Consider the following 238,654-nt stretch of genomic DNA (forward strand, 5'->3'; position numbering starts at 1 on the left):
TGGCCACAAACATGAGTGGATGAGAATGATGCAGCTGTGTAGGAGGTTGTAAGCTGACTTACTGATGCAACAGCTTTTAAACATAAATCTTGGCTAACACAGCCTCCACTTCTTCAACGTCAACGGGGGAAGGGACAGCCATGGGATAAATATGCTACTACCTACCCCTCCACACAAACAGAGAGAACAACATAAAGCTAACATGAACATCATGTCAGGCTGAGTAAAGTGAAACAAATTGGCAATTTAGTCTAATTATCAGGCTGCCCTCAAGATACACTTTACATTTTATCAGCAGCTGGTAAAGCTCTAGTTTTAATGTTCCTCTTATGTGATGTCAGTGCCTCTATTAGCCTCTCTTTTGATATATTTTCAAAACTGAATTGAAACTTTGACCTGGTTATATTATTTGCTTCCACAGAAAAACATGTGGTTTCACTGTCCTAGTTTTAAATTGTCCCAAAGCTCCAGCCCACTGCCCTTTATGAGGAAGACACCTTCACAACTCAGTCCTAAAATGCAATCTACAGTCACTGCATAACTGATCTAAAAGTCACTGCATCATTCAGTTAGGCTGTAGGAATCTTCATCAGAAATTGTTACATATTTCACCATTCCTGGAGGGCTTTAATCAAAGTGGAGTTGAATGATAAACCAGCAGGGCTCATGCTGCTGTTACAGTCCACTCTGCTGGATGATGAAAAGCAGCAGTGAGCACACTCTCAAACAAAGGTTAAGACAAGTGACTGAGATCATGAAATAAAAAACAAATGCATTATTAACAGGATTAAGTACTTTCTGTATAATTGGCTTCTACTGGGATTAACATGTAATCTTTGATCGATGTATGCCTCTTGACATTTTGGTACAAATCAGAAGACAGATACTGATGAACCCGTTTCACACATGCACCTTGTTATGCAGATGATGGCAGTTTTACATGCTGGTCTCATGTTTGAGTAAATCCCTCATGTGACTTTTCCATTAACAGCAGTGACAGCACAACAGTGTCTCTTACTAAATTATGTGCATATACAACTAAATTGCAACAGCATATACATAATGAAGGGAACGCAATTGCAGGCTGGATTATGTTCAGAGGCAACATTTTTTTGTAAATAAATGAAGTGTCACATTTATTAATAGCAGCACAGTCACCAGGAAGTGGCTGTCACACCAGAGACCAGGGGATGCATTTTCAGTCCTGTCTGTTGTGAGGTTTAGGCAACAAAAACACACTGGTTAAGGTCAAAGAAAATGATGGGTTTAGTTGAACATAAAGAAACAGAATGTGTCTGAAGTCACTGTGAAAAGAACCAGAGAACCAGAGAACAGTTTCATAATGCTGTGGATACTGGGCTGCAACAATATGAAAACAGATAACATTAGTGAATATTTTACTGATCAGTATTCAGTATCAGTGTATTTGCATATCTCTAAATACATAAATTTAGATGTATAAAAATGTTATTTTAAGGAGACAGGGTTGGATTATATGACATTGCCAGCACAGACATTCATGTAATCAGGGCAGAGGGATTGGAGAAACCTAATTTCCCCAGGTCCATTTTTCCTGGAAAAAATAGCAGAATAAGAAATCACCATTTTTCAGTGCTGCTGCCATCAGCAGCCAGCACATGGGTGGTCACAGTGAAGATGGAGAGCGTGAGAGGGATGGGTCAGCAGTACTGCCATCTCTATTACCAGTAGTCCACATATCTCAGTATGACAGGAGGCCGTTAGATGCACCAGGTGGCATCTAAGCCAAAAGCCATCTGATGCATCTGAATCATTCAATGTGGAGAGAGACTTCACAAGCTTACACTTAACATGTTAAGGTTTGATTCTGCTGTACAACAGAACATGCTCAAACTGCCTTGTTTTGGTTTCACCCTGGTCTGGTTTATTCCTGTCTATCTGAGAAGGACAGGTTAAATGCACCTAACAGGTTTAAGCAAGAATGCATAAAACAGCTATTGGCTTTTCATATGACTGTGAGATCTGATCTCCTGCTGCACACACACAGTGCAATTAGTTTTCCATAAAACTATAAAACAGCCTCACTGTGCCTAACCATCCTCTCTGTCATCATCAAAACTGGGGAGCATTTCCCACCAAACTATACACACCACCAATGTCAGTGACAAATAGATTGTACTTGCTGTGTCGCTTCATAATAATAACCACCAAATGTTTTGACATTGGAAGCGAATGGAAATATTTGGTTTACATTAACAGTTAAAACTGCGCCACAGGCACAGTGACCACTTTAAATAGTTAGACTTATTGTGAACAAATGTGACCAGAGTTTTTAACAACAACAACAACAACAACAACAACAACAACAATAATAATAATAATAATAATAATAATGAACTTTCAAAACAAAATTACAAGGTGCTTTAAAATGTAAGCAATAAAAACAGAATACAGAAGATTAAAAATGAATAACATAACAAGTAAAAATTCCACTGAATAAAACACCTATACAAAGAAATAACCCACCAAAAACTGTTCTAAAAGGTGGGTTTCTGAAAAGATGAAGCAACAAAGTGAAACAGAGTTCATACCCTTGAACTCCTCTGGGAAGTCGCTCTAAAGTTTTGGAGCTCCAAATGCAAAGACTCTGTCACCTTTGTGTCTAGTCCTTGGAACAACAAGGAGATTGACATCTGAGGATCTCAGGAGACGGAAGTGGCAACAAAAGGTCAGAAATATATAACGCAGGGCACTCTGTGGGCTTTAATAGAGTATTGTCGGAAAAGTGCAAACTGGTCATGTAAAAAGGCCTAAGGGAAGCATGTAGATGGATAAAAAGGACTGGATCTGACAACTGAGCCTTGAGGTACCCCACAGTGCATATGCACAAAGATACACTCATCTTGTAAGTAGGAGTTGAGCCATTGTGGAGCAGTGCCATTAATATTCATACAGGTTTCAAGATTGTCCAAAAGGATCTCAATAAATCAAGAAACTTGGAAATTTGCCTAATATTGTTAAAATCAGAGGGTTCAAGTGAAGGCTAGTGCAATGTGTTGTAGTTGAAGTCTTGTGCATAAAGAAGGCAAGAAACTCGTTATACTTTTCTGGAGTGGCATCCATAACAGGGCCAGTGACAGACAGCAGCCTGGAGATTTTTAACCTCTTTTCCAAGTGAAATTTGGTCTTTGAGAATTTCCATAGACATTCCACTCAACAACATTTTCACTTTAATACCTGGAAATTTTTCTTTATCTGGGGCACTGAGCAGTGACTGGGTTCATTAGTTTTCATTTAGGATGGGGGAACACATATTAAAATATCTTTTCAAAAGGACCCAGTGTGGGAAACCAGATTTGAGGAGAAATTCAAAGATCTGGACTGAATTTTGGGTCTTGGATTACAAGACAGGGAAGGCAACGCTATGTTAAAAATAAGACACTTGTGGTCAGAGTTAAAAAAAAAAAAAAAGTTGTTGAGTTGAAGATGAAGATGAAGAGTGTGACCTCTTGAGTGAGTGAGGCCAGCCAGGGTATGTGATAGGTTGAAAAGAAGAAAATTAAAAACAAGGGGCCATTAGAACAGCAAAAATGGAAATTAAATGGCTTCACCCCTGCCTGTTTCTCTAGGTTGGTTTTAGAAACAATAGTCAGGTGGGCTAGCTTCAGAAATTAGGACTTCCAGCTTCACTTCTTGTTCATCTGGGGTCCCTAGGTCCACGGTGCACTGGGTAATCCACAGAGTAGCTGGTGAGAACAAGGCAAAGCTGAGCACAATTCCACTGCCAGCTTGGGATGAACTGCCAAACATAGCACAAAGTCCACATTCAGCAGTGAGACACCCAATGGATGTTACATCACCACCATCGCTCACTACAAGTTCCCACTCTGAAGACTGGTCCAGATTCCATTGCAAGACGACCTATAGTTTCTGAAATATGAATGCTAAGTATGGGAAGTGTTACACATTAAAATAACAAGATTTATCCGGCCATGGTGATCCTCACAGAGAGATTTAGCAGTGATGGTACCAGCAGACCTAGTTAATGTGCAGACTCGTATGTACATTCAAAATTGTGAGCAAGACATATCAAACGCTAATGAGCAGATTGTCAAAAAATTTACAGACCACTTTTTCATTCTGTAAGTTCATTCCACTTTTGAACAGCAAAGTTGTCAGGCTTGTCATCCTTCCTTATTGTGAGGTGTAATGAACACTGCAGCAAGGCCTTCACTCTTGTTTGCTCTTTGACATCTCATTTTCAAAAAGCTGTCATCTGTAGAGTCAATATCTTATGACCTGCATTTGGATCGGTTAAGATGAGCAACCATATCAAATCCTATCAAAATCCTCCATGGATGCTTCTCTACATATTGTGGACAGCATACCCCCCACCCCACCACCACACACCACACACACACACACATTTATTTTTAGAGGGCTAGACCAGACATTGTATTGATATTCTGAGTCTTAAGCTTCACAGCAGTGACATGTTTTAAATTGCCTGGAGAGCAGTGACGAAATTACTCAGAATAAGACACAAGACAGAAAACAGACAGAAGGAAAATGATGTGTTTGACTCAGTGAACTGGTACTTTAAATTGACACAGTGACTACAGTCTACCTCCAGGGTGTGTGGTGAGAAGAAGACAATGAGTGAATGCAGAGATTTCTATGAGCCCAGACTGAGAAACAGTATCTTATTAAAGGATCATCAAGGTTTATTGTAAATTCTGCATTAATTCCACAGTTTTGGTCATTTCGTTCCAGTAATAATATCATTGTGCACACCAAGTTAACTGAAGGTGGCAACATTTCAAGAAGTCCAATGGGACAAACAACATGAGCAGTCAGATGCAGAAGTCCTCATGGGCCCCAAATTTGAACCAGATCTGTGGGAAAACTCCTCCAACCCAGCCTACATAAATTAATCTATCTGAATCATCATAAAGGGACCTGTCATCACACTGGCAGCAGCATGCTCCAGCTAAGGATGTCAGTGATTTATGTGTAATCAGTTAACTCCTGGTAATTATTTTGAAATAGTAATTGATGAAATTAAAAAATAACGAGAAGAAAACCAAGTGTGGTGTGACTGTCAAAATGTTCTACACTGCAGCTTAAAGTTGTGAAAATTCCACAAAGTCATTGTTTGGCAGCTGTTAAGTTTAGCTAGCTATCTGAGGTTTTATTATGGAAAACTGTATTTCATAAATTGTCAATGATTACCATACTGTAGATTATTAATGTTGCCAACTATTCATTAATTAAGTTTCTAAGATTTACATTCATAGCAACAGAAAAGAAAATAAATAAATAAATAAATAACTATACTAAACTGACTAAACTAAATAAAACATTTTATTTCTTCATGACTGCACCAATATATATATATATATATATAATTTTCAACTATAGATATATTATAATACACTATATATATATATATATATAAGCATATATTATTTCTATTTGCGTACAATAACAGAAGTATCGCCGAAAAAAATCAATATTATTACCCCCCTTAAGAACTGACCTTTTATTGAGCCATAGCACAAACCACAGTTGTGCAATGATGTGCTTTAACTTTGTAATGCTCAAGTTAAATCTGAGGGTTATCTCCCAATTTACACACAGTATAAAAATCAGTTTAGAAAAAGAATTGTTGATGCTCACAAACCAGGAGAAGGATATACAAAGTTATCACAGCATTTCCAAGCATCAAGAACTGGAGTGAGAAGTATCATCAAGAAATTCAAAGAGAGCCACACAGTACAGAACAAACCTGGCAGAGGTAAGAAGCGAAAGAATGTAAAGACCCTGGAAAGAAAACTAATGAGAGACGTGTCTAAAGACCCCAGAACAACTGCCAAGACGCTAGTGAATGACTTCTTGAGCCATATTGGGAATTGTAGTCTCAAAGTTGACGATTTCTAGAGCTCTGCACAGGAATGGACTGTGAGGTTGCAGACCAAGAAAAACTCCACTTCAGCAGAAGAGACACCTTCAAGCCAGACTGAAGTATGCTAAGGACAACCTGGAGAAAGATTATGCAAACTGGAAGCATGTCCTTTGGTCAGATGAAAAAGCTGTGTTAACAATTCTTTGCTCTGTTTAACAGCACTTGGGAAATACTTTTAAAACAATGACATTTTCATTTTCATTCCTTATCTGTACATTTCACATTAAAGCTGAATTAATTTACTTTTGGCCACTGAGGGAAACAAAACCAGCTCTTAACACAGCCCTGACATCGTCTTGATAATGTGTTTGCAAACAGTGCAAATGTGCCTACTTATACACCAGCACACAAAGCAACATTTGCATTCATTTGAGTTGTGTTTCTTTCCACCAGCTGAATGTAAAATGAGTTTGCCACTGAAAACTGTTTTCTGCTGCTGCTAGAAATAACACTGATGAGATCTGTGTGGGTGAACCAACAATAAGAACCAATCTGTAAGATGTTACCATGCTTCTGTTTTGAGCTTTGAAGGGTGCATGTTGCTGCTGACATGTCAGCTGGTAGAATGAAGTCTACTCTTCATATCTGTGATTCCAAGGTACTCCTGCTTCCTTTTCAGTTTATCATAGTGACTTATCATACTGTCTGTTGTCCAGTGTTTATCAGGACGTCTTGTGCAGAGTTGTGAAGAGTATCTCTCCCGCTAGTTTTGAGGACATAAGCTACTCCATTCACCAATATCTCAGCTTATAGTCCCAACCAGTAATTCTTATTCTTATATGGTGTTTGGACTTTATTGGAATTGTAAGGACTAAAATTGGTACAAGAATTGCAGAAGCTAGACTCCTCTTGGGAAAGAAAAAAAAAGATTTTTTTTTTTTTTAATTAAAATTTATTTATTTATTTTTTAATTTAAAAAAAATTAATTAGGCTCCCACAGATTTATTTAAGCGGTCACTGACACCCTCTACCATAATCAGCGCTATATATATAGGTTTTCATGTCATTATAAAGCCATCCAAAAATCAGTCTCAGTTACCACACTAATCATACGTACTAATCATAAGCATATAGATGCTTTTCCAATCTTTGTTTAGCTGTATAATGTGCCTGCATTTGAGTCTACCTACAGTATAAGCTCGTTTTCTGCAATGTATAAGTACTGTATATTGAGAGCTGCTGAGAAACTGAGTCAAATATGTTTTATGTGTCAATATATTTGGCCAATAAAGTTGATGCAGATAACTATTCAAAAGATCATTAACTAATGCTGACCCCTGAGTGCTGACTCTTTCTTGTTATTCTGAAGGTGTTATGTTGAAAGAGTGTTGTGTGCAGAGTGAGTTAAAGTGGAGAAAAGAGTAAATCCTGGGATGGCTCTGTGACTGCTGACCTTGGAGCTCATTATTCACTGGTATCAGCAGAGAGAGATCTGCAAAGACAGTCCGCAGCTGATAGAGACTTTCCGGCCGACTTTCTACATTTAATTAGATTAAGATTCACTGTGCTTCCCCTTTTCACCTCTCTTAAACAGTTGTCTGCAGAAGACAGTGGATAAATGGCCAGTGGCTGAAAAGTGACTGGAACAGTTGAGCTCCGAAAGGGAAGCATAATGCGCTCCGTCTGTCTGCTTGATCTATGGAGCTTTCTGCCTCAGCTCTGCCCATAGCGAATGGAGATCTCTGCTGAATACCAGCCATTCTGAGGATCAATACATCCTTGGACATTGAACAGAGAAAGTTCATTAAGCATGCAAAGACATGTCACAATGAAGACATCTGAGAACAAATGCCTGTATTGATTACCGAGGGGGAGAGACGGCAGTTTGAGGGCTGCCTTTGGGGAATTTGCTTGTACACAACATTTGGGTTTTGGCTATCTTTAGCAGGCAAAAACTGATACTGCAAGTGAGTGTCCTTTAATAAACTCCAAACTAAAGGCAGTAGCAGCCACCACAACACAAATTAAAGCAGATGAATGGTTGGATTTGCTGCTTTATAAACAAATTACATATTGGCCTGAATACAAGACGACATCTCTGAATATTAAACCAGCATGGTAATATCCACAACAAAAGTTGCAGTCCAGAGCCCTTTCTCCTTGCTTTCCCACAATTAAACCATATAATGGTCAGGAAACAGAGACTAGAGGGGTCCTCTCTAACCCCACACCAGCTTGTAGCAGATCAAGGAGATGTATGATTAGCTGCAAAGGTAAAATGGCCATCTCCAGAAGATCATCTCTATGGATTTAATGCAAAATCTCAATTTTATAACAGTAAGACTTCATGTCTGCACTTGTTATTTAGTTAGAAAAGTGACATCAGTGGAACTGGACAGGCTCCAGAGATTAGACTCTCACTCTCTCTCTACTGTCTCACACACACACATGGAGTGACATCAAGCCTGGCATCTGTGATCAGGCTATTAAAGAGTTCGTGATGGGGGAAAGGTAAATAGATGTGCACCAGAGACCACATTAGGCTAAGAGTTAGGGTAAAACTAAACCCCCATCTGGTCCTTCTTCCCCATCATCTAGTGATAAGAAACAGATATAAAAGAACCTTTCTTTCTAACTCCAGATCAGCAGTTAACACGTCAAACAAGATGTATGAGAAAGACCAAATGTCCGGTTCAGAAGATCAACTTTAATGGACATAAGGTCATACTGACTGTAGGAATAAACACCCAGAATCTCTTAGTTCACTCATTACCACAGAGGCCACATTACCATGCCTTCAAATGTGACATTACAAAAACCATTGCCAATTGACACTGAAAAATACATCATAATACAATAATAATAATAATAAAAACATGAATAAGAATATAAAATTGTAAAACTGGATTTTTGTTGTTGTTGTTGTCCGTGTTTTATTTTTCAGTGAAACACAGCAGTACAAATATTTCAATGCCAATGTTTCCTTTTTCAGTTCAGGGTTTGTTTTCAATGTCGAATTTTATTTTCAGCGTCAAAATTTCAAAGCAAAATTTCTAGCTTCGTACCTGCCCAGCCCCATAGTGTGGACGCGTTTGAGGAATAAATTAGCTGTTCTCAGATTGACATTTACCTGTCTCCTCAACGGCCCCAAAACTCACCCATCAGTCTACTACAAGGCAGTTCTGCCCATTTTTAATTAGCTCCGGTTGCTGTCCTGAGTGTTTGGTGTCAGACATTCAGCTTCAGAAACACTGGAGGTTGTGCTGGGCTGGACTGGAGCATATGTGACTGTGTTTATGTTGAAGAGGGCTAAGGCTGTATGCCTGTGCTCTGAACTGTCTGTGTCTGTTATCTGTTTTAGAGCTTGGAAAAGCAATTAATGATGGACTCCCAGGATGAGGGACATAGCAAACTGATAATGTGCATAATGCAATGTAATGTAGCTTAAATGATGACTGTCTGGAGACTGAGGACGTTGTCATCTAGAGGGTGACAGAGCCACAGCAGGAGCTAGCACTAGAGTTGGTAATTAACACACATTTTGTTGGTGTTTACAAAACTATTTGATTGGCACTATTAACTGACTCACGCATGAGTTCATGTCCATATCTGTGTACCTGGTCTACCAGGATTTCCAGATTGGATTTCTAACCCGACATAAAAGCAACCTACAGCTTCCACGACAAGGAGAACCAGTACTTGCCACACAACATATCACGCCCCAATGACACAGACCAGTTTGTTAATGTTACTGAGGCTGTCTCCCCCAATTGCACAGTGAGCTGAGCTAAATAAAAGTTGGAGCTTTCCTTGTTTATGTAATGAAGACTTGGTAATGGAGAAAGCAGCAGAGAGACTCTCACTGTGTGAAGGCTGTCACATCATCTCTCTCCTCCATATTTGGAACTAGTAAAGTCCAAAGTCTAAAGTCCAGCTGCAGTAGCAGCCTCCCACAAGCCTGACAGCCTCTATTAGAATAAAATAATTAGAGCAGTACAGCTAAACCTTGCACAAATTCACTCTTGTGTTTTTCTCTAATCTTCATTCAATGGTTACCGTGGAAAAAGAAGAAGTAGCTGTTTACTTAGCCGCTCATCCAAGGTCACATTATTTAAAAACCATCCAGTGTGTGCAGTGAAGTATGTGGGTTCTTATGAATACAGCTTAATGATACTAATCACTTTGTTTATATTGAATGGAGTGCCAGCAGCACACTCACTAAGAGCAATCATGTTCTGTGATTGGGACAATCTCTTTCAATCTGTATCATACTGTGTAGAGAAAGAGACCTTTCTTTTTTCCAGATCTTTCTTCATCTCCTCTCCGCTCTTGGGGAAGGAGGACTCTAAGGAAATATCAGTTTGTTGAAGAGGCCTTTTTTTTCAGTCCCGTATGATACACAATGTGTCATCTGTCATCGCCTTCAGCTGTCAGATGCTTGGCTGGCAGTTTGGACAGACATGGACTGAGTTTGACAGGACATATTAAAAATAAAACTGGGCCAACTTTTCAATCATCCTATTCAACACCAAACCAAACTAGCAGGGAATCCTCATAGAGCATCAAGGAAGAATTTACTAGAATTTAAAAGTCAGGCAACATGAATGTCTCAACCAAATTTCACTGCAATCCATCCAGTAGTCGTCTGCACATTTCAGTTTGAATCAAAATATTGTAAACTCATGGATCACTACCGTCAGTAGGATCATGCTCTGTGGACAATGTATGCCTCTGCAAATTTTCATATTAAATCCATTCAACAGTTGTTGAGATATTTCAATCTGAACCACAGAGTGGACTAACTGCCAGACACTGCAATTAGCAAGGCCTTGCACTTGCATGACTAACAAAATCTGGTAACTGAGAACAGCGTCATATTACAGCCACAGTGTATATTTAGCAGTGGCAAAAAAAAAAAGATTTTGTTGAAGGGTTGAAAATGAAAACATTTGGCCACATTTAACATTGAAGTGCATGTGTGACTGTGTTTTTGACAGTGTTGACACAAACTATGAAATGGTATGAAAAGATAAAATCAATTAACAAAACATTGGCTAGTTCCAGCTAACTTGATTAAAGTCTCTCCAACAATCTGTTCAACATTTGTACTTGTAAACATGACGTAGTAAAGTTTTATAATTTATAATTTACGCACATATCCAGTCTGCCACCTCTTTAGCACTACCATCAGACTGGTCGTATGTTACAAAACCATGTGAGCTTTTCTCTGACATTAGCATCAGGCTAGTCTTATTCTCAAGAGTCCTATGTGTAGTGCCAAACCAACAATGAATGTATCTCACTAACAAGTAATATGTGTGCATCCAAACCCTGTTTGTACCACAGAGCTCTTCTGTTGTCTTAAAACTATTAAAACAATGAACACTGACTCACTGGGTGACATATTCCTTTATTACCATGAGCACACACTCTATAGTTTTTTTTTTGTTTGTTTGTTTGTTTGTTTGCACCAAATATGTAGCAATCTATTAATCTGAGAGACAGGCAGGATTTGTTGACAGTAGAAAAATGAAGATTATACTTTGACTTAAAATATTGTATATACTGAAGAAAGTTCCTGTTGACAGTCATGTCCATGTACACAGTATAATAAAGTGAGGAGTGATGTATTAACAGTGAGATAAAGGATAAATGAGTGTGTAGAGGACCTGGGAGATTTATTCTCATGGTTTTTCACAGTGCTCTTGGGATAGATGGGTCATTAAAAGTACATACATATTGCATCCATAATCAGCCATTGAATGATGACTGTGTCTTATGGGTGGATTTTTATTCACCAGCTAACTCAGACTTTGAACAGCCACAATAACATATCTCTGTAGACAAATTATGAACAGGACTGAGTGTTTATTTAAGGCAGCATATTCTATATACTATCTGAAGTGGTCAGGCTCTTTTTTTCCCCTCCAGTTGAGAATCTCATGAAGAATGAAAAGACTGCGATGACATTTTGCCTAGACATTTAAGATCCTTAGGAAAAAAAAGCCCAATAACTCTGGTGATCCCCTGATTTTACCTAAAGTGCCATAGTGATGTTTGGCATAAAGTTTTGAGAGGCATGTCTCAACAGCTATTGAATGGATTCCCAGGATTTTACACATACATACCTGCAAAAATACTGACACTCCCAGCAGCCTTATATATACGTATATACATACAGCAGTTTATTGGGTACATTCAACTAAAACTAATGCAGTCCTGCAATAATTCCATTCCTGAACTGAATAATATTACCTCCTGGTTGTAATGTTAACTGAAACTGTTGTTGAGTGGTGTTGCTTTAGCTCTCTTCAGGTTGAGAGCTAGTTGCTGCCTCAAGTGATGGAGACTGACACATGTGACCGACAAGTGGATTGGAGGAAGGAAGACAAAGCTTTTGATTCACCAGTTGATGTATTTTCCAAACCTCACCTATGATCTTGAGCTTTGGGTAGTGAATGAAAGAATGAGATTGAGAATACAAGCACCTGAAATGAATTTCCTCCAATGAAAGGTGGCTGGGCAGAGCTTTGTAGACAGGGAAAGGAGCTCAGACAGAGAGAGGCAGAGCTGCTGCTCCTTTGCATCAAAAACAACCAGTAGAGGTGCTTCCAATGGAGACACATCCAACTGCTTCCATCAAGTATGTATTAGAAATACATGTGCTTACAATGCTTACATAAATACAAAACTAATATTTCTGCCACATATTAGCACATAGTTTTTGCTATATCCGTCAGAGCACAGTAAACAGACAGGACTCAAATGCATGATTCACACAAGAATAAAACTTCACTGAAAGTAATAATAATAATGGGCTACAGCACAACATACAGTCTGGTAGGGAATGAGTCAAATTGGGCCAGTGTAAATACTGAGTGAGTTAATGAAGAAATGAGGAACAGGTGAAGAGGTGGGTGTGGGGAATCAGGTGACAGAAAGCAGATATCAATCAAATTATATGTTTATACACTGGTCCATACATTCTCATATAACATACTGTATGTGTTCCTGTGTAGGCACATATGTCATATGAAGCATCTTAACAAGCACTACTCATTCAGTAGTGCTGCTGTTGCAGCAGATGTCTACATCATCTCATAATGATCAGTGTCAGTGTACACTGACTACAGACAGCTGGAATCAGAGCCAGCATCAGATGAGAGAGACTGAGCTGCGGACTGTCTCATAATAGTGCTTAAGTGTCTATTATTGTTTAAAGGTGTTGAGGAACATCTTTAAATTGACAAAACAATTTTGGGAGATCAGTATTGATCCAAAATGAGAGGAATAGGTCAGGAATACATCGACCAAATACATGTGGGAACGTCTCTTAGTCTCTGCTGGCCCCTTGTCTCTAATTTGCATTAGGGAATTGACCGTTTTTGAATCTCTGTACTATGTAAATGTACAGAATACATCATGGTAAACAATTTATGTATAAGGACAGTGTTGTCTGGACAGATACTATCAAGAAATAATGCTCCTCTGAAACTGTAATGGATTTTATTCATAATGTTAGCTTTTTGCCTTATGATAACTGAAGCGAGGCCATGCATTAACCTATCATTTTTATCACAACATTACTGCCCTAAGGCACATGACTTGATATAAAATGCTTTGGCAGTGCAAGGAATGGATGCAGAAACTTTAAATTTTATATTATTGCCTGTAAGGCAGCCAAGATTCAAACACATAACCTATGATGCATCATCACCAGCGTTATTCCTTAAATACCATCTCAGTCCTACTTTTATATTGAATGTTTTAACAGCCTTTCTGAGATTTAAAAAAAAAAATAGACTGAAGGGGTCATAATAATTGGTCAATCATCAGATACAGCACATGGCCAAAAGTATGTGGACATCCAAACTTGAGATCCATATGTGATGGCTCAGTATGTCATTCTAAAACCATGGGTATTAGTGTGGTGCTAATACCCATGGTTCCAAAGGATCAAAAGCGTACTGAAATTGGTCAGCAGGTGAAGGTACAAGTCATCTTGTATACTGCAGAGAAAAAATGATAGGATGGAGGTGATGCAAACATGCGCGTGCATGCGCAGTGGGAATATTTAATTCCTTCACTTCAAGAGATCTCCATTCATTCATTCACTCCAGTGGCTTAATTCATATCTTCACAGAGATGGAAGAAACACAATTAAACATTTGTCACCCTGCTCAGATGCTGGAGTATCAGTTGAGGTGAGGTGTAAATGCATGTGATGTAGGGAAGTCAGATGTTGCATAACTGTACCAATGAGGACTACATATCCTCATTAGAATGTCTTGTTAGTCTCTATTTCTTTACAGATAAAATTAAAGGTTAGAATAACACAATGTTGTCGTGAGTACTTCTTGCCCTACCAGAACAAATGTATGTAACTTATGTTATGGTTCAGGCAAAGGTGCTTATAAGTCTGTGGCTCTCCCCCCTTTTGGCTCTTCTAATCACAGCACTATCCTCCTTATCCCAACCTACAAGCCACTCCTTAAAAGAGGTAAAGTAGCCTCTAGAGAAGAGGAGATGTGGACTGGTAATGCTGTTGAGGAACTAAAGGGAGCCCTTGAATGCACAGACTGGGGTGTTTTTAATCACTCCTCTGATCTTGATGAGAGGACCGAGGTGATATTATCTTATATTCTTTATTTGAAAGATTCAGTCATCACAGCTAATCAAGAAAAAGTGTTTCCAAATAACAAACCCAGGTTAAATAAAGCACTGAAGGACATACTGCACAGGAAACACAATGCTAATCCAGAATAGAATTCAAAACCCGTGGTCAGTCCCCTACGATCACTAGGACATGCGCTCCTAGACTGCTGGTTTACTGGTGGTCCCCCGTCCCCACCCTGGGGTCTGGTTCTGCTCAAGGTTTCTGCCTCTTAAGAGGATGTTTTTCCTTGCCACTAGTGCTGCTCATGGTGGGATTTGTTGGGTCTCTCTCTGTAAATACCTATTTTAAAGAGTACGGTCTAGACCTGCTCTATATGAAAAGTGCCTTGAGGTGACTTTTGTTGTGATTCGGGGCTATATAAATAAAATTGAATTGAAAAATTTAATTGCTTTTCTTCATGGTGAAGACAGGAGCTAAAAAAGAAGATATGAAATTAAGAGGGCAAAACTACATTATGAAAGTTTTATATGTGTATACTATTTTTATGTTTACCTTGCTGCACTGTGGGTCTAAGAGCAATAAAATTTCAATCCTCTGAATGTGCATACATATTGCAAAATTGACAATAAAGCAGACTTTGACTTTGACTTTGATTATTGTACCTGTGGCAAAAAACAAATTTCCAAAAGAGCTCAATGACCTGAGGCCTGTGGCTCTAACTTCATTATGAAGACTTCTGAGTGGCTGGTGAAACAAATTCTGATTGATAAGGTTCAGAGTCAGCTTGACCCAATGCGTGTGCATACCGGGCGACCAGAGGGGTAGATGATGCTGCTATTACCCTATTTAATTATTTGTACAAGCATCTTGAGGGTACAAAGACACATGCTACACTTTTATTTGTAGATTTCTCCTTTTAACACAGTTCAGCCACACATTTTAGTTAAAAAACTACTGTCCACTTTGAATCTTGATGCTGGCATGCTGAAATGGGTGTTGGATTTTTTAACCTGTAGGCCTCAGGTAGTCAGGGCTAATAGTGCTTTATCACAGAAACGGCTGTCACCCACAGGCTCACCACAGTCTTGTCTCCCCTATTGTATATTCTTTATACAAATGACTGTAAAAGCAATTACAATGATAGGCGTCTTCTGAAGTTCACAGACAATACAGTCTTAATCAGTCTGCTCCAGGATGGGGAGGTCAGTCATGAGCTTGTCCTGAATGACTTTGTAGAGTCGTGTGATAACCACTTTCTGAAGTTAAATGTCCAAAGAACTAAAGATATGGCCATCGACTTTAGAAAAACCTCCCACTCAACCTCCCCAACTATAATTAAGGGCTCACTTGTTGAGACAGTGGAGTGCTTCAAATACCAGGGAACAGTGATTGACAAAAATTTGAATCATGACCTCAACACGTCTTCAATCTGTAAAAAAGACTTTACTTTCTGCGCAGACTGAATACTTTTAATGTGGACAACACACTGATGATTTTATTTTATAAATCTTTTACTGAGTTCATTTTAACTTGGTGTATCATTTCTTGGTATGGAAACATCATGGTGCAGAACAAAAATCGCCTGTCTAACATTGTTAAAGTAATTGGCATACAGCTGCTTTCTTTGGTAGCTATCTATGTACAGTCGATCTTGCCAGCCTTGATCACCCACCCTTGGAAGAATTTGCTCTTCTGCTCTGGCGGGATACAGGTCTCCAGGTTAAAGCACAGGTTTAAATTTTCCTTTGTTCCTATGCAATAAGTCTCGACTTGACTACACTTAACTAGCAGATTTCACCTGCTTCCAGTTTTTATGAGACTCAGACATGAGACTGGTCTTCTCATCTCACTCTAAAAAAAAGACTGAGAATAAAGATATTTCTCAAAATGTTCAAATGTTTCCTTTAACTTGTTGTGTGCTGCAATTGACCTTGACCCATCCATGAAGTTTATCGTAATGATGCACAACTAACAAGTGAAATTCACAGATCAGTAGTGCGGTATATGTATTCACACATATGGGAGACTAAACATGTTCCAATTGATCCTGAGCTCTCCTGCTTTGACTTCCTAATTACTTTTCTTTGTCCTTTCTTTCATCAAACTATCAAATTAAGTATAACCAAACAGAACACTGTGTGACAGTTAAGGAAAAGTATTGCCAGTAAGTTGCATCAGGATTTGCTCTGTAACAAAGAATTTATATCCAAGGCATTAACACTGCTGTGGGAATATGTGAATTAACAGAATTTTCCTCAGCACTGTGGGAGATCCTCTGGGCACGTGAGTTGTGGAAAATCTAAGCAGATTTTTAAGTGAAGTCAGCAGTTTGAACTATAATAACTTGTGGAACATGTGGAATATGTATTCTGTCTCTCTACCAGAGTAAAACTCCTGCCTGTAGTTTGCCACTAAAGACCTGTTCCACCAGTGTTTCCAGTAGTGGAAGAAATAATTACATATTTCACTTGAATAAAAGTAACAATACAACAAAAAAATAAATAAATAAATGGATGTATTATTCCTTCCTTCCATTCCACCTTTGTCATGAAGGGATGTATGTGGTCTGGTGGTGTTTAGGTGGGTGGTAAGTGTTAAAGTAACATCCACATGAATGCCAGGACCCAAGCTTTCTCAGCAGAACATTGCTCCGTTCTCTCGCCTTCTTCGCATAGTCTATATGATGTACACACTCCCGACCATCCACATGATCTAAATGACAAAGTGATTCATCAGACCAGGCCACCTTCTTCCAGATGCTCACATGTCCCATTGTAGTTGCTTTCAGTGATGGACCGGAGTCAGCATGAGACCTCTGACTAGTCTGTGGCTATGCAGGTCCGTACTTGACTGTGATGCACTGAGTGTCTTGACAGCTTCTATAATGGCCAGCAGGTTTTCAGCTATTTGTGCTACAGTAGCTCTTCTGTGTGGATCAGATCCACACAGGCCAGCCTTCACTCCCCAAACGAGTCAGTGAGCCTTGGGTACCCATGACCCTGTCATTGGTTCATCAGGTGTCCTTCTTTGGACCACTTTTGGTATTTACAAACCACACCATGCCAGGACCACCCCACAAGACCTTTTTGCTACACCTACTTGGACTGAGCACCTAGACAAGAAAGATGTCTTGTACCCTAATTGTTTGAACCATTATTTTTCCAAAGGAAGCCAAGTGAGCTCTTTTTCTTCATTAATCCTTCCTCATGTTCATTCAGTTCTACACAGTTACACTGAGAACTGTCCACTTCTTTCACAGCCTTGTACTGCTGGATTGTGAGCTGCTCCACTGGAGCAGCTGGGGTGACACTCTGTTGTACAAAGGCACCTCCACTGTAGATGAGAGAGGGTAGAGAGAGATTCGTGCACCTTCCCCCTTCCATATTTTCCTGACAGATGTTTCATACTGCTGCACTGTGCAGGAGAATTAGGATCTTATAGCTATTACATACTGTCATATAAATAAAGGTATCCATATTGTAACCACAGTGGTGATAAATGGGAAATATGATATGAGAGACAGGCAGTCTCTGGGATTTTATGAAGGGTTGTAAATAAGTTTAATGGTGTGCATTATCATATTTCAGAGGTGTAGACAGTCTGAATGCTGCTGGAAAATTGAGATAAAGTCAGGGCATGGTGTGATGCTCTGCACCTCCATATAGACAAACATGTTACACCTCCATCTGTCTACATACATATAGTTCCTTTCAAAAGTATCATGTAATTTTAATTTATGGATGAATCTACACACAGTAACCCTCAATAACAAAGTGAAGACATTTTTTTTTTTTTTTTTTGGCTAATTTATTTCAAATTTAAAACTAAAATCTCATTTTCAACAGAAGTATTCAGACCCTTTCCTGTGGCTACAAACTGTGGTCAGGTGTGTCCTGTTTGCTTTAATTATCCTTCATATGTGTCCAGAACTTGAATTGGATTGCAGTCAACCTGTGGCAAACTGAACTGATTGGACAGACTCATCCATGAAGACTGAAGCTGTAACTGTTGCCAAAGAGACCTCTACAAAGTCCTGAATTAAACATCTGAATACTTTAATAAATAATTGTTGTGAATGGAAATATGGTCATTTTATCCATTTGAAATGAAATCTACAACGCAATAAAGACTACAAAAGGTTAACAGAATGAACAAATCTGTTAATTGATGTATCTGGCAAGAGGCAGGTCGATACTGATCATGGACAAAATATCTGATCTTGCAGCACAACATCTGCTTGTAGTGACTCCAGCATTAGAAAACAATTCTCTGGTTCTGGTTAGACTCTGGCAGCTCCTGGTTCAGGTTAGAGAAAGATCCTGGTCTGGTTTAATACAGAAAAAGTTCATAGTGACATCAGACACAACCTGTTTATTTATATTCAGCTAAATCCAGCCACAGACGAGACCCAGTAAACCCAGTCTCTGGTGTGACAGTTGTGCACTATGTACACCATGTTCATCCATCCTAACTACATCCTGGTGACTCTGCTTCTTTTAATACATGTAATACTTCATTCATTTATTAAAAAACACTGCCTCTGAATGTAATTTAGCCATTGATTTATTAGCTATACCCACTTGGACTAAATACATTTAGTAGGTAAATGTATTTGCTGCTGTAGTTTAGTCATTTCAAAGTCATTTCTAGAAGTCAGGGTGTGTAGTGGTATGTGTGCATGTCTGTGTGTGTGTGTGTGTGTTGCGTGTGGAAAGTGATCCCAGCACAGCCACTGATTAACTCTTACTTACTTACTCTTAATTACTTACTCTCTTTCCTGAGTAATAACTTCTGTTCAACAAGTATTTAATACAGATGAATGAATTTGACATGATTGACATGAAATTTATTGACATGACATGAAATTTATTCCTCCTGAAATGCATTTTCAGTCACAAGCCAACATTCCAATTCATCGGATAAGTATTATGTGAGTGTATCCTTGTGTGTCTGTGAGGGAGAGAGAGAGAGAGAGAGAGAGAGAGAGAGAGAGAGAGAGAGAGAGAGAGAGAGAGAGAGTTGTATTGCAGCTCCTTGGTGACTCCTGCAGCATTGGTGAAGAACTGCTTTCAGATGATATGTTTTCTGGCTCTGGAACAGCATTTACACACATTATCCTGTTAGTGAATGTGGATTGATCCAGGGGATAATGGCGGTGAATGAATGAATCATTTTTCAGTCAATCAACTGACTGGCAGCAGAGATGTCACATTCACATGAGGCAGCCCGTCTGATCGTCTAACTGCCCCGCTGGACCCCGTTTCTGAGATCTCAGCAGCTACTTTGGTACTTACAGTGTTATCACAGACAGAACAGATGGGCAGAGCTACAAAATAAAACCCACATTAAAGCAGAGCTGTTCTGCTGTCCAACAGACACAGGTTGCTTTACTACTTTCTTTTCAGGACCAAAACTGACCATGACTGAGACAACCTGACCACAGGCTTTAGGCTCTGGATTATGTTAGCAGGCCTCAGGGAAATAAAAAATTAAAATGTAACAGCATTTTTACATCATGTTACAACAATGTTAACAGTGTTGTTGAGATGATGTCATTACGCTCAGTTGATATTGTGCCTCAGTGTTAAAATGTCTTAAGCTTTTCCTGGGATGGCAAGTTAAGATGTCTGCTATTAAAAAGGTAAATAAATCTGATTTGTTTGGGAACCATAAAAATGCTTGCTGGAGCTGCAAGGCTATTATGATCTAACATTTATCCAAAGAGAGATTTTATACTGAGAAAAAAATTGTGATTCTCAATCAAATCCAAACTATATGCTCTTCAGCTTTTACAGTCAGAAAACCCCTGCTGTTAATGACACCAGTGGCCAATAAGTGAACTGCAGTCAGCATCCTGTTGCTTGCGTTTGCTCACCCTCTGTAGGAGGGTTATATTCACAGGCTTGACAAAATAAACAAAAGTTTTTTTTTAGTTTGTTGTGCTCCCACAGAGGACTGGCAGTCTGTCCAGGTGTACTCCGCCCTCCCACCCTGACAGCTGGGACGGGCTCCAGACCCATGAGACCCTAAAAAGGATAAGATAATGGATTGATGGATGGAGCTTATGTTGGAATCTGTTTTTTGCTGGGAGCCAGTTGTTTGTTGGCATTAGTGACTCGAGGCTAACATTAGCTAGTGTTGCACACTGATGGCAGTGTAGAGGAGCAGAAGAGAGCAGACAGGCCATTTTGATAGTCCCGTTATCACCACAGCATGGACAATAAAAAGGTATAACACACGTAAATGTAAAAATGTAAAAAATCTTACTTTTAGTAACTTTAAGATTGAAGGAGAGACTGAGAAGTGAGGGCCGAGGTGAACCTGCAATCTTCATTTCATTCCATGTTCTTGATCATGTCGTTTTATGGATTTCTACACGGAAACACATTTCCTTACTGTGCATATGACAATAAACTTTGAATTTGAATATGAATCTTCAAATTATTAATTCCTAATTATTTCCTTGAGAGTCTCCTGAAGAGAAAATCTATTTCTATTTAAATTAGATTTTATTTTTTTATAACACATTTACATTAATTACTTCATTTTTATTTGGTTATTTTTATTATTTCCATCATGTATTTATTAACGGAATTTTACTACATATATATATTTAACATTTGCAGCCATGTGCATTGTCTCATTATGGTTGAGCCTGTTTTCCATCACTAATTACTGCACGGGCTGCATATCCACTTCTGAGAGCCTGTGTAGACTGAAATGTGCTGCTCTTGTTAGTGTTAATAAAAGACACTTGATCATAATGTTACAGGGTCAGGTCAGTGTGTGCTGTGTGACAGTGTGTTGTCAGCCCTAAATTCTACCTTGACGTACAGATCACGCACGTGTGGAACCCCAAGTTGGACAGAAGCATCATTAAACTGTGTGTGCTGCATATCTAACAGCACCAGTTGTTTATGAGCAAATTACTGCAGTAGATGCTGCCACCATGTGGACGTAAAAGGAACATGACTCTGATACATTACCATACAAATGACGCATAAACCAAGCTACAGTTTTCATGCACTTCTTTAATATATCAGTTTTTCATATTCACAACAAATACATTAAGCTTTTTCTTCTTATGATACAGCCTTAAATATTTTTACACTCAACCGTTTTTCTCAGAAGTCTGCCTATCAAAATTTCATTTAATCTTTGTCTCTTTATTTTGAACATTTTATAATTTGTTACATTTGTAGTCTCCATGCCTCCTAGCAAACTGACAGTATTTCCTTTGTACAACTATTTACAGGTGAAACTAAATAAAACTAAACAAAACAAATCTCCATAAAGTTTTTCATGATAGTTCTCAGTTGAAAGGAATTGTTGGGTTTAAGGTGCAGGCAAGGAGGACAGAGGGGGAATGTATCAGAAGACAAAGGGAAATGAAAATAGAGAAAGTCTGAACGGAAAGTTAAGAGGAGGAGCAGAGGGTGTATGGTGAGATCAGAGGAGGGAAGTGGAGAGGAGAGCCTCAGTGACACAGCTCCTTGAAGGTTTAACAGATACACATCTGTGATCATACTCTCACAGAAAACAAAGATCTCTGGAAAACAGACAGCACTCTTAAAGACACTGCTGTTTGCTTCCTCGGGTTCTATCATGTTAACAAAGAGCAATCTGAAAATGTGAAACAGCAGATCCCAGTGCAGAAGACAACTGCCACCATCTGCAAATACAGATCTGAAGGATGATACTGATGCCTGTGGAAGAGGACTGAGGCCATGGGCTTCTTCTAATGAGGCTGGCACTTCTATCTCAACCTAGGAAACAGTGCTTCACTACAATCTAAACTGAAGGTTCATTGATTCACTTCTTGTGGACTGTGCCACATGGTCTTCATCAGCAGATGTCTTGATGTTTAAACTTCCAGTGATCCCAGCGAGCACCTCTAAGATTCTGAATCTGCAGGGGCTTCAAAGTTGACCTCCAACCAATCCAAAGCTCTAGAACAAGCAAATAAGTAAACCTTGAGCTGAGATTGTTTTCTTAGCTGCTCTTACTCAACATTTAAGCCAACATGAACAAGAACTGGGAATGTTCAGAATCATCAAAAGTTCAAACATCTGTATCTGTATCAACGTCCTGAAGAAGACCATGAGATACAGTCAAAAAGTTCACTATGGGCACAAACAAACACCAGCAGTCTCAGCTCAGTCAGTGACCATTAAATGGCTAAATTCAGTTTATCATCCAGCCTTAATCTGTATAAACCACAGAACACAACAAGAGGATTTTCATGGGGAACATTTACTGGGTAATTTAATGGTTTCAGTTATAACTGTGGACTATGGAATGTGTAGATCATCCAGAGGAACATGTGACACGTTCAGTGTTGTGAGCACTACAAACTAAATTCTTTCTACCTCCATCTGAAAAACAACACACTCTGACTTCAGAGATTCCACTGAAGAGAAATGAGAAAACTGAGTTAGTAATTTGGGTGAACTGGCCCTTAAATCTCAGAATTCAGAAAAACGATATTCTTGTGAGAATAAAGTCAGACTGTGATTAGTAGCCAGCTGCATCCTCCCTCTGTGAAGTATCCATGTTCTCTGCAGATTCCTGCCAAACTCCACAGACTCTGAGCTGCCCTCTGCGTGACTGGGTGTCAGGGCAGCTATCCTTCAAGCTGAAGCCCACTGTTTGTGATGTTCATGTTGGGACACAAGAACAAGACATCAACTGATGAAATTAGAATTTAAAGTCAAGTCTGAAGTCTTTACAATTTAGATTATAATTCTTACTCTAAAGATTCTGCCAGTGAACATAATTCTGAGCTCCCCGGTGGTCCACTGGTTTCAGATGTGTTGCACTGAACTGTGGTAGAATCAGTCCCCTGAATTCTAATGATCTAGTCAGTCATTTTTAGTTTGTGGAATTTAATGATGACCTTACCCTCCTCTTCCACTGGAACCAGTATTATTGTGCTAATATTTTTATACTGATGTCAGAGCATCTTTGTTATCTTTACAGTCTCCTTCACAGCCCAGACAAGTTCAAAGCACTGAGCTGATTATCATCACTCACAACAGTGATGTCACATGATTGGAGGATATGTAATATTTAATAAAAGGCTTTCGTCGTCTCCATTTATGAGCCTTACCCTCAACTGCATACTATGTGTGAGTCAAGTATAGGTAATGGACAGACAGAACTGTGGAACCCTTTCTCACTTAAAGTCTACTGATGAAACTACAAACTGAGCTGGCTGTCTGCTATTGGCTGGTCTTTAGTGCCAGGAGATACCGGCTGTTTCTTTGGAGGTGCACTCAAAAACCCAACTAACACCAATTTGTGCGCAATAAGCGTAACAGCATTTATCACACAAGGATGCACATGCTGCTTCGACCAACCTGACTCAATGGCTGCACAATTAAACAGAGAATCGTGTGAACCAGTAACATGGCTGACACTGGCAAACATCACCAAATTATATTAATGTTGCTCTGTAAAAGGTGATGATATGTCAATGCTGTGTTCACAGCTAGTAGAGTTCGTCTTCTCTCAAGTGTCCAAAAATAAAATCAGTTAGTACAGCTTTAAAGTGGCATTAACTTCATTGACCACTTGGGGGCAGAGGAACTCTACAAGCTGAAAACATTTGACAAAGTTTTACTGGCTAATGCATCAAATGCACAGCAACATCAGTGTTCATTTAAAGCTGTGTCTCTGGTCACCAAATGGACGTTAAGATAAATATTAACTCTCCTTTTGTTCTGGTTTGGTCTCCACCAAGTCCTGAGAAAAACATCTAACTCTTTAGCAGCTAAATGCGTCATTATGTTCCCTAGCTAGTCTGCGACTTTGTCCGGACCGTCAGTTGTTCTGTAGATTATTTCATTTTACCATTTACCTTTCTTCTTCTAAATAAGTCTAAGTAACCCAGAGGTTGATCTTTAACCTGTCTCATCATCTAACTGTGAGTATTCCTGCTCCATCACACTCTTTCTACTTCCACCAGTGGCCTGATGGACAGGACATTTTATTAATGCCACCTGCTGGAGTACAAGACACAGCCTATTGCGCTTATCCACTGTGAATTTTACATTGGAGCAGATCATTTCGGTTTGAATATCTATTTTCTACGATGGAACAGTATTTCAAACTTTCAAAATAAAAACTGAAAGCCTGGCCCATTGTCAGGAATGTTGATCAGACCTACCAAAATAAGATCCCAGTTGTAATAAACCTGGGATTATCCATCAAAAGCTTTTCCCCATCTACTGCTATGTAAATCAAGTGCACCAACAGAGTGCCATCACCTGGGATTACAGACCACCCAACATCTGCCTACACCAGTAAACAGGAGGCTTCACATACATTTGGATTTGGTTACTCTTCAAATTTTGATCACACTTTGGCAAACACATTTGTCTGTTGTCTGAGCCTGGGAAATGTGTTGCACCTACCTCGTGTAGGTTTTCCCACCTTTTAAGTGGCTACAAAGATTTCCTATCAGTTCACCTTTTCAATATGCTTCCTGTAACACATTTCATGCTGCTCAGTGTCTAAAAGGTTCAAATTACAGGTTGTGATCCAGGACCAAGACAAGCACTAAGACTGTCCTGGTCAGGGCTAGCAGCCTACCCCCATTTCCAGTCTTTGTGCTAAGCTAGGTTACAGCCTGGTCTTTTATCATAGACTTGCAAGAGGGGGACTGATGGTTAATATGACAGTATATTTCCTAACATACTGGACTCTTCCATAAAAAGGTATGCAGAACAATGTGTAATAACATTGCTGTGGGAGGGGGATGCCTGGGAGGTTAGTTCATGATGTGTCTGATGTAAAGACATACATGATCCATGATGAATGTGAAGAAGCAGTTTGTTGGTGTTTGGGTGGATGCTTCAACTGTGTGCTCTATCTCCAAAAACATCCATTTATCAAGCCAGCAGTCTCATTTTCTCAGCTCGCATCACACTAGGTATGGTGACATACTCAGCTCCTGGAGGCTTTATCAGACAGTCCTTGGATGACAACTGAGCCTTTCCAGCAAAATATTCACACTTCAGCCCCTGCAGATGACTCATGCATTAGATGGATTTTGGGTCATCAGCTCTGCATGTCACAATTTATTCTTCATTTTAAAAAAAGTCAAGGCAAGTCGCTCATTTGCTTCAATCCATCTCTACAAAGTGCAAGTACACGAGTCACAAAGACTAAAACAAGCGTCAAAAGAAGAACGGATAGCGTCAAATAAAGCGGTTCTGAAAATTAATCCATAAAACAAAAAGATTCACATAAATAAGTAAATATCTGCAGGCCTGCCTGTACAGAAAAAGGCAAACAATGACAATAACAAAATAAAAAGAACCTGTTACACCTACAACCCTTAACACACGCTGGAATGAAAAAAGTACAGGTGCATGTGTGTAAAAAAGGTAAAGGTGAAAGAACATTTTCAGACTTCTTCAAGACTAACAGAACTCCCCAGAACATCACTGGTCCTTTCAGCAGATTACGCTGCAGCCTATCAGTCAGCAGCTGCAACAAGTAAGGTCCCCATTTGAAGCTGAGTGCAATATTAAAGCCACATGATCAAAACGAACGAAAAATAAAAACAAACAAAACAAACAAAAAATGACACAACATGCACTTGGCATCACAAAAAAAAAAAAGAAGAAATTCTGAGGTTGGGTTTTGTGGAAAAGCGTCAGAAGCAAATTAAAAGCTTTGTTGCAAAGACGCTGTGTAACAACTTCAAAGCTTAGAGAAGCCACAAGTACTGTACACACTCAGCATTAATCCTGGGCAGCAGCTTGGCTTAAACCAGGCTCTTTAAACAGATTCCATCACCACTGAACAGCTCCCGTGGTTAGCCAAACACATCAGGCTCTCTTTTCTACCAGAAACCTACAGAAAGCACCACATCTCCTGCTTTCACATGAAATCCTCTGAAAAGATAGAGCGTCTCGGTAGAAAAATATCCAACACCTCTAAAGCTCTCATCAACACATATCTTATTAGTTGGCTTAGACCAGGTTCTTTAAAGGGAATAAGGAATCCCTCTCATGTAGCTTCCATCACCAACCGAATTAACATTTTCCTCCCAAACAACAGCTACCGTTAAAACAGTGCAGGCTCTGGACTTTTCTACTGAAAATCGGAGAAGTATTGCTTCTCCTGCTTTCACATGCAAAATCTTTCCATAGATGATGAGCTGCTGCTGTTTCATCACTGGTGTCAAATTCGTTGGAGGCAAACAAGAAGGCAAAATACAGTAATTTGCAGCATTAAGCTCATAAAAACAAAAAAGAGCAAAAGCTGTGCTGCATGATCAGAAGGAAAGCTGTCTTCTAAAATAGCTACCGTCTCTTCAAAAGAAAGGACAAAAAAGCTCGTCATTCCTAGCAACTGCTAGCTAAAATCTGAAACATGAGAAACAAATGAAAAAGTAAAAATAGATCTATCTTTCAAGTCATCTTCCTTCAGGGTTAACTCTTGCTGAGTGACCTCCAGCTCTTCTTGGGGGACAGGCTAACACCTGGCCTTCCATCTCAACCGTCAGACGGGGAGGCTGCTTCTCCTTCCACAGGCCGCAATCTGCCGTCGCTCAAAGTGCAGTTCAATGGCCCATCTGATAAACCAGCCTCCCTCCTCACCCGCACAGGACACGACGAGATGAGTGGCACCCAAAGCTTCGACCTCTCCTGACGTTTCACCTCCATCTCCCCTTCTGTTTGCCTTCATCTTCTTTTCCTCCAGCAGGCAAGAAAACTGTTTTGGTATAGATATTTTTTTTTGTTTCTGTGTCATTCAAGTTTCTTTTTTTTTTTTTTCCCTAATTCAGTTTTGTCTGTTGCTGTGGCTGTTTTGCCTGCTAGACAGCTTTTGTTGCCTCTGGTGAGGCTGCCTTCTTCAGGTTGATGGAGGAAGAAAACAGCCCATTCTTTGAGACTAATTTTTCTTTTTTTTTTTTTCAGTAATGAATGAATCCACCGCAGGGACATGAGACTTTTGAGAAGTGACGAGGGATGGACTGGTGGGATCTGCAGCACTTACTTAAATGCCGAAAACTCCCCTGAAAGATAATAAAGATGTGGAGAAAAATGAGTGTGAAAGCACTGTTACAGCAGCCATAACAATGTCAGCTATCACGTTTAGCTGTTAATGTCTTTTCATTATGATCGGTGGAAATTTCTTTTGAACTGATTGTCACTTCTCAGGCAGCCCTGCATGTTGGGTTGTGTATCTTTACCATACAGCTGTCTCCATCTCTGCCTTCATGGAAACTGATAAAAGTCTGGGTTTCCTTATACATAATATAATAATCTACTATTTCAACTTGGAATATTTTCTCATAAATGTGGCTACTGTGGTCCTATGAGTTGTGCCTCTATGTGTATCACAGGGCAACCAAAGAATCCTACAGCTTTCCAGTTAAACATGATTTTTATGAAAATCATTTCAAATGTTTGTCTCGAGTCTGAAGGTAAACACTTTAAATTAGCTGCTTGGAACAGTCATTATGGTGACTACATTCACCACAGCCACATTGATGAAAATAAACTGGAATTATCCTTTAAAACACAACACAGATATTATGAAGTTGAGATGGCGAAACAGTTGCCTGGATCCATATCGAAGCAGACAGGGCAACATTAGCCTTTATTTGGAATTGTGTTGAGTCCAACATTACATTACAACATTACTTTACAACTATTTTTTATAATGTCTCTATTAGTAGAACATATAACCCTGTTTGGCCAGCTTTCTCTTAAGACTTACTGTGGTTGTTGTGGGCTTACGTACAGCTGTCTGAAAGCTTCACTGAGGTCATGCTGACCATAAAAAAGTGTCAGGAAGTTGACCTCATTTTAACAAGGTCTCAGTTCAAAAACGTTCTGTTTCGATTTCCTCATCTTTATCACTAAAATCCCACAACACTTCACATTCATACTCCCTCTGTGAATGTAATGCAGTCCAGTGTCAAAGAGGAACTCATTCACCCATCCACTCTAATCCTTTCAACTTTGACGTTCATTTTGTTCAGTGTTCATTTACTGTCAGTCAAAGACTTCCTGTACAGAAGTTTCACAATAAAAGCCTTCCAGTAGCTTAAAGGGTACAATCCCTCCCTTCACTGTGGGCTTTCATTGACAGTACCGTAATTTCCGGACTATAAGCCGCTACTTTTTTCACACGCTTTGAAACTTGCGGCTTAAACAATGATGTGGCTAATTTATAGATTTTTACGGGCTAACGAGCTTCATGCCGCCAAAACATTTAGCCTCGTCACATCAGACCAATGAAATTACCGAAAAGGTCACAGTGCACCAATGAAACTGTTCGAATTAGATCAAACGCACTCACGCTAAATTCTTCAGATCAGTCATTTTGCGCTCAATGCACACACCCTCATCATGGAAAACACGAAGAAATGCATATGATGCAGCTTTTAAGTTAAAGGCAATCGATCTGGCTGTCGAAGAAGGAAATAGAGCTGCTGCACGCAAGCTTGGCGTCAGTGAATTGATGGTGAGACGTTGGAGACGGCAGCGTGAATGTGTAAATATCTCATGTTACAATGTAGACACCTGCGGCTTATTGACAAGTGTGGCCTATATATATGTACTTTTTTTTCTTTTCTTTTTAAATTTAGTGGGTGCGGGTTATATTCAGGTGCGCTCAATAGTCCTGGAAATTACGGTAGGTTAACCCCAATTTAATGAATCAAAACAGATTTTATACTAACAATCAGCTTTACAATCATGATTTACTGGAACAAAGAGTTAGAGAGACAGATGTTAGTGTGTGTGTTTGTGTTTGTGTATGAGCTCACCGTAGCCACCGGCCTGGATGGGGGTTTTGGGTGAGGCGCAGGCGTACAAGCTGAAGTCCTCCGTCTGAAAGCCGGCTCGGTTTAACGAAGGCTCAGAGGCGCTGCGGTGGATTTTGGGTAATGAGCGAGCCAACAGCTCGATGGACGCCAAGATCTGACAGAACACACAGTACAGACACAGACACATCGGTCACAGTCAGTTCACGACTAACAACAACCAAACAAAACCAAGGAAAATCTCGTGCCCTTTATTCGAATCAAAGCCTATTAACGTCCTCACTGATTAGAGTAAGATGGTGAACTTCATGTGGAATGACGGCTCAGTAAATCTGTGGGTGTGAGATGAGCTGTTCATCTTCACCAGTTTCTGTGTTTCTATCCTGACAGTCTCCAGCAGAGGGAGGGAGTAAGCCCTTTGAATTTAGTGCATGGCGTTTAATATGAAACATCTGTGCAGGTGTTGACTTCATCAGGAGAAAAGGTAAACACGGAGGAAATGTGTTTGCATTAAAAGCAACATGTGTTTCTATCTAGCATTTGATCCAAGCCTGTTTAGAAATATCTATCTCTTTCCTTTCTGCAGCTGAGAAAAATGCACAATATTCATTTAGCTGTGATGCCCTGCTGTCCTTAAGCGAGCGAATCACATGCATCCGTTGTCTCCCCAATGACACAGAAAATCATTAATGTTTATTTCTCACCTGAGGGAAGAGAGGTCGCTCCTCTCTCTTCTTCTTCAGGCAGTCGGCCATCAGTCTCTTCATGGCCTTCGGACAGTTGCTGCGCACCTTACTGAGGTCAGGAGACAAGTAACCTCGACCGACCATGAATATGATCTATAGAAAGAGAAGATATGACTCATTCTAAGATTTGTTAGCAGAGATAACCAGACTGTGTCACTACAGTGCTTATGCCTCTACACTGTTTTCTGTGTTACTTATTATAAAGTCAGCATTTCCCATACATAGGTTCTACTTGGCCCACCCAGGTAGATTAACACCTGTACAGGTAGATAAAATACATTTTTACACTGTACAGCACACAGATTTACAACATAGGTACATCTGACATTAGAAAGCTGTATTTCACTCCTTTACTTAATTTTTGGTCACACACCTGTCTGAGTGGCTTCTCTCAGCCTGCTCGTGAGGCATTTAGGGAACATTGGTAAGTTGTAGCTACAGAAAACAGACTGGGTTACACTGTCCCCCTCTAAACTGCGTGAGTCTCTGTATGCACATAGGTCATACACTGCAACTCTCAACCTGTGGGAAACACTGAAAACTGAAAACACATTACATTTCTAATTAAGTGCTGTTAAATGATGCATGGCTAAATGTAATCATTTTGTTTCCTTACAGCCAACTAACAATTATGTTTTAAAATGGAATTGGAAAAAAAAAAGTTATTCCATTACTCAAAAAATAATCTAAGATAGCAACTGATTATTAGGGTTGTTAATGAACAGGTACTAATTAACAACTATTTCACAAAATGACCTTATTCATATTTTAAGAAAATCCTTTAACTCTCATGGTATGCATGAAGTGTTTATGCTTTAGCCACAGGCTCTGTTTATGTACAGATAAATCAAACTACTTCAGATACATGGACAGAACAAGCTGTTTCCTCCTGCTTCCAGCCTTCATGCTAAGCTAGGCTAACCACATCCTGACTCCAGCTCTGTACTGAACACACAGACTGATACCCATCTAAACATCTCACCCTCTCTGCTGACCTTTCTATTTAATCATAAGAGCTTCAGCTTATAACATACTTTCTCAACACGACAAATCTGTCACTGTGTTTGAGGTCGTGTGATTTCCTGCTTCCTCTCACCTGGTCTCTGTTGTTGATGTTGGAGTAGGGCAGTGCTCCTGACATGAGCTCGTACAGCACGATGCCAAAGGCGTAGACGTCTGACTGGAAGCTGTAGGGATTCTTGTCCTGCAGCCGGATCACCTCTGGAGCCTGAGAGAGCATAAATGTCACATGACCCAAAGAAAACGACACACGTCCAGTCATAACGCATCTATTTTATATAGGTCATATATCCCTGTATCGGTATCGCTCAACTGTCAAAAAAAGTAGGGTTGTTTCCAAATGTAAGCTAAGATTATTACAATTATTTTTACAATTTTTGTGATTTAATTATAAATTCATCATTATTAATCACATTACATATTAATGACATGGTAATTACTGCTGTTTTAATTGAGGCAACAACTGTCAGGTCAGAAATGACCACATTCGAAGGAAAAGTCTCAGAATTTAGAGGGTTACATTAAACTTATCTCAGATGAAAAGAATTTTTAGAGATCCTGGTCACTGCCAAAAAAAACAGAAGCAATGGGTAAAATGAAAACTTATGGAAGTGTCACTGACCATCCACAGTATAGAGCCAGACAGCTGCTCAAACTGGTGGGAGCCACTCCAGCGGGACTTGACTGTAGCCAGGCCAAAGTCACCGATCTTCACTGTCAGATCCTCATGGAGGAAAATATCTGGGAGGAGAGGTGGTCAAGGAAACACTCTCTTCTTCCACCTCTACATACTTTGCCATGTAGGAGTATGGTTATATTTTCATTCCTGTTTGACTGTTAGCAAAATATAATCAGCAGCATCAGTAACAGATCTGAATCTATTGTTGAGAACAGAGAGATTTTGGCCTGAAGATCAACTGACTTAGTGAAATGTTTCAGAAGGATACTGTTGCTCTTCAGATCTCTGTGGATGATTGATTTGGCATGCAGGTAACTGAGGAGGAAAAAACAAGTTATTAGAGCGATTACCCACACTGTGAAATGTGACTGCTGTTGCACATGAGGGGGAACTCACTCCATGCCCTGAGCAGTCTGACGGGCAATGTCGATCAGCTTGATCATCTCAAACTTGGTTTCGATGATGTGTAGGTGGTGATACAGACTGGAGCCTTCGCACCACTGGGTCACTATGGCCAGCTGAGGCTTGGTGGTGTAGCCCATGAACAGCAGGATGTTTACATGACGCGTTTTCCTTTGTGGAAACACACACACACACAGGTTGATCAAACTACAGAACTTTTTTTTTTTTGACACTTCAGTAATATGATGTGTACATGGATTCTCCTGATTAAAGAGTAGGAGGCAGAGGTTACCTGAGGACTCCCACTTCATTCTTGAAGGCCTGAAGCTGTTGTGGCGTGGGAGCAGTGACGTTCAGCATCTTCACTGCCACATCGCCTGAGAGGAGAGGATCCATGAGATACGTCATGTTTCATCACTGTAAAGTTGCACGCACTGCATACTGGGGCAGGTGTATTAAAGTTGTCTGAAGTCTACTCCAAATTAATTAATTAATTAATCATTTTTGATTAATGAATTAATTGATTGATTTCATCAATAAATCCCATAGGACAGCAAAAACAACAATGTTAGTCCATGTCTCACTCTCAGCTCCAAGCCAGCCTCTTTCTACTCACAAATATACAGTTTCATTTTTTTTAAAGGCTCAGTAATTTCCTAAAACAGCTGGTCACTGTGGTTTTTACTAAATGTGACTCTAATAGGAGGAACATAGTGCATCTGTTAGGATCTATTTTCGGCAGTGGATTAATCCACATTTGGTGCTATAATGACTATTTCTGGCAACAGGACAGCGTGTATGGGATTGAGTCAAAATAAAGTGTGTGTGTGTGTGTGTTCATGGGGATGAAGGAACATGTCCCCTGTTCAATGTGTGTGACTCACTGATGTGTTTTTTTTAATACAAAAGAAAACTCACATCACTAAATTCACTGGTTTATTTATAGAACGGTGATTTGATATCCAGAGGATGTCGACAGCTTCCTTACCAGCTGCTGGTGGTCTGAAGGTAGGGTGTGCTGTTGTTCTTACCATGCCACTTTCCCTTGAAGACAGTTCCAAAGGACCCAGAGCCTATCCTCTGACCCAGAGTGATCTGACCCTCTGGGATTTCCCAGTCATCGCTGGAGTCCCTTCTCCCCAGGGTTTTCTGTTTCACAGAGCATACAGTCAACACACACATGCACAGTAAACGGCAGAAAAAACGCTGAAACACTCCGTGACAATCTCTCACCATCTTATTGCGATCCTCAGATGAGGAAGACGACTTGCGCTCCCTGGTTTGGCATGGTGACTTCTGTGGGACCTTGACGTTGGTCAGAGAGCCGGGTAAAGAGGCAGGTGGTGTGGCTGACAGCCCCGTGGTGGAGCCTGGAGGAGGGGGATCACGGGTGAAAAGAAGAGAAAGAGAACAGAAGAGTGATTGACAAACACAGGTCAGAGGAAGAGCAGATAAAGCAGAAGAGTAAAAAGAGAGAGGAGGTTTGGGCAAGGACAGGGACTGAGGTGTCTGTATCAGTTGTGTGTGTGTGTGTGTGTGTGTGTGTGATCACATGCACAGAGGAGAACTGAGGGGGGGGGTGCTTGGTTGGATGGCAGTTAATGGTTTATTAATCTAGACTTCACATATGTATCACTGTTATTGACTTCTGTCAGAATTACAAAGGGCATCATGATGTCTGAGGGGATGTCAATCATTTATCATTTCAAATTAAATGGTCAAATTCAGTTCATGCAACATTTAACCAGAAACAGGGAAATACTATATAAAATGAACTGAAGTAAATAATACAAATGTATCTGAATTAGGACTGAACTTTACAGGCTATCAAAAATCTAATTACAGATTATAAGAGTTGCAATTCCAGAGGTGAAAGCTTTAAGCAGACAACTGTTAACACCAACAACACCTGATTCTGTAATTGGCTAAGACAATACAAACTCTTAGCTACACATCTGATGTTTGAACAGACAGACAGTGGGCTGTGACTGTTGCTCAAAAACACCACAACAGAGTGGTGAGTAGACAAATCTAGATGATGGCTTTGAGTCCATTTCAGACTAATAAGACAGCAGGTGTCTTGGTAGTTGTCAAGTGTAAGTAACAGACAGCTATTGAAAAGAGTTGTTGGAATCTCCCAGTAAACTTTTAACACATCGCACTGTTGTTTTTAAACCCAGAATCTGGCCAAATGTTAACGTTAGCTTACGCAGCTGCAGTGCAAAGCTATCAAATGTATCATTACAGGTTGTCAGTCTGAGAGCAAATCCTGTGGACAGAACACTGGACTTACCCTTTACATACTTCATTATATGCTGATTGTGACATCTGTTCATGTAAATTTAAGCAGCCATCCAAACAGCTGCAGTTCTGCATGTGCTTTCACACTGCGATACGCATTTCATTTTAATGCATTTGACTAAATCCCGGAATCATGTGAAGTGCTGCCTCTTGGATTATTTGAATTTTCACTACTGTGCCATCATGAAACAGATCTTAACAACTTTCGACTGATTCTTCAAATAATTAATAAATAACTGCAGAGGATTAAACCACCATCCATAGCAGGGCTCGACATTAAGGTATTTTTTGTAAGGGGAATAGAAGAGAAATTTACTTGTCTTACTGGACAAATTAATAATCAGAAACAAACAAACTAACTGGTGTGTGTCTTCAGGTTACCACTCATTATGGGTGCATTATGATGAAAGGTGCTCTGCAGCGCCTGCTGGGGGGGAACCCAACTTGGCTGACAAGCAAGTGACATTAGCTAATTAGCATTAGTAACTGTGTAATTCACTGTAACACTATAGACTATAACAATACAGTTAGCTTAAAATGTGAGCTGGAGATGCCATGGAGGTTTCACTCTGAGGGAGTCTGCAGCAGAAGGTTTCTGTTGGCTAACCTGTTTAAAGCCTCTGTATGTAGGCTGATTCTGGATCACATATTGTTTGGATGCTTTCAGCTGTTTGTTTGTCTGAATTCTGCTTTCACAAACAAAAGGAAAAAAGTCAATTGTTGTCAGTTTTGGCCAGACAAATCACTTTTGAGTCTGGATAAGTGAAAGGTAAATTTACTTCCTGCCTCGGAGAGTTAATGTCGAGCTCTGCGTACAATCACAAGTGTCTCATCAGAGTAGTGTTGAGATCTTTGTGTAACCTGTGCACCTGTCAGGTGTGGTAGAGAGAGCATGTGAGGACATAAAGGGGGAAAGAGAAAGAGAGGGGTACACACAGTGGATGTCATGGATGTAACACAGGGCTGGGGTTGGTGTGTGGGGAGGGGCTGGTGGGTGGAGGTGGTGGGGGTGTGTGTGTGGGGGGGAGGAGGGGGAGCAAGTTGAAGGACACAGAAACACACAGAGGCCTAACTACCTCGGAAAACAGGCTCGGGCTCAAAATCAAACACTATGTCATTGGGGTAGGAGTATAGGAGGGGGCTTGAGGTCCGTGTTCGGTGCTTCCTCAAGCAGCGGGCGGGGTGGGTCGGGGGGGCTGCAGGGCAAAGAGAGACAGACAGACCATCACTGCTACTCACCCTGCCCCTCTCAGCTCTAACTACTGTCCATGGATAAAGCTGAGCTCCTAAACAGAGCCCTCCTAGCACACTACACTGTTAGCATGTTAGCTCAGCTCTGTTTGTCAAGTGTATCTACAGGTTTCACTGCCAAATTTATATTTACTCATAATAAATAATCATATCAGTCTGGTGCCTGTGTGTTACAGTTAGCAGTCGGTGGTAACAGTAGGTTAAGCTTAGAAAAGAAAACTGGAAGCAGAGGAAACAGCTGCCTCTTTACATTATGATTTACTACCAAAATTCTGGGTGATTTTATTTCCCCTAAACTATTGTGATGAAATGGAAAGATTCATTAGCTGTGTGTGTTCCTCCTGACCTGGCAGAGCAATTCTACATACGACTGGAGGAAGGAAAAGAGGTCTACTGCGGTGGAAGTTCTGTTCTTCTAAAGACCCTGACCCACAGATCTGAAAGAACATGTGTCCTCAACTACTGCTCTCAGTGACAGGTCGCAGAATTTAACATAACTGACTCAACTCCTCGGGTCTGAACTCCACACACACACACAAAAGACCAAGAGCACGCAGACGCAGGATGGTGGGAAAAAAGCCACAGAATGAGCCTGAAGTCTGCTACTTTGATCCTTACCTCCATCTGACCTTGGTAAACTCTGATCTCGGATCAGGTCCTGAAACGAAGGAAGAAAAAATAGGTAATAAGAACGCTCATAATTTGCACACACACACACACACACACATGTACTGTTCAATCTACTGTGGACCCATTCTTAAGAAGTCATGTTACAGAGAGTAAAGCAGCTGGAAGAGCAGAACCAAAACAAGTACTGAGGTCGTGTTGTGTTCACAATCAATGTGATGTCACGTTTAGAGGCAATACATTAAAAAATGTGAGTGGACGCAAGTAGATGCAAATCTGCTCTAGGTGGCACAAACTGATGTGTTCACAAGAAAAACACTTTTATGACTCCATAACATCCAGAGACAAAAGGAACAAAAGCTCTGTAGGAAAGTACCAGACAAATCTGAAGTTGAGCTCTGTCTAAGTTGAGTCTGAACTATCACTTTTTCAAACAGGTTCAAATGAACGACTAACACGTTCTCATTTATTTGAACACAGCCCAGTAATCTAATTCTAAACTATAGCTAATATATTGAATTAATGAACAGCTACTGTAGATGATAGCTGCTACACTAGCTGCCTTGAGGTGGGACAGTTATGATGTCAATAGTTAGACTACATGGGAACCTCCTGCAGTTTCTGGGTCTCCTGGCTCCAGGTGGCAGATGTTCTGGCTACCTCAGTCACATCTACACTGAAAAGACGCTCTGCACACTGATCTCAACTTTTAGATGGAGTCAGCTGACAAGTTATCATATCTGGTTACAAGAGGTGAAGCCATGACAACCAGCTCAACAAACTGCAGATTCTGTTTGGTCTGTCCCTGGCTAATGCCAGCTAGCCCTCTATCTGGAGATATTAGCCTAGGCTGGTGTCTTGTTGGAATACAAACAGATTACCACCATGAACTCCTCCCCCAAATATATGACACTCAGTTCTCTATCATACTCTATGAAAGCAAGCTGGAGGTTCAGGAATCATCAGTAAGAGTGGTAATCAGTGAAATCATCTGCTGTTTGGAGTTACGGTGGCCAATCATAGCTAATCAGTCATTCAGCAGAGGGAGAGCAGACTCACATCAATGTTGACAGGCTCAATGGTGTTAATATGGACGTTAGGGGCGGAGGACGAACGGTCCCGTTGGCCAAACTGGTTGCGGTGGTCCTCCTCGTTGGGCCGGAAACTGGGCGGGATGGGTATGGACTTGGACGGTGACACAGTGGTGTGGCATATAGACCTGGAAAGATGACATTTGTTAGTTAAAAGTAGTTTAAGAGTTGCAACAAGATATATCTGTGCATGTTTACTGTTAGCTTAATGACAGACTCCTGACACCCTCCATGCTGTGTAGCTAAAAAACGTTGGAGGTGGAGGACTCACCCAGTGGAGTCAGATGGGGGGAGTGACGGACAGGCCTCAGACACGGGGGTGGTTCCCTCTGAGGACACCTCCTCCTGGGTGAACGGGTGATGCTCAAAGAACTTGGACACTAACAACAAGCTGCAGAACAAACATCATCATGGTTACTTACTGATTATTCAGTTGTTCTCACCTTGGTTTTGCTCAGAATCTTATTTAGGATTCAATCAGCAAACGCTGGATAAAAATACTAAAGAAGTCAACCTATATACTACATTTTACAGTGGGTTCAATCCCAGACTGCTTGAAGCTTCACGGTCCCTGTGGTGTGCGTGTGACTTACTCTAGCTGGTCATAGTTGACACACATGAGAGGAACCTCAGTGCTGCAGCGCTGATGGAACTTGTATCCACAGGTCTGACAGCGGAAACCCTGGAACAGCAGCTTTCTGCAGAAGTCACAGAAGGCCAGTGTGAAGAAGGTCTTCCTCACCTGTCAATCAAACACACAAACGTACAATCAGAAACAGGTATGGCTAGGCAATACGATCAACCTGCGTTAGTTAGTCGTATACAGTATGAGATTTACTTACAAAGTTGTGTGTGGTCAGTGGAACATTCTCCAACACTTCTACGTGTAACTCCTCTCCTGTCAGCCAGGAGATGTCTGTGTCCCAGCCAATAGGCTTCTTCTCTCTGAAACAAGAAGTTAACGTTCCGCTAATTTATAGAGCAGGATTAGCATTATGATTAAGAGACATACTTGATATAGTCGTGATATAGCCACAGCATGCACACAAGCATAATCATTAAAACATAGAAGAAGTCAGAAACAGACAAGCAGAAGTGTCTGAACTGGTAGGTTTATGCAAATTAAGTTCACCACAAAACTGTAAATTCTATATTATCACATAAATAAACATATTTATCATGCAAGTGCAAGTATGTTATAAAACAAAGACTGTGTTATTTGTGTTGACAATGTACAGCTAAGGGATGCGTAATGTATCAGTGTCTGTATTATTAGTTAGTCTCCTCTGCAGTACGTTAGTGACAGACTTACCCATCCTGTATCCTGTACACTGCACAGCACTCTGGAATGAGACCTCGCATCATCAGAGCTTTCTTCAGCGAGTCTCTCACAATCATCCCGCAGCGAGCTGGGACCTGAACACAGCACAACACTCACTGAACTGAAATGGTCCAGAAGAGGGGGCTAACAACAGAGATGAAGTCAGCTGAGACGACCACAGCAAGTCTAGATAGTTCAATGATTCTGATTGGAAGGAAATGTTGACTGGTATTTTTCAGCCTGGTTTTCACTGGTCATCTGTGCTGTAGACATTCAGGAAAGCAAAGACTCATGCAAAACTATGTATGTCAGGGCAAACTGTGCATGTTACACTTCCCAGTGTATTGAGTCATATGTTATGCCATAATCTGATTGGTTGGTTTGTGAACATGGGTTGGTAGCAGCAGTCACATGGTGAGGCTCTTTATATGCAGGCTGCCAGTGAGATCTAGGAGCAGTGTTTTTGATTGATGACCAGAGATTTCACCACATTTTCTCTCGTGATTGTTAAGTCAGCGTAAAGAGCCGTGTCAGACATGTCTGCTTTCTTTCATAATCTGCCTCCTGTGCTCTCTGCTTTCACAGACGTAAGGAACCAAAAATAAAATCGATGTCATATGACGAACAAGATAAACTGTAACCTGGATGTAGTAAAATGTCAACACAGAAATGTCAAAGAGATGTTTGAGGTCATTCAGAAACAGATTCTAAATGCTGCTTAGTTCAAATGCTGGTCAAATCACAACAGATGTTATTAATGGAGGGACTGAGGAAACCCAGCATCAGTCAGGCTGTAGTCCTCATGCACATATAGTCATCTACTGACTTCAAAATTATCTTCAAATCAGGCATTTTGGAAATGATTAGTAACAAATGTTCAGTTTGTCAATGTACTTATTTATATATAGAGAGTATGAGACACACTGGTCTCACCCAGCTGATGCCATCACACCCTGAGGTAAACATTTCTGTAGCCTGTCCAATTTCAAATGAAACTTCACAGCGTTTATCTAGCTTAAAGAGCAACAGTTTAATTATATCTATTGCAAATTAAAATAAATGTGGTTATGGTTTCTTATCATCTTTGACGATCAAAACCTCAAACCTTACAATCATCTTCACTTCATGAGAGGATGTCAGACATACCACTGTTCTCTGTTTGTTGGGCAGGAAGACCCTAACGATGGGTTTCTGTGGGGAGCGAGGGTTGGCTCGGCTGGCGTCGGTGGGGGTCTGCAGGACAGCCAAGGTGTTCGGGGCTGAGGGAAAGGCCTGAGCCCCGCCTCCAACTCCGCAACCTCCCATCTTGACCTCCAGTAGGGCTGGCGTGGGAGAAGGGGAGCAGGAGAAGTCTGTACCGTTCCCCATGGCCTCCAGCAGCTGCTGCTCCCTCTGCTGCAGGGCATCTAGTTTACTGGTGTACTCCTCATAGGCCTGACAGGGACAACACACCAGAGAGCCCTCAGACTCAAAACTGACATTCACGTATGTGTTTGCTCCAAAGTTATATCTTCTAAAGCTAAAGCACACTTACCTCTAGATATATGGAGGGAGGATTGTGTTCTCCTCCAAACTTGTCCAGAAGAGCCTCTAAGTGTTCTTGTGTCAACTTGATCATCTGTTTGATATTCCAGATCTGCAGAGAAACACCAAACAACATCAGTATATGAAAAAACAACCAGAGTCTGAGGTCTATAGAATGAATGTCCCCATGACTTGGCCTCCCCTCAGTGTAACAGGGCACTCTTGATTTGATCACACTGTATTTTGGCCTTTTGAAATGGTCACGTAATAACGTCAGGCAAACAAATTCTTGCCATAACTTAGCAAAGGGACATGACAGACTACATGCTGGATGATGTCTTTCACAACTTGTGAACATACATCATGTCATCATGAAGAATATTGCAACTTCCGGGTTCTCTCTCTCTCTCACACACACACACACACACACACACGCGCGCAACATGACCAAAAAAACCCTATACACAGTCACTGGAAATATGAATTCATTTTTCTGAGCATCACAAACCTCAAGACTCTTAATTATTATCAGAATTTATTGAATGAAATTTGTGATATAATTTTATCTGATTCATGTGTGCAGAGAGCCAACAGGAAGTCACTCGGCCCTGCCAGAGAAGGACTCTACTGAGCATGCTCTACGGGTGTGAGGAAGTCGGTACGGCTTTTCTGCTATATGTGCCCAGTGATCAGCTTTTATAGAAATGAAGAGGGCGTCACCTTTGAACACAGAATCCAGTTCAATGTTTGCACTATGTATTCAGCAGTGATGCACCCTGCTGCCAAAATATGAGCACAGCTGATATTTGACAAGGTTAATTAATATTCATGACAAAAATGTAACAAAATGTAACAAGAACAAGTTGTTACGTAACAAGTGTAACAACTTGTGCTTTCTACACAGCTCATTGGAGACAGAAAGAATCACAGATGACCCTACCGCACACCCACAAACACTTGGACGCACAGCGATGCCATCGTTAAACAGCCCACTATTGCCCCAGCTAGGGGTATATGGCAACAACAAAGACCTATCTCTACAAATGGAAAGTTTTTTACTGAGCTAACGTCTTCAGCAAGGCAACATTTCCACATGTTCATAGCCAAGTAATTATACAAGCCAAGCTAAATGGTTACTAAGTAGTCCTGTTAGTGTATGTATTTAATAATACCTGCACATTTAGCATTAATTACTCAGGGTGGGGCGTCTCATTAAACAACAATGGTGTACAAAATCACTGATGTCTAAGGAGAATGCTACCGAACCTTGTGCAAACAGTGCACCTCCCTGAGGCTGCGACAGCATGTGATCAGGATAGGGATTTAACTATCTAATTTCTGTGAACTTAAACCTGTTCTAGACTGACGTCAAACTCAGAGGGAGGAAGAAGGAAGGCAGACACAATGAACTATAACAACACCACGTAGAATACTCGCGGCAAGTGCAGGTGCAGCAACAGGTGAGCCATGACTGGTGGGGAAAAAAAAATCTTGCCTAGACTTGTGTGGAGATATTTGCCTTCGAGTCTTGTTTGAGTTGAGTTTTGCGATCTACATACAAGCTGCACATCATTTGCATACCACTGCCTGGGACACACTGCCTGAGTTGCAGTGTGTGGCGGTCATGAAACCACAGCCATACACTGCATATTTATACACTCTGTGGGAAACGACTTGGTCTTGTTACCAGGTTAGAGCAGCCACACAGCTGAGTGACACGCATGTCGTGCTCAGCTCAAACCTTATGGCTGCAGTTCCAGGTCTCGCCTATTTTTCACTCGTGATGTACGCAGGAAAAGACGTCGATAGTCTTACTGACATCATAAAAGAAACATTCAACTTTTGAAGGTGGTTCTCAGGTGCACCATGTCTCTCTTTCTGCGTGTGTGTGTGTGTGTGTGTCTCTCTCTATATGTAGATCACATACTCCTTGCCCCTCCCCTCCACACCAAAACAGTGAAAAAGTGAGAAGTTGAAACGGAAAATCAGTCAACGAAAAAGTACTGACATTCAGTCAGTGAAAGCAGACATGAAGAAAAAACCTGCAGATCGTCATTGAAAAACACATCATAATCCAAAAAAACATTCAAATAAAGAAAGATAAGAATATTCTATGCTTTGATGTTTCAGTTTTCAGCAAACTTTCTTCCAATACAAATTTTCCAGTGCCAAATTTTTGTTTGTTTTGTTTTGTTGAATTGTTTACAGTGATTATATATTATGAAGTTCCTCAGCTGGTAGTGATTCATTTCTGGCTCAGCATTTTCTTTTTATTTTTTTTCAATAGGTTACATTAAAACAACAACAACAACAACAATAATAATAATAATAATAATAGGTACAGCATGTTAAAACTAAATTTAGGCAAAAGTTTTAAGGAGAAAATAGCCTACTATTCCACCTGACTGCACCAACAACATCCTTCCTCTCCTCTCATGTTCACAGATATGTGGTGAAAAGTACTCTGTACTCCTATTGGTCAAGGTCACAGAACACATTGTAGAAGTTGTCAAACTTGGCAGAACAAGGCTGAGGAGTGATACTGACCAGCTGGTCCCTCTATTGGGATGTTGTGAGATGTAATAGATTCTGCATTGGTTGTCTTCCACTATGACATAGTACACAGGTTAAAACAAGCACTGGTCACTCCCAGTGCACAACTGTCCATTACAGGTCTGATATCATATAGTTGGATTCTGACTTCAGCGCCACATCATTCTCCAGGTCAATGTAGATCAAAGAGTCTCTATAAGGGAGCGTCATAAGATTTCTGACTTTCCAAACTACAATCAGTGAGCATGTATTTCCCTTTGCCTGGTTCCAGACAGTGGAATCACAGCTGCATCAGCTACAGCATCTCACAGCTGAAAATCAGAGGCTGGATACATCACTAAAGTAACGTCCAAATAGATGTCAGGACCAAAGGTTCCTCAGCAGAACATTGTGTTATAACAAGATGATCGACGTTATTCACTTCATCCACCAGTGGTCATAATGTTATGGCTGATCAGTGTAACTGTTTGAGGGCTCACTGTAGAGAGTCTCGATTCCAATCAGCACTACTTTGTCCCAACAAAAGCATCAGCTAAGAGCACCCTTAGTCGGATCATTGCACTGTTTTTTTTAAGTTACCAGCACACGGAACAACGCGTGACCAACAGCGTGGAAGGCTATAAACTTAACAAACTGGGTCTTCTGTTGAAATGACAAAGAACAAAACTGTGATCAAAGTTTAGACAGGTGATGAAATGACACTGGACAGGACCAGGCAGGGCAGCCTGACTGTTTTCTGTTGGCCGCTCAGGTACTCTCAGCTGTGGTGCCCGGCTGACAGGACTGTCAGCAGCCCCACAGGAGAGACTGCAGGATTTCATAACCGAGCTGACCAAGATGCCAATGTTCACTTTTGGGGTGGAAATCTGATGTTCTCCCACATGATAAAAAACATTAAAATGTGAGTTGCTGGGTAAAAGCCATGTACAGGAGTACAGTATGAGGTACAACTCAACACCACATGGGGAGTGAATGATACATTTCTCTTATTAGTAGATAATATGTAATGAAGACCAACAACTACAAGCATGTTTTTTTTTTTTCTGGTCACATTTAGCTCATTTCTTTCTGTATAAATTTAAAAGTTTGGTTCAACCAAATCCTGTGGCCCCTCCCTAATGGTGACCCTATCTTGTACATTGACTCTGTTGTCTGTATTAGCAGCTGCTATGCTAAGTGTAAGAAGCACAACACTGACTAACTGTAGCCTCAGTTTGTCCTGCTGGTGACATTAGCACTAGCAAGTCAGATAAGAGTCGAAAAACAACGTTAATGAACAAGATGTATTCGTCTGCAGTGGCAGTAAAACAACACAAGGGCCCACCGATAACTGAGCTCTATTCAGAGCTTAACAAAATAAGGGTTATTGCTACGTACTGACACTCCCACACAGACATACACACCAGGGCCTCTCAGAGGAGAGGCTGCTAGCTCAGCTACAAACACAGTGACTCTCTCAAAGTAACTATCAAAGCTCCATCAGTTTCCCCTGTTTTCAAGACAGAGTCAGACAGCAGCTCCTCATGGCTGGTTAGCTGACGACTAGCTCTCCCTCCTCTCTTTCCTGTTACAGGCCATGTCTCCCCCTCCTTTTTAAATATGCTGGAAGACAGGCTTACAGCTGAAGGATGTAGTTACCCTTTAAAAGTGGCTCCAATTAAGTTAATACAACACTAGGCAACAACAATGGTGAGCCAATAGCTGATTTCAGTTACTACACGGCTTCTATTAAGTGCTGGGGTTTTTTGTTTTGTTTTTTTTAATTATGCTGTTCTCTATGGCTGAAAATTGGACTATTTGTTAATAACAATAAACAATAAATAATGATTAACAAACGTGCAGGAGAGTGTCACATGCTCTGGCCAGGACTACCTTCCCTGCTAGCAGAGCTGTTAGCATCCTCACCACTGTCACCAGACTGGGTGTGTTTAAAAAAAATGCTGATATTTTGGCCTGACCTTCAGAAGTTTGGGGTCAACGTCTTCCCATTTTTGATTTTAGAGGGATTTATACCATTTGTTGGAGCTTTTACTCAGGGCTGCTGCCTAAAAGTTGACGATCAGACGAAATTAGCTGGGAAAACCCTGATTCGACTCACAAAATGTCTGTCGACAACGAAGTTGCAATAACGCAACTCTGCAGAGGGCTTTTCAGTTGAAACAACAGTTACACGAAGTGGAGACAGTGAGGGCACCCAGCTGAGGCGAGAGGGAGAGAGAAAGAACAGATGAAGAAAGATAAGAGAGAAGGGTAGATGTAACTGGCTCACATTAAGTTAGATTTGTATTAACTATTGATCTTCACTCAACTGGGACCAATCCCAAATCCCAGAAGTTTTTATCAGCACTGTCTGTCTGTCTGTCTGTCTGTCTTCATGTGCCTGTCACTCACCAGTCATTCAGTTTTTCTTTTCCCGTTGGGCATTCCTGATATATTGCATTCACAACAACATCAAGTCACAGTGGCCTTGACCTTTGACCACCAAAATCTGATCAGCTCATCTTTGAGTCAAAGTGAACATATGTGCTGCAAACTGCAACAACTGATTAACTGATTAGTCCACTCACAGAAAGTTAATTTGAAACAGATTGATAAGCAATTGACTGTTTTTTCAAGCAAAAATGGCAAAATGCTTTTCTTTTTGGTTTTCAACTGATGATAATGAAACAAGCTAACTGAAACATCCCCGCTGACTCGGAGTAACTGCATATGGAATAGAAAAGAACGCCCTTTATTGTCATTACACTAAAAGTACAACGAGATTGGAGAGCTTCTCCTTTCCAGTGCAAACATACAAAATATGCAGAAACAAATATAAAGAAGATAAAAACCAGTGCAACTCTATATACAATGAGGTATAAGTGTGAATGTGAACGTATTGCACAGGTGTGTTGTATTGCACAGGACGGTTGTAGAGTTAAATAGTTAAATATTAAAGTGCACAGAGTGAGGCACATTGCACAGTCTATGTTATGTTGATGATGGGGGTCGTTGTGTGTGAGAGTTCAAGGTGGTGACGGCTTTTTTCCCCACTTTTTTATATTTTCTAGACTTAACGATTAAACAGCAGATTCATCCATAATGAAAATAATCATCATCAAATTAACGTAACTAGCTACTCACATTATCACAAAGGTTAGGATTTTTTAACTTTCTGTAAAATATTTCTAAAGCAAACCATATGTTTTTAAGTTAATTCCCTACCACTAGCAACCATTGTTTTAAAATCAGTCAACAGATAATCCACCATGGTGAACTGCTGTGAACAGTACCTGTAACTCTCCCTGTTGATGCAATAACAAAGAGGCTCCAACAACTGATGTTTACTGCTTTTCAGTGTCTTCAGGATTTCATTTATTGACCATATAACTCAAATAACTAAAAACTAAACTGTGACACTTTTGACAACTGACATTCAACTTATACCATTCACCATTCAACCTAGAACACAATCCTACAGGTATCATTAAAAATGCCACTTGCTCTCAGCTGTGGTGACTATTAGCCTGTTTCTACTGCAGGCACTTTTACAGAAATATTTTTAGGAAATCAGAAGCTTTGCCTGAATTTCAACTGTGTGAACCAAAGTCAAAATATAGGCCCTGCCCTATTCTAGGCAACATTTGTCATTTTAACCACTTTTACACTTAGCACCAGCTAAAATGAGAAACCACAGCTGAATGTTTTCTACACTGCTTTGCTAATGATGATTAGCGTCAGAGCTTAGCAGACCTGTTCTTCCAAACCTCTGTTTCAGTTTGAACTCAAAGTCACTCACCGCTGTGCCCAATTAATATTTCACTTTCAAATGCTAATTTCGACTAGCTTATGCAGTGGGATGCTGCACTGTAGAGCCCGGCTAATTTAAAGGAGACAAGCTGCGACATGATCAGGTTGAAGTGGACAAAACACAGCAGAGTACAGTAATGAAAGGATCAGATTTTCATCTATTTTAGCCAATACAGATCCACGGAAATATTCCTGGATCAACCCCGAAACCAATCCTTAGGACTGGATTGGGACATCTCTCTTTCTAAACATTTCTAAAAACATGTTATTTGGGTAGAATGATCAGAAAAAAAAGAGTTTTATCAATACAAAGGGTGCAAAAAGTGAAGGGTCTGAATACTTTCTGAAGCCACTGCATGTCAATAAATCCTGTTTTCCTATTGTGCAATACCACCTCCAGTTTAGAAACTGTTTCTCCTTCCACTCAGGCAACAGCTGATTAAAAAAAGCCCTATGGATAAAAGGCTGGAAACAGCTGGAGTTCTGGCTTAATGTTTAACCAAGGAAGATGAAAGAGAAGACATGGCACACGGGACCCCTCTGAAATCAAAACTCAAATATATAACAATGATTTTATGAGGTTGCTGGACACGTAGACAATGGAGTTCCAAGACTGACATGATCATATTTAGTTGACATATTAGTAGTTTACAACTAGATTTAAGGGAAAACCAGCTGCATAAACATGAGTTTACTAATCCTGACCAGCACACCTCAGCCTGTGAAAACACTGAGCTTTGTCAGGACTAACAAATCACATTTGGAGATTTTCAGTTTATTAGAGAAGCTGATGTCACAAACTGGGAATAGCAAAAATGTGGTATTTGTTGCATTATGGGAAAAGTAGGATCCAGTGTTTTTTTGGAGCTTAGTCCATACTAGAAGCTAAAAGTCAGGATAACTCAGCCTCTGCAGAATAGATCTGAACCATTTCTTAATCTGTCTGTTGTGGGTCCCCTAACTTTATGGAAGTGCATTACTAAACTCACTGGAGTGCCTTTTATATGTGCTCAAAGTACATCAGCACTTCTATAACCAGCCCACTGGAGCTCTCTCATGCTCCTGAAGATAGACTATAAAATTATGCCATAGGTTGTGGCAATTGGTGATCTGGCCAATTGAAGACACAAACACTTACAGTTCTTTTTCCCCTGCAGATATTAAGGATCAATAACCATAAATCAGCACAAGTTGTTCTTTAATTTAAAGCAACCCCTTTGCACTCCCTTCTCCATCTTCCAATTCTGACACATGCACTGAACAACCTGACAAACTCTGTACTTCCATCGCGTGCGTCCAGCAGCAATTTACTTGAATATATGTACAGTAAATATCTGTTAATACTGACAGTTGACTTCAAATTATTTTTAATAATGCATTTCATCTATTAATGACTTTATTTCAACACACGCAGCAGAACTAGTTTTTCATACGTGTAAAAAGATACACACACACACACACGCACACAAATGGAGAGGAGGGAGATCTCCACTCAGGAGAAGCAAGCTGTTGCTGAAGACACATTTGTTGTTTTTTTATTATCACTACATTGTCTGATGAAATGAACCAAAATACAGCTTAATGACAGTAGCAGCGGTGAGATTGGCTCTATTGATGTTCTGAATGAGTGATAACAGTGAAAGCCCAGAGGCAATCAGAAGGTAGAGGTGATCGCTGGTAATGATGATAGACGATCATCCAAACCTCTGGTGCCACAGTCCAAACTGACATGTTGATAAGTAAATTCTTAACTACAGAGGTAATGAGAATTTCTGGATTTAAAAATGGGACCAGAGGCTGTTTAAGTCTGAGAGGGACAGTTCACAGAATGACACACTTGTCATTTTAGGTATGGAACAGAAAACACATCTGTCTGTTTTAATGTTGAGGTAAAACATCTGATTTTAGTGCTAACAGTCATTTTTCTAAACTTTTAAAAATGCTGTTGATTCTGACTCTAAGTATCCTGAGTGTGAGGTTTATCCTGCTGTCATGGTCCAGCAGTGAGGCCTCTGATCTGCAGACTGAAGACACATTTCCAGGCTAAGCTACATGGTCACTGTGCATTAAATGATGAGGACACAGCCTGGTTGATGGTTCCGCCTGTATGCGTGCGTGCGTGGTGTGTGCGCGCGCGCGCGCGTGTGTGTGTGTGTGTGTGTGTGGAGGTGGGGGCGGTGATTGTAAAGCCTGTAATATAAATAAAAGTAGCCTGTGTATCTCAGTTTGCACCTCAAAAAATACAAGCACGACTTGATTTAGCCTCCACCTCCATCATCATCGTCAGCCCTTTGAGGTGAAGAACCTCAGTGGACTGCTGAAAATGAAACTTTGGCCACATTAGGATGCACAAGAATGCATTAGAGCGGCGTAATTGCGCGTCTTTGTTGTGTCAACAGCGGTGTGTGTGTGTGTGCTCTGTTGGCGCACCAGGCTGCAGCTGCAGCGAGCCTGGAAAATGAAGCCAGGAGCGAATGGAATAAAGCAGGCCCGAAATAAACACAGGCTCCGCCGAATAAAACCTTCCCCTCCCGCTCACACCAGTCTGTCGCATTTTTCTGTTCAGTGGAAGCCGGGGGATGTGGGAGCCTAGCGCTCAAATGGATCGTTCGCATTTAGTCCATCGTCTTGCCCCCTGCACTGCAGCCCCCACGATCCATGTTACAGCCGGTGTTTCCTGAAGATTTACATCCAATTACCTCCGCTCGGAGCCCGTGTCCCCTGCCTAGCCTACACCCGCTACCCCGCCGCCGTGGCGCTTACCTCCTCATCCTGCGGACCCCCGGGGATCCCCGACGAGCAGGAGGAGTCCAGCCCGGCGCCCAGCTCCTCCAGGCCCCTCTCTCTGCCCGGCTCCCGCTCCGCGGTGTCTCCGTTAAAGACGGGCGGTGGAGACTCGGCGCTGCTCAACGCCGCCATTTTAAACTGCGAGAAACTGAGTGAAAAATAATAGAGGGAAACGCAGGCTGGTGCTGAGGACAGGAGGGGGAGACAGAGACGCAGGACGACAGGACTAATCTGGACTGGATGGATGGCACACAACTACTACTGTTAACCTGGCACAGGAATATGCCATCATCACCATTATTATTACTATTGTTATTATTATGATAATTGTAGGTTTAGAAGAGCTCCCCTTCTTCTCCAGTGGATGAGGGAAACGCTCATCCGGGTTAAAATACTTACTTTGTTTTTAAATGGACCACGTGATGCTGTAACATTGGGTTGAACATTTTAACTGTACCTCTTAAAACGGAGCTTGAATATGACAACGATTTTATCTTGAATTCTGGTCCCTCATATGTTCATTCAAACGTGTTTCCAATGCAAAACACAGCTGATGCAGATTATGAAAATGAACCCAGTAAACTCAATGGTCTGTCCCCCTCCAGACATCAACTTCCCATCCTTGGCTGGAGTGTTCCCCCCTGACCTACCTCAGCAAGCATCTGTCCACATACACCAGTAAAATAAAGAACTACGGACAATCTTTAGTTAATAATATTATTTAACTGGAATGAAATAAATATCTCTGTCACACTGAACATCACTAATGTAAGGTTGGGAAAATCTGTTAGTGGTATTTATAACCACACAGCTTTCTAGAGACTAGAGAAGCACTGCAACCTTCCTGTAGGTGGCGCGAGATCCACTTGGTCATTCACTATAATGTCATCCTGCCTCATCTAGCAGATATTACCAAAATAATTATTTTTGGACCATCCCTGCAAAAGACAAGGCCTCCAGAAGAAGTGATAATGCAGGATCTGTCAAAGTTCGCATGGGTCTGGGGTTCCAGGGCAGTTGGTCATCCTGGCTTGAAGCCACACCTGTAGATGTCAGTTTGGACCATCAAAAGCCTAGCTTTAGTCTATGTGTATTTATTTTTCTGTCCTGTATCTGTAAGGTTAGGCTGACTCGGTGTAGGTCAGAATATTCCTGGGAGCTCCCTGGTTCCACAGCTGAGACACTGTACACTCAACTGCTGTCAAAGTGCTTCACTCATTTTATAGCTTAATAAACACTAGGATATCTGGTCAAGCGTTGGATACACCCACAGATTTACTGAAACTGGTGATACCGTGTGAAATATGTATCTCATTTCCAACATCTGTGTACTGTGTTGTGGTTTTATTGCAGAATTTCTGAACAACAGGCTGAGAGAGCGTTGTAACACTATACACCGATCAGCCGTAACATTAAAACCACTGACAGGTGAAGTAAATAACATTCATCTTGTTATAATACAATGTTCTACTGAGGTAACATCTCAATCTGACCCAGCATCTGTGGGATGATCCAGAACAAGTCAGACCCAAGGAGGCCCCATCTCGCAACCCACATGACCCAAAGGATTTGCTGCCAATGTCCCAGTGCCAGACACTACAGGATACCCTCAGAGACACCATGTCCAAGGCCCAACAGCTCAGAGCTGTTTTGACAGTATTAAGGGGACCTAGACAGTATTAGACAGGTCCCACAGGTACTGAATCAGATTGGGAGCTGGGGAATTTGGAGACCAGGTCAACAGCTTTGGCTCTTTGACGTGTTCCTGGAGACATTTTTGAGCAGGTTTTGTGGTGTGGTGTGAACATTATCCTGCTGGGGGAGGCCCCTGACATTGGGGAGTGTTGCTGCCATTGGAGGGGTGTGTGCTTGGTTTGTGACAATAATTAGGTGGATGGTACGTGACAAAGTAACGTCCAAATGAATGTCAGGACCAAAGGTTCCTCAGCAGAACATTATGTTATAACGAGATGATCGATGTTATTCACTTCATCCACCAGTGGTCATAATGTTATGGCTGATCAGTGTACATTACTACATGATTTTATTTTGAAAACATAAAAAATAATTTTCTAGCTATTCCATTGACAGTAAAGAAACTCCCGAGTTGTCATGAGGTACAGTACAGCTGCAGTACACCCAAACTTTTTATTCATCTTAGAAAGACATGACCAAATACTTAATAGGCCTCTCGCGATGATCATAGTGATCATCTCATTTTCAAAGTTTCAACTTAAAGACATATTAGCATTTGATTAGCTATATCATTTTCCATACTGTTTTCACCCCCTGCAAATGCAAGAGTTCATACATGTTCAACAGTAAAGGATGGGATTCACTCCAGTATCACAGATATAGATGAAGATGTTCCATGTGTAATGCTGACCTCAGGTATTATTCATGCCAACACAGTGAAGGTTCAGACAACTGGACAGTCATGACCAGACCAATGGAATTTGTTCAGGATTAGCAGGTCCCCCACAGTGATGGTGCACACAGTCCACTGCTGTCTGCCTCCATAAAAATATATCAAGTCCTGTGAAAACATGAGGCAGCAGAAATGATACAGCTCATTTTTTCTTGAGCGCTCTCTTCCCCTCTCCTTTCCGTGGTGTCCCTTTTCCTCTTAGTTTCCTTAGGCGATACATTTCCTCTTTGAAGTCTTCATGCTCATCCCTGAGAAGGAAGAGAAAACATTTTATTAAAACTTTCACCACGCTTATTGAGGGTTACCATCCACACTGATATTCTGATTTTATCTTTTAAAACAACATTTTCACTCACTGATTAAATCAACTTTGCCCCAATGAAATTCAACACTTCCTGTGTACATGTTTCATGTTAAAATCCTTCCAGCAGCTCCAACAGCATAATCCTTCCCTGTCCTGCAGCGCATTTAAATCAAAATATTTGCAGAAAGTATTGAGTGTCACTTGCAGATGCTTAAACAATGATCAAGAAAAACCTTGGCAAAGTATGCAGATGTATAATTTATTGAATTTACCAGGTTTGTTTTGATGTTAAATATATATTTTCAATTTGACTTATATCATTTTGACTGAATGATTTCATTTTAAACTTTGTCAGCTATGAACTTCCCTAAGTGTTATCCTTAAAGGTAGCAATATAAGTGATTTTGGTGCTCTGCAGCTTCACTGAGTGAAAAACACATAAAGTACCATTTAATTAAATTTGAAGAGGGGATATACCCTCATTGATCAAGCCTATACTTGTGCTTCAAGTCACAATCTGTATCACACTTCAACAGTACCTGAACAGTCCCATAAACCTGAGCTTCTGGGTCATGGCATAATAAATCTTGTGCTGTGGGTACCAGTCGTACACCTCCTTTCTCTTAGCCAGGGGGGGCTCCTGGAACAGCCGGACCACCTTCATAGATTTGGAGTCTGTCGGACGCACAACCTCCCCGAAGATCTGTGCGCTCAGTCTGGCCATGCGCATGGCGTAGTGTGACAGACCAGCCATGACAGCTGACCTGAGCAGAGAAGTAAAAGAGAAGTAGAACATCAATTCCATAACACACATATGGGACATTGGGTGAGTATAGAACACAGTGAATATTACCGCTAATATATAATCATCACAATCACTGTTTCTCTGATACATATGAATGATACATGTGAAGGGAACAGACAGTGTAATAATGCAGTTGTCTGTGCTCTCTGATGTAATGGAGGCGCTGTTTCTGAATGACCTCAAGCTGTCAACACAGTATGTCCATACAATATATTTATCAAAAGATAAAATAAGCTGATAATATTGGCCCTGCTGTAATACATATGCTTGCCACTGAACCTAAAACAATTAGTCAATTAATAAATCTATTTTTCTCATATATTTATCATTTCAGTCATTTTTCAAGGAGAAACATTCTCTGTTTCACAATCTCAAATGTGAGAATATGCTGCTTGTCTTTGTCATACATAACAGTAAACTGAATATGGTGTGCTTCGTTTGTCTTAGTTTTGCATCTTTTAATAATCAGCAGTTTCCCAAAACCAACATTTTGCAGTTGAAACAGAACTGTTAAGTGATGCTACTAGTTCTGACCTACACCTGAATGTCTGTGGCAGGCCCTCCTAATGGTAGATAGGTTTCACTTGAATATTTGTAATTACATTTTGGATCTCTATGACCTCACAAACACCACTGCACCGTTTTATTATTTATTAGACCACCAAGATTCTAATTACAGATAACCATAATGCATTTGTGTCAAATCTGGAATTTACAATATCTCTAATTATTTCTGTCCAATAAAGATTAGGTATTGAGTTCTATGGTGATTTCCTTCAAGGCATATTTAAAAACTAAAACCCAAATAAAATACATCTTTAATGGAATTTTAACTAGTCAAAATTTGAATTTGAATCTTGAATTTGACTGATCAAAAATGTACTGTGGACATCTTTAAAGAAAATCCTGTCAACCTCTTATATGTGACTGGCCTTTGCCATAGAACGTCAGTGTTGTTTTCACAGACATATTCCTGCCCAAACTTTACTGCCACAGCACATCCATACTGACTCTCTGCACACATATTATACTAAATATACAAAATATTATAGCTCCCTGTACTGTAAAATATCCCAGAAACCATCAAATGAAACCTGAGATGTAGGTTCTATTTTCCTAAAGCAGAGCTATTCAGCTGCTTAACTTCTTGAACTAATATTTGAATGAAATGTTACTGTAGCCTCAGCATGTTGTACAGCTGCAATATGAAGTTAAAAAATGGATTTTGTTGGCAGGCACTTATTAAAAGATAACTCATAACTGAGCTCTGTGACTTTCTAACAAGAAAAGTTTCTTCTAGTCACTTTAAATAAACCCTCTGTTTTGGGCCCCTGAGAGCCCATTCAGTAACACATCCATGGTTATTCTCTTTAGGAAATGCTTTAGGAAAAGTGTATTTTCATGACAGTGGTTACTAGCCCCAGTTTGTAAAAAACATTTCCCAGGGCGATCTGGACAGATCGTGTATTATGTACGATGAGCACATGACAGCAGTTTTGTTTTTATACATACTTGCAGTCTTACATTTCTGAGAAAATATACATGGGAAGATTATCTTAAATTAAAAAAGAGCAGTGTCTGCAGTCGTGCTACAGCAGGCGCAACAGAACACAAGCCACCATGTTGTCAGTCTGAAGAATGTCTGTCTGTCCACACATCTGTCAGTTACCACACTGTCTGAACACTGTGAGCTCATGTTACTGGATATGCTCTTAGTGTTTCAGTTGTCTTATTAAAGCTTGGTGTTGGTTTTAACTTCCCTTAAAACCACGATGAAGACCCCTCTGAAACAACATGATGGATGACAGCATTACCCTGTTCAATAACACGACATGTCTTACCTGAGTCTGTGGTCACTGAGGAGATAGTTCAACACTGTGCAACAACGACAGCAAACCGGATCTAATCCTAACCAAACGACAACAGTAGTTCAATATATTGTACTGATGTTTAAGCTAACGTTAACCTTCAGAGACCATACTGCCATTACAGGATCTATCGCGCATGGCACATTTGCGTAGAGCTGATTGGCTGATTGCTTTCACTTCCTGTACGCCGGTATTTTGTTTTCTAATATGCACGTTTTATTTATTTTTTTCATAAATATCTCAATAAGCCCTCATTAAAATGTAAATTAACACAGAGAGGCCATCATTACTTATGTAGTCTAAAATATCTGTCATACAATCAAGCGCTGACAGGAAGTCCGTCGCACTTAGAGCGTCGTAAGTTCGACAGGCTTTGAGTGAAGTTCCGCCTCTCGGAAAATTAAAAGATTATAGAATAAGAAGGCACTGAAAACATATTCTATTTTGGTAAAAAAAAAAAAAAAAAAAATCTATATGCGGATATAAATTGAATATAAATTTCCAATAAAACATAAACATTTCCATTAAACAAACAAACACGACTTTTTCCAATATACTCTTAGCAACAGATAGAGGGCAGAACAGGTGCACTGCAGTTCTTGTGCATGTCTCTCAGAGTCAACTTTGTTAAAACAAACAAACGAACAAATACACACACTATATCCATATTGAATTTAATGATAAAGAAATATCAAAATTGTACAGAAATAATAAAATAAATAAAATATGGCTCATAAATAAAGAACTGAGAAACTCTATATGAAAATAAAATTAGGCCAGGGGTACAAGAGGGGGTACGGTAGTAAAACTGTAAACATGGTGTGAATGAGATGGTTGAGCTTTAATCAGTTCCCCATACATCTCAATGAGTAATTTTTGCAGTCAAAATGTAATGGCAGATATCTTTAACTGGAATTTTGGCAAGTCAAAATTAATTTACAAGTCAGAAATGCATTACATATATCTTTAATATCATTCCTGACAATCATTTATACTAATAAACAGCCTGCCATAGCTTGGTCAAATGGTCTGTCTCTTTATTCCAGACTGAAATATCTCGACAAACATGAGAAATCGTCTTGAGATTCAGTCCATGATTCCAAGAGGATGAATCCCTGGTGACTTTTCCTCTACATCCCAAGTATGGAATATTTTAAATGACTAAATGAGAACAAGTCAAAAAACAAAATACAAAGTGAAATACAATACACATTGTTTGTATTTGCTTTTTATGTATACATTGTGCATTTGCTTTTTGTGTATAAATTTATTGTGTTATCAGTAAGTAACATCTGTTTACTGGTCAATCTCCACATTGGCATTGGCCACTGTCTGTTCTGCCATGCAGACTCTCCCTTATACGTAGATGCTGATTCAGCCCTGTGACTACCTCCACAACAGTGTTACAACAGAGAATGAGAATGCTGCTGAGAATGAGCAATTTCTATCTTCAAAGGGAGTGGGTCCTCTTCCATAGTCTGAACAAACAGCATGTTGACGAGCCAAAAGTTAGATAATGATTTTAATGATGTTATCCCTCCATTATGGTTAATCAGTTATAATGTATAGAAAGCTTTGTTACAGCTAACAGTTAGCAAATGTTAATTAACAACACTGACAAACCCCATTTAGCATTTCACTCTCATTGTTAACACTCACTAAGTTAGATAACTTAACTTATAATTTACTCTAGCACTGTACCTGACTAATACTGTCTCCCTCTCTCATTCCTAAGTGTTACTAACTCTTGGCCACACATTTTTTTCCCCTTTGAATGTCACCTGATAGGCTCTGTAGGATACCTGTGTTGGACATGTCATGACCCACACCCTTGGTGACTCTGTTTTTTTTGTTGTTTTTTTTTAAATCATTTCTTTTGTTTCCAGTGACCTTTGCTCCTGTTATTATCCTTCTGGTATGTCTTTTGTACTTTCAGCCCTTTTCTTGTTTTGGTATTCTGTTCCCTAGTGTTTATTTTCTGCTCACTTCCTGCACCTGCGGCAGATCACTACCTAGTGATTGACTGCAATAAATAACTAAACAAAGCAAATCTGTGGCAAGACTTGATGTAAGGTCAAGTCACCTGTGGTAGGACTTTATCAGCCACACAGCTCTTTATATTGTAGTAAACTTACTGAAATAAGGTCGCATGAACTTTACATATAATGCCAAAGAAAAAAAAAAAAAACATCCATCCATTTATTTTCTTCATGGTGGCAGCAGGCTAAGCAAGGTATTCCAAACATCCCTCTCCAGCAGAGCTTTCCAGCTCCTCCTGAGGGATCTCCAGGCCTTCCAAGGCCAGATGGGATATGTAATCCCTCCAGCATATTCTGAGTCTACCCTGGGGTCTCCTCCCAGTTGGACATGCCCAGAAAATCTCCAGAGGAAGGTTCCCAGGAGACATCCTGATCACATGCTCGAACCACCTCACCTGACTCCTTTTGATGTGAGGGAGCAACAGCTGTACTCCAAGCTCCTGGATGTCCAAATACCAGAGTCATCGTAGAAACAGTGAAGAATGCTGTATTTACTGTACTTACTGTAACTCAGAAAAATCATGTACACAGTATCAGATGAAACAAGTATGTGGGCAAAAAGTACAGAAAACTCAGTGTAGACAAGTAAAATAAAAGACTGGCATATGCATTTTAGTGACATTATTTGCATTTACAGTGGTAAGCCTATTCCCTATTTTGACTGTATTGTTTTGTATGCCATATTATTGCTTTTATTTAGTTCAGTTTTTTCATGTTTTTTCATTTGATTCATTATTTTACTACATTTTCATGGACTGATCAAGGCTGGAGCTGTCAGTTTATCTCTATTTTGTCTTTACAATTTTTTAACACAAGAGGGCGCCAGATATGAAGAAACAGCAGCCACTGACATTTTCAAAGCTTCACCTCTACAGCAGAGAGACACTGCCTGATAGCAACCACTGGAAGTAACTGGGCCATGAGCAGAGACTCACAGCACAGATACTGGCAGGGACAGGTAAAAATGACTAAGTGTGCACGGTAAGAATTCCAGTTTATTTCTGCAGCAGACCAACTGCTGAGTGAACAAGCCTCTATGTCTTTTCATTTGTAAACAAAATGTTGCATTTCATTTTTGTGCAGCCACTTCACAGCTATACTCACAGGTATCATATATTATTGTTGCAACAGCAACAACAACGGTACCTTATGTGTACCTCTAATGCTAAAGTATAAGACAGGTGAGCAACATTGATTAATGAATTTTATATTCTTAAGAGCCTTTACCAGTAGTGGAGATTAAATTGTTATGTTTGTCCTGAGGACACTGCCACAAGTAAATCTCCATTAAAACTCCATTCACTGACCCTCTGGCCACACTGGGTCAGTGGGGCAGGCGATGAACTCAACAATAATATAATATGATGTCACCTTCTAAAGTTTATATGGCTTTAGAAAACCGTTGCTTATTTCCACATCCAGCAGACACAGAGCAACATTATCATTCATTTGAAGAGGTTTGTGTCCACCTGTAATATAAGTCCAAGATTCTCTCTCTTTTAACTCTGGTTTGGTCTCCACCAACTCCTCCTCCTCTATTGTATGGTGTGTTTGTTAGAGCTTTTTCACAGCTGCCTGCTGCTGCTGGACTGGAGTTGAGAGAATTCAGTTTGCAGGGTGGAAAAACAAAACAATGAGCTAAAGGAGGCTAAACTGAAAAAAAGAACTTGGGGGAAACTGCAGAGTTGGTGACAAGTTTCTGGGGTTTGTCAGTTTGAAAATCACAAAGTCAGTCTGCTGAATTATGGACTGTCCTGTGTGACGGTAACAGACAAACGGTTGTGAAGAATCCCGGGAGCCTAAATATGGTGAATAAATCTGACAGCCAAACCATGTTAAACAGCAGATAAAGTTCCACAATTCCTGTTGTTGTCTGACTGGACATCTCAAAAAGGAAAATGAATCTGAGATCAAAACTTCAGAGATGTTTCAGTTAAACTTCATCCATTTGACCTGGAATGACCTGATATCCTTCCCAAGCCCAGAGATAAAAAAAAAAAAAATGATGTCATAGAAAAGTGTGCTGCTAATCAGCTCTTCACTCTCTGCTCTGAAACAGGCAGACAGCAGTCAGTTCAGGAGGTAAGGGTGTGTTTATCAGATCAGAACAGGAGACAGACAAAAGATGATGCTGCAGATTATCACTGTCAGAGGGAAACACTCTTTTGTGAGCAACAAAAAGAAAAGTCACACAGCTAGGAGATGACAGGTGACTGTTACTGTGACACAGGACCTGCCCACCAAGATACATCTGATCAGTTTGCTTTTTAATGTATATTTGAACAGAATAGATACATACAACTTAAATGCTTATTTCTTTAAAGGGAGTGTTATGACTTGTGTAACACACACACACACCAAAAAAAAAACTTTGTGAGAGCATCTTATTTATTCATTTACAGCAGGCAGTCTGATTGAGATGAGAGACCTGTGTACAAAAAAATAAACATCCACAACAAATCAAATCCCACATCTAGTCCTGTTTACTGTGGGTCTGCTCATCAGCACTGAGCAGGTTTGAAGGACTGACGAGCAAGCAAAAGTAGGGCCTACTACAGAACAGTGGGCCATAGGTGATGAATAGTGGTAGTAAGAGCAGTTGCTGTGGTCTGTGACTGTTCGATCAAATATCATGTAGCCTGTAAGCTAACACGGTGCTCCTGCAGACAGGTTGCTGGTGATTGGTCCACGGACAGGCCTTGGGTCTGAAGCAGCTGCCGTCATCCGGTCAGACGAGGTGTGGATGCTGACTGTGCGGGCTGAACCCTGCCTCTCCTCCTCCTCCTCCTCCTCCTCCTGCTGCTGCTGCTGCTGGACTGCGGTCTGACTGGACTCCGTCCGGATTCTTCAGGTACATTTGCTCTGTCTACATGAAGCGACTCACGTCATTTGAGTCGCATAGTCTTGCTTGGGTAGGCTGCTGTTCAGGATGACGTTGGATTTGTAAATAGGCTTCAGCTAAATGCAGCCGCAGCTGTTTGTACAGTTTAACTGCCCTGTTTTTTCTCCGTTTATCTTAGAGGGTGGGTTATGCAGTGAGGGTGTTATTCAGTGTAAAATGTGCTGTGCTTGACTAACGACCTGAATCCTGTGCTGGTGTGTGTGCTGGTGTCGGTGTCGCCCCCTGCTCAGACAGATGGATGCTGAGGATCCGGGGCTGAGATGAGATAAGCCTCCTCTGTCTCCGCCGAGCTGCTGCAGCGCCGCGCACGCACTAAAAGACGTGGGCACATGGTGTCGGAAAGACAGGAATACAGGGATTTGGCGTTTTACTCGGTCAGTGTTAACTGTGTTACTGTGAGCCGTCAACGCTTCTGTTTGCACGTAATCGCCCTCCTCAAAAAATGGTCCCGACGCTGATGTCCAGAGGTGATGTGAGCTGAACCAGCGCGGAAGCCGCAGAGGAGCAGTCCCGTCTGTTGAGGTGCTGATGCGGCTGTGACAAGCGAGCATGGCTGCCGGGAAGTTACTGCTCTACGCCGGGCTCTCTCTTTCTCTTTGCGCCCTGGGCATGCTGGCCGTGGCGATGTGCTCCGACCACTGGTACGAGACCGACGCCAGGAGGTACAGGGAGCGGTGCCGAAGCTTTTCCAGCCGCCGCAAGGACCCGGGCTTCATCTACATCCCCAACAACAGCCTGCCTCTGCGGGCCAGCCGGAGCAGCCTGCCCCGCTGGGAGGAGAAGCTGCTGCTGGCCCGGAACCGGCGGCAGCTGTTTGCCATGAGCGCCGCGGATGAGTGCAGCAGGCAGTATAACTCGACCAACATGGGGCTGTGGAGGAAATGTCACCGGCTCGGCTTCGACCAAGAAATCGAGGATCTCATCCGGAAAGGTAAGAATGACAGAATGAAGGCAGAGAGGCTGAGGTAGCTGCAGAGACAGCAGAACATATGCATTATAGACACCAAACATGCTGTGACATTTATCATCAGAACATCAGCGAGGCTGCTCTGTGTTGATTGCTCATTTGACCAAAGGGCGAACAAGGGCATCGAGCTATTTACTCGCTATGCTAGGAAGCAAATGTTTGTCCAAAGGCGTGTGTGTGTGTGTGTGTGTGTGTGTGTGTGTGTGTGTGTGTGTGTGAGGGTCTGAACGGCCTGTGGCTGCACACTGCTTGTTGTCATGCTATTTTCCAGAGGAGGGGTGCGTGTTAATTATGAGGTTGAATAACAGTGCGTGCATGTTGTAGTTTAAGTGGGACCCACCTCACCCTGCTACTGCAAATAATCATGACATAATCATTTCAGGGAGTATGGGTATCAGAGGGGTGGGGGGTGGGGGGGCTATTAACCATCCATTCCAACCCACAGTATGGAGATATATACAATATATTGTATCTAGGAATGAAACATGGCCCACAGATTGATTCAGCTATAACCACTGTTTCAGCACAGTATCAGTTTTAAAACTAGATTCTGACAGAGGCCTGTTTTAGGACAGGATGTCAGGTCTGTTTAAGGGGGGCTCACTCTGTGTAGTCAAGTCATTTATGAGGTGGGTAGCAGGTTTGCTTGATGCTTTTTGGCCTCTGATATGAATGCACTCTGGGTACCTTTGGGTTTTTTGTATGTCCGACTGATACTGGCTACTGATATTTAGGAGTTCACAGAATCTGCTTACAATAAAGCAGCCATTCTTTTAAGAGATACTGGCCTGGCCGATTTATTTTGTAGCAATTAGATGGTAAAACTAAGTATTTTACAGTTTCTAGAATATAAGTTTAATCTATTGGTTCTTAACATTTTTGGCTCTTGACCCCTCAATGAGGAAATATCAGAAATGTTGACCTCAGTCTGGAAGTGAGTTAAAAGGAATATAGTTAAAGGGTGATTTTCCCCCCTCTGCTTCATTTCAGAGGTGAAAACATCCACGATTATACAAGACAAAAACAAAATGAGCGAAAAGTTTTCAAAAAAACAAACCAATGATTTTGTGCAGTTTCAGATTCTTTGAACTATTTTGTGACCCTCCTCAGATTTCTCCCCAGATTTCTGGTTGGAAACCACCGATTTAATCAGTTAATCAAACATGAAACAAGAAGTTTTATCAGTAGATATGTGGTCAATATGAAACATGATGAGATGTTATTAAGCTGAGTTTTGATATGAGCAATGTTAGTCACATTATGAAACACTGCAATTTAATGTGTGTGTTGAAGTGTTTCTAATGGCTAAAAGTCTCCACTTCTGCCCTTGTAGTAGATGGTAACACACAGGCAGGTTGTGTGTTAAAACGACAGGGAGGCTGAGTTATCTGATGGATGGATGTTACTGGTCTCAGTCCGGGCTGGGAGAGGAGAGGGTGTGTATACCCTCTGAATGTGTGTGTGTGTGTGTGTGTGTGTGTGTTGCAGCTGTGCCTTCCTTTGAGGATGCCTCAATGGCCTTGATGGCCTACCATCTGCAGTAATGGGCAGCCCACAGTCAGAGTGTTCAGTGACAAGATGAATGCCTCCATAGAGAGGCCTGATCTGTTCCAGCTCACAGCATGAAAAAGAAGAGTGCGGTTTGTCATCATGATACATCTCACAATAACTTCATGTTGATAAGGACCAAGTTGTACAGATGACCACTTTTTAATGCCCACATGTACAGTAGTGTGATCCACCACCAGCACATATAGCTCACATTCAGCTACTGGTTCATCCAGCAGCAAACAACAACACCTACAACTCCCTATAGTTACCATTACTGCTCCTGATACTGCCTCTACTACAGCTATTATTACTAATAGTATTAATGGAGTATTGTTATTGCAACTACTACATCTGCTGCTACTTAAAAAAAAAATCAGAACAGTTCCAGGTTTCTAGAGACATTCCTCTTGTTGTCTGGTTAAACCCTCAGAGGAGGTGAGCTTGACCTGAAGACCTCAGTAGTTCTAAAACACTAGCTACAGCCCTGCAAGTCGACATATTCACACTAAGCGTTAAATAAAGCACTCCTTTACATTCCCAGTAGATTTCATTAACAAATAACATTAAGCTCTGTGCCCTGTTTACTGTTAATATGCACTGTAGAAGGAGCGTCATTTTTATTTTCAGGGATTTTTGGAGGTAAAAGGTCAGAGAAAAGTACCACAAAGCCCCGTCTCTCCAACATGCTGTTTCACATTTATTCCATTTTAATCTAAAATCAAATCGCAGGCGCACATACAGGATGATTGTGGCCTGCTGTTTCATAAAGACTCCACATTCTCTACATTCTCAAGTGAAATGACAGGATCCTCTCATGCAGTTATTAGCCACATATCTAAACCCTGATGAGTCATTTCCTGTCCATTTGAATAAGATAATGCTGTTTTTTATTGTGCGGAATGAATCATAATCTAAAAGTGGTTATCATATCTCTGTGCACAGATCAGTCCTGACTCACCTGCAAGTCTAACTTCATATTTAACAACAATTCTCGAAAAACAAAATTCTAACGTGGTCATGCTCATCCATCTCTCTGACATGTGCACTAATGATGCTTCAGCTGTTAGTATTTGGCCAGATCAGCAACATCCATTCATCTACTCATCAGAGGGGTCTTGTGTAACTGCAAGCTGCATCATTATGTAGATTTATGGAAGAAAGAGAGTTAGGCAGAAAGGCAGTGTCAATAGGTCAACACAAAACACTATACTTTCCATTGGAGTGAGTTTAGCAGCTACAGTATGAGCATAACATGTGGGTTGGGTTATCAGAGGATGAACAGGAAGACTAAAACTAACAATGAATGTATCTTACTAACAGGTACTGTGTGTGTCCAAAGCCTGATATATCTTAGTCCTCTGAGCCATAGAGCCTAATTCTCCAAAAACTATTAAAAACACATCAGTGAGTCACTCTGTTGCGGTGGGTGACATGTTCCTTCATCACCATGAACACACTGTAGTTTATTTTGACTCACACTCACATACACTGTCCTGCTGGCCTAAATGCTAAATGCTCGATAGCAAAGAAGGAAAGGGGGGATGATTGAAAAGGTAAATTTACAGGGAAAAGGAAAAAAAAAAAAGAATATTCTATAGATTATAAGGTCATAAATTTGCTGGAATAAACTGTGAGAATAAAGTCACACATTTATGAAAAACAACTTGTAACAACCTCATCATACCATCAGGTGATGATACATCAGATTATGTAGGACACACGTGAAACTTGGCATAGTTCTGTGTCCCCAAAATGTTCATATCTCAATAATCCAACTTAATGAAGCAATTTAAAAGTGAGGCCTAAATGGACAAATGGGCCTGTATCTCACTCATTACCACTGTTAAACACGATTCAATTCATACAGAACTTCTGCTCCACTGAATCTCAGAAACAAATATTGTATATTTTACAGCATTTTATTTAGACTGTATTGCAGCTATAAGCACGGACTTTGCTGATTAAGATTTTAAATATAAATAACTTTATCACTTGCACTTTTACATTGTTGCATTGCTTCTTTTGCTTGAGCAAAGGACATTAATCATTCCTCCAACACTGATCATTACAAGAAGATGGATAATAATATAGTTAGCAGCTCTGACTGGATGATAGAGAAACTATAGAAGCAAAGGATAAAATAGAAAGAAGTATCTTAACAAGGAGAAAAGGCTATAAAGTCTATAAACCTATTTATACACATCATATGTAGTATGGCTTCTGTGTATATTGATCTGTTTGAACCATTTCATTGAATTTAGTAATAGTAACCCAATCTATAAATAAGTATATGTGCACTGTATAGGGATCTGCCATGTAGTAGTCCTGATTAACTGTAAGTAGATTCTTGTGAAAATCAATCCAAAGGAACATGGTAACACAGGGCAGGATCAGGACAGACTGTATATTGAGATGACTCTTAGGTGCTATGGATTTTTGTGCATCTTCTCTAAGTAGGTTCCTGTCATACCAGCATCTAATTATTAGTGTTCATTCACCACAACTCATGTCGATACGGTGGCATTTGTAAGTATGGGTTCTGGTGCAGTGACTGGGCTCTATGTGTGACCTCCTGCTCGAAGCAGCTCACTGTCTCGTTCTGTCTGTCACAAGGAAATACCTCCTCGAGAGAGAAAAGAAAAGATAAAGCAGCAGCTGACAGACACCGGGATAAAAAGTGGTTTGAGACAGAGGATGAGAAGAAAGTGAAAAAGCTAAGGGTGTGCTGCGGAGGATGTCGAGAGGAGAGGATTACAGAGAGGAGAGGGGGTTGGAGGGTGGGGTGGGGTGGGGTGGGGCTTGAAGCCTCCTCAGCTTGCGCCATCTGTTGTAGCCTTGCGGGTCCTGATCAAGACATTTACAGTCCTGTCCAAGCAGAAAGAACACGGAGAGGCCCCGGATTGGATTACCTTGCTCCCCAGGGGTCCTGTATCATGGGGAGGGCTAAATTAGACAGCACAGGAGGCTAAAGGGGCCTCATAGGTTCCCTGCCAATGTGCCTGCTGGCAAAGCAACTCATCTAATAGGCACATGAAAAGGTGGAGGGTGGGTGGGGCAGTTGCTTTCACCTCTAGTGACTTGCTGCTACTGCATGATTATAAGTGGTCGTTAGCTGGAAGGTTTAATTATAGTTACAGTGAAATTAAAAGTGACTTTTTTCAACCTGTTTGCTAATTGTCTATATTGTTATGTAAGTTCATATAGACAATTAGTTAGCAATTAGTTCATAGGCTACAGTGGTGGTATTGTATCCTACAGGGTTATGCTCATAAAACCTAACTTGGGATTCTGGGTGTGTGGAGTTAGATAGAAGTGATTTGAATCATTTAATCAATTCAGACTTGGTTTGAATCAGACTGAGGACGCTGAGCTGCAGTTACGTGAATACATCATGAGCCGTTACACAAATGTCGTTGTCAATACGTTGCCATATTGATCAAGATTGAAGAGAATCTGTTGCATCAGTTGTTCAAGAAACAGATGACAGAAAAACACGTTGTGTTGCTAACTTCCAGTGTTTCCGGGAACTCCTCTTTGCTGAGCATGTAGCATATAGGTTAGGACAACACCTACAGCAACACCTGAAGCCTCATATTAGCCCTTGCTGAGCTTTAGAATGTCGTTTCAATATCTCTTACAGTATAGTTGCTCAACAAAAGTATCACCTCACAGCCAGAGTGGAGAAGAGCGATGATTACAATGACCCATAACTCTGTTGGTGTACATAGAGCATGTTTGTGTTGTGATAGAATCTGTCCTGTAAAACAGTGGACTCTGCAGCCAGGTTGTTTTAAAGCAGAGATATAACAATGAGGTTATTTACATGTGACACAGGGGTTCTCTCGTCTTCCTGGAAACATTTAAATTATTCAGACACATATGGCAGCACTCCTTGCTCATTAGTGCCCCCGCAGTCTGCAGCCCAGCCGAGGAAACTGACTGAGAGCCTGTTAGCTGCTGCTGCTGCTGCTGCAGCCATTTACACCCCGAGACTAATGAAACACACGCAATTCAATCTGACTGTATTTTCACAAGGGTTCAATGATGCCATCCACCCAAATATGTCTGAAAATATATCACATTTTTCAAAATGTATGAGGATATCTGTAGGTTGTTGTGTAAGAGCACTTGACTAACAATGGAATGCAATTTGATTACATTTTTCTCGCAGTAATTTGACTATTATGTAACTATTGTATATCATCGTGGTCCATACTCAGGCATCAGGAGCAGTTTGGGTAACTTATGACATTCTTCTATGTCCTGATCAACTGATGTAGTAAAACTGGACAAAAGAAATTCACTGTAAGCTTCAGGCAGGACTTCAGGTCAGGATTACTCTGACCTCATTTTATATGTCTCTGAGTTATTCTCAAGTCTTTAATATATAATTAGTATTACAAGATCAGATGGAGATTTTGGTTCCCTTGTATTTTCAGTGTTATCATTATGTCTTACAAAGCGTTAGCATAATGTATTCCTGCAAGCTAATGGCCTGCACGTTTTCCACTCTATGCAGTGATTGGAGGACATGCTAACTCCTCATAGATGTGTAGTCAGTAATGAGCCAACAAGCTAACTCTGCTGAGCTCTATGTTGGGTTTTTCTCTGCTGAGAAGGTCATTTTTATTTTATTTTTATATCTGTCTGTGTGTTACATCAACTAATGCAACACTGAAGATATTTTGAGGAGAAAATAATTGCGACTGTATTATGTTGCATAATGAGGATATGTTGTTAATTTACATATTTAGCAATGTTAATACTGAACGCATCAGTAAAATGTTCACAGACATTGTGGAATTATTTTCTACCAAATTATCTGATCTTGCATTACACTAACTTACAGTGACTAAAGCTACAGTATGATGACATTATTCTGCCAGAATCCACAAATGCAAATGAGATCCACACACAGGGATGTAGGCTAGACACGTATGCAGCTCAGACAGCTGAGCACGCATGTTAATTTTTGAGAGAGGTTTCACAACAGAGTGCATAATATTTCTGCTCGTAGCCTGCGAGGAGAAAACCATGCACGCACAGAATCCAGAGGAGCGTGTGATGGTCATCCCCAAGCACACAACTACTATCACTGATCCTCTGCTCGCAAAAAAAACTTTCACCTGGATTTTCTCTCTGGCAGTAAGCCACCACAATTGTCAAGTTCCCAAGCATCTGAAACATTTTAGTTTTTATTAGTGTTGGCTGTTGGCCGAACATTAAAACTTTTTCTTACTGACTTTTTCCTTACTGTTTCAAGTCACTTTTTATAACCTTATAACCATCATCTTTAACTGGACAAAGGATTTTTGTCATCAGGCATCTGGATCTTAAGTAATCAGAATACAAGCTGCACAAATAGCCCCTCCTGACGTCCTGTGTCTGCCCAAGAGTGTCACAGAGAAACACTGATTTTTAACGTGAAATGCTTTGCCAGTTTTAATTATTGTGTCCATTTGTCTTGGAGAGGAGGAGACCTTGGCCAGTAAAAACCTCCTGAGCACAGAATGAATCCTAAAGGAATAAAATGCAAGTTTACACGGTTCAAATATTAGCCTTTACTCGTAATTTTGAATACATTTTTAAATTTCAAATAAAAGGGGACAGCCGTAGTGGGGAATGTCTGCTGTCAAAATTAGTCATCTGCAGTTCTGGGGTTAAAATCAATATGGTCTTCATTCAGTCTAAAACTTTGCATGGTGTCATCATTTGTTGCCTTTCAGTTGTGTTGTACATTTAGTATGTTATGGCCATTTGGTAAAATGAGAAAGTCAAATCTTGTGCCTTTCAAATGAAAATGAACGTAACATGCATGTGATGACAGCAGCTTGATATGCAGTAGGTAAATCTGATTCCTGTTTAGACTTTACTGTGTGTCTGTTTGAAAAGGCCAGAGCCAGAGAGCAGCTCCGCTTTGCCGGGAGACTTACTCATCATGAAGTCAGTCTGACTCCTGTAACCACAGGCAGAGTGGATGGAGAGAGTCACAGAGAAAGAGAGAGATGAGGAGGAAGACGCACGATGTGGTTTGTTTCCCCACAGCCACACAGCCAACATCAATGTTTGATGACCTCACACTCTCTCCCACAGACCAGCCATCGCAGCACAGACGCACACACAGCTCTGCACTGAGCATGTGCAGCCTCGGGGCAGACACCATTTATGGCTGATGCATGTGCACACTTAAGCACATACACAAAACACACAATACCTACTTAGATGGGTATAGTGTACACGCCACACACATTACACATATATAAAAAGCTTGATTTATCCAATATAAATAATAAATGATGCACTCAATGCACTTCCTCTAATATAGTCTCCTGACACACAATGTGCATGCATATGATACACACACATACAAGAGAGGGATGCTGCAGGAGGATGAAGCTTTGACTCAAACTCAAAAGAGCAGGTCTGTTCAAACTGAACAAAATGTATAAACTGAGCTTAAATTAGTATGATAACATTGTGTTGTTACTATAATCAAATAAAATAGAAAAAAGGAAAAAACCAACAAAAAACTGTTTATACCCATATCTTTACGATTACTGGCCAAATCACCATGAAATGTTCCATGGGAACTGATCTTCAGTTAACTAGGTCCACAAGAGCTTTATAGGCAGGACTAAAAGGTGTAACTTTTAAATGTGCTATTTATCCTCAGTCATTGTGACAAATGCACCCAGTAACCATTACCACAGCTCCTAAGTCAACTGAAAATGATATTGACAGGACAGATTTGTCCTCCAGCCCCCAGTCAGGATAAACGTTGCACAGAGTTTGGTTAAAGGTTAGGGAAAATTTTTAACTGCGCTGCTTCAATTCAATTCAATTCAATTCTTTATTGTCATTGTCAGTAACAACGAGATTCTGTTGAGCATCTTAAAAGTGATGTTAAAAGTGAAGTTAAAAAAGCACAAAAAGTGCATATGTGTAAATATATACAGTGTATATATTGGTATACAGTAAGACAACAGTTCGAAAAAGGCACAGTCACAGCGTCAGACAAATCAGATATGTAAATGGTTGTGTGGGAGCTGCAGCAATGCAAATTCAGTGCACAATTATTTCAGTGGTGGAATGTGATGATTTGGGGGGGGGGGCAGAGAGAGCAGAGACTGTTCATTTAGGACCCTCACTGCCTGTGGATAGAAGCTGTGGGCCAGTCTGGTGGTTCTGGCACGGATGGACCTGAATCTTCTTCCAGAGGGCAGCAGGAGGAATAGGTGGTGAGCAGGGTGGTGTTCATTGCGTAAGATGTTGTGCACATGGCGTAGACAGCGGGTGGTATAGATGGTGTTTAAGTCTGGTAGACTGGTCCCAGTGATTTTCCCGGCTGTCCTGCCTACCCTTTGGAGTGCCTGCTGCTCAACTTTAGTGCAGCTGGAGAACCACGCTAAAAAGCCATCGGTCAGGATGCTGCTAATAGCACAATGATAGAAATTGACCATAGGCTGCTGAGGGATTTTGGTACTTTTCAGTTTTCTCAGGTAGAAAAGGTGTTGTTGGACCTTCCCCACAGCTGAGGCGATGTTCCTGCCCGAGGACAGGTCCTCTTCAACAGACAACACCCAGAAACGTAAAGTTCTTAACTCTCTCCACCTCCTCTCTCCCAATGAAGAGTGAGGTAGGAGTGGATTCTGTGTTTCTGTGGAAGTCCACAATCATTTCTTTGGTCTTTTTGATGTTCAGGACCAGGTTGTGGTCTCCACGCCATGATTGCAGATGTTGCACTTCACTCCTGTAAGCTGACTCATCGCTGTTTTTGACGAGCCCAAGCACCATGGTGTCATCAGCAAATTTTACAATGAGATTGGATGGGAAGAGGGCACAGCAGTCATATGTGTAAAGTGTGTAAAGCAGTGGAAAAAGCACACACGATAGCATCGGCGTCCTCTGTTGACCTGTTCTCCTTGTATACAAACTGGTATGGGTCAAGTGTCCGTGGTAATGCATGCTTAATGTGCTTGATGGCCAGCCTCTCCAGACGTTTGGCTGGTATGGGGGTCAGTGCCACAGGCCTATAATCATTCAGACATGTGACATTTGACAGTTTGGGTACAGGGACTATTGTGGCTGCTTTGAAGCATGCTGGGACCCATGATGTAGACGTCCCGTCCCAGCACTCTGTCTGGTCCAGCTGCCTTTCTGGGGTTGCTTGTAAGGGAGTTCGCACAATAATTAACAGTAAATGAATAAAGTTATGGTTTATCATTAAAAAAGTGTATAATTACACCAAGGTGCCAATAAAACAAAGATACTGAACCAATAACTCCCACTTACATTAGCTTTGGGCCATAAAAACTGATATGAGTGTGACAGATCACGTAAATCTGTCACGCATCACTCGCTTAGCTCAGGACGCACTTGCTTAGCATATCTAGCTAGCGACGATGGATATATGGTCATATTTAAGTCTGTCCATCGAGTGATGCTAAGCCCAAACCAGCAAAACTGAGAAAACGACAACCAAAATGTGTCTGTGGCTACAGTGAGGGAGGCTGCCACCTCGTACCTCAGTTCATACTACTCCGATGTGAACACTGATGCCTGGGACTGGGTTTGCGATCCTCTTGCACCAGCTGCGACAGCAAATGTCCTGACAGGTAAGGCAGAAGAGCAGCTGTTGGAATTATCCTGTGATAGGACACTGAAGGCCTGATTCCAGCAGGTTAATCATGCAAACTCTTTCCTGTCCCTCTCGAATGAGAATCCTGAAGTCACTGCTGAGGCCATGCAAATATTGTTCCCCTTTTCTACCACTTCACGTCTGTGAATCATCATTTTCCAAATGCAGTTTGAATAAAAATGACCCTGCATTCAAAGCATTCAAATTTAATTTGTTCAAGTGGGTCTTTATAAGGGGGTCCTTGGCTCTAAAAAGTTTGAGAGCCCCTGGTTCCTGCATCATCAGAACTACATGGACCTATGTGGGGAATCACACTCTGGTGACAGCAGGTTATGCACAAACATGCTTTTCCTGACCTGCAGATGATCTTGTGTAATTATATGGATTGTGTTGGAGATCACTTCCTCGACAATCAATCCAGTCAGTTCTACCACCTATACTGACCTCAGTTAGTGAATTGGTGTATCGGCCAGATCCGCGGCAGATGCAGCTTCTTTGTCAAAGTCATTACAGAATTCACTCTTTGTGCTGTAAGTCTTATTCATTGAGTGAGGACGGACAAAAAGTAAATTTGAGATAAAATGGAGTGGATGTGAGTGCTCTCTGAATGTACTGAATGGTCCTGGCAGGTGCAATGTGGTTTATGTGTAGGATTCTGTTTTAATGACTCTGGTCCACAGAAATGTCACACAAACTGTGGGTGGTGACACACAGCATGTACTCACACGCACACATCTCCCCTTTAGCTTTAGTGACTCCACTTAGTACTTTTAACCCACACTGTCATAGAAGCATGACATCGCCATGGAGACAAAAGTGCCCTGGACTTGTGATTGGCGGTCAAGAGCTTTATGGAGATGAGTGAGTAGAGGCAGAGGGCACATGTCTGACACCATGAGGAGGTATGACCCCCCCCCCCCAGTCAGTATTTGGAGGATATATGCATACATCTACTGACTCTACACCTGTGATGATGACTTATGTTTCACTGAACATTTAGCATTAGCAACCTTTATTATTGTAGCCAAAAATGCAAAAGATGGAGGACATCAGGTCTGTAATTAAGCCAAAGAATGTTCCGGAATCACAGCCAAAACACAGTTACCGTCTTTGACATCAGCCACGTCTGTAGCTGTAATATTTTAGTAATCAAATAGTATTTCAGAATAGATCATAATGGCTTATTAGTATGGGTCATTACATAACTATTTTCATGGGGAAAAGTGGTTCTTCCAGTATCTGTTATCCACAGCTGCATTATACTGTGTGTGAAAATGAAATCACACACACATATGCTGATAAATCTGCAGCCTGTGATGTGAAGTGCCATGTCAGAGAACATGAACATTACACATGGCTGTCCACTGTTTTGTTATATTTGTGTTAAATCACATGCAAAGTAACCTCATACAACACCACACATCAGACTGGTCTGTGAGGGCTGATTCTGTTGTTTACGCAGGAGACATCGAATTACAGTGGTTTATCAATGCAGCCTTTTCAGCTTTCCTTATAGCAAAATTAGCATTTCATGTTTTGCAAATGCTGTTGTGTCACAGTTTATGCTGTGATGTTGCTATTTATGACAGGAGATAGAGAGAAATACTGAAATAGTGTATTATCGACAGTTTTTATCATTCATTTATTTCTATCATCATTGTACAAATGTAATAAAAGCCCACACCATCTGCCTGTGGCTGCAGGTTTGAGGCACTGCGCAGCAAAATGATTCCCTGGAGAAGCCTCTTTGTGTCATTTGTTGAGCTGTTTTTGTCTCGCTGTGAGACACACCCTCCAATTAATATACCACCTAGCCCGTTTGCACTTTGCGTTGCTGTACCTGCATGAACACAGATAGCAGGTGTGTTTGAAAATGCACACTCATTCCATCTTGCTTTGTACATGGCATCGCCCTTGCACTGTATACCATAGTGAAATGGCATGGCTGTAAATTTGTTAGCTGAAAAAATACAAATGGATGGGTTTGAGATAGTTTGGATGTGGATTTATAATGAATGCAACATTTTATTAGCTGCAAGAATCTCAGGCTGTATAGCACAAATCAACAGACTGAAAGGACACAGCTAGAGAAACAGGTGGAGCTGAAGGCTCACAGCTGAGGTCTACTAGTGGCTTGGTGATAAGGCTACAAATATAGTTTTAACAGTCTGATCTTGGAAAATAGAAAATATTGAAATTGTGGTAACTCCTGTTACCAAACCCTTTTTGCTTATGAAAGGGTTTCTTTATGACTACTGGTTACAACTCCTGGTTCTGTTTTATTCAAATCAAATTTACAGATAAAATGTCCAATAAATTGCAAGAAAAAGATAAACAGAGAAAAATTTCTCTTTTTCACTTATTTGTCTTGCAGACCCCTGTGGGAGCCCTGACCCACTGGTTGGGAACCACTGCTCTAAAGCACTTCTTGCTTTCTGTAAACACATCCTGAGAGATGAAGATAGTACAGTACAACAGACACGCAGGAAAGATGACAGTGCAGTTATGTCTGAAACACTGAGTTGTCCTGAAGCGTTTGGGATGAAAACAATTTTTGATTTCACATCAGTGGACGTTTCCATTCTCTAAAAGGCTGCTCTCTCTCCTGTGGCGTCTTTCCAGCCCAGTCTTCCTCTGGCCTGTTTAATCAATGGCCTATCAAGTCAAGAGAGCGCTGTGGGCCTGTAGGAAGAGACTGCATCAATCAGATCCTTATTTTGCCTGCCCAAAGACTGACTGCCTGTGAGGAGGGAGAGTAGATGAAGGGAGCTCTGTGGCCACAGCTGCCTCCCTCACAAGAAAGGCCTATTTAACCACTCAAGACCACTGGACAATACAAGAATTATGCCCTATAAAAGGATCATTGTGGTGCAAGTAGAGCATCCAGGCTGGGTGTTAAGTGAAAGGCTTTAGTTATCTTAGCTTTGTGCTGTCTTTGCCCCTAACATCGTCTCACTCTCACTTCGAAAAGATCTCTAATTTGCAAGCACTGATTAAGACTACAGGGACTCAGTGAGAGAATCATCATCTGCGTCCTAACAATAAAGAAACACCCAGCTCATTCCCCGTTTTACGTCGCCATGGTAATGTGCAGTGACTGTTTGACAGATGTTATTCAGGCAGATTGAGCTGGCAGCTGAGCCGACGCGAGGCAAGAGGGGATCAGGAACAGTGTTTCTCTGAATGTCAGGAGGTGAGACAACAAAGCTTCCTGCTCCGGATGATGAAAGGCTCGAAAAGAGGGACCGCGTTCCCACGGTGACATCCACACTGTTTCCAGCCAGCCGCACCTCCTCTGCTGACTGGGCGTGTTTACTGTGTGCTTTGTCAGAGAGGAAGGAGGAGGAAGAGAGGATTATTATTATTATTATTATTATTATTATTATTATTATTATTATTGTCAAATTGAAGATTGATCCTTATTTGAACTATTTTTAACCTGGGCCTGTGTTTTTGGGTGATTGATGGGGGAAAAAGTCTTGTATGTATGTAATGTAATCCAATGAACAATTCACATTAAAGTACACCCACTAAAGGTTTTGCCACCGACAGGCCCAGATTGTTTTTATAAGTGTCTAATGTTAATGTTAATGTGATTAATGTTAATGTTAAAATGCAGGAGTTACCCTTCAGATATGAGTTTAGCGAGTTGACTTGCTGTGTTCATCTCCTGCTATAGGGATTACAGTAACAGTACAGGCCTCTCTGTGTCTCTGAGCCATTAGCAGACCTACTTGTACCAAACATACCAGCTGAATTCATTTTTAATTCAGCAAGCTTTACATGCACAAAGTTGTTCAAAACGTTGTTCTTGGAACAGCCAAATAAAATATACATCTTCAGCAGTCTGTGCATAACATCATTTAGTGAAGCATGTGATGTTTACAAATTGCAACAAAATGAAACATAGATACTTAGATTATGTTCAGCGTCACTTTCACTGTTAATATAACTCAGCAAGAAAGAAGTGCTTCCAAATGACTGTCCATCATTATGCATATGAAGTACATGTGCTCAAAAATGTGAAAACTGAGAAGAAAGGTTGATTGATTCCATCACATCAGATAACCACCACCATCATTACTAGGCCTACATGATGGAAAACACAATACACTAACAGTTTCATAAATAACAGTTGAAAACAGCTAACTAATCAAAGTGACAAAAAATCATTGCAACCTAAGCTATTATTGCAAATGGATTAGCTGACCACAGTGCAATGCAAAGTACATTAGCTGTATGTAGCTTAGCGGAGGAGGGTGTTTGTGCTTCAGCTTCAACCCCTTTAAAAAACCTAGATATTTCTATGTGTATTTTCCTAGAAAGCTGTCTCTGATTGGTCATGCCTCTGTTCACTGAGGATACAGAATTACAGCAGTACTGTTGTGTTTTACCAGCGTTCAGTTATATGGTGACAAACCACTCAAAAAGGAGACTCATTCTTGGCTAAAGAAAAAAATCTCTGGCGCTACAGCTCTGAATGGCCAGGCCAGGCGACACGCCCCCAAAGGTGACTGCTGGAAGGTTTGCCCTGTTTCATCAGAGTATTGTGTTCAGGTGCTGTGACTGCGATAGAGAGCTCGGAGTTACAGTGAGCAGAGGGCCTGCAGTGGACGGTTGTTAGATGTGTTATTCTTCATCTTGATCCATGTTGTTTTCAGTCTCAACTTGAAATAAAATTGTTGCCATGGCCATCATCTTAGTTTTGGGTGTTGACATACTAACACTTGCTAATTAGCACTGAGCACAAAGTATAGCTGAGGCTAATGGATGTTAGTTAGCAGATAACTGATCATAAACCATTGTATTTTGACCTGACCAGCAGAGAAATCACCCTGAGGGAGATAGAAGTGTCTTCACCAGACTTTATGTCAGTTCCATCTAATCAAAGATATTTGACTCTGGACCAAAGTGGTAGACCACCTGGCCGACTACCTGTCAGCTTCCCAGAGGGTAAGCACAGGTCTGAGCTCAGAAATTTCAACTTTACATACAGAATATAAAAAAATACAATAACTACACTGACAGCACAGAGTCGTAACTCATGACAAAACCACAACTGTACTGCTGCTTTTGGCTGAAGACTGAATTTGAAATGTAGACCTACAGACACATTACTACAGGACACTGTGCAGAATATAGGAAACCACCTGGAAAAACATGTTTCTTAAAAATATAAAAAAAGATAGGCCCGTTATGAATAACAGGGTCCAAGAGAGTGGAGTATAACACAACAGGAAATGGACAATAATGACAGTAATAATAATACAAATCCACCTCAGCCATCTGGAGGTGTACCACTACTTCTCCCAGCTCTGGCTGAGTGATGTCTTAGGGTGGAATCTGGTAAGGACCAGCTGTCAGTGAAAACTTTCTTCATTACTCCCAACAGCGTTTCACACGTTGCAGTGGACATACTAACTATAAATCAGTCTGAGGTGGAGGTGTGAGTATTGTGTGTGGGGGGTCACATGATGTGCATTGCTTGGATTGTCATTAAAACCCTATGCCTTCCTTTGACGACGGGCCCGTGTCTGTTTCTCATCACCACAGAAAGAATTGCAGAAATACCATGGCCCTCCGTGGCCCTGTTTAAACCTGCATGAGGGCCTCGCCTCATTCTGCTTAACAGCTTGTCTCCTCGCATAATCATCAAGCCCTCAGTCTCTGTCATGCTTCTTTCATCTCCTTTTACCTCCTAATTTGCAGTTCATAATTGTAACATGCAGAATGATGGGAGAGGCTGAGATGTTATGAGTGGAGGTGGAGGATCTCATCTGACTGGTGTTACTACAGGAGCAGGATGATGACCTCGAGGGCCACGGGTTGGCACATGGCTGCTCTGTGTCAGACTGCTTTAAAAATATAACTGAATGTGATGGTAATGTGCTAAATAAAATAATAAAATCATGCACACCAGTAAACTATACATGTTTTCTTTATGAAATGATTTGACACAACTTTACTCTTTTTTTTTTCTTTTTACATCATCATCATCATCGTCATCATCATCATGAAAATCCTCCATATTTGTGACAGAACAGGTGATGAATCTTACTGTTAAAATAACTGTATGTTGCTAATGTCTCTGACATGACATTTGTTGTTGCATATAATGACATGCTGGAAGAACTTGGTGTGATTCTAATGGATCTTAAGTATTGATCTTATTTTTTTTTTCTACTAGTGTTATTTATTCCTTTTTTATACAAAACTTTTTTTTACACCATAACAACAGTGGTTGCCTTGTCCCTACCCTTGGACCCATGGTGCGTACCCTAAGCAGCTGTACTGTCGTCGTCGTCATGGTAACAATAATATGACCCAAGTACCACCACTTGGACTGACATGGTAACAATAAACATGAGGTTGTGGTTAGCTTTAGGAAAATATCGGTATAAGGTTAAACCTGTTGTGGCGCAGTCGTGGATAAAAGAAGCAAACCTGACTTTTGGTTTTACGCAGGAAATGTGTTCTCTGTGTGCAAGTCTGCCTGTTGTTGACCATCCATCCACCACAGCCTCCTCCTCCAGTTTTCTGTTTCCAATCTGTTCCAAAAACAGTGTCGTGTGGCCATTAAACTGAAGTGGAAAAAATCAAAAATAGTTGGATGAATTAAACATGAAAAACTATTCATTTCAATCATTTTTTTGGTCTGTTTTTCTGGTCTCAACATTGCCTGTGGAGGTGTGCCTTGGTGCCTGGTTTCAGCCTGGATTACACAGCACAGGACAGAATGTGGTGGTATATTCATTGACATTTGAGTCAAATCCCAATTCTCAACGAGAGGTAAAATTGGATGGCAAAAATATCTATAGCAGGAGAAGCCACATTAATATTCAGCGTATATGCCATATGTCATTATGGCCCTCTGCAGCCCACTGTGAAGCTGGCACAGGCAGAAAACACAAACACACTGTTACATGCTCACACAGGGCAGGCACATTAAAGCATCCAGCAGGTCTTGATTCATACAGCCTTTGAGATGCATTTAATTAACGGCCCTGGCATGTGGCTGAGGCTCAGCGGGCCACTGGAATGGCTTTGACATTTGAATGACATCCATTTCTCTCTGAATAATTGGCTGAGGCCTGACTGCTGACAGGCTGAGATAGGTGTTGAGCTCCAGAAAACCGCCTCTCCTCACCAGGATGTCCTCAGCATATACAAAACATACATGCAGACACAGGTCTACACACACACACACACACACGCACACAGTAAAACTCTACCACAGCAGATACTGAGCGCCTGCCTCCCCACCTCGACGTGCTGCTTTGTTTTCTTATCTCCTTATAAATGTGGTGAAGAGTAAGAGACTGTGGTGAATTTGAAACTTTTGTCTCAGTGACGGACAGATGTAATCCAGCTGCTGCACATTTTCCTCTGTAAAGCTTATTGTCTTCTTTACCATACTGTCTGCTAGCTAACAAAAAGCCAACACCTTTATCATTACCTGCATCTGTTTATATCACAATAGCTGTATTCACGACTGTCTCCGTATAGACATGGGGCGTTGCTAGAAATCTAGGTGGCTGCTTCCTGTCCTCTACTTCCACTTACTACTATCATACAGAGTTTATGTAACAAAATTAAAAGCTGTGGCTCTCAGAGTTCAAAGTTCAGATGAAACTGACATTGAGATTTAAAAAAAAAGAGCTATTGAAAAAGAAAATTGTAATTATAGCATGCTTCGCATAATGAACATAATAATAAAATGGAGGGTGTGCATTGGAAGTAGGTCCAGATCGAAAATGCAGTTGGATGTTTGGAAAAATGAGAAAGCTTTTGACAAAACTCTCTGGTCTCCAGATTCCGATTTAAAACGCCAGAATCCATTATCCTAATCCTCATTAGGTGAAAGTTACACATATATAACATCAGTCAAGTTTCATCCTCCACTGCATAACACAGCTGATGAATAAGAGGTGTGCACAGGCTGTGGGATATTTACATTTTCCAATATAAAAAAGATGAGTGTGGTAACACTAACACTCCAAGCAACATCATCTGGCCAGTAACTTTGGTTCATATGAAGTCCATGTCCAGGTGCCTGATGACATTAAGATGATTCCATTCTTAAGTTTAAGAAAGTGTCATTTTAAGGAGCAGTGAGCTTGAAATTCACATGATAATAATTAATAATTAATCATTTCAGTTCACAGGTGGATGGAAACACACCAGATGAACTGTTTAATAAAGATTACAAAGCAACAAGTGTTTCTTTTGGAAGTGATAGAACACATAAAAAAGAGTCTGTTTGATTGTGAATTTGAGAGATGTAAATGAAAACTAGCTACATAAAATCTATTCAGACTCTGCATGAGACTCATACATAACATAATGGAGAGTTGTGTCAAAGTAGTGTACAGTGTTTGGATGATATGGTACTTCAGTGATCTACTATTCACAGTTCTATACAGACTGTCCCTGGCAAGTTTGTAATGCAGGCTGTCTCTATAGATGTGTAGTCTCCATGTCCATATCTAGCTAAGACATGAGTCTGCCAAAAGGAAATCAAAAACTTTATTATTAATGACAGTTTATCAGCTGGGACTGGCTTCAGCAAAGTTCCCAAGTGGTTTCAGAATTCTTTGTGTACAGGCTATCGTTTGGCATGTACAGGAAATGTCAAGGGCAGCAAGTCTGTTTGAGAGCTGGTATCAGCAGCAGCCAAGGTGAGTCGGTGGGAGAAGACTAAAGCTTTTGTCAGTGTCAGACTAAAGGGTGTGAGCATACAGTTATTTCCTAGAAGCTGTACATAACAGTGTAAACTTGATTCATATTGAAGTCGCTGAAAATATGAGTAGAAAATACTCTGCTGTTCATTCTGGGCCAGCACCAGTGAGAGAAGTTGTGTACAGATCCAAATGAAATCAAAAGAGATACCTCTGAGATACCTACCTGAGAATGATTGCTGGTGGTGCATTAACAGATGACAACGAGAGGATTTAAACAAGCAAGCTCACTTTTTAATCATTATTACACGAGTGAACATTGCGATCTGCCTGACGTCTGTCCTCTGTACTGTCTCTCTGAACATGGATGACTGAAGATAAAAAGGAAGAGCTTTGTGGTTGTCACACACATGAACACACACACACTTCTTGATTTTGGTCAGTTTTGGGGACAAAGACATAGACTTGCATTCATTTCCTGGAGACTTAGCCTACCCTTAACCACTGAACCATAAGTCAACTTTCTGGGGACATGCCCAAATGTCCACAGATAACTTTATTTAATCTGAAATTAGTCCCCAAAAGTAGAGTATGACAGACAGACACGGCACACACACACACACACACACACACACACACACACACACAAGTTGGATCTCTGTGTTATTTTCCTGTGTGATGGCAGCAGAGTAATAGTTTTAGTCCTTTATTGAACTGTCTTGACTTCTGAAGCAGCAGTTTTAAAGACATCCATTTGCCTCTTTGACACTAAGTGCCATTTCAAGGCTCACTCCAGAGGTATGTGGTGCTTTCTCTGCTCTGCTTTTGTCTCTCTGCCACTGTTATTTGTCAGGACTATGTAATTGATATCACCATGTATACATATGTACAATTCTTGGGTAGAAGTGCAAGAACTTCTTGAGATGCACAACTGGCTGTGTGCAACTACAATTCAAATACATCTCACTGCCTGTGCCTTGTCGATTTACAAGTCAATAATTACTAATTAGTTTGAAGTAATCTCAGATACACATTTGTTTGGGACTATGCACCATGTAAGCTTGGGGCTTGAAATTGGGCATTGATCCAGGTACCTGACATTTTAGCATGAAAATAAATAAATTAATTAACGGTAAGAAACCTGGCACTGAAAAGTTAATTCAGGTATAAAACCCCAAGGTTGGGCAATAAGTCTTTATGAGAGCTGGTATTAGTAGCATTCACTTACGACTCAGCATACAGAACATGCGTAGCACTAAACGGTCTTAGCAGTGAGTGCAGCATTTTAAAGGATTGCTGAGAGCATGAGGAAGAACATTCTCTGGTCTGATGAGACACAAACATAGCCCTTTGGGCAGAGCTCTAAACACTGTATCTAACAAACACCAGCTTCTCATCACCTGGCTAATACCATCTCTACAGTGAAGCATGGTGGTGGCAGCATATTGGAATGCAGGGGCCTCTCAGCAATAGGGACAGGGAGACAGGTCAGAATTTAAGGAATGGTGAATGCAGCCGATTACAGAGAGGTCCTTGAAGGAAACCTGCTCCAGAGTGATCTGAGACTGGGGTGATGGGTCACTTTTCAGCACAACAATGACTTGAGGCCAAGACAATGTGATTTGGGATAAGTCTCTGACTGTCCCTGAATGAGCCAGCCAAAGACTTTAACCCCATAGAACATCTGTTTTTCTGGATAACTGATAGCAGTTCACAGACACTTCCCATCCACCTGATGGAGCATAAGAGTATGTACCAGGAAGACTGAGATGAGCTGCCTAAATCCAATGAGCAAAGCTTGTATAGAGTCACCCAAGAAGAGGTGAAGCTGTAACTGCTGCCAAAGGAGCTTCTACTTAAAGCAGAACAAAATGATATATAATCAAAACTATGTGGACACCTAAACTTGGCACCTGTATGTGTCAAGTTGAAGCTGTGGTTTCCAGACTATGGGCATTTATGTGCTGCCTAAACAGCCGAAACCAGTTTTAGTCTTTTCACTATATTTTTGAACCTGGCTTGCTTCCATTCAGACACAAGGGCATTGATGAGGTCCAACACTGATGTTCAGTGATAAGGCCTGGCTCAGACTTGGCATTCCAGTTTATCCCATGGGGTTGATGTCAGGACACTATTGTCTAAAATATTGTTTGGTGTTGCTCTACTGTGTGTCTTTGAGAGCCTTGGCTGTCAGGACAAGCTCTTTCAAGCCTTAGAAAATATTCAGTACGTTAAGAAAAAATGGAATGGGAATTGATCAATTTTGTTTAGCTTCAGTTCTCTGTTTTCCTCTCTGTTTGTCTGTCTGTTAACTCAACTCCTTATGCAGTCTTTTCATTGTCAGAATAGATTAGGAAGCTATATCATCAAGGTGGTGAGGAAATTCAGCCGTCTCGCTTCGACTGCTCTGCCTTTTATAATCTTTTTTATCTCTGCAGATGCCTGTGGCACAGAGTGATCCAGTCAGGTGTGTAGAGTGAGATAAAGGAAGTGGAGATTGCTACCCACATTAATTTAAGATAGAATATCAAACATCAAGGTGATCCAAGAGAGGAAAACGTGGGGAAAAACAGGGATCAAGGTAACTAAATATGGCAGTAATTTAAATTGGTGTGTAGTGGATTTGGGGTTAACCTGGAGTCCAGTCAGTGAAACAAAGTTAGAGACGGGTGTTAAAGGCTAGTTAAAGGCTTAAAGGAATCATTGGAGCTGGTTAACATGTCTGTTCATGAGTCTAATCATTGTGCATTGTTGCATAGAGCATGGTGTCCATGACAGGACAGGCGGAAGAAATAAATAAAAAATTACTGTGCACCTGAAGTTTGCCAATGAGCAGCTTGATACTCCACCTTGCTCCTGGGAAAGTGTTTTTATATATATGGTGGAAATAGGGCACTGCATACCAATGTGGAAACATCCCAGTGTTGACATATGGTAAAGGGAGCATCATCATTTGGGGATTTACTGCCTCTGGGCCTGGACAGCTTGTTATCATCTGGGGCAAAAGAAATCCCAAGTTTATTGAGGTTAAAGCAACAAAATGTAACTTTGCTGAGCAGCAGCGCCCTCTGCAGTCAGGAGTGGTAATTAATTCTGTTAGGCTTTGAGTCTGATTCACTCACTGAACTGAAACATGACCCAACGGTGTATATTATCCATGATCCCCAGCTTCTGGAGCAGGAAGTGCTGTTGTTGTAACAAACATGCCAAACTCCATAGAGTTTGCTTTGAGCTCAGAATAATTATATTTGCTCCTTTTTGGGCTCACAACCATAGATTGTATATAAAAATTAGCCTCTTAATTAGACACTCTGATTGGCAGTCAGGGCACCTGCTGGGGCCATAGGGGCATCCATTTTAGAGATGTAATTGTTGATGTCATCAACTAAGATGGCAGATGAGAACTGACTGATATACATACAGATGGAATGTATCAATGCGCCAGACCTTAACCCAACAGAGGGGCTGTGGAATGAGCCCAGACACCCTGGGAATATGAACTGAAGCTGTTCTGTAGAAACTCAGTATGAAGTGAGTCAGTTTAAACCAATTCTCAAAACTCAGACAAACTAAGAAGTTTTTAATATTGCGAAATTACACAATTTACTGGGAATCTAAGAAGCTTACAATTAATCCTGCCAAGCACTTTCACAAAATATTAGAATTTTACACAAAGAAAAGTCAAAAAATATCCCAATTTAACTGAAGTGAAAACAGAGAAAATCAAAGCAAGACAATCCTCATTACTTACATTTTCTAATATGTTAATTTAGGACTCTAGGAAGATAATATTCAACATAACAAGAGAAGTGATGCTTGAGATAGCCATCATCTCAGGTTTTGCTGATTGCTGTTTTAGTACCTAGCCCTCTCCTGGTCAGCTTTCCTCTTCCACTTGCTGTCTAACTTCTTTCTGTCTGTGTGTTGGACTTCATATCTATCTATCATATCTGTCTGCTGCTCTCTCTGTTAAATGAAAAGACATATACTGTACCTGTAGTGTTCAAAGAATAGTACTAGAGTCTCCTCAGAGGGGTAAGAAGCTCTCCATTACTCTCCAGACCTTGATGGAAAATCAACAAGAGGTCAAATGAGCTGCTGGAGGTCCTGACATGGTGAAGTGCTTTCAAAAGCTATTTGCCTGATGAGATTTCATTTTAAGAGCACATTCTTGGCTATACAATATTGTACAGATGAAGCCAGCCAATGTCAACATGTAACAAGTAAATATTGTATTTCCCATAAGCATCCTAACACTGCTGAAACTAATTTCACCTTTAACCAGAGAGGAGGAACTACTCCAGGAGATGGCTTGTGGTAATGAACACACACTCAGGAGTGACCAGACAGATATGTGTGTTGGTGCGTTGCAGTGGACTGCAGTGTAAATGTGGGAGTCGGTGGGAATTTGACTTGTGCCAAGTGGTGTCAGTGTCTCTGTGTCAGGTCGGCTCATGGCTCTTGTTACAAACACCTAGCTGCCCTGCAGCACTCAGGGCTGCTTCCTCAACACACTCCATCTCCCACTGCTATGACAACAACATGAGACAGATGGGAACACACAGTAACCTCCCTGCATCACCGTGTAGTAAAGCCAGTGATGAAACTAAATTATTAGACAGTTAACAATGTTTCTTTGTTGGGTTTACCCATATGACCAGAGGAATGAAACTGAAGGAGTTTCCACAGGAGTAGGAGTAAGTAGGAGTAAGATTCAGGTTAGCAAGATGTACTGATTTTAGACAGTGAAGAAAAGAAAAAAAAACACAGATTTATTGTAGTTGAAGAGTATGGCAGTTGCCTTTATAAAGTCGACAAACAGCTTTATCTTTATTGGTGACTTTGCCATCCACGGTGTAGAACCCAAAATACTTCCACACGCTGCCTTCCAGATGTTTTGGTGTTGTAATTATGCACTCAGGACAACTCTGCTCCCTTATGTCCTCCATTTTTGTAACAGAACACCACTGCATTATCATTACCATAGTTTACTGATATGTCAATAGGGCATCTAACTGGTTAAGCTGATGGAGCGCCCTCTGCTGGATCACAGGCAAACTACTTCAAATGGTCTGATACACTTAGAGAGACTGAAGCCTACATTTCCAACAGTTCAAACAAATAAAAAGTGACAGCCCTAATCAGCATCCACTGCAGCAAGGAAATTTGCAAGGAAAATCTACTAGTGTGGCAGAGTGGCTATTTACATTGTGCTCACTTGGTTTTATCGATATCCAATAAAGTTGTCCTGCATCCTCGTCTGAAGTTATTTTCCCATTTCGTATAGCTGTTCTCTCTGTTTTCTGAAAACTTCTACACCGTTCAGTTCTGCTGTTATTACAGACATGACTTACCCATGGACTTGCCTAATTTGTCAAACTGTGATGTTTAACCTGCAGTGGTCTGTGGGCTTATGTGATATGGCATTTGTTAAAGGGTGATAAAAAAAAAAAACAATTATATTAGGTTGAGATTTTAAAAACATGTCTGCTGTTATCTGAAGTTAGTAAAGGTTGAGTAAAGGTTGAATAAAGGTTATTTTCCATGGCTTTTAAAGAGGTTTTCTTATTTCAGAAAGAAAACCCAAATCTCATTCACTTTGGACCTTTAAATTCCCAATAATGTCAAGCTATTCCCTTAACTTGCATGTTTCATTTGCACATCAGAGACATTTGAAATATGTAGTTAATCCTCTATAATGTTATTTTAAATGAAGATCAACTTGGCTCCTTTTGTTCTAGTCTCTGCAGTATTTTAGAGGTTAATACTATGCTTGGCTTCTGAAAGGTGATCTGACAGAAGTCTGGAAACCACTGTCATGAGCAATAACTAAGAGCCAAGCATCAGACAGCTGCTCTGACAGTATTTAGGAGAGCTCAGCAGTGTTCAAAGACACAAATCATCCATGAATGCAGCAAATCTTGAAATTTGCAGAATTAGTGTTCAGTGTACAGAACCAAATCCCCAGTTACTTGTAAATACCAGAATATCAACTAAGTCACAAAGCAAAAGGACAGGGCCACTTTTACTGTTCTTCACAAAGCCAGAGAGGATGCTTCCCTGTATGTCTGCATTATCCCAGTCTGAACCAATGATGCTTTATGACTTATATATGCCACTTGTTGGGAGCATTATATGATATGACAGTACTATGACATCAGCAGTACCTGATAGGCTCCACCCACAGCCCAAAATAACCATTCATCCATCTATACCGCTTATCCGTCAAAGGTTGCGGCGAGAGGCGGGGCACACCTTGGACAGATCACCAGTCCACCACGGGGCCAACATATACAGACAAACAACCAGTCACGCTCATCTCTACATCTACATGCAATTTAGAGTCACCAGTTAACCTGGATGTCTTTGGATCAAGTTCCAAACCCAGAACCTTCTTGTTGTGAGGCGACAGCGCTAACCACTGCACCACTGTCCCGCCTCCTTACATGGACCTCAAAGAAGAAAACTCTTTTTGGCTGGGAAGTCTGTGAGGGATCATGTCCCCTAACATTGCACACACTGCACAAAATCATATGAATATTGTCATTGTTATGACCAATCCGTTCCCTCTTTTTCAGACAATTGTGTTAAAGTCATTTTGAGGTGTAATAATTAAAACTCTGTGTGATCCTGGTGAGACTTCTTAACAGAAAATGGAAGGAAAGAATTGTATTCATTCACAAAAAACATCTCAGCAGTTAAATGTCATATTGCACTAATATAAGCCACTAAATGGTTCCCCTTCACATGTTCCCTTCACTTTCACATTTGCAGACTTACTTGCTCTCTTCTTGGCTAAATGCCTCTGGCCTCGTTCTCTATTTTAATATTTCTGAATTGGTTGTCTGAAGGTCCAGGATTCCATTTCCAGAATGCCTGCTTCCCCTCATTAATTCGGCTCACTTGAACTGCTGGTCAAGGTGCCATTTGGTCAGGCCAGGTCCACCATGCTGCTGCACTAATTGAATTCCACTTCCTGGCAGTGAGCATGAGATTGTGTTAATATGGCATGAGGAACCCAAATGAGGTCCAGGCATTGAGGCAGCCAGCAAGAGGAATTCTCTACAAGCAGCACAAGTATAGACTGTATAGGCCGTACTGACTGGGAAACATCTGCAGGGAAAGAAAAGAGGCTTATACACTATTTTGTTATCTGTTCTCAGCAGTATGAGCTCAGGAGTCACTGTATATTTTCTGTTATCAGAAATAAAAATAAAAAAACTCCAGACAGAGCAAATGAATTCCTCAACTACAGGTCATGAAAACTGCTGTAGATATTTACACTTCAGTCATAATGATAATGGATTTATACAACCTTACCTGTAACACTATCAGTCCAAAATCATCATCTACAAAATGTCAAAGACAAAACACATCAGGGAAATATTCAGAATCCATATTCAACTATTTAAAATTCAGTTTAGATTCAGACCTAGGCAGCATCTGCACCGCCATAGGCTTTTATACGTCCTCAGAGTCTATTAGATTATCTTTGTTATTTATCACTCCATAATATGAAATGGCAAATAAAGGTGGAGAGGAGCCCAGCACCTCAGGGAGATTCATTAGATCCTTCTAATCAAAAAAAGTAGGGGAAAAAAAACTCAACTTTAAACTAAACAAGGCATGAATTTTTAATTAGGGTTTTTTTTTTCAATGTATTTTTTTTTAAGTTTATTAAAATTAAACCACAGTATATGCAATTTTAACATTTATACATATATTAAAAACATATCATACATGTCATTATTTTTAATAAAATTGCATTTTGGGGTCAATGTAAAATCTAGGTCCTATTTCAAGTGGCCAGTAATAAATCATTTCAGAAAAACTATTCAGACCCCTTCACTTTTTGCTCACTTTATAGCTCCTTAGATTTACTTGTAATTGGATAAACTTGCCATTTTTGCCCTTCAGTCTACACTGAGCAACCTCATAATGAGAAAGTGAAAAAAAGCTTACATTTTGTATGTTAATATAAATCAAAAACTGAAATCTAAAGTAAGTCAGGACTTTGTAGAAGTCTCCTTGGCAGCAGTTACAGCTTCAGTCTTCTTAGTTAATTCTCTACAAGCTTTACACACCTGGATTTGGGCAGTTTATCCCATTCTACCTGACAGATCCTCTCAGGCTCTGTCAGACTGGATGGGAAGTGCCTGTGAACTGCCAACTTCAGCTTTCTTCACAGATGCTCTGTGGGGTTTAAGTCTGGGCTTTGACAATTTCAGTTTTGTTGCATTTGTCTTTTTTTCGGTTGCTGAAATAATTTATTTCTGGCCATTTGAAATAGGATCTAGTTCTCTCTAGTTTGAATATTGACACTGAAAATGCAATTTTTAATAAAATAATGACATAATGTTTCATCTTGCGTTCTTCAATATAATGCATACTGTAAACCAATCAATGATTTAAAAAAGCATACATTAAAGGGTGAATGCCAGCCTCAACATGCAGATCAGAGGGCTGACTGACAAAGGCAATACAGGATTCTGTCAAGGGATGTTAATAGCTCATGCTAATCAAAAAGTGTAAATGTAAAAATGACAGTTTGTGGTTTTAAAAGCAAATTATAATAAATGAATAGTAAATAAATAACAATGCATCCCTCAGATCACTCAGGTTCCTCTTTAAGCCCCTAAATGCTGCTTCTAGTTCTAGTCTCTCTCAAGTGCCTCTACATGTTAACCAAGCCTTTTGTGAATCCTTGTGTAACACTGAAATTATATCAAACTGCAAGAATTGATTTAATCACAATCATTAGAGCTCCATGTGCTGGAAAATGAAGTTGCTGGGGGCCTGTTTGCAGCTCATTCCCTGGGGCAGAAAGAACATTTCCTCTCTAATTCAGTGAGCCAGCACTGCAGCAGCCTCTTTGGGATCTGAGGAAATATAGTGTGAATCTTTCCATCTTCCGGTTGTTAGGTTGCGACAGATTCTTTAGGACCTTTTGCAAACACAGAACTGATTACTAATTTGCTATTCCAAAGTTGGTAATTATAGTGTGGGCAATATGCAGCAGTGCTCTGCCTCACCTTGCCTCAGTATGCACATCTCTTTGTCAGCGACTCCCTGGAACAGGCATGGATGGGAATATCAAACAGGAGTAAAGAAACAGACACATAAGAGCAGCTGCAGTTCACTGACGTCACACTGAGCCCAGCCAGGTGCATGGGCCTCAGTTTCACAAATATGGATCAATGACAGTCTAGTCTGGTATCAGGCCTGCAGGAAAGTCTGTGCAGGGTTCTAATATTTATCTACATCCTGTATTAGATGTGGACACTGTCTGATATTTGCACCATCTAAAGAGATAAATATCATACTGCAAGTGTTTTGGTTAGCATCTAACTAAAGGTTGTGAAGGTTAATTCATGATGTTTTGTGCTGATATTCTGCACATCAACTCCAGAAGCAATACAAACAAGAATAAAAATATAAATATAAGGCAAAGGGCATTCCATAGATAACCTGTGTCGTATTTATCAATTCCTTGAGAAATTTCAAACAAAATGAAATCAACTATGGACCACATTGAGTGTATCTGTGTCGATCCAACTCTTTAATTTTAGCCAACCTTCAAAAATTCAAAGCCTCCTTAGGAGTACATTTACTGTAAAATGTTTGAATTCCATTGGTGGCTCAGCTACACCTGTTTCATTACGCAGCTATGTGATAAAATAACTTCAAATTTAATTTTATGTACTAGCCTTTTCTGTCATGTTTTCTGTTTTCTGTCAAATCACAATTATCATGAATCATTTGAGAATTTCCAATACACCTTCCAACCTTATCTCTCAGTCTTCATCATCAAATGGAACTCCTCAGATGTCATCACATGACCTAATTTACATTATGTGGCCATCTGCATACATCACAGGATGACTACAGATACTATTTATACACATGTACCATGCATAGTAAGGAGGACCCAGGTGCAGACAGACCATGCAGACTGAACAGTTCTTTGATTTTCTTAGAGACGTAGACAGGCCTGCAGGCTTCAGGGAACAGGAAACCAGAGGTTGATGACCCAGAAGCTGGAGAACGGCAGACCTGGAGGGCTCAAGTAGGTAGCCTCTGTGGCAGGATGAAGCAGTTGCAGGATGGGGGCTAGTAGGCTGATGCTAGCTGACTAATGATGCAAACAAACCTGAGTCGAACCTGCTCTGTGTGAGGTTTGGGCAGTTCGTCAGAGGACAATGAATGCTGTGGGTCACCTTGTTAAGACCGTTCAGGAAACGCTGTGTCTGCTGGATCCATATCTGGACAGATCATACTGTCACGGTTTGTACAAGTCAACAGGAAGGAGGTCCTTGATACAGACACAGACCAGACAGGCTGCTATTTCAGTCATTTTATTAAAGGAGATTGTGTTAATATGGCATGAGGAGCCCAAATGAGGTCCAGGCATTGAGGCAGCCATCAAGAGGAATTCTCTACAAGCAGTAGTATAGTATAGATATAACCCTTACGGACTAAAGGCTCCTCTACATTAGCATAATCATTGTTTCCTGGGGAACATCTGCAGGGAAAGAAAAGAGGCTTATGCACTGATTTTTATCTGTTCTCAGCAGTCACTGTATATTTTCTGTTATCAGAAATTAGAATTAAAAAAAACTCCAGACAGAGCAAATGAATTCCTCAACTACAGGTCATGAAAACTGCTGTAGGTATTTACACCAGTCATAATGATAATGGATTTGTACAACCTTACTTGTAACACTATCAGTCCAAAATCATCTCCGGGTACTCCAGCTTCCTCCCACAGTCCAAAGACATGCAGGTTAATTGGTGACTCTAAATCCTCTATATCTAAATCTAAACCCTATATATCCCATCATTCCTCCCACTGTCCAAAGACATACACATTAGGTTAATTGGTGACTCTAAATTGCCCGTAGGTGTTACAATGGACTGGTACATACAGGGTGTACCCAACTTCTCGCCCAATGTCAGCTGGGATTGGCTCCAGCCCCCCTGCAACCCTTAATGGATAAGCGCTATAGATAATGAATGATGAATGAATATAAAATGGCAGAGAAAGGTGGAGAGGAGCCCAGCACTTCAGGAAGATTTATTAGATCCTTCTAATCAAAACAAATGGGGAAAGAAAACTAAACTAAATAATACATGAATCTACATTAAATCACTTCATAAAAACAGAAGAAAAATGCAACAAAACTCATTTCTTATGTGGGGCTTCAGAAAGTATTCAGACCCCTTCACTTTTTGCTCAAATAAACAAAGTTGCCATTTTTGTTCATCAGTCTACACTCAGCAACCCATAATGAGAAGTGGAAACATGTTTTTAGACATTTTTAAAAAATGTATAAAAATCCCATTCCCATTCTTCCTGACAGATCCTCTCAAGCTCCATCAGACTGGATGGGAAGTGTCTGTGACATCTGCCATGCCACAAGCAAAACCTTGATATCCCTTAAAATGAATCAAAGATTAAAACATGTATACGTTTACATTACACAGTGTAAATGTAAAAATGACAGTGCCTCTCAAGGCAATGACTCAAGTGCCTCTACATGTTAACCAGGCCTTTTGTGAATCCTTGTGTAACACTGACATTATATCAAACTGCAAGAATTGATTTAATCACAATCATTAGAGCTCCATGTGCTGGAAAATGAAGTTGCTGGGGGCCTGTTTGCAGCTCATTCCCTGGGCATGGCTAAACCAGAAAGAACATTTCCTCTCTAATTCAGTGAGCCAGCACTGCAGCAGCCTCTTTGGGATCTGAGGAAATATAGTGTGAATCTTTCCATCTTCTGGCAGCAGGTAGCAGACAAGACAAGACAAGATTGCAAGAACGCAACAACATGCAGAACATAAATTACTGAGGAAAGAAGACTGGTATATATACTCTATTATACATACACTGCTAAGCTGATTAGGAAATGGGAACCGAATAAGAAACAAAACTGATTAATGTCACATCAGAATTAATTCGATTTAAATTGTGTATTTGTTTATTACTCCTTTAACATTCTTTTGAATTTCTCAGTTGTAAGTCATAGACAATATTGCTCCATAGATTCAACCATTCTACTGAAGAATATTTCTTTTCTGCATTGTCCTGACCAGCTCTCTCTCTCTTTGCAAATCCATTTGGAATATTTGATGTAGTGTGATTTTTCATCGTATTATTTGCTGTAATTAGTCAGGCTACTAACTATTAATGTAAACAATACATTAAACAAAATATTGTCAGGTTTTTTATAATCTGATCCGGCTCTCTTTTGTAGTATCAAAATTAATTTGTGGGAGTTCTATGTGTGTTTTTATTCCTCTTATCTGTGGGTGGTATAAGGAACAATAGTTGAGCAGAGAGAGGAGACACTGCATATTCATTTTAGATAGGCCTTACACTGGATGAGCGGCTGTGATTTGTACAATAGTGTACCTTTGGGAAGTGAAGCAAGTGTGACACTAAGCTAACAGGGAATCTGAAGACTGCAGAGAATTGTCTGTGGTGCCCTCTTTTCTGTTTGTTCGCACTATGAGCAAGAACACTGGATAACTTGAGTATTTCATTCTTTCATTTAGTCCTGGACATTACTTTGCAGAGCTTTCTCATCACAGGTGTTAAAATTGCAAACCAGTAGTCAGGACATTGAAGTTTGATTACTGTGTTACTGGATGGAGAGGTTCGGGCACATTTAGAGCGACACAGTCCATTGCAGGTTTGAACCTATCTGGTTCTGAGATCAGGTTGTGGTTTTGTAGAACAGTCCACACTGCCAGACAGCTCTCTGCGGTTTGCTGTGATCTGCCATTTTAGAAGCCCTCCCTGTACCGCTGCAGCTGGCATCACAGTGCCTGGCAGGAGATGTACAACTGCCGCTGTGGGCTCAGATCATCACTCTGATACCAGCAGCCTCATGTCCTTTTTCCTTTTTTAAAGCCCAGGGCTGATGGAAACAAAGGGACAAATTGAGGCCACAGTGAGTTGAATAATGAAAACTGTATGCTCCAGAAAAGCGTAAGAAAGTAACGCAGACATGTTCCCCCTCCATCGCTCCACACCCCAGAGGAGCTGCACAGATGGAAACGCTGTGAGAGGGCTGGTTGTAGTGTTAATTAAATGCATGGAGAGCCTGTTTTTAGCTGGAAAAGTTGGTCAGGATAAGTAGACAAGCATTGATGATGGATGTCTCTCTCTCTCTCTCTGTGTGTGTGTGTGTGTGTGTGTGTGTGTGTGGATGTAAGCACAGTCTAAGGAAGCAAAGTGCTGACATCATAGCTACCCAAAGCCTTCTGGTGCCCTGAGCAGAACTGAATTCCTCCAGCTCTCCTGTCATTCAAATACATAATCACACAAATATGGTTTTCACTGCAGAGGTTCTGCTCATTCAGTCCAGACCAACAAAATAAAAAATCTATTGACCTTATAGTGTTGATGCAGTTAATTTACACACTGACATATTATATAGGAACCAATAGGAGTAAACATGAAGTCACATGGACTAATAGGTAACTCATTTGTTGCACTGGGAAAATGTTGCAGCTGTCATCTTTTATCATCAGTGCTACATGGAGTGACATGCGGGCAATAAAATGGTATGGCCTGCTGTAGAGTTTGATTGTGCTGCGAGTTGACTGTATTTTGTGCTGGTTGGCTGCTGTGCCATATTATATTGTGTTTTATTATTTTAGGGTCAGAGTCACTGTGTTTAGGTCTTGGGTTTAAATAAAAAACTGTTTCATATTTTGGTGAAGATAAGGATTGAGCTGATGGAGAATGACGTCCTTGCAGCTGTAATAAAACCAGCTTGTGAGGTTGTGTCTGTTTCAGAGGAGGAGCTCCTCTCACTGGTTGGCTTCTAAAGCCTGTGACTAACAGGGTAATGTGACTAATCAAATACGGTCCACCTGGCTGTCACACCCACAACTTCCTGCACAGCTCTCCCTCACAGAGCTACTGTCTGTCTGTGGGGCCCTGGGGAACCACAGGCTGCCTGGAGCTCCTCTCTCACCAGGGTGGCCTGCTGTGACAACATGGGCCCATTATGTTGGGCAGAAATTAAATGAAATGTCATCAATACACCAAGCACATATGCTACTCAGTGTCCTGACTCAAGCTGAGCTGAGTCCTCTATTAAAAGTCCTGGTAGTCAGTACTTGTCAGAAATTAGCAGTTTGTCTGACTGATGTCTCTGTCTTATTAAAAATTCCTGTGACTTCTTCTAGGGTAAGGATTTGAATTCCCATAAACAGTCACTAGTGACTGAATCTGGCTGCTCTGTTTCATTCAGCACAGACATTCCATTGGTAAACTTTGAGGAGATACAAGACTTGTCTTCACCAGAAACACCATCTCCATTAGTTTGTTCAAATGCTTAATACAACTTACAGCAATACAACTTTCAGGCACATCGTCTGGACAAGGACCTCTTGTTGTTGTATGAATAGTGACTGTTGTTGCTCAGAAGCAAAGGCAGAAGTAATTCTGGTGAAAGTACACAGGGCACAGAGGATGATAGACAGAGGATACAAACAGTTTTTAACACAAGAAACTGTGGTTTATGTTCTCCAGAGTCAGTGTGCATTTCTCTAACCTACCACTAACATCTCTCTCTGACAGCGACCAAGTTTAAGAAGACTTAAATGTGGCCTGTGGCGTTCTCTGATAAACAAACAGTAGTAATGTTTACATGCAGTGTTTCTCACAGTAACTCATTGTGTGCAATGTTAAAGTCTAAGAATGGACAGCATGGACTGCACTTATATAGCACTTTCCTAGTCATGTTGACCACTCAAAGATCTACAGATCACATTCACCCATTCACTAAGATAACACTGATGGCATCACAAGGGTTAAGCTGAGTACTAACCATGACTAGTAAGCTGATCTTCATTTGTAAAATTAAATGGAGCTGGAGATTTCTGTCATGTCTGAAAAAGTAACCCTGATGACTTCAGAGTTATCATCAGGGTTTGGTTAGGTATAGCTGCTTGTTAGATATCTTTTTGAATCTGATATTCACACCCACTTCATTGGCCAGCCGTGTGGAGGTGAGAAAGGAGCCAGGGTTTGAGCCTCTCTTTCAGAAGAGGGTCTGAAAATGTATGTGGTTATCCCAGTATTCAAATGATATCATGTCTCCCACAGTCTCTAAACTGTAAAGGGGACTCACTCAGCTAACCACACTATTAAAAAACACTACTACATCTAATAAAAACAGATAATCATCAGGGTTATGTTTACGATCTTGTAGGAGAGTGTGCATGGTATCCAGTTCTCTCTAGATTACTGTGGTAAAATGTTCTTATGTGAGCAATATCGTAATTACAAGCTGATAGCTTTAGGCCACAGAGGACACACACACACACACACATATGCTGGCAGGAGGACCATGTGCACATATGTTCACTCAAATGTTCAAACCACTCTCAGCTCTGTGATAGTGACTATGTGTCAAAATCTGCCAGCAGCCTCCAGGATCTGCCCCTTCTGCATTTGGAGTGGTGCATGCTGGGATTACAGGATATTAGTGGCAGGCTGAGGGCTGGCCAGACCCATCACTCATTTTACAAGTCAAATAGGAGGGGCGCAGAGAGAACACAGAGGAGACAGGAGTTAGTGAAACAAGGAAGGCTTGACAGAAAGAGAAGAGAGTGGAGGGGAGAGTGCAGCCTGCAGCGGTGTGTGGGGAATGCTGTCATCATTATTCAAATGTGATGCAAATTTCATGCTTCCAACTGATTCCACATTTTGCTTGAAATGGGACTTTGAATCAAGGCAGGGACAATATGAGGAAGGGAAATAAGCAAAAAACATCAGAGGAGGATGAATCCAATCAAAACAGAGCCAATGACACAGAGAGGCCTTATCTTAGAAACAGGGCCAAAACCTCTCCCGCTGATTAATTCACTTTTACCTCAAATTCCCATCTTTCCCTTCTTATGCAATGTCGATTCCCCACACCAAAGGGCACTGTAATTGGACTTGGCCATTCAGGCCTGAAAATCAGCTCCATCAAAATTTGAAATAACCTTCCCATCTTCACTCACGTGGCTTAGATTATTCACCATCACTCTACCATTTTATACTGCTGTGCTCTCTGAATGCAGGGAAGCATACAAGGACATCAAGTGGGTAAAAACTGTAGGAGACTTTCACATTTGCTGTTAATCCTCTGTGTGACATTTATGTCATAACTAAGCCTTGTTACGCCACCATTTCCTACTGAGCTTGAAACAACTAAAGCAAATAAATGAGCTAATAAAGCTAATAATTTTTACCCCAGTAGCGCTGGTTAGTTGGTCAATCTTTCAGTTGAGATCACCACAACTATGAATAAGATTCCACTACAGTCCTGGTTCCCAGAGCTTGATTCTTAACCAGGTCAAAAGTTTTTAATCCAAAAATATTTAAAAAAAAATAACAAACTACGCCAACTATTATGAAATACACTCAGCTCAATGCTGCCCTGGAGACTAAACCCTTAATTTTTAACACTCTCTAAGAAAAATGTCAGCTTTTTTTTTTTTTTTTTTTTTTTCCAGTTGTGTTGGTTGGTTAATTGTTACCTTTCAAACAAATGCTGGATGGAGTGCTGTGAAATTCATGTTTCCCTCAGGATGAAGGGTTTTCATTTCATTTCAATTTGTCCATGACTAAATACCTGCAAAAATAATGACATTCCCATCAGCCTCAGTTGTGTTTTGTTTTTAGTGCTAATTAGCATGCGTTAGCATGTTAACAGACTAAATTAAGATAGTAAACATCGTAAACATTATACTTGCTAAACATCAGGGTAATATTGTCATTGTGAGCATGTTGCAATGCTGATGTCAACCTTTAGCTCAAAGCTCTGCCGTGTAGTGTGTTTAAGTACAGCCTGACAGAGCCACTAGCATTGCTGTGAATGCTAGACTTTTAATCCTGACTCCTGGTGTGACTGTATTATGGGCTGGAAATAAGAGTCCCAGTGGTCACCTCTTCTTCTTATTTTAAATCAAATTCACCAGAGCTCATTCGCTAGGACTGTTCTGCTATTAAATAATAGGAAATGAATTTTGAAATGAACAGTTATTGCATATAAAAAACAGACGTTAAAAAACAATATAACTTATCAGTTATTACAGAGTCACTCAGCAGATACATTTATGTGTTCAAGACATTTTGTTGTATACTCATTTAAAGCAGTAATTCAGCTTCAGTCAATACATTTAATGTCAAATGACGAGAGAGAGAGAGAGGCAGGGGAGGGGAGGTGATTTATTTCACAAACAGCAGCAGCAGCAGTAACAGCATCTCGTGTGAAAAAGGATGGAAAAGAACAGTTTTCACCAAAGGTGTCACTAAAATGAAGAACCATATGTCAGACTAAACAGGTTGGTGTGGCTGAAAATGTTCTAATAACTATTATTATAACTACACATCACTACACTCTGTTAACAGTAAACAGTTGTTCAAAGAGAGAGCAGATCAAGGAGACAGATTGACCTCAGTAAGACTTAAACCACAGAGTGAACAACCATCACGTCGCACCGTCTGTCTACATCAACACAGGCAGTCTAAGATCTGTGGATGGCCGAGGCTGTACTTGTGTTAGTTGGTCAGTATCTCTGCTCTCCGTGATCAAGTGCAGAGAGTAGAAGTGTAGAACTGTAGGCAGTCTGCATGTGGGTCAGCTCTGTGATGTAGTCCTGGGTTAGCACACTGCTCTGTGCCATCTTAGCTTGGCTCCAGCTGTCTGACAGTGCAGACATGGCATGACACACATTCAGGAGACATGTTGAAATGTTTCAGAATGAACCTCATACAGATCTGATATCTGTGGCTTCCACTGGCGTGTTTGAATGCTTAGATTCTACAGCATCCTATAATGTAAGGAATGTTTCTAACTGAGTGCTTCTATAAATGTCTTGTCCATGGAAACAGTGATGAACGAACAATGAAGACTTATGGGTACTGTATTATTTGACATTCAAAAATATATTCCAAATTAATTGCTTGCAAAATCATCTGAAGGGTTATTCATCTAATGCAACAAAGGTCTTGCCTGTGTCAGTGATAGACATTGCACAGTGTAGGGATTTATGTTTGTTTCATGGTTTCCAGAAAGTAAAGGTTAGCCATACCTTAGGGCCAGGATTGTAAAAGCAGGTTCAATGCAAAAAGACTTTGAAGCTACTCTTGTAGCATGAAGCACCTCGATAAAAGCTTCCTCCAAAAGACCTGTGACTGGGTTTCTATTTCTTCTACTTCTCTGCCAAAAAATCGGGCATAATCACACAGCTCATGAATGATAATCAGCATCTTTGGGCAGGAATTATTTTAATGTAGGCCAATGAGAATCAATCTTTAAGAACAAACTTTGTCACACTGCAGTGGGAAAATTTGACTTCTACAAACTCACTAGCATCTCTGCTCCTTCAAGGTTATTGAAACATGCTGTGTTTAATGAGTAATTTGTTTCCATAAAAGCAGCAGGCCTTGCTGTCAACTCAAACTGAGATGAAATGAAATAGCGCTCAAATTAAAATAACAGCTACTGTGTTAACAGCAAGACTGAGTCGCTGCAGACTCTGTAAGGAACTTGCTGACAGTAACAGAGGTGCCAGTCACAACAAAGGATTGGACAAAGGTCCCTTGGGCCTCAGATATTTTACAAAGGGCTTAAAAAATCTGTCACCACCTCGCAGCTCCTCAAGGACCACAAATCAAAATGAACCGAAACAATGAAGGATTTCAGCTGCTCCTGTAGAATAATTGACTAAACTTTAAAGCTGAACTAGGCAAGATTTTCCAGTTAGAATCCTTCCAGCTTTCTGTGGCTGGACCATAGCGGAGCAGCATGTCCCCACTGGCTGTTATGAAATTAAATTCTGCTAAGGTACTGCCACTGGTGCCAAATCTACTCTACAATGAGAAAGTAACAAACTTAAGAGTGAAATACATGTCTCCTGAACAGCAGTCATGTAGACAGCTGTATTCACTATTATTGGATTTCCTGGAGCCTTCTTTTCTTTGGTAATCTTTCATAAACAACACCATCGACTAACACTGTAGAGGTGTTGGGTCAAAGGAACTCAATTTTCAAAGTTAGGTAAATATCATGATCAGAGTTTAAAGAAGCTAACACTGACTGTTGCTAGGAAACAGGGTGTGAACAGCGGTCTCCTGGGTCAAAGACGCATGCTTTGTTTGCCTGCCTCCATCCACCCTGACCTCCTCCCTGTGATGTTCTGAGGCTCTAAAACAATATAACAGACAAGACAAGACTCAAGTCTCACAGCTTATCACCTCTCAATTTAACAAACATACACTGCATTTAGACATTTGAACAAATTATTGATTTTCCTTGTGTGATCTGTCTCAGGATGTAACAAATAATTGTTAGATTTGTTATATTTGCAGTCCTACCAACAGTAGGGCTAACAACTGTCTGTCTCTTGGAACAGTCTGCAGTTCCCCTCATTCAACTCTAAGTTTCACAATCACTGGTCCAGACTGAAACATCTCAACAACCACTGAATAGATTGCTTTGAAATTTGGTTTTTAGGTGGTTATGATGTCCAAAGGACGAATCCTAATTACTTTGATTTTCAGCTGACATCTGTGGTTTCAAGTGTAATTTCAGAGCAACTACTGGGCAGATTACAATGCAGTTTGGTGTAGACATGCATGATCTTGGTGAACTTGGTGATCACCTGGCTGCTTATCTAGCGCCATCATTATGTCAGATTTTTAATTTTGCCAGTTCTTTGGTTTATCTATCTTAAAGTTTGATTTTGTGAACAACAAACATTACAATACAACCTTGCGCACTTGTGTGTTTTTTTTGTTTTTTTTTCGAAACATACTTGATGTATTAAATTGACAATTAACTATAGGGTGTCACTGTGTCTGAGATGGAAAGAATTCATCCTCTGGGGACTGGGTATGTACAGTAAATGTCATTGGAAGATGTTATTGGAAGGCAGTATTTGTTTGTTGCTTCACATTAGCAAATTATCCTCTATCACAGCTAAAGACACAACAGTATATTTTGAGATAATTTGACAGAAACATAAAATTTGAACTTGATGGCAGTTGTTGAGATTGGTTGCCCCTGACAATGCTGTTGGACAGAGAGACAGAGCCTCTCCTATTGGGCCAAAAAATGTGGGATACAGGGACATACTTTAGTCCTATACACCCTCTCTGTACCTTATCCTTTTGTCCTCTGTGAGGTAAGGAAGATGGTGGGTCGCAAGGGTGGTACAGAAAAAGGGGGGGGGGGGGGGGACTGCAATGGTGCAATCAATCCATCATTACTCTCCTTTACCAAAGCCTCAGGAGAGATTTAGGACTCCCTGTTGCAGATGGCTGTCATCTGTTATGGGGGAGGGGCTGCCACCCAAACTGAAAACCCCATAGACCTTCAAATGAAACAACAGCAGGATGTGTGGGTATGAGGTGTTAAAACCGACCTCACTGTATGATCATGGCAACCACAATCCTGTCATTTCAGAACTGCAGTGCAGTCGTTCAGCCTAACTATAGGAATCCTCAGACTGGCCTGTTGTGGAGAAGAATGTGCCTGAACCTTAGATCGCTCCTCTAATTGTACTGTATACCTATTCATAAAATTGAAATAGAAAAGTGGCTCTGGAAATTTGAAACCTGAACTTGGCTTGAGACCCAATGCTATATTTTTGTTGTCCTTTAACTGACATACATTTATTTGTCAGGCACTTTTGCTACAACACTCAGTTTCAGATTCTCCCTGACACAAACCACAAGGTTGCAAGTGCATAAATTAAGCTTCAGTGCTCTTTGGCATTGATTCTTCAAGTTTCTTAACTATACTGGAGGGATGACACACCATTGTTCAAAAGATATTCCCACATTTGGTGTTTTGATGATAGTGGTGGAGCGTGCTGTCTAACACATCAGTCCAAAACCTCCCATAGGTGTTCAACTGGGTTGAGGTCTAGTGACTGCGAAAGCCTCAGTATCTGATTCACATCATTCTCATACTCATCAAACCATTCAGTGACTAGTTGTGTCCTGTGGATGGGGTCATTGAGACCACTCCCATCAGGACAGAGCTGTTTCATCCTAGATTAAAGGGGATCACTCAGAACAACTTAGTATTGATTTATAATGACCTTTCCCTCTATGGAGACAAGTGGACCCAAAGCATGCCAGCAAACCCCAGGCCGGTCCCATTCTCTTGGTGTACGCCACACATGCACTCATCCACTTGTGGAGAATATGGTGAAGGACGACTCATCTGACCATATCACTTTCCTCCACATCTCTGTAGACCTGTGTCTGTGGTGAACTCTAACACGTCATCATCTTTGTAATAAGGGGTTCATACACAGCAGCCCTGCTATAGTATCCCTCTCTATGTGGTGGTTGATGGACTGTTGTTGCTGATACAGTCATGTCCTGCATTGACATTCTCAGTAACCTGAAGAAGAGTTGCTGATTGTAGCAAACAGGTGCATAAACAGGTGCATAAACCTGAATGAGGGAGTTCAGGTTGGTGGGTTCCATGCTAGAAATCCCTCTACAGGAGCAAAGCATTGGAAACCTGAACCTAATTGGACCAGCAACAGGAAGCTAGTGGAGAGTAGTGAAAAGTGTACTGGCTGAAGATTTTGATCCAAGAGTTCAGGGTTTGATCCAAACCTCTTACCTCACCCTGCCTCCCTCCAAGACAAGTGATGTGTTTGCTTGGATGAACAGAAAGGCTCTCTTCCAAAACCAAAAATGCTCAATTTCTCCTAGGTTGTGTCTTTAGTGGCAATAAAAGAAAGCACTTGTCTATGACACTGGACTGGTCTCTTTTAACCATGACCACAATCTTTCTTTAACCTAGCCAAGTAGCTTTTGTTGTCCAAATTGAACCAAACTTTAGGCTGGAGGAGTTCTTGGTTACAGCCACATCACAGCTTTGGTACAGTTAAAGGTGCTATATGTCAGTTTTTCCTGTCACTACATAGCCAGTGTTTGCCTTAGCCACTGTTGTGTTACAAGACAAGAGGTTAGAATACGTTCTCTGGGCAGTGTTACCTCTTCCACCATCCTCTCATGGCAGACTGAGGGCAGACTGGACACTACAGTGACTCACTAATACCAAGTGATATTATGAGACAGTACGGGCCAAGGGCTACTTGGTTAGCATGCTAACTTTCAATAGAAGAAAAGTGATAAAAATACAGGCACTGACATTGCTAACACTGGAGACAGTTCTTATGAAAAAAGATATGAAGTTTGATGCTGACCTCACAACATTTCTTCTAGACTGGTCAGTCAGTGATAACAAAAACTTACATATAGCACCGTTATCTAGTAGCCACTCTAGTACTACAGTAAGTTCAGCCTTTTTTGGGGAGAGCCTCATCTTTCTGATATTAATCCTCCTCCTGCTAATTTTCATTTGTGTTCACCATATGATACATAATTCATAAGGAAATGCAAATAGAATCACTGTAACACTACTTGGCTGCAAACTGGTTATGGTGAGGGTGTGTTCAGAAGCTTTGGATGCTAGAAAAGCAACTGCTTAGACAGAGTCTGATGAAATCCCACTGAGCTTCTCTGGAGAAAACACCAGGTATTCTTCTCTTTAATTGGTTATTACTTCAGAAGTGGGTCTGACAGCACTGTGTGAGGCAGAAATGACACAACCTGTTTTTTTTGTTTTTTTTTTTTTTTTGGGGGGGGGGGGGGGGTGGGGCTACAACACATTTCATATTTCAACATAATAATTCTTCAATATTTCAACATTATAAGTTCTTCAAGAATATCTGATCAGTTTTTAATTCATAGACATGATCATCCATGGCTCCCAGTGTAGTTGGGCATTTTTGAATATATATATGTTTGGGGATTAACCTAGTATATATTTTCTTTTTTCCAGGTATTTAATGTGCTATGACTGAATTAGAAAGACACACACACACACACACACACACACAGTGGTTGCTATATATACTTGATTAATTAGATATTTCTTAAAATGATATTTGGCCTCCTGCCTTAAAGAATCAGACATTTCCTCCATCATCCCACTACAATGGAGGTACACAGAATTTTGTTCGTGTTGCAGCATTGAAACAATCTCCAGACAGTACAGTAGTTCTGTAAGGCTAAAGCTACAGCCCTTCTTTCAGCTAAATCATATATTGTCCATGTCCATTTTTGAGTACATTATATTATATTGTTTAAGTCAATAAATATTACTATGGAATTGTCAAAATGCTTTAAGCAGCACAAGCTGAATTCCATTCACCTCCTGTAATGTTGTAGAGGAGGTATAAAACCAAAACTGCATGGCCACAAAAACTCATCTTCTGTAGTTTCGGAAGAACTGATTCTATAATATTTTGTTATTGCTGTGTGCATTTTATTAATCCTCCTAGTGCAGTTTTGAGTGTTAGTGTTAGTTGCAGACATGCATCAATTTGACATCTTCTAAATTGAGGTAATTACTGTGTTCACAGATATGTAAATCCACTGTAAGGTGTCGCACACACGTGCACACACATATACACACACACAGCCACTGTTCCACTCACATTTGCTATGAGCCAGCAGTAGATGAGCCTCATTGTGTGAGGATATTGAAAGAGGTAAAACAGCAGACAGCTGGGGTTAGTGAATACACAGTGGTCAGGCTATAGTCTGACCCCCCTCTCCCTTCAACCTGCTAAAGCCTCCAACCCCCATCTGCCCCTGTGCATCCTCGCAGCTGGGTGGATGCAGCATCAGGATGGCTGTGCTGCCTCCGTGCCTTCTCTCCATTCTAATCCCGTGGGTGTGGGTGTGGGAGCAGGGAGGAGGGACAGAGGGAGAGATGAAGTGGGTCACGCAAAAATGAGGCCATGTAGGGCTTGAACTGTAGCAGGACCTCCCATCTGGCAGAAAGCTGTCTAACCTATCTGCTATGGGCACAAATGAAACAGGCCAAAGCAGCTGGCTCAGGTTTCCCCTGGGGATGTTCTCCAATCAGAGTACAATTCTCACTGAGCATAAATGATGATTTTATACAATGTTTATTTTTCCTGAATTTTCCTGAATGAAGGCTATAACTTATGTCTTTATGCATGCATACAAAATTTTATATGTACATTTTAGCATTCAAAATTGTTAATTCATTTTAATCTTGTGGTTAATGTGTATATGTTGTTTTATATGTACTGATTCCATGCATCCTTTAGTTCAGAAGCAGGCAACAATAAACATGAAGTCAGGGAGTCAGTGGTTGGCAACAGACAGGCAGGAAAACTGGGCAAAAAAGGAAGGCCTGGGGTTATTGCGAGTCAGGTGGCAGTGACAGGATCTGAAATGACAAGAGAGTTAATGATACTTGTCAAAGACAGGCAGAGAGTAAATGAATAACTGAATGAGGGGCTACTGTTCATACTATTAATTACCTGCTATAATTTTAATAATTATGCTGCACAGAAAGGGGAGCAGTGGGAGGTGAAAAACAGGCTGAAAATACTGTTATTCTGAGGAAATAGCTGGACTAAACTGTGGTAAACAGAAGAAAAAGACATTTTAGAAAAGCTTTTAAATATTGCTAATTACATATGCTTAAAACTGCCTGATATAGTATGTAGGAAATACATGAATTGTAAGTGTGGGGACATCTTATATTAATAAAGTGGTATGATTTGACCATTTGCTAAAATTAATGTAGTAAGTTAAACAGTTTTTGCTTGCAATAATTGGAAAGGACAGTTAACAGGAATAGTTAATATTTCATAACTATGTAAAAGCATAGAGTAAAAGTATGTTTTTATAGATAATTTAAAGGCAGACAGTGATATTTCTTGTCTAAGTTATTCAGGTAAGCTGTAACAGAAACAGCCCTGTCACCCCTGGTTTTCAGCCTAGATCAGGGGATAGCTAACAGGGCCTTATCGGGAGATCTCAGGTTATGAGCTGGAGAGAACTGATTTAGAAGTTCAGACAGGTAGTTTGGTGCCATACTATGCAGAGCCATAAAGTCAAGAGTAATATTTTAAAATCAATTCTAATCATAATTTGGCTTGTAAGACCAGTCTGTCATTGAACACATACATCTTAAACCATGAAACATGTCTAGACCTTTAATCCTCTGAACAACAGCAAGTCATAACCCTAACACTGGGCAAACTGCCAAACTATCTCTTTTACATGCTGTGACTGAAAACTATAGAGTGACTTTGAATCATCAGAATCAGAATCCTTTTTGAATCTTTTTTGACAAAATACAGCTGAGTCTTGGCTTGAAATGTGTCTAGTGTTTGCAGTGTTGGGCAGTACTGATGCTACAAGTTTAACTACATTTCCATTAGCAAGCAATTTTTTCCAAGCAGTAGTAGCATAGTGTGACCAGTCACTGGATAGCTATCCTTAATTTCAGCTCAGCAGAACACTGATATTTGGGATTTCTCTGAAACCCCAAATTCCAAACAACCATTTCTATCCTTAAGGGTTGCGTGGGGGTGGGGGTGAGCCAATCCCAGCTGACACTGGGTGAGAGGCGAGGTACATCCTGGACAGATCACCAGTCTATCTGACATATAGAGACAAACAACCATTCACACTCACATTCACACCTACAGGCAATTTAGAGTCACCAATTAACCTGCATGTGTTTGGACTGTGAGAACCCACACAGGCACTAGGGAGAACACACAAACAGAAAAGCCCGGGGCTCAAACCCAGAACCCTCTTGCTGTGAGGAGACAGTGCTAACTACTAAACCAACACACTGTCCTTGCTGTCCTCATATAACATATTATAAAATGTGTAACTAAAGACTGGCTGAAATTGAATCTTTAATTAATAAATTTACTAATCCTGAAAATTTGAATGTCTTTGAAAGGATTTCTTTCTATAATATCTGTGCATGGCAGCTGTAGAAGGGTCAAGGTTAGGAAGAATTGATGGTTGTAGCAATCATAATGATGGTAAATGGTATACATGATTATGGTATAGTAATGGTTTGGCAACTAGAGCATTTGATTAAGGTCAGGGAAATATTGTGATTGCAGTTAAAAACAAGCACAAATAGTTGGATTATAACAGGATGTGAATGACAGCCTCCTCCACCTGAGCCTCTGCACCCTTATTTTTTTTACCTGCTTCTTGCATTGGTACTAGCAGGAGATGTCCTAAGATGACCCTAAGGTCTGGTATAGGGGCTGATCTGGTCATCTTTTAAAGGGTTGGTATCAGTTGGTTTTAGCTGATCCTTCCTTTTCTAACTCTGCTGTGTTTTGTCCACCTCACCCAGCTAGTGTTACAGTGCTGACATCTGGCTGTAGTGTGAGCTTTTCTCTACACATGCAAGTGAAAATGTGAGGGTGAATGAGAAAAATCATTTGGGTGACTCTGATTCTACACATCCAGACTGGCAAAACAGACTGATTAATCTCTAATCTCACTAGGAAATATACAAAATGTTTGTACAATATACAAAACATTTAGCAGCAGTTTCAGCTGACATTTCATATCAGCTGTTGCGACATACTGTTGCTTCTGTTAGTAACTTGATGACAGAACAAAATTGAACTTGACTATTATCTGGATAAAATTCTCTCTGCAAGCCAGTGATTGCACTTGGCTTAAGTGTGGAGGAAGAATCTCCATTCTGTGTTTTATGTACTCCCAGCAACTCCGACAGTGAGAAGTCTCCTCTAGTGAGATGATCTAACTGATCACAACAGGGCATTCTCACAGTTGAACTGTCATTCCAAATTTTCCTAATTGAAGCTTATAGTTTTGAACCAGAAGCCTCAATACTCACGAGAAGAGAAGTGTGAATTTAGTAGGCTACACCTGTTATTTCAGTGTGTCAGGTACATATTTAATCAACATTTTGGTAATATAATATAAGAACACACAGGTCCACAGCTAGACCTTTACTGCATGTCATATTGCCTATCTGTTATATATATATACATAGCAATGACATGCAGTAAGTCTGGACTGTTATATATGTACAAATGTTGATTAATATGTACTGACACTAAATAAGTGTGTGCTAGTGTCAGTGTCTGTGTCGTGTGTGTATATGATAATACTGACTTCTGTGTATATTATATATACATATACATATACATATACATAAAGAAACAGATTGGACTCAGCATTGGCAGATACCAGATAACATTTAAAGGGCTATGTGTGAGAATTGGCAAACACAGCATATTGCTGTCATTCAGGATGCACTCACAGGCCACACACAACCAAGTTTCAACCCTCACCTTCACATTGAGCTAAATAAATCTAACCTCAGCAGAGGGCAGTTGTTGATATGTTGCCAAGCCTGCATGTATTGGAGAATAATGTTTTCCACACAGGTTCACCTTGCAATCTCCTTGTTTGCCCAGTCAGAGACAGGGAAGACATAGTAGTGGCAGGAGTAGAGGATGAGCCACGTGAGGTAAAGAAATGAGAGGGAGAGCAACTAGAGCGGCAGCATCAGTACCTGAGCATGAGAGAGAGAAGAGCTGCACAGTCACAAGTCTTCATCCTCTCATGTTGGACTGAGGGCAGACTGGACGCTACAGTGACTCACAATCACCTTTTGAGCTACAGGGTGGTATTACAAGATAGGACAACTCTGGGCTAGCTGGTTAGCATGCAAAAAAAATAGGCATCTCTGCAACACAATACATAGACGTCTTTTGATAATCTTCATTCATTCTTTATTTCTGGACGTCTTAAACTGAAGTACTTACATATAGCCCCTTGAAGAGCTCAGATTGGGATCGGGCCTCCAGTACTGTATGTTAGCACTGAATATAGACTGTGTACTGCAGAAGTGTCCAGAAGGGTCCTATAGGGACACTGGAGTTTGTATTTTGTTTGCAAGGACCTTCACACAAATTGCTGTTTTTAGACATTTTTTTTTTTTTATTTGGAAGGTGTATTTTTACATTTTGATGGTGCTAGGCTAGCAGTTTCTACTTAGCTAGGCTAAAAGAATCCTGGACCTGTCTACGTACTGAAGGTATAGAATGAAATTGATATAATTCTCTACATACATTATTCTAAGATTATCTTCTTCCTTAATGATACTTGAATCAACCCATCCATTGGATCGCTATCCAAATCGCAATCCTTCATCTTCATTATCAAGACAGCAGACAGCTAAATACACATTCAGAATTAAGCTTTAACCAAAGGTCAAGCACCATCGCTCAAGGAGGAGATTAGACTGAGTCTCCCTTTACTGCCCAGCCTTTCACAAGCCAAAAATAGACCTTTGCAAGAAAATGACCAGTATGCAAACATCTGCAAAGTATAGATACAATAAAAAATATGCATACAAACAGACACACATTTCTCCACTCCCTCTGTGCAGTCACTTCCAGTCACAATCACTAACAGAGAGGAAATGGTGTCTGGCTCAGAGATGTTTGCAGAAGACTGTAGGGCAATTTGGCTAAAATGAGTTAGAAATCCATTTGGGAGAGCGGGAGCAATAGGCTGCAAGGAGTGGCTCTCTGTGAGGCGATGTAATGTTGTGTAATGTAATGTGTCTCCTGGTGCAAAAAAAATGCCCAAGGTTTTGGATTAGTCTTCTCCAGGTGTCATTGTCCACAGAGACAAGCTTCGGAGAGGTTAATGTAGCACCTGCTAGTTAAGAAATCAAACAGTGCAGCTGTAGGCCAAATGCAGCAGTAGTGATCGATACAGGATACTGAATGTATCACACAGGCCAAGCATCAGATTACTCATTCTCAGTCTGTTCTCTGACTTCACACAAGTACAGTGCATCCTTATGATGTGCAGTGCTCCCAGCTCATATGGATATGCTTAACTTAGGACAGAAAATCATTTTGTATGTAAAACAACATATACAGTCACATTGTGTATATTGCCACTTTCAAAGTGCTTTAAATGACAGTCTTGTAAAATCTAGTTAACAGGATCTGGTGTGTGTGAGAAAGGGAAATATAGTTTACACATCTGACTATATGTAATGTAAAAACTTTTGCTCATTAAGATCAGCTCACAGCAAATTATCACCAACTCTGCAGCTCCCATCACTTCTAAGGAGCCTTTTTAGCCTCTTTTTACTCACTGTTTTGATGTTGTATAGTACAAACAGTAGAGGGTCAAAAGTACAGTTGAGCATCAGTAAAGCACAGTGTTCCTGAGTTCCTATATTTCAATCAAGTCTTTGCATGCTTCACTTATTTCATTTTAGATTGATTGAATTCTACTAATGTGGTTAATGGTTATAGATATGAACACAGCATTAATACTTAACATTACTGCTCAGTTCTCTATTAGTGAAATTAATCTAATTTTTGTGATAAGTAAATGAAAGATTTAGAAATGTTGGCCAGTCTTTAGTTACACTTACAGAAGGACAAGATTTTATGATTATATATTGTAGGACAGTGAGGACAGCGTGGTGGTGCAGTGGTTAGCACTGTTACCTCACAGCAATAAGGTTCCAGGTTTGAACCCCAGCTCACCTGAGGCTTTTCTGTGTGGAGTTTGCATGTTCTCCCTGTGCCTGTGTGGGTTTCCTCTGGATACCCTTAAGTCTAAAGACATGCAGGTGGCAAGTGGTGGTGGGTAAATTTCCTGCAGGGATGAATGTGAGAGTACACTTTCATCAAGTAGAGACAAACACAACTACGATGAATTCTAATGTCCAAATTGGAAAGTAGTTGCTAACACTTTCAACACAACAACTGTATTCATCTGCTTTGTTTTTCCTGCCTCCAAATGGCAAAAGAAAAAAAATCTATTAGTGTAAAATCACCTGAAACTAAGAATTGTGTTTTCATTAGCTTAGAATGAGCCCCTCATATATCCATATGGGAGTAGATCCTCTTTCCACAGAGGACATCATGTTTCTGCACTGGCTGTAAAGAGGGCCTTTCATGTTTCAACATTACCTGAAGGCCACCATAGGTCCTCATACACGTTTAGACAGGGACAGGTGAGGGGAAAGTATTCAGTTGGTTACAATCTGCAACCTCATCGCTAGATGCACCCTGGCCCTTTAATGTTGTGGAACAGCTGTGGATAAAAGAAACAATGCTGACTGTTGGTTTCATACTGGAAATGAACAGTGGTCTCCTGAGTGAAAGTCAACCCCATGAACCCCTGTCTACACACTACGTCACCCGTGGCCTTTAGAGGTCACCTGACAATAAAACATAACTATGGGTTATAATACAGTCTCTGTTGTAATGTTTCCTTTCCAGCAAACAAGACAAATTTACATTGTTTTGGAGTGAATGCATAAGTGAATATTTGGAAATGGTCTAGACTGGGCTGCTGATCACTGCATTTGGCATGTTTAAGTTTTTATTTAATGGTTTTGTGTGTGTGTGTGTGTGTGTGTGTGTGTGTGTGTGTGTGTGTGTGTGCACGGTTCCTTATCCCTTTATAAATATTTAAACAGGAAGACTGGATTACCTGAGGCATGAATACAATTGAGGTAATGCACTCTAAAAACAGACCCAACAGGTTCACAGGATGTGCTTTTGTCCTCATTCTCCAGCCTGCGTCATGTTAGTTATTCCTGCAAAATTAGAAGATCTTGATCGTTTGTTGCATGGCAACACCAATCCAGTTAGATGTTGTCATGTATACAGACTCAATTGTGACTTATTTAAAGATCAACAAATGGCATTTGTGGTAACGGTGTGCACATAGCAGCTTACCTGTGGACTCAATGACATGTCCTTTACCCTCATAAAACATAATCAGCACATGGCCAAGACTTCATCAGGAACACCATACTGGTACTGGGTGGAGCCTCCCTTTGCTTTAAAAATAGCCTCAGTTCTTTGTGATATGGTTTCTTCAAGATGTTGGGAACTTTCCTCTGAGAAACCTTCCTGTTCTACCTCATCCCAAAGGTGTTCTACTGGATTCAGATCTGGTGACTGGGGAGGCCACTGAAGTTCACTGAACTCACTGTCATGATCATGAAACCAGTCTGAGATTTCAGATAGGTTGTGATATTCAAACCATGACTGATTGGTATGAAGGGGCCAAAGTGAGTCAAGAAAACATTCCCCCCACCATTACACTTCCAGGAGCCTGGATTGTTGACACAAGGCAGGTAGGCTCCATAGATTCATGCTATTGAAGATAAATTCTGAGCCTACCATCTGCTGCCTCAGCAGAAATTCAGATCCATCAGATCAGACTACATGTTTCCAGTCTTGAACTGTCCAGTTTTGGTGAGCCTGTGTCCACTGCAGCCTCAGATTTCTGTTCCTGGCTGAAAGGAGTGGAACCTGACGTGGTCTTCTGCTGTTGTAGTTCATGTGAGATGCTTTTTTGTTCACCACAGTTGTAAAAGCCTTTCTATCAGCTCCAATCAGTCTGACCATGACCTCTGGCCTCTTTCATCAGCAAAGTGTTTCCCTCTACAGAACTGCTGCTCACTGGATGGTTTTGTTTTTGACTCCATTCTGAGTAAAAACTTTAGAGACTGTTGTGTGTGAAAATCCCCGGAAATCAGCAGTTTCAGAAATCCAACCAGCCTGTCTGACTCCAATAATTATGTCACAGTCGCTGAGATCACATTTTTCCTTACTCAAATGTTTAATGTGAAAATTATCTGAAGCTCCTGACCTGGATCTGCAGGATTTTATACACTGCACCACTGCTATGTGATTGGATAATGGCATGAAAGAGCAGGTGTACAGGTGTTTCTAATAAAGTGCACTGGGAATGTATGACAAAGAATACCAGAAAATAAACTGATGAAGAACAAGATACATATTTGTGTTTAGTAAAGGAAATCTATACTAAAATATAAATCATTTTCAAAACAATCACACCAAAGGCTGTGCAAAATAAAAGGAAATGACTTGATTATGTGTACATAACTGGGCTGTTTGTTTGGCCTTTATGTCAGAGTGCATTGCCCAAGTTGTTATGTTTGGGAATGTTACCATCTGTCCAGAAAGACAGTTAAGGAGTAATGTAATCTGACATTTAGAAACGTGGAAAGATCTGGGTCACAATGTTCTGGCTTGATGTTTATTAATGAGGTGAAACAGCCTTTCTCGGGAAATGTTTTGATGAGAGTGTTTCAGGAAAGGGGATCTAGTTTGTCTGACTGTGTGACTGTTTGGTTTGGGTCTGTATCTCGGCCAAAAGGCACTGACTGAAATGTTATAAGAGAGGAGACCATCTGTATTAGAGTTAGAATGCTAGTTGCACATTGACCTGAAGGTTGTGTGTAACTGTATCCTCTGCGTGCACACAAAAAGATATAAAGAGCATCCTCATCCGAATTCACCTGTGGGTTCAGTTTCTTTCTTCAGTAAGGTCAATGAGCGAAGAAAGGGTTTTCCCCCCCTCACAAGATGTACATCACACTTTAACAAGACAGTTTAACATGGAGGAAGCATTACATCAGCAGAAAATTAAAACAGGAGCTGACCAGAAAAGGCATCTTTGTAAAATATGATGAAATACACTCATGTAAAAGGACACATTAGAATTAAGGTATGTCTGTGTGCTTGTTTCAAGTAACAACTGGTCAGGCAGACAGTCAAACAGGTGTGTCAGAATTCCAATCAACATGACTCATGCATTGACCACTGGGAGGCAGCGAATGTGCCTTGAGCACCTATTCTGCCTGGAATAAAACAGAGGACGAGCATCTTGTGCATTTGTTGACAGCATGTCATGCGAACCCTTTGTTTATGCAGTCTGAATACAGTGAGTAAAGGCAGACTCTGCCAGTTGCAATGAAAAACTGAGAAGTACTTACAGAACTTAAATACTCTAAATATTAACTTTAAACAAATTAGTTCAATGTTAGGATAGACATAGTTGGTCCTGGATCTTCTACAGTTTCATGCAGCTGTTCTATAGATAATTGATCTGCTACTTGATCTGATCAGTACTCACTTATCAGATGTCTACTCCTGGCCCACCTGAGATCATCTGTTGTAAGATAAGCTACTGACAGATCTTCTTGGCATAATGTATATAAATGTATCTCTGCCATCTGACACCCAGTATTTTCTGTGAGAGCTGACTGTGGTACTAGGCTGTAGGCAGTAGGGAGTTCCACCCAGCTGGGTGTGTGGTGACTTAAGCCTGTTTAAAAAAAAAAAGAAAAAAAAGTGAAACCTGAATAAGAAGTCATTTCAGATCATCACTGGCTCTGCAGAGGGAAATAAAGAGATACTTGTTTAATTAGTTATTCACCAGTGCAATACAGTCACCTGTTTGCTATACTGGACACTACATGTGGAAGTGTGACATATGTAGAGTTTATTCTGGCACTCCAGTTGAGCTGCAGTAGACACCTTAGAGAAGTGTTGCTATAAATTCCCAGACAAAAAGACAGGGAGAATGCCCTTGTGATAGAGGAGTCTCCAGCCCACTGTCAAGCTTTATGCTTACTCATCCATCTCTACCATATAGCAGCAAGATATATGAAGGTGACTTCACATCACACTGCAGAAATGGTTCTGACTCAGAATAACTTGTACTTAATACTGTATAGTACTGCACTTGTTATTAATGCAGTTTAATGTTGTGCTTGTCTATTTGTTGTCTTGTATAAAGTGTTGTCACTTTCAGTCATAGTATGAATATAAGTGACTTGTTGAAGATTTAAGGTAGGAAATATTAAATCAATAAATAATACAGAAGCCTCTACCTTTATCATGCTGACTGTAAATGCAGTGCTGTTCGTGGTAGGGCCTACCATGACACTGTGCCTTGGTTTGGCCTGGAACAAGAACGTTTGACAACTTTTGGCAAGATCACCACGAAATCAGTTTTTTGTCTTTTAAATTGATTTTTTTTTTTTTTTTTTTTTTTTTTCAATTTCAGTCCTCTGTATCTGTTCACCCAGAGCCTTTCTGTGTGGAATTTACATGTTCTCCCTGGGCCTGCATTTGTTCTTTCTGGGAACTGGGACATTTTAGACATGGGTGTACCCTGCCTCTAGCCCAGTGTCGGTGTCAGGGATTGGCTCCAGCCCCCCACAGCCCTTAAGGATAAGTGGTATAGATAATGACGCCATAACACAAAGTCTATGGTGACACCACTAGTGTTGGATTTGTTGGCATTAGGATGTCCTGTCTATGACGTATCTTTGGTCCCACTCATAAGGGGAAACACTTTCTATTTTTTGTGAGGAACATATGTACTAGAGCACTTCTTGCACCTCTTGTTATGTCACTGACAAGAGGAACTTGTTGCTTTCTGCATTCACCTGCTCAAAGTCTCTTGACTCAGTGGACTCTGAGCATTTGTCAGGCCTTCATTCCCCAGCTCGTACTCTTTAAATCCAAGAACATCCACATCGAAACATCCATTCCAGCATATAATAGAATGGGTGTTGCAGAATAACTGACAGCTGAGCAGTCATGACCTGATTGTAAATGTTTATGTTTATGAATGAGCCCTAATTACTGCCCATTCTTGATTGTCAGTGTTGTATGTTCTGTCTACATTGCAGTAGAGGAAACCCTTTTAAAACCCTGCAGTTTCAATGGGCATAAATTATATTGTCCCCTTTAATGGTTTCCTTAATGCACTATCTGTATGTGAGCAGTGTGTGAACAGTGGTGAGCTGCATTAGAATTAGTTGGTTGGATGAGAGCAGCCCATTGCTACATCAGCCTCTTACCAGGGTCATCAGTTTTATTGGCCTATTTGAAAACCTTCCAGGTCTTAGAGGTTTCCTCAAACATCCGGAAAATCCATACCAGTCCCATGACAGATCACTGCCAGCCACCTGTCTGTTCATGTAACATCAACAGAAATCTGTGTTCTAAAGCCAGCAGGATCGCACAGTTAAGATCTACTTCAAACACTACACAGGGGAAGTAGCTCTGAAGTAAGGGGAGATGTCTTGTGGGAGCCTTAAGGAAAGTCTTCACCGAGTACATGAATTACACTTGGTAAGGTTAGAACATTGAGTGATTTTTTCTCCTGAATAGAGGCACCTTCCTAGAAACATACCAGCATTAGCTGACAGAGTTACCATCCAGGTAAGGTCTCATCCTGGTTTGGTTATGTACAAGCATGGGCATAGGAGTCATTATAAATTCTAAACCTTTCAGACTGGAAATCATATTTTCATATTATCCACCTGTTTTGCAGCATTGGTGAAGTCACCCACATGTTTCAGAAGGGCTATTTTGAACCCTAGTGGATTTACCACAACTTGGGTTAAATTTACTCAAGTTTTATAATCCAGATTTGCTTAGCAGATGTTGACCATTCCTGAATGGGGCAGTGCACATATCTGTTAGCTAAAAGTACTGTCAGTTCCTTCTGGACCTAATCTACAGTGCAGTGCAGTACAGTGTTTTCTTTTTATGTATATTTTTAGTTCTACTCCATTACATTTCTGAGGGATATATTGTACTTTTTGCCCCACAACATGTACCTGACAGTCATACTTACTTTATAACTGCATTGTTATAGATTAAACCACCCAAGTGTGTAATAAGCAGTTTAATTAACTCAACATTCTCATTCACAACATGAAATGGTCCTTATGGGTTATTGCAGGAGTGGTACTAATCTAATGATATACTTAAGATAATTATATAAGTGCTTTTGAAAAAACTTTTTTACTACTTCTGTATAAGTAAAGGATCTAAATATGTCCACCACTGTGTAGTTTCACGTTAGCCAGATAATAATAGGTAGTGGACTTTCATAACCGTTCATTTGTGAATGAGAATCTTATTTTTTTCACCACCTGGAACTGAGGGGTTGACAGACTGGGCTGGGCTAAAATAATCAAGTATTATTGTTTTTACATATCATAGTTTTTCATCATATGGTCAGTGTACATAAAAATCCCCAGGATTATGGAGACTAATGTATGGAGACTAATAAAGAGATTATTTACAAGCTGCCATCTGTTAATATTTACATTTTTTCCCCTAACTGCTTGCTGGGCAGAACCTAAAACAGATAACAGCAAAAAACAGTTACCGGTAATACAATCCATATGTCCCATACTTTTTAAGCTTTCATAAAGCTACAATATACAAGTAGAGGAAATCAAGCTAGTGTTAGCATGAGGTTCAAAAGTAAACCACTGCCTCTCCTGCCCCTCCCTCTCCCTGCTCCATTACACTCTGCCCAGCCCTTCACTTTAGCTAATACAGGAATCAGAACTTGCTAGCCTGTGAGTCAGTGATAGAAACATTTCCCAGCAGCTAATACTAGCTTGAGGCCGTGGTGTGTGAGGAGTGGTAGACCCTAAGTGTGTTCACACACTGATTGACAGCTGTGAGCTCCCACCCCACATTGTAACTTAAAAATATTAGAAAAAGTTGTACTGTAACTTCAAGTAGAAGAATGAAATGTGTTATTATTTGTATTGGTCGTATTTTAGGATTCACACAGCTCCAGTTTATGCATCAAATAGGCTCCATCTAGTCTCTCTGTGGGTGGTGGGTGCTGACTGCACCGCAACTAAAGAGATAGTCATGAGTGGGCAATTATCATTGTCAGTAGCTGTGGTCTCCTGGGTTTGCTTGTTTAATGTGTGTGTGTGTGTGTGTGTGTGTGTGGTTGTGATGCTGTTGTGTGAGTGTGTGCATGGCTGCAGGACAGAGGAGAGGCAGGAGAGTGTTATCCTGGTTGTCTCTATTTGTGCAGTTCAAATCTTCCAGGACTCCAGTAATGCAATTTTCAGTGGGCCACACAGCGCTGCCAGAAATAATTAGAGCGGACATTTGGTGTAATGTAATGGTGTCGAAAGGAAGCAGTGCTCTTTCTCCACCAGCTAGAAAATTACAGTCGTGGTATGAACATATTTTATTTTACAGCCCCCATTCTCATATAAACACAGGGCTCTGTCTCAGGCAGAGACACATACAGACACAGGTTATATGAAAGATAATGGTGAACCAGAAAAGGCAGAGAGTAGAGAATTGGTATATTTTTGGACATTTTGCCAATTTACATGACTAAATGAAATAAATAATTAAAAAAGAAAAATTGACAGCAAGAGTGAAGCAACATGTAATTATGGTACAGACACTATCCATCCAAGTAAGCTTACAGCCAGTGCAGCACATCTCAGTTAAGTCCATCTGTGACCAAGTCAGCATTACATGTCCATACCCTGAAAACTTTGCCAGTTGTCCAGAGTAAAGATGTACAAAACTCAGTGTTGTCAGAACACATAGTGTTACATGCCAAGTACAGGAAGGAAAAAGAGGCTTTCAGGAAACGGTGACTTTTTTTCTCTCCTCACTGTGCCACTAGATTTGTTAATTAACCAGGGAAGCCTATGTACCTGCACGTGTCCAGCCTCTGCAACAAGCCACACCTGATGTGAGCCTTTCTAACAATGTCTGTGTTTCTACTATGTCATCACGAGACTGTTCATTGTTGTACCATTGAATGCTGGGATTTGAACACTAGTGAATATTAAAAATAGGTCTGTTTTTCTGGTAGCACATTTTCAGAACTGAGCATTGCCAAAGTCAGTCCAAAGCAGAATTCTGTGGTCTATCATGTAATGTAAATGTAATGTAAATTAAAGACCTTCTAGCACTTTACGTATGTATGTGACTTTGACAAGTCCTCCAAATTAAGAGACAAAACAGGTTGTCATTGTTGTCCCAAACAACCCCTATGTTCATAGCCACAATAGCAGTGTGGTTTGAGGCTTGGCAATGTCATTTGAGCAGTTTACTACTTCCAAGCATCTATCTAGCAACTACTGGATGGACTACCATCAGGTTTCACACAGGCATTCATGTTCTCCAGAAGATGAATCCCCTGAGTTGTCATCCATCACCACCATGTGGTTGACATTTGTGGTTTTTGAGTGTAAAATCTCAAAATTAGATCGACATGGAAGTTCATGGAAGTTGATAGCTTCACGTTCCCCTCAGGAGAACTAATAGCTTTATAGCACCATCATCAGGAAAAAATAAGTGCTGGATTAGCACTTAGCAGCAAATGATAGTACTTGAACACGATAAACTAACAAGGTGAACATTATACCTGCTAAACTAGGACCATTGTCGTAGACATGACTCCCTGTCACCCAAAGAAACAAAAAGAAAAAGATAGAAAACAAAATATTTTATTTATGTTATTTACCTAATTATTTACCTAATTCAGGTGCTCTTGTTGGTGGTTGCCAGCAGTGGTTAGTAGTTCAAGCCCGGGGCTTTTCTGTATGGAGTTTGCATGTACTCCCTGTGCCTGTGTGGGTTCTCTCCGGGTACTCCGGCTTCCTCCCACCATCCAAAGACATGCATGTTAGGTTAATTAGTCACTCTAAATTGCCTGTAGGTGTGAATGGTTGTGGTTGATCTATATTTGTTGGCCCTGCAATGGACTGGCGATCTGTACAGGCCCCGCCTATCACCCAGTGACAGCCGGGATAGGCTCTAGTCCTTAACGAATAAGCCGTATAGATAATGAATAATTAATGAAAAGGTACTCTTTTCATTTCAGCTCAGTTTCTGACAGTTAAACACAGTCTCTGCATTTACAGTCACGTTTCTCTCCTCCCATTCAGCCTGGCGGCAGTGATGAGGATGATAGCAGCTCTCCTTCAAGTTCCTTAATTGTTAATTATTATTAACCAACTATCCAGTTCCAGCTGTACAAAGCACCACCCAAGATGGTACAGTTGTCGGCGCGAAATGTGCTCATGCAGAAAACGTTTGGACAACTAAACTACTTGGTTAATGAGCATGGTCGTGGTTAAAAGAAACCTTTATTGTTGTTGGGGATGGGATCTGAATAGCAGTCAGCAATAATATATCTTAAACAACATTTTGTGGTTCAGATATCCTCCACCATTTTGGTTCAGTATTTCTGCAACTCAGCATGTCTCCATTAATTCGAACATATTCCTGACTGTCAGTCTGACTCAGGTCTACATTGTCAGTGAAGTATATTTCATCTAGAAACCCCACACACATCACCAGGCCAGGGGACTCTCAGAGACGTTTATAATTACACACTGAATGGCTCCCTTGACTGATTCGTTAATAGCTTTTGAAGAACGCATCATTTCTCTGACAGCCATTGTATCGGAGTTGTAGATAATGGAAATGTATGTTAAAAGTGCTTCAGCGTTGACACAATGGGGTCTAATACAACAGCAGATTGTCATTGTTTTAGGGAAGATGAGTGATTTGCCAGTGTCTGGGTATTTAATTAATAACTGCAGACATAGCCTCTCCAGCTGAATCATGCCTCTGTGGAACAATGTTATCTTAACATTCTGCTCTGTGTGTCATCAGTGTGGATCTTATGTAATGATCTGTGAGTCACTGTTGTTTCTGTATTAAAGAAGAAAAAAAATCCATTCTTTCTTTTTCTCCACAGGTTCCATTGCAAGGTGCTCCTACATCAAATATCACTACTCCTCAGCTACAATACCCAAAAATCTCTCATACAACATCACCAAGACAATAAGGCAGGATGAGTGGCACTCCCTCCGTAAGTCTGCTACAATCTGTTTTGTTTCTTCTGTGTTTTCATATGTAAATGCTTTAAGCTGAGTAAATTTGATTTGACTCTCTGAGGAGTTCTTCTATTGTCATAGACATATTTTTAAAGAACAGAGGAAGATAATTAGAAATACACCACATTAGCCAGACAGTAATTCTCTGTTCTGCTCTGTTTTCTTTTTTATATAATTGACCTTCCTTCTTTTAGCTCACAGTGCCAGCTATTAATGTTGCAACATTCAAGAACGCGGGCATTAGAAAGCTGGAAAAAACTTACAGGCTAAAGTACTAAAGTACTGTAGCCTTCATTTTATCTTTTATTTTTCACAGGTAGACTGGTGTGGTGTATCATTTTCATTCCACTGGGGCTGACTAAAGTAACAAAGTGTTCTCCTGAACAGGTTCGGTATGGAATGTAGTCTATGCAGGAATCATAATATTTCCAAAATGGTTCAATCATTTTAAGCACTTAGAGCCATGTATTGTCTCCATTATTTATACAGTTATATACCAGTATTTAGCCTATAGTTATGCTATACCTACAGTTACCAGTGAAGGTTGGACGGCCTGGATCCTATCCCAGCTCACAATTGGCTTACAATTTGTGAGAGGTATATATACATGGGCAGTGCTAACCACCTTGACTCAGGTGTCACATGTCAAATTTGGGAAGATAATCATTGGGAAGATAATCATGGAGTTTACTGAGCTCATTCATGGTTTCCAAGGATGAACTGTTTTGATTTTAGTGACCCAATGTATATTCTTTTTGCAGGACTCATACCAACAACATTTGCAGGACTGTGCAATCACTTTAACCACTAGGCCACTTATGTGCAAAAAGTCATCTTTGATGGTGTTATATGTAAATGTGACATCATATGGTCAGGTGGTCAGTCTGTGCATCTATCTTAGTTGTCTATTCAACAGCAAAAGATTGAATCTCATCAGGCGATTATGTACCTTTGGTAAAAGACATAACATTCTAAACTTACCTGGAAACTCTGCTGTGTATTCATAGTCCTCAGAAGATGAATGCAATCAATCAAGTTGTACTGTACATTAGAAATGTCAGACTTGAATTAAAGATAAATGAGGATGAATCTGTAATTTGTAATCATGAGCTTTCCCTCTATCAACCCCCCCTTCAAAACATACGCTCTGCAGTCCCACTGCAGGCCCAGCTCTAAGAATAAGCAAATCATCAGTATGATCCAATTTGAGCCTCACTAACTATATGTTTGAGTTTTTTTTTTTAATAGAGCCAGAGAGCTTCCTTTCCACAGTACTGTAAGATTATATCAGCATGGGTATGAGTGCTGTCAGAGGAATCTCCAGGGAGTCTATCTACTTTTAGGATACCTGCCATTCATGAGCCATTCCTCTGGGCATGTTGCAGCTCTCCAGTCGCCTGGCCACTGAGCCGAGTGGAAACACACTCTGACCTCAAACTGTCAGTGTATCAGACTGACTAGTCCTTGGCTGTCAGGTGACAGGCTTGGGAAAAGCTCCTCTCAGTTCTAAGCCACAGAGGACTGCTCTGCTGTCTGTTTTCCTCTGTCTTCCTCCCACTACATAGTCTGTCCCACAAAGCAGGAGAGGAAAAAGTTTATATTTTCCATAGCATTACCAGAGTGGAGGATGATACCATGTGTATATATATATATATATATATATGTGTGTGTGTGTGTGTGTGTACACCGCCGGGAGATCAAATAATAAGATAATAATAATAAGACCAAATAATCTCCTGTGGATAGGCTTTTTAGTCCTAGCCAAGGACAAATGACATCACAGTTATTGGGCTGAATAAGAGAGAGGTAGTGCTGTGTATGCAAATGCTGTGAAAATGCTAGGCTTAGTAACTGCCATTCTCCTCTTTGGTTTTGGCTCATATGCCAAGGAATGGGAGGGATGTGTTTCATCTTCACTATCTTGGTAAGGTGAGGAAAACAGATAGCTCATATTTATGGCTAGTCAGAGATGTTTAATGTCCTTATTAACGGGCCTATCCACACACCATCTCAGTGGGAGATAACTCCACTCCTCTAACCGATGGCCTGTCACTGTGGGTATGAAAATGAAAAATAGAAATAGCAAAAGGGTGAATAAACAAAGCCTTGTCCACTGAGTGAGCATCTCTCACTACCAAATCAATAGCAGCCCCAGCACAGCTCTGACTGACCCACTGCTAACAAATTACACTTAGGCCTTGAACTGGGGAGTCTTCAGGGACAGTCAGCTACTAATGAGCCCAGGGTCTGACTGCAGAAGTAGTGTACATAACATGCACAGCACTTGGTACTAACAGTCCCACAGTGCAACGTATCACATTTCATATTAGCGTACATTAGAGTCCTTTGTTCTCTACACCTGTCAGAGGTGATGCAAATTGAAGATGAATCATATGTTTCTGAAATCTCTGAAGAATTAATTCAGGGCACAGCCACAGTGTTAGTGTTGTGAAACAGCCATAAGATAGGGCGGCTCCATTTTATTTCTAAAGCTAGATGTTTTTTTGTTTTTTTTTAACTCTATGTAATGGGGGATTCACATCAAGACATGCTGTTATCAAAGTGTAACCTACAACACAGGAGCTAGTCCTCCCTGACAGGAACAGAGGGCACTATTTTATATAACCACACAGGTCAGACTGGATCACCATGCTTACACTAGGACCAATACTTTCAGATTCTGGATTACAGTCTCTGTTTTAACTTTACTACAACAGTAGGGAGAAGCTAATACCAGTTTGAATTAGCACCCTGATAGCTGTGAGTCATTATAAAACAATAATATGGATGAAATTTCACTTTCAGGATTTGCATAGTGGACATCTGCCTGTATCCTGTAGTGTGTGATCTGTTGGTGTGATGTTTGTTAAAAACCATGTATTTGTGAGCTATTCTCAGTCTGTGTTCTTGTGTTCTGTTCTTGTATCTATTTTATACAGGATGGTATAGCAGCTGGCATGTGTGTGGTGAGGTCAGCTTAACCTACAACTGATAATTACACAGAATACTATATATCTGTAGGAGTAAAGATTGTATGTGAATTTTGGAGAGGGATTCATTTACACCTTCTTAACATTTGGCACACTAGACGTGTGTAAAAACAGAAACACACTGGACTGACGCTCTCTGTCATTCTAACGTCTCAGTGCAGCCAGCCTCTGGAAGTGGAAGACCAACCATTGCTTTTCACAGATGAGCAAACCCACTTCATCTCAGCTGTTTTTAGGCTGTTTGGTCAGCAGACAGAGTTTAATAGTTTGCTGTTCAACTTCAGAGATGTCTTGGACTAAATCCACCAACACTGCCTCGGGCCTTGTATGGATTAAGTAAGAATGACAACCTAGCCTTGACTTTCCTGAAGTGTGTGAAATTGAGCTTGGGCAGGCCTGACAATTTCTCCTACTCCCATTACATAGATTTGTGGAAACAGTGGGGTGACAGTAACACTGCTTCAAAGACTCTGGAGATGAACATGATACTCATTTGTTTCTGTCAGTCAAAAAAGTCACAGCTACTCGCAGTGGCTCCCGCACAGCTGGGAACCAAAACCCCTTTTTCTATTACTGCTAAACATCAAAGCAACAGCACATAGTACACAATATCCCCTCTCCCACCCCCGTCCTCTGTCACAGATGCAGATAGCAGCGAGGGTGCATACATTTTTGACGCTGGCTTTTAGAGAGGAAAGGATGGAAGGAGGTTTTCTCATACTGCAGCTTAGGGATTTTGTTACTTCAAAAGAAAGCATAAATTGTGAGCTGGGGAAAGCTGTCAATGAGTGACAGTGTATAATCCAAGGTAGCAGCTAAAGGTTGTGGCTGAGGCTAATTGTTCACCAGGCAGCCGCTCCCACTCAATCTCATCACACTGATGTGACTGCTACAGTTGGTAGATTATTCAGTGAGCAGGCCTGTGTGAAGATGACAGGGATTTATCTCACTCAGAAGCACTGATTCACTGCTATTTAAAAGCTTTGTAGGGTCGCTGGTTTCATCCTGTTAAGCTGATAAGGTAGAACCTCCATCCTCCACCCATTACCATCTCTTTCACTCTCCCACACAAACAAACAGAATGTGATCTGTCAGTTGGCCTGTCGGTAAACCTGAACACACTAGGGAACAGAATCGCTTTCATTTTAATTTAACTTTTCAGATGATTAAAATGAATTTTGAACAAACAACTTTAAAGGTTCATTCCACAGATTTTTTTCACTCATGTTAGTCCTACACAGTCTCATAACAGACTCATAATCTTCTTTGGCTGTGTAGGAGCTTTGTCAAGTCTCAAAAACCCTGTGAGTACTGAGGATGTCATGGTGATGATGTCATAGTGATGTCATCAGGGTTATCTCAGCTTGGCCTGGGAGATTTGAAAAGCTTGTGTCACCAACTGGAGGTGAGGCATTAGAAAGACGTGGCTCTTTTCCAGGCATGGAGAGTCTAGCAAACACATAACAGAGCTGCTTCAAGTTTGACCAGTCTTTTATTCTCTCCTTCTCATGTCTATGGGAGTGTGATACTCACTCAGTGGAGCACCCTTAAGAAGTTTAACTTTAATGTCACTGCCCAGAGATCCAAATGGATTTGAGAACAAAAAGTGAAAAAACATATTAGTGATAAAGGTTATCCTTATCCTATTCTGCATGCCATCAGTTTCTCAAAGACAGGCGTATATGTGTGTAAAATATACATACATCTCCCGACCCCTGCAAGGAGAGAGAGAGAGAGAGAGAGACAGAGAGACAGAGAGGCAAAACAGCATCATTTTCACCACATCACATACCTCTATTGTAGATGGTCACTTATTACAGTAAGTTCCAGATTTAACACAGGGGCCCTCTGTTCACTGTAATTATTATTGTCTGTGTCTGTCATCCATTCTCATTGTTATCTAGTGTGAGTGTGTGTGTGTGTGTGAGAGAGAGAGAGAGATGGAAATGGAGGGTGGGAGTAGTTTCTGCAGTCCTATAGAAATTCTTCCATTAGCCTGAGGCGTGACTTTGATGTGAGGCAGATCGAATGATCGGAAGAGTCTCTACAGTGCAAACAGCCTCAGAATTGTTGGAAGACATATTGTTATACTTTTGACAGAGGCTAGCAGTTTCCTCTGCATCCAGCCTTTAAGCTAAGCTAAGCTAAACACCCTCTAGTACTTCCACACTGGAAATAGAGATGATGACGAGAAGATTTCCCAAACTGACAGGTTACTTTTTTAAGTAACTGGAAAAGAGTGATGTGGATTTGGGATCAGTGTTGTATATGCAATGTTACAATGATGATGTGTCAGTAATGCAGAGTAGAGCCTGTCTGATTCTGGATTGTTGAAGCTGATACTGGTACTAATATTGGAGACAAAAATGTGACAGACATAGAACACCAAAACATTGTTCATGTGCAGACTGTGGAGTCAAACGTGCTCTCTTCATTGTTCGTAGATGATGTACAGTTGTGCTTCTCTTTGTTGTTACCACTGAGCAGGTTTTTTTAATGGCCGAGACTCAAACCCAATCTCAGTTCTGTCATGTTTACTTTGATAGGCCGGTGCAGTACACTACACTTTCTTTGTAGAATGGATACAGCTTTTTCAGTTACCCAGCCATCATCAGGGCGGCTGTGGCTCAGGAGGTAGAGCAGTCGTCCACCAATCAGAAGGTCGGTGGTTCGATTCCCGGCTCCTCCAGTCTGCATGCCGAAGTATCCTTGGGCAAGATACTGAACCCCAAATTGCCTCCGATGTGTGTGTTTCACATCGGTGTGTGAATGTGTGTGAATGTGTTTAGAAAGCACATTAAATATAGAATATGTGCTGTATGAATGTGTGTGAATGGGGTGAATGTGATCTGTAGTGTAAAGCGCTTTGAGTGGTCGAAAAGACTAGAAAAGCGCTATATAAGTACAGTAAAAAAAAAAAAAAAAATCAGTCAGAACATGTGTTCCATTTCCAGTCTGCAGTTTTTTTAATGCACAGCCAATAAAAAGTGGATACATTTATTACATCATTTAAAGGGGTACTCCACCAAATGTAAACATTCAGATCAGTTTACTTGATGAATACTGATCAGCCTTTGAATGCAGTCATATAATCTTCTGTGGTTGTGGAGGAGCTTTGTCAAGTCAGGTTTGAGTTTTTGTCATAGTCATAGTTGTTATTATGGTCTTGGAGATGGAGATAATCCCAGCTGACATTAGGTGAGAGGCAGGGTACACCCTGGACAGATCACCAGTCCATTGCAGGGCCAACATATCCTGACAAACAACCATTCACAGTGTGGGAGGAAGCCGGAGTATCCAAAGAGAACCTACGCAGGCACAGGGGAGAACATGGAAACTCCACACAGAAAAGCCTTGGGTTCGAGCCCCAGTTCGAGTCTTCTTGCTCTGTGGCGACAGTGCTAACCACTGCACCACTGTGCCGCCCATCTTAGGTTCGTCTGTATTATAATTCCTTGTTACTTATCACCTGATATAACTGTGTCTGGGATAAATCAGCCAATAATGTCAATAATATCTGCCATTTGCTCTGTGTAAGGTCTTCCTTGCAGAACTGTATGTTCAGACATGACAACAGAAACACACAATTAATGTGCTAGACAAGTCACTGAGCTGCTGCTACATCACAGTTAGTCCTTCCAGTCAGCACCCTCATGATATCTTCCTTCATCATACTGCATGTCACCGGCCACCTTGTATCATTTACAGATTATTGACAGGTGTTAAAGTTTCAAAAAGTTTCCTGCATGTTCTCTTCCTGTCTGATGACAAGTTAAAATTATGCTAAGCAGCAGGCAATTATGGTGATAATAATTAGTGGAGAAATTGTTTGTTTCCATATTTAGCCGTGGTGAAGAAGCTGCTCATCAGCATAACAAGCATTACTCACTGTAATTACTCACTATCTCACTATCTCTCACACTAAAACATGAAGTTAATCTAGAGGTATATGGATGAAGCAGCAGCAGACACTGCAATGGAGTCATTTCCTCTTGTTGTGAATGGCTGAGGGGAAGTACAATTAGGTCTAATTAACAGGGTGGAAACACTGTAGAAACGCATAGCTAGCAGTCCTGGAGGCACCTCATTACACTTATGCACTTCAGGCACTCCATATTAGAGGAAATCGGTTGTGTCCAGCCATGTAACCTCAGTACCCACAGGCCCATCATCACTGTTCATCCATATGAAGCTTTGGTCCAGAAGGAAGAGCTGTGAACCATCTCAATCCAGCAGGGCAAGCACTGGAGCTCAAACAGAGAGCTGGCCAGGAGGCATGCTCCTGAGGTTGGTATGTGTCAAAGCACAAATGATGTGCTTCATTTTCCCAGTAATAGACATTGAACACAGCTATAAAGAGACATTGTTAATTCAGATGTGGTCTTGACCTGGTTTCTAAACTTTGACCCTGTTATGAAAGTCAGCTGGAGTGAAGAAAGGGCTAATCATGCTCCTAATACATGCAATGTAGTTTTAGATTTTTTCTTCTGCTCCTTTGGTTTCCATTAATTTCCATGTGATATAAAAATCAGTCTCTTTAAACCTTCCCTGAGTTGTGTTATAGGTGACATACATTTTTGTCAGTGTTACATTATTGTTGCGTGCTAATAAAGTACAGACTGATTTGAAAAGTCTACACTACATCAGCAATAATTTAACTTGGAAACCAGGAAAATGCATCAAAAAACAACTAAAACTATAAAGAATGTGTTTTAAAGAAAAACAGATTAACACAAATATTAATGAATGGAAGCCAATAGCTGCCTGGAACAGTAGACAAAAAACATATAGATTCCTAAAACTTGGCAGCAAAAAGGTCAGTAGTGATGTGTAAGTAATTTGCAGTGAATTGACTATAACATGTAAAACCACTGTTCTGGTTATCACATCAGTGATCCTGTCATGAACACTCACTGATAATCAGTAATTGTCGTGTAGAAGTCGTCGTAACAAGATGTCTAGCTGTGAACATGAATGTTCATCTATGAGTCTAAATTTAGATTTTTTACTTTGAACATCCATAGATGTTGAGAAGAAGCCTCAGCTGGACGTTTGTTAGCAAGTCTGCTGTGAATGACATTGATGTTTGAAAATTATAGCTGAAGTGCAGGTCCAGATATTGAACCTTTCCTGGACTCTATACTCTACTGTATGATGTCCAGAAGTAGGCCTAGACTGACACTGACTCTCGGAGGTCATATGTGCAAGCAGCTTATTACAACCCGTAGTTACTTTTTTATCATTAGGTAACCTCTGGCAGTAGTAGACACTCCTGTGGCTTGTATGATGTGGTTGTTATGGATAGAGAACTTTATCTGCACATCCATACTTTCACTTAAGAGAAAATATGAATGATTTTACTTTTAGTAGAGGATCTTTACATTGTGGTTTTACTATCTAATGTAAAAGCTCTCAACACCTCTTTAAGTAATTACTGAAGTCTGCTATGGAAAAATCGTCAGTATACTAACAGTTAGATTTCTTTATCATATGAGCTGTTTTTAGACAAGTAACTATAATGCATCATCCGACCTACAATAGAAGTGACAATGCTAAAAATACAAATACAAAGAGTTGAGTGTATCAGCAGGTTCTGTGAATGCAAGCCTTAATTTCATTCCTGCAGTTACGGTAAGGAGACAACCTTTCTCTGGTGGATCACTGTGAGTCACATAAACAAGCACTGATTTTCTCCTTGATCTCTGTATCATTTGCATGAACAAAACATACCTGCTGTACATTTGTCTTCCAGCCACACTACACAGCTTTCCTGTCCCCTGCTCTCCTGTTTCTTCACTGATTCATTCAGAGGAGCTGCTGTGGTCCTGACTGACAGCTCAGCCTTAATCTTCACAGCCTGGTCAGCTGCTGCAGGGCTCCTCACTCCACGCTTTCTTAATAAACTGTTTAATGTGCAGACTGAGCCCTGCTTTATAACTGACAATGCAAGAATTTGGAAGTGACTAAATTGCCAAACTGTATTTCCAAAGTGACCTTTGAGTTGAGATTACTTTTCCACACAGCAGATGAAGACAGTTCTGTTGCTGTGGAATCACCAGAGCCTGGCTAAGCTGCTGAGAACACTGTTGTCTCAGACTGAGTGTACTGCATCCTCCATTTCTCAGCAATTTGGATCCCTGACTTTAAATTCCCAAGGACATACATACAGGCAAGCTAGTGAGCAGTGCTGGATAATTCAGTCAGTACCAGTGCAAGTACTTGTCAGTCATCTCAGGTCTGAGTTTGTCTGGTATCTGGTATGGGCAGTGGTGGACTGTCAGGGCCAACAAGGCCTTCTCTGCTGGCCCAAATGCTGTCACAATCACTGAATTATATTTTTACGTTTTTTTTTTTCCCATTAATACTATACGTATTAAAATGTTTCCAATAGTCTGTCCTCTTCATCTAATCTCATTCCCTCTTGGTTGCGCTGTTTTTCAATACAGTCTGTTTATGTTAGAGCTTTTATCCAATCAGATTTCAGCCCTGTGTTGCCAAGGCTGCCTTGAGGACGTAATTGAAAATGAATTGCCTTGTAGATCCTGGCGAGGCCAGGGCCTTCTAGCAGGCCTTCGCTAACATCAACATTTTCATGTTATTTAATTGGATGGTCAGAGCTAGCAAACTGCATCTGTAGCTACTAGCGCAAGCTAAAACATCTTAGAATAGATTTAATAGCTGTTTTTTCAACCCACAGTGGCTCATGGAGGAGGAAGAGCTCAATGGCTCTGTTGTAGAGGTTATCTGTGCGTCTCAGTGCCAACAATAAGCAGCTGTGGCTGCAGTGTTTGGAGACCTATTGAACTGTGTTAATTGGGTTTTTATAGCATTGCTTCAGTAAAGACATTTATTCTGGCTACATGACATGCCTGTCTGTCCAAAGTTCTATTATTATTGATGGTTTCTATAGCCGTGACATCATAATGATGGTATTAAGAGGTGGGTTCATTCAGGTAGGACACCGGTGAAGGCCTAGGTGTGAAACGCACGACCCACCACTGGGTTAGTGTCCAAGCTTCCTCTCTGGCACACACACAGATAGACCTCAAAGGGGGTTTGAACACCTGCTATTTTGCCTCCTGGCACACATCCTGCCCTGGCTGCTAATAAATATAAAACCAAAGTGTAAATACATTGTTCAATTTCATTTTATATTGATATATTTATATTATATATCTATAATAATAGTGTTGAAAACAAAATCACCCCCAAGCCTACACTGATATAATTATTTGCACAAACTGCCTTTTATGAAACTGGGCCCCTTGTCCCTCTAACATCCTCTGCATGTCTCTGCCTCCTTTTATTTCCTCTAGTGCTAAAATATCCCATTTACCATTAACAGTCCATACCATGTGTCTACCAGGTTACTGGCAGTATCAGCCTCTATTTTTAACTTGTGACTTGACTGGTGGTGAATAACCAACCAAGCAAACACCACCAGTCATTTCATTAGTCCTATGTGCTATGTGGGACTCCAAATACAGGCTCTACCAGTCAGTGAGGGAGCAATCTTTTACATCAAGATCAACTTTTATGAACATTTATGTTCATTAAGATTTCCCATGTTAATAGAAAATTTGTCTGGGTGCCGTTACAGCTCCATCAAATATGTAAGTGTAAGAGTCACTCAAGCCTGAGTTCACTACAGATGTCAGAACTGTGAGAACCTCTGACCTTGTTGATGATGATGATGGTGATGATGATGATGAGTTTTACATTAATTTGGCAGACAATGTAAGTCCAAAGTATAGTCATACACACACTGATACACTGGTGTTGAGCTGCATTGTAAGGTTAGCTAATTAAGAGCAAATTAGCATCTTGCTTAAGGGCACATGTCAGTTGTCAAGTTGGGGATGGAACCACCACTACAAGAATTAAATCCCAGATATCTTCTTTGGTTAATTGTATAAATTTGTCAGTGGGAGCTAAAGCTGCACCTCCCCAGTCATTCTTTGCAGTTCACAGCAAGGCATGTACTGTGCCATGTTATCTCACTGTGAGCACTATCACACAGGTCCCACAGGTGTCTGTGCTACGCTCATGTTTTCTGATGAGATGACAGCTCTGCCAGGTCAGGCAGCTTCCCCACATGACACTCAGAAGGTGTCTTACCAGGTCACTGAAGAACATTTGATTACGCAAATACGGCAGCCATCAGTGGAGGCTGGCAACCGGAGGGTGGGGTAAGAGGCGGCCAACTCCGTTTTAGGCTTGGTGTCATGGGGGCACTGGGCGTGGTGTCGCTTAAAAGGTGGTTGCTGAAGCAGAATTGATCATAATGTCTGCCAGGCCAGGCAGCAGTTTCTGCAGCTAAAGCCTGGACAACACAAGATGGACTTGCAGAGCTTGTGTCTTTCTGCTCTGTGCTGGAGGCATGTCAGCTGCACATCTGAAGACAGTGAATGTTGTAATCTTCAAATGTTCCTCCACAGAAAATGTTAGGTCTGCTGGGTCCATTCTGACCAGATCATACTGTCACAAGATGCTGGCAACAGGAAGGGGGAGGCGGGAGGGCAGGTGCAGTGAACTGACAAAAGCTTGTAGGTAAGAAGGCAGACGGGTAGGTACAGGAACAGGTTGGGGTTCAGGTACCAGAGAAGTTTGGTGTAAACAAAAACACAAAAACAACATGGCACAACATAACAATCTAGCAGGGAGCGGGTGATACTGGCTGGGATAAATACTGAATGGATAATGAGGAAAACAGAAACAGGTGTGTGAGTGGGTGAGGAAGATGAAGGGTTACTGCAGGGTAGGTGGATGTGGGAGGGCATCTGGTGGGTGGATGGAGAATGGCAGGAGACAGAGTGGTCAAAATAAACAGAGTTGAGACAACTGAGCTCAAAGTAACCCCTGATGACATCACAATGACATCAGGGTTATTTTCTCAGACTTGATAAAGTTTTTCCACAAAAGCCATAGAGGACATTACTCAAATGTTTAGTTCATGTTCTCATAGACTCACTAGTCCTCCGCATGATGAATCATTTTTATACATACAGTGACCAAATGATGGCATTCATTTTTATAGATACATGTAATTTGTATTATCAGACTCTTTTTTTTTTTTGGTGGTCCATTGCCTTTGAATGATGGCTGCCACCACTAGATGATATAAAACACTTATGCCAGCAGATGGAGATGTGGTAAATCAGCTCTGACAGGTAGTGTGCAAAGTTTTGCTTTCATTACTGGCTCAGAAGGAGGAAATGAGAGACTGAAGTCATGTTCAAAGGCTGGATGCTGAGTTTGGCTCATTAATATTCATGGAGAAATGTGAAGGAAATAAAATTTGGACAGTCTAAGCCTTAAAAAACTACAATTATCCTGAGACCAAGACAGCAGGGCTGTGATCAGTGCAGGAGAGGAGGGATTTAAGTGGCATGCAGTTGGATTCTTTATGCACAGCAGTGACAGTGCGTCATAAGGAAACAGCCGACAGCTCCCTCCACCTCTGGCCAGGCCTCTGGCAGAGAGCTGTCCCTCTCTGGACCTGGATGATGTAATGAGTGCGGAAGGCTGACGTCCTCCCTGTCACAGGAGAGAAAAAGTCTTGTCGCCACCAGCTGTGTATTATAAAACTTGCTCTTCTGCAGCCTTGGCTTTCCAATTCATTTAGCGCTCCAGTGGGGGATAATAGCTGTCTGCCTCATAGCTCCGATGGATTAATGTGAGGGAAACAGAAAATTATGATTTAAGAAGTAAAGAAACTTTTCAAGCATATTCTCACCTTGGGATTAAAAAAAAAGAAAAATCTGAGATTCATTGTGTTTTAGAAAAGTGTAATAACTACACACAGTGACAGAGAAGCTGAATTTCCAGTTGTAGCGGTGAGTTTTCAGTCAAAAAACTTTTAAACGATTGAAATGTTTGGAACAACCCAACACACTGCAGATTGGCCCCATAGTAACTCAGCCCATCTCCCATTTCCTTTAAAAGCATGATGCATTTGCACCTTGGGGTATTGCTATTCTAATGAGCACCTATAGGCAGTTCACCTATAGGCACTCAGATGGGCATTTGCCATTTAATCAACATGGGCACTAGACAATAAAATTACGACTGTATCAGTCTGAAACTAGCAGAGACACTTGGATCGTGTTTGGTACCAAGAGTAAGATAAGGTGCTGAGACTCTGTCTCCACCTGCTTCTAACCTGTGATCTGTCTCTGGATATATAATCTGTATTTACAGCTGGTATTAATAAGCCTTCCATTATTTCTCCATTCTGCAGCACTGGTATTGTATCACAAATGGGAAATTAGGAATGAGTGGGGCAACAAACATGGTGGCTCTCAGGAATTTGTGAACTGATTTCACTTTTCAGTGAATAGAAATTTATAGTCAATCACAATTCCAAACAGAGAAAAGATTATTAATTTGATACACTTTGTCTCTAAACAGCAAATATGTTTTGAAAGAAACTGTCCAGATTCTGTTTTTCATTGACATGATGAAAAAATGTTTAAAATGACATTTTTCACTGAAGCATTATTTATGTTTTTATGATTCTGTTAGGGTTAGATACTGAAAAATCGCACAATTATGTGACATAGTCTTTTTCAAGCCTTTAGTAGGCAAAACCTACAGTAGCATCATGTGGGATGTAGGACAGGTATCACGGAGTCTCTCAGGTGTCAGACCAGAGCTCTGTGTGCACACCCCACCCCACAATAATGAAACGCTGGAAAAAATGTTACGAACATGTGAACAAAATCCAAACAGCAAACACACTGCCTGAAAAACATACTGGACAAACAAATTTCTATCAAATGGGTCTGGATTCAAGGTTTGTGCTTTTTGTAACTGAGCATTACTCACATTGTAGGCTCAGGTTTATTTCTGTGCAAGATGAGATGTTTATGGAAGACTGTCATCATGCCCAGGAGGATCCAATCAGTCATCAAAACTAAGGTGGACATACAAGATATAATAAAAGATAAAGAATGGAAAAGATTCCTTGGTAATGAGCAAGAATGGTATACAACTGAAATGATGAAATGACAATAAGAAATGAGCTGGTCAGAAGTGTTGGGTTTAGAGTTTTTTAAAAAAGGAATTATATAGAATCCTTGGTGCTGCATTTAGAATATAGCGGCTGCGTTAATCCTCTCTCTGCTGTTCTATATTTGTCCATGTAGATAATCCTTTTCTGCATGTGAGCTTCTCACATCCCCTCCTCTCCACTTTATGTTGAGAGCACATGGTGGAAAAATTGTGCCTTGTCTCCAGCACACAGTGCAGTCAGAGTAGGCCATGGATTAACATGGCAGGGCTCTGGGTTAGAAGATTTGTCACAACACAACTCCTACTCTGTGATGACCTCACCTGCTCACAAGAAACTTTTCATTTCTTTACCATTTTCTTTACTGTTGTTCTCTTAACCATATATTCATCTCATATCACTGAAATTATTTGGCAAACTACACAGATCAGCCACAACATTTAAAGCAGCCCCCCTTGTTCTGCTAAAACAGCTCTGACCCGTCAGGGCATGGAAACAGGACCTCTGAGGGTGTCCTGTGGTGTCTGGCACTGAGATATTGGCAGCGGATCCTTTTGGTCCTGTGGGTTGCAGGGTGGGGGCCTCCAACATCTGGCTTATTCTGGTGCATCCCACAGATGTTGCATCAGATTTTGCCAGGTCAACACCTTGGGCTCTTTGTCATGTTCTTTGAGCCATTTCTGAGCAGTTTCTGTGGTGTGGTTGGAGCACTGTCCTGCTGGGGGAGGCCCCTGCCGTCAGGGAGTGTGTTTGCCAAGAAGGTGTGTGGGGTGGGGTGCGTGTGCCTTTTCTACAACACTGTTAAATTGGGTGGCATGTATCAAAGTAACATCCAGATGAATGTCAGGCCCCAAGGTTTCCCAGCAGAACTTTGTATTGTAAAGAGATGATTAATGTTATTCACTTCACCTGTCAGTGGTTTTAATGTTGTGGCTGATCAGTGTAATTTTCAGCAGCATAGATATTTTGTTTGCCTGACTGACTGTATAGTAATAATACACTTCTTGATTTTGTTGTACTGTGCATAGAAATAAAATGATTTCATATTGAATCAATGAGGTGTATCCACCACTTCCCCTCAGGGACTGAGGTAAGCTCCAGACTGACTGAGATTGTGATGTCTACATGTAGCGGTCCAAATACAGCCTTTGGTGCTGAGAGGTTTTAAAGACAAAAGCTGTCTTGTGCAGACTCATGATGGTGCGTGCTACAGTCAGCATGGTATTATTTTTAGTCCAAACACAAGGTTGAGTGTGGACTTTATCTCTGTCCTGGGGGTCATCACAGCAGGTCTGAGAGGCACAGACAGGGCTCTAAATCAGACAGGTCATATTTTGTAGGGTTATTTTGGTGATGTGTTGGAGATGTGACGTTAACCGTCAGTGACACCTCTTCTAACCAGCTCACTGGGGCCCTCACTCCTTTCACCAGTCCATTATTACTCCAGCTCAGTCCGTGTTTTGAATTTACTGCCACTGCAAATGTTGTTAATCATCATTTTCCTCCTTTCACCTGGCTCACTAACACTAATGTCACCAGTAGTCTTGTGTGAGAGGCACAAACTGAGGCTAGCTGTTACTGTGTGCTTCTTTTACTTGGTTGGTCAATGTAGAAACTGAGAGAAAAAAAACAAAAATAAATCAGGATGTAGTCAGGGTGTGCTCCCTCTCCTTCAGCTGACCCCTCCTAGAACATTAATGGTTGAAAACACTACAGTATAATACAGTAGAGTAGGAGGTCTGGAACAGAGCCAGCCTTGGCTCATATTGCTTTTAGGCACAGAGTCTATCAACAGCTCTGTTGCTGCCAAGTTACATGCACTGTGATGCAGCATAGTATCTAGCTCCAGGTACTCCAACTACTGTATGTCTCTTTTACTCCAACACAGGATAGAGACTACAGTTCTTCAGTGTGGTTTAATGTGATCACTGTCTAATACTAGTTATGCACCAGAGAAACTCAGCATTTCTTATTGTGCTGTGTTAAGCTTGGCAGTGGATGGACAAATCCCCTCAGCAGATTTGTTTCATCTATTTGTACCTGGTTTATTTTCAGCGACCTACAGGTAAAATTAAATATGAATCCTCCCTGACTTTTCATTATCTGAACAAGAATAAATTATAAATATGTTATATATACTATATACTATATATATTATATACTATGTGGTACTATACACACTTTGTATAAAAAATATACACATACAGTAATTATAGTGTTTGAGCCAGAATTAAAAGGATCAAATAGGGGGTTAGTATGTTTTCATGTCAAAAAAAAAACCTGTAAGTACACAGCTGGAGCCTGAGGCAGATCCCCGGCTTTGACTAATGGTAAAAACATCTCTGCATTTTATTCTTGTCACGGTAGAAAAGCCACTGAAACAGCATTTTGGTGCTCATGGCTCAGAGCACATGTAAATACAACATGCAAAATCTGACACATAACATGTTATATAACATACAAAGAAAATTGGCGAGCAGCTTTTTATTTGCGGCATAGGACTGACATAACTCGCCAACTGAGGGAATTCTGTTTTCTCATATTTGTGCATAGCCATGGATAATTGGAAACTGAAAGCTCCATCTCATGGTTGTCTGCAGCAGCACTTCACAGACTTCAAAGTAGTGCCAGGCTACAACACCAAATCTCCTCACAGAGATGCCACTTCTCCCTGTCTCCACACAGCAGCTCATCTCTGGGACAGAAAACATCCTCCTCCACCCCCACTGACTGCACAAAGCTGCATATTTATTATCAAGTGATAGGCTAAACATTGCAATCGGTCACATCATCTGTCCTCTCTTTTATGCTAGGAGCATTTGTGTGGGTGTGTTGGTGAGTCTGTAGAACAAGAGTCCACAGTCTGTGACTGATGCTCACAAAAACCAGTAAACAAAGAAATAAATTTGGTATGAAATTCCTCGGTAAATTTCAGTTTTTATCTAAAGTAGGACACTGGTGAAGATGGCTGCTTAAGATAACACGGGGAAGGATACATTCACATCTATTGCGCTGCTCATTTCCATCAGCACTGGTCATGTACCTGACACTTATAAGTAATTCAATCAGAAAATGACATGATGTTTAGGAAACAATGGTAATTTGGTTTTTCTTTTCTTTTTTGTGGGTGGCATGGTGGTGCAGTGGTTAGCACTGTTGCTTCACAGCAAGAAGGTTCTGGGTTTGAGCCCTGGTCCACTTGGGGCTTCTCTGTGTGGAGTTTGCATGTTCTCCTTGTGTGTGTGTGTGGGTTCTCTCTGGGTACTCTGGCTTCCTTCCACCGTCCAAAGACATGCAGGTTAAGTGGTGACTCTAAATTGCCCGTGGGTGTGAATGTGAGTGTGAATGGTTGTTTGTCTATGCAATGGACTGGCAATCCATACAGGGTGTTTCCACCTCCCACTCAGCTGGGATAGGCTCCAGCCCCTCCACGACCCTTAGAAGATGAGAATCCTCCTGTGACCACTGTGCTAACATTTACCTCCAGTGTCCTTGCTAAAGTCTAAAAGTAGGCAGTGTTTCTTTTTTTTCATTCTTCACTCAGCTACTTCACTTGCAGCCTGGTCTCACATAAAACCAAGTGCAGTACCATAAATTCCTACAGGGAGAGGCTGAAAGTATACACCAGTATCCCCATTTCAATTATTCATTGCATCATAGTTCCGAAAACACAGAGATCACAAAGGTTGCTGATGTTTTTTTTAATTCCTTACCCAGTAGTCTCTGTACTCAAAACCCAGCCAAAATCTCACAGTAGTAGGACATGGTCACATATGAGCCAACCTTAGGCCTGATGAATGATGTTTTCCTGCCAGTACAGGCATGAGTATGCTAACGTGGGTTGTTGTTAAAGACAAAAAGAAGCAACATGTTTTGTTTGAGAACTATATCTGTCAACATTACATGATTTACATATGGATTGCTACTAAACATTGTTTGTGGCTTTCCAGTTATACAGGATAATACTGTACCCACTTTTTCTTCATCCTCAGTTTGTCATATACAGTAAAGTTGTGTGTGTAGTTTCACTGGGTGTGAGTGTGTCTTCTGTGCTTTTTAATGCTGTATGTGTTGCTAGTGCGGTAGAGAACGATGAGTCCACACTCTATTTTCCTCCCATGAAGTCCTAGCTAACGGTTAATCCGGTTCGTCACATCACAGAGCTTCTGTATCCACCAGCCCAGAAATCCTCAAGTCATTTACCCTGACTGAAAAAAGAAGAAAAAGAAGAAAAGATAGAGCTTAGCTTACTTTGACCAACTGCCACATAAGATTTCACAGTGCACTGCTATCCTCCTAGTTTACTGTAATTAGCTCAAAGTTAGCCACCTAAAGAGCTGCTCTCCTCTCTCACTCTATCACCATACAGCCTGTGCTGGATTTAATGCATTTACTCTGTTAAAGGCACTATTTTGTTTCTCACCAGAGCAGCGTTTGAGAACTTGACTCCTTGTTGATTTCGATAAAAGGAAAAGAAATGTGGAATATGAACAGTTCCTGTTTTTATGAGTGACATTGCACTTGCATTGCATCTCTGGGCATGGTAACATGACAACGTTCAACAGGCCAAGAACACACTGAGACTGTACTCCCCCCAAAAATGACATAATTTGCTCAAATGCTAATACAACAAATTTACCAGACAAGGGAGCCATGTAACTTGCGGGCAGCTGTGACTCGGTGGTTGCCCACTGATTGGGCAATCCACTCCAGTCCACATGCCTTGGGCAAGATCCTGAACCCTGATTTGCCCCTGGGTGATTGTGACCTATAGTGTGAAGTGCTTTGAGTGGTGAGAAAAGTGACCTCATCTTGGTGTGTGGTTGAGTTGGTTCTTCTTCAGGCTCTCTTCTATGAGGGCTGGGACAACACAACATCTATTCTGCCGGAGTAAAGAAATAAAAATCATGCAAAGACAACTAAACTGTATCTGGTTCACACGGAGCGCTGCACTTTGTGTCAGACTTACGCACCTTGCGACAGCGCCACCACTGTGAGGTGGTGATGCTGGTGACAAAAAGAAATACTGTTTGTTATCTCATTGTGAACTTAATGTTTGACTGGAGAGAACACTTAAAGACATAAATCAGTTTCTGCCAAATAAATAACAAATACAGTGTTGTATTACCAATAGAAGGATAAGTTTCAATTTCCAAAACTCATAAAATTCTCTAAGGCACATAATGTCCTAGCTAACAAAAGGGCTGAAGGATTACGACATGTAGTCAGGAGGAGTATTCTTACTTTTGCTTCTCCTCCAATAACTGGAATAAACTATGTCAAACATGATGATGTTTGATAATATCTACAACTTAGAAACAGCTTTCATTTGTTTAACATGAAGCTGTGACTCTGTCTGTCAAGCATATCAAGAGCCGACCTTTCTTCTCAATGGCAAACCAAACGTTGGGGTGAGAACACCGGTGATAAAGACAAACACAGTTGGTTTTTCTGTCGTTTACTGATGCTCAGAGGAAATCACTAATCATTCTGAATTCTGAGGAATCGATCGATTGCTCTGAATTCAGCATCATAATAACTAGAGCTGCTTTCAGAGTCCAACTCGAATTTCAAGTCTCTCAGACTCTCAAGTCAAGTCTGTCTGACAGGAGACAAGTCCAGGTCAGCTGTCCAGTCTCAGGTCTACAGATCTGGTACTCTCAGGACTACCAGGATAAACTTTGTATCAAATCATCCCCCAAACTGGATAAGGAAGCTGATCAACCTGGCCATAGAGATGAAGAAACAACAGGAAAACAGTGCGATCATAGTCCTCACCTCCTGATCTTATCTGCCACTGCTTCTGTAACAAGATGAAAATGAATGGAGACATAACGTATACAGACACCAGTTTACATCATAGCTGATATAAACTGGTGTCACAGAAAGAACATACTGAACGGTGTGAAGTGGAAATAGCTCCACTCTATGGGGCAGCTATGGCTCAGGAGGTGCCGTGGGTCAGCCAATAATCAGGAAGTCAGTGGTGCAATCACCAGTCTGTGTGCTGAAGTCTCCTCAGTCAAGATACTGAACCCTAGATTACCTCATTATGTACTAAAAACTTCTGATATTGAATTCAGTCTTGATCATCGGGTTCTCCTCTGTCCTCTTCTCTGATGGAAGACAATTGCTTCAGCTTTCTCCTTTCTCCATCATGCATTGTAATTAGATTACCTCTGTGCATGGTGGCGTGACATATGAGCACTAAGTCAAACAAAAAAACCTGACAGCCTAAGACACTGTCTGCTCTTTTCTGACAAGGTGGAGCTCGCTCTCCCTGCTCATATGAACCACATTCACACTAAGATTTACACTGTGTCCTGAACACTGTTTATTTGTTTACCTGCATATTCCAACATGGGTCATGTCACTTGGATGAACAAACAGTGTAACAATGCCCAAGCATCGAAATAGCAGCATATTTGCTGTCTCTACTCCTTTTAAGCTTCATTATTCACTGCATGCAACTGTAATTAAAGTTGGTTTAAAGTGAGTCAGTATATAGGGCAGATAAGAGGACGCTGTGTGTGGGTGTACACATGTACAATGAATGGAAGCATCACATAAGCCGTTTGCAGTGTCCCTGTTTATATACAGCCTATCTCAGTGCTGCGGAAAGACTGAGTGTCCAGCTTTAGAGCTGTGTGGCGTCAGGGTTTGTCAAGTTGGCTTCTCAGCACTGCTGCTTATCTCTTCTGTGCATGTGGGCTGCAGGGCCACTCCACAGTCTGAGAAACCAAGGTCATCTCTCTTCTCTCTCTCTCTCCCTCTCTCTCTCCCTGTCTGTCTCTCTCTCTCTCTCACTCTGGCTCCTGAGAATAGAAACATAGTCATCCTCAGATAGTGAAGCATGTGCTGACAAAGGAAAAGCTGCTGGATGCAGAGATAGAAAAGACAGAAAGTGTTGTTTGACATGTCAAGACTTCATGTCTTACCTCGGGTCACCTCAGTATGACTTTGATTTCCATGTAGAGAATAAAAAACTGAATCAAGCTTTATCCTGGAAAGGTAAACATTTCTAACCATTTCTACTTTAAAATGACTGTGTGTGTTCTGGAGAGAATTATCACCAACCCTCCACTTCCCCTCAGCCAACAGACAGTTATAATGTCTCTTCTGGTTTTACAGCTGCAGCTTCACTGTTCACTCTCAGTGCTCTCATCAACCTGCTTCCAGCAGCTCTGATAAGCCCTCTGCACTCTACCTTCAGCAGCAAACAGCACGCAGACACTGTCTGAAACCTGCTTGTGAACCAGGTGGAGCATTTAGCATCTAAAGAGCCAGATAGCACCTGTCGTTGCTCTGTGTCTGCTGAACGTGTATACACACAGCTGTTTGCTATCGCAGTCGTCATATCAACTTCGTAAGGTGATAAGGTGTTGTGTTTACACCTTGTTCCTCTGAACAACAAGCAGCCAAAACATGAATTCATGCTGCTTAAAGGTTTTAAAGCTAAAGTTTCCCTCTGCAAAACTGGACAATGTTTTAGGTTGAGTTGAGTCTACAGAGCTACAAGTTTCACTGAAGCATAAAACCAGCTGAGGAGACATTTTCACTACAACCTAGAAGAAATTATGTGAAACTGAAAGTTCTGTATTTTACGTCATATTTCATTAAATCTGATTTACATTATGTTTAGACCTGGAAATTTGATTACACAATTTGGTTGAAAAACTGATGCGGGATGTTATCCTTTAGACTGACAAAACAAATGAATTAGAAATGTAAATCTATTTTTGAAACATGATTATGTTAGTAAGTATCAAGGAACTCTAACTTATATTATAGTAAATATTTTTATATATTTTTATACATGACTTTAGTGACTCATGACTCAGTTGTCTAAATGTGTTTTAGGCTGGAATTTACTTCATATTTTTTATAAGCACTAAAATAAAATGAATCTTTTCATAAATGTTGCAGCACAGAGCAGCAGGTGCCAATGAATGTTGTCGACTATGCAGTCAGCCAGCTGAGCACTGCGTAATCGTTGGCATGGCTGCAGGAGAATGTGAGGAATGATGGGTATTTAACACATGGAATATGTGTTTCTCAGCTGTCTGTCAGCCTGCTGCTACCCACAGCTTCACCAGCCTCCATCTCTCAGTCACCTGCCATACAGCTCCATCACAGGGTGGAGCTGCAGTAGATGCTTAGAGGATACTTAGTTTTGTCCATTATTTTAACAAACCAAATTAAAAAAAGAGGAATTTAAAAAGAGGAGAAAGAGTTCTCAGCATGAATGTTAAGTTGATTTCAGACAGGAGCTAAATGGGTGGGAGTGTCTCCATCAAAAGCAGAGTCTTTTACACTCTCTTTTCTCGAGCCATCCCACTCCTATCAGCTCTCTCCATCTGCCTTCTCCTCCCACAGTTTTCCTCTGGCTCTCGCCCTCTCTGCTTCTGTCTCTCTGCTTTTGGAAAGAGATAACTTCCTCTCTGGAGATACTGTATAAGAAGCAGTTATAGCCAAAGCTGGAGCTGAAAATCTCCAGACACTAAGTCCTGGAGAGAACCCAGCAGGTCTGTTCACTCTGAGTCAGTGCGAGTTTGAACTGTGTCTGTAACATATGCATACATGCAGGAGAAACTGAAATCATTCAGACCTAGTTTGAAATTCAGTGACAATGCAAAGTGAATACTTCTCTGTGTTGGCTTAAGTAGGAATATTTAGTACTTAAGAATGCTGGCAGTTTATACCTCTGTCAGTGAGTATTTAGGTCTTTCATTCACTTTCTTTTACTTCCATTGTGGACAACAGAAGGACAACAGTTGATTGAAGACTGTCACAGCACAGAGATCACACACACTGCTCAGGTTAAGAGTGTGTGTGTAAAACAGAACACAGTGAGTTTTGGTTTCATTCAGATGTACTAACGTATTAACGCTTACATTCATTCATTCATTACCTATGCCATTTATCCATGAAGGGTTGCGGGAGGGGGCTGGACCCTATCTCAGCGTCCTGCCTAATATGCATGTCTTTGGACTGTGGGAGGAAGCCAGAGTACCTGCATAGAACCCGTGCAGGCACAGGGAGTACATCCTCAGGCAAACCAGGGCTCGAACCCGCCCTTCTTGCTGTGAGGTGACAGTGCTAACCACTGCACCACCGTGCCGCCCAACAGTGCTTATCTGACTCTTTGTATGATCAGAATTTGATCCTGCTTCTCACCAGCTGGAGGAGAACTTTCATAGGGATGAATGAATGGCGCACTAGCTTTGAATGCAGTATCCAACTCTCCTTTAAGGTCTTTGTCATTTCAGTTTATAATATCTTTTAGTGGAGCATACAGTATCACCAAACGCATTTGCAATGAATCAGATAACCACAAACTGCCAACAGTGAACCTGGAGTGTCAAGGGCAGTTGCCAACTTTACCTGGTTCACAGTCCAGCCTTTTAAAAATATTAGCTGTATTAATAGTATTTCTAAAGTTAATTGATTGTAATATCCTCTGCGGCAATATCATTATTGTACAGCCTTTCAGTTTAGAAATATGTTCATGTCAAAGACAGATTTCACCTGTGACATGTCAGTGATGCTTTCATGTTTACTATTATTATTTTATGTCACACAATAATCAATAATACAATTGTACTTGTGTCCTTGAACATATCAAGGACCATAGGCAGTGTGATGGTAACAACCAGTTCCATCCGTAACATCATCAGTTCATCTGCCCTGGAGCTCAGAGGGAAAGTGTATTTTCTTTGCCCTCTGTCGCCTCAGTCTACCTCTCACAACTTAAGAAGTAATTACTTTCACCATCTTCCACTGTTACTCCTCTGCCTTCACTCCTGTTAGCTCCAGCTGGTCATTTATTAAGATAAAATCTCTGAATATTCCAGACATCCTTCAGTGACCAGATGAGCAGCAGAAACTCTCAGTAACTGTACTGTGTGTATGTATGTGTGTGTGTGTGTGTTCTCATTCTTTCTTTTTTTTTTTCTTCATTCTTTATTTTCTGGTGAACAGCAGGACAACAATCCAGTGTCAGCATGGTTTGTGTTTAGATACTCTTGTGATTGACACTATGATCACTTATGAACAGGAACATGAACTCATGAATTGCAGTCTTACATGGACTCTCTCAGTGCCCAATGACAGAAGGACTTTTAGCAGCCAACACTGAGGTGAACCTGTACAGAGATCCACCCACAGGAAGTAAGGAGACCTCCTAGTGGGGAGAAAATAACAGCTCTTCACTGCTCACATCCTCTGCCTGACGCAGAATGGTTGCAGATAGATATGTCCCTTTTTCATGGCAAATGGAGTGGTCTGTGAGAACATATAATCCAAATCATGCTCTGTGTCCAGGGTGACCGTCCAATGCTGAATTGTAACCAAATGACAGAAGGTGCTGGTCTCTTTCCTGTCTGTTGCCTACTTTTTCTGTTGATGTAGTTTGATGTTGTGTAGGAACCACAGTTTGACATGTCTCCTCAGCCCAGGGCTGTCATAGATTTCAAGCCTTTAACATATGCAGCCATGGACAACCTGTCTGAAGGATGAGCACCTCTCTCTCTCTCTCTCTCTCTCTCTCTCTCTCTCTCTCTCTCTCTCCCTCTGACTGTAATATGAGTGTCCTCCCTCACTGTAGTTCTGTCCTACAGTCCTCTCAGACACAGTGAGTTATGAAATACACTGATCAGCCATAACATTAAAACGATTGACAGGTGAAGGGAATAATATTGGTCATCTTGTCACAATAGAATGTTCTGCAGTTTTCGTCTAGATGGTAATTTGACATGTACCACCCACCTAAACATTGCTGTAGGGGTGGGTGTTTGGTCTGTCAAAGTAACATGTCAAAATAACACTGAGATAAATGCTAGAACCTAAGGCTTCTCAGGAGAATAATGAAATAATCAATGCTATTCTCTTCACACGTCAGTGGTCATGATGTAATGGCTGATGAGTGTAGGTTCCCTCTGAAGCAATGCCACATCTCTACACTGTCAGTGGCAATGCAGGGTGTAGTGTATCCTCCAACAATATTTATTAATGCAGTGCTCATGGTGATCCTTGCTGATCATTGTGAGACTATCCCTCACCTCTCCTCTAGTCCACATTAGTTCAGCATCTCCTCCTCTTGACCAACAATTTTTCTAAAACAAATTATTTAATGTAGATCTCCTGTGTATATCCTGAGACCTCCAGAGGATAAACAGTGATTTTTTTGTGGCCAGCTGTTCTTTGTCTGAACGCTGCCAGTAGATGCTTTTCAGCCTTCAGTATTTATGTTCTACTTAGGCCTCGTTTACATCTACTTTAGCCAAATGATTCTGTGGTGTGTGGTTATCTCTTGACATTTCATGGAACTGTGACATTGTTGCAAACATGGATGTGCTCAAATGGACATTGAAATCATTTTTGACTTTGTTTCACCTTTTGCAAAAAGATACATGAATGTTTTTTTTAACGAAGGGAGGAATGTGTGAGTTAACCAGAACCATCATGTCATTCCCTCTTTCTATTCCTGTCTCTGCTTAAGCTCTCAGCTCCGCACATCCCCTCTAAATGAGCGACACGCTCATTTACATGCTAAGAGCGTCTAGAACTAGAGATATTAATGGCTAAGAGCTTTTAGTATCTCTCTCCTCAAATTCTGCCTTTCACTGTTTTCACTGCCTCTCCCTCTCTCCTGTCTCCTGTTTTGCCTTTGAATCATTCGAGCAGCTTTCAGGGGCCAGGCTGGAGCGTCGCTCGCTTAACAACTTGGCATCGGTACTGGAAAGATTAAGAAAATCTTCTCTCAAAAATGCTGATTCACACAAGTCCTGTTTTATCAGCAGTGCCAGTGTAGTGGCCCGTCAAAGGGACGCACAACAGCCATTAAGACGGCGCCACACAAAACCAATGCTTTAATGATGGTATGCAGTGATTGGCTGTCATTGCCTCTGCTCCATCTGCAGTGTGCTGTCCTCTCCTTAGAAAGACAGTCATTTGCATATCAGCACAGCTGTTTTCTTTCTCTGTTTTACAATCATCACATACTTTGATACTTTGTGATATGAATTCCTTTAGCAGAGGCTGCTGATTCTCATCTCTTTATCCTCTGACTATAGTTCCTGACCTCGATTAATACAGTTTTTGTCACCCATGAAAGCTGGCGATGTTGATCTGTTGTTGCCATATAATTAACTGCGTCCCCTTCTTCCTCCCAGAGGAATATTTCTTTTCTCAAAAACTTTGGTTCAAACACCTTTCTGAAAATTGGGTCAAATAAATTCTGATCCTTGGAGGAGGTAGGGAGGTTTATATATATGTTACATTTTTACAAGAGAGAGGTCAATGCCAGTGGCACAGTGCTGCAGTGGTTAGCACTGTCTCCTCACAGCTAGAAGGTTATGGGTGTGAACCCTGGTTCTCCAGGGGCTTTTCTGTGTGGAGTTTGCTTCCTGTGCCTATGTGGGTTCTCTACTGTTCTCCAGCTCCGCCCCCCACAGTCTAAAACATGCAGGTTAATTGGTGACTCTAATTGTCCATAGGTGTGAATGTGAGTGCGAATGGTTGTTTTCTCTATATGTTGGCCTGTGATGGACTGGTGACCTGTCCAGGGTGTACCCCGTCTCTCGCCAAATGCCAGCCCCCCCCCCCCCCCCCCATGACCCTTAAGGATAGGTGGCAAAGATAATGGATGGATTACACCTCAGAGAGCTGTTTGGTGGGAGATTCAAAATCTGACATCAGTTTATTGGAAGATTACTGATACCCTGTGATGACACTGTGATCACATACAGTCCTGACACCCTGCTCTTCTCCTTGAGACTGTTTCCACTGGCTGTGTGTAAAAACAGAAAAGAGAAACACACAGAGAGCACAGAAGTGGCAGAGTCATGGGAGTTTTTGCTCCTCTGTTGTTGAACAGAAAGAATGTATTCCCTCTTGTTCAGCTCTTAGACCACATTCTGGACTGTTGTTATTGTTGTGATGAGGTTTTATTGCATTATGGTGCTGGTTTAATTTTTATCTGTCATATCGGAGGTGCATCAGAGCTCCATCTCTTGTTGTCATTGAGACACTGATGGACAGCTGATAAGAACGCCATTGTAGTAACATTCCCATATGCCAGCTATCATGTCACCATCTGTGTTCAGTACATGCCTCACCGAGATAGGTGATTGACAGCTGGTGGCCCCTTCAGGGCCAACTTGGGGCTCAGGGTGTCATCTTGTCTCCCATCGTTCCAGCACCCGGCCTGTTCTTCAGGAGACGGCTGTCAGTTATAATTCCCCATCCGTTCTCTGCCCTCCCCTCCCTCTGTATGTGCTTAGCTAACTCCCTCGGGCCTCTGACTCAACCTGCAGGGGTACTCACACTCCCTCTGACTGACACACTATGAAATTACGCATATGGCCCCCACTCCAGAGGAAGGCTTCACTACGGTGCCACAAAAAGCCACAGGGTATTGCGAGGGCTTCCTCAGCAAATAGCACATATGTTTAAAGACATTAACTCTCCTCTCGCTGCTGCCAACTCATCCCCATCACACCCACATTCTCCCCCCTTCCTGTTATCTTGCATAATTTGATTTTCCCACTCCATTGTTTTCTCCCCAGTGGCAGTTGACATGGGGTAATGAAATTAAGCTCAATATCTTGAGCTGTGGCTGCAGGCAGCCTCTGTGACAGGGCCACATGCTTACAGCAGCAAAACTTCAGCAAATCCCAGTCTCGCTGAAACCAACTCTCCCTCCATCAGAAATGTTTAATCACTCTCAGATCCCCAAAACACATGTGCACATAATGTGAACCTTAACAGCCAGTCAGACCTGAAGCCTTGAACCTGAGGTAATTGCACTAGTGAGTACTATACAAATACAGATTTTGGGTAGTGAAGACTTGATAATTGATGAAGTCTGCTACATTGACCTAGATCTTGTCTGTGTGTCACACTGTAAATGCAAATACCCTTTTCTTATTTTCTTTTGATCCCAGCTGTAATTGCACCCTGTCTGATCACAATGCATGTAGCTATTGATCTATTATGGATAAGTGTATTAACATATAGTCTGACCATCACCTCTTTGCCCACTGTTCCCTGCCCTTCACTCTGGGTCAGTTTTACCACCTCACACCTGTTCTGAGTGTCAGTAAACTCATCATATCCTAGAATACTAATAAACACTGCCATTACAGTAAACTTTGAACTGAGGACTTGAAGGATGTTTTCAACACTACGTAACTGACAGAAATGATGGACAGAACTTTGAAACTACAGACCAAAGTTGAGCAGTTCATTCTTGATCTTGTGAACAGTAGTTTGGCAAAATAATCTTCTAGGGTTTCTCAGTCATCATTAGTGAATTGAGTTATTGGCTCAGAAGACAAGTTGTAAAAGGCTTGTTTTGTCTTTGATGGATAGAAATTCTCACTGCACAACCACAAACTGATACTACTGAAATATTTTGGGCTAATCATCACTTTATCATCACTATATGTATGTATATGTGTGATGTGTTATCAACTGAGTGTTGAGCCCCACATACTTTTTTTAATGTAGGTTGTTTTTTTCTAATAGTACCATTGCAAAACTGCTGTTGCACAAGGCCATGCCAAAGCATTTGCTAGTGACTGGTTCATTTATATGTCAAAGACCTTTCCTGGTGGTTGGTGCTTCCGCACGCTGTCATGCAGACTCCCTGCTGATGGATGAAAGTCTGCTTACATTTTGACTTTTGCAAGTCATTGGAAAGTAGAGCTCTCACTGCTGGGTTAAAGACAGATGTCTGACAGTATTACCCCTTCTATTTTTTCCATTTTGTTAAGTTGCAGTATAATGGTGAATACACTCAATGCCATAGTAAAGGGTCTGAATACTTACATCAATGTGGTATTTCAGTTTTTCTTTTTTTTTATGTATATATTTTTTGGGGGGGGGGCACGCAGTAAAGGTCTGACCAAACCGGGACTCGATCTGGGGACCAGCTGCTTAGGGCACTTAAGCCCATGTGGTACGTGCTCCAACCATTCGGCTATGGGGGGGCCCCACAGTTTTTCCTTTTTGATAGTTATATCAGCATAAGGCTGCAATAAAAAATGTGTAAGAGGTTAAGGGCTCTGAACACTGTATGCACTGCATAATTATGTACATAAAAATGACTTCTTCATCTCTCACCCCAACCAACAGAAAGTGTCATGTTTGAGAGACTTCTGGGTCTGCACCCATCTACTTGAACTCAGTCACACAAGCCACTGTGCTCCTTCGTCATCTGGCATCACCATCCCTGCACACAAGGCGTTCTCATTTCAGACCGTGCTGGTTTATGGTTTACTGATGGTGGAACCAGCTCCCAAATACTATCAGAGCAGCAGCTTTAACAGTGTCTGAAGACTCATCTATTCTGAGAGCACCTCCTCTCCTAACACTCCCAGATTTAGTACTTAGTACAAGTTTCCTACTGCACTCAAGCGTTAGTGTTGTTCCTCACTTGTAAGTAGCTCTGTCCTGCCTCACGCTGTCCAGTGCCCTCCATTGTCATCACCTCTGTACCTCCATCACAGTAGGTTTTGTGGTCTGTCATTTTAGTGATGAGACTCAGTTGTAAAGTTTACAGTCTGTCACACTGTTGCTCCTGCATCGCTCTGTGTGTGAACTGTGAGGCAGCTACCAAAAATGTGCAACAAGTTGTCAGCTGACATTTTGTTGAATCAGGGTCTTCCCAACAGATGCATCGAGTCGTTGACTTTTAAGGGGCAGCTCTAGTAATGATAAAAGATGCTGTCTCTGACTTGTTTTTGGCAGAGCAGCCTGATGGCACATTAAGGAAAGGCAGACAGAACAGCTGATTTAGACTTCCAGAGAAAACTTTACTTTCAGTTTCAGCTAGCCTTTGTATTGAATTATATTAAAAACAGAGATGAAGCTCATAAAATCATCTCTCCTTTCATCCAGCTGCTCCATTACTTTTGCTGTCTACAGTCTTTTGTCATGCACATACATACATAAAAAGCTAATTAGATACCTGGTTGCCTGTATACATGGCAGAGAAATCCGTGCAGGTTTCTCTAATCCCCTACCCCAATTACAAAGACCAGGTGTCCTGTTTACATGACATTTAAGAAATCAACTTACTAGACAAAAAAGAAGTGCACTGAAAATATAAATAAACGCACTAAATAAATAATTCAAGTAGGAGTAGATGAAGTAGATGTGCCAAAAAGTAAACTGGCCCATGTCACAGACTGAAGATCCACAGTTCACTGTTCACTGAAAATATGCTCCAGAGTTCCAACACTACACATTCACTACACAACAGTGTGGAGGAGTATCCAAGGCAGCGAACTGCTGATTAACAGGCAACCACTGAGCCGTTACAGACAAGACATTTTCCTCTCCATCTATCTGACTGAGAAAATAACATTTCCACACAGACACGAAAAACCATTTCCCTTTTATGAAATAATGTTTCAATGGGCCATTGGTCCTGGAGCAGAGAACGTAATTAAAAGGGAATTGCAGCACAGAGCTGAACAATGGAACCTATTAAGCAGCAGAGAAAAGCGGACAGACAGCAGCCTGTCATTTGCTGATACAGTAAACAAATGAGCACAGTTTTTATCCACAGTTATTCACAGCCCTGCATCAACAATCAGGAGGCTTCACTGTGAAGACAGTGGTTGTTCTGATCATCTGCGTCTCTTACTCTCCAATCTCTCTTTTTTCAATTACAGTCAGGACATTTTTTGTTCTACTCAACATTTCATTATTTCACTCATTTATATCTAGTTCCGCTGCCTCTCTCAGAACAACTCCAACGACTTAAAACCAGCAGAAGAAGAATGACATGTGATTTCACTAAAGGAGCATTAACTGGTCTCAGAAACCAAGATAATTTGAACAAATCTGTTGCCAAATTAATGGCAGTCAGGAGGCGGGGTAGGTACAGAGGTTTATTTCATGCACTTCACTGTTAAACAAGACACAGTGAAGTTAAAAGAAAAAATGTTTTACCCGCAGGTGTACTCTCTGTTTCTCTCTTTCTCTTCTCTTCTGTCTTCAGCTTTCTTCTCTCTCCCTCTCTCTCTCACACTCATCCTTGTTGAAATGATTCCAAAAAGTTACTGTGACTTCCTTGTTGCTAAATTCAGTTGTTAGCTGTTGTGCAAATTTTCATGCCCCCACCACCCCAAATCCCCAAGTCTATTTGTATACACTTGAAAGCTACATGAAGACGTTAATAAAGCATGTGTACATGTATTTATGTACACATATTTCATTATTGTATGTACACATATTTTTTATTATTATATTTGAGTAGCAATTCATATGAACATCCCGAACACACTGTCTACAGTTCATTGTGCCAGTCAGATTAACAATCAAAGATGTGACCTCCACTGACACCCAGAAATTTTCTTCAGGATAAAACTGGTGTTATTGTTGGGTTTTCTTGTTCCCAACACATCCAATGAAATACAATTCAAAAAAGAAGATGTATAAGACTGTTACAATCATCTCAATCTAACAGGCTAAACATATATCAGAGGATAGATCTAAGGTAAACAGTGGAACTGTGATGAGATGGCTACATCCTTTTGTTTTGAACCATCCATTCCATCAACATAAACTTTGTTTTGTGTTTAGTGCTAATGAGCGCATGTTAGCATTTTCTCTGTGAGAATATTATCATGTATTTGCCACTGTGTATCTGTGCAAGTATCACTTCACAGAATTAGCTGGAGACTCTAATTCATGTTTAATTTTGACGCAAATCCTCTGTAACACCTGCCCAACTGTAAACTACTTTGAGAAGAAGGTAAAGGTATAAGTTTGAATGTGAGCCTAACAAGCAGCAGCACATCTCAGATACCATCCAGGTGATACTGAGCACAGCTCACAGAGCCTGCTGTTAAAAGGAATCTATGCAGAAATGCATGTGTAATGTCTACATAATGTCAGCTCTGAGTACAAACCTACATCAAGACTGAGACAACATAGAAAGTGATATGTTCATGCTTGTATGAAGAGTAGCAATCCAACTGCATCCACTTGTCCTGGTTGTCTTAACAGTATCCAGTGCATGGTTACTATAGTTACAGATAATTGGAGGTCTGTTATGGGATGCAAACTTGTGCATCAAAGTCAGATGTGTCACCACCCCGACCTCCACAGCGTTACTTTGCAGCTCACTACATGAAGGAAATACTGCCTCCCTACACTGGCACTGGATATAAATTGTAAGGTGTTGGAATTATCCAACATGGACAGAATTCCTGTAGGGATATTGATCCATGGGCTCAGGTAAAACAACATGCATCTTCTTGTCAACAACTTCATTTAATGCAAAAAAAGGACCAATATGTCATTATGTACATGAGCATTGCATTAAAATTCTCAATACACTGATAGTGACTTCTCTGGTTTTCTCCCTGTATTCTCACTTCAGAGAATACTAGCATAATACACATGCACAGTGTAACCTAGGGTATACCCATCACTCATGCTTTTCAAACATCCAGGGAGGTGAAGTGTAGTTGAATGCAGGGGCATGGATGATGTCTGACAGCTCCAAGCTCCAGCCAATGCACAGGCCTGTGTGCCGTGTCTGCTGAGATCCAGTGTATCTAGGATCCACAGACCAAGACAGTCAAGGCTGACAGCTGCAGACATGCATCAAACTGTGCATAAACAAGAGCTAACCTTTATGCAGATGCAGCAGATCAGCTGCTGTATCAGAGTCAGTTGTCAGAAGACATGCTGTGGAAGTGAGTTTGAGTTCACAGTGCCAGACTGAACATCTGACTTTCCATTCATGTACTGTTAGTGATGCCACAGTGCCACAGTGGAGCAGCACTGGATGGACACTCAGGCTCCTAGACTGGCCAACAGCTGTCACTGCACAGGTGCAACAGTCTGTTTAGTAGTAGGATATTGGTCTCACTGTATCTATCTGTCTTAGCAGTCCAGCCAAGATATCCTTTCATGCATTGATTCTTTTTAACAAAAATATGTTTGCATCACTGAAAAAACTTGTGTGCTACCCTTTCTCTCTTTATTTTTGGAATAGATAATTCCATCTTCACTGTAGTCTCTGCTACACACAATTCCCACTTTGTGAGAGTGTGGTAAAAATGACACAGTGTAGACAAAACAACCAGGAAATACTGTTGCTGCTGCATCAAGGACATGATCCATCACTTGTTTCCCACCTTAGAGACTCCTGTTTGTATTTGATGATGAGCCCTGCCAAGGGCATCAAGTTCTTGCTGAACTTGGATCTCTACAGCGGTGGTCAATTGCTTTACCTTTGTGTGAAACTCAGTCAGTGTGCTACTCTGATGGACTTCAGTAACTATACATGGTTCTGGCTGAATTGTTAATTTAAATTATCTAAAATTACCTCTGTGTAGGTTCTTAGTCATCCAGGTCATGGTAGTCTTAACTGCTTAAGTTGGAGGCAACTTGACTTATTTTTGGTTTCTTGAAGACATTCCTTTGAGGACAATAATGTCTACATTTTGGATAGAGAGGACAGATGGTTTTAGAGAGGACTGAAAGATCTATGTCCACCTGGAACATCCATCTTTACACAGAGGTGGTGGCCCACAACACCAACTATCAGCCACCTATAACACGGTCTTGAGATTGAAATGACTTAACCCCCATTCACACCTGGATCCATGTGACCCTAACGACCTTGGACTCCCCAACCAGTTTTTAGAACTGAGGAAGCCTTTCAGATGAGAGGTGAAACATGAAGAAGTCCAATTGCCTTCAACTTAAGACTATCTAAAACTACATTGTGAGCTTGTGCCTGTTGTACCTTTCAGTACAGAATCATGTCTCTCTTGTATGTCTACCTCTGAACTTGCACAACTCATCCCTGTGGAATCGGGGGACTTTTTGCTCTGTCAAACACATATGAGACCCAACTCAGATGGTCTGAAAGTCAGATAGTCCTAAGGATCACTATTTTAACAACCGCATTAAAAGCTCCATCACAGTACCAGACTGTAAACAAGGAGGTGGAGGGGATGATGGACTTGATTAAATACACTGTGGTGTCTCTGCCAGCCCTTCTACAGAACTCCCAGCTGAAACAATGGCTCTATGCAGATTACCAACAGTGACTAGGTCAACAAAGGTGATTGTGCAAAGTGCCACAGAAACTACTCCAAGCCATGGCAGAAAATCATGTGGTCCTACATTAAACAGGAGAAAGCCCCAAAGGGATAACTTTACTATTTATATCTGTTTGACCAACACATCGTCAGCCAGGTTCCAGATCCCCGAAACAATGCCCGTTCCTGGTGTTCTGGTCATTGATAGCTGGTTTCCTGGTTGGAGAAACAACCAAACCAATCAAAGCATTGTACAGATTAAGCATGGGAAACTTAATCCCCCTTTGTCAAAGTGAGTATCACTTGCAAACCACTCCTACATTTCAGTTACAGTAAAGAGAATTCTTATTCACTTGTCTAACCAACAAGGAAAGTCTATGCTTCACTATGGGGGCGAAGGAGGACTTTGGGTAATGAAATGTATAGAGACAACATCTGTGTCATTGTTATTTCTTTTAACTGTGACCATTCCACAATATTAACTGCATTTTTCATTTTATACCCATGACACCAGAGGTCTTCTAACCTTAAGGAGGTTATTTTAATCCAAACCACATTTTTTTTTCCAAAATCTAAGCAAGTAGTTTTTGTGCTTGAACTTAACCAAACTGTGAATGCTCCATAAGTTTAACCACATGTTTATTATTGTGGACTGTTGTGTGTATTATTCAGCAAAGTTGCTACCCCTCTCTCAGTGGATCATGTATTAAAGTCCTTCAAACATGTTTGGTAAAATGATAAAATAATAATGATGAACACACAAGGACAGCACATCTGAATCCCTTGTTAAAAGTTTTCCCACCTCTGCATTGTTTTTCATCTGTTGAGCAGCTACAGAGCCAGGAGCGTGTTAGACTTAATAAGGACATCTCAGAGGACAGGCCTAAAAGGGAATTCAGTACATTTAGCACTTACCAGCAGAACTCATTTGGTCAGAGAGCAGAGGAAGAAAACTAAAAAAGTTTGCACCGGCAGAGAAAGTGCTTGCACTAAATCCCATTCACAGGTCACAGAAATTTCTGTGAGAATAGACCATTCATGGTCCCAAGGCAAGTAGGTGTTGCTGTATATGAGCTAAGGCAACTGACATAATTACCTTCTTAAATTCTTAAAAACTTGGAGTGTGCAATTTATGAGGGAACTAGAAGACTGTCCCTGGTATACTTTGTCAAATTCCCAACTTTGTACCAAAGTTAAAATTCTCTGAACAGCAACAGCTCCACACAGTTGCTTTGATCCTCAATGACTACACCAGCTTAATTAGATTTGTACATAAATAATTTGAAAGATATTCTTACATTAATTATTCTATTAATAATTATGACATTATTATTTTTTGTACTGTCAGTTCTAACAAAAGAATCAATTTCACTTGTATAGACATTATATATCATTTAGTCCACGTTAATATTGTGATAATACAGTTAGAATAACTGACCAAGCACCAAGCATATGATTCTACAGACTTTGTGTCAGCACAGAATTTGGCAAGAAAAGTGCATCCTATTAAAGTCTGCTGTTGGCTTTCCTCCCAGTCACTGACTGACTGACAGCCCAGCCAGTGTGCCTGTCATTCTGTCTTTCCTTCTTGTGTGTTACTGCATGTCAGAGAAGTGCTGACATCAATCCTTAGAAACCTTTAGCCCAAAACACCCTGCATCTTATTTATTGTCTACAGCTGCAGTCAGTATATCCAGTCTAGATCACAAGTATTTGGATAGTTACACATTTCTTTGTTCTTCAGGCTCTGAGCTTTACATCAGCTTAGCACAAAAACTGGAAACATCAGGAGACCCTCCAACAGCTCCTGTCTGCTTTACATGTTGTGGTCCCCACTACTTTGGTTCAGAGTAAAGTGACATTTTGGGAATTCAAATAATAACAATTATCAAATGTGTCAGCAGGACAGGATGAACATGATAAGCATTACCTGCTAAACATCAGCATATTAACATTGTCATCTTGAGCATGTTAGCATGCTGAGATGTCAGAGTTATATGTTGTATCTTATCTATCTGTTTTCATTTGTTTTTATATTAGTAATTTATATATTATTAATTTTATTGTCTTCTAAGACCTGGTGTGCTAGTTTGCTAATACTCTAGCAATACTATTAGCAACAAATGTCTTCTTCTCTGTCTTTTTGCTCTCTCGTGCTTGTCCATTGGCCTTGGCTACATGTGTTCATGCAGGAGAGGAATGGCAATGCCGTCAAATCACAGGACACTGTTACCCTGGAGGCACTTCTTCTAGAGTACACCACAAGGGGTTTTACTCCATATTTGTCCTCTTTAATGCTTAAACTCATGGAGTCCCACAGTGACCTGCAGGGTCTGGCTCTTGACAGAGAATATAATGAGAACTGATCTGACCTGGCAGAAAGACCGTCAGGGTGCACAGCAAGGGGAAAATATGGCTCAAAGTGAAGCAGCAACTCCCCCTGACCTACATCAGTGTCAGCTTGCTTTTAGCCCCTTTTTTAAAACATATGATTCACAGACAGGTTTATCTTATTTTTAACTGTTTTTTTGACTCTTGTGTATCAGTACATATAAGTGGAATTAATGAATGAAAAAACAATGGGAAAACATCTACCTCAGAGGAGCAGAGGATAAGATAAGATTTTATTTATCCCACATGTGGGAAATTTATTCGTTACAGCAGAGAGAACAAAATAAGAGTGAAGAATAGACAAAAGATAAAAAATATAATATAATATAAGAGAGGCACAGATGGATAAAAATTGGAAGTGCAGAAGAGCAGCATAAAAACTCTGTAATAAACATAAATGTGCAGTTTGTATTACAGAAAAAAAGGTGCTCAACAAATGTCATTGCTATTTGCCAGTTAGATTAGTTGATGTCTATATACAAATCTGATATTTTTGCCTGAGAGTAGTGTAGGAGGAAAGGTCAGGGAGGTCACTGAAAATATTGGGATTTGTTCCCTGGGGATCATGATTATACACATCATTCTACCCAGGATATGGATCATACAAATACAGAACATGAAGTCTGGAACAGCATAGTTTATTGAGGAAAAGAAGTAATGGAGATGGATTGTATTTATATATTCACAGACACATTCATACAACGCATACATATTTATATCATTTCATTTTGACCAGCTAAAACAGTTTGGGTTAAAGGTTACTTTGTTGAAATATTATGTATGTTGATCTTGTGGCTACACCCCATCAGCAATGACAGCAGGCATTCTGTCAGATATACAAAGGAAATTAGTGCTTCAGTATCAGTGGTACAATATCTTTAGTAAATATAACCATACTCAACTGCAGTTAAAAGTACTGCATTTATTATTGTGCATAAAACCATCATTGCAGCTTACTGGGCTGCCACATTCAAAACATGCATTTAAATCCAGAGGACACAAACCACTCCACTGACCACTCCCACCCACCTCACAGAGCTAAAGCTACACTGCTCAAGCATCTTTCTATATTTTACTTTATTAAACTGGGTGCACGTAAGTCATGTTTTGGACACACTCATCTCTTTTCAAATTACAGGTCAAAATGAGAGTAACAGATGTAACTACAGTTTTCTAAATTGTGGATGACCTCCAGAGACAATATGTGATATCCTACCTTGTTTTCAACCATCCATTTTAGAGAGAATAAAATAGAACTCTCCACTCTGCCAACAGCTGATTTTGTTTTTCTAGAGGGCAGGACCACTGGGAATATACTACTGAGGATATACTTGCAATAGAAGCAGTTGACGGTGTGACTGTTCATATCATTTCCTCGTCACAAATTAGTGTAAAGTTACTCTAAGTAAACATACAGTAAATAATCACTTATATTAGTATCACAGTCTGTAAATAATAATAGCTGAAGTTAACTAACTGTAACTGTAAAGACTGTAAAGTGTAGAAGTACAAGTACCAAAAAATATACCCAAGTAAAATACAAATCCTTCAACATTGCTCTTAAGAAAAGTTCTTTACTTATTATATACCTATACTACTGCCAGTGTCCCCAGTGTGAATCTAAACACAAGGTTCTAACCTGCACGGACAGTGTCAAATATTCTGATGCTGATAAGCACAGTGCTGTAAAACAGATCAATATTGAAATGAATGAAAAAAACAAAATGCTGAATTTCTATCTATAGTTCAGACTCTTCAGTGATGTATGAACTACATATTTTAAGAGTGAGAAAGAGTGAAAAATATAGACCTTTGATTACAGTAAAGGTAAATGTTCCCACATAACCATCTATTCAACATTCACACCTTCACTTTCCACTGCAATTTGAATGTCAAACCACCGCCTACTTCCTACCATTTCTCCACTAATGCTTCACAGGCAGGAAGACAGATCTCTGTCCTTTTCATGCTCACAGCAGGCTGTCCGGGTTCAACACATCACACTACTGTAAAAACATTTCCTCACAGGCTGCTTATACAAGTATTGTCAGCTGTGATTCTTATGTCATTGATCATTGTCATAGCATCACCACAGACCTCCTGAGACACAGCAGCTCAACATATTCAGGTTTTACATTTTTTGAGTTACAGGAAAACACATTCTCCAGTTTGTCTGCCAATTTAGACCAGTTTAACCAATGCAGTGTAAACTGTCTCATCATGGTGTGTTTTAACAGTCAGAGACCTGATTACCTCTAAGCTTGATAACACAGCATAGTGTTAGTTCAGAAGTCACTCAGCTCATATAATCATGCCAACACTGTTTGCTGCTGCAGCCTCTCTCTATTGTTGATTTTATTGATAATTATTGATTCATAGGATTTATAGGAATTGATAAATATGGATTTAAATGTTGACTGACTTCATTTGGCTGACATCAAAGCAGCTCTAATTAATATTTCTATATTATCGATGACTGTGTGTAATGTAAAAGGGATCACTCAATTCCCCATTGTAATACGTCAAAAATTAACTAATGCAGCTTTAAACATAGATTATATTACTGTTTGTACCTTTTGCACCTTATGTTCAATCTTCATCTCTCAGATGTAACATTGGAAGTTCTTTATTTATGAGAAAATCAAAAATCTCTGTACCTTCTAAAAGTTATAGAGTTGATCAGATCTAATCTAAAACTAGAAACATGTTTTATGACTGAAATGTTAGTGTTAAGTTCATAAACTATCAGATTAATATTGTCATAAGATGTCTGTATATGAGAGTAAAAAGCTCATGTGTTCTCCTTGACTGTTGATCTGGAGAAATGAATAGATTTATTTAGAAGCAGGGAACAGTTGATGTCCATTACAGTGGATGTACAACATGAGAGGTGTTTTGTCCTTTGTTGTTCTTCATTCATGCTCTCAGGCCAAATGTTTTGACCTTTCTCGCACCACCACATGGTGGTGCGAGAAAGGTCCTCCGCCCAAGCCTTGTGCCAGCCCCCAGCCTCCTCCCTTCTCTTTCCTCCTCCCCCATCTTCCTCCTGGCAGAGCTCTCACCCATGACATTCTAATCTACTTGTGGAAGGGGAGTCAGGGTTTTGCTTGGAGCTCTTCATCTTCCTCACTCCTTCTCATATTTCAGCTGCTCTCTGCAGCTAATCGCTGTCATTGTCATTACCCTCCTGCAGAGCACACTGCTGTCGTTGTGGCAGAACCTGGTCTTATCCACTCTCTTTTTCTTCTGTTTATTAGCCCTCAGAGTGCCGGCTCTGCACTATGGACCAAATTTACAGAACTGCAGTAATATAAGGGATGGCAAAGACACATTTAAATAGTCTGACTTCAAGTATCTCCTATCAATAAGCAGTTTTTCTTTCCAAAACTAAAGGATTAGGGATCAACTGAAGGTCAGCGAGGAGACCAAGAACCCAGCAATCGCTGTAACAGACCTTCAGAAGTTCTCGGCAGAGATGGAGAACCTGTCAGAAGGCCATTCATCTCAGCAGCCTCAATCAATCAGGTCTTTATGGAAGAGCAGCTGGATGGAAGCCACTTTGAGTAAAATGCACATGACAACCTGTTTGGAGTTTGTCATATAAAAGCATAAAATTCTCTGGTCGCATGAGACAAAAGTGAAACCCTCTGCACAGAATACTGTTCCTCACCTGGCTAATAGTGAAGTATGGTGGTGGCAGCATCATGGTTCTGAGTGTAGATTGATGGGCCAAATGGGAATTATCCATTTACAATTAAATCTAAAGCACTACACAGTGTGCAAAACGTGGAGGGGTCTGAATACTTATACTGCCACAATAAGTATATATGCATTGCAACTTATAGCTGAAATATTGAAATTCCTCCATATGAATGTAGACAAATATTCTTGAGCAGGCAGCAGTCAACAAACTATTAAAGAGTCTGTCATATATAAAAATCATGGATGTGATAATCATCTTGCATTTTTCATGCTTCTGTTTACAGGTTTAACTATATTGCCAATAAACTGAGTCTGAATACAAAGCTGTGGAGAGCTACAGTAAATCAAAATCCATACAGTCTGCTTGAAGACATAATGTGTTTACTATTAAAACATCAGTGCTGAACAATCTGCAGGTCCTCATCAAACTTTATTCCTTCTCTCACCAAGAGCTGTGTCCAGTGGTGGAAAGCAACACCACTGTTAATTCTTGTTTTGCTCCTATTTCTATCACTTCTTTTCCTCTCCTGAAGTTAGCATGCTAACCAGCTAGCCTGTCCTGTCTTGTAGCACAACTTGGCAATAGTGAGCCACTGTAGTGTTTTTCTCACAAAAAAAGTGTATGCATTAGATACAAACAGGTGAGTCAAAAAAGTTGTTTTTAATTATTTTTATTTGATTTGCCCTCACATACACAATGCATTACCTCTCCACATGTGGTTTAACTCCAACCAGCAATGCAGAGATGTTATGGCTTTATACAGTGAAACCTGCTGTTATCAGTGTTTTTGTATGGACAATAGATCACATTACTTTATGTGATATGAAAGGGGCTGCCCACTGAAAATGATCACCCAACATAGACAAATGACAATGACCTTGAGAAGAGACTCACTGTGAATAATGTGGTCATACTAAATGCTGGGCAGCATTCATGCATTTTGCATTAATTCAAACTGTTATGGTAGTTTTTTATCTAACATTTACAAGTAATACTATACGCGTATTTTATAACATTTTACACAGCAGTACAACAGAAAGCAGGGGAAAACACTACTTATTTTTGAAAGCAGCAATAGTAGTTACACAGGACACTGCATTCAAGTGTGAAAATTATGAGAGACAGAGGAGAGAGAGGGGGGGAAAGGTTATCATAGCTTGTAAAATGCAGTGCAGTAATAATTGTCCTGGTCTAAAAACCTTTCAACTTTAGAGCAACCCATAATATCAGACATTTGTGCTGGGAGCAGTTCTCACACTCACAAATAATGTAAAACTGCCCTGTGATTAATCCATGACAACAGTAGTTACTGCGAGAGATCAATGATAATGTTATGTAGACTGCAGACATCCACAGCTAATTAGCTGTTTCTGTGTAGACTGAACTTGGCTGTCTTTGTTCAGCCTCTGACCTGCCGCCCATCAGCAACATAATGAGCATGAAACACAAACTGGTGGAAACTTGGTTCTTCTTGGTTGTTTTGATTCAGGGACACTTAAAACTCATCAGAAACACTGAAATACATCCAGAATGTTGGCGTATGATTAAAAAACTCTTAATTATTGGCTAACACATTTGGCATATCAACTTAAAAAGGTGACAGTATGTTAGATGTTTGTTTTCAGTTTGTTCTGCTGCCACCAACTGCTTCAAAAGATTACTTATTGCAGTTTTACTTTTTACATGATGTCATACTGTGTTTATGGCAGAACACATGCCTTAATGCTCACTGAGGTGGATGCAGAACTGTATGAGAAGTCACATTAGAATGAACATTTTGACAGTGCCTGCATCAGGTGTTTCAGTGCCAGTAGTGAGTGAGAGTTTTTGATATGCTGAAGTATCGATATCTGTACAGCTTTTATTAGAACCTGACCAGTGTGCCAGGTCCTGTAATGGTCTTATGGAAGCTCTATTTTGTTGTGTTCCTGTTTGAAAGAAGTGTAAGAATGTACATTTCAGAAGGGCCGGTCATCAACATCAAACTAAATGAAGCACTGAAAGTACTGTTATGGCTTCTCTCCTTTTCCCACTGATCCCTATCATGTTTAAACATCTCGTCTGACTTGTCATCTCTCAGACAGAATGAACATGTGTATGTCATGTTTTCTCTCCTCACAGGTCACTGTCAACTTGTTCTAGTGATGTTTAGCCTCTCTCCAACTTTGTTTCCTCAGACTTACGGCGGATGACGGCAGGTTTCATGGGCATGGCGGTGGCTATCATCCTGTTCGGTTGGATCATCGGTGTGCTTGGCTGCTGCTGGGACCGAGGCCTCATGCAGTATGTGGCCGGTCTCCTCTTCCTCATGGGAGGTGAGTCACACATACACATACACACACACACACACACACACACACACACACACACACACACATCTTTGACATTGACATCATGCATTCCTAAGCCCCTTCCTAACCTTAATCATCACAACTGAGTGCCTGAACACTAAGTGAACATTTAAACTTGTGGGGTCCAGCATTTTAGTCCCCATGCAAACTGTCAGACCCCACTAGTGTATTGGGTTCCTATACATTAGCTTTGTGTTTATTTAGTTCTTTCCCAGGTGGTAATGGACTTCCATAAATCAGCCCCAAACATTTTACTTCTTTATGATTGTACACATATTATTGGGATGTGCCATCCAGACGTGGTAGAAGTAATTTCAACAGTTGTCTGCAAAATGATTTTTAAAAAAATTTGTGCGTTTTTTGATTCCTTTCAAGTTCATGTCTGGGTACACGTACAAAAACACACATTTAATTCTCAGTAATGAAGACAAGACAATAGTTTGTTTAATCTGTACACAAAAAAATCGGTTTGAGCTCGGTTTGATGTCAGGGAGCTGTGCACAGTCACTGGTTTTGTCCCATTTCCAGACTCCATACTAATTCTTCTGGGCATTTTTAATTCATTTTTTCAATGGGTAATGGGGAGGAATGATGGGAAATGAGTGCAACAGAGATGCAGCACTGGTCCCTGGCTGGTCTCTAGTGATGTTATGGTTCATGGTCATGGTTTAAGCCACAAACTATGTATGAATTCTTAGCAGGTTTTAAATATGTAGTGAAAAAGCAGAAAAATGAAATACACTCAAAACAGTCAATGTGCAGATTAAAAACAACTATTTTCCGACAGTGCACTGGACTCCCTCTGGGTCATAATCAAAGCCATTGATGTCACTAGGTTCATTAGTGCCCCTGGCAGTTGTAATGACAGTCATCAGAGTCGTTGGGGTCACATGAGGTCAACTAAATAGCAATGTTTATATATGAGTGGTGATTTAGACTGATGAAAGTGGAGTATATGAGTGTGCATATCCAGGCACTGCACCCTCAAGCACACATACAGACACACAACCCTATGTGTCCCACTTTCTGGCAGTGGACAATCAGTAGTAACTTCATACACACACACACACACACACATACACTGCTCAGCTCAGCTCTTGCTAGGCACTAGACAACTGCACACTCAATTATGATCAGCCTTGGATTACTGCTGTGCCTTACAGTAGTATAATGAACAGGCAATTAAAAAGTCAATTATGTTGCTCAGTAATAAAGGAAAGAAACAGGCTGGGTCAGTCTGTAGCAGCCAAATCACAGCAAAGCAGCCCACAGGGTCACAGAGCTCCTAAAATGAGGCTAAATACAGTCTGCATTACCAACTGTCTCTACTAAGCACAATCCAAAATAAAAGATTCGTTCAGATGACACAAAATGAACAGAATATTTTTTTTTAATTTAGATGCTTTGGTAGCCAATCAACTTAAGTAATGGCATCTGATGAGAACACACAGGCTTTTCCAATCAACAAGAGAATGATGGAGGCATTACCAGAAACCCAGATGAGCTTGGTTAGTCCACCATTGCTGTTGGTTTTTCTCTCTCTCCCTCTGATGTCTGCCCTTTGATTGGCTCATAATTTATAAGAGCAGCCTTCCTTAAGCTTGGCAACTAGTCCAAAATGACAAGTGTCCCCCCTGTGACAGTGATACGGGTTAGTTTCATGCATTCTCTGACCTTTAAGATTAGAAAAGCATGGTGGTCTGGGTTAAATATGCAATGCTGACTTAAAAACACAAGATGGAACGTGTTGACTTCAATATTTAACCAAAACTACCGCCTGTCCCTAACCATTACCAAGTGTTGTAGTAGTTTAAACCTAACAATTCATGGCCTGTATGCCCATCCATCCTGATTGAACTGAATTCTCTGCAGTACAGGAATAATTTTTGATGGGATAAAATATTGCCAGAACATAATCCAAGCAACAATTACATTTCTACATAATTCAAACAAAGCTGGCAAATCAAATTACACTTGACATGGTTGGATATTGTCAGGGTGTGACCTGGCATACAGACCAATCAATAGCATATGTCAGAATTGTTACAAAATTGGATTTGGGGTTTGGTTGCCCTTTTGATGTGACAGAGGTTTGGTGTATTTCTCTTCTTCAATGTCTTGTTCTGTTGTTTCAGGGACCTTCTGCATAATTTCCCTATGTACCTGTGTTGCCGGCATCAACTTTGAGCTGTCTCGTTATCCACGGTATCTGTATGGCCTGCCTGATGACATTGGCCATGGCTATGGCTGGTCCATGTTCTGCGCCTGGGGAGGCCTCGGCCTCACCCTCATTGCTGGTTTCTTCTGCACCCTGGCTCCCTCCGTCCAGCCGATACCCCGATCAACCTGCCCCAAGTCCCGACAAGAGAATGGCACCGTCTGCTAAAGCTGGCGGCCATTAGAAGACCAACTAAACCCACAGAACGACAACAAAGAAACAGAAAAAACTGCTCCATATGCTCATCCATCCACTCATCTCAAGTCTCTCCTGGTTCCAGATTTTTTTTTATTTGTGTGTGTGTTTTAAAATGGGTGTCTTGATGATCTGCTATATTGAAGAAAAAACAGAAAAAAACTGAAGAACTAAAGAAATATTATCAAAATTTTTGAAGTTGTGCTTGTTTTGTTGTTGTGGAACAGACAATGAAATGGACCATGACCGAAAAAGGTTGTAAAGGAAATATGCGAAGACACTGAAAGACTTAATTTTGGATAGTGAGTGGTTGTAGCAAGAGAGGGGCTCTGAATCTCTAAAGGTGATGGATAATTGTATTCAATCTGTGAACTGCTTATAGCTTATATTAACTGGTCCACTGTGATTGTGGAGAACTGAATGAATCAGCAGTATTGGAGAGAACAGTCAGACTGTTATAATGAAGTAAAGATCCTGTGGAAGTTTCTCATGGACCAGTCTTCTTGGAGCCTCCTGTGGCATAATTCATAAAGAACTTGACCAAACATGAAACCATGTAACTTCCTGGGCTGGAATCGTGTTTTGTGGCCATCTATTAACTTTCAGTATTCCAGCTTCTGAGGTCCCTCCTACATGGGACATGTGAGCAGCAAAGAGATCCAGGACCTCCACTGTTGTACATTGTTGTACAGAATATTCCAGAGAAGTGACAACCAGGAACTGTCATGTCGGACCATTTTCATTCTTGTGTAGGTGCATTCCATTCTGTCTGATGATCCCATTAGCCATTTAGCATTTTATACATGCATTCCTCTTTTATTCAAAGTGTATTTTCCTTTTTACTGAACCTTTCATGTTGTGAACAAACTGTTAACTGAGCATATGTTCAGAGTTTGACTTTTTCCCATCCTAGTCATAGAGGTAAATGTGTGAGTATGAATGTGTGTATGCATGGGAAAGGGTTATTTTGCGGTCTCTAAAGAAGAAAAAGTTGTAAAAAATGATCATAATGACAAAGTGGAGCCTTGCCTTGGGAATGTATAAAGGCAGGAGCTTTGATGAATAGACAGATGTAATGGGAAGATGCAGTGTCCTGTTTAACCCAAATGACTTCTGCCTTGTCATATTTTCTGGAGATTCCCAGACATGGCAGATAAAGAGTCGATGTAAGGGTGGGGGTGGGGGTGGGGGGGGCAGCATGTTCATCTCTGTACTCTGCTGCTGCCCTGAGCAACTGTGGAAAGCTTAAGTAATGGCACCTGATGATGAGAACACACTCTGGCTTTTCTTCCCACAAATCTGTCAAGCTCCACACTTTCTCAGAGTACATGGCTTTTTCTATAACTCATATTTTCTTCACAAACAGCTGAGAAATGGCAGGACTTTCTACAGATCCTCCTCTCTCTAACCACTGTCCCTTAAGGTTAAGGTTAAAAACGATGTCACTTTACTCAGTCAAAAGATGTCTACACTGAATAAGAAAAACTAAACTAACTAAACGTTCTGTATCTCCAAGATTCCTCCAGGTCTCATTCCCCAATCACAAATCAAAGATTAAAGTCCACACTAGGACAGGCTTGAATATTTCTATGCACATTAGGTATGATGATCATAGTTCAATAAATGGGCCAGTTACCTCTCACCAGGACCAGTTACAGCAGCTAGCTGTGCAGGCCTTGACCGAAGGAAGCTTTGACTGGCTGTAACCATTTCTGTAACTTTCTGAAACTGAAAATCCAACAGTCATGTCCACCTCATGCTGTTAATGGCCACATGTGGAAGTGAAAAAATAAGAAGGGTTTGAACTTCTTTCTTAAGCTCCCTTCTGCTCCTATAACAAAGCTTCCTCTGTTAATTTTCAGGTGAATAACTGAGTACATTATGAATGCTTTCCATGAGAGAATATAGAGAATATGCAGTGTTATCCCTGTATTTAAATAATCGTTGCTTTTTGCCTATTCATCCAACATTCATGTGTGGGCATTTAGAAAACATGTTCTAACCAGTTCTTTGCTAGCTCTTCTGACATCACCTGAGCCTTACCATTGGACAACAATGAACACTGACAGACAGAACAAGTAGGGAAATATGAATTAGATTTTTATGAAGTTGAACAAAGAGGTCAGTTGAGTCAAGATAGAAAGAGTCATGTTGTATCACTGACCCTAACACTAAAAAACAAAGAAAAAACAAACAAACCAAAAAAGGAGATAGTGTTCATGAAGGTTTTTACAAGCCAAATATGCTTGGACTGAGACTGGCTCAGACAATCTGCATTAACTGTTGGATTATTTGCAACCATATGTGTTCATGTTTCTTCATTGGTTGGACTATGCTGTCACACAAAATGACATTATGGCTAAAACTACAAAATAAGACCCAAAGTTGTAATAAACCTGAATTAACCTTTAATAACAGAAACTCACAACTCTATTGTCTTCTCCCATAGAACACATTCCAGTGCCCTTGATGGCCATTGACATGATGGACATATCAGTCAGCATCTCACTCCAACTGCAAAGAATGCACAGAGGCAGGATAAGGGGAGAAATGATGAATAATAATAATGATAAATTAATTCAGGAATTGTATAGACAAAGTAGTTTTGTCTCTAAATTGAGTTTACAGTGACAGAGTCTTGTCTTTGTGGGGTAAAGAAAACTAGAGCAGAGGTGACAGCTATGGTGTGATTTCACATCTTGAACGCAGCTTCTTCAGCTAGTGACTCCACCTTCAAAGGGTTCAATGAAAACCAGTCACCCCTCTGTGAGTCAATCATAATTAGACACCAAGGTAATGATATATGACAGAGTCAGTGTTTTCAAAGTGGCAGCAGACAATTAATCATCTGTTTGTTCCTGGCTACTAATGTTAACATGAGCAACATGGCTACCACTATCAACTGCTATCAGCCTGACAACTGTCCAAAGCAACAAACATCAACTGTAAGAATCTCAATTTAAACTAGAACACCTGCTTATAAATGACACAAATGGAAATACACTTATGGCACAGTCAAGACAAATGTCCTTGTAAATTATATTTGAATATAAACAAACCTGAACCGAAATGTTCAGGTTTGAGCCCCAAATGTGACTGAAAAGTGGGACTTTGCTGGGACATCTCAGTTCAGATAAAGCAGCAGAGATCTATTTTAACATCATGTATCAATTGCCGTGGGCTAAGATCACATAATGATGGGGATTATTCTTCATCTTTTGATTCCTTTAATCCCTCCCTTCAACTAATGCTATGCCCTGTAAGAGGTGGGGGAAAAAAAGCACTATTGGAGTATGTGTAGTTGGTTCACAGACAAACTTTTCACATATGTAGTACAATTCATGTCACAACTAACAAAAGCTGAGTTAGCAGGGAAACACATAGACATGGGCTAGTATAGTATGTCAGAATATGGACATTCCAGAAATAGCTCAGACTGACAAAATGAACCATGACTCAACCGAACAGCAAGACTCTCTTCTAGCTGTATAACAACTCATAAGCCCAACAGCTTTTTTACAGCTAACTGAAAACCCTCATCGTTTCTGAGCTAACTGACTAAGACAAGACTGGAGCTGAAGAAGTTTTAGGACAGAGATACTGCAGCCTCCACTGTGGACAGATATTTAAAACAAAACTGATCCCTCAACCTTTAACATCAGTACTGTGTCTGTTGAATAAACATAAAATAGGAGAAAAAAAGGAGATGTACAACTGTGGAATGTAAAATCACAACAAAATAAATCTCATCGGTGTGTTTACTAATGCTGTTGGTTGTCGTGCATGTTGGTGAATGAAATGTGTGAAGTAAGAAAAACAATGGGAGATTAAATTACAAAGAGTTTTAGGTAAATGGTCTAGAAATAAACCATTACTCACAAAGAGCAGAAATAAGTTTCCCTTCATGATCATGGGCAGAGATGTGGATGTTTTCATTCTGATGGACTTCTGGTGATATGAATAAAGATCCTTAAACAGCTGAACAGGCATGACCAGTAGAGCCCAGCCGATACATTTGCAGGTTGATTTAATCTGCAGATTTAAGCAAGTTGCATCAGTTTTGGCATTTAAAACAGCTGATAAGAAACAAGAAATTAAGGTAACGGAAAGCCAAAGCTGTTTTACTGCAAGTGTCAGTGTTAACATAGTTTTTCCAGCAGAGACCACTGTGACTCCACTGTTGGCAACATTTAACAGTAAACTGTTCGAGTGGTGTAGGATACTAGCCTGTTGACAAACTGATTTTAGATATTTTTGTGAGGTAGTCAATGAGACAGTTCAAGCAAGTAAATGAACAACTATGCTAGTCTATGTCTAGTCTATGCTAATGTGTGTATTAAGAGAGGTGGATATAGCGCTAACACTTTCATCCCAATGGCTACTTGTAAGTATTTTCCCCATACACAACCACTATATGACATATCTGTAAAACTGTCGACAGGACACCTCAAACTGCACGTTTGCTATTATTCTTTTCCATTTTTAATCCATAGAAGTTTCACTTTTGGAAAAATTTCCCAGTGCCCAGAAAAGTGAGTTTTATTGTTGTGATGTCGTCATGGTGCAAAATCTATGATGAGTGGGAACAAAATATATAGTTATAATATTTCTTAAACCTCAAATATTAGAATGGGCTCTAATGACTGCCAATCAATGAATATCAGAAATAGTCTGCCTAATGAATTTAAATAGCATCTATAAACCCTGGTTGATGGCGTCAGCTTGCCTGGCTAATTAGCAAGGAAGAGGAGCTGCTGTCATTCAAAGTGTTACAGTGTCACACTTGTAGTTAATGTAAGCATACTGCCTTGCCAGGCACAGTATGAGTACTTAATTCACTCTTGACGTTATCTGCAAGCTGCTACCTCCTCAGCAAGATAAAGTTAATTGGCCCACACTGAAAGCATTTGAGGTCTGTTCTTTAAATGTTTTTAAGGAACTGTACCCTCAGTGGAAACCACCAGAGCCATTCACTAGTTGGTTTGGACAGGAAACGTGACACCAAATGAACTCAAAGCCACTTCCTACATGAATGGAGAGAACTGATTCAGATAAGAATCAAATGATCTGCAGAAAGAATTTCCTGCTGCAAATAAAAACTGGATCATTTGATTTTTCCGTGTAGCTGGGATGCTGACAGCAAGAAAAACAATGCTAAAAGAAGGGAGAAAAAAAAATATTCTTTCCTTTTCACGGGCATACAATCTGATTTCCAAATGTGAATTAGGAAACCAAAATATAAGCTGACTGAGGGTGTTTCCTCCACTAATGTCCTATTGTTTATTATATTGATGATATACTATATATAAACATATGGCCTGTTGGTATTGAAAATCATATGACTGTTACATTTGAAGGAGTTTGTGTACCATCTGTTCCACAAAGTGATATTACATACATCATTACTACATTAAGATACACTGTGGAATAATATTCAGGGTTAGTCATGTACATAGGTCATATAATTGAACTGCTGTAACAACTTGTGGCCACTAGATGTCACCACGTCATATCAAAGACCTGCAGTTGGCCACTTGATAGGATAGGATTGGCCACTTTGGACAAAATCCACATATGAACACTTCATTCCCTGGTGTTTGGCTAGGATGTTGACACAAACAATTCCCCTATTGAGCAGCTGATGTGCAGTTGATAAACACCTCTGACAAGCCATAATAAAACCTCTCACTAATTTTAACTGATTATTGTTTTTGAGTGTATTTTAACAGGTCATAGCAGGTCCCTTTTACCTATAAGAGAGTGGAAGATTTTTTTGTAACCTAATAGGACAGTTAAAACAAGACTAGTTTGGGCATCATTTTAGTTGTTTTTGCTTTGAACCTACAGTATATCCACAGTCCACCCAATACTGACCCATCATCAACAGAGACCCAGAGTTTTATTCTCTTCTCCCACTCCATTCAGCTTTCCCCTCAGGTGCTGAGGTTGCCCCAGCAATCACCATCTGACCAGTGTGGGATTGGTGACGCTAATCACCTAAATGCAGTGTTCATCATAGACCCGCAGTAAGAGTTACATCCCCCAGCAACATCTGGTTGAGGATGTCTTATCTGTTTGTGGCCTACTGATGGACCCCTGTTCTAGCTGTGGGAGTCTGCCCAAACACCTCAAATGTTTAACCCTGTCATCAACACAGTCTCAGGTCAATGTGTTGTGAAATCATTATAAACTGCATTTGTCTAGATACCATCAAAGACATCAAATATGACTATTGCTTTGGCATGGGTTGCCACGTTAGCAGAAGGCACACCCACATGAGAGAATCAAATAGTCATTATATTTTCGTTTCCTGACTGTAAATCACACTGAAGGGCACTGGGCTGTATTCTCCTTTCTCCTGCTGTCAGCAGAAAACAGTGTTTGATCACAGCTACACATTTTTGTCTTTAAATATAAAAGTGAGAATTTAAGTTGTTTTCCTATTTCTGTGCTCTTTTGGCAAAAAACAAACAAACAAACAAACAAAAAAACAAACAAATGAAACAGGTGATTTTTTTTCTTCTTTTCTCTGCTATCATTCTTGTGGTGTGATGAGATGGTTGAAATGCACACAGACACCTTAGGGAGTATGAACACAACTGTGCCATTGTCCATTCTAAAGTACATCCCAAGCTGTAGTGGAGACTGCTGCTGCGTGAACACAAGCATTGCAACTCTTCCCATCATAGATAAAGCTTAGCACTCCACTGATTTAGGGCTGCACTCCTGGAACGTTGTTCCACACATTCTAATTCTTTGGCAAAACCTGGTGCGTACAGTACTAACAATGCAATTCAGCAACTGGTAGTTATGCTAGTGTCAGTTAACACAGCCTTGATGCCTCAATCAGAGATGAGGTGTGGGCTAAAGACACATCCCCTGATTTTTTTTCACTTTTGAAATGTGTAGTCTTCCCACTCAGACCCAAAGACTGACTTAACAGACTCACTGAGAGGCATGCTCAATCATGTTCTGAAACATTACATAAACAGTTTTTATTCCAAAGCATCTCTTAAGCTCAACTTATCAATATGGTGGCTGTAACGGACCTTGTGATTACAAAAACCTTTCCAGACTCTGGAAATTGCCTCTGATTCTTGTCCTAACAGACTGAATATGCTTCTGTCTCAGCAGACTTTTGTGATCATGATGCATTTGGACAGTGTGGTTGGGGTAGCTTTCCTAGACCAACTCCAGCAACCAATCAGATACCAAGACAAGGAACACAAGACCTCAGAGGATCAGGAGGAGGGAGAAATTTAAATATTATCTGATTAGTTGTTAATAGGTTGGTACTCCTCATCTGTTGATTCGGTGTTGTTCAAGGTGGTGATGTGCGTGTGTTGACAGTCCCTGTTAGTGGTCGAGGCAGATGGCCGCCCACCCTGAGTCCGGTTCTGCTCGAGGTTTCTGCCTCTTAAAAGGAGGTTTTTCCTTGCCACTGTTGCCTAGTGCTGATCATGGTGGGATTTGTTAAGTCTCTCTCTTTGATTATAATAATCTAAAGAATACAGTCTAGACCTGCTCTATATGAAAAGTGCCTTGAGATGACTTCTTGTGATTCAGCGCTATATTAATAAAATTGAATTGAATAGTGGTACTCTGTAGCACGTCTGTTTGAGTCTGTGTTGGCGGCCTGAAAGCTGTCTGAAAACCTGGTGGTGGAGAGTGGAACTGGCTGGTGGGGGTTGGATAGTGTGTCCAGAGGACTCTGTGGGAGGTGTGCTGGCTCCCAAAGGGGCCATTTTGTGAAGGCACTTGCACACACTCACAGAGCTGGATGGGGCATCCATCTCTGGGAGATGGGATCCCTGCAGAGGACAAGACAATACTTAAATAAACTTAGATACAGCACAAATACAATTAAACAATAATGTAATGTATGTATTGTAATGTATTACAATTGCACTTGACATTTATGAGACTTCACTCAGCTTCCTCTTGGGACACTTAAGGCTTCATACTTTTTCACATTTCCAGTAGTACTCAGCATCTGTCAACACAGTGTAATGTAATGTAATCATCCAATCAGCCAATCATGTGGCAGCAGTGCAACGCATTCAAACTACAGGTGAGGAGTTTCAGTTAATGTTCTCATCAAACATCATAATGGGGGGAAAAAACTGATCTCAGTGACTGTGACATTATTGTTGGAGTCAGACAGGCTGGATTTCTGAAACTGCTGATCCCCTCAGATTTTCACATAAGAGTTTTACTGGACTACTTGAATGGTGCAAAGTAAAAGCATCCAGTGAGCAGCAGTTCTGTGTTGTGCCTGGCTCAGAGTAGCAGTCGCCAATCAGAAGTCGGTGTCGATCCGCCCTCCTCCGAAGTATGCAAGATACCATGTTAGAAGCACTATATAGAACAGCAGTTCTGTGTTGTTAATGATGAGAGGTCAGAGGTCATGGTCAGACTGGTTGATGCTGACAAAAAGACTACAGTAACTGAGATAACCACTCTTTATCAACTGTGATGAGCAGAAAACCATCAGAATGAATAACATGTCCAACCTTGAGGTGGATTAACTACAACAGCAGAAGACCACGTCAGGTTCCACTCCTTTCAGCCAGGAACAGAAATCTGAGGCTGCAGTGGACCCAGGGTCACCAAAACTAGACAGTTGAAGACTGCAGAAATGATGTGATGCAGTCATGTCAACATGGAGCAGAATCTCAGAGAAAACTTTCCAACATCTGGTGGAATCCGTGTCACAAAGAACTAAGGCTGTTTTGAGAGCAAAGGGAGGCCATATTAGCAATATTAGTAATGTGTTCCTATTTAAGTACACAGTGAGAATATAGTGTCCTTTCAATGATCACTTTCTAGTTCATCTTCTCCCAACATACAGACAGGCCTGCTTTGACTTCACTGATCTGTGTGTTTGAGACTGCAGCTATAGACCTGGATTATCTTAGTCCTACTACATGTTCTTCTCTGTCATCCTAGGTCAGTGACACATCACTTTTCCTCATTCATCATGAGTCCGAACTCCTGACCAGTAGTTGTCCTACTACACATATGCTGGATCCCATTTCCACATCTTCCTCCAAACCATATTCTCACACCATTATGCCAGCAATCACATATGATAAATGCTTCACTAGCTTCAGGAACATTTATAACTGCATTCAGACTGGCTCCAGTAACACCTCTGCTCAAAAAGCTTTCACTCAGCCCTGCTCAAAATGCAAACTATTGTGGATGTCATTACTTCCGTTCTTATCTAATGGTATTGAAAGGGTAGTTTTCAAACAGGCCTCAGAATTCCTCTCATGGAATGTCCTCCTTAATCCAAATCAGTCTGGCTTTAAGAGCATCCACTGAAATGGCTCTGTCAGTGACAGAAGACTTAAGTTCAAGCTCAATTCTATCTCTCTTCTCCAATACATTATTATACATTCCCTCGCTACTCCCTCACATGGGTACCCCAAGGACTGGAACAGGGACCACTACTTTCTGTAATCCCACCTCTGTATGTTAAAGTATATACAATGCACAGAACAACTTTGAACTATCTGTAAAATACAAAAAGAAAAACCTTATACCACCTGTCTGTACCTTTTATACGTTTAATCTGTTAGACAATTTGTGAAATTGCATTCTGGTGTGTATATATTTTACAGTTTTTACCCGCACTAATGTTAATAACCATTTTCTCTGTTTATTCATAAACAGAGAACAGATAACAATGGCAGGCTTCTCAAACAGCACTGAATGTCAATATAACAAACATCTCCAGTTAAAGATTATTACAACTGTAACTTTATTAATGTTAATGCTCCGAGTAACTTACCAAAAGGCCAAAATAAATCTTCTGGCTGTAGACCAGTGCTTTAGTGTAAATCTCCTGTATAGCACTACTGTACAGGATATAGAAAATATATAAGGGTATTGTCTTACCGATAAAACATCACTGTGCTGTCAGGACGTGATTTACTATGTTGCAAGGGCTTTATGAAAGTTGTTTGCATAAAAGTGTAACAAAGTGTAACTTGTAATTGTATGCACTGGTTTAGCAAGAAAATAACAGAAAAAATATTGTGAATCTTATAAGTATTACAATTCTCCCCACAAGTGACCTCTTTGATATTACACATTGTGATTTAACATTAAGAGAAAATGGAATGGCATGCCCTCTGTTTTCTGTACCTACAGGTTACTCATCCTTGTACTGGGAATTTGAATTTACCATGTCCATACCGTGACACTACTTACTATGTTTTGAATATGTATTAGTAGTGATAGAATAAAACAGACAAAGATGAATGAGCACTAAAATTCTGATATACACTTTGTGTAAAATGTTTCTAAGACTTTTCTCTGTCTCCAGCTGGCATTAACCTGTGACCTGTATCTGGATAATGACATGTGATCAAACGCCTTTGCATTTTCCTGCTATTACTAAGTGTGCTTATTGTCTTAATCCTGCCCATGTTGGGATCAGACCTCAACATGCAAATGAAGTAGGCAGCACTGGTAAGCTTGTCACTAAACGTGGCATCTCAAGTCAAGGGAAAAGATGTAGAAGACAGAGGGACCGGTCACAGGGGCCGGTACCATCCATAGGTTACTTCTCATAGCCTTGCTAACTAGGCTAACAGTGCTTCAGTTGGAGGACTGAGGAAGCTGTGGTGTTCACAGGTTATTTTATAACCTTGTTGATGCAGTTAGTATTAACTGGTAATCAGAGGTGTGATCACTTTTGTTGATCTGAGTTTTTACTTTGGGGCCTGTATGTTCAGTGTAGTCTATCTAACATATCTGTTTTTAAATGATGATACCTTCAACTAAAAGATAATAGAATTATTGGAAGGTGGCACAAATTTGAAAATGAATTCTTTAACATTTTAGTGACATTGCACAGGGGTGGACTCATTTATTTACACTGTGTGTACTATTTCCCTAACTTTAAGGTAGACCAATGGGGTTAGCAACATCCTCTCAGAAATACATGAAACTATACTAAATGAAGATATATCTGAATAGTTGCAAAAATGCAAGTTTTTCTTTTCCTGAAATCTCTGCAGATGTATTTTAGAGTCACAGAGATTACTTTTTGTTCACTTTCAAAGCTGTAGTCTGTTCACCCTGTGGTACACACTGGTGGCATGATTTCTAAAGATCAGGGACTCACTCTCTTGACAGTTCATGGTCAGGAGATACTTTTAAGCATTTTATGTATTACATACCAACTATCATAAAATCCTATGGTTGGTCTGTATTAGGTTCATAGTTGCCAGAGCTGCCAGGCTTTGACTGACTGCTTTCACAGCAGTCTAACAAACCAAATCAAATGGACAAACATACCAAAGTAGTATTAGTGTGGCAGGTGTGAAAGAGCATAAAATGTAGCATCATGTGAACTATTTCAGTGCTGGCAGACAAACCTGGACTGTGGTGAAAGTGAATGGTGAACTGCTGGTGTCTGAACACAGCCTCTTCAATTCACAACACAGCTCCAGTAAATCTGATAAGGAAAGAATTGGAGGCTTCAAACGTTGCTCATTTATACTTTCTGTGGCTCAGTTGACTTTAGGAAGCCAGTCATGACGTTATTTTGCCATAAAGTGACAGACTAACATGTGGGCCTGATAGGCTCATAAATGAGAATCGGAGCCAGCAGGGGAAAAAGAAAAGTTTCAGTACTGACATCAAAACCATATTTTTCTCAGTATTTCACTCTGACAAATCTAAACAAGCTTTTTCAACATAACCAAAAAGAGTAAACAGAGTAAAGTAGTTTAACTGCTGAATGTTGTCTAAACACAAAACAAAACAAAACAAAAAAACAAAACCAAAATTAGTATGCAGAATTTTTTAAATATGACAAAATCAATCTAATGTGAACATTAGATTTTCCATGCTAGTTTTCTGTGCCTGTGATCAGAAATGGAGCCAGGTCCATCGATCTGAGATCTGATTTAAGTCTTTAAACTGGCAATGCTGCAGCAGTGGGCTAATTATTCATCTGCCATGTTTTCTCCTGCAGCCCAAAAGCATTATGGCTGTTCCGAGGTTAGGAGCTGGAATCATTTAGAGCTCTAATGAGACACTGCAGAAAGCAGGCCTCACGATCAACATAGCCTCTCCAGGTTCTATGAACACTAGATGCTAACTGACAAGATGATCATTAGTCATCTTACTCAGTAACCCCACAGCTAGCTTCTTGCTGGATAGAGGAGACTATGGAAATGAAATTATTTATGACAACATGTCTTGAAATTATGTTACCATAGCCATTATTTCAAGCATTTAGTCTAAGGAAGATTCTATTCATTATAATAAGCATTTCAATTATGCCCAGCAGTAACCCCCAAAACATGAGTGATTAAGAAGAAACAATCCTCCCTCAGTATTCTCCTGTGATCCTTGCTTAGTCCTAACCAAGCTCCCTTTTTCATTTTAATCAGGCTGTCAGGCAGGGAAGCATGACTGGCATTAACACCATCACCTATGTTGCCATTTGCATCTCCAGACAAACAAGTGCCACCATGTTTAATTCATGAGGCTGAGATCTGCCTTCAAAATCAGTTTAAAGCAAGTTATCCAGTGCCACTCCTTCACAGAGATGAATTATTTACCACTGAATCAGCTGATCTCTTTATGAGTGTTATAATGGAAAGGTTGTCTGCCCATGTAGCCTCATGTTCTTCAAATAGTTTCATTTAACAACCATTTTTAGACACTGCTCATTTCTGAGACATTGTTAGTGAGAGAACTGTAGCTCAGAAAGACAATTCCAACCTCGGAGAGAAGAAGCTGTGTGAACTGAGTGTCCCATGTGAACAGCCCTGTCCACTTCATTTGTTCTTTGGTCTTCAGCTGTTTTTTGTTAGCAGACCTGGCTAACTAGCTTACAGCTTATACAGCAGTTTTCCTTCCACAGCAAAGAAGCATATCATTACTTAATAAAATGATTGTGTAAGGTTAGTTAGTTCCATTCATCCACTATGTATTAGCCATCTGTGTGAATGCCAGTCCTGGATTTGAGATTATTATTAGTGACTATGTCCTTGTGTAAGTTAACACCCCAGCAACCACAGCTTAATTTGTTACAAATCCACTCATTGATTAGTCCTAATCCTATTATAAAATAGGCTAAATTAGAGCAATTGCACAAATCTACCCTCTGTGCCTTGTATAAAGTAATTGTCTCATGTAAGGATCCAAACATGATGATCTTAATTTCTCCTTATAGCACTCTAAATATTAAATAAGATAAAAATTACCAGTCAGCCTCAGTTATGTAGCATAATACATAGCTTTCACTTTCTAGAAGATTATTCTACAAGTTAATCTTAATTAGCTAGTTAGCTACAGTGAATAAAATCTGCTAGCAAAAGCTAATATTTAGTCGGTAAAATCCATAGTCAGTGGCTTTATTGTATATATTGTAAACTGGACAGAGGAAACTGCAGAACCATGTTACATTCAAATATCATTAGGCACAAGAGCTGGTATTCAAACCACACCTTGTTAGTAGTAATAGTCTTGTCAGAGCTCCTGGACTAATATGAAGAGGAGCCAAAGAGGCACTCAGGCAAAGTGATGTGTGCCTTTCACAGGGTAAAGTTTGAGCCTAGTGGCAGATACAACTGGCTGAACAACACAATTTGGGAAGTAATATAATAATAAATGACTAAAATATGATTCAAATAAGATTTTATCAAAAATCTTATCAAACTAAGGGGGAGAAGAAAAAGAGACTACCAGTTCTTCATTGCAGGTAATCTAATAATGAAAAATTACAAGGAGATATCATAGAGAGGTAGGACATATGCTTTTACCTGACTCCATATGAGAAATCTTTATGTTTATTCATGAATGTAAGAAAATACCACTGCTGTAGATACTATTATAAGAAATATCATAAGGCCAACATAAATGGACTGTACTTATATAGTGCCTTCCTTGTTATATTGACCAAAGCACTTTACAATCCAGGTCACATGCAGCGATTGCTCCATACGTAAAGCACTCTACCAACCACATCCATTCACGCACCAATGGGGGCAACATGGGGTACTTTGGCACGGAGTGGAGAAGCAGGGGCTCAAACCGCTGACCTGCTCTACCTCCTGAGTCACAGCTGCCCAATATAGTATAATAAACTGTAACACATTAAGCATTATACTTATATATCTTTCCAGTTTTGTGTGGACTGAGATGAGTGATGATTTAAGGGCAGCTCTGTGACAGACTGCTCTTCACAAACTGATTTCAGGTCAGTCGACTCCCTGTAGCTGCTGCCAAGCTCCACCACACCTTCAAGACCTTTACCCATCTCTTGCAAAAAGCAAGAACATTTCTTGTGATGGCATTTACCTCAGGTGCGGAGCGACAGTTTAATGTAAAGCAGTAGTGATGAGACTGGGCTGGTGCGGTTTGTTATGAAAGATGCTCTGAAACACACTGGAGTAATAGCTGTGGTGTGGTCAGGCTGCTCTCTCAATATGTACCTGAGCAAAAACCTGTCTGTGGTCTTACAATAATGTTAAATAATGTGCTGCCATCAAGTGGTCAGTACATGAACTTATGTTTACCCATAATGCAGTGCACTAAAATGATGTCATGTTCTGCAGAAACAGTCCATATAAACACTAAATACACTGCATCCTGTCTCAATCTCAATTCATCTCTGCTCTTCTCTCAGAAGAGAAACACAGTAGATATCCTCAGTACAGGCAGACAGGCAGAGGCAGATGCAAAGCTGATGTTTATGACTAGGGCCCAATGATGTACAAGTAAGCCATTTGCAAATAGACAGTAGGCTAGATCATTTGACTCAACTAACCAATCACATCATTTTTTGCAGTCTCACCCTGAGCACCATCTCCTGGCAGCTCCTAACAGGTTAGTTCACCTCTGTAGCTCCAACTATCAGCAGAGATAGGACTGATGTCAAAAGTTGAGATTGACAGAGCACCTTTAATTCAATTCAATTCAATTTTATTTACATCACACCACAACAAAAGTCGTCTCAAGGCACTTTTCATATAGAGCAGGTCTAGACCATACTCTTTAAAATAGGTATTTATAGAGAGAGACCCAACAGTTCCCACCATGAGCAGCACTAGGCAACAGTGGCAAGGAAAAACTTCCTTTTAAGAGGCAGAAACATCAAGCAGAACCAGACTCAGGGTGGGCGGCCATCTGCCTCGACCTGTTGGGTTAAGAAGGAGAGAGAGGGGAGAAGGGGTCCAAGGTCCAAGAAGCTTCTGTTTGAGGTGGAGGCTGGTGGACTGGCTGTGGAGGTGGAACCCATCCAGGACTGACCAAACACTGAACAGGTGGTGGAGGAGCAGGATGAAGATGACAAAGATGATGGTAATGATGATGATGAAGAAAGGTGAATGGGGAAGCTGAAGGTGCTGTAGCCTCCTGTCTGAGGGTGCTGATTCTGGGGGACACGGTGAGTGTGGGATGTGGCTAGAGAATGGGAGGCCTCTTTGGGGCCCAAGGCCTTTATTTAGCAGGGGTCTGTGGGTTCTGTGGGGGAAGAAGCTGGGTGACAGGGAGGAGCTGAAGCTGTCTTTAACAAAGAGGTCCTTCTCTATGAGGTCAGCCAGAGCCCTGCAGGTGATGTCGACGGGGTTTAAGCCCAGATCGCCCTCCTTTTGCCGTTTGTACGAGCCAAAGCCAAAAGCTGCCTGCCAGTCTGTGGACGACGACACTGGGCTGATATCTGTGCACAAAGAGATGAGCTGTGAGCAGGCTTCACGAAAGAAAAGTTTGACATTTAACAGCTGATTACTGATACACTAAACTCCTTACTTCAGAGGGCTCTTCAAACAGCTGGCCTGGTGCTATCCAAAGTTCAAAAATGCACCTACTAACACCTCTACAGCTTAGTAGTTGCTAAAACACATTTCTTGAAATTATCCAAAACTTTCATATTTCTGTGACTGTAATTCAAGATGAGTCCGTGTCTTACCAGTTGTGAGGTTTCATCATTGCCTGCGCTGATCATTTCTGGCAGTTTTTTGCTGGAGCTAAAATAAAATCATTAAAAAAAAAACAGTAATTAGATTTACTCACCAGAAGACTGAGGAGTGTTCTGACCGAATCTGATGGTGTCAGCAACACTTTGTACAGTAAACGTGGCAAATTCAGCATAATGTACGTCTCCACAGTACTAATTCCATCAGTACAACAGTCATGTCATATTCACCACTCTGCTGACAACCTGTTTCATACACCAGTTAACTCCACTTTTTCCACTTTTTTGTTTTCACAGATCAATGTTAATCTCCTGTCAATGAAACCTCCTGTTGATTCTTCACATGAAAACCCTACAAATAACAGGAAGTCTGGAAGACTTGTTGTGTTGTAGTTTAATGTCAGATTGAAATTAGCTGGGGAATGAACATGATATTTAAATGCACCACAATCATCCTGTTTTTCCAGAGCTCAGTGACAGCCCTGTTACCCCTCATCTCATCTGTAGTCATGAGGTCCTGTTAGAAACATGGTACTGTCCCATCTGAAGGACATCACAGGCCTCTGGATACGATGTGTTCTAACTCCTGCCTCTGGTAGGCGCTACACAACCTAAATCCTTCCTAAATGCCTTTACTCTGATAAACAGTCACGTAATAACAGGAACAATCCCTGTGAAGTCCCATACTAAAACATCCACCTGGTGATGATAATATAAATGATATTTATATTAGTTTATAACTCACATTGTGCAATAACATGTATATATCATCCATCACTTTTTAAATCAAATACAAGCAGGGTGTATACTGTACATAGATGTGTATATGTGAACATACTGTACATACCCACCTACAGTATGTATGTAAAGTCATTTATTACACTACCCACTTCATATTTATATCAGCACTCCTTGCACCACCTGTTTCCTACTGGACATTGTATGTTGTGTCCATTGTTGTTGTTTTTTTTCCTTTCCATACATTCATTGTATGTACAGACATACATGGCCAGTACAGCTGATACTGAGTCTACATATGAGTTCAAAACGTATAAAAATGGCTGAATGACATACTTGGTTAATGCAGTCTTCTTATCAGAAGAGAGTCAAATGGTTAAATGATTTATGTACCTTGTGCAAAGGTGTCTGGTTAAGAAACACATCAAATAATCAACTCTACCTTACCTGACAGTGTCACAGTTTGAAGAGAGAGGGGAGAGAGCCGCTATGGGGCCTAGATTGAGGTCAGGTTCAAGCCCTCAGGGGTCAAGTGTTCAGAGTCAGAGCCACCTAGTGGCAGAATCTTCCTGTGGTGTGATGATGTTTTCCCTGACTGCTTCAATGACTACCACTATATTGTTGACACGCTGGATTGCTCTGCAGAACTAATATATGTGACATAAGCACTGGCATTGGGTCTCTGGGAAGAGAGACCAAGCTAACGTCAAAAACTCAGTGTGGCTGCTGGACAGAGGCCCCCTTTTTGAATGTCGACTGTTACTTGCTGTTAGCTGTGGAGGGCATGTGAACCTGTGAACGAGCATATGACATGCTGTTGGTGATCACCACTTTATGAATCTTCCCAAAATATTCTGGCCTCTTTAGAATCTGTTAGACACACAGAAAACAAACAATACAGAGTAATAATCATTTATCCTAATCATCATGGTTGTTTTTTTTTATTTATTTCAATTTGTGTCATTTCAGGGGGCCAGAGATAAGTCTAAATGGCAATTCAGGAAGTTGCCCACAGAAACTTTTAGCTGCTGATGTAGTTTGACTTGTAGTTTGAGTAACTGAAGTACAATTCCATCATCATCTTTACTCTTTCTTGTCTTTTTGTTTAAAAAAAGCTCACAGATTAAATGCATATAAAGCTGATTAAAGTGACAGTTTTCTTCAAAGCGCTTTTCTGATCATCTTACAGTGCCTTCCTAAAATCTGCTCTCTTACTTCCCAAACTGATAACTATCATTTGCTTTTAGACATGGCAGCACAACACAAACCACTTTGTTTCAGTGTGGTCTGTGGTCTGCTTTGTCTCAGCAGGGTCAATGCACATTCTGTCTCCTCAGACTCTCCCTGTGATTACACATCTTTACAGTCAGTCTATACAAATAAACTACTCAAGAACACAATGCTGACCCTCAGAGTTGAAGATTGACATGTTAAACAACTACACATAAAGTAGCACAGGCCATCAAAGCTAACTACAGAGCAGCGGGAAAATGAGACAAACAACAGAGTTAAAGATTTCAATAAACATTTAGATGACATTAACAGTTGAGAGTTACTGGTGGGGGCATTCGTGGGCAGTTTGACCTATTGTAGCATGATAAAACATATGATGAAATCTGAAATCTTGTATCCGCAACCTCTGCTGCTTCAGGAAACCCCTTCTTCAGCCTGATGGCTTTCCTCTGATGTAACTGAACCAGCAGCCCAGACTTTAGAGCAGTGGGAGAAATTTACTCATGCCCAGATTTGCCGAGAAACCATACTCAGATTATTATTGTACAATGTTCTATGTACAATGAAATCCATTCATTTCACAATGACTATCTGAATATGCGCCACACATAACATGGCCAGTAAATGAGAATTTTGAATCAAAAGATTAAAAACATTAAAAACAAATCTTTTAGCAATGAAGCAACCTACATAACTTGCTGTGCACATAGGAAAAACAATGATGATGACATCTTAAGAGGTAATGATGCAGCAGATGAGACAGTGTTTGTGTGTGTGTGTGTGTGTGTCCGCGCATGTGTGTGTGTGTGCGTGTGTGTGTCACCTCTGGGTCAGCCAGCCTCTGACATAGCCACAATACAAACACCAGGTTTCTCTGGACCTGTGTTTTCTTCTGCTTCTTCTCATTCTTCATCGTCTGTAGGTCCTTATGTGACAGAGGCTTGTACACAGGAGGGTGGGTCTTCGGGATATGGCTGTAGAACACACACATCCAAATCAAATGCACTACCTGTTTGACATCATACAATCTGTGCTGTTCAGTTATCTAGCTTGAAAGGCAGCTCTGCAGCATGTGCAGGATGCTCTACTATCAAAAAATTAAGTTACACTCTGTACTGAGGCCACTAGGTATGGACATAAATAAAAACTCAATTAAAATTGTTCACTACAGTGAACATGGTGCACAGATTAACGAGAGTGCAGCCACATCAGCAGCCCTGTCATAACACAGTGTGGCACTGAGGCTGGCCTGTGAACAACTGACTGCTGTCATCTGTGTTATGAACTGAGCCTTGCCACTAAACACACCCACACTCTGTCCACCTGACAAGTCAACAACATCTACCAAATGTTGCGGCTTTGAGTTGAAACTTTGCACAACAGTTTAGAAAGTACAAGCTCACAAGTGACTCATTTAGACCACTATAGGGTGTACTGTCTGAGCTCAGAACAGGACAGGACTGAGAGGACCTCATTATTTCTCATATGATCAGAGAAGTCCTGAAACTGCACTAACTGACTGAATGACCAAAGTTTGTCATCAGTGTTTCACACCCTCTAAACTGTGTGACTGTCACAGAATTAGATCTGGACTTCCAGGGTCTGTGAAGTGACACTTCAGCTGACCACCGGCTGAGCCAGGCTAGGCAGCTAAGTGAACAGCTGTGAGCCTGATGGATAGGGATGAACTGCTGAGAGCAGGCAGACTCTGGGTGAAGCTGGCTCAGCTGTCCTCCCGGAGGAGCGCCCCTGACAGACCAACAGTCTGACAGCTGTATGAAGCTCTGATGAACTGAGTCACTTATGTCATCCAATGAAACCAATAATTCAGTGGATAATGCAGTTTATGGTGTTGGCTGAATTGGGATAGTCAGATAGTAAGGATACCCACCCTGCCTCTGACTTATTGGAGATTCCCTTCAGGATGTTGTGGGATGGGACAGAGCCCACCCCCCATGCACACACACATACACACACACATACACACACACACAGCTGAGTAGCTGTAGTGTGAGAAAAACCACCTCTGTGCCTGTGAAGCCGCTGACTGACAACTTACTACACAAACTATTTAAATATATCTAAATATATCTCAATCTTTATTTAGACATTAGTTACAGTTTACAGACCTTTCATAAAAAAGTGCTTTATGCTAAGTGTTACCATATATTATAATCATAAGCCTACAGAGCATAGAAGAATTTAGAGAAACAATGCACTGACTGACAATAATACAGAGCTGACAACAAGAGCATTTACCACATTTATATAGACAGACTTAGACAGACTTTATTGATCCCTTTGGGATGACTCCCTCAGGGAAATTAAGTACTCCCTCAGTACTCCCTCAAGGAAATTATAACAGCCTACATAAGGATACACTTCTCCAGACAGATTTTAGGAGTAGCCCAATGCAAGAAACCCCAAGATATTTTGAAATGTATATTCATTAATGCATCATTTATATAATTTAATCATAAATTAATAGTGAACCCAAATCTACAGCTTATATCTGCTGCTTATCCAGGGAAAATGCATGAAATCATTTGAATGAATTCATAATGTCACAGTATCAAAAACATTTTAATGCATTTAGAATGAATTTATCAGTTTAAAACACTAAATTCATCATGGATTTGAATTATAATTGATGTCTTATTAGAATATAAAGGAGAAGACAGCTGCCTCACTATGTAGAGAGCCATTATAAACAGTAGATGGAGATATTCACTCAATAGAAAGAGGACACAACCACATGACCATAACTCAGAACAAATAATATGATTCTCTGCTGGATGAAGATATATTTCATTATTGAAATATTTGACACTGCTGAAATCTTAATATTTCCGTTTAGATTTCTATTAGATTATATAATCTAAATGCTAGAAAATGAGTGTGTTACGGTGAAAAGCTGCTTTTTTCTGCTCCACGGAAAACAATTCTAATACTGATTAGCTTGACAAAGAAGCACATTACAGATATCTGATAGACATAACATTAACATTAAATTTCACAAGTAAAAACATGGATGCATCTTTAATTACATTTTGACTTATCAAAATGATCCTGACAGATCTCTAATTATTTTTTTTTTAAGTTATATGAAACCTTCAGTTAAGATATCTACAATTCAGTTATCAGTTAAAGATATCTACAATTCAGGGTTCAAGCCCAGAACCCTCTTGCTGTGAGATGACAGTACTAACCACTGCAGCACTTGTCATTGGCTCAAATGCAAAATATATCCTGTTTTGTCAGTCAGACAAAAAAGTTAGTTAGAGATACATCTTCTTCACCATTTAGAATTTTATGGAGATATCTTCACTTAAGATTGTTTGATTGATTGGTATTAAGGGCCCAAAATGAGTCAAGAAAACATTCCCCACACCATTACACCACCACTAGCAGACTGGTCTATTGACACAAGGGAGGTTGGCTCCATGGATTCATGCTGTTGATGCCAAATTCTGACCCTACCATCTGCTGCCTCAGCAGAAATCCAGATCCATCAGACCAGGCTACATGTTTCCAGTCTTCAACTGTCCAGTATTGGTGAGCATCTCTGCCTCAGGGTTGGACCTGTTGTTCATTTCTGCTCACCACAGTTGACTTGTTTTTGACTCCATTCTGAGAAAAACCTCTAGAGACTGTTGTGTGTGAAAATCCCAGGAGATCAGCAGTTTCAGAAATCCAACCAGCCTGTTTGACTCCAACAGTCATGTCACGGTCAAAGTTACTAAGGTCACGTTTTCCCTCATTCTGATATTTGATGTTAACATTGATCTTGATCTGCAGGATTTTATACACTGTACTGCTGCTACCTGATTGGCTGATAACTGCATGAATGAGCAGGTGTACAGATGTTCCTAATAAAGTGCTTGGTGTGAGTATTTTGATTGGTAAAAAAATAAAGAGTAATGCTGAACTTTAATACAGTTTTGGTACAGGCCAAAGTCTTTATAGCACAGAGTTTTGAAAACTGCAAAACTCCAGCACCAAAAGTTGACATTTAATGTCTGGTCATATTTGATTTTTCTGTACTCATTTTGAAAGTTATTTGTTTTTAAAGCTATTTGCTGTAATCCTTTAAGTCTTTTTATTGCCAAATCCCCACTTTCATGCATCCTTAGACTGCTGAAGCCTGATTTATTTATTTATTTATTTATAAATTCATTTGAGCTGTTGAACTTGGTCTGTGATGGCCAAAGCCACAAGCTTTACAGCCATACATTTGTCTGCTACATGCAGCATAGATTTAAGACTTGCCCAGAAAACCTGCTGCTTCCATTCATCCTTTGGCCAACTGAGGTATGACTGATGCCTCAGTGTCTTGTTGCTGGACTCCACACAGCTGATAATACTGTCTATGGTCCAGTCCCCATGATGAAATTATGCTTGTGGATGCAGAGTGAAGACCCAGAGCCCACTTTCATTCAGGAGGTGATGTTTGCTGCAAACAGACACTGTTGTACTTTGATCTTGGAGCTCAACTTGTTTCTGTTTTTAAGTTAGTCACAGTAATATTAGCATCTGTGCTCACAGGAACATTTAGCTAGAGATGGTCTTGTAGCCTTTACCGTAACTTTGTTTGGCTTTCCTCCTTATCTCCTCAGATTACTCTTTTCTTTCTCTTGTCCACGTTCATTGTGGTGCATAATGAGTGCCTTTCTTCATTTATAAGATTGAAGACACCTAATACTAACTGATGACAACAGTCTGCTTGAAATATCCCTACAATCCGCTTATTTATCATCACTTCTTAGAGGTACAAATCATTTCCAGGCCATTTTAGAAGAACTGGAATTAGTGACAATTCTGCTGTTTTCACAGTTTCTTTGTTTTATTATGCAGGTATGGATGACAAAGGAATTCACTCCAACACTGTTCAAGAAGAACGGAGCATTGTTTCAATGAGGGTTAAGGGTCCCATCACTACTGTTTGTATAATGAATATGTATAGTTTCACATCACTGGAATTACTTAAATTTGAGTTTGTGCAGATGCTAACGATGCATAATCAAGACAATAAAGAAGTGGCCTTCTTTTTGTTGTGATGGAATCTTGGTTAATGCTTGGTTTATTAACAGGTAAAAGATGCTTCAAAGACAATAGTGATCCATGTTGTAATGCCACCTGTTCTGTTCTGAGAAACGTAAATGTATGTAAATGAATGTAAAATGAACTGTTGAGCTCCAGCACCCCACCTCCATGTCCCAGTCATTAGAGAGAGCAGCATAGATAATGGCTTGATGTCATTCTGCACCTGATATCATATTATTTTGGTTTGTCAGTAATATATGTTATATACACATACATTGTTCTGTGATTGGTGACAGTTTCCTTTATATGACAAATCAGTGAATGACTGAATGAATGAATATTATGATCAGTAAATACATTATATTTTTTGCTTTGGAAATTGTGAACAAGCAAAAACTGGAAAACAGTTTGTTCTGAAGTTTTAATCCTTTACCCAAACAACGGTGTATTACAGAGGGAGTCATAGGTCACACAATGCGATGATATTAATAAGTGAGATTCTAAACAAAAAATATCATGAATTTAACGTTTGACGCAGATTTTCAGTATTGTTCTCTACGTTATGTAACCGAACCGAGACAACATTGATTTAAACGGCCGTTTGCATAATTCAAGTCGACAACAGGAAAGCGCAGCGATGGTATTCCGAGATGGACAATGCCACAGCACACAGCGTTAGGTGTTCGGTAAACTCCGACTTTAATCGTACTTATGCGAAAGAGGCCGAGTTGGAGCGAAGCTGTCCGGAACATCCGGCTTTAGCTTCTCAACATAAACAGCTATGGCGGAGGCAGCAGCAGCGTCTACGGCAGCTTCAGGAGTAATAGGAGGCTGGACCAAACACGTAACCTGCAGGTAAGAAAAGAGAAGCGATTTTTATTTTAATGAAGAGGATTTTAAAGTCTATCACCGCTGTTTTGACACCAGGCTGGCGAGCGACTGACAGCAGCGTCTTGTGAGGCTCGGCTCAGCTGTTGGTTAGCTAGCCGTACTAACGTTTGTTCCACTGTGGTGTTATGTTTTCTGTTATGCTCACACATCAGACTGCAGCGGGAGGTCCGCTGCCAGTTCACCAGCTACGTTTTAAATAATCAACACGGCTATCATTAATGTAGACGACAACATTAGACGAGGTTGAACAGCTGTCATACAACATAGTGATAAAATCCTTTATGTCCATGTTTATTAGCTGTTCAGAGACACTCAGTAGTTACACGTTTACTTAACAACCAACCTTAGAACTAGCGAGTTTAAATGTCACAGTAGTCACAACACCTGCTAGGCACATCCAGACGACATTAACTAACGCTATGAGTCGAGTTGTTTGTAGAGACCGTGCTAAGATTAGCTTGACTGCGCTATCACTATGAAAGTGAAAGACGGCATTCACACACATTTGTCTTGTTCAGGTCGAGCTGCTTGTTCAGCTTTTTAAGCGTTCAGTCTTCCATTTGACATGATGATTTGAAAATGACAAATTTGTTTTTATTTTGTATTTCAGATATTTCATGCATGGACTTTGCAAAGAAGGAGACAACTGTCGATATTCCCATGATTTGACCAACAGCAAACCTGCAGCCATGATTTGCAAGTTCTTTCAGAAGGGAAACTGTGTGTTTGGGGAGCGTTGCAGGTAAAGACACAGCTAAAATTTAACTTGCTATAAATACAAATACTAAAAACAGTCAAATGTGGGTGTATTTATAAAGGCATGGATGTTATGTTCAAAGTCAGCTGCTACAGCCTGAGTAGTGTTGTCAGATGAACTGCATCATAACTTCCTTTCTAAAACTGGCCGTGCTCTCAGCCAAGTGACAGCACAGCACCTTCACTGGCTGGACTTCTCAGAAGTGCTGCAGTGTTCCTCAAGTGGATCTGACACCTGAGACTAATGTCAACATGTTGTTGGTCTGTGTCTGTGTCAGCTCCATGTAGGTCCAAGGAACTAGATCCACTTGTCTGTGGCACTTCAGTGTTGCTCTGCTGGATGAAATCATGTATTCTAAAACATTCAAGTTTTATGTGTGTTGAGCTGGTGTATGTTTAGCATGCCTGCCACTGTCAGGTCCCCAATGGTTGTGTCACCATGGGCCTTTGTTGAGATGAGTGAAAATACCTAATGGATGGCTGGATATTCTTTTGGGAAAACATGCTGTAGTATTTTATGTTTTTGCTTTAGTTCAGTTTATTCAAGAGTTTGCCATGAAAGAACAAGGTATCCCATGAGGTTGGTTGTGGGTTTGTTAAATACAGTTTTGAAATTTGATTTCCCACTATCACATTTAGGTACACATTGTAAGAAATCATCTAAATCCATACATAGTAAACAAAACGATACATTATTCTAACTGAGCTTCAAAGAACACTATGTTCAATTTCATCAACCTGTTGTTAGTAAGAGTACATTATGTTTCATAACACATCTTTGTGTCATTTGTTTCTCTTTTATTCACAAAACCACATTATTTCAACTGTGTTTTAGAACACAACATTCATTTTGTGTCTGGTCATTATGAAGCCTTCTATTTCACTGCACTTTAACAGTCAGATTTATTTAACATTTGGTTTGGTAATCTAAGTGACCATCATGTGATTTTTTATGAAAAATCTAGATCACTGCGACATGCTTTGAATATAGTCACCAGTGTATATTTGTGGTGAATGGGCTCAAACATGCAGTGGTATGGTCCTTTGAGAAACAAATTAGGCTCCCACTGTGTTGTCAAGCATGAGTGTACCCAGACAGCAGCAGCCAGCTTGTACAGACAGTGTCTGCTCCATGTCTGGCTTCAGGAGCATCCCCATAGTTACCGAGGCACTTGTGGGACCACCCCATCAGCACCAGGGATGGATTAGTTACTCACATACTTGATCATTTTTCTTGAATAGTCAGCATGTTGTCTGTAAGAAGCTTTTGGTTGAGGGCATATAGCTGTTTTTGTTATTGTTGTGTTGATAAGTCACATTCCTCCATCATTGTGATGGAGCTGCAGTAAGAAAGGTGTCCTCATTATTTCTGTGACCCCCATGGGGCTGGTGCACCCTGTATTACGAGTCCACAGAAAAGCTCTCACTGTGGAGGCTTATTATGGTTGAATTCCCTGAGCTCTATCTATTGTGATGGGCTCTGTCTCGCTCTCTCGCTCTGTCTCTGTGTCGCTCTCCCTCTCTCTCTCCTGCAGCCCCCAGGGCCAGACAGAGTGCACTGCAGCCTGCATGGCAATTGCATAACGTTCTCTGTTTCCCTCCTGCTCTCTTTCTGTGAGCTGCCCCCCACCCCCCTGTGCTGTTGCTGGGTTCCCCAGGTTCACTCCACTGCAGCTCCCTCCTCTCATTTATTTATGCGTAACTCCAGCAGCCCTCCCTCCTCCCCTCACTGCTTGTCCAGGGCTCCAGTGGCTCTCTGGGAACAGACTGGTTAACACTGTGTTGTGATGGTGCTCACCATCATGGAGGAAGCAGGAGGAGGAGAGATAGACTGGGTCTTCTGCTGTGTGCTCAGCGTGTTGTGCACTGTTAGTCATGCTGTATTGTAGCTAAGGAGTTGACTTGTTTTCTCCGATGAGGCCACTCTTATAGACAGTCCCACAATGGACACCTGATGGTCTCTTCTCATCAGGGGTGCACCATTAATCATATTATAATAATATAAAAATATATGTATGTTATATTTTGAAATCATAAAGATTTTGATTCAAATATCTATACCATCTCATTGTTACATTACAGTGGCTTCACTGTTTTTGTATTTGCTGGAAGCATTTGTCCTATGTTTGATGTAGCAAATGTGAAAAGTCTCATCAACATCACATGACCGATTGTATGTAAAACAAACTTACCCTGTGTGATGGAGATGGACGAGTACCCTGAATTGTCACATTCTGTCCCTTTGATTCAAAGTTCTTTGTCTTCACTGATTAATTAATGTTTACTACATATTTATCCAGTCTTTGTTGATGCTATAAGAAGCTTACACTTACACAATTATTGTTTCAGGACTATGGGTATCACTGCAAATTTATTGTCAGTTACAAAGTACAAAGAATCTGTACAGCTTGACTACACAAACATCACAACAAGCCTTGAACAGTACATTGATAAACCTTACAATCTCCCATATAAACAAGTAGATTACAGTGGGAATATTTTAGAATGACAGATGAAATGTTTTTAGTAAGCAGATCACATAGAGAGGGTTTGTTGCGCAGTAGAGATCCTGTACCATCCAGACCCCTTCTGGACTCCTAATCCCTCCCATCCCCCAGACCCAGCCCCCTCTCAATGCTGAAACTTCACTTCAGACACAAACATATTCACTGTGTCTTCACATGCACCATGGAAGCTAAGTATGGTCACTAACCAACCAACCAACCAGCTAGCTAACATTATGATTACTTGCTTGAATTAATGATTAAATTATTTTGATAGAAAGTGTGATTGTGATAAATAAGTGATTTTCACTGAAAAACTAAATATTTATAATGCAATTTCTTTGGATTGCGTCTGTACCAAACAAGTGTGTTCCCTTAAATCTGCAGAATATGATTTGTAGGCTGGGACATCTCCATAAAATCACCATGCTTCATTTGTAATGGTATGTTGTGACACAGCCCCTACAATTTAGATATCACATGAGGCCATTTGCAGTTTTGATAATATTTTGCTCATTTGTTCAGCTCTACTGTGTCGTATCATTCAGTTGGCATTACATGGATATCATGGCTCCAGTTCCATCATGAGATCCTGAAACCTCCCTTCTGAAACAATTCCAATGGTATTGTTGCATATATCTCGCCACGTTATTGGTGAAAGCATTTTTATGAGGCTCTTTTACGGGCCCACTGAGGCTGAGTGTGTCAAACAGTAGGCAGTTAGAACGAGATTGCCTAGTTAATGTAAATAAACAGTATTCACAGTGCAGCCTGTGTATTGTTAAGGGCTGTCCCAGACTCAGTCCAATCAGATTTGACTGTTTAATAGAAGATTCATTCCTTTTTTTATATATAGACAATCTGGTAATAGTTAATGTGTTGATTATGAACACATAAACATAATCAAATCAATGCAACAGAGTCATAAAACATATTTTTGAGCACTTAAAAAAACAGTGAAAGACAGCTGCATTTGATGCAAGATTTGAATTGCAGTGTATTTGAACTGTTGACATATAATGTAGGGCTGCAATAGGGATTTGTCAGAATAATGAGACAGCCAACACATGGATTTCTCATGCACAGGAAAAGTGACAAATTCTGGTGTTAGGCAGTGTTCTTATTCAGCCTTGACCTGATATGGCAGAGTTCGTACACATTATTTGGGAGAGGTGAACTATGGAACTTTTATTGATGATGAAGCCCATTTAAAATATTTGCTCAGATGGTGTGGAGGTGCAGGGGATGCAGAGTACACATTTGGTTGCTTTGCAAGATATCTTCATTTTGCTCTGAAGTAGTGACTGACTGTGTTCTCCTTGTTCTTCATCAGTTGACATTATCATCAGCATATCTGCCTCCTTCGCCTTGTCATCCACGCTTTTTATTTTGGAGGAGGTTTAGTTTGCTCTGATTCCATTTGCGTTGGGCCCTATATTAAGTCTCAGCCCAGGGTCTGACAGCACTGCAGTGACAGTCCATCTCTGTTCCACAAGATGTTCAAGCAGGTAGAACATTGAGTTCCAGCAAGTTGGCGCATACTGTGTCAGTTTGTGTTCAGTAGAAGTTGCTTGTCTTTAAGAGCTGCTGTGGCTTTAGCACTTTTTGTGACCAACCAGATGGTGTCTAAGAGTGACTCGTCCATATCTTTTGTTTCTAAAACAATTCCAGTTGCCAGTCATTTATAATAAAATGGTGCTTAATTTGCTCTATAATCACCTCTCTGACTGTGTCATATTTTGCCATCACTGTGTGCATAACAGTGTTCTTTTTTTAGGGACCGTGTACTCTGAGTTTTCATTAGCTTCTTATATCCTCAGTCTCCTCAATAATATTCATAGGCCTCGTATCCAGTGAAATGAAATCTGCGATACTGTCAGTAATTGCTTGTTTCCATGTTTCTGTGAGTTTTCTTTGTTAATGTTGCATGTGAGAATGAAGTTGACGGGCCGGGTTTATCTTAACCACTGTACATGGGATGGACCTAGCAGACACATTAACCTTGTACATAGACTCATTGCTTGCATAAGACCTTTGTACAGTAAATCAGCTCAACTATTTGCAAAATGGCCACCTAGCTATGCAACTTAACCATTTCAAGTGGTTTGCCATGTCCAGTGTTGTTGAATGACAAACATTCCTGCATACAGAGTTTATATTTAACTTAAACAGAGTTGTCCTTCAAACATTCAAAATGTGGCTGCACAGATCTCTGAGACATGGTTATAGCTAGCCTAGTTTACCAACCATGTATTCCATTTCGGTTTCAGCTTCTCTCATCAATTAACCACCAGCACATGTTAAGCAGAAAAAAAAACGCATGCACAAGCACCCTGAATGACAGCTGAATGACAGGTACACAGGAGAGCTGGTAGAGACAGACACAGCCGATAAAACTGGGTTTTGGAATTTGTCTCAGTAGAGTGAAGATCAACATATAATTCAAATCTGACGTAATGTTAGCTAGTTAGATTTCCCTTTTGCTCTCTTAATGAAATTCTACTGCACTGCGGAGTGTCTCTCCTGCCGAGCTGCTGATTCTGTCAGCTGGTTTCAACTCAACACCAGTAATTTTCACTTTAGCTGTGCATGTTCCTCTGAGCTGAGAGTATCAGAGTGGCCAACAGAAACAAGTCACACTACCTTGCCTCACACTGTCCGGTGCTCTGTCCTTCATTTTCATCATGTTTTTACCTCCATTGAACTGCATTGACTAGTCAACAGGGGGCAGCCCTATTTTTTATTCCTCATATTTATAATTCCTCATTGAACTATTATCCCTGTGCATTTTTGTAAGCCTCCATCTCTTTTCTCCTGTTATTATAATGCACTGACTGACTAAGAAACAAATTAAAGAAACCAGACAGCTTGAAATATCTCAGCTGTCTCCAACAGATGATTCAACTTCCATGGGGTAGCCCTAGTATTGTTAGGGCCTTTGTCCACAGGCAGCTGACAGTTTATTGAGAATTAATTGTTATGAAGAAGCTAAAAGGAAAGCTGTCTGTATTTATTGTGAAACTTAAACTTTGACAGATTATTGTGAATTTTTCTGGCTAAGACAAACCAGTGATATTTTGTGATTAGATTTTTTATGGTGCACAGTGTGATCACTGACATAAATGTGTAGGATTAGATTGTCAATTTATTACAATAGAGTTAAGATGGAAAAAACATGAATGTGCTGCCTTGAATGTTGATCTAAGTGCCGTCCATAACTTTTGTGCTGGTTCTTTGAAAATGTTTAGTAAGGAGCACCAGTGCTGATGTAAAAAGTTGGTCTGGAGCCCTGGTGTAGGGTGTGATCCTTATCCTGGAAATGTCCTAGGAAATTATCTCTTGAAAAGAATGGGGTCAATCTTGAATATGCTCCAAAACATATTTTAATGTGGAGAGGTACTGTCAAAGTCTCCAGAGTAACCCCACACTCATTGATCAGCCTGACAGTGGTGCAGAGATCTTTCCTTGTATAGTTTTTGAGCAAGCTGCACCCTTATACCTAATGAGAGAAGGCCAAAGTTAGGTGAGAGCTGATGGCTGTCTGTCAGTATGTGTTATTCCCCTTGCACCAAGGCTTTAAGCTAGTATTAGTTGCTGGTTCCTCACAGGTTAGCCATGATTTCCAAAACTTGTTATTTAAATCTACAATATACATGATATGCTAGATATTTAATTTGTTTGATCGGCCTGATTATTAATCAATTGTATTAATCTAGAAAATTGTACTATATTATTATATAGAGATATATACAGCGATCAGCCACAACATTAAACCACTGGTAGTAAATAACATTGATTATTTTGTTACTATACAATTTTCTGCTGGGAAACCTTGTGTCCTGACACTCCTCTGGATATTAATTTGACACGTACCACCCACCTAAACATTGTTGTAGACCAAGCACACACCCCTCCATGGCAACAACACTCCCCAGTGGCAGGGGCCACCCCCATAAGGACAGTGCTCCCTCTGCACCACAAAAACTGCTCAGAAATGTCCAAACTCCCCACATCCCAATCTGATCCAGGTGGTTTGGTGAGAGCATTGGGAGAGGCCCCTTTCATTTGGAGCGTCACTGCCAGTGTTCCCAGCAGAATACTGGATTGTAACGCAATGATCAGTGTTATTCAGTGGTTTTAATGTTGTGGCTGTGTATAAGAACAAATATACCATAATAGAGAACTTTTTCACTGCCATCCAATCATAATTTGAGTGTTAGGACTGATTTGTGGTCTCTCAGAAATAGCTCTACAGACATGCTGTCCAACCACTTCAGAAATCAGATGTATTTTATAGTTATTCCAAAAGGCCACAGTGAAGAATGGCTGCAATAGAAATGTTGGAGCCATAACATTATTCAAAAGACATAACCTCTTCTGTGTTATCATGTTTGGTTCAGGAGATATGATGCAAAATACACAACTTCCTTATGGCAAAAAGTAAAATGGCCACCCAAATGTTCAAAGCCTCAAACTGTACAAATGTACAAAGTTTCATACTTTTATGAAAAAGTATACATATCACCTCAAATTCACATCACATGGACCACTCCAGGAAGACATTCATAGTGTTGCAGTCAGTTGTTAACATTAAAAGTACCACAAATAGTAAATAAAAAAGAGAGCTACAGAGAGGTACAATGCCTGACTCCTCTCTCACCTCCACACAGTGTGAAATGGGTGTGAATGTTGCATCATCACTTTGGGAAAGTTACAAAAATGTTCAGATGTGGACTCCCCCTATACCAGGGCTGTCCAAACTTTTTTCAAAGAGGGCCAGATTTGATGACGTGAAAATGCGTGAGGGCCAATCATTCTGTCTGACATTTTTTGAACAATTAAGTTTAAGTACAAATGAAATATTTTATGAAAGTTATTAAGTTAGTTATTAAGATGTGTAAGTGCCCTAAGTCCAAGTGCAGTTCAAGTGCAAGTATATTTATAACAAAATTTTAAACACAGAATTTAGAATGTATTCATCTCAGCTGACCAAACCAAGTGACTTGCCGGCACTAATGTGAGGGGTGATACTGAGATCTGGACTGCAGTACATAGGCCAGGTTTGCTTCAAAGGCAGTGGTTTTGACATGCAAAATGTCACGCAGATGAGAGTCACTTAGTCTTGTCCTCACATGGTTCTTATTAAAGTTCATAACAGAGAATGTCTTTTCTTCGCAAATGTGCAAATCTCTGGAAACCTGCCTTTATCCATCTGCTGGTAAAAGTTTATGAGAGAGAGCTGCTGGTGTCGACTGCTCCACTCGCTGTCACGCTGCATCTCAATAAGCTCCAGTTGCAGATGATGCGGAGCATCATCGGGGTCTGCAGAGAAGAGAGGTAGTTTCATGTGATCAACAGAGGAACAAACAGAAACAAATAAATCCGTTCCTCTTGTTTGGTCCTTAAGACTCTGAGGTCAAGCTGCTCGTCAGTTACGTTCATGTCATCATTGACTCCTCTCAAAAAATCAGTAACTGAGCAGTGTCAATTCAATTAATATCTGATGATATATCTTCAGTTCTCCGTGCTACAGTGTTAGGAGCCAGGCAAACATGCAACTCTTGTTTCTTGGGACAGATGTTCTCCACTATTTTCATAAAACAGTCTTTGTCTAACTCACCCTCTGCAAAAGGATTGCAGTATTTAGCAATAAGTATCGCCACCTCGTAGCTAGCATTTGTGGCATTTTCATTTGACTCTTTATACTCTTCCATTTATTCTTTATACATGACCACAGTCACAAAGGGTCACAGCAGGGGTCACGCAGTCAGAGGGTTTGCTACACAGAGCTGCTGCCACCCTTTGCTGAAATATAAAATTGCATTTTTTATGTGTGTATTTTACATGCTCTGGCCGACAGTGCCGGGGATCATAAATGATACATTTTTTTTGCGCCACCATTCGACATGAAGTTGGGAATGACTATAAATCCCACTTTATTATGACATTTTATTTTGGTAATGTCTTATTCTCAACATTGCAAACGCCATAGCCCATTGTAGGGATGAGACAATATATGATTTTATTGCCCATCGCCATAAAAAACACTCACAAGAAGTTGATTGTAGGGAATTTTCATTATCAGGAAAATCGTGAATGTGGGTAATCGTTAGCATCCTTAGACAGCTTTTTTTTGGCTTGTGACTGGAAAAAAGCTAACATACAGTCCTGTATTGATTTATTTTGAATTGTCACAAGGGGGAGCTGCACCTTTTCCAGTCATTTCAAAATACTAAGCTTGTCACCATGGCTGAAGGTCATCGTGCCCATTGTATCCCCTGCAAAAGCAAGTTAAATCATTGATTCCAAAACAAAGAATGTAGCAAGTGTTGGTTTAGTTACACCAGTGTTAACGTTTGTCTAAATGTTTGTTACATTATGATGTTGTTGTGTGTAGAATGTTATATTTGTTTTGGTCACCAGTGAATTAAGCTGACCCTAGCCAGACAACGTTAGCCATGAAGCTAAACAGCAAATAGCTTGTGATTGTGATTGTGAAAACAGACTCACATAATGCTATTTTTAGTTATTATTATTATTGTCTTTTTGTACTTTTGCAGACTTCATGATTTATATTACTCAAGATTGTTTAATTGTTTTTCACTATAAGGATGTTCACTATAAAGTAAGAAAGCAAAATATTTGTCTTGAGCATTTTAAGAGTTTAAGCTATTTGCATGATTATCGCAATAATATTGCAAAGTGTTGATCTAATAAGCTTCTTGACTAGTTCTTTGTGATTTACTCTTTAGAATATTATGATTTTCCCAACACAACGCCTTTATCTTTCAGGACAAGGCCATTCAAAACTGAGCATTTGATTATAGCAAAACGTTTTGGGCCGTGAATAATTTGTTAAGTGTAAACATGTTGATAAATGCTCTGGATTACTTTTCATTTTATATTTTTGAAGTCCCATATACATAGTAGTTTAACACAATCTGTTGTGTTCTTTATATAACATTGTATAACATCACACTATGTCCCTAATGTTTTGATCATGGCTATTGAAGGATACTGTATGTGTCTCTCAGGTTGTGAAACCTAGACTGTCATCTGTAATCCTCTGCACAGCTGAGGACTGTGGAGAGCAGGCTACACCTAAAAACAGCCCAGCATGGGGAGTGAAGTTTACATTCCAGTTACATGCTTATTATTTACAGGGGTGAAGGAGAACCAAAATATTCTTTTCAGTCAGAAGCACTAGAATCAAAGTTGAAAATGGTGCCCCAGGTCTTGTCTTTGACAGAGGCCTTATGGAACTAAAAACAGTGTTCTTGTCTGTACAAACTGAATATACAGAAGGTCACACTCACTGTATTATCTTGTTGTTGACTTTGTCCTCTGTGTCTGTAGACTTGAGCCTTATTGCCCTGTAAAAGTACATAGTCACCGGTACAGACAGGTGGGGTGCCTGATCCATTGTGTCTGTCTGTATTAAATTAATGTAGCACCTTTCATACAAGTTGGATGGAATTCAGAATGCTTTAAAAGTGACTGACAAACCCACAGGATGGTAATAGTGGACTGGGAGACAGGTGCACACCAAGATAGAAAAAGAAATAATGAACCAAAAGAGGAAGACGTAGTAGTAAGTCTTATGGTAACTATAACTATCTGTTGGTTGTGGCTGATACCAATATGACAAACCGTTGTAAAGAAGAAAATACACATTTTTAGATTTTTCTGATACAACACCAATGTTTAGAACCTTTGCAAAAATCCCCACACAGACTCAGGTTTTGAGTGGGGTTTTTAATCATGAATCATTGAAGCAGAAGTGTTATAGGAGTGGACACAGACCACCTAGAGAATCTTGAATAGAACTGTCTGCAACACCAGTGATGGCAGTTGTGTGACACATGTCCCACAACTTCCCTGAAACAGCCAGTCAACTACCAAACCAAGAAACTTATTGATCCAATCACCTTGTTGCAATGATGCATGTGAGGGGGTCAGGGGTCAAGGGGTCAGGACAGTTGTAACTGTTGGTGGCAGTGGCTGCAGACGGACTTGGAATAAGCCTGGAAGAGGAGGACGTCAAAACATTAACGGTGCATTAACTGTATTTATTTACCCCTCAGATAGAGGCTTGCAGGCAGAGATTCAGTAGGGTTTTACAGTCCTGGGTTGTACATGTATGGTGTCTCGTTTATTAGGATTATTCGTTATTGACTTCGGTTTTGCTGTTGTATATTTCCCTGCTCATTGGTGTGGTTGTAACTTCACTGTATTAGAGTTATGGGATGGTAGATCATTTGTACTGTAACAGTCCTGGTCCTGTGTTACTCCTCAGGTTTGAACACTGTAAACCAGCAAAAAACGAGGAGCTGCCAACCCCCCAGATGCTGCCGCTGCCTTCTGTCTCGCTGGCTGGCCCGTCAGACCCAGAACCCAGTGGGCCAACACCTGGCCCAGGGGCACAAGACTGGGTCAACGCTGCAGAGTTCGTACCAGGACAGCCATACTGTGGACGGGGTGAGCGACCGCCAATGATCACATCTAGGTTGATATTGATACATACATTAGAACATGGTTCTGAATTCACACTTCCATCACACTTACCATCTTTTCTCATAGTTTTAGGATGGTCTTCTTTAAAAATGTCCTATTTGAAGCTTTTCTGAGAGTGTGTGTGTGTGTGACACACATCGAGACACAAAATGTGTCTCACACATACACACCTGCTCCAAGTTTATTTATTTTGGCAGCAACAGGCAGCCATTCAAATCGCACAAATCTCCTCTTGTCTGTGTTGTGAACTTCTGTCTTTAGTGGATGTATGAAGGCTACCAGTTTGACTGCTAGCTTTCTGCTTTCATGGTGGACATAGAGTATAAAGCTATAGTGGGCAGGAAAATGAATCAACCAGTTAGTGAATAAAAAAAATGTGTGCCAAGGTGAAAATAATCTTTGTCCTCAACCAGGTGAAGACCGTATGTCCTCTGAGGACAGAGATGCTGCACTGTAGGTTAGAGCCGATGTAGAATGCTTGAGTAACATGTACATGCCATTAATGTATTGCATGTGATGTGAAACTGGGGTTAGGGAACTTTATTTGGTGTAATTCAAACAACTTCTTTTGTGTTCGTCCATTTGGTTTCTTTATGCTTGTGTGAAAGCACTGATTCAAACTGCAGTACAGGCTAAACAACCAGCCCAAGAAAATCTGAAAAGGACTCGGTTTGTTTCTAATAAGTCAGTGTTAACACAAAACCACTCAAACTAAGGCAAGATTTTTTTTTTACTGGTGGGTTGTATCAAATCAACTGAACAAGAGCTGTGAATGACACTTTAATGATGCCATGTAGCTTGCACTGTGGATAGGGTTCATCCACTGTCTGAAAATGCAGTCAAAGTGAAACTGACATCACTGGCAAGTTAAAGTTTAACAGCTGGTTAAGTTGCATTTTGAGGTCTGTCTGAACGTATAAGGGAAACTTCAGATATCTGAGGTTTTCTGATGAACTATTTTTGTAAAAATGTTTTTGTCTATAATGATGGCTTCCCTGTGCCCAGCTGAACAAGTGAAGGTGGAGAGCTCCGTCCCTCTCATCGAGGAGTTTGACAGTGAGACAGCACAGGACAACAAACAGTTGAGGAAGCAGCTCTGTCCATACGCTGCTGTTGGTGAGTGCCGCTATGGAATCAACTGTGCCTATCTCCACGGTGACGTGTGTGATATGTGTGGCCTCCAGGTGCTCCACCCCACTGACAACAACCAGCGCTCCGAGCACACCAAGGTAACTGTTAAAAACACAACCTGCTGCTGGATCCTTCTTAACCATGCTGGGTGTGTGATCACTGCCCCACTGTTATACATGTCCTCTGGTATTATTAACACAGGATTACAGCATAAAGCAAAAATCAAGGAATTTCACACCTTTGGGTGGGAATATCAGTGGTGCTTTGAAACAGAATGCCTTCATCCCCATCAGTTATATTGTTTTTAATGCATTCATTCCTCTGATGTTTGGGATCTGTAGAATATATGGGTTTCATACCTGCTGTTCCACTCATGTGCATTAACAGCTGACTCAGGATTTATTGTTGTGGTAACCTGTCTTTAGGCAGCTGTTTTTTGAAGAACTAGAGACTCCTTAAACTGACTTTAAGTGATGAGCCAGAGAGAAGACTGGAGCTACTTCCTATAGGGTATCATTAAGGAGAGCAGGAGTTTATTTTAGTTATAATACAGATCCTTAGGATTGTCTCAGGACATCTCAGGCTTCCATACTTCACTAAGATTTGATTTGGCTTAATTATCTGTTCAGTCCATTTAGCCTTAACAAAAAGAATAAATATTAGTAAATTTAGTGATAGGACAACAAAGCTTGCAAGTTTCAGTCCTATCAGGTACTAAAGTGAGAATTAAATATTTGAGTCATATGTCCTTAAGTTTGAGGGGATCAAACACTAAAATCTGCACAGCAGTTTCTAAAACCTTTACAGCTGGAGAGTTTTTAGAACAGCATCACAACAGTCACAGTGGTCATCACAGTGTGTTGCTGGATGTTGCAGAGGATGTTAGCAGAAATTGAGCCAGGTTCAACTATGCCTGACAGTGACCTCAGCTGTGTTAGTGCAGTGGTCTAATTTAAAATGAATGAGGAGCCTGTGTTACTGTCATCTGAACACAGCTTGAATACATCACATGTAGAAATAAAGCATCTGAGGGCCTCAGGGTAAATGGAGAAAAGGTTGTGGTTGGATGATTTCACTGTTCCCTCTTCTAGGCGTGCATCGAGGCCCATGAGAAAGACATGGAGATTTCATTTGCCATCCAACGCAGCAAGGACATGATGTGCGGTGTGTGTATGGAGGTGGTGTTTGAGAAGGCCAACCCAAGCGAGCGCCGTTTTGGCATCCTCTCCAACTGCAGCCACTGCTACTGTCTAAAATGCATTCGCAAGTGGAGGAGTGCCAAACAGTTTGAGAGCAAAATCATCAAGTGAGTCACTTCTACATGACAAATGAGGGTTTGGGAGTGAGGGGACGTTTTCTCTGGATTGCCTGTTTGTTAGAAGACACTGGAGTGTCTGTGTTTCTCCAGTAGGTTGTAGGTTCCATCACTCACAGGCCAATGGAACATGATTTAAACCTGTATCTCTGGTAGATGTTCAGATGTTTTCTACACATCTACAAAATCTCTGACGCAGGGTTTATTACAAATGTAACTGCCATATACCATCATTTCTCAAACTTAAAATCTGATTGATCCTTATGTAAGGGCAGATTTTTCTCTCACGTGGTTATGTATGAGAAATTCTTTCTAATAAAGACAATATGGGAATCCATTTGCAAAGCAGCAGTGTACTGCATGTAGATGGAGTTTGGTTATTAGAGTGGCTTCTTATTGAATCGTTATGGTAAGGATGTGTTCTTTGCAGGTCTTGCCCAGAGTGCCGAATCACGTCCAACTTTGTCATCCCAAGCGAGTACTGGGTAGAAGATAAGGATGATAAGCAGAAGCTCATCCAGAAATACAAGGATGGCATGGGGTACGCAGACCATTTCCTATACTGAAGGATACACTCACTACACACACCTAAAACAATATCGGTATCACAGCCTCACTGAAGCCTGATGGTTTGCAGTTGGTTTGTGTCTGCTGTTGGAAAATCAGCCTCACCTTTAGTGGAAAGGAATTTAAAAAGAATTTCTGTCTGCCTTTTTTAAAAATTTGGTCTTCTAAAGCTGCCTCATTACACAGTTGAGTATCAGCAATTAAAAATCCACCATTTTCCCTGCAGGATGTGGCAGAGATATTTTGAATAGAGAGCTGTTGTGGGTGGATGTGATCAGAAACATCACAGGAGCGAGATGGTGAATATGCAGGAGTGGGTAGTAATGGTGGAAAACCCTGTAGGGAGTGAAGGGATACAGGACTGAAAGAAAGCTGTCCAGTGCAGCCCTTCACTCTGAAACACTTAAGGAGATTTGGTTTTCATTTAACTGATGAAAAGCTCAACTGAGGAATGATCCATCTCTTCATGACTGATTGGTGTTGCTCGCTTGTTGTTCTATTTTGAGACAGTCTAATTTGATGTGTGTATTTTCCAGGAGTAAACCGTGTCGATATTTTGACGAGGGTCGTGGAACGTGCCCTTTTGGTTCAAATTGCTTCTACAAACATGCCTTTCCTGATGGACGGCTGGAGGAAGCTCAACCACAGCGACGACAGACCGGATCCAACAGCAGAAACCGGGTGAGTCTCGCTCCTGAAATTCTGTCATTTCACCTGCGAGCACTCTAAAGAAAGACTGTCACAGAGTTTTCACTATTAGTTTAGATGCACATGGGAACATGACTTGTTTTATCTCTGCTAGCGTCAACCTTGACAACACCTCCTCGACTGTAGCACCCTCTGCTGGATGTGGACATTAGAAAGTGTAATATAGCAGAATCTCTGAGTGTAGCCTTTTAATAAATACTACCTGGCTTAGAATATTCTGTATATGTAGAGTTGATGTTTTATGTTTCGTCTCAGTATTAGGAACACCTGATGATATATTGCTGTCCAGCACTATCTCACCTCAGGCTGCAGCCTCAGAGTTGTTTGTTGGAACTTTGAGTGGTGACTTGTTGGTGCATTAAGAATGAGTATGAATTACAGCTGCATGTTAAAGCTGGTCCTGTAGTAAACCTGTAGGAAAGTTCCATATTTTGTTGATTTTTTTAAAAAAAAAAGTGAAACAAAGTAAGTCTAACCCCTGTAGCAAACCAACAAAATGAATGTTTCTTCAAATGTTAATGTTCTGTTACCTTTTATTTCAAATCAAACAGTAATTGTGGCATTTGCAAAAGTTTACAGACATCCTGCTAAATCGGTATTTACCACTGCTACTTGTTACATGCTACTACAAAGTGAGATATTTGTAGGCTGTCCTGCACACATAGCATGTTTAAGATCTACCCACACATTTTCAGTAAAGCCAGGGGACCGTGTGGGTCATCCCAGAAGCTTCAGCTTGTATTTCCTGAAGTAGTTCATGGAGGATTCGGAGGTCTTCTTTGCATCATTATCCAGTTGTTGAAGCAAGCCTCTTCACTTTCACTCTCCTGACTGACTGCAGGACATCTGCCTTCAGAATGTGCTGATATTTGGTGGAATCCAGTCGTCCCGTGGGCTCATCTGAGTACTTGTTTCCAAAATGACTCCAGATATTGCTTTCAGACTTTTGATGTAGGCCTCATTCATTATCTATACCGCTTATCAGTTAAGGGTCATGGGGGGCTGGGGCCTATTCCAGCTGTCATTGAGCGAAAGGCGGGGTACAACCTGTACAGATTGCCAGTCCATCCCAGGGCCACACAGAAAACCCTGAACCTTCTTGCTGTGGGGCAACAGTGTTAACCACTGCGCCACCGTGCTGCCTCATCCAAAGTTTAGAATGTCAGAATTAGAAAAAAGTGTGACCAGTAACACTTACTTCACACGTGAATAATTTTACTTTTTACATTAAAATGGTGAGATCCTGAGAAAAGGTTTAGAGATCAGAAGTGAAAATGATCAAAGTGAAATGTTGATTTGTCTCACGGTTTTAACTTAGTCTAAAATGAAGTCAAATATCTGAACTGGTGTCATATTTTTGAATTTTCCCCCAGAACTCGAGGCGAACACCACTGTGGGACATCTTCGATGAGAGGGAAAGCACTGATTCTTTCGACAATGAGGACGAGGAGATGGTGACATTTGAGCTGAGCGAGATGCTCCTCATGCTGCTTGCCGCAGGAACCGATGACGAGGTGACAGATTCAGAGGATGAATGGGACTTGTTTCACGAGGAGCTGGACGATTTCTATGAAATTTACCTATAGCAGCCCCACCCACTAACCTCCCCCAGCCCTTATGTATACTAGACACTAGAATGGACTGTCTTGTGTGAGTGATGGACAGTAGCTTTTTCCCACCCCCTGTATTGTGGCAGTGCCTTTAAGCAGGCCATTAATAAATGAACTTACAAAAGAGAAAGAAAAAAAAAATCCAACAAGTCAGTGCGCTCGTGCTAAACATTTTCTAGACATCTATCCTTGTGAGTCTATCTTGTGCGGTTCATGTTAAAAGGAAAAATAATAAAATGAACTCAATATAAGATTTAAGAAAAATTATAACTTTCTTCAAATATTGCTAATAAAATTGTTAAGTCCATTTGTGGGTGTGGGTTTGACTTGTTTATCATCTACCCAGGTGTTTGTACATAATACTGAGACTCTGAGGATGCACTCAAACTTACTCAGCACCATTTACTGTAACAGTGATGGGCATGTTGTAAGGTTTTACACACGGTTTCTGAAAGTCGGAACTGTTTTTTTTTTTTTTTCTTTATTAAAGTTGTTGATAGCCAATATATTGTACTGATGTTTAATGAATTTACCATAATCACTTTCACATTGTACTGAAAAGTATTTAACACATCCCCTAGAGTTCTATACTTTATTAAAAACCCTTTCATGAGACATTAGATCATAATGGAAGACAAACTGTCAATCAAAGCCCAAAACGTGGAAGTCTTGTAGCATTTGTGTCTGTGTAAAGTAGGGTGAACACCAGCCCTGATTCCCGGATGGTCATCTTTGTTACTCTGACAGTTCAGTCTCTGAGTGGTTCTCAGCATTAGTTAGTGGAAGAATGTTGAAAATAAGCACCAGATGGTTGGCAGTGTTCTAAGACTTATAAGGAGGGGAGCAAAAACAAAGAAATGCAGGATTTCTGTTACACTCAGTAGCTGGAGTGTGTGAAAAAGACTTGGAGAGAAACATCATGTCATAAATACGTGCATGAAAGCAGCATTTTTCCGCACACATTGGTAAACTCCAGCTCCTCATTCAGAGGTGTTTTCACAGATTAACTAAGGCTGGTCTGTAATTACAGAGTGCTGCTCATTGCTGCCACTGGTGACCAGAAGCTATACTACAGCAATACTACTGAACAAATTGGTAGCCACCTTTGTACACTGTATCTTTCAGAGTGGCCACCCAGTCAGTAACTCATGTTCTGAGCTACTCAGTGACTGAAGTGTCTAGGTTATAGAGATGATGATCTTCTACCGTGATACATTGTGTGACAGGTCCTGGAACTGAGCTAGTGATAAATCTCCAAGTAAAATGAACCCCCCACCCCTCTGTCACCCCTCTGTAATCCCTTTACAGTAGTGTGGGAAACACACTGCCTTTGGATAAACAATTATTTTACTGTGCATCTCAAGTCAAATGTCATGTTTGGTTTTCCAGATGCTGTTGTCTTTCTGTGATCACCTTTAGCATAAAAATCATGCTGGGCCCCATACATCAACTGCTGCATCAGTCAAATAGGTGAGACAGAGATGGGAGAGCGTCTTTGAGGTGTTTTGCTCTCCACCATTCTGAATCTCAGCATCTAGGAACATCTGTGGTACCAAAAGCCGAGTCCCTCCTCAGAACCAGGCTTAAGAGTCAGCCCCTCAGCAGAAGAAGCTGAGAGACTTTCATTTCCCACAACAGCAGTGTGAAGCGTAGACTCGCTGCTCTCTGTTGGCATCACTCAGTAATGCATTTTAAGCTTTGCTGCTAAGATGCTCATCTACTGACTCCTGATTGCCGATCTCAGCCAGTTGAAACTCCATTGGAATGCATATGTTTATACTGAAATGTGTGTTTTCTATGTTCCACAGCCATCCATCTTAACTTGAAATAAAAGTTTATTATCAACCTCTGTGCTGTGTGGAGTCTACATCTCTGTGTTTCTGTTTGAATAATAGAGTGAAACATATCTGTCATATCTGTGCTGCCTCAGGATGGTGAGTTAACACAGTCGGTGCTGAATACTCCTCTAGTTTGTTCAGTAGTTGGATCCCATGACTGTAAATTGAAACCTCTTGTTTGTCACCACCAACTACCATTCCCCTCAGACTCTTAGTGTCCCTTAGGTTTTCTCAGCCTGTGAATTGAGAGTGTTTCCACTATCAAAAAGCTCCCATTAACACTGAACACTAACACACACACACACACACAGGCCAGCTGGTCAACACAGTGAGACATTTACCAACCACAGAGCCAGATATTTCCCTCAGGAGCTGAAGAGCTGCTGACAGAAGAATGTAAGAAGATGTGCATTCATCAGGTGGACACAAACACACACTTCAAACCAATGAAGCTGGTGGTGTGTCTGCTGGATGTGGGTTAACAACATGTTCACTACAGCAACTTTATATACCAGTGATGTGTCCACCTTTTCTTTACTACCTCCTGTGTGTGTATTTTTTCAGGTATGGGACATTATGTTTGTGATATTTCTACCTGTGTTGCACTGACAGAACAGGCAACACTGTCCAAACGCCTCAAACACCAACAGGCTCTGTGATGGTTTGTTAAAGAGATGCTGATGAAAATATGTGATTAATATCATTTCTTTTGATTAATAGAATAAATAGGCCTTATTGACTGAAGAAAGAATAAATAAATAAATGAAGATGAGGCAGCTATAGTCCATTCCATCAGATTCAAGTCCGTGTCTTCCTTTGCGCATGTCTCTGTCTCCTCCTTTTAAAGAACAAGGAAGGAAGACGGGGGGGAGAGAAAGGGAGGCGACCGCAGAAATACAATGATCTCTGAAACTGGGAACGACAATCCGAAGGCCGACTATCTCCGATACGAAGCGAGCTGCTGCCCTGACTCCCCCGTCTCATCCTCTCCGGAACCCGAGCGGCTGAGCAGGAGGCGGGACACCCAGACCACCAGCGGCAGCATCATCCCGGAGGAGAGCGGCAGCATCCAGCCCCTGGTCTCCTCAACCGCGGCCGCCACCGGCATCATGACATCGGGGGAGTTCATGCAGACCGCCCCCCTGCTGGCGCACAAATCCAAGAGAAGCCTGTTGTACAAGGCGCTCTGCTTCCTCCTGCTCATCTTCCAGGGCGGGATTCTGGACTTCTACCTCATCATCTTCACCGACCTGTACTGGTGCTCCTGGATAGCCACGGACCTGGTGGTGATCTCGGGCTGGGGGATTTTCTTCATGAAGAACGCGCGGAGCAAGAGGGAGCGGGCCTGCGGCTTCCACCAGAAGAGCTCCATCTTCGGCTGCAACCTCGGGGAGTTCACCTACGCCTACCTGGCCTGGCTCATCTATGTCATCGCCTGCACTCCGAAGGTGGTGCTCATCCTGGAGACCTCCTATCCTGGACCTGATCGCGCTGAAGGTTCCGTGCGGAGTGACCGGCTTCAAAATCATCGTGCTGCTGTCCGCGCCGCTGCTTTTCTGCCTCATCAACTCCATCATCGAGGACCTGAACGGGGCGACGCGGCACCACTCCCAGAGTTGCTTCATGAGCACCTGCCTGGACCTGCTGGACAGCTTCACGCTGGTGGAGATGCTGCTGAGGAACGAGATCACAAACCTGTACCTGAAGTACACCGTCATCTCGGTGTATTTCGTTGCCCTGGCGGTGCCGGTGATCTGGCTCTACGAGCTGACGGCGTCGGAGCTGCGCTGCCGGTGGCTGTGGGCCCGCTTCTCCACGGGCCTGCTAGTCAACGCGCCTCTGCTGGTGGTCAGGTGTTTCCAGGTGTACATCGACAAGATGCCGGTATCGGTGTTCATGTTTAAAAACATGTTCTTCTTGGTGTGTAAGTTCCTGGAGCTGGTGGAGCAGTGTGTGGCGGTGCGGGGGGTCCGGAGGCTGGCCGGCAGCGGCAACCCGGCCCAGTTCTCCCACTGCGTGTCCGAGAACGACATGTGTCCGCACGGATACGTCAACACCCTGGCAGTCACCCAGTCCTAGAACCCGGGCTGAGGACCGGGTACGCGAGAGCCGTTTACCTGTGGTGTTGGCGGGAAAGTGGAGAAGGTGCTGCGCGCCTGACACAGCTGGAAAATGGAAAAACCCAATTAGGTCCGTGACAGTGGCTGATTGAATAATGCAGACAGGCAACAAACCTACATGTAAAGTATTTAGACAACAATGTGCCAATTTAGAAACTCTTTCCACCAGTGTAGGAAGATCACTGACTGTGTACAGTTCTACTGAGAGAGGAAACTAAGTCTAATCATCCAAACTGAAGGAGTCACCTAACCCAAAATGCAAAAATACCTCTAATGGTGAGTTGTTTTTTTGCCTCCAGTTCTCCAGTGTTCAGTCAGGGCTGGACCAAGCTGTTAGCAGGCCCCAAGGGCAAAAAGTGAGCTGTGGGCCCCTAATGACCCCCCCTGTAGTTTGGTCATAAGTTGGCTAAGTACTAATTCATTTAAGGATATGCACCATGCAAGCTCAATATCAACTAACTGTTTAACATTACTAAAACTAGATGTTGACTCTAGAGGGTCCACGTGGCCCCAGCAAGGCAGTAGAAGTTTGTTCTTTGCACTGCTCAAACAGCTTTCCTGGTAACTCTGGACCATCCACAGAGCAACCAACCAATAACCACACTGGAGTTATGGTCTGATGCAAAAAAAATTAAAAAAGAATCCATAGATTCACTGTTATAGGCTACAATGCTTCAAAGCAGTTTGATTGTTCAGTGTTTACAGCATATGTTGCTTTATTTGAATGACATCAGTTAAGCGCATCTCTGAAACACTGGAGCTGATTAGTCATCTGAGTTTTCGTCTCAGAATTCTGATTTTACACAGCAGGAGAATGGGTTTTCCAATTTTTGATGTCTGGAATGCATCATCTGTACCAGCCTTACAATGCTCCTTTTCAGATGAGTCTACAGGTGCTACAGTCAAACCCAACACCTTCAACAGCTTACAACAAAGGGAGAACAAACTGTAGTGCGTTGGACCTTATTGAGTTGTGTGTGTTCATCTGGAGAGTTTCACCGCTGCACTTGGATAGAGCAGAGAGACTGTCTGGACTGAGTGAAGCATTGAAATATAAAGTGCAATTTGAAGAATCCTCACCTGGGCTCTGCTCCACCATCTACATTAGTGTTTTCTATTGATGACAGTGTTGTCTGCTGGTGTGTGCTGGTTATACAGGCTGTGTCTGGTACTGAGAGTAGAGTAGACTCATGTGCGTAACTTAATGCCATGCATACAGATCCAATAGTGCCATGACAAACAGGTTTTCTAAAGCTCTTTTAAATGGACCCTGGCTGACAGGAGCTTCTGCTGGTATTGCTGGCTCCACTACTGTTCTACTTCTTCTCTCTCTCTTAGATCAGGAGTCCTAAAAGATCACTGAGTACTGTTCACTCTGTTTATCTACTATTTTCAAAGCAGTAGTTCACTCAGTCACACCCATTTATTCATTCATCGGCTGACGGTATTTAATCTTTGCTCAATCCAGGCTCTGGAAAAGTTTGTCATTTTCAACACCTGACAGTCAGCTCTGGGACTACACATATTTATGTTATTTTCATAGTACTTTATGGAATCCCATTTCTCTTAAGAAAGTCAGTTGAAAAATAATCATGATGCCTCTTACTAAGCCAAGTCACTTATGAGATATTAAGTCCAAGTCACAGTCTTGACCCACTAAAATCATAAAGGTGTACTAATCAATATTTTCTTTTAACTATGGATACATGACTGTGTTGTTCATAGTGAGGAACACACAAAGAATGATCCCAGCTCATTGTTTTGATTCTCCATTAGTGATATTTCCAGCAGCAGCTCTCTTCAGTGACCACTGAGTGGAGTGCATTGCATAATTTAGACCTCTGTTCCTCAAAGCATTGTGGGTTGGTAGGTGACACAGGATTGACCAGCAAGGCAAAAATGGCAGGTGGATCCATCGAAAATCAAAAATGTTTCAGTTCAGGGCCAAGTTTGATTGAAAGCTTGAGTAAAGTGATGCAGTGGTGTTACAGGAATTTTACCTGCTGTGCTTCCATGCCCGTAGAGGGAAGCATCATTAGCTGGGATCCCTCTTATTTATGTTAAATATCTCCAAGATAATAGAGGACAGGGACAAAATGAAATGCATCTGAAAAATCATCCTCACCAGAAAAAGACCTGACTGGCCGTTAAAACCACCTACACGTTTTTATGATTTATGTTTTCTCTCTCAAGGAGAAGCAGAGGTACAGTTGCCTGACGACTAAAATATTCTGTGTGTGACATTAACACTGGAGACAGCCAGCATGGTACTTCATCAGTCCAAATCTTTAGCACAGAAGAGGCAGATCAGAAAACATGATGTCCGTTTTGTTTTGGTCATCTGGGTTGTTAAAGATACTGACAAACAATGTTGTCCTGCCAATAGTGTGTCAGATCAGCGATGCTCATTGTAGAAATTTTGGAAGGCACAGAGTTGGAGGACTTGTTGACAAGTGCTTGGTAATAGCACACAGCATCTCGCAAGTTAAGTCTTCCTGACCAAGCTGTTCCTGCCAGGTTTGCCCCCTGTTCTCAGTCTTTATGGCAAGCTAGGATTACCAGGTCCCAGAGGTGTGCCTGTACTTCATTCACAGAGGACACCAACACCAACCTTTTCACTGTACTCTAGGTAAGGCAGTCAAATAATCTGTCTAAAAAAGTCCAACAGGTGCTGAAAACCCACCTTTTCCCTGTATGTAAAGGTTTACTTACATGTGAGTCAAAATGGGAGACAATCTGAATGCCAGTGCTGCTGTGAACAACACAGGTGATTGACAGATACAGATACACTGACATCCTCTCAGTGTGTAAACAGAGACTGACTAGAGCTTTGTTTGAACAGTACATACTCATAGAATGGTCACTGTCCTCCATGATGAGCCCCTCCATAAGTGTATAGAAACATTGGGTGATCACAATGTATTAGATAAGTATATGTGACTGAAGATTATGTATAGTCAAGGTATTGTGCAATATTGGTCAGGGAGGTTCAAACTGATTTTAGTGCCTATTATTTATGAGTGAGGGTATCTGTGCATTTTTACAGCTTTGTTTGCTTCTCTGTGAACGATCAGTGTCTACAGGTCAGAGGTTGATGTGACTTGTGCCTTGTGAGCAGCGTAGGATGACTGAGGGGTCAGGACCTGATGAGGAGAAGAATCCTCGATAAAGGACCATACCAGAGTTGTAAAGTTTTACCTCTTTTACTACAGACCACAGATACTTTACATTTCTGCTGACCCTACACTACAGTGTAATGTAGGGATTTAAATGTCTGCCTACCCCTTAGACAGCCTCTAGTTTCTCACATTGAAATGTACTATGTCTAAGGAGTAGGATTAAGGAAGTTTTAAGCCTCTAGTGATTTTAATGCTGCATTGAAATGAAATGACTAGTGACTGCTAGGAGGGAATCAATCTCAAAATGTGCAGTTTGCTTAGGGATTGGCCAGCACTGATGCAAAGTACATTGGATTTGTAGTTGAAAATGGTGAAACATGCAAACATAATTTATGTGTTTTACAATTATGTGGGTTAGCTTGGTGTCAAAGTCAATTTTCTGTGTTGGTGAACACAGGGTCCTGTAGCATCGGCAAGGATTAAGAGCTCAGTTTAAATCAATTTAAAATGAACTGAATCTTGGTCAAATTTAAAGGTACATTGTTATGATGCTATAGCTACCAATAGCATTATACATATTCCAAAAACATACTGTACATTTAGGGTTTAGGAATTGTTAATTTACCTTTAAGGGTCCTGACACACCAAATTGACCTAGAAGAACTGGTGCTGTCAGAACACGACAGCTGTAACATTTCATGCTGAATCAGCTGAATTGCTATTGATAAAGGCTGGCTAGAGCCCAACAGCCCAGTGTTAGGGTCTTTAGATTGGATTCCATCGAGGTTTCACTCACATTTTAAATTGAGATTAGATCTAAAGAGCTTTCAGTCCTAGATTCATATTTACTGTACACCCTATTGTTGATGGCTTTGTTGAAAGTTCTTGAAGGAACCTTCAGTTGTTAGGAAGCTCTTGAATCCTAATAAGACGATGAATGTCTAATAACATAAACTCATTCTGACATTTTCAGCTATTGGCTGCTTCTGTACAAGGATACACAGACGAGTGGGAGAGGTGACTGTTGATTTGACCCATGCTAATGAACAATCCTAAATCCTCTGCATTCTGTTGCATCTAGTTCAGCTGAACTGTTGTCCCCGTAAACTATGACCTGCAGCTGTCAGTCATTAGGTGTCACTGTTGTGCCTCTTATTGTGTCTGCCTACCTTACCTACCCTACCTTTCAATTATATTCAAACTACTTATCATGTTGTGGGTGTACATCCTCCAGACAGCTGCCTGAAGTCAAACAGGCTGCCTTCTGTGTGTCAGCTATGGTTGGTGGGAAAAGGGACAAGACTTAAGTTCAGTCAGTTCAGCTGAAGACAGTGTAATAGATTGTTAATAATAATTAATAATGGGCATTTTATTTAGAAAAATAAAATATATAATAATTTGACAAAATAATCTCAAGGTCTATTTTTCTTTTTCTAGAGCTTTCAGCCACATGTCTCAGGTCATTTCTGTCTCCGACATTTGATGTCTCAATCAGTTGGTCACTGACTCCCGGTCAGTACTGTTCTCCACAGCTGTCACATGTGATGTCACACCAGTCTACAGACTACTAGTTCTTACATGAATGAAGTTCATGTCCATCAAAATGGACATGATGGAAACAGACTGGATCTGGTGATCCAGACCATGGGATGTGTTTGAAATTTTAGCAACACATCTTGAGAGCATTTGTGTCAAAGTCAAACCTGGACTTTAACCAGAATCTTGGATCAGTGAATCTCATCAAATCATTAACTGAGTTGTTGTTCATTCACTCTACAGACATGAGGGTATCTGACCTCTCTGTAGAGGATTACACATCATCGAGCCGCTGCTGTACAAACAATATAACATGCTGACTGCTTCTGTGGTCCTCTCAGCTTTGTTTCTCATGTTGCACTGATGGCAGAACAGCTTCTGTTTGTTGCTTATCATATCTTGCCAAAGTATTAAAGTTGTTGTATTCTATATTTTGTATAACTTCCTTGTGCCAGTAAACTTCTAAACCTTTGCATATGCAGCGTATGCTGTTGGAAATGTTCTCTAAAGATCTGTGTTTGGATTTGCACAGAAACCTCACCACATAGTTTAATCATAAGGAGGATCATTAATTTACTTTAAACTTTAAACGGAAGAATAGAGGGCCGATAACTTGCATGAATAAGCACAGTGCATAACCACACTGAAACTATCAAAGGCTCTCATGGACATGAGTATTCAAAGAAGCCAATCATACTACACAGATTTAAATGTTTTTGTTTTTTTTTTTCTTAAATAGACCACATGCAGAGAAAAACACAATGTGTACAATCTGAACACTCTCATAATGTATGGAGTTTCCTTTCATTTCAAAACTGTTTACAGTGTGTGGTGTATATCTGTACTGATATAATCCAATCTCTGTACTGTAGATGTAAGATGTAAGAGTATTATGTGGTTGAAACCTGAAATAAATCTGAGGAAAGTACTGTTCAGTGTTTATTTATTAGGAAAATAGATGTTCATGAAACAAAGATAAGTGCTATTAGATTCAGTAATAAACCCTAACCTTTACTGTTAAAGAAGACTGAAGCCTTAAACAATCGCTGATAAAAATGTTATTTATGATATATGCTCATTCCTGGAATCCCTTTATTGTTTGTTGTTACCTGTTCATATGAATAAGTTCAATTGCAGAAGATAACACATCACCTCAAAATATTTCCTTTACAGCAGGAAAAAAATAAACAATTTAAACCTTAACAATAAACCTCAGATTTAGTTGTCAGTCCATCAGAACCTAAGAAGACTAAGGCTTCTTTCTAGATTCAACATCATGGAATAATGAATGATGTAATGGATAAAAGAATCATACGGATTGGTGAGCCAACTCAATTAATATCCAACTAAGCTTCCCACAGCCAGATTAACCCAGCAGTGGCCCCTGGGGTAAAAATGAGTTGTAGTAACTCTGTGTTTGTGTGTATGTACTGGTTATGAGCAAATGTATATAGTATAATGCATCATGTAAACACAATATAAACTGAAATAATTAAGAACTACATTAGAACTACATCCCATAGATGCTACATTTTTACAAGATAAGCCACTGGGCAGTTTCAGCTTTGCCTGGTTGGAAATCCAGCCTTGCAGCCTCCTGTCTGAGCAATGAACCTCAACCACGTTCATTCAGCTGCAGTTTCATTTATAACCACTAGATGCTGGCATCATCATTAAATGAAGTGCAAATGATTACATCCAAGAAGTCCAACAGCTCTTTTCAAATAGGTCAAGAATTGTTCATACCAAATCAGACCATATCCAGGAGCAACATCCACAATAAGTTTAAAAATGTACCTTTCATCAGTCACTTTGTTCCATGAAGGTATGATCACACTGATTATATTAACATAATCATATTGTAGGGATTTTTATATTCCGAAAGTCATACATAAACATTTAATATGTTGCATTGTGAGCCCCACACTTTACTGGCCACAGAAATACCTCTGTCTTGATGCTTTGCACCCTCCTACTTTTGACTCTTATGGTGATCACACAGGTAATGTTGGTTGAAACGTTTATTGCTGGGGGTGAACTTTGGACTTTCAATATCAGTTCCCTTCAGGACCTGAAGGAGTATCAGAGTATCTGAGATTCTGCTCAAACAGCTCCTCCTGCAGCCTTGCTAGAGCTAGCAGTGGATCCTCTTTGAAAAGGGGTTCATGCTGAGAGGAAATTTTGGAGATGTAGCCCTGATCAGATCCACTATTTGGACCCTTTCCACTGGGCTCCACTTCATCATCCTCCATCTCCACAGGCAGGGACTGGCTGATTTCACCTGGAGGGAAATACTCACTGCGCATGGTTGCATATGAGGATTCTGGAGGGACTGAGTTGAAGGAGTCCTGTAGGACAGAGTTTCTGAAGTCCAAATGAGATGAGAGTCGGCTTGTAGGCAGCAGTGAATCCTCTTCATCATCCTCACTGGGAATCTGACCCAGTGGTTCTTCTTCAGTTGGGAGCCAGTTCTGTCTTGATGATGGTGACTTGTTAAAAACAGGCTCAACTATGTAGACAGATTCTGGACTGGGGCTGTGAGGATTTATGTTTGATGGATACTGATGTTTGCACTCAGGGTTCACTACTGGTGTAAATTCTACCACTGAAGGCAACTGGTGCTGTAGGTTCACTTCAGGCGTGAGGACATGAACACTGTTACCATTTTCAGTTATTTCGACCTCATGGACATAGACAGGAGGGCCATCTCTGATTAGAGGAACACACTGTAGGACTGGAGGGATCGGCAGCTGGCCAATGAGCAGGTTGACTTCAGGTCTGATCTCCTCCTCACTGTCCATACACTGCTTCTCAAACCAATCAGGATTTTCCAACTGGTAGGCCTGGAAAGTTTCAATGGCATTCTTTAGGTCTCTGCCTGAGGGACAGTTGAAATATTCGTCCCCACCGATGCCCTCGATGTGAATGACCTGACCTGGCTGATACTTTTCAATGTCCACAATGCGGAAGTACAGCTCTTCAAATTGCTTCATCAATTTGTATTTGACTGTGATGTCAAAAACTGACGGTACATCTTGTTCACTGCTGATGTCATCAAAGTAAGCCACCATATACTTGCCCAGCATGCCTGTCTGGTGCATATCTGGTAGGAAAAGGTGGAGAAAGGGGGTGAGCATGTCGTCTGTGGGGGAGAGAAGGTCCTCCTTGAGTGTCACCCGGCCTTGACCGCACAAAGCCCTCCACTTTGCCTGGACACCTTGTGAGCACAGCACCAATATTTTGTCTGATGGATTTTTCAACTGTTGCCGTTGCCACTCAAGCCAGCGGACGCGACCCACCATGCCAACCGAGGTGGAGTCTAGCAGATCTACCAGCACCTTGGTGCCACACTTGGCCTGGAGGAAGGCACAGAGCTTTAGCACAATGTCCCTGTAGAGGTAGTGGTCCTGGGAGTAGATGATCAACACTTTGGGGGGTTGTTTAATCTGTGGTTGTGGCTGTGGTTGTGGCTGCGGTGGATTATTTTCTTCCTTATGTGCTGCAGCAACACCAATGCACAACAATTCAGATAAGGTGCCATGAGTAAATTAAGAGTAATTTTGAAAATGTGCTGTATTTATGACTAACCTGGCTTCCTGCAGACGACATATATAATAACTGCCATCAGTACACACATTAGCACCACTCCCAGGGCAACAAATGTATATGAAGGAACATCTGGGGGGTCTGTTGGAATTACTGTGAGAAACAGAACACAGTTCATTCATTAGGTGTTGCTGTTTTTACAGAGTTTACTAGTCTTGAAAGAGACACGCTGATGGACTGCAACTCTGTACACCTGCCCCTGATCCCATACAGTGTGGTTTAGTCATGCTATGCTGAGGGTCTGGGGTTCGCAAAGTCAGTCAGTCAGCTGGTGCGGGTACTGGATTAATGTATTTTTATACAGACATTTTTGATTGAATCTGAATGACTTTGTTGATTCCCTGACACTTCATCTAGCGCCATGAGGGAGTCAAATTATATTTAAGAGAAGTTTCTACTGTCTTCCTCTGTCTTATTGGCACATTTCATTCTGGTCATCAGTTTAAAAATCTGTCATTAAAAATGCACTTAAGTGTATCATCTTTTTATCTGCCCAGAGGTCCTGGGCAGGATAGTGCTGTCTATTGTAAAATACAGTAATGTGTGATAAAACATTGTTCCAGTCTTTGTGCAGCAGAATGCAGACTTTACAGCCTTCACGTGCAATTAGACCTTATATTGAGCTGCTTAGTGTCACTGGCCATTAGCTTCAATCTTTACTTAAAACACTCTTAGCTAATTGGCTATTTAACTAAGAAACCAAGTGTTAATATTTGACTAGTCTATGTTACCTAATAATTACCTCAGAATTTTTATTCTAATGGTGGCCCTGAGAACGGAATACACTGAAGTTTAGAAAACACACACAAATAGACAAAACCAATTAAGTGAAGATGTTTTCTACATTGTGTTTTTTTCAGCATTTTTTTCAAAATGATAACCATTTGTTGTCAAAGTGGTGAAGATGTTTTCCTCATTTGCTTTGTTTTGTCTGTCTTGTATATCTGCTTTATATATATTTCTAATACACCAACTACTGCATACAGTTCCAAAACAGGTAATACATGACCAGATATTCTAGCTTAGCTAGCCCACACCAGTCTTTTATCAATATGGCACACCATTGTCCCAACTATCCCATCATCATGGACCAGTGTACATAAAACATTCCGCAGTGACTTACATTATCACACATATTGGGAGCAATTTTTGACACTTGAATGACACCTCTTGACCAACCTGACCACACTGTGAGACTAAGGAACGCTGTATTGCAATCACTCTCCTACTTTGCCATGATACTGATATTCTGTATCTGCCAACATACCAGGACAAATATCCCAAGTTCCTTTGTGACGGGCACAGTCCTGGCCACATTCTGGGAAAAGAGGTTTGATCTGCAGTGAAGAATTAAGTCACGTTAACTCTAACATGAAGCTCAAATGTGATCACAGAGAATGCGTAGAGGCATTGCCAAATAAATACATAAAAAAACATTATACAGTAACATCGATTAAGTAGAGAATATTTCAAAAGATTTACCTCAACATCAAACTGGCAACAGGAGCTTGGCCATTTATCAAGGTCGAATGTTACAATCAGAGTGCTGTGATTGGCCTGGAGGAGAGAGTTTAATTCATGCAAATAGTTTAAGTATTAAGGTCAGTATTTGAGAGTAGCCCACAGAACAGAAACAATATGCTGTAAGAACACTTATCAAGACAATTATCAATTCAAACATTTATCAGTTTTGAGTATAATTCTGGTTCATTTCCCCTTTCAGTTTTAGAAAATAAGAAAATGGAGACTGGGATACTGGGACATCCTTTGTGTTTCACTGACAGTACAGGCTATAAACAATATGAGTGACACCTTTCAGTAAAGCACAACACAAACCAGCAGATTTCAGTCCTGACCATCACTCCTTGATGTCACACTTTAGAACAACAACCTGGTCAGTGTTCTGAATAACCCTCATTCTGACGTTTCTAGTAACTTAGTTAGAGCTACTAATAAAGATTTTAAATGGCATATGAACATATGACAGCATCATAACATACATGAACCCGATAAAGGACATTTCACTCCTAATCAACTACAGCAAAGCACTGAAGTTCAAATCAAGTCCTCAGAACATCCTCAGCACCCATAGGTATCTAAGTTACATACATTCAAGGAGTCTGTAAATATAATGAACAGTCTTTTGCACAATCAGCAGAAAAATACTGCAGAGAACTCCTCTACAGAGGAGAAAAAAGGAAAAAAAAAACTGGGGTAAAAACTAGGCTAAGGTAGAAAACAGGATGTTGTAATGAGCACCTACAGTAATGTTCTAGGTCAAATCACTGAAAAGGAAACTGCACTCATCAACTGTGTGGGACAGCCTACTGCAGTACTGTTCAAAAACAAGCATCTGAGTGTCCATCATAATGTGACCTTACCTTGTATGAACGTTGTACATGTTGGGAAGTGGAGCAGCTAACAATAACCATGTACTTTTCACACAGTGTGTCAGGAGTGAAGCTGACAGCCAGTGCAGACCTTCCCCTGACTGTGCTGATCTGAGCCAGACTGATGTTAGGCTGCCACAGACTTCCTACAGTACAGTAATAAGACAAGACACAAGAAATGGTTAGAGATGGTTTATACCATTCCCTCAGTCTTACTGAACTTAAGACTCACCGACTCAGTGACTCACCTCTCTCTATGCAAAACTCGGTCATCTGCATTTTGGAGTCGTGACAATCTGATTAAACCAGAATCAGAGAATTTAATCAAAGTCAAGCCAAGAGAATGAACACAATCTTCCTAGTTTATTTGTTTCAAACAGTTGTCTTGAGTTTAGGAAATTGAGCTGTTTTTGTATGAATGTATCAGCTGCCTATAATTCTAAAGCTGCTATGGTGTTTCAGATACTTCTCAGTATATAGTGTATATAGTCCTATATCTTCCAGTTAACCATTTTATTTACGCTTCACACACAGACACACAGAAAACAGATTACGTGAGAAAAAATAAGGAAGCCAAACTCACAAATGTGAAACTTCATGTAATAAGAAGCACTTAAATTGCTATATGTCCCACCATGATTTGACAAATACATTATACAGTAATCTGTCATCAAGTATGCTAACAGAGGTTTCAAAGAAGTCTGTTTTACATCATTAATGTGCACATGTGCGCAGCAAGGCACACCAAAATCTAATCAGATCATCTACTCCATATGGAGGAGCTGTAATGTAAGTATGAAGTTTCTTCCAAGTATAATTCCTGAGTTATTGTGTTCAGTAGAATGTGTCTATAGAGTTACAGATTAACAGATGGCAAGATTGACAACATAATGTCAAGATAAAACTAAACTCTCTCATATCTTCACCCAAACAGTGACAAGACAGGACAGGAGCATGAACAGACCAGATTCTTTCTGGTACTGTTTCATTTACTGGCTTTGACTTCAGCTCACCAGGAACAGTGACAACAGTGCTGACATCATAGCTGCTGTGGCCCAGCTCCGGCTTGGGGATGTTGAATACAGAGACCCTGTATGTATGACCAGGGTCCAACACCACCATGTTAGCTGAGAATGACCACTGAAAACACAAAACAGGCAGTTAAGCTCTGACAAACTGTTGTTGCATGATGCCAATGACAGGAGCCGTCCAAGGTCTTTCTCTCTCATCCTGATCTGCAATATTTCATGTGGAGTCTCTGCTGATCTGAGTCCAATCTGAGATTAAAGTACTGTTTTTCAGTTGTTACTGAAGTTTACATAGTTTAATGCCTTAGTGTTTCTGAAATTTAAGTATAGAACAAATAAATAATAAAGTTGAAAACAAGCACTGACAGAATCTTCTTGTTGAACTAAACTGAATTTCAGTGTCTGACTGATCCAACTCACTGTGACCTTCTTTCTCTGATGGAAATGAAACATTAATCAGAGAGTTTGTGCCACAGATGTGTTACGGCTGCTTTGCTTTCACCCTCTGACCTGTTCATCCCAAACCAGCTCCATGAGGTTTGAGTTTGGAGACTGTGCTGCTGTAGGATGAAGCGCTGACCAACCAGTCAGTGTTCCTCTGTTACTGCCTTTCACTCACCACTCTGACAGTCAGATACAACACTACTTCCTACAGTACAGTGTTGTCCTGATGATGCATCAGTTTGTTGTCTTTATACAGACAGAGTTTGGAAGTAATTGGTTGCATTTACTTTCAAGGCTTCATCTACTTCTAGTCAAGGATATTCACTGAAATTTCAATAAAAAATGGAAAAATCAGGATGTTCTTCAACTTCTGACCAGTAGAGTGTATTTTATAACCTGTGCAGTGATTTGTGTCCACAGCAGTGAGTATGGAAAACTGTCAAATACTGAAAGTAAAGTGTTCACTCTTAAAATTCATTTAAAAATGAAATGAAAAATAAAGATTTTAAATTTGAAAATGATCTGAAAATCAGAACAGTTTGAAGTGACTTTGAGCCACTTACCTTTTCCCCTGTTGGACTTCTCATTGGCAGTTTGTCTTTGAAGGAATATCGAACACACAGGTTCTGATTGGTGGAAGTCACCAGGACATGAAGCTCAGTGGCTTTCAGGTAACGGATGCTGCCTAAGGAGACACACATCTGAGGTTATTTCCTCATTACTCCCTCTACACCCAGCCACAATAAAGGATGATTCTGTTTTTCTGTTTGTTGTTTTACAAATCTTATTTTTGTTATTGTCTGTCCATCACTTGAACAGTATTACTAACACTGTACTGACCAGGTTCACTGCTGAGATCTGGGAACAAAGTGATGTCAAACTGGTCATGAGGCACAAGATGCTCAGACAAATTAGATTAACTAAGCCAGTTTATTGGGGGTCAAACTGACAGTGAGCACACACACAGTTTGATAATAATAATTTTCTCTTGGTTTGCTTTAAACCTGTATCATTGTCTCTTCACCTGTCATACATGTCACAGTCTTCCCACAGTCACTACACTCATTTCTAACGAGCAACAAACTGAGATTTCACATACTTGTGTGTGTGAGATATGATTCACTGCTGTGTGGGATGATTATCAGGAGCTACTGTATACAAAACCTTCACACTCAAGATACTGAAATAAAATGGCAGATGGTAAATACAGAGCAATATTTAAGGAGTCATCATCTAACATTCCACATTTTGGTCTGGGTTTGCTTTATTACAGTCATTGATTATTGTGCTCAGTTTATTTTACTGCTTTTGGAAATACAAAAGATGTGATGAGACTAGAAGAAAATGTGAGCCTTTTATAGGCATCTGTCTTTAATAACATATCAATAATCTGTGTCATATACTCAGTACAGTGATGTCACAGCAGCCTGACTCACCATCATCCTGTATCGTCCAGTTAGACACCAGGACAGGCTGCAGGTGTCCTCTCTCATCCTGCCTCATGTCCACAGACACCTGCAGCTCCTCTGGACGGCTGGGAGTGTATTCATTCACAACCAGCCATCCTCTGTCCATACAGTTACCTCAACACACACACACACACACACACACAGAATGTCAGACAGCTGGGAAACCTGATATCATCATCATCATCATGCCTGTATTTACTGCATGTCCTCTTTAGTTTGTAAATGTATTTCTTCATTTAAATGCATTAGTTTGATTGTAGAGGACGACTTTATAATCAGCTGCCAATTAACTGCTTGGTCTGACATATGAAGTTGTTCTTTTTACTACAAGTGTTGCTGGAGTTTGACTTCTTCAGACTTTTCTCTTTTCCATGCAGCTCAGAAATTCCTGCCCTGCTTCACCTTAATGCAGGAAAGTATCATAGCTCCACAACGAGTGTGATGTGAAGATAGGTGATACAGGTGACTAAATGATAACCCTTCAAAACGCTAAACATTCGGTTACAAATTACTGAACAGCATTGTGCCTCTACAATATGTGCATCAGAGCAACAAGGAAATGACAAGAGGAATGAAGAAAAGCAGCATTTACTCACTTGTTCTGACTGTACAATTCAAACCCTGCAGCAGGAAAAAGAGAAAATAAAGGAGGAGAGCTGTAGTGTTATTTTTACAAACAGGAACTTTACTGTTTTTCCAAAACAATCATGTCTTTATGGAACCCCCAAAAGACCCTGTTTCAGCCCTGTCACCACCACTGTGTGTATATGGTACATTACAACACACATAAACAGTAGACTCTTGTTATGATGATGTGTTTTTCTAGTTAATTATGCATCATACCCTGTGATTTTGTTTTAAGGGGAAACATTCATATGCTGTTATTACAAGTAAAGATTTAACCATGTCTAAATGATGAGACATAGCTGACATTAAACCTTTATCAGACAACTCAATGAACACTGAGTCATAAATAAGAGAATGAATGAAAATAAAATGACTTCACGTTGGATGTGTTCAACGGATTGTGTTTCCCCCAGACGTCAGCTCTACAGTGTAACCGTCATTATAACCAGAGGAAAGAGTTGAATTGTTTTCTCGTGTTTCAGAAATATTCTGTCATTTCTCCACTAAACCTCAGGTGACTGATGATATTACGGAGCATCACTGTAGTATGTGAATAAACGATGAACTTTAAGAAAGAATTATCTCTTCTACTGGACAAAATCTCTACATATTCATGAGAAACAGTTGGTGTTCATCCACTGTCACATCTAATAGAAGGTAAATTCCGTCCCATGCTGAGCCGTGACAGGCCGCGCTTACCTGTCTGGAGCAGTTGAGTGGTGGCCATGTTAAGACCCTCACCGTGGACGACAGCGGCACACTCAGTAAAACCAGAAACCCCCCAAGAAACATGTTCAGCGACTCTGTGTGACCGTCAGACCCAGTGAGGAGAGGGTTTGTATTCTGACAGGAGAAAACAAGAGAGGAGAGGAGGAGAAAACTAACAAAGACCGACGCTGCTGATTAATGAAAAACTTCCTGCTTAGTATGAAAATCAACCTGTTTACAGTAAGTTACCTCATGCTGCCTTCACGTCGCATAAGAACATAGACAATTGTTCTGTTTCTCTGAATTATCTTCAGCTTGTATTGGATAACGGACATCTCAAACTGAAAATACAGAGGACATGGTGACACACACACACACACACACACACACGCCGTTTGTAAATACCGTCCAAGAGAATGGATTTGGAAACCCCTAACATTGTGGGCTGTATCCTCAGCAGGTACAAGAAAATTACAATCTGCTCAATACTTTAAATTTCCCTCCACAAATATTTCACCCACTAAATTTGCATATTCAGCTTGAACATACTAAAAAACTAGGATAAAAATCAGATAACTTATTTGGGCACAGTTTCTCTGTATGTTTCACTAGTGAAGTGCATGTCTACCACGAAGTTTAGGTCTAGCCCATTTTTCCTATAGACCTTGAATGCACCATGAATAGTAACTCAGGTCTCTTCCTTGTTGTGTGGGCTCTTTCACATAAGTTCAAAGCGACCCATTTTTCTCTCGTTCCTTATCTTCACCATGAGAACAGAAATGTAAAATTTACTCCCCAGTTTTATTCAAGACAGCAGAATACTACAGACAGAGGAGATGTGACGGAAGTGTGTTAAGTCAGCCTACAGTACACTGAGTCAACTCTTCGGCAATGGAGGTGGTGGTGGTGGTGGTGGTGGGGATTTCCACATCAGGTATTTTCAGTGCCCCACAGGTGCATTGAGACAAATTAACCACCAGATGGCACAAAAGATTCAGCTGCAGCAGTTGAATCTTCTGCAGTCTGAAAAGTTGAGAGATCATTCACGTTTCTGTGACATTTCATTTACTTCAATAAGTTTTATTCTTAATGGTGACGTAGTATACATATTACCCACTACTTACTAATGAGGGCTTGTAACTAAAAGTTATCTTGGTTTTAAGAGCAGAGTCCCTGAAACACCACCTGGACAGGGGGGGAGCTCATACCCACCAGAAGAGAACTACAGGTCTTTGAAAGGTCAAATTATGGGAATAATGAAGACTAGGATTATCACTGTAGTCATATGTTTTATATAATTCATTTTTAAGTTTTTGACTTTTAACAATGATGGTATATATATTTATATGTAATGTTTGTTGATAGTTTTCACCTGGACTGTACATCACAGACCTGAATGGAAGTAGATGTTAGACTTTATTGTGTCATCTGTGATGTTTGTGTCATGTCTGTTTTGTGATGAGGGCAGGCAGGCTTGTTTCTGGGGAGTTGCTGGTCCAATCCCTCAAAGTAAATGGAGTGGTCATACCATTGCTAAGGAAAGTACTTAGCTCCATTTTACTGTATCAGCATAACACCATGACGCTGCAAGCTCCAACTGTATTTCTATACTTATTGTTGTTTGGTATGGTACCTCCTATAGGCTACAGTGAAATACTGTATATGGTTGTAATACTGCTGGCTGTCAGTTTTAATGCTGAGGAAGGGTGTGTGCCTGAAACATCTGTGCATGAATAAATCATTGAGTGCCATTCTGCTGGTGATTTGATGTATTGTATTAACATTCAGTGAGCAGCCTGACACTATGGGAGATACGGACGGCTGACAGATTAAAGGACAAACCTGAAATGAATGGAGAAATGGGATGACAATGACCCCATCCACAGGGCACAACGAGTCACTGAATGGTTTGATAAGTATGAAAACGATGAATCAGATGCTGAGGCCTTGACAGTCACCAGATCTCACCCAGTTGAACACCTATGGGAGATTTTGGACTGAAGTGTTAGACAGCGCTCTCCACCACTATCATCAAAACACCAAATGAGGGAATATATATTTTGGAACAGTGGTGTTTTATCCCTCCAGTAGAGTTCAGAGACTTGAAGAATCAATGGAGAGAGGCACTGAAGCTGTTCTGGAGGCTCATGGTGGAACAACACCTTACTCAGACACTTTATGTTATGTATGTATGTGATTTTTTTACCCTTTAATTTCTCCCCTGTCTGTATGTTTGTGTGCTTTACCAGAACTAGCAAGAGGACCTGTGGCTAACAGGTGGCTGGGGCGAATGTCTTCTGGTACAGTGAAATGCCCTGCTACAACTCAAAGCTGTCAAACATTTGCAGAGATAGAGGAGAGGGCAGTGGGGGAGGTTGCATATTATCTGTGAAACAAAGCATACAGTATAGAGTTCTTGGACAAGGGACAGATTATAATAATTAAAGTTTGTATAAAAGGAAGTTATATCAAAATGGCAAACATATACAGTCTTATTGAGTGTAAAATGTTAGAAGGAGAGATTAAAAATGCACAAAGGGATTAAAGCAGGAGGAGAGACAGAAATTCATGCATATGAGGAATGATAAGAGGAATGAATGGGATCAAAAGAGAATATGAAAATCCTGTATTGTTTCATGGAGATAAAGATGAAGAGAAAACTGATATGCACAAACATTTATCCAAGTTCATAGCTCAGGTAATGTAAGTGAGGGGGGCAAAGAGGGAAAGATTATTGCAAAATGAAGAAACCAGTCATTTATTACATATTCCATTCACAAAGGCAGAGCTGAATCATATATGGATGTCATACACTCATATTAAGCTGAAATGATATGATCAAGAACTGGAAAGAATGAAATGTGGTTTGATTCATACGTTTTTGATAAACATCAGGTTTTCTGCGCTCAGACTTCCACATCTACTACTTGAATATCCACTTTAAACTTTTACCTTTTGGAAGAACAGAACAGAAAAGAAGGCAAACAGTACATTTATTACAAACTAAAACAGTACTCACTGTGGTGGTGTGCACACAGGTTATCTGTGAAATGATAAATTATTAGTGACATTTAAGCTGTGTTCACTTCCAGCCTGATCTCCAGATAAAGTGGTTTAGACAGTCTGGACAAACTGTTGACTTGTTTCCAACCTGTCTGTCAGATGAGTACAATGTTATCATGACTGATAGAATGATGGATAAAAGTATTTCTATAAGACATAGTTTCATCAGGTACAGAGTGGAATTATCCTTTAGTATCGTATTTGAAATATTTTGTCAGCCTCATTAACCGACCATCACTGAGTCAAAGAAAAGTTGGTCCATCATCTTATCCTGTCCTTTCCTGACACCTGGACCTGACAGTTTAATCTGCCACACCTGAATTAAAGTACACCCAACCTGCAGAGACAGCACTGTACCATGGAAGCTGTGCCGAGAAACAAAGCCAGCTGTCAGTGAGTGAAAGCTGAGTAACAGTCATGGATCAGTGTGCGGATCAGAGCGGGGCCTCTCCATGTTGGCTAATATCAGATGTGGAAGGTGTGCCTGCTGTGTTTGATGAGGGCTGCCCTCAGTGAGTCCAGGTGCGTGTACCGATGTTTCAGCCATTCACACAGAGATTAAATCTACCAAAGATAAGGAGAGGAGGTGGGAGTGTGGATGGTCAGTGACAACATGTTTCTGTACTGTAAGACATAGGGTTGGTTGATTTGTACTGAACTGTATGACAGGACCCTTTAGCACAGATCACTGAAATAACTGTGAAGTGGAAATGCTGGATGATGAACTATACATCTGTGTCCAGATGGAATCTAAACATTTGTGTCTTGGTCCTGTGTTCCAGTCTGGTTATGTCTTTGGATCAGGCTGAACAACATGCTTTACAGAAAAATCATCATGATGTCCTAACTAAGAACAGTTAAATTAAATTAATTAAATTCTCTGTTAGTTTGTCTTTAAACTGTGGTAGTGTTGGAGCACATCTCGTAGCCATAACCATAACAGTTTGAGCAAGCCTGAGCCAGCCCTGACTGTAAGCTTTATCAGAAAGGAAGGTTTTAAGCCTATTCTTAAATGCACAGAGGGTGTCTGCCTCCCAGATTGAAACTGGGAGATCTAGTGTAACTTCCTCATTAGAAAATGTATTTCTGAGGTGTTCAGGGCCAAGTACAATAACTTCGGTTTTGTCAGAGTTCAGTAGTAGAAGTAATTATAGAAGTGTGATTCCTGATAATGTTTCCCAAGGGAAGCATATACAAGGTGAAAAGAAGTGGTCCACGCACTGACCTTTGTGGAACTCCATGTCAAATTTTTGTGTACATTGAGGAATTGTCGTTGACATGTACAAACTGAAGCCTATCAAATAGATAGGACTTAAACCAGTTTAGCGCAGTTCCTTTAATGCCAATAAAATGCTCCAGTCTCTATAACAGGATGAATGTCAGTTGTACTAACAGCAGCACTGAGATCTAACAAGACAAGTACAGAGACAAGCCCGTTGTCTGATGCGATTAGGAGGTCATTTGTAACTTTCACCAGACTGTCTCTGTACTTTGATGCAATCTAAACCGTGACTGAAAATTCTAAAATAAACTATTGTCCTGTAGACTGTTTTGCAACTGCTTTCTCCAGGATCTTAGAAAGAAAGGGGAGGTTAGATATAGGTCTGTCGTTGGCTAATATATAGTAAGGACAGTTTAATCATATCCAGTACAGAGTTGCTAATTAAGAGTAAGCAGCCTAGTTGTGATGGGGTCTAAAAGACAGGTTGAAGGTTTAGATGAAGAAATAGTTGAAGTGAGCTGGTGGAGATTGATGGAAGAGAAACAGTCTAGATTAGGTTTTACAGCTGTTTCTAGGGATCCTGTGTTTTGACTTAACTCAGAACTGGTTGAGGGCAGGAGGTGGTGAATTTTGTCTCTAATAGGTAAAATTTTATTATTATAGCTCATGAAATCATCACTATTGAAAATTATAGGAATACAAGGAGCTGTGACTCTCTGTCAGTCTGGCATCTGTGCTGAAAAGAAACCTGGAGTTGTTCTTATTTTCCTCTATTAATGATGAGTAATAGGCAGCTCTGCCATTACAGAGGGCCTTTTTAAGACTCTCTTGCTAGGCTTAAGCAGGATTCCTCCAGTTTGGTGATACGCCATTTTCTTTCAAGTTTAGGTGTTGTTTGTTTTAGTACACAGGTTCGAGAGTTAAACCGTGGAGCTAGCCTCTTTTGCTTTTTTGCTTTCTTTTTAGGGGGGCAGTAGAGTTGTATGCAGTGAGCTTGCAACACTGTCTACAAGATGATCAAGTTGGGAGGGAATAAAGCTAATATAGGAGTCCTCTGTTAAACTGAGATATGGTATTGAATTTAGGACAGAAGGAATCACTTCCTTGAATTTAGCTACCAAACTATCAGAAATATTTCTAGTAAGAGCATTTTTGCCTGTTGAAATGTACTCCAGCAATAGGAATTCAAAAGTAATTAAAGCTGCAAGCAGCGCTGAAGGGCTGTCGCACCCCGCATTTGTTGGGGGACCTGCAGCCGTGGGGTCCCTGCAGGTCGTACAACGCAGTTCTGCAACTGCGTGACCGCCAGACGCAGAATGAATGAGTCAGAAATCCCTTACTGCCCCTATCAGGTGGCACTATGACTATACCTGAATATTGGCATGTAGGTGTGTTCAGGCCATGACTGTTAGCAAATGTGTGAAGTGTGGGGCAGATTGGACAGTGCATGAGGGAGTTACAACAACTTCCTGTTTAATGGCAAAGCATCAAAATCACCATGGTGACACACCATGAAGACTCACAGTCTTCACAATTCAGCACCATTATGATCTTAATGCTTGTCTGCACATTTGAGGTGAATCAGATCAACCTACTTAGATAAAACACATAATTTCCTGTAGTCATTAGGGAGTGCTATGACTATACCTGAATATTGGAATGTAGATGTTCAGGACAGGTCTGTTGTCAAACCTGTGAAATTTGGGGCAGATCAGACAATGTATGCATGAGTTACATCAACGTCCTGGTTAATGGCGAAATATCAAAATTCACCACGGCGCCAAAGACACGCCCTTCAATGAAACATCAAAATTTTCACAATAAGGCATCATTAAGTCCTTAAGGCTTTCCTGACCAAGTCTGAAGTGGATCACATCAACCTGCTAGTAACAGGATGTCAAAGTCTAAAACATATCGTTTTCTGTGGGCAGTAGATGGCGCTATAACTTTTTATGAATATTGACATGGCTGTGTTCATACCGTTACCAACATATGTGAAATTTGGTGCTGATTGAACAAAGTATGGCTGAGTTACAGCAACTTAAACGCAACTTCCTGTTTTATGGCGAGTCATGGAAATTTGAGGTGCCACCACAACCACACCCTTTGACATCAACAGAATCTTTTAATAACTTTTAATCACAAAGGCCTTGAAGAGTATCTAGACCAAGTTTGAGGTTGATATGATAAAATCTGTAGGAGGGGTTTGATCAAATACAACGCCCCCAAATGCCAAAAAACTGCAAAAAAATGAGCAAAATTTTCAAATTAAAATTAGAATTGCAAACTTCCTGTAGGTTTGAGGCCATAATGTCAAGAGACTTTTTGGTGCGTCTTGGCATGTTACATCATGCCTCTGAATTTCGTTCGACAAACTAAGCACAATGGCAAGGGGGTATTGAGTATGTCCAGTTGGACGCTATGGAGCCATTTTACAGTGCCAATGAACAAGACCCCTATCAGGTGTCAATTTTCACCAGGTCTGATGCATGTGCAAAGTTTTTGAGCATGTTTAGGCCCTGTGATTTTAGTGTCACGAGAATAATAATAATTCCTACCATTACAATAGGGCCTTTGCACACTAGTGCTCAGGCCTTAATTAAACAGTGGTCTGATAAGAGGGGATTCTGTGGGAAGACTATTAGATGTTCAATATCAATACCATAGGCCAAAACAAGGTCAGGGGTATGATTACTACTTACTAAATTTATTTTTAGAAGACAAAACGCAGTTATTGCGTGTTCTCTGGATTATCTACAGTAATATGGACACTGTTTAGTTCCTGTCTACAGAAAGCTGATATCACTGTGCACTCTGGTGTTTAATATATGAAGTTATTCTAGGCCCTGTTACATAATCAGGAGTTTTCCATCATTATTTATACTCACTCAAATCTGTGCTGTTTATCAATAGGCGACCATACTTTTCCCTTAATAGCAGTGAAGTCCACCAGCCATCCATCAGAGCTGACCCATATAAGTCCTTAGCCCTGTCCTCCCCACTTCAAAGCTGCTCTCTACATTCAGTCAGTCACCATAGTTATACCTGCTGGCATGTACAAATAAAAACACTAACACTGCCTATGATGCAGAATTAGACCCACTGTACCCACTGACAATTAACATCCAAGATGGAGCACTCAAGTTATTTCATGGCCTTGAATCCAGCCCCCCAGGCACGCTCCAAGCCCAAGAGATGAACCCAGAAAAATGTCCTCTGTGACAGTTAATGCAAAAACACACCACTGTCACAACAACACTGTGTGCACACAGTGATCAGAGTAAATCCAATTATTAAGAAACCTATTTGAAACACTGGGAAGATTAAACTAAAAGGCAAAGTAGTATTGATTTAGCTTTAAAACTACATCAGTGGAGTAATGTAAATGATCTTTTTGTGTCTCCTGTTCTCTTTCTCTCCATTTTTTTTCTGTATCTCTCTACTTTTAATGAGCTGACCTTTCTCTCTCCCCTCTGCTCCTCACTTTTGTACTGACAAACTGTATTTAAAATTATCACATCATCTGTATTTTATCTTTGTTTTTGAGTTTGCATCATTTTGGATTTGATATAGAAATGTGTCTCTGAATTGCAAAATGTGTGGTATACAATAATATATTCATACAGTAACACAGTATGTCTGCCTGTCTGCCTGGTTTCTGTAGTTGTTAAACTGAGTCTATAGGTTTCACTGTAATGACCAAAGAACATACATCTCTGTGGTCACTATAGGCTCGTATATAATAAACACTGTTTGAATGTGATCAGGTCAATTTGTGTTTGTGTTGAACCCCTGCTCTTCCTCTCTCTTCTTCATCACCTCTCTTTTTTTCTCAGTCTCCTCATCTCATCCTTCTCCTATCTCTTCCCCTCACAAAGAAGTCTTTTCAGTTTCATCTGTGATCACAGGGTCAGCTGATATTTATCAATGAATGGCTTGATGAGTTTGAAAATGATGCAAATCAGATGCTGAGGCCTTCACAGTCACCAGATCTCAACCCAGTTGAACACCTATGAGAGGTTTTGGACTGTTAGACAGTACTCTCCATTATTATCATCAAAACACCAAATGAGGTATCTTTTGGAACAATGGTGTCTCATCACTCTAGCTTCAGAGTTCAGAGCACTGAAGCTGTTTTGACATCTTAACCACTTACGTAGTACTTAACAAAACACATCCCACCCAACAATAATCACCAGTCAGCAGCATCATCAGTAAATGTGGTTGCCTCAACAACTGGAACCTGGTTGTACCCACTGGCTAAATCCATGGTGGAGAACCAGCAGGCTCCTGTCAATGTATCGAGGGACTCCTCAATGCAAGGACGATGGAACGCATCTTTCCTGGTCTTGTTGTCTATAGTCGACACACAGACGGAGACTGCCATCTTTTTCTTTTTTGACCATCACAATGGGGGATGCATAGGGGCTGCCGCTCTCCCTGATTACCTGAGACTCACTGAGCTTGTTAATATGCTCCCTGACAACCTCGTAATCGGATGGAGGAATGTGCCCATAGCACTGCCGGACAGGGACATCGTCCAAAAGAGGGATTTTGTGGGCAGTTAGGTCAACCCAAGTCGCCATCGTGTGCTGAAAAGACAGAGGTGTACTTCCCAAGAAGAGACCTCGCCTTACTGTGCTCTTCAGCAGACAAGGGAGACAGATCCAAGACATCAATCTGATCCTGCACAGAACCAGATACAGACTGGGCTGCTACTGTAGCTACACCAGATGGCACCTCAGTGACATTAGCGGGCAGACTCGCCACACCTACCTTAGCCAAGGTGCTGACCACGGTGTGGGGATAGAGCAACACATTGGTGGAGCCTACGTTCATGATGGGAATGTAGGCAGTCCCCCTCTCCATCCGAACCAAAGCAGGTGATGCAAGCAGCCCAACAGGAAGGCCAGAGTCCAGGGGTTCAAACAGCACTGCAGAGCCTGAGTACTGCTCTGAGCATGTGGCTGCAACAATCTTCATCACACCGCCAGAAAGCAAACAAGCCTTTCTGCCACACACCTTGACCCTACCTGACATGAGCTTAGAGACTTCCTCTGAACAGAGGCAGTCTTTATTTATTTGGAAGCAGTTTGTGTTGTGTGGCCTGGCATCAGTCTATCCCTCGCCCCCCTCCCCCTTGCCTCTTCAGACACACACAACCTGTATGACTCTCAGCAGCAAGTTGACATGACAATGAGGGTGCCCCAGTGCCCACTCCACTAACTTGACATGGAAATGATTGGTAGTCTAGAAAACTGGCGAGTTTTGTTTTGAGTTTAGTTTTTTGTTTTGTTTTGTTTTTTTGAGGGCGCTCGTGTGCCCTCACATAGATTGTGCCCTGGGCGGTTGCCCACATTGCCCATAGCAAAAACCGGCCCTGCCTCTGAATCACCTGAAACAACTTCTGAGTCAGTGGCTGCACCCTGAGCTGTGGCTCTGCAGCTCGGTGGGTGCTAGTTTTCCGACGGTGGCATGGAATGGGGCTGATTGCCAGACTGTTGGGCTGGCAAAGAAGGCAGAGTTTGAGGAGCAACACGAACCCCGTCATACTTCTGAGCAAAATGACCAGGCTGCTGATGCCACCTGCAGATGAGGGGGGCATGATGGGTTGAGTGACTATGTTGATGAGACCTCTGCAATTGGGAAATGCTTTGGGTGAGTTGGTTAAGTTGCTCTTGCTCAAGTTTCAACATCTCCTTCATCTCACTCAGCTCAGACACCTGAGGTGTGTTAGCCATCACCTGAGGGCTACTCTTGACTGCATACTGAAGGCCAGGAACTGAAAGAAAAGAGTGACTTCGGCCCTGGACACCTCCTGGCAAACCCTCATGCTCCTACCTGATCACCTCACCCCTAACATCAAGCAATGTAGCAGTAGGCTGCATGTGCACAAATTACAGCTACAGCCTCTCATTTTCTGCTCTTAACTGTGCAACTAAATCCCTTAATTCTTGCAATTTTCCCTCCATAACTCCACCTTAGCCAATAAAATGGAGACCTTACAATGATGCTGGGGCAGCAAAGTGGGAGGAGAACACAGAAACAGATCCGTACCGGGATGTCCATCAGCACATCCATTCCCAGGGGTGCACTGTGGTCTGTTATGGAAAAGAGGCAAACAGATCCACCTCCGCCCTGCCGAAACGATCCCATACTAAGCCACCACCAGTGGATGCAGCCTCCGCTCCCTCACAAGAAGACCCTCCTGGAGAGAAGATCTGCCCCCAGGTTCAGGTGGCTCAGAATATGGGTGGTTCTGACTCACAGAAAATGAACACTGCACCACAGTAATGGAGAATAAGACAGTTTGAACAGTGCCCATAAGAACCAGCTGAAAGTGCTCCAGAGCTAAGAAAGCTGCTAGCAGCTCCAGGTGGCTGATGTGATGTTTGCATTGTGCCACTGTCCAGACTTTCCCTTTCACTGCCTTGCCATGGCACAGAGTCCCCCACACCCTCAGGGAGGCATCTCTGGACACCCTCCCTATGGGGGTGCCCTGATGTATCAAACCAGGCTCCCTCCATGGAAGAAGAACTGCCATACAAGTGGCCATTATAATCAACCTCCTCTGGAGGTGACATGATGCGCAGTCTGTGAGATCAAGTCCTGCGTTGAAAGGGGAACAGTTGAAAGGGGGAACATAACACACTTCTCTCTACCCACCAAGAAGGTGCGCATGAGCACCACTGAGGGAGATGAACCACTAACCGACTGACCTGCAGCACAGTAGGGGGGAAAGATGTCGCCCTCTGGTGTAGGAGGGGAATGGCAACACCTGCCTGCCCTGAATCATAAGCTTTTGAAGTGTACTTTTTGAGAACAGCATGAAGCTGTTATTGGTTTCAACATGTGAACATTCACAACACATACATACAGTGTGGTCACTTGAGAAACATTTAAAGCATTGTCTACGAGCCCAAACTTGCAACTGGAGCATGTCTTTTTCATGGATGGGGAGTGAGGCCCTTTTTGATTTTCCTTCCTTCAACTACCCACCTCACCTGTACTTCACCATTCATCCTCCTTCTTCCTCTACCTCTCCTGTTTTTCATCTTCATTCCTTAACATCCACACTCTTCCTATCCTTCCTTTTCCTCGTTTAAAAATCACATACTCACACACACACACACACACCCTTCATGGGCAGCACGGTGGCTCTGTGATTAGCTCTGTGGCCCCACAGAAAGAACATCTTCTCAGTTCTGCTTTCTGTGTGGAGTTTACGTTTATGTTCTTCTCTTGCTTGTGTGGGTTTTCTCCGGGCACTCCAGTTTCCTCCTACACAAAAAAACATGAAACTTAGGTGAAATTAATTCAATAAAAATCAATTAAAAATTAAATTAACATGTTCATCTTTGTGTCTGAATATACAGCCAATTATACCACACCCTTGGTTGGTTGGTGGTGTAGATCTTCAATGTTTTAATCTGTGTCATTGTTAATCTTTCATTGTTTTTGATGCAGATTTGAAAACTGAATTCATTTGTGGTTCAGTTTGGTGGCAAAGGGTGTCATAAATTTCAGAGACAGTGTCTCTCAGGTGATGATGTATGTAGACAAAAAATAACATGGGCTGAGTGAACTGCAGAAGAAACATCTTAAGTATTTCATTCAGGATAATTATTTTAGGCTACACTTATTCAGCATTAACTAGTTTGTTATTAGCATTTGGCATATTGGCTCTTTATTAGTCCTAAAAGATATAAGAAGGCCCTCTGTAATGCAAGAGGCGCGTATTACTCTATTACTCTCCCCTATTACCTATTATAGAGGATAATAACAACCCCAGGTTTCTTTTCAGCACTGTAGCAAGGCAGACAGAGAGTCACAGCTCTATCAATCCATGCATCCCTATAACCCTCAGCAACAATGATTTTATGAACATTTTTTAATTATAACATTTCTACTATTAGAGACAAAATTCATCACATCCTGCCTTCAACCAGCACTGATTTATGTCAAAACACAGGATCCATAGACTCAGCTGCAAAACCTAACTTAGACTGTTTTTCTCCCATCGACCTCCCCCACCTCACATAAACTATTTCGGCATCTAAACCTTCAACCTGTCTTTTAGACCCCATCCCAACTAGGCTACTTAAGGAAGCTCTGCCCTTAATTTGCATTAGATATGTTAATGTATGATACGTTAAATCTGTCCTTGTTAACAGGCTATGTGCTGCAGTCATATAAAGTGGCTGTAATCAAACCTCTTCTAAAAAAGCCCCATCCAGACATATTAGCCAACTACAGACCTATATCTAACCTCCCCTTTCTTTCTAACATCCCGGAGAAAGCAGTTAAAAACCAGTTGTGTGACTGAACGATCTCCTAACTGCATCAGACAACAGACTTGTTTCTGTACTTGTCTTGTTAGATCTCAGTGCTGCTTTTGATACGATTGACCATCACATCCTTTTACAGAGACTGGAGCATTTTATTGGGATTAAAGGAACTGCACTAAACTGGTTTAAGTCCTATCTATCTGATAGGCTTCAGTTTGTACATGTTAACAACTACTACTCCATGTGCACAAAAGTTAGACATGGAGTTCCACAAGGGTCAGTGCTTGGACCAATCCTGTTCACTTTGTATATGCTTCCCTTGGGCAACATTATCAGGAATCACTCCATAAATTTCCATTGTCATGCAGATGATACACAGCTTGATCTGTCAATGGAGCCTGATGAAACAGCTAGTCAAACTTCAGGCTTGTCTTAGGGACATTAAACTTGGATGACAAGCAACTTTTTACTGTTGAACTCAGACAAAACTGAAGTCATTGTACTTGGTCCCGAACACGTCAGAAATACATTTTCTAATGATGTAGTTACATTAGATGGCATTGCCCTGGCCTCCAGCTCGCCTGTCCACAATCTTGGAGTTATCTTTGAACAAGATATGTCCTTTAACTCCCACATAAAACAGACTTCTAGGACTGCCTTCATTCACCTGTGTAATATCACCAAAATTAGACATTTTCTGTTTTAAAAGGATGCAGAAAAACTAGTCCATGCATTTGTTACTTCCAGGCTGGACTACTGCAATTCATAATTATCAGGTTGCCCCAACAAGTCTCTAAAGACTCTGCAGCTGATCCAAAATGCTGCAGCACGATTACTGATTACTGCCTCTCTACACTGGATCCCAGTCAAACCCAGAATAGAATTTAAAATCCTCCTCCTCACTTACAGAGCCCTTAATGGTCAGGCTCCATCTTACCTTAAAGATCTCATAGTCCCCTACAATCCCACTAGGACATTGTGCTCCCAGAATGCTGGTTTACTGGTGGATCCCAGAGTTTTCAAGAGTCGAATGGGAGGCAGAGCCTTCAGCTATCAGGCTCCTCTACTGTGGAACCTTCTCCCAACTTCACACCCTCTGTACCCCCTGTAAGAGTAGTCATCAAACTGTCCTTTTTGTTAAAATTTATAGTTAGGGTTGGCTCAGGCTTGAACCATCCCTTAGTTATGCTGCAATGGGCCTAGACTGCCAGGAGAAGAGGAGGAAAGGAAGTAGCTCAGGTAAACTGGTTTCCTTAATAGCATCTGAGTGGCAGCAGAGAGCCAGGTGTCTAGGAGGAGGAGGAGGAGAAAGAGGAGGAGGGGGATTTTCCACAGTGAGAGAGCCATCATCTACAAGGGGTATAAAGATGATTTTAGTATTTATTTCCTCATTACATAACTATTGTTTTTCTCAAAAAAACACACCTTCAACAGCTCACTGATGAACATAGCCTTTCCTCTAAATGTGAGATCACTACATGCCAGTGAAAACAACAGCTACAGGACACAGTGGAGGAGTATAGTGTTAAAAAAAATACATCATCCGCCTCCAGAAGAAACAATTTTGTAATGATAATTTATAATCTGACAGAGTGTTATGGGAGAGACTGCAGATCCTCAACAGACAGAAATAGACTCATATCTTTGCACTGCCTACATACTGCCATTCAGTGAAATCACATAGAAAAAAATATTTCACTATAAGCGTTATAAGCAAGTGGGTAGCATTTTTGAAAAACTGACAAAGTGCAGTAGAAGTCTCTTGTGGTCCTTGTGAGCATAGCAGATTGCTTAAAGTGAACGGAACACATTCATTTTGAGAGAGAACATTTCATATCAGTTTTAGCCAGTTTAAAACCAAATGATTTATGTCAGGATGCTGTCAATTTACACTCTGTGATAAGCTGTACAGCCGCCTGTATATATGGAAGTGATAATGTAATCATTCATATTCCATGTCACACCTGCTTTTATAGCAAGTGGATAAAGGTCCAAGAGACTGTTACAGAGTCTTTTGAGACATCCAGAGTCAATGCTGTCCTTAAGGTCATACAGTTTGCTGAGATTGTCTGGTTTGAATAATTTGAGCTATTATTTATCAGGCTCTACATGGTGGAGCTTTGAGTATGCTTCTGAATTGTTATGTCTAGAAACTGACTGTCTCTCAGATCAGTTGAGACTGAGACACAGAGCATTCACTGTTTGTGCCCTTAAACTTTGAATCCAAAGAGTATTCTAAAATCGTATTTATTGGCACACAGACCTGAGAGAACAGAGCAAGTTAACAGAAAGCAGGGTCCGACCTGACCACCCAGCTC

General features: G+C 40.8%; 6 protein-coding genes across 8 annotated transcripts; 3 read left to right on the forward strand and 3 right to left on the reverse strand.

The window, feature by feature from the left end:
* Positions 1–21,512: 21,512 nt before the first annotated feature.
* Positions 21,513–49,599, reverse strand: braf (B-Raf proto-oncogene, serine/threonine kinase). 2 transcript variants are annotated; one of them, XM_018697232.2, is made up of 20 exons: positions 49,357–49,599; positions 40,262–40,363; positions 39,874–40,161; positions 38,719–38,822; positions 38,249–38,351; positions 38,000–38,148; positions 37,678–37,797; positions 37,375–37,534; positions 36,307–36,346; positions 35,514–35,633; positions 33,370–33,506; positions 33,168–33,285; positions 32,429–32,513; positions 32,131–32,307; positions 32,003–32,049; positions 31,678–31,796; positions 31,132–31,263; positions 29,994–30,128; positions 29,293–29,446; positions 21,513–27,531 (listed from the first exon to the last, which is right to left on the reverse strand). In XM_018697232.2, the coding sequence occupies exons 1-20, from the start codon at positions 49,510–49,512 to the stop codon at positions 27,509–27,511; spliced, it is 2,469 nt and encodes an 822-aa protein (XP_018552748.1). In that variant the 5' UTR covers positions 49,513–49,599; the 3' UTR covers positions 21,513–27,508. The 2 variants fall into 2 exon arrangements, with proteins under 2 accessions (XP_018552748.1, XP_018552749.1); XM_018697233.2 differs by lacking the exon at positions 35,514–35,633 and having other exon boundaries at positions 49,357–49,595.
* Positions 49,600–51,498: 1,899 nt separating this feature from the next.
* On the reverse strand, positions 51,499–54,990 carry mrps33 (mitochondrial ribosomal protein S33). Its single transcript, XM_018697236.2, has 3 exons — positions 54,759–54,990; positions 52,652–52,876; positions 51,499–52,056 (listed from the first exon to the last, which is right to left on the reverse strand). Exons 2-3 carry the CDS (start codon positions 52,864–52,866, stop codon positions 51,951–51,953), a joined length of 321 nt encoding a protein of 106 aa, XP_018552752.1. The 5' UTR covers positions 52,867–52,876; positions 54,759–54,990; the 3' UTR covers positions 51,499–51,950.
* A 4,103-nt stretch (positions 54,991–59,093) lies between these two features.
* tmem178bb (transmembrane protein 178Bb) lies at positions 59,094–165,096 on the forward strand. 2 transcript variants are annotated; one of them, XM_018697234.2, is made up of 5 exons: positions 59,094–59,675; positions 59,957–60,657; positions 118,856–118,969; positions 161,339–161,476; positions 163,648–165,096. In XM_018697234.2, the coding sequence occupies exons 2-5, from the start codon at positions 60,276–60,278 to the stop codon at positions 163,896–163,898; spliced, it is 885 nt and encodes a 294-aa protein (XP_018552750.1). In that variant the 5' UTR covers positions 59,094–59,675; positions 59,957–60,275; the 3' UTR covers positions 163,899–165,096. The 2 variants fall into 2 exon arrangements, with proteins under 2 accessions (XP_018552750.1, XP_018552751.1); XM_018697235.2 differs by having other exon boundaries at positions 59,961–60,657.
* A 22,476-nt stretch (positions 165,097–187,572) lies between these two features.
* mkrn1 (makorin, ring finger protein, 1) lies at positions 187,573–206,727 on the forward strand. Its single transcript, XM_018697230.2, has 8 exons — positions 187,573–187,737; positions 188,384–188,515; positions 199,330–199,511; positions 200,553–200,776; positions 201,770–201,984; positions 202,424–202,534; positions 203,097–203,241; positions 204,642–206,727. The coding sequence occupies exons 1-8, from the start codon at positions 187,664–187,666 to the stop codon at positions 204,852–204,854; spliced, it is 1,296 nt and encodes a 431-aa protein (XP_018552746.1). The 5' UTR covers positions 187,573–187,663; the 3' UTR covers positions 204,855–206,727.
* Positions 206,728–206,829: 102 nt separating this feature from the next.
* Positions 206,830–214,419, forward strand: tmem121b (transmembrane protein 121B). The gene is given in 2 exon segments (XM_018697231.1): positions 206,830–208,188; positions 208,190–214,419. Coding segments are annotated over 2 exon segments (1,179 nt in total). The 5' UTR covers positions 206,830–207,615; the 3' UTR covers positions 208,796–214,419.
* On the reverse strand, positions 214,418–224,016 carry il17ra1a (interleukin 17 receptor A1a). The gene is made up of 11 exons (XM_018697228.2): positions 223,755–224,016; positions 223,025–223,049; positions 222,396–222,542; positions 221,523–221,644; positions 220,501–220,627; positions 219,736–219,783; positions 219,479–219,633; positions 218,580–218,654; positions 218,365–218,434; positions 217,080–217,190; positions 214,418–216,990 (listed from the first exon to the last, which is right to left on the reverse strand). Exons 1-11 carry the CDS (start codon positions 223,845–223,847, stop codon positions 215,546–215,548), a joined length of 2,418 nt encoding a protein of 805 aa, XP_018552744.1. The 5' UTR covers positions 223,848–224,016; the 3' UTR covers positions 214,418–215,545.
* Between the last annotated feature and the right edge of the window lie 14,638 nt (positions 224,017–238,654).

Source organism: Lates calcarifer, linkage group LG18 (genome assembly GCF_001640805.2).
Source record: "Lates calcarifer isolate ASB-BC8 linkage group LG18, TLL_Latcal_v3, whole genome shotgun sequence".
In the NCBI taxonomy this organism is placed as follows: Eukaryota; Metazoa; Chordata; class Actinopteri; family Centropomidae; genus Lates; species Lates calcarifer.

What these genes read in the sequence shown, in the direction of transcription:
- braf (XM_018697232.2), bottom strand. Translation starts at nt 49,512, where the DNA reads ATGGCGGCGTTGAGCAGCGCCGAGTCTCCACCGCCCGTCTTTAACGGA. An exon ending in CAGAGATCTGAAGAGCAACA is followed by an intron (nt 31,797 to 32,002) that starts GTATCCTTCTGA and finishes CTCTCCTCCCAG; the next exon opens with ATATTTTCCTCCATGAGGAT. An exon ending in CATCCAGGCCGGTGGCTACG is followed by an intron (nt 27,532 to 29,292) that starts GTGAGCTCATAC and finishes ATTATCTTTCAG; the next exon opens with GGGAGTTTTCGGCATTTAAG.
- mrps33 (XM_018697236.2), bottom strand. Translation starts at nt 52,866, where the DNA reads ATGGCTGGTCTGTCACACTACGCCATGCGCATGGCCAGACTGAGCGCA. An exon ending in AGGTTTATGGGACTGTTCAG is followed by an intron (nt 52,057 to 52,651) that starts GTACTGTTGAAG and finishes CTTCCTTCTCAG; the next exon opens with GGATGAGCATGAAGACTTCA.
- tmem178bb (XM_018697234.2), top strand. Translation starts at nt 60,276, where the DNA reads ATGGCTGCCGGGAAGTTACTGCTCTACGCCGGGCTCTCTCTTTCTCTT. An exon ending in CGAGGATCTCATCCGGAAAG is followed by an intron (nt 60,658 to 118,855) that starts GTAAGAATGACA and finishes TTTTCTCCACAG; the next exon opens with GTTCCATTGCAAGGTGCTCC. An exon ending in TCTCCTCTTCCTCATGGGAG is followed by an intron (nt 161,477 to 163,647) that starts GTGAGTCACACA and finishes CTGTTGTTTCAG; the next exon opens with GGACCTTCTGCATAATTTCC.
- mkrn1 (XM_018697230.2), top strand. Translation starts at nt 187,664, where the DNA reads ATGGCGGAGGCAGCAGCAGCGTCTACGGCAGCTTCAGGAGTAATAGGA. An exon ending in GTGTTTGGGGAGCGTTGCAG is followed by an intron (nt 188,516 to 199,329) that starts GTAAAGACACAG and finishes GTTACTCCTCAG; the next exon opens with GTTTGAACACTGTAAACCAG. An exon ending in TTTGAGAGCAAAATCATCAA is followed by an intron (nt 201,985 to 202,423) that starts GTGAGTCACTTC and finishes TGTTCTTTGCAG; the next exon opens with GTCTTGCCCAGAGTGCCGAA.
- il17ra1a (XM_018697228.2), bottom strand. Translation starts at nt 223,847, where the DNA reads ATGTTTCTTGGGGGGTTTCTGGTTTTACTGAGTGTGCCGCTGTCGTCC. An exon ending in GAATTGTACAGTCAGAACAA is followed by an intron (nt 222,543 to 223,024) that starts GTGAGTAAATGC and finishes GTGTGTGTTGAG; the next exon opens with GTAACTGTATGGACAGAGGA. An exon ending in ATGTACAACGTTCATACAAG is followed by an intron (nt 218,655 to 219,478) that starts GTAAGGTCACAT and finishes TCTCTCCTCCAG; the next exon opens with GCCAATCACAGCACTCTGAT.